This window comes from Acomys minous, assembly GCF_964271855.1.
Source record: "Acomys minous genome assembly, chromosome: 8".
Taxonomy (NCBI): domain Eukaryota; kingdom Metazoa; phylum Chordata; class Mammalia; order Rodentia; family Muridae; genus Acomys; species Acomys minous.
Genome location: NC_140489.1, coordinates 60,070,612 through 60,280,122, shown reverse-complemented (window position 1 = coordinate 60,280,122; position 209,511 = coordinate 60,070,612). Strand labels below are relative to the sequence as shown.

At 43.5% G+C, this 209,511-nt stretch overlaps 3 protein-coding genes, 2 long non-coding RNA genes and 3 pseudogenes across 18 annotated transcripts in view; 5 read left to right on the top strand and 3 right to left on the bottom strand.

Moving 5' to 3' along the window:
• The window catches only part of SNX6 (sorting nexin 6), a 33,558-nt gene extending 22,968 nt beyond the window's left edge, over positions 1-10,590 (bottom strand). The window contains exons 1-2 of the mRNA XM_084792374.1: positions 10,494-10,590; positions 10,301-10,348 (exon numbers count right to left, since the gene is read on the bottom strand). Of these exons, the coding sequence (XP_084648500.1) occupies positions 10,301-10,348; positions 10,494-10,499 (54 nt within the window). The 5' untranslated portion in view covers positions 10,500-10,590. The remainder of the gene's footprint in view (positions 1-10,300; positions 10,349-10,493) is intronic.
• Positions 10,591-10,610: 20 nt separating this feature from the next.
• Positions 10,611-24,405, top strand: LOC311603335. The gene is made up of 3 exons (XR_014781054.1): positions 10,611-10,666; positions 18,675-18,986; positions 24,288-24,405. It is a non-coding gene; the product is annotated as an uncharacterized lncRNA (long non-coding RNA).
• Positions 24,406-58,082: 33,677 nt separating this feature from the next.
• CFL2 (cofilin 2) lies at positions 58,083-62,399 on the bottom strand. The gene is made up of 4 exons (XM_084792373.1): positions 62,239-62,399; positions 61,006-61,313; positions 60,818-60,894; positions 58,083-60,718 (listed from the first exon to the last, which is right to left on the bottom strand). Exons 1-4 carry the CDS (start codon positions 62,239-62,241, stop codon positions 60,606-60,608), a joined length of 501 nt encoding a protein of 166 aa, XP_084648499.1. The 5' UTR covers positions 62,242-62,399; the 3' UTR covers positions 58,083-60,605.
• A 20,781-nt stretch (positions 62,400-83,180) lies between these two features.
• BAZ1A (bromodomain adjacent to zinc finger domain 1A) lies at positions 83,181-199,245 on the bottom strand. Of its 10 annotated transcripts, none has more exons than XM_084792349.1 (28): positions 199,168-199,245; positions 171,586-171,728; positions 157,522-157,800; positions 135,850-135,993; positions 129,094-129,195; positions 126,676-126,763; positions 123,327-123,461; positions 120,419-120,518; positions 118,894-119,060; positions 117,236-117,331; positions 115,794-115,932; positions 114,431-114,577; positions 110,771-110,866; positions 110,423-110,647; positions 109,840-110,005; positions 109,514-109,621; positions 106,350-106,474; positions 103,798-104,403; positions 99,925-100,088; positions 98,481-98,632; positions 96,502-96,650; positions 95,110-95,199; positions 91,384-91,631; positions 91,076-91,302; positions 88,428-88,894; positions 87,215-87,357; positions 84,618-84,705; positions 83,181-84,133 (listed from the first exon to the last, which is right to left on the bottom strand). In XM_084792349.1, the coding sequence occupies exons 2-28, from the start codon at positions 171,696-171,698 to the stop codon at positions 83,937-83,939; spliced, it is 4,761 nt and encodes a 1,586-aa protein (XP_084648475.1). In that variant the 5' UTR covers positions 171,699-171,728; positions 199,168-199,245; the 3' UTR covers positions 83,181-83,936. The 10 variants fall into 10 exon arrangements, with proteins under 10 accessions (XP_084648475.1, XP_084648476.1, XP_084648472.1 ...); XM_084792350.1 differs by lacking the exon at positions 199,168-199,245 and adding an exon at positions 198,344-198,361; XM_084792346.1 differs by lacking the exon at positions 199,168-199,245 and adding an exon at positions 172,110-173,391.
• Positions 87,229-100,082, top strand: LOC311603327. Of its 2 annotated transcripts, XR_014781047.1 has the most exons (5): positions 87,229-87,365; positions 95,391-95,546; positions 98,582-98,690; positions 99,263-99,439; positions 99,953-100,082. It is a non-coding gene; the product is annotated as an uncharacterized lncRNA (long non-coding RNA). The 2 variants fall into 2 exon arrangements; XR_014781046.1 differs by lacking the exon at positions 99,263-99,439.
• Positions 119,551-120,411, top strand: LOC311603325 (large ribosomal subunit protein eL21-like; annotated as a pseudogene). The gene has a single exon. The product of its transcript is annotated as a large ribosomal subunit protein eL21-like (transcript).
• Positions 160,298-161,359, top strand: LOC311603323 (small ribosomal subunit protein eS7-like; annotated as a pseudogene). The gene has a single exon. The product of its transcript is annotated as a small ribosomal subunit protein eS7-like (transcript).
• Positions 161,811-164,598, top strand: LOC311603406 (large ribosomal subunit protein uL24-like; annotated as a pseudogene). The gene is made up of 2 exons: positions 161,811-161,865; positions 163,138-164,598. The product of its transcript is annotated as a large ribosomal subunit protein uL24-like (transcript).
• Positions 199,246-209,511: the final 10,266 nt, after the last annotated feature.

Below are 209,511 nucleotides of genomic sequence, written 5' to 3'. Positions count from 1 at the left end.
GCTGTATGTGACCAAAGGACTCTACAGATATGATTCAATTAGGGTTTTTCCAGATAAGATTATCCTGACTTATCTAGGTGTACCTTAAATCTTGAAGGACAAACAACCTGGAGCGGCAGTCCCTGAACTCTGGAGGCAGAAGCAGGTGAAACTGTCTCAAAGCAAGAACAACCTCTTTTTGAGGACAACTGAGAGAAGACAACACGTCTGCAAAGATCAGAGCATCGCTACCACCAGGAGGCATTGCAGGCAGCCACTTTCAAGTTGGAGTGAAGTCACCTGGGCCTCGGGGCAGGAATGCTGATTTCTAATTTCCGTCCTTTGGAATTGTGAGACTAAATTACTGTTGTTTCAACCCATTTGTGGAGATCTGTTGCAACACCCTAAGCACACTACAGTTTGGAGAATAACTTTGCATTTCTCTGTTTTGTTGTTTTTCTGGTACAGACATGTACAAGCTGGGGGCAGGTGAGCCGGGATGCCAGCACTGACCCTTGCCTGTGGTAAGCCAGTGCTTTACGGCTGCTTCTTATCTCAGGTGTGCCACATCAGCACAAAAATTCACTGGAGGGTGATCTGCTATAGTGTTTCAGTGCCTTTCCCCCTCCTGGGTTTTAAGACAAGGTTTCTCTGGGTAGCCCTGGCTGTCCTGGAATTTGCTTTGTAGACCAGGCTGACCTTACACTCACAGAGATCTATATCATCTGCCTGCTTCCACCTCCCAAGTGCTGAGGCTAAATGGCTGCACCACCATTGACAATCTGGTATGTGTTTTTATGCTTACAGAGTTCAATGAACATTTTTATATTTTAACATACCTGAAATAGATCTTTCAGTTAATGATAAAGCTACATTTTAACTACATTTTTTTTTTAGTATTACACAGAAAATTTTTTCTTTCTTTTTAAAAAAATATTTATTTTTTTATTATTATGTATACAGTGCTGGGCCTGCATATACAACTGCAGACTAGAAGAGGACATCAGCTGGGCCTCATACCTTTAATCCTAGCACTTGGGAGGCAGAGGCAGGTGGAATGCAGTGAGTTCAAGGTCAGCCTGGTCTACAAAATGAGCCCAGGATAGCCAGAGCTACACAGGGAAAGCCTGTCTCGAAAAACAAAACAAAACAAAAATCAGAAGAGGACATCAGATCATATTATAGACGGCTGTACAGCTCCATGTGGTTGCTAGGAACTGAACCTTTGGAAGAGCAGCCAGTGCTCTTAACCTCAAAGCCATCTCTCCAGTCCCTAGGTTTTATTAAGGGAAAGACTTAATGCAGATCCTGTGATCACTAGTTGTTGCTGCTGCTGATTATTGTTATTATTAAAGTTTTTCAAGACAGGGCTTTCCTGGACTTTCTTTGTAGGCCAGCCTCGAACTCACAGATCCAACTGCCTCTGCCTCCCGAGAGCTGGGATTAACGGTGTGTGCCACACCTCTACCCCACACCCACCCCAATTAAATTTCTAATTAGACTTTAACTGGTTTAATCTTTATTTAGACCAATAAACTTTGTACTTTTAGTTAGAGAGAAGGTTAAACATTTGTGCTGCTGTTCATAAGAGAAGGACATGAAAATTAAGCAACAAAAATACAGTATCATTTTAAAAAATGTAAAGGCCAAGGAGGTGGCACATGACTTTAATTCAAGCACTAGAGGCAGAGCCAGGTAGATACCAGAGAATATGAATGAGGCCAGTTTGATCTACACAGCAAGCTCTGTGTCAAAACATACACATAAATCAATCAATCAATCAATAAATAAAAATTTAAAGACCTTGGGCTGAAGAGATCACTCAGCCATTTAAGAGTACTTGCTGAGGACAAGAGTTTGATTTATAGCACTCACATGGTAGCTCCTAACTGCTGATAATCCCAGAAGACCCAACGCCCTCTTCTGGCTTTCAGAGGTACCTGCACTGCAGGCATTTGTACAAGCACATAAACACATACTGAAAAACAAACCTTATAGGCAGGTGTGGTGGAGAACACCTGCCTTACACACAAAATAAATACATGTAATCTCCTTTTTTAAGAAAGAAAAAAAATGCCATAATGAAATCTATTATTATGTATGCTAATAATAAACTTTTTTCATGTATTTTATATACCAATCTGCCCATAATTTCCCTACATATTATGTCCAGGTAGCCAAGTCTGTAATTTTTACTAACTTGATCAAGTTGCCATCATTTGTTGGTATAAGTGAGCATCCTAATTATTCCAAGTTGAATTTCACCTAAACACATACACAGAACAGTCTAGAATGTGTACTAATTTCAATTATATGTTTACCTTAAAAAAAATAAAGTGCTTTAAAAACAAATAAAAATAGGAGCTGGAGAGGCATCTCAGTAGTTAAGAGCATTCATTGCTCTTGCAAAAAACCCAAGTCCAAGCCGGGCGTGGTGGCGCATGCCTTTAATCCCAGCACTCGGGAGGCAGAGGCAGGTGGATCGATGTGAGTTCGAGGCCAGCCTGGTCTACAAAGCAAGTCCAGGACAGCCAAGGTTAACACAGAAAGACCCTGTCTCGAAAACACACACACACACACAAACCCAAGTCCAGTTCTCAGCACACAGGTGACAAGGTTCATAAAGGTAGCCATCTGCCTTTCTTTCTTTTCTTTTCTTTCCTTTTTTTTTTTTTTTTTTTGTGGTTTTTCGAGACAGGGTTTCTCTGTGTAGCTTTGGCTGTTTGGCTGTCCTGGACTTGCTTTAGACCAGGCTAGCCTTGAACTCACAGCGATCCTCCTGCCTTTGCCTCCCAAATACTGGGATTACAGGCATGTGCCACCTTGCCTGGCTTCTTTCTGGTAGCACTCCTCCCTTTCTCTCAGATTCTACAATATTCTAGATCAGTATTCAGTAGTTTATTTTGGTGACATCAAAAAGGTTAAGAGCCCAGACCCTGAAGCTAAATAGTGTGCCTGACTATAGCTCCTACTAGCTGTACATGACTATAACCAGTTGTTTAATCTTTCTGAATCTGTGTAAATACTATATAGGCACAGAAATAATGCAAATATGTATGCCAGGTTTTGTTTTGGTTTTAATTTACTAATGTATTATTATGTATACAGTGCCCTGCCTGCATGTATACCTGCAGGCCAGAAAAGGGCATCAGATACCATTATAGATGGTCCTGAGCCACCATGTGGTTACTGGGAATTGAACTCAGGACACCTCTGGAAGAAGTCAATGCCCTTAATGTGAGTTATCTTTCCAGCCCTGTGCCAGGTTTTAAAAACAGAATTTCCAGGCAAAGAAAATGTGTACGTCGAACACCCTACAGCATTGGGACGCATACACGTAGTAGGCAGGTGTGGAAGTGCTTCCTAAAAGACAAGCAGACGAAGTCTGTATGGGCTGGGAGGGATATGGATTGGCCAGCCACAAAGGGTTGGTAAATTCAGCATAAGATGTTTGGATCTTACTCCAAAAGGAATGGAGTACAAGGAAGTACTTTTGGAAAGTGAAATGATTTAATAATTTTAATTATGAAACTGTAAGTAAACAAAGAGGGTACATGGAAAACAGAAAGATTGTACTGCTACAATCCAGAAAAACACCAAAGCTATAGATAAGAAGGGCAGAACCAATGAGATGCCTCAGTGGATGAAGGCACCGGCCACTTGTGCTAGTTTTTGTCAACTTAACACAAATTAGGAGTCACTGGAGAAGAGCAAACTTCAACTAAGGAACAGACTCTGTCAGACTAGCCCACTGTAGGTGGAGCCATTCCTACTCAGGTGAGCCTGGGCTGTGTAAGTAAAGCTGCTGAGCAAGCCAGAAAGCAGCATTCGTCCCCACCTGTTTCAGGTTCCTGCCTTGAGCTCCGCCTGCCTTCCCTCACTGATGGATTTGATACCCTGTAAGCCAAATAAAGCTTTTCCTTCCCACACCAGGTCACTTAACAGCGCGAGCCTGATGACCTATCTCTGGAACCCCATGTAAAAATCGAAGGTAGAACCAACTTCATGGACCTGTCCTCTGGCCACCATACTTTCAGTAACAATAAAAAAAGTTTTAAACTTTTTTTTTTTTAAAGATAGAGCAAATATTTCCAAGGTGAAGTTGGGCTCGGTGATTGTTCTGATATGAGGATATATGTATGATTCAGAGTTCTTTGCACAACTGTAAAGTGATAACAAGACAAGGAATGCAGAGGAAGGGTAGGACTAGGAGGCCAGATGATGCAACTGACCAACCTAAAGTCATTTTTTTCTTTTTCTTTCTTTTTTTGCAGGGGAGGGTGAGCTTTGAGACAGGGTTTCCCTGTATAGCTCTGGTTGTCCTAGAACTCACTCTGTAGACCAGGCTGTACTCACACTCAGATTTGCCTACCTCTGCCTCCCAAGCGCTGGAATTAAAGACATGTGTCACCCCACTACCGAACTCTAAAGTCTTTCTTTTTGAGACAGGGTTTCTCTATGTAGCCTTGCTTGTCCTGGGCTCCCTTTGTAGACCAGGCTGGCCTCAAACTCAGTGATCCGCCTGCCCCTGCCTTTGCCTCCCCAGTGCTGGGATCACAGGCGTGTGCCAGCACACCCAGCCTAAAGTCATTTTTTAAAACAGCATGCCATTTAGAATTGAAACCACATGCTAAGCGAATTAGGCCATCACTCTGATATGCACTGCACATCAAAACAAAGTTCACCCAGTTCAAAGGACTCATTTGTTTATTAAATAATATGTTACTGTCCTTTATTTCTCTGTGTGTGACCTCTGAAGAGGTGGGGCTAAAGAAAACAAAGCTTAGCCAACAGCTTCCCATACTCTAAGGTTTTGTTTTGTCTTTTAACTTTTTTGGGGGGAGGGGCGGGGCGGGGTTAAGTCTCACACTCCAGGCCAGCCATCCCTCTGCCTCAGTTCTCCCAAAAGCATGGGCTACAGCTATGTATCACTACATCCAGCTAATACTACTTTAAGCCTTCTTTTTTGCTACTGAAAAACATTTTCTTTTCATCAGAGCTGATAAAAATACCATCATGGAAACCTGTCTGCTTTTAAAGATTTACTTTAAAATACTGGCTTTAGTTTTACTTACTTATTGCCCTATATGCCTGTGTTATTTCTGAATCTTTAATGTCTCTTTTTGCAACACAAATCAAATGTTCACTTTATACTTTTCAAAAACTGGGTGTGATGGCTCACACAGGCAGTCCCAATACAGGGAAGGTGAGGCAGGAAAACTAGGATTTTTTTTTTGGGGGGGGGCTACATAGGAAAACCTATTTGAAAAATAAAACAGAAGAGTCTGAGAGGAGTTAAAGGGAAGAGGGCTGGGCTGGTGCAACAGCTCAGTGGGTGAAGGAGCCCAGCCAACAACTTGATAGGAGAGAGCCAACTCCCATTAGACCTCACACATGTGTCCCCCACACAAAATAAACACCAAATAAATACAATGTGAAGGTAGGTGATCGAAAGCAGGAAGGTTCTCAGTCAATCTTCTTGACGTTGCAACCCTTTAATATAGGTCCTCACGCTGTGGTGACCCCCTCCAACCATAACACTATTTGTGTTACTACTTCGTAACTGTTATTCTGCCTCTGTTGTGAATCGTTATATAAACATCTCTGTTTTCTAATGGTCTTAGGCAAACACTGTGGAAGGGTCCTTAGATTTTCTTCCCCCCCAAGAGGTCATGAACCACTGATCTAAAGTCTAAACAAGAACCACCATGCCTTAAAATCTGACTACGGAGCTGGTCATGGTATCGCACATCTTTAATCCCAGCACTCAGAAGGCAGAGGCAGGTGGCTTTCTGTGAGTTCGAGGCCAGCCTGGTCTACAAAGTAAGTTTAGGACAGCCAAGGCTACACAGATAGACCCTGTCTTTTTTTTTTTTAAAGTCCTAAAATAAATTTAAACAGTGGTTGTCCTCTCCAACCAAGAGGTTCTGATTTAGTTAGGACAAAGACCCCAAAATGTTTGTTTTGCTTTTCAAACACCCCAAGTGATTCTGGCTTGGCTGGACCTTTTTTGAGATAGGGTCTTTCTAGCCCAGGGTGTCCTTGAACTAGTTGACCCTCGTCCACTTCAATTTCTAGAGTGCCATAGGAATGCACTACCTCATCCAGGACACCAGGTGACTCTGATGCAAGTCTTTTCTTGGGCAGGGGTTGAGATATGAGCTCGATTTGTAGTCTAGGCTGTCCCAGCACTCTCTACGTTAACATAGTCCACCCTGGAACTCAAGGCAATCCTCCTGTCAAATGCTGGGATTACAGGCACACACTACTACAACCAACATGATCCAAACGTATTTCAAGAATGCTTGAGAAACACATGTACTAGCTGGCAGAATCAAGGCATTAAAATCCAGCTCTTACTCCATGTTGTGTGACCCCAAACTACTAAAGTTCTTCACAAGTTTTCAATTTCTCAACTATAAAGGGGGTACAGTAAAGATTTCACAGAGGAGCCAACATGATGGCTCACAGTAAAGGTGCCTGCCCAATGACCAGAGCTTGCTCCCAGGGCCCACACTGTCCTCTGACCTCCGTAAGTGTGCCATGGCATATGTGCCCCCATGTATACACACTCACTCTACTTCAAGACAGGGTTTCTCTGTGTAGCCTTGGCTATACTGGGTAGACAGGACGATGAGGCTGGCCTCAGCCTGCCTTTGCCTCCCAAGTGCTTGGATTAAAGGTGTGCGCCACCACACCCAATCCAAATGTTGATTTATTAAGGAAAAGTGAGAAAGACTCCAGAGAGTGAAAGGGGTTCCAAGGAGGAATAATAACCCTGGATGAAACTTTTTAGTATGAAAGTGGAAAAACAAATACTCAAACCAAACACAAGTTGGAGGTGTAGCTCAAGGGCAGAGCTTGTCCAGCACAGTTATGTGACTGGGTTTGGTTTCCCCTCCCCTAAGTGGAAAAAAACATGAGTTAGAAATTTTGGACTGCAAGATGGTTCCACTGAGGCTGAAGACCTGAGTTCAAGCCCTGCGATGCAGAGGATGGAGAAGAAGGAAAAAACAAAACAAAACAAAAAACCAGTTCTCACGAGCTGCCCTCTTTAGGGCCTCTGCATGCATTCCGTGGCATGCCTCGTGCACAAAAAAAGAAGTAAAATGTTAAAAAAAAAAAAAAAAAAGCCTAAATCTCCAAAAAGAACTGTTTTAGGAAGTAGTGAGAGTTCCAGGATAGCTAGGGCTATTACAGAGAAACCCTCTCAAAATAAATAAATAATCAATCAATCAATCAATATTTGCTCTACTAAAAATAAATAAAATCATTTTCACTTACAACATTCTACACTAACCCCCTGGTCAGCTGTGCTCTTTGCTTCCTCTCCTTCTAATTTTTGGACATGTGAAAAGTTCTCAGACATATCATCCAAGTACTTTGAGTTCTGTACACAACTTTTTTTTTTTTTTGAGACAGGGTTTCTCTGTGTAGCCTTGGCTGTCCTGGACTCTCTTTGTAGACCAGGCTGGCCTCAAACTCACAGCGATCGACTGCCTCTGCCTCCCGAGTGCTGGGATTAAAGGCATGCGCCACCACTGCCTGGCCCTGTACACAAATCTTATGAAGGCAAAAGGCCATGAAAACAAATTATGCATTAGAAAACATTCCACCTTTCATGTCACTGATATAAAAACTTTTTTTTTTAAATAAAATTAACACTTTTGATGAACAAATCCTGTTTGCTCTTTTTATACTTTGTTTGTTTGTTTGTTTCAAGACAAAGTTTCTCTGTGTAGCCTTGGCTGTCCTGGCTGGCCAGGCTGTAGACCAGGCTGGCCTCGAAAGCACAGAGATCCACCTGACTCCTCCTCTCAAGTCTGGGATTAAAGGTGTGCACCACCCCTGCCTGACTGTTTCCTTTTTATGGTACACACAAAAGACTTTTTATTTTTAATCTAAAAAAGACTACATGCTTTAAGAACAATCAGTTTAACTGAACTAAAACTAATCTCTTTCATCTCGTTTCTCCTATTTTATTTCCAGTACCAAGGATTGAGGTGAAGGTCTTACCCATGCTAGGCAAGTACACTCACCAGATTTACAACCCCAGTCCTTTTCCCTTAAAATCCAAAATATGCCAGGCAGTGGCACATGCCTTTAATCTTAGTACTGGGGAGGCAGAGGCAAGCAAGTATCTGTGAGTTCCAGGCTAGCCATAGCTACAAAATGAGACCTCCCAACATCAAATAAAACAAAACCCAGAACACAATTAGTAAATTCTAATTGTCTTATCCAAGAATTACACACACACACACACACACACACACACACACACACACACACACTGTTTTGTAGTAACTAGAAGTTTTAAAAATCAGAAATCATATTCATGTGAGTCCTGGTGAGCCTATATCCACAGTATGAGACTTTATATAGAAGCTCACATCCCATGCTCTTGGGCGTGTCTGTCTGTCTGTCCGGGAGAGTGGCTCTTTCTCAACTGTCATGCTTAAGCCTGTGTTAAAATATTGTCTTTATTAAACCCTAACCTTGACAGTAAGTAAACTAAGTGCTTGCTGAGTAAGCTTAACAACCTGAGTTTAATCCCTGAACTCATGTAAAAGGCGGAAGGAGAGAGCTGGCTGCTCTAAGTTGTTCTCTGTAACAGAATACATGTATGACATGGAAGCAGCAAGGGGACTATGTGGAGGAAGAAAAGGGATGAGCAGTAGTGTGTGCCCCTCTGCTTCAGGGGCTGGTGAGATGGCTTCAGGACTCAGAGCACACTGTTCTTACAGAGACCTGAGTTCAATTCCCAGCATCCACAGACTGCTCCCAACCACCCGTAACTCCAGCCTCAGACTGTGACGCCTTCTGGCTTCCACAAGCACCTGCACACAGATACACACATGCACGCACGCACGCACGCACGCACAGACATAGAATCCTTAAACTCCTTTCTTCCCAGGGTCTTACTAGTTGGCCCTTGCTGACTTGGAATTGGCTATGACTCTAATTCAGAGATCCGCCTGCCTCTGTCCCCTAGAGTGCTAGGATTGGAAGAATAAACCATCATGACCAGCTAGCTCATCAACTCCTAATGTCTTACCAACGACAACGCCTGCAATGTCTAGCTTCTATCTCCAACACCTGTATCTCTCACATTGTTTAGGATGAATAAAAGCAAAATGGAAAACAAAAGTAAAAACTAGGCTGGGTGTCTTGCACCTGTAATCCACACTTGGAAGGCAGAGGCAGAAAAAAATGCCTTAAGCTCCAGGCCAACCCAGGCTACTTGGAAACGTATCAAAAAAAAAAAAAAAAAAAAAAAAGCATAAAAAGTAAGTGTGAGCTGTTAAATGGCAAAATGGTAGGTGACACTAGAACTTTGCTTACTGGCAATCACACATCAGTATCAGTATTTTTCAATTCAGCACTTGTACAAGTCACTACATGCACTGTTACCCTTCACTAAAAGACAAATGGGGCGCAGGGAGGGAGAAGTCAGAGCTTTCTACAAGGCGCTGGGATGGGGAACAGTGGCGGGTGGTCAAAGGATACAAACTTTCAGACTCAAGTTCTGGATACTTAATGTGATTAATAATAATGCATACTTGAAACTTGCTGAGCGTAGACCAAGTATTCTCATCAGATAGAAACTGAAGGTACCTGGGTGAGGTATATGCTGATTAACTTGACAATGGTAATCATTTCACAACCTCTACAAGCATGGAAATATCAGGCTGTACATCTTAATTATATAAATTATTGTTTTCTAAGTCAAACTTCAATAGTGCTAGAGATGGGAAACAATACCCAGAGAACCTTTAAAAGGATGGAGATTGGGGGTTATACTTGAAAAAGTAAAGCCACTGAGGGCTACCAGTTCTTTACAGAATCTGTTAGGGCTCAACTGAGATTTGCTGATTGCAAAAAAAATCATTACAAGAGTAAATTTAGACTAAATCCATACCATTCGGCAGAAAAAAGGGGAAACGGGGTTCCAGAAAGGCACAGAAAGAAGATTCTGACGGTACCATGGGGAAGGTCTGAGAATGGGTTTCCTGGGCCAAAGAGTCGAGGATGGGGGCGTTCCAACCCGACCTCCATCCACCTTCGCCACCCCACCTGCAGCGGGGCCTGGGAAGAGCAGGGCTCCGCACAGGAACAGATTGCTTGCCCAGGTCGAGAAAGCGGCCGCGGGACCCGCGGAACCGAGAAGCACGGGACCCCAGGGAAGAATGGCTGCAGAAGGGCGGGGCGCAAGCGGCGGAGGTCGGAAGGGCGGCGCAGGGCGCAGCGCAGCCTGGGACCCCTCCTCAGGCCACGGCGAGGATGGGACCGAGGGTCCAAGGCGAGAGAAGACACAACTTACTCCGCGGTCTTCCTCCGAGAGGAAGTCGGGGCCGTCATCCAGGCCTTCCTGCGGAGTCGGCGGGCCCGGCACATCGAGGGGGAGGAAGGGAAGAGGGAGACACAAAGAGAGACATTAGCGCCCGGCCCGCGCCGTCCCCGCGCCCGCCGCCCCCACCGCGCGCCCCGAGTTCGGCGCCGCCGTGAACACCCACCATCATGGCTGCTTCGAGTCCAGGGCTCGCGCAGACGCACAAGCAAGGCCACGAACCGAGCGGGCCGCGCGGGTGGGGCGGAGGGAGGAGCCGAGCGCCAGTCCCGCCCCCTGCCCGCGCGCAGGACGGGGTGGGGGGTGAGAGGGTGGAGGACACAAGAGTCTTTGAGTCAGGTAAGAGGACCCGGAGCAGTAGTCACAGCTCCCTGCTGGCCAGCTCAAAGCTTGGGAAGGCCCAAGGGCCACCGGGAGAGCTGTCCACTTCCTTTACCCCCGAGGGCCCCAGAAAAACTGTGCAAGCGCCCCCAGGAAGCCACAGTAAATGTTCTTCTCATTGTATCGAGCTACTTGATGATTAGTCACCATTAATACCATATTGCCTGTGGAAGTTTCAGGAACCAAGAGCCTGCGCACAGTACGCAGACAGGGGCTATAATGAAGCTTTTTACTGCTGGGGAAGTAATAAATACCTCAGTTCAGAGTGCTAATGACTGAGCACTTATAAAACAAACCAAACGAGCTGCTCTCATTATAAGAGTATTCCTTGCCTTTATACTAAGAAACAGTCCCGAGACCTGATCTAACTGTTCAGCTGGCTAGCACCAGACACTTCAAAACATGGAAATCAGCTGGGCATGGTGGCGTAAGCTTTTATCCCAGCACTCAGGAAGGCAGAGGCAGGCGGAGCGCTGTGAGTTCAAGGCCAGCTTGATCTACAAAGTGAGTCTGGGACAACCGGGGCTATTACACGGAGAAACCCTGCCTAGAATAAACAACAAAAAGGGAATAATTCCTCCGCCCAGCATGATAGTTTAGCGGTGAGGAAAAGTACTTGCTGCTAAGCCTAGTGACATGAGTTCAGTCCCCAAGACTGACCCACAAGGTAGAAAGGTACTGCAGGTTGTCCTTTGACAGCCATCCATTCACAAGAAAAAAGTATTTCTAACATACTATCTCTCACCTCTGCAAAGGAACGCCCAAGCAATCCTTGTGTCCCCACTGATTTAATGACGTCATCACTTCAAAGGTTCTAACCGGAAGCCTGTCCTATTCGTATCCTTCATCTTCCTCACTCCTCACGTGCAAACAAATGCCACGATTGATTCCTTTTCTCCACCTCCCTTCCCACACAGATACATGTATGTCTCCATCCCCTGGCCTGAATTCTCTCCCCACCCCTGGCCTTACTAGCACCCCCAACCTCCCTGGGCCCCAACAATGACACTCTAATTTCAGCATAGAAGCAGTTACAGAAGAGAGTGCAGTGACCCTTATCATCAATAATAAATCTGGAATGTCAGATTTTTTAAAAAACCAACAACAACAACAACAACAACAAAACCTCCAAGCAAATGGCTGTGGTGCTTATTTAGCAAGTCACAGTGCATGCAGGCCTCCAGGCTCTCTCAGCATTCCAAGTGTCTGGTCCAGAGTCCATGCCGGTGTCCTGGCCCCGCCCAGCTCAGTTCACCATGCTCCCTACCTAAACTCTGCAGCTCCTGGCCTTGCCTCCCTCGGCTTCTCATTCCTGTAAGCCGTTAGGGCCATGCACTCTCTTCTCCTTTGGCTCTCTTTCTGTCTCCTGGTCCTCTTGGCTCTCTCTTCCCTTCCTCTTTCACTCTTCCCACCCCACCCCCTACACCTCCTCTGCTGGCCTGGTCCAAGCTTTTGGCCACGTTCAGTCTTTCTCTTCCTGCTCTAGGCTCTTCCAGACTCCTCAGGCTGTACCCTCCCCTTCTTCTCTTGCCCTCAGATTTGTGATCCTTCTGCCTCAGCCTCCTAAATGCTAGGATTATAGATGTGTTCCATCACTACTCAATAGCTCCTAATTTTTCCATATTGTACACAGCTACTGTTGTTATCCTATACCACAGATGTGAATGACTTCTTTTCCTTTTTTTTTTTTTTTTTTTTTTTTTTGAGACAGAGTTTATTTGTGGAGCCTTAGCTGTCCTGGAACTCACTCTGTAGACCAGGCTAGCCTCGACCTCACAGCGATCTGCCTGCCTCTGCTTCCTGAGTGCTGGGATTAAAGGCGCGGGCCACCATGCCCGGCCCCTCTCAGTTATCTTAATGAGCCACCACCACTCCTTAATGGTCCAGACCGATCAGCCTACACTTCTAAGCCCTTCCTATTTGAATACCTCCCTACCTTGCCACATCCTTCACCCTATCTCACTGAGTTGAAGCTCCTAAGAAATGGCAAATTTGCTAATAATTCTGTGCAGTTATTTTGTTTGTTTGTTTGTTTGTTTGTTTTGGTTTTTTGAGACAGGGTTTCTCTGTGTAGCCTTGGCTGTCCTGGACTCGCTTTGTAGACCAGGCTGGCCTCGAACTCACAGCGATCCGCCTGCCTCTGCTTCCCGAGTACTGGGATTAAAGGTGTGAGCCACCACGCCCGGCCTACTGGGGGTTTTTTTGGCTTTTTTTTTTTTTTTTTTTTTTTTTTTTTTTTTTTGGTTCGTGCAGTTATTTTGTATGCCTGGAGAGTTGAGTCAGACTGTTCCTCCCCAAAATGGTGTGAAGGAGGACTTTACATTTTGTCTTTTGTTTCTGTTTTCTCCAAGCATTGAATGGCTACTAAAGAGGCCTTTAAAAATGTATCACCACGGGGTTGGAGAGATGGCTCAGAGGTTAAGAGCACTGGCTGCTCATTCTGAGGTCCTGAGTTCAATTCCCAGCCACCACATGGTGGCTCACAACCATCTATAGTGACATCTGATGCTCTCTTCCGGCATGCAGGTATACATGTATTATTATGTATACATAATAATAAATAAATCATAAAAATTAAAAACAAAACAAAATGTTTGTATGTATGTGCACATGTATGTATACATGCAGAGGCCAAAAGACAACCTCCAGTGTCCTCCTAAGGAGGGCTAATCACTTCTATGGCACAGGGTCTTTCTTTGACTGAAGCCACCTCCATAACCCCTAAAATGGTCTCCTAAACTTCGAGCCATGAAGCAGTGTGCTGTATCAATGAGGTATGATAAACTATCAGGAGAAACGTTTTAGTGAGCCAAGCGTGTGTGTGATGGTTCACATTGGTATTCCCAGTACTTCGGAGGCTAAGGCAGGAGAATTGCTGTGAGTTGGAGGCCCAGATAGCCTACTTAGTAGCTCTAGGACAGCCTGGGCTACATGTGAAAACCTGTCTCAAAAACCAACATTGTAAGTCTAAAAGGTAGAGGCGGGAAGATCAGGACCTCAAGGTCTTCCTCAGCTACGCAGGGAATTTGAGAGCAGCCTAAGCCACATGGGATCCTCCTTCCCTGCCTCCCCCCACTGCGCCATACACATACCTAAAAAGAGAGTTCTTTTTTTTTTTTTTTTTGAGACAGGGTTTCTCTGTGTAGCCTTGGCTGTCCTGGACTGCTTTGTAGACCAGGCTGGCCTCGAACTCACAGCGATCCGCCTGCCTCTGCCTCCCGAGTGCTGGGATTAAAGGCGTGCGCCACCACGCCCGGCTAAAAAGAGAGTTCTTAAATGATTTGTTAACAACTAAAAAGTGCTAATTTGTTTGTTTTGGTTGAAGATAATGGTGCCTGTAATGAGTAGGTTTGGAAAGAGGAGTGGGGCTACAGCTAATGCGCCGGGTTTGTGAACAACTCACAGCAGAGTCATGTTTGTCTGTGAGGATGAAGGTTGAGAAGGGTCATATAGAAACACTTCAGATGCCTCAATTACTTTTTCTTTTGTTGTTATTGTTTGTTTGTTTGTCTTTTTGAGACAGGGTTTCTCTGTATAACAGCCCTGGCTTTCCTGGACTCACTAATTTTAAACTTCTTACTTATCAATATTTGAGTGTGATGTGAGTGAGTGTGCTACAGTGCACATGTAGAGGTCAGAGAACAACTTTTGGGAGTTGTTTCTCTCCCTCCACTGTGTGTTCAAAGCCCTGAACTCAAGATGTCAGCTCTGCGTGGGAAACAGCTTTACCCACTGGGCCATCTCCCTGGCCCTCCCTCAGTCATTATCCAAGAGTCTTAAATGTCAACATTCAGCTCAGAGACATTGTAATTTTTAAATGACAAAAGGTTAAAATCCATACTTATAAAAAACATACAGGATGGGACTGAAAATACAAGTAGCAGCCGGGGTTGGTGGCGCACGCCTTTAATCCCAGCACTCGGGAGGCAGAGGCAGGTGGATCGCTGTGAGTTCAAGCCTAGCCTGGTCTACAAAGTGAGTCCAGGACAGCCAAGGCTAACACAGAGAGACCCTGTCTCGAAAAACCAAAAAATAAATAAATAAAATAAATAAAAAATAAATAAAAATAAAAATACAAGTAGCAGCCAGGCGCTATGGTGCATGCCTTTAGACCCAGAACTCAGGGAAGCAGAGGCAGGGGGATCTCTGTGAGTTTGAGGCCAGCCTGGTCTACAAAGCATGTCCAGGACAACCAATACTACACAGAGAAACCCTGTCTTGAAAACAAACAAAAGAAAATGCAAGTAGCGGCCGGGCGTGGTGGCACACACCTTTAATCCCAGCATTTGGGAGGCAGAGGCAGGTGGATCGCTAAGAGTTAGAGGCCAGCCTGGTCTACAAAGGGAGTCCAGGACAGCCAAGATAACATAGAGAGACCCTGTCTAGAAAAAACAAAATAAAAAAACCAAAAACAAACAAAGAAAATACAAGTAGCACAATTAAAATGACTAACAAAGATCTATGGTAATTACTGCTGCTATAATCCGTAGCAGAAAACTTACATGCATAAAGAACTTGTCCTTGAAAATAATAAAGTTGTTAACTAATACCTAAGCTTTCCTTTTTGAGGTAAAGTCACAAGCAATATTCTGTGAGTGATAAGAAGTAATTATCAGGAGAGCATTGTGGTACACACCTTTAATCTCAGCACTGGGAGCCAGATACCTGTGGGTCCATTCAAGTTTAAGGTCAGTTTGATCTACATAGTGAATTCCAGGACAGCCAGAGCTATATAGAAAGACTATCTCAGGCAGGCATGGTGGCACAAGCACCCTCCCAGCACTCAGGAGGCAGAGGCGGATCTCTGTGAGTTCGAAGCCAGCCTCGTCTACAAACTGAGTCCAGGATAGCCAAGCCTACACAGAGAAACCCTGTCTCGAAAAACAAAACAAACAAACGGTTTATTTTTGTCTTTAATTATGAGTATGTGTGTATCTGTGCAGGCATGTAGTCATGTGAGCATGTGCATGCCTGCAAAGGGTAGAAGAGGGTGGCAGATGCGATGCCCTAGGACTGGGGTTACAGTTGCTTGAGAGCTGCCCAGTGTGGGTGCTAGGAACCAAACTCAGGTCCTCCCCAAGAGCAGCAAGTGCTTCTTAGCTGCTGAGCCATCTCTGCAGGTCCCGCTTAAATCCTGAAGAAAGCTGTCTGTCTACTATGACAGTAGACTAGGGAGAAATCCTTAACAGACCTTCAGCAAAGTATTTTTAATTGAGTTGGCAACAAAACGCAAGAAAAAGCTGAAAAATAGACAGCAAGGCTTAACAATGAGCAGAAAAGTTAGAGAATGGGATTTTCAAGCATTGACTTAAATCAGACAGAGTTGCTTGGACTTGAGTCGTGACTTGCCACTTACATAAGATAGGGTTTGCTTTTGTAAATACTAAAATACCAAGTTTAGCTGGGTGTAGTGTCACATGCCTTTAGGCCCAGCACCTGGGAGGCAGAGACAGGTGGATCTCTGTGAATTTGAGGTCAGCCTGTTCGACATAGTAAGTTCCAGGACAGCCAGGGCTATAAAGTGAGACCCTGTCTTGAATGAATGAATGAATGAATGAATGAATACCAAATTTACATTTCTAAATTTTGATCTCTAAATGTTCCTCTCCAATTTCCCATTTCTAGGCTACGGAGCTATTCTCTCCACTGATGAAATGAACCAATTCAAACCAAATTAAAGTATATAAAGGGGCTGGAGAGATGGCTCAGTGGTTAAAGGCACTGACTGTTCCTCAGGAGGTCCTGAGTTCAAGTCCCAGTAACCACACGGTGGCTCACAACCATCTATAATGTAATCTGATTCCCTCTTAGGGTATGAAGGTGTACATACAGGGAGAGCACTGTATACATAATAATAAATAAATCTTTAGTCAGGCGTGGTGGCGCACACCTTTAATCCCAGCACTTGGGAGGCAGAGGCAGGTGGATCTCTGGGGAGTTTGAGGCCAGCCTGGTCTACAAAGAGAGTCCAGGACAGCTAGGGCTGTTACACAGAGAAACCCTGTCTCGAACCTCCCCTGCCAAAAAGTATATAAAGGTAGGCTTATTGGGGGCAGCTCTCAGGTGGGTTTACTAGTCCCAAAGGAATGGGCCAGGGAAATCTCTATGCAAAGGGAAACAGAAAAGTGGGGGATGGGGGGAGAGCACACCCCAGGGAGAGAGGAGAGAGGGGAAATGCAGAGAGAACAGGGACCCAAAATGTCTGGATTATCTAGTGAAGAGCCTCTGGGGAAGAGGAAGCCCCACCCTGGGCTGGAAAGTTCAGAGTAGAGGGTGGGGTATGTCAGCCATGCCCTGTAATAGGTAGAGACTGAGGGATGGTGGGAGAAAGAACCTGGAGGCCAGGTCTGCTTTGGTTACATAGGTACCTCAGCCGCTTGTTCAAGGCCTGAATCCCAAGAGGCTAAGAGCCTGGAGGTTAACTGGCCCAAGCTGAGGCTCTTGTTTCTCACATGAGCACTGTGAGGTGAGGTACCAGCCGGCTGCTCCCTTACTAATCAGTGCCGCTCCATCAGACAGGGGGAAGTCTGGAGGTTTTCCCTGTGCTATGATGGAAACGCCAACTCTTCTTTTCTCAACCTGCCTGACTTCCTCAAACTCTGGGAGGCAGCCTCGTCTGTGTATCAGGTCTTCCCAGTGTGAGGCAGGCCTGAAATCAGGGTGTAAGTAGAAGCCTTCGGGGGGACTCAGACAAAACTCGGAACACCTCTACAGCCAGGCAGTGTGGGCACATACCTGTAATCCTCGGTTTGGGAGGCTAAGACAAGAGGATTGCCTCAAGTTTAAGAGCAACCTGGTCTACGCATTAGTCATAAGTCCCAGGCTACATAGCAAGACCTGTATCAAATAGGAAGAGAAGGGAAGTGTTGCAAGAGATTGATCTCAGTGTGACTCATGAGACTGAAATGTAAAAATCTGTCACTGATCCCATTGTGATCCAGAGATCGAATGAACAAATTAGCCCTATGTCAGGAGAGGTGGAGCAAGAAACCAGCTGACAGGGGTTAGAGCGTAGGGGGGACGCTGAGTTGAGGGGTATTTAAGACAGTATGGAGAAGTAGAAGGAGGAGGTCTTTGGCACTTTTAGCTCTTGGGCTTTACTCTTGGGATTTTAGCTTTAGCTCTTTAGCTTTTAGCTCTCTGGCTCCTGAGCTCTTCAGCTCCTTGGCCTTTTCCTCCTGGGCTGTCAGCTGAGCTAGTGAGCATTTTGGGCCTTCTCCATTGGGATGTAAGCTGAGTAGGAAGGTCAGCTGGGTGCTTTCTCTGCCTCTCTGAGCAAGCAGATTTTTCACCACGACATCTGGCTCCGGAGTCTGTGTTGGTGAAATAGAATGGTTTTGGATTTTTCAATCAAAACAATAAGGGAGTAGAAGTGGGGGAGGGGAGTGGTGGGGGAGGGGTAATGGAATGGGGAGAGAAAAAAATAAGAGAGGGAGGGAGAGGGGACAAAAGAAAGCCTAGGCTTAGACTTTCTTCGTCTCAGTTTCTATCCTTTGTCTGTCCCCATTCCTCACCACATCTAGGATGAATTCAGTCCTGGCTTTCTGAGAAGCCCAGAGCCAGTACCCAAAACCTCTTGCTTTCATTTCTGCTTTTCCGAAAATGAATTGAATCATTTACTTTCAAATTCCACAACCAGATTAATCAGTCCCTTCCTTGATCTTGCTGTTTACATAATTTCCTTAGCCCTGCATTTTTTTTTTTTGAGACAGGGTCTGTGTGTGTAGCCTTGGCTATCTTAGACTCGCTTTGTAGACCAGGCTGGCCTTGAACTCACAGCAATCCACCTGCCTCTGCCTCCCGAGTGCTGGGATTAAAGACGTGCACCACCACGCCTGGCTTAACCCTGCTCTTTCTAAGGGCAAGTAACACAGATCATGTGTATTCTCACTAGAGAAGCAACGGGCAGCATACACTGAATTCAGAGTTATTCAGAGTATTTCTTTCTCCCTCTTACATTTAACAGAACAGGTACTATCCTTACCTGTGCTTGAGGAAATCTTCAAAACTTCTGGAAAAAAGCTGGGTGCGGTAGTGCATGCCTTTAATCCCAGCACTTCAGAGGCAGAGGCAAACAGATTGCTGGGAATTCAAGGCCAGCCTGGTCTATAAAGTAAGTCCAGGACAGCCAGGGCTCTGTGTAACAGAGAAACCATGTCTCAAAAAACCAACCAACCAACCAACTAAACAAACAGAACCTGAGAGGAAGAAAGAAACTTCCAAAAGAAACCAACCTCGGCTGTGCAGAATTCACCAAGACATGAACCGTGTGGCCAAGGTGTGCATTACTCTTCTCTTTTTTTTTTCCCCTTTAAGTTTGTCATTCATGTGGAGCCTAAGGCATTTATCTAACTTTTGGTATCCAATGTCTAGAAACTTCCATTAAAGTCTATAGAGGAGGCAGGTCCGATATTCTCAGGATCTCTTTGTTCATGATGTCACTTCTGCAGACAGGAGCAGCTGTGTAAGAGATTCCAATGGACAACAACTGGAAATGATGTGCCCACATCTACCCCCAGTAAGCCTCTCACATGGCTGAAGTCAGGAGTTGGCAGCGCTATGATTAAAACATAAGATTTGGTGGTGCGTGCCTTTAATCTCAGCACTCAGGAAGCAGAGGCAGGTGGATTGCTATAAATTCGAGGCCAGCCTTGTCTACAAAGTGAGTTCAGGACTGCCAAGATAACGTAGAGAAACACTGTTTCAAAAAATAACTAGCTGGGCACGGTGGCATACACCTTTAATCCCAGCACTTGGGAGGCAGAGGCTGGTGGATTGCTGTGAGTTCGAGGCCAGCCTGGTATACAAAGTGAATCCAGGACAGCCAAAGCTACACAGAGAGACCCTGTCTTGAAAAAAAAAAAACCAAAGAAATCAAAAAATAAATAAAAATAAAAAACTAAGATGCCAGGCAACAGATATGATATGGAGAAGTTTATTGTAGAAACATGGGAGAAAGAAGAGAGAGAGAGAGAGAGAGAGAGAGAGAGAGAGAGAGGAGGTGGGACAATGTTTGGCCTTTTATATCCTGGCACCTGGCACACCTAAGTGACAGGCAGGTGATGATGTCATAGGTTGCCAGGCAACCTGGAGGCAGGTATGCTAACAGGCAGATCTAGCTCCTTCTAGAGACTTGCAGAAGGTGCATGCCCTTGCCCTCTGTGCTTCTGCATCCTTGGCTTTATGATTCTTTCTTACATCACTCCAAGGATTCTGCTTAGTTCTTCCTGCTTTGACTTTTGATGTTTTTTTTAACTTTTTTTTTTTTTTTACATTTACTTAGTTCTGTATTTATTGGGAGGCAGTGAGAGTATGTGGAAGTCAGAGAACAACTTTCAAGAGTCACTTTTCTTTCTCCTAGTGTGGGTCCTGGGGGTGGAACACAGGTCCTTTGGCTTAGAGTCAAGCAAGCCCCTTTACCCACGAGTCATCTTCCTGGACCGTTTGGTTTTCAGACAGGGTTTCAGTATGTTTCCAAGGTGGGGCCTCAGACTCACAATCCTACCTCAGCCTCCTCTGTGTCTGGGACTACTGTTGTGCATCACTAGGCTAGGCTAGGCTGGCTCCCTTTTGACCATCCTGCCTTCTTTTTTGTTGTTGGGTGGTTGGTTTTTTGAGACAGGATATAGCTATGTAGCCCTAGACAAGAACAGTTAACGCACGCCTTTAATCCCAGCACTTGGGAGGCAGAGGCAGGTAGATCACTGTGAGTTTGAGGCCAGCCTGGTCTACAAAGGGAGTCTAGGACAGCCAGGGCTACACAGAGAAACCTTGTCTCGAAAAACCAACCAACCAACCAAACAAACAAACAAAAAAACAGTTAAATAAGGGCACAAAAGAAGGGAAAACACCCTGGGATCTAGCTTGCCTTTCCTGCTGACCAAAGGTCAAGAAACTTGAACACAACTGATAATGTCCACGTTGCCTACAGAGATAATGTGTGTTTTCCTAAAGACTACTCAAACAAGCCATGCTTAGTCAGGCAGGGCCAGAATGTTTGTAACCTTGAGTTTTACTATTTAGCATTCCTGTGATCCTTAAATCTAAACCTCATAAAACCACACTTCAGTTTCGTTCACAAAAGGAAATTCTTTAGGATAAGAGAACTAAGTAAACCATGTTTTTATTTAATTATTAAGCTTTTGGGTTTTGTTTTTAAGCTTTGCTTAATCTTTAAACTTTGCTGTAAATTCTATCCTAGGAACATTGTAACTTAAATAGTCAGGGATCTGGTTCTAATGGCATGGCTGTCATCCCAGCACATGGGGGTGCAAGTAAGAGGATCCTAAGTTTAGGGTTTAAGGTCATCCTTGGCTTTGAGGCCAGCTTATGCTACATGAGAACCTGTTTCAAAAATAAAATAAAAATAAAAAATAACAGAGGCAGGCAGATTGCTGTGAGTTCGAGGCCAGCCTGGTCTACAAAGCGAGCCCAGGACAGCTAAGAATACACAGAGAAACCCTGTCTCAAAAAACCCAAAAAAAAAAAAAAAAAAAAAAAAAAAAGCCAGGCGTGGTGGCACACGCCTTTAATCCCAGCACTCGGGAGACAGGTGGATCTCTGTGAGTTCAAGGCCAGCCTGGTCTACAAAGTAAGTCAAGATGGCCAAGGTCACACAGAGAAACCCTGTCTCAACAAACAAAAAGAAGAAGAAGAAGAAGAAGAAGAAGAAGAAGAAGAAGAAGAAGAAGAAGAAGAAGAAGAAGAAAAGTTGCAATGTATATCCATGGGGGGGGGGGTGCAAAGCACTTCACTGTGTACTCCCATTTTCTAAAGCCTCCATTTAAATCTAGAATGTGTAGTAATCCTTACCTTACCTTAACAAATCACAGTCACTTTGCTTCACTCAGACTCACCCTAAAACTATTTCATGATCAAGGGTCTGGCTTTACCCACATGGAAGCCATAACGGGGAAGAGACAGCATGCCCTGCTTGGATTAACATATAGACCAGACTAGTCTCTTGTCTCCTAGAGGTAAGAGTACAGGCATACACCATCACACCTGGGTCCTTTGTTGTTTCTTTGTGGTACTAGAGATCAAATCCAGGGCTTTGTAAATGTTAGGTACGTGCTTTACCACTGAGCTATACTCCTTGCCCTTAAATGAGCCTATTATGCAAAAAAATAAAAATAAACCCTGAGTGCTGGGATTAAAGGTGTGTGCCACCAGGCCTGGCTTCTTTTAGGGTGGGGGCAAGAGTGAGAAGTGCCAGGACTCTGTAGCAGGTACGTGTGGACAGAGGCAGGAGGCCAAGGTGTGCTTTACTGTGTTAAATAGGAACCATGTTAGCCATGTGCCGAGAAAGTGAGTGCCGATGCTGGGGACAGGCACGGTGTAGCCTGCGTGGAGACTGGGAGTCTAACTCCCCCGGAGCAGGAGCAGCAGTCCTTGACTGACAGCCTGAAAGTGCCATTGTGGGAGGAAGTGGAGGCAAAGGGCACCCGGCATAAGCAGACCAAAGGTAATGACAGCACTACTTGAGACGGAATGCAAGACCTGTCACGTGACGAACACATGAGCCACCTCAACTGGGTAGACTGGTCTTCAGACTGGCAAGAAAAAAAATGTCAAGTTGCTAAAGTGTCCTGTGAACTGAAGTGCCCCGTGTTGAAGACCCTGCACACTGATTAGAGTGTGGAACCTGGGGAGACTTGGAATGCCACAGACCCAGGGCCCACAGTTGTCTTGGGGTGTCCTTCGCTTCCTTAGTAATCATTTACTACCGTCTCTGTATATTCTACACCAGTGGGTCTCACCCTTCCTAAGCTGCGATCCTTTAATACGGTTCCTCACGGTGTGGTGACCCCCTAGCCATAAAATCATTTTTTGTTGTTTCTTCATAACTGCAATTTTGCTGCTGTAATGATTCATAATGTGTATATCTATGTGTTTTTTCCGGTGGTCTTAGGCGACCCCAGTGAAAGGATCATTCAAGCCCCAAAAGTGTTGTGACCCACAGGCTTAGAACAGCTGCTTTAGACGATCAAGTAAACTCTTTGGAATTAGCTGGGCGGTGGTGACGCATGCCTTTGATCCTAGCACATGGGAGGCGGAGCTCTGAGCTCCCACGGTGCTCGTATACTTCTTTTTTAAAAGATTTATTTATTTATTTATTTATTTATTTATTATGTATACACTGCTCTGCTTGCATGTACACTCAGGACCTTTGGAAGAGCAGGCGGCGCTCTTAACCACTGAGCCATCTCTCCAGCCTCCCCCCAACAACCCCACCCCCACCCCCCCTAGTATACGTCTATGCTTAATGTTACGCAATGGAGTGGGCAAGATAATGAGCATACCCTCTGTCCCAGGCCCTAACCACCACCAACTACGACTGTACTGACTTTCACGGCAAAGGACAAGTAAGTTTGCAGGGGGGATAAAGACCTGGAGACCAGACGGCCTTCTGGACTATACAGATGAGCCTTGTATAGTCCAGAGGCTCTTCTTACAAGTGGGGCAGTGAGGCAGAGCAGGGGACTGAGGTAGCACTGGGAGAAAGACTGTTTGTGGCTGGAAGGCAGAAGTGACCTGAAGCAGGACAAGAGCAGTCTCCACACAGGAGCCAGCTCTGCCACCAGCCTGATCGGAGACCCTAATTTTAGTGAAGTTTCCTTTGCACTCTGACAATTCACAACTGACTTATTAGTGTTTTGTTTTGGGGTGTTGGCTTTTGGGGGCTTTATTTAGGTTTGGTTTGGTTGTTTTGTTTTAAAACAGGGTCTCACTGTGTAGCCCTGGCTGGCTTACTTATGTAAGCTGGAACTTACTATGTAGGCCAAGCTGGCCTTGAAGTTACATAGATCCACCTACCTCTACCTCCCAAGTGCTGGGTTTAAAAGTGTGTGTCGCTGCCGCACTTTTTTTTTTTTAAACAGAGTCCTAGCCCGGGCAGGGGCAGGTGGATCACTGGAGTCCAGCTTGGTCTACAAAGCAAGCCTAGGACAGCCAAGGCTACACAGAGAAACCCTGTCTTGGAAAAGAAAAAGGGTAGGGGGACCTGAATGTGGTGGCTCACACCTTTAATCCCAGCACTTAGGAGGCAGAGGCAGGCAGATCACTGTGCGTTTAAGGCCAACCTGGTCTACAAAAGCAAGTTGAGGACAGCCAGGGCTACACAGAAAAACCTTGTCTTGAAAAACCAAAAAACTAAAAACCACCACCACCAACAACAACAACAAAACCTGAGTCCTATTAGCCTAGCCTGGCCTGGGACTCACTATGAGGATGAGCATGACCTTGGCTTTTTGATCCTGCTGTCTCTACCTCTACAGTGTGCTGGAATTACAGGCTTGCTAGGCAAGCCGACTGAGCTCATCCCAGCTGCAGGCTTGGAGGGATTTGGCACAGCAGCAGGGAAGCAATATACATGATGCCCTAAATGCTGTAGAGTTGAAATTCTCTTAAATTCCTATTTTTCTGGAGCTAGTTTGAGCTGGTTTTGTTTTGCAACTCAATTTCCAACGGGTCCCATGTGGTTAAACAATACTTCTCATTAAAGGGGAAAAAATCAGCGCTAGAGAAAAAAAAAATCCATTCAACTTTACCCATTTCTTTTTCGTGGTTCTCCTCACAGCCTGAAGACAACTGCACGTGGCTGCAACACATCTGTAATTCCAGCCCCATGGAGGCCCAGGCCCCACCTTTCAAGGTCCACTGACAGACATCTCAACTATTATTTCAAAACTTTGTTCTCCTTTAAAAAAAAGTAAACAAAGAAATAAAGCTCTGTAGCAAGTGTACTTCATGTTACAGAAGTCTGAGCGACATTCTGATTACAGATGCAGGACTCTCCCTGGCCTACAAACAGAGAGGGGGGTGAGAGAGAGAGAGAGAGAGAGAGAGAGAGAGAGAGAGAGAGAGAGAGGAGAGGGAGAGGGAGAGGGAGAGGGAGAGGGAGAGGGAGAGGGAGAGGGAGAGGGAGAGGGAGAGGGAGAGGGAGAGGGAGAGAGATCCACTTATTTCTCCTGGTGTGTGTGTGTGTGTGTGTGTGTTGGAAATTTTTAAAGGGCCTAGCCAGAATGTTCTTTCTTTCTTTCTTTCTTTCTTTCTTTCTTTCTTTCTTTCTTTCTTTCTTTCTTTCTTCCCCCTGAGACAGGGTTTCTCTATGTTATCTTGGATGTCCTGGAGTCACTTTGTAGGCCAGGCTGGCCTCAAACTCACAGCAATCCACCTGCCCCTGCCTCTCGAGCACTGGAATTAAAGGCGTGCGCCACCATCCCTGGCTCAGAATGTTCTTTCTTAGATCTGTCCTGAAGTTACAAACTGACTTTAGCAGTCATGTGAAGGCTTAACTGTGTGTGTGTGTGTGTGTGTGTGTGTGTGTGTGTTGTGGTGGTGGTGAGGTGTGCTTGCCTACATATAGTGATGCTGGCTTGTGACTGAGTGGTGCAGTTCTTTGCCATGTGGACTTTTCCACAGGGAGCTCCTTGTGGGATACTGGCTGACTGTCCCCATATGAGAGATGCTAGAGGCCAAAGCATATCTCATGGCTTACCCTTCAAAGACCTATGGCAAAGTGGGCATAGTGATACATATTTGTAATCCCAGCACTGGAGAGGTGCTACTCGTGAATTCAAGGCCAACTTCGGCTATAAAGAAAGGAAAAAGTAAAGAAAAAGAGAAGACCACCAGCCGGGTGGTGGCGGTGCATTCTTTTAATCCCAGCTTTCCAGAGGCAGAGGGAGCTGGATCTCTGTGAGTTTGAGGCCAGCCTGGTCTACATAACCAGTTCAGGACATCCAAGACTACATAGAAAGACCCTATCTAAAAAAAGAAAAGAGCTGGGCATGGTGGTACATACTTTTAATCCCAGCACTCAGGAGGCAGAGGCAGGTGGATCTCTGGGAGGTCAAGGCCCAGCCTGGAATACAAAGCGAGTCCAGGACAGCCAGGGCTACACAGAGAAATGCTGTGTTGGGGAAAAAAAAAAAAAAAAAGGAAAGAGGAAAAAAATCTGAGGCTTAAAGAGGCTATTTTCTGACTCACTCATTTCAATAACAGTTTTATTAACTTGTGGGAAGGGGTGGGGTCAGAGAACAATTTGCAGGAATTGTGACTCCCATCACGTGGGTCCCAGAACCCAAACTCAGGTCTTCAGAGCTGGCGGAAAGTCCCTCTCCCTGCTGAGCCATCTTGCTGGCCCCTGCCTCAGCTATTTTAACTATCATCAAATTCTTCATTTGCCATAGTTTATGGAAATCTCAAAAGGGACTATTTATTAACCTTATGCCTAGTTAAGAGTCTACCCATTACTGGCCAGGGGGTGCACACTTGTAATCCCAGCACCGGGGAGGTAGAAGCAGGCTGGCCTGTTGAGTTTATGGTCAAGCTGATGTATAGGAGGAGTTCCAGGCTAGTCAGAGTTACATGGTAAGACCCGGTGTCAAAACCACACAACACTTTAGCCCGGTGGAAGCCTTTTTCCAAGAAAATGTGTGTGTGGCCTTTTATTGGACACATAAGAGATTTTGCTGTTCACTGTGGAGTATCAGCCAGTGTCTCTAAAACACTCTAAGCTTTTAAAATAAAAGTGCTTAACTCCGCAGCTAACTGTTGTAAATATGCATAGGGCAGCACGCCAGCCAGTTCCCAGAAGGCAGCAGGATGTGAGCGTCACTTTGTGAAGCACACATATTACTGGAGTCATCATATTCTCCCACGGACTAAGGAGAAGTAAAAAGACACAGGCACCCTTTGACATAGTTTCTTCTGCAATTCCAATAAGTGCTGACGGTGCCTGAGGAAGACGAAAAGCATATTAAGTGTCCATGCCAACCATAAGCTACATCCTGATTTTAAATTTAAATAAGATGAAGGAAACTGTATCTTGGAACCAGAGAGAGTATAGAAGGAGCTTTGGCTTCCTTGCTCTCCACACATTCCTAGATTTCCCCCAGCAATGTGGTGATTAAGTGAATATAGGGTAGGTTTTTGGTGTTCTGAGATGGCTCTAGGGGGTCTTTCTAGATTGTGTGCAGTGCAGTGTGTATGTGTGTGTGTGTGTGGTGTATGTTTGTGGTGTGTGTGGTGGTTATGGTTTTGTCAGCTTGACACAAGCTAGGGTCATCTGGGAAGAGAGAACTGAAGAACCAGCCTGCCTCCATCTTAGGCTTAAAAGCCATCTTGTAGTAAAGACAAATTAGGTTCTATCCTGTTTATGATTAAACCTTTGTTTCTTAAGGGTTGAACTATGCCCCAGAACTACAAAAGGTTCTGTACTGACTGTCTAGCAGTCAGGCCCCTTCTGTGGCTCTGACTCACCTGCAAGCAGTTGCTTCTTTATTTATACAATTTTCACAGAACAAAGACAGACTAATGATTATCCAAGTGGTACAGAATATGTGTTTTATTTCTCATTACATACCTAGGGTTACAAGTTCAGTTACAATTACAAACACCAAACAGAGCCGGGCGTGGTGGCGCAAGCCTTTAATCCCAGCACTCTCGAGGCAGAGGCAGGTGGATCACTGTGAGTTCGAGGCCAGCCTGGTCTACAAAGCGAGTCCAGGACAGCCAAGGCTACACAGAGAAACCCTGTCTTAAAAAACCAAAAAAACAAAAAACAAAACAAAACAAAAAAACCAAACAGAACAGATTTTATCATTGCTATTAGCTCTATAAGTCCAACTTAAAGAATCTAAAGAATGTCTCTTCCACCAGGTGTGGTGGTGGCACACGCCTTTAATCCTAGCACTAGGGAGGCAGAGGTAGGCGGATTTCTGTGAGTTCGAAGCCAGCCTGGTCTACAAAGGGAGTCCAGGACAGCCAGCCAGGACTACAATAGAAACCAGTCTTGAAAAACCAACAAAACAAAAAAACAAAACCCGACCCTGCAAAAAAGAATATCTCTTCCAAAGCAAACACACTTTAAAAAAAGATTTAGGGTTTTCTCTTTCTTTCTTTCTCTTTTCTTTTTCTTTTGTTTTTTCGAGACAGGGTTTCTCTATGTAACCTTGGCTATCCTGGACTCACTTTTTAGACCAAGCTGGCCTGGAACTCACAGCAATCTGCCTGCCTTTGCCTCCCAAGTGCTGGGATTAAAGGCGTGAGCCACTACAGCCCAGTTTAGGTTTTTTAAATTATTATTTTTTTATACAGTGTTCTGCCCACATGTGTGCCTGCATGCCAGAGGAGGGCACCAGATCTCACCAGAGATGGTTGTGAGCCGCCATGTGGTTGCTAGGAATTGAAATCAGGATGTTTGGAAGAGCAGCCAGTGCTCTTAGCCTCTGAGCTATCTCTCCAGGCCCCAAGCAAACACATTTAATATATGATAGCCTGCTTTTAGGCTGACAATGTTTGTAGTCTGAGAGCATTCCAGACAAGCAGAAAATATCTGAACTAGTCTTTTGTTTCTTTGTTTGTGAGACAGGGCTACTCTGTGTAGCCTTGCCTGTCCTGGACTCCCCTTGTAGACCAAGCTAACCTCGAACTCACGGCAATCTACCTGCCTTTCCCTCCCAAGTGCCACCATGCCCGGCCTGAACCAGTCTTTTTACAAATGTTGGGTTTCAGACCCTGCACAATCCACTGATGTGCCTATTTAACATATCAAAATAGGGGCCTGGAGAGATGGCTCAGAGGTTAATAGCACTGTTTGTTTTTCTAAAGGTCCTGAGTTCAATTCCCAGCAACCACATAATGGCTTACAATCATCTACAATGAGATCTGGTGCCCTCTTCTGGCGTGCTGGCACACATATGGGCAGAATACTGTACAAATAATAAATAAATTTTAACAAACAAATAAAAACTGGGGGCTAGAGAGATGGCTCAGCAGTTAAGAGCACTGACTGCTCTTCCAGAGGTCCTGAGTTCAATTCCCAACAACCATATGGTGGCTCACAGCCATCTATAATGGGATCTGATGCCCTCTTCTGGCCTGAAGGTGTATATGCAGGCAGAGCACTGTATACATAATAAATAAATAAATAAATCTTTAAAAAAAATCAGAAACCCTGTCTCAAAAAAACAAAACAGAATAAAACAAAAATATCAAAGTGGACCTGGCCTCTGGATTCTCCCAGCATCCCTCAGTCCCTGACTGTTACAGGGCATGGCTGGCATGACATATCCTACCCTCTACACTAAACTTTCCAGCCCAGGAGCTGGGCTTTCTCTCCCCAAGAGGCTCTTTACTATATAAGCCAGATTCTGTGTGTGTGTGTGTGTGTGTGTGTGTGTGTGTGTATCTGTGTGTGTCTGTGTCTGTGTGTATGTACAGGTGAGCACATGCTCTTTCTTTCTCCCCACTACCCTTCTCTGTCTCCCTGACTTCCCTGGACCTTTTCCTCAGGACTAGTGAACCAGCTTGAAAGCTGCCCCCAATAAACCTGCCTTTATACTTTAACTTGGCCTGAATTGGTTCATTTTGTCAGCAGGAGAATTCCTATCAATGAATTGCAAATACTATTACCTAACTTCTTTTATTATAGGCTTTATCATCTACGCTATCAACTAGGAAAAGTTTATTTTAGTCAATTTATCTTATTTACTGAATTTTATTCCTCCAGGGGGTGTAACCTGTATGACCATTCTATCTTTTTTTTTTTTTTGAAGATTTATTTATTTTATGTATACAATGCTCTACCTGCATGTGCACCTGGATGCCAGACGGGGGCATCAGATCCCAGTATAGATGGCTGTGAGCCACCACGTGGTTGCTGGGAATTGAACTCAGGACCTCTGGAAGAGCAGACAGTGCTCTTAGCTTCTGAGCCATCTCTCCAGCCCCTACCTCCCCATCTTTAAACTATATTTTCAGAGAGCTCTAAGCCTATAACAAAAAGAGAGGGGGTTGTTGGGTGATGGTCTGATGTATTTTGATGCTAATTACTGTTTGCTGTCTCTGTGATCCACCTTTTAATTAATAAAAAGCCATCCTACCTGGGCAGGGCAAAGGAGATAGCAGTGTGGCTAAGATTCCTTGGGGGGAGCAATGAGGGGGGAAGAGAGAGAGAGAGAGAGAGAGAGAGAGAGAGAGAGAGAGAGAGAGAGAGAGGAATCCTGGGAAGAAAAAAGAGCGCCATGAGGAGGAAGAAGAAGGACGCAAAGAGAGACCAAAGGAGCAGGAAGGCCACCATGGGTTAGATGGAAGAGAAACACATGGCAGGCATGGATGGAGATTCAGCCCAGATAAAAAGCATTAGCAAGTATGGGATACCTGCCCCACTACGGGAAATAGTTTAGAGGTTTGACATCTGCCCTGCCCCAGGTTAACTAAGGCTATTTTAAAATATAACAGGTGTCTGTGTTTTGATTGATTGCTGGCCAGACCTACTGATAATACAGATAATTTAAAAACAATAAGTGGTGCCCAACATGGTAGGCAAGTATCCACACTCTTTTTTTGTTTGTTTGTTTGTTTTTGTTTTTTTGAGACAGGGTTTCTCTGTGTAGCCTTGGCTGTCCTGGACTCGCTTTGTAGACCAGGCTGGCCTCGAACTCACAATAATCTGCCTGCCTCTGCCTCCCAAGTGCTGGGATTAAAGGCGTGCGCCACCACACCCGGCTCCACGCTCTTAAAAATCATATTTTGTCATAGTCTACTCATGGTCACTCTTACTCAAACAACACAAGCCCAGATCCCTGCTCCAACCTCTCTGCTGCTGTCTGCTCATGTGTGATAAGACAAGGCAGGAGCTGACAATGGGGAGTGTATACAAGACAGAGTGTTTCGTTTTGCAGGATGCAGAAGCCATGAATAAGAAGGCATCCTCTGTGGTGAGGTGCGCTGAGGACATGTGCGTGCACATGCTGCATGCTCTAAAGGAACTTTGGATGACTCTCCTTTCCTAGTGAGTGTAAACAACTTCATCCCTTCTTCTAGGATGCCCTATAGGGGTCGGGAGCAGAAAGCAATTTGGGACAATGTTGGACCATAGAAGCCAAGTCTCAGTCCAAGTCTCTGAATTCTCAGCAGAGGCCAGGATAAAGTTCATGGGCTTTTCCCCCTCCTGAGTTAGGGTTTCTCTGTGTAACTTTGGCTCTCCTTGACTCACTTTGTAGACTAGGCTGGCCTCAAACTCATGAAGAGCCACCTGCCTCTGCCTCCCTGAGTGCTGAGATTACAGGAGTGTGCTATCATACCTGGCTCATGTACTTTATTTATTTAGGTTTTTTGAGATAGGGTTTCTCTGTTATGTTGGACATCCTGGACTCGCTTTGTAGACCAGACTGGCCTCGAACTCACAGAGATCCACCTGCCTCTGCCTCCCGAGTGCTGGGATTAAAGGCATGTGCCACCACGCCTGGCTCATGTACTTTATTATATTATATTAATTTCTTTGAGCCAAATATGGTGGCTCATGCTTGTAATCCCAGCACAAAGACAAAACAATATTTGTTTGGGAGACAGGATCTAACTATGTAGCTCTGGTTGGCCTGGAACTCATTATGTAGAACAGGCTGGTCTGGACCTCAAAGAAACCTACCTACCTTTATCTCCCAAGCACTGGGATTAAAGGTGAGTGCACCAGTCGGGGTGGTGGCGCACGCCTTTAATCCCAGCACTCGGGAGGCAGAGGCAGGCGGATTATTGTGAGTTCGAGGCCAGCCTGGTCTACAAAGCGAGTCCAGGACAGCCAAGGCTACACAGAGGCAGGCTGATCGCTGTGAGTTCGAGGCCAGCCTGGTCTACAAAGTGAGTCCAGGACAGCCAAGGCTACACAGAGAAACTCTGTCTCGAAAACGAAAAAAAAAAAAAAAAAGGTGAGTGCACCTATACCAAGCCATTTTATTTTTAATTAGTCAAGAAATGAGAGAGAGAGAAAGAGAGAGACAGAGACAGAGACAGAGGCAGAGGCAGAGGCAGAGGCAGAGGCAGAGGCAGAGACAGAGAGAGACAGAGAGAGAATGCCATAGCATCATCTGGAGGTCTGGTTTTTTGGAAGTTACTTGGCTTTTTCCTTGCACCTTGTTTTGAGGCAGTCTCTAGCTTCTGCCTCTGTGCTATGTACCCCAGGCTAGCAGGCCAGCTCTGTCCCTACTTGATCTTTTGTTAAACAAGTACTGGGATTACAGGTGTGCATCGCTGCGTTGGGCTTTTCACTTGTGTTTCAGGTCATTGGGTTTACACACCAGACATTTTTATTCACTAAACCACCTCTCTTAGCCATGTTTTTTGGTTGCTTTTGTTTGTTTGTTTTGTTTTTTTGAGACAGGGGTTTCTTCCTGTAGCCTTGGCTGTCCTGCAGTCACTTTGTAGACCAGGCTGGCTTTGAACTTGTCTTTTTTTTTTTTTTCCTTTCCAAGACAGGGTTTCTCTGTGTAACCCTGGCTATCCTAGAACTCGATCTGTAGACCAGGCTAGCCTCGTACTCACAGAGATCTGCCTGCCTCTGCCTCCCCGAGAGCTGCGATTAAAGGTGTGTACCGCCCCTCCCCCTGCTCTGCCCTCACCCACTCCCCCAGCTTGTCTGTTTGTGTTTTGAACAAAGACTCACTCTGTAGTCCAGGCTAACCTGGACTACTAGGTACAGCTCAGGCTAGCCTCAAGCTCACAGTTATCCTCCTGCTTCAGCTCGCTACTTACTGTGATTATAAGCTTGAGCCATAGCAACCTATTCTTTTGTTTTAACTTCTTTTGAGACATGGTCTCATGTAGCCCAGGATAGCCTCACTCACGCTCACTAGGTACCTCAGGATGATTTTTGAACTTCTGCCTCTCCTGCCTTACCCACCCCCACGCCCACCGTGGGAAGGACTATAGATGTGTATCACTGTGTTCGGCCTAAGTCACTTCATTCATTTTGAGATAATTATAAATTCATCGAAAGTTGAAAAGCTAGTAAAAAGCTTTTTTTTTTCAATTCTTCAATAAAATGTAGCTCTTTTTTGTGATGCTGGGGACTGACCCAGGGTCCACTTTATGAATGAAATGCAGATGGGCATCCTACCGCTGACCCATACACAGCCTTAGTACTCTTTTGACTCTTTATTTTGCGACAAAGTCTTGCTAAGTGGCCCACGTAGGCCTTACACTTTTTTTTTTAATTAAAAAAATATATACAATATATTTTGAGAGACTTGAACTTTTGATTCTCCTGTCTCAGCATCCCATGTTGCTGGGAATATAAACCTGTGCTACTACATATAACAGGAAGAATTATCTTTTCAAGAGGTAAAATCTGGGGCTGGAGAGGTGGCTCAGCAGTCATGACTGGGTTTCAATTCTCAGCACCCACACAGCAACTCATAACCATCTGTACTCCAACCCCAGGGGATTTGACGTTCTTCTGTCCTATAAAAGCACTGCATGCATGGGGTACTTGCAGGCAAAAACAAAGTAAATCCTGATTTTAAAAAAGCCGGCACACAGCTGGGCCTAGTGGCCCACGCCTTTAATCCCAGCACTCGGGGAGCTAGAGGCGGGTTGATCACTGTGAGTTCGAGGCCAGTCTGGTCTACAAAGCAAGTCCAGGACAGCCAAGGCTACACAGAGAAACCCTGTCTTGAAAAACCAAAACCAAAACCAATAGAAAGGAAGGAAGGGAGAGGGAGGGAGAATTACCCTCAATTTCAAGTATTAATTCTTGAGTCTTGAAAGCTTTATTAGTGCTTGTCTTTGCTGAGGTGGCCACTAGAGGGCGGGCTTGGCCTTACACACCATGGAAGATGGTCATGGATTCCTCTGCTTTAACTGCTTTAGTTCTCTGGAAGACGCTTTGGCATTACTATAGGGGTTTGCCCATTGGACTATAGAATGGACTTGGGGTGTATTAACATTAAACACATAGTTTAACAGTAACTCCCAGAGAATGAGAAAGCAAGTCACAGAGTTCAAGAAAACATCTGTGAAAGTTGTGTCTGCCTGGCTGTGCTGGCAACAGACCTGTTTTTCTGGCACTTAGGAAGCTGAGACAGAATCAGAAGTTCAAAGCCCTTGGGGTCAGTCTGGATTAAGGAGCAAGATCCTATCTCAAAACAAAAAGGGGCTAGAGAGGTGATCAAGTATGAAGACCTGACAGTTTGGATCCAGCACCCATATTAAACTGAGAGCATGGCCTCACTGTTTGGAGGTGGAGACAGGATTGCTGGGCTCCAGGTTCAGTGAGAAATGCTGTCTCAAGACACTCTCACACATGTTTGCATACAACACACACACACACACACACACACACACACACACACACCAAGAAAGATATTTTGCCAGGATATTGACACACACTTGTAAATCCCAGCACTCAGGAGGTAGAGGCAGAAGTGTTAGTAGCACAAGGTCATCGTGGGGTATACGCGACCCTGTCTCCACAACACTCCCTGCCAAACAAACATCTTGCACAGTGGAGTGGATAAACTGCAGTATATCCAGACAGTGGAATATCAGTCTAGCACTAAAAGAAGATTCAGGCTGGGTGGTGGTGGCACACGCCTTTAATCCCAGTACTTGGGAGGCAGAGGCAGGCAGATCACTGTGAGTTCGAGGCCAGCCTGGTCTACAAAGTGAGTCCAGGACAGCCAAGGCTACACAGAGAAACCCTGTCTCGAAAAACAAAACAAAAATAAATAAGGAAAGAAAGAAAGAAGTAAGGCACTTCAAATACTTAAATAAATACCTAATAGTAAAAGAAGCCAAGGACACGCTCTCTGATTCTAACTATACCTTAGGAAAAAGGCAAAACCATGGAGCTGGTAGACAAGCTCAGTGGTTGCCAGGGCTTAGGAAGGGGGTGGTGGTGATGAGGAGGAGCAAAGGGCAGCTCTCTCTCTTCCTCCCCCCGCTTCCTATCTCTCTCCCTCCCTATAAATTTATTTTTTGAGGCAAGGTCTGACTCTGTAGCCTGGACTGGCTTTGACCTCCACTTCCCTCAGCCTCCTGAGTGCTGGGATTATTTCCTGTTATATATATATGGTGGATATACTTGTCAAACCTAAGGTTGTACTACAAAACATAATCCCTAGTGTGAGCTGTGAGTGCTGAGTGACAAGGACACATCGGTGTGGTCCACAGAATGAAACACTGTTCCAGTCTGGTGTGGGATGCTGCTATGTCGGGGAGGTGGGTGTATAGGGTGTTTCTGTTCCCACAGATCAGTGTTGCTATCAACCTAAAAGTTCTGTCTAAAAAGTCTTTTAGACACTGGGTGTGCTGGGTGTGGTAATACACTCTTTAATCCCAGATCTTGGTAGCAGGAGAGAGATCTCTGTAAGAGGTGGGTCTAGTCAACAGAGCTTCTGAGATAGCCAGGGCTGCATGGAGAGACCCTGTCTCAAAACAAACAAACAAACAAACAAAACAAGAAACAAAAACAAAAAACCAAAACAAAACCAAAAAAACTCAAGTCTAGTGTGTATGTATGTATGTATGTATGTATGTATGTATGTATGTATTATTTTTATTATTTTCTTCATTTCTCTGGGTAGCCCTATATGTCCTGGAACTCATTCTGTAGACCAGGCTGGTCTCAGAGATCTGCCTGCTTCTTCCTCCTGAGTGTGGGGATTAAAGGTGCGCTCTACCACCGCACTGCTAAAAATCTAGTTTTTAAAAATGCAATCTCCCAAGCAATAGAGCATTCTTCAGCTTTTTAGCGTGTTGAACCAGCTACTTAACTGTTTAGGCTTCCAGGCAATAACATAAGCGCAATTAACAGGATTTCTGAATTCTAAACACTCTTTTCTGAACAGAAATCCTGTGTGCATCACCTGTTTATTTCTCCGGTTCCTCTAGTTGTGTGCTGCCGTGCTCTGAGCGGCGTGGTGGAGTGCATGCACATCCCTTCCTGCCCTTTACAGCAGGGTATGCACAGGGTTATCATTTCCCCTGCAAACACCCGGAAATAGAGGTCCACACGGAGGAGTCCCCCCACTGTGACTTGCTGGTGTCTTGCACACTTGGTCTCATTTCCTATCTCTGCGATGGTGCCTACTCATGGCCCGGGAGACTAGAGCTGTCTGGGGAAGAACAGCTAGCAAGAGCAGGGAGAAGTAATGTCTGCCATCTCCTGGGAACCCCCCTGATCTATATTAAGACTCTACCATGAGTTTCCTCGGCACATCCAAGGGCCGTGTCCACGGTGGAGTGCAGGCTTAGGGACTCCTGACTTTTGGTTTTGGATTCTGCTTTCTGTTCAAAAGCTTCTAAAACCAGCGTGGGGGTGGTGTTTGATTTGTGTCTTTTAAAATTTCTTGTAGGGGCAGCATGACGGCAGAGGGAGGTTGCATGAGGGTAGTGATGGAAGACTGGCTGTGTATACTTCCGTAATTTAAAAATATGACCAGGATGTATTCATCTGTAGCCTTTTTGTTTTGTTTTGTTTTGTTTTCCGAGACAGAGTTTCTCTGTGTAGCTTTGACTGTCCTGGACTCACTTTGTAGACCAGGCTGGCCTCGAACTCATAGCAACCCATCTGCCTCTGCCTCCTGAGTGCTGGGATTAAAGGCGTGCGCCACCAGACCTGGCTCAGAAATAATTTATAGCTATACTGAACTATATATTCTATTTTTAACCACACATGCACACACAAACATATGTATTTAAGAATTTATATATAGTGTACATATATAATATATACATATACAAAGAAAGAACATAAGATTGGGTGGGTAGGGTAGGGAGGATCTGAGAGGAATTGGGGGAGAAGAAATCATGATCAAAATATATTGTTTACAAAGATTTTTTTTGAAAAGGTTAAAGATAAAAATAAAAGGACAGTGACAGCAATAGCCACCCCAACCAACTGTTCTGTCTTGCATAATTTGTTTTGAAAAGAGTTTGTTATTAAGTAAAATTTTAAGCTTAAAAAAACCCGCATATATATGGATACTTTTGAGAGGAAACATGAGGACCACAGTGGCAGTGATGGATTTGTGCTGGTCTTTGTTCCCTGTATCCCACACAGAAACACAAACAAAGGCTTCTCATTGTTGCCTCTGACCAGCTGATGACTACGGGGCTGAGTAAGCCATCCCGAGTGGCTGAAACCCCATTCCCAGTCACTTGACACCATGTAGGGAATACTATGTTGGAAATGTGCAGCTGTTCAAATCTCCGCCCCACCCCCCACTGGAAAGCCAGGGCCTTGAGGAACAGGAGCAGTCAATTCTACTTTAAAGGAATGTTTCCAGTGAACAGCTCTCCCACTAATCTAAGGGTGAAACACACTTCTCCCTGTTCCGTAACTGTAGCAAGGCTGTCTTCATAAGTAACGGAGGGCAAAATGCAGGGCTGGGGGTTGGTTTCTTAGCCATGAATAATCTCACCCCGGTGACTGGCTGGTGAGAAGAGCTCACTTCAGAGAAAATGGCAGCGAGCAGTTCACATTCCTCTTGTAATCATTCTGGAGTGAAGCTAAGTTACAGCCGGTGCAGAGGGAAGGGTCCAGCTTTTGCTGTTGCTGTCTGTTTTGAGATAGGGTCTCATGGAGCCCAGGATGGACTTGGATTCACAATGTAACCAATGATGACTTTAAACTCCAGACTTGTGCCACCACAGCTGGTTTCATTCACCATTTTTTAAAAAGGATTTATTTATTATGTATGCGGTGCTCTGCCTACATGTACACTTGCAGGCCAGAAGAGGGCATCAGATCATAAGATGGTGGTTGTGAGCCACCATTGTGATGGCTGGGAATTGAACTCAGGACCTCTGGAAGAGCAGTCAGTGCTCTTAACCTCTGAGCCATCTCTCCGCCAGCCCCATTCACCATTTTTCTTTTCCCATTCACCATTTTTCTTTTGGTTTTTTGAGACAGGGTTTCTCTGTGTAGCCTTGGCTGTCCTGGACTCACTATGTAGACCAGACTGGCCTGGAACTTACAGAGATCCACCTGCCTCTGCCTCTGCCTCCCGAGTGCTGGGATTAAAAGCATGCGCACCACTGCCCAGCCCATTCACCATGTGTCTATCTGATTAAACTTGACAAGTTAAGTGGATTTGCTGTGGTCATTTCTGACTGTTATACTCATTGACTTAACATCAAAAATTTTTATTATGTTTACTTGTTTCAGTGTCATGGCACATGTGAAGAAGTCAGGAGACAACTTGTGGGAATCAGTTCTCTCTTTTGTCACCTGGGCCCAGGGGTCAAACTCAGGTCATAGGGCTTCGAGGTAAGCACCCTTACCATCTCGCTCGCCCAAAATTTATTTCTCATCTTCTTAAGACTCTTTTTTTTTTTGGTTTTTTTTTTTTTTTTTTTTTTGTTTTTTTGAGACAGGGTTTCTCTATGTAGCCTTGGCCGTCCTGGACTCGCTTTGTAGACCAGGCTGGCCTCGAACTCACAGAGATCCGCCTGCCTCTGCCTCCCGAGTGCTGGGATTAAAGGCGTGCGCCACCACGCCCGGCTTCTTAAGACTCTTTGGGGAGCTGGGCATGGTGGTGCATGCCTGTAATCCCAACACTCAGGAAGCAGAGGCAGGCAGATCACTGAGTTTGAGCCCAGCCTGGTGTACAAAGCAAGTCCAGGGTAGCCATGGTTACACAGAGAAACCTTGTTTCCGAAAAAACAAAACAACCACAACAAAAAACAAAAACAAAACAAAACAAAATAAAACAAAAAAAGATTCTTCTGTAACCTATGCTTTTTGGGGGGGGGGATATTAATTCTTTGTGTTGGGGAGACTCCTCTGTGATAAATATGTAGAATCTGTTGTTGCTGTTTGTGCGTATGGCGGGGTGGGGTGGGGTGGGGTGGGGTGGGGGGGAATGTCCACAGGTCAAAATAAAGTATTTTCCTCAATATTTCTCCACCTCATTAAAAAAAACAAACAAACACCATTTTGTGTGTGCATGTGTGTGCATCTGTACCACAGTGAACAAGATGGAGAGTCACAAAACAACTTGTGAGAATCCACTCTTTCTTTCCACTAAGTGGGTTCTGGGACTTGAACTCAGCTCCCTGTGCTGTCCCGGTGGCAGGTGCCCTCATCTTATCAACCATCTCTCTGGCCCCTCTACCTGATTTTCTGAGTCAGGATCTCTCATTTATTCCACTAGATTGGCTGGAGAGAGACTGCCATTCTGTTCTTCTAGAGTTTGTATTAATATGCCATCCCAGTGAGAAATCACTCCTCACACTTGGAGATTAATATAGAGAAGAGGCTTTATAGTACAGCACACATCCAGCCCTGGCTAATGCTTAGCGAGGAGCCAGCCATGAATAGATTCTACAAACCTATGTACACTTTAGCTTTATGCATTCCATAAGCACTGTCATCCTAAAATTTCTTTTGAATCTTGGTCCCAGATCACACTGTGAACAGTTTAAATAGAGGCAGGAAACTGCTAGCCTGCCTGTTTAGGCAGATGGGAGATTTACACAGCACAGGTATTACATATTGTTAGAATTATTTTAAGTGCACGGTGTTATCTTGTGAATAGCTGTTACCTGGGGTCAGCTTGCCCACTTGGCAGAGATAGCCTTTTCTTTTATTTTTCATTAAAAAAAAATTATTTTATTTTAGGCTGGGCATGGTGGTTCATGCCTTTAATCTCAGTATTCGGGAGGCAGAGGCAGGAGGATCTCTGTGAGTTCGAGGCCAGCCTGGTCTACAAAGTGGGTCCAGGACATCCAAGGCTACACAGAGAAAGCCTGTCTCCAAAAACAAAACAAATGGTATTTTATTTTTTATATGTATGGGTGTTTTGCTTGCATGCATGTCTGTGTACCAGTGCGGGCCTGGTACCCAGGGAGGTTAGAACAGGTTGTGAGTCACCACGGGTGCTGGGAACTGAACTCAGATCCTTTGGAGGATCAGCCAATTCTCTTAATGGCTGAGCCATCTCTCTAGCCTCCAAATTATGCTCTTCTTAAGGACTTTATAGCTAGGACTTAATGATAGTTGTTACCCTGCCCTGCTCCCTTAAACTGCTTCTAGAGGCAAGTTCTCTGGTAGAGAAATGGGCCTAATAGCTGGTTATAAGGTAGGGTTGTCTCTTTTGTTGTTATGGGAATGGAGCCTAATGGTATAAGGCAGGGTTGTCTTCCTTGTCAGGAGAGTAGAGCTTAACGGCTGGCAGTACTGGTGAAAAACATTTACATCCTAACATCCTAAATTTCTAGTCGCTAACAGGCTATTACTTGTCTTCAGGATGTTTTGGAGCAGTGCTCCCTTAGCTAAATTTCACTTTATGTTACTTAATGTCTCCTAAGCAAATCTTTGTTGTTGTTGTTGTTATTGAGACAGGGTTTCTCTGTGTAGCCCTGGATGTCCTGGCCTCACTTTGTAGACAAGGCTGGCCTCGAACTCATAGAGATATGCCTACCTCTGCCTCCTGATGTTGGGATTAAGATGTGCACCACCACCTACTGGCAACTTTTTTTTTTTTTAAACAGGAACCCAATTTAGATACTCCCAAGTCAATGTCTCTTGTATTTTTGTGATTTACAAAAAATAAAAAAATAAATAAAACTTTTAGAGGCTGATAAGATGGTTGGTTCAACTGTGTACTGATATTAAAGGCATGTGCCACCATGCCTTACAAATATTTTCTTTCTTTTTTTTTTTTTTGGTTTTTCGAGACAGGGTTTCTCTGTGTAGCCTTGGCTGTCCTGGACTCACTTTTTAGACCCGGCTGGCCTTGAACTCACAGCGATCAGCCAGCCTCTGCCTCCTGAGTGCTGGGATTAAAGTTGTGCGCCACCATGCCCGGCTTACAAATATTTTCTAATTGTCTTTTTTAAGTTATTATTTTTAACTGTGTGTGTAGGGAGATGTACATATATGAGTCCAGGTGTCCATAGAGCCTAGAAGAGAGGACCTGATCCTTTGGAGCTAGAGTTACAGGCAGTTACAAGCTGCCTGATACAGGTGCTAGGGTCTGAATTCTGGTCCTCTGCAAGGGGACCATACTCTTTAATCACCGAGCCATCTCTCCAGTCCCTTAACCTTTTAAATACAGTATCGAAACTTATTCTATATAGCAAGCTTCCAAGTGATTGTCCTGTTGAACCATGTGTCGCTTTTGGAATTGTCTAGTTTACTTGTTCCATGTTGTCAAGGACAGAGATTCTTCCTACTTGTTCTGTGACCATCCCAACTAAATCGGCTTCAGTGTCTTTGTGGGCCTCTCAGTGCGGTCTCTTCCTCAGGATTATTCTTCATTTCCTCCTCCTGGCTCCCGGCTCCCAGCTCCCGTGCCTGCGCAGGTCTCCTTACTTCTTGCCTCAGGAGTGCTGATGGCTGGGGCATGGCACCTTAGACCTGACCCCTGCTCTAGCCTTCCTGGTTATGCAATATGACTCCAGCTGGCATTGCTCTGCCCCTAGGGCCCCTCTACTGGCTCCCTGTGTAGAATTAATGTGCAGCTTGAGTGGAAAGCCACAAGAATCTTGGGAGTGGGGTTTGCTGCTGCTGCCTCATTACCTGGTCCTTCCCTCCTGGGAAGTCCTGCTCCCCTGATCTTTCTGGGTCTCCAGCAGGGCCTGCTGCTTTCCCAGTTCCCAGAAGCACCCCAGAACTACTCGTTCACACAAGTCTCTTTTGTAGGTAGAGTCCTCCCCCCCCCATTGTGGGGACCCCCCCATCACATCTTTACAGGTGACTTCTTTTTTTGATTATTTTTATTTTCCTTTGTGTGTATGAGTGTTTTCAATGCATGCACAATTGTGCACCAGGTGCCCACCTGGTGCCCACAGAAGCTAGAAGGGGGCATTGGCTCCCCTGGGAGCAGAGCTAGTTATAGCTGGTTACAAGCCACTTTGCGGGTGCTGGGAGTTGAGCTCAGGTTCTCTGGAAGAGCAGCCAGTGATCTTCACCACTGAGGTATCTCTCCAGCCTCCAGATTGCTTTCTTTCTGTTTTGTTTTCTCTTGAGACAGGGGTGTGTGTGTGTGTGTGTGTGTGTGTGTGTGTGTGTGTGTGTAGTCCTAGGCCATCTCCCCGGCCCCCAAGCCCCTACCTAGGCAGAGTTTCTCTGTGTCACCCTGCTTGTCCTAGACTCACTTCGTAGACCAGGCTGGCCTCAAACTCATAGGCCCTCTTTCTTTACCTTGAAAGGTTCCCATCTCTGTGTCTTGTTACCTGGATTGTCTGTCACCACTTACAAGTGGGTGTGTCCTAAATGGAGTGCTCCCTTGTCTGCTGGCACCTGTCATTGTGCACATGCTGTAATGTTTATTATTGGATGTACTTATTGGTCAAAGCTAAGAGCTGGGTGGAGCTATGTTCAGCACAAGCTGTCTTCTGCATTTCTGTAAATAGTTGTCTAAACAATAGGGACTCTGTTGAGGTGCCGTAGTGTACCCCTGTAATCCCAGCACTTGGGAGAGAGAGGCAGGTAGATCTCTGTGAGTTTGTGGCCAGCCTGGTCTACAAAGTGAGTCCAGGATAGCCAAGGCTACCCTGTCTTGAAAAAAACCCCAATAAACAAACAAGCAAACAAACAAATAAATAAAAAGGTGGCTCAGGAGATAGAGATGGTAGGACCCTGAATTTGAGTCCAGCCTGGTTGTATGAGGAGAACTTACCTAACAAATAGTTGATGATGATGATGACGACGACGACGACGACGACGACGACGACGAGGAGGAGGACATATTTCTGGTGCCTTCATTTACATATCACCTCCACTGAAGTAAGTAAAATGTAATAGAAAGATCACAGGCCTAGCTCCAAAGAGAAGAAAGCTGAATTTCAGAAGTGGTACATGAGGCAAAACTATTAAATGCAAAGTGTCATTATGTTCTTTTTAGATCTGGATTTATTTACTAATTTCTTTTTCCTTTTTTGTTTTTTGTTTTTTGTCTTTTGTTTTTTGTTTTTTCGAGACAGGGTTTCTCTGTGTAGCCTTGGCTGTCCTGGACTCGCTTCCTTTCTTTCTTTCTTTCTTTCTTTCTTTCTTTCTTTCTTTCTTTTTTTCTTAACAGCCTTGGCTGTCCTGGACTAGCCTAGTGGACCAGGCTGGCCTGGAACTCACAGGGATCTGCCTGCCTCTGCCTCCCGAGTGCTGGGATTAAAGGCGTGCACCACCTCACCCAGCACTGATTTCTTACTTATCATCATGAGTGTGCATGTGTGCATGTGTGGTATGTATATTGTGGTGCATGTGTAGAGATCAGAGGACAATTTTGTGGAGTTGGTTCTCTCCTTCAATCTTCATGTGAGGTCCAAGGACTTGGATCAGGTCTTCAGAGCAGGCACCTGACCTGCTGGCCACTTCTTTGGCCCTTGTTTTGTGCATTTGTTTTTAAACAGGGTCTCGCCAGGTGTGGTGGCACACCCCTGTAACTCCAGCACTTAGGGAGGCAGAGGCAGGAGGATCTCTGTGAGTTTGTGGCCAGCCTGGTGTACAAATCGAGTCCAGGACAGCTAAGGGTACACAGAGAAACCCTGTCTTGAAAAACAAACAAACAAACAAACAAAAAACAAGAAGGAGAAGAAGAAGAAGAAGAAGAAGAAGAAGAAGAAGAAGAAGAAGAAGAAGAAGAAGAAAGAAATTAAACAGGGTCTCATGTGCACATATGTAGGTGTGGGCTTGAAGGCTGGAGGAAGAGATGGAGTGTCCTTCTGAGAGTTCTAGTCCTCCCTAGAGACAGATTCTCTCACTGACTGTAGCTAGGCAGGAGCCTAGAGAGTCCCACTGGTCTTCCCTCCGCTTCCCATGGCGTTGGGGTTGCATAGTATGTGCAGGAATTCCTAGATTTTCACGTTGTTCCCAGGTTCTGGGCACTGAACCAAGTCTTCACACTTGAGTAGCAAATGCTCTCGCCCACTGAGCTCTCCTCCCAATTCCCTGTGTTGGATTTTTGAGATGGGTTACAGGGGTGAGCCACCATCTCTGGCTTACCATTCATATTTCTTTGAAAAAGTTAAGAGTGAACAGTTGCAGAAAGGATGTGGAAGTGGGGAGAACCAGTGACTCAGGACTGAGTGTATGCACACACACATTCACTCTCAAATGAGTGGAGTGCATCGTTTTATATTTAGAAACTTTGGAGGTGTAACCACACAAGGCAGCTTATGAGATCACTGTCTATTTGAAAGCCTCAGGAACCGTGTGATGGAGGGACTGGCTGGTCAGCGATGTGGCATCCTAAAGGCAAGAATTGTACCAGGCCAGGCATAGTGGCGCACACTTTTAATCCCAGCACTTGAGAGGCAGAGGCAGGCAGATCTCTGTGAGTTTGAGGCCAGCCTGGTCTACAGAGTGAGGCCAGGACAGCTAAGGCTACACAGAGAAACCCTGTTTTGAAAAACAAAACAAAACAAAACAAAAACCAACCAAACAAAAAAAGAGTCACCTGAGGCCCCACTCTGACACTTCAGCCATAGGTCAGCACACTGTCAGCAGGAGGGACATCTCACAGAGAAGGGGGGGCCTCTGTCTCTCACCACAGAAACAGCGCCTACCTGTCCAGTGGGCTATCCTGAGAGGCAGGAGGTGACATATGACTCCTGTCGGTTGTTAGGCTCTGTTCTAGACTTTCACACACACCATCTGGAAAAAATAAGAACCCTTTCATGAATTTGCATGCCACTCTTCAGTAAAGGCCATGCTAACCTTCTCTGAGTAGTTCCAATGTTAGCATATGTGCTGCTGATGTGAGCGCTGGCGTGAGCACTGACCACCACTTCCTGTCCAGAGCAGTCCCTACTCCATTACTTTTAGCATTCTCCTGACTTTTAATCAAGGTTCACTGTGCACGAGGGTTTTGTTAAAAGCTCTTTCTACTCTAGAAGCACAATGTCAGCGGGTAGATCTTGGGTGGTGAGAGAAGGGCTAATAGAGACTTTGTGATTTAAAAAGATTTATTTATTTCTATTTCATGTGTATGGGTGTTTTGCCTGCATATGCCTGCACTACAGGACTGCCTGGTGCCCTTGGAGGTCAGAAAACACTTGCCCTGGCCTCTTACCTATGACCTATGACCTATGACCCCCACGCCACCTCACTCCTCTGAGTGCTGGAATTATAGGCATGCCATTACACCCAACTTGCCCTCATATCTCTCTCTCTCTCTCTCTCTCTCTCTCTCTCTCTCTCTCTCTTTTTTTTTTTTTTTTGGTTTTTTAAGACAGGGTTTCTCTGTGTAACAGCTCTGGCTGTCCTGGAAATCACTCTGTAGACCAGGCTGGCCTCAAACTCATGGAGATCCACCTGCCTCTGCCTCCCAAGTGCTGGGGTTAAAGGTATGAGCCACCACTGCACAGCCACCCTTATCTCTTAACAGAATAGCAAGGCGGGAGATCAGTGAGAATATAGAACCGAGCAACTTCAGTCAATAGGATTTGTAGCCTTACAGAATACCACATCTGAGGACCTTCGGAATGAACATCTGAGAAAGTATTAGCGTGAGCTATAAGACAAAAGTACCAAAAAGACAGGATGTAGGTCTGGAGAGACGGCTCAGTGGGGAAGGAGCTTACCACACAAAAGGAATTCCCAGGTAACAGGACACTGAGCATCTGTGAACGCAGCACTCCTGGGGCAAGGTGGGAAGCAGAAACAGGACAGTCCCTGGACGCTCACAGGCCAAGGAGACAGCATTAAGAGATCCTATCTCAGCTGGGCGGTGGTGGCACACGCCTGTAATCCCAGTACTCGGGACGCAGAGGCAGGTGGAGCGCTGTGAGTTCGAGGCCAGCCTGGTCTACAAAGCAAGTTCAGGATAGTCAAGGCTACACAGAGAGACCCTGTCTCGGAAAAAAAAAAAAAGAGAGAGACCCTATCTCGGACACAGTTGAAAGTGAGGACCTGTGCACACATGCCATGCACGAATGCACGCTTGCGCGCAGCATTGACTGCTTTTTCCTCAAGCCTGTTTTTGCTTGTTTGCAAGGGCGTGTGTGTTTTAAGGCCGCCTCAAGTGTCTCTACCAGCCCCCAATGCTTGGCCCTCCTGCAGACACCTCCCAGGTGCTGGGACTCCAGGCACACCTGGCTCCTTAGGCCTGTTAAATAGCATCTGAGCAGCTGTGCGTTGTGGACATGGTGATAGTCCCAGTTCAGTGGAGGCTTGAGGAGAAAGATTTCCTAGATTATTCCCTAGCTAGAAGCAGAACAAATAGCCAGAGATTGAGATGGAATAGTCCACTGTTAGGTCTAGGAACCCAGGATCTCTTATATTCTCTACAGTTTACAGGAAAGTTTACTAACTTAATAACCTTTCATTTGGATGATTTTATGTGCCAGGAATAACTTCAGATGCTAGAGATCGATCTTCAGAGGTGCTAAAAAGAATTTGAGCCTGTCATAATGTTCTTCTTGTAGGTTTCTAGGACCCTCTGGATCCTTCTATTTCCCATTCTCCCATGCTTCTCTCGCCTAAAATCCCAATAGGATGTCCTCCCATCTGTCCCACTTTCCTGATAAGTGAAGACTTTCATGGGACATGCCCCTTGGGCTAGTGTCCCGATATAAGTGAGTATATACCATGTGAGTCTTTCTGCTTCTGGGTTAACTCACTCATTATGATTATTTCTAGTTCAATCCATTTGTCCACAAATTTCGAGAACTCCTTGTTTTTAATAGCTGAGTAGTATTCCACAGTGTAAATGTACCACAGTTTCTTTATCCATTCTTCTACTGAGGGACACTTAGGCTGTTCCCATGTCTGGCTATTATAAATAAGGCCGCTATGAACATGGTTGAGCATATGTCCCTGTTGTATGCTGGAGCATCTTCTGGGTATATTCCAAGGAGTAGAATAGCTGGGTCTTGAGGAAGCCCTATTCCCAGTTTTCTGAGATAGCACCAGATATATTTTCAAAGTGGTTGTACTAGTTTGCATTCCCACCAGCAATGAAGGAGTGTTCCTCTCTCTCCACATCCTCGCCAGCCTGTGGTGTCGCTTGAATTTTTGATCTTAGCCATTCTGATGGGTGTAAGATGGCATCTCAGAGTCATTTTGATTTGCATTTCTCTGATGACTAAAAGACATTGAACATTTCTTTAAGTGTTTCTCAGCCATTTGATATTCCTCTGTTGAGAAGTCTCTGTTTAGTTCTGAGCCCCATTTCTCAACTGGGTTATTTGGTTTGGTGGCCCTGCTCAAACTATGGCACCAGCCAAGGACAGTACGTGCAGTAAACATCGAACCCCGACCCAGATCTAGCCAATGGGCAGGACATTCTCCACAGTTTAGTGGAGATTGGGGACTGACTTTCACATGAACTCTGGTGCCCCATATTTGACCACTTCTCCTTGATGGGGAGACCTGGTGGCACTCAGAGGAAGGATAGCAGGCTACCAAGAAGAGACTTGATACCCTATGAGCATATACAGGGGGAGGAGGTCCCCTCAGTCACAGTTATAGGGGAAGGGAATAGGGGGAAAGCAGGAGGGAAGGAGGAATGGGACAATACAATGGTTGGGATAACTATTGAGATGTAATATCAATAAATTAGGAAAAAAAAAAAAAGAATTTCAGCCAGGCCGGGCGTGGTGGCACACACCTTTAATCTCAGCACTCAGGAGGCAGAGGCAGGCAGATTTCTGTGGGTTTGAGGCCAGTGTGGTCTACAAAGCAAGTCCAGGACAGCCAAGATAACACAGAGAAACCCTGTCTCAAAAAAACAAAAACAAAAACAAAACAAAACCCCAAACTCACCAAACAAGAAGAATCTGAAGCATGAAAATGTTAGGAGGGAATTAAAAAAGGAAAATACTGAGGAGTATTTCAGAGTGAGCTGTAAGGAACAGTTGTTGGAATTGTCTCTCCACCCTCCAGGCCCCGAAGAGTGCTGGTTACCCTTTCTTCCTTAAGGAATCAAGAGTAAGTATCAAGAGGCTGGAGAGAGGCTCAGCGGTTAGGAGCACTGTCTGCTCTTCCTAGAGGTCCTGAATTCAATTCCCAGCAACCACATGGTGGCTCATAACCATCTATAAAGAGATCTGGTGCCCTGGTGCTCTCTTCTAGTGTGTAGGCATACACACAGGCAGAACACTGTATATTTAATTTAAAAAAAATCACAGAGAACATTTTAGAGCTAGCTGACCCAAACAGAACCAGTGGATAAGTGGTTAACAGAGATACAAGTGGCACATGGCTGAAGCTAGGAACTAGTTGTGTTGTCAGTCATTTATTCTGAGTCAGGGTCTTAGGAAACCCAAGTTAGTCTTGAGTTAGCCAGTGAGGATGATTTTGAACTTTTGACATTGCTGAAACTACCTCCCAAGAGCTAGAATCTAGGCATGCTCCACCACACCCAGTTCATACAGCACCAGGGACTGAATCCTCACTGCTGGGCAAGCACTGCACCAACTGAGAGCTACGTCCTCAGCCCTCATGTCGATTATTTTGGGCCTCATGCAACTGAGGCTAGCCTCCATCTTACTGCGTAGCAGAGAGTAACCCCGGGCTCTGACCTCCCATGACTCCACCGCTCAAGTGCTGGAAGTACCAGCAAGTGCCACCAAGCCCTTCCTGTTGTCAGTTTATTACCCACTGGAAAATAAAGACACTCTGCTTCACAGATGATTGGAAAGCACTATCCTTTGGGTGTGCTGTTTTGAATCGGTCCCAAGGCAATCACTGCCGCAGAGCTACATCCCTCGCCCTCTATTTCTTGTTCAGCCTTTAAGCCATTTGAAGTTGGCATCTACTCTCGCTGCGATGTTCAAATGCCACAGGAAAGCCTACTGACCTTACAGCTAAATTTAGGTTCTCTTCTGTCCTCACGTGTGACACATCTGCAGTGTCTGAGCTCCTGGGTTGGTAGAAGCACAGCATGTGTGTTCTAACCCTGTGACAATTCTGTCTTTGAGATCTCTGTTCAACCGCTCACGGCCCATCTAGTCTTTAATCTTTACTGTCCTCATACTTTTTCTTTCTTTCTTTCTTTTCTTTTCTTTTTTTTTAGTTTTTCAAGATAGGGAGATAGGGTTTTCCTTGTGTAGCCCTGGCTGTCCTGGACTCACTTTGTAGACCAGGCTGGCCTTGAACTCACAGCATCCACCTCTGCCTCCTGAGTGCTGGGATTAAAGGTATGTGTAGGCTTCCCCTTTTCCTAACCTACGTCATTTGGGGTTCTTGAAGATTACACTCCCTTCCAACCCACCTACCCTAAATAGGAAAGAAAGGAGGTTTGTGGGAACAGGAGAAGCAGACCTTTTTGAATTCAGTTCCTGGGAGCGATTCCCCTGGCGTAGTCCCAGCAAGTCCACCGAAGTTGTTGCTGGAGCCTGGAGCCCCAAAGGCTTCGCTGGAGGGGATCTCTTTAGGAGCATCTCAAAGTGGAGCAATGAACAGCCACATGATACCAAGACCCAAAAAAGTTCTAGCCTCCTGTTTTGGATATATATATCCCTTTCAGAGTCTGTATTAGTATGTTTTTCAGCTGGCAAAAATCAAGCCCCATCCCCAAAGTAGTTCGACTTTTTTTTTTTTTTTTGGTTTTTCGAGACAGGGTCTCTCTGTAGCCTTGGCTGTCCTGGACTCACTTTGTCGACCAGGCTGGCCTCGAACTCACAGTGATCCGCCCGCCTCTGCCTCCCGAGTGCTGGGATTAAAGGCGTGCGCCACCACGCCTGGCTAGTAGTTTGACTTCTAAGTGGATAAACATCACCTATTCTCTCACAAGTCTGTTCCCCATCCCATACTTGGGATCAAAATAAAAACATATCTACATCCATTACAAATCCCCCTTTCTATTAAAAAATAATAAAGTATATACAATAAAATAATTATAGGAATTATACAGTAAAAGTCACATTTACAAGGGGCAGTCCATTTGTATTTGACAATCTTGGAGAAAATATTCCACTATCTATCCTATGCTACTGAATTTTATCATAGTGTTCAAAGTTTTTCTGAATCATTCTATTATAATTTACATTTATCAGCCTCTAAACATGTCTTTAGCTCTTTTTTTTTTTTTTTTTTTGAGACAGGGTTTCTCTGTGTAGCCCTGGCTGTCCTTGACTAACCTTGTATACCAGGCTGGCCTCCAACTCACAGTGATCCGCCTACCTCTCCCTCCCAAGTGCTGGGATTAAAAGCATGTGCTACCACCGCTGGGCTTTACATTACATTTTAAAATGAATTGCATATATACAATACATTAAGCAAACGCTGAACAAAATCTATCAATATACAATATATACAATACATAAAGCAAAAGTTGAACAAAATAATCTTAAATTTCTATCGATCTATAATACCAATGTAAAATAGTTGAGCCTAATAGATTCAATAATCTGCCTTTTATCCTGTAGTTCTATATCCTCCCCTTTTCTCATTGCCTTTTTCCCTCCTTTCCCCTAACCCTAGATAGGATAGAGAGAAAGAAAGAAAGAAAGAAAGAAAGAAAGAAAGAAAGAAAGAAAGGAGAAATATTATGAGACCAAAACCAAACCAAAGCAACCAAAGCCTTTCAGAAACACCCTTGAATCTCTTTTGTGTTGGCCACCTACAGCCGGGCACGGGGCCTGGCCTTAAGAGTGGCCTGTATAACCAGTGAGACTCCATTGGGAAAACTAATTGAAGATAGCTTCCGGCTTAGGGTGTGAGCCTACGTCCACTTCCAGCTCAGCGCAGGGAGCCCATCAGGCCCAGTGCAGGCCTGGGCATGCTGCCACAGTCTGAGAGTTCACGTGTGCCGTGGTCTTCCTGTGTTTGCAAAGCCTGTCTCCTTGGTGTTCTCTAGCTCCTCTGTGTGCTTTCTTCCTCCCATACATCTCATTATAGCATCCGTCAAATGCGCGTTTCAGGCAGAGCCACCAGTCTGCTTTAAAAGGGAGTTGTCCTTTAGCTGCTACAGGGTTCACATTTGACCTTGTGGCACGGTAGTGGCAAGGACCTGGCTCACACCGCTGTGACATGGTAGCCGCCAGGATCTCTCCCGCACTTAACGCCAGGGCTTCATGCTAACGCCCCAGGCTGTGCTGCTCAGCATGGGGCTGTGGACAGCTTTCCCTTCTCCAAAACCGTAGCTTCCCTGAGAGCGCAGCGGGAACCCTGCTTCTGCAAGGCCTTCTGTCCAGCTCATCCACTTCCGCAGTCACTTGCTCCCCCTCTGAGGTCTGTGGTAGTCTGTCATACTAGCACGGCACATCAAGACAAGGCATACATATACATAACTTAAAATGCTTGAGAGTTATAAAAGGGCGCAGTGTTCGTTGAGTGGGCCTGAGTTGGATGCATTAATCTGAGTAACTGGGACGCAGAGACGGGATGCTTCTGGAGTGATTCCCAGCTGCAGGGCGATCGGGTTTCTCCGCAGTAAACATAAATCTTATGTTGCTGTAATCCTGGGGATTACCAGATCCTCTTGGGACAGCAAACAAAAAACCAAACACTCTCTTCTGCTAAATGAAAGCTAAGGAGTTAACTATTAGGCCTACAGGATTTGAGGCAAGTTAATAAAAAATTACTTTTCTATCATTTGTAGAGAGCATCTGCTTAATGCAAACCACAGGCCCCTGTTATGTCTTCAGCCTTTTAGCAAAGGCAAGCAAAACAGAGGTGGTTTAATTCCAGCAGAAATTAGTACATATTAAATTTTACCATACAAATAATAGGAAAGAAGAGTTTCAATATATTTGAAATTAAGCTGGGCTTGATGGCACATGCCTTTAATCCCAGCACTCGGGAGGCAGAGGCAGGTGGATCATTGTAAGTCCAAGGCCGGCCTGGTCTACAAAGCAAGTCTAGGACAGCCAAGGCTACACAGAGAAACTCTGTCTCAAAAGACCAAAAATAAATATAAACTAGACTTCATAACAAGCCTATAACACCAGTACTAGGAAAGTGGAGGTGGGAAGTGGGAAGGTCAGTTGTTCAAGACCATCCTAGGCTGCATATCAAGTTCTGTGAGAACCTGTTTATGACATCTTGTCTCAAGAAGCTAAGACAAACCCAACCAAACACACACACACACACACTACACAGCACAGTTTTAATCCCAGAACTCAGGAGGCAGAGGTAGGTGGACCTGTGATTTTGAAGCCAGCCTAGTCTACTGATCTACATAGAGAATTCTAGGACAGCCAGAGCTATGAAGTAAAACCCTGTTCTCAAATAAACAAACACAAACAAGATTTATCTTGTATCTGTTGTGTTATGTATTCACATGTGTGTGCAAGTGTCCTTAGAACCTGGAAGAGGGTCTTGGTTGTTACAGGTGGTGGTGAGCTGCTCAGTGTGAACTCCGGCCCTTTGCAGCATGAGCAATATGCTGAGCGCTCTCGCTCTCCCCCCTCCCCTCTGACAGGGTTTCTCTGTGTAGCCCTAGAAGCTTTGGAACTCACTCTGTAGACCAGGATGACCCCAAACTCAGAGCTCTGTCTGCTTCTGCCTCCTGTGTATCAGAACTAAAGGTGTGCACACCACCGTTCCCCCACACCCAGCTCCTTTCTCTCTTTAAAACATTTTTGTTTTGTTTTGTTTTATGAGACAGGGTTTCTCTGTGTAGCCTTGACGATCCTGGACTCACTTTGTAGACCAGGCTGGCCTCAAACTCACAGTGATCCACCTGCCTCTGCCTCCCAAGTGCTGGGATTAAAGGCGTGCACCACCACAGCCTGGCAAAACATTTTATTTATTTATTTATTTATTTATTTATTTATTTATTTATTTTTCCGGGGGGCCCAAGCACCACGGCATGTGCTCGGGGTCAGAGGACAACTCGTAAGAGTTGTTTCTGTGTTCCACGTTGGGTTCTAGGGACGGGACTCAGGTCATCAGGTTTAGTAGTAGGTTGCGAGGGCCTCTCACTGGCCCCGAACATGGTCAGGATGTAAAGTAAATTAATTAGTTAAAAAACCCTCCACAGTTAGATGCTATGTTTTGTTTTGTCTCTTTTGAGATAAGGTTTCTCTGAGTAGCCCTGGTTGTCCTGGAATTCACCCTGTAGACCACGTTGGGTTCAAACTCAGAGATCCCCTTGCCTCCCAAGTGCTGGGGGTAAAGGCTTGAGTCCCCATCGCCAAGCCCACAATTAGTTTTGTTTTGTTTTGGTTTTTTGAGACAGGGTCTCTCTGTGTAATAGCCCTGGCTGCCCTGGATTTGCTTTGTAGGCCAGGCTGGCACCGAACTCACAGCAATCTACCTGCCTCTGCCTCCCAAGTGTTGGGATTAAAGGCATGGGCCACCATGCTCAGCTCCACAATTAGTTTTTAAACATTTATTTATTTTTACGTATATGAGTGTTTGCCTGCATGTAAGTATATGCACCCCATGAAATGCCCAACAGGGTCAGAGGAAGGCTTCAGATCCCTTGGAACTGGAGTTACAAATGGCTGCCAGATGTTATATGGCCGTTTGGAACCAAACCTGAGTCCTCTGCAAGATCCACAAATGTTCTTAATTATTGAGCAATCTTTACAGCAACCCACAATTAGTTTTTAAGAGCTACCCACTAGAAGCTGGGTATGGTGGCATAGGCCTGTAATCACAGCTCTTGGGAAGCAGAAAGAGGAAGCTCTCAAGTTCAAGGCCAGCTTGGGCCATACAGCGTTTGAGAGTGGCTAACCTTAGCTACACAGTGAAACAATCTTTAAAAACAAAACAAAAACTGAACTAAAGAGGATTATCCAGAAAAATATCAACTGTACTGCATTAGCCTAAACTTTGGAACCTTCATATAAGGATGTTATTAGATTTTTTTTTTTAATATTAAGACTCTTTTCTTTAATCCCAGAACTCGGGAGGCAGAGGCAGGCAGATCGCTGTGAGTTCGAGGCCAGCCTGGTCTACAAAGCCAGTCCAGGGCAGCCAAGGCTATATACAGAAACCCTGCCTCGAAAAAGCAAAGAAAAAAAAAAAAAGACTATTCTACTTATTATTTCATACATTGTGAATATATAAATGTATTCTACACATTTTTTCCAAGATAGGGTTTCTCTGTGTAGCCTTGACTGTCTTGGACTCACTTTGTAGAGCAGGCTGGCCTCGAACTCACAGCGATCCACCTGCCTCTGCCTCCTGAGTACTGGGATTAAAGGCATGTGCCACCATGCCTGGCTGCCATCTACGATTTTTTTTTCCCCAAGAGACAGGGTTTCTCTGTGTAGTCTTCACTGCTCTGGACTCACTTTGGAAATCAGGCTAGCCTTGAACTCAGAGTGATCCACCAGCCTCTGCCTCCCAAATGCTGGGATTAAAGGCATGCGCCACCACGCCCAGCTTGCCACCTAGGATTTTTTTTTTAAACCTGTCACACCAGGGATTAAAAATGGTGCTTGGAGGCTGGAGAGATGGCTCAGAGGTTAAGAGCACTGTCTGTTCTTTCAAAGGTCCTGAGTTCAATTCCCAGCACCCACATGGTGGCTCACAAGCATCTATAATGAGATCTGGTGCCCTCTTATGGCGTGCAGGTGCACATGTGGGCAGAATACTATATAAATAACTAATAAATAAATAACTGTATAAAGTCAGCATGTGCCTTTAATTCCAGCACTTATGGAGGCAGAGGCAGTTGGATCTCTATGAGTTCGAGGCCAGCCTGGTCTACAAATTGAGTCCAGGACAGCCAGGGCTACACAGAGAAACTCTGCCTCGAAAAAAAAAATCTTGAAAACAAAAACGGGTTGGAGAGATGGCTCAGCAGGTAAGAGCACTGTCTGATCTTCAATAGGTCCTGTGTTCAATTCCCAGCAACCACATGGTGGCTCACAACCACCTATACTGGAATGTGATGCCTTCTTCTGGCATGCAGGCACACATGCAGATAGAACACTCATACATAAATAATTTTAAAAATCTTAAAAAAAAAAAACAAAACCAAACAACAACAAAAAAAGCAAAATAGTGCTTGGGCAAGCAATATGGCTCAGAGAAAGCTGATAAATTGAGCTAAATTCTTGGAAGCCACAAAAAGCTAGCTGTGACTAGATTCTGTGATAAAAGCATCCCCACAGTAAGATGAAAGGGGGAGACTGTAGAATCATATGGAAACTTGCGGGCCTTTAATTCCAGCACTCAGGAGGCAGAGGCAGGCAGATCGCTGTGAGTTTGAGGCCAGCCTAGTCTACAAAGCGAGTCTAGGACAGCCAAGGCTACACAGAGATACCTGTCTCCAAAAACAAAAACAAAAAACAAAACTAAACAAAAAAAGACACTGTCTTAACTACATAGCTAGGCATGCCTGGTCTTAAATGTGTGGTGACCCTTTTGCTTCTGCCTGTCAGTGCTGGGAGGACAGGTATGCAACATGACACTCAGAATTATATCTTAGCTATTTTTCAATAATCTTTATTTATTTCATTTAATTTTTGAGATTGTCTCATGTAGCCCAGACTGGCCTCAGCCTCATGTAGCTTCCAGGCCTGCCAAAGGTACATAGTGAGATTCTGTTTCAACAAACAAAAAAGTAAAGGTCTGTATGTGATAACCCAGGCAACAGATGCTTAAGTACCGCAAACGCTACAATATCCTTTTCTCAGAACTGGTAGGGTGTCATGGAGCAGTCTGGTAATCCCAGAGTGTGGAAAGCTGAGGCAAGGCAGAATGACTAACTCAAGGACGTCCTAGGCTGTACATAGAGATCCTGTCCCAAAACAAATCAGCCAGGTTTGGTACTGCATGTCTGTAATTTTAGTAGTTATGTGGGGGCAGGAGAATCAGGAGTTCAAGGACACCTCCCTACTTATAGTGAGTTTGAGGCTAACCTGAGCTATGTGAGATCCTTGTCTCAAAACAAAACAAACAAAACACAGAAAACAAAACATAAAGGCAGATTTCAATGCCATGCATAATAAATTTATGACTTCTTTCATTTTACTTTACTTGGAGGCAAAAAATCGTATCTCACTACTAACAGGTCAAAGACACCCAAGATATTGAAAAGTTATGGACATTACTCCAGAAGCCACACTAACCACACTCTGTACTTATGTGTAATTGTGTGTGTGTGCGCGCCTGTGGAGGCCAGGGGCCAACATCCAGGGTCATTCAACTGCTCTGCCTTAGCTTTTGAGACAGGGTTTCTGATTGAAACTGGAGCTTCCAGATCAGGAGGCTGGCCTGTCTCCACCTACAGGCACATACAGCTGGGGCAGGCTTCTACAGGAGTGCACAGCACACACTTAGCTGAGTCACCCAAGCACCTGATCTGTCTAAAAGTAGATGTTCTCTATCAGCTAATTAGTATTTTTAAAAAAGATTTATTTATTATGCATACAGTGTTCTGTCTGCATGTACACCTGTACACCAGAAGAGGGCATCAGATCACATTATAGATGGTGGTGAGCCACAATGTGGTTGTTTGGAATTGAACTCAGGACCTTTGGAAGAGCAGGTAGTACTCTTAATCCCGAGCCATCTCTCCAGCCCCAGCTAATTAGTATTGAAACTATGAGATCAAGTGGAATAGTTATAAGAATAGAATCAAAGATCTTCAATAAACCAACCTACTCTCCACCATAGTTTCCTAAGTGCTTGGATTACAGGTATGTGCTGCCACACCAGCTTTTTTTTTTTTTTTTTTTTTTTTTTTTAAAATCACTATTAAAGGCAGGTGGTGAGTCTGGAAAGATGGCTCATCTGTTAAGAGCATTTGTTGCTCTTGCAGAGGACTTGGATTTGGTTCCCAGCATCACACCGTGGCTCACAGACACCTATGACTCCTATGCCCTCTTTGGTTTCCCTGGACACCAGGCACGCACATGGTACACATACATAGAGGCACTCATACACATAAAATAAAAATAAATACATCTTTAAAGGTAAGTGGTTTAAAATTTCTTACATTTACACAGCATTTTCCTGTTTTTACAAAGCACTTCCAGGACTGCCTGGCAGCACAATACCCAGGTTTAATGCCCAGTTCTGCAAAGCACAAAGTATTCCTACATTTGATACTCAGATGCCAGATATGATAGATACTATCTTTCCCTACATTATGGTTCAAAAACTCAGAGACTCATCAGGTGTGATGTTGCACATCTTTAATCCTAGCACGCAAGAGGCAAAGATAAGCAGATCTCTAAGTTTGAGGCCAGCCTGGTCTACAATGAGTTCCAGGCTGGCCAGGGTGATATAGGGAGACAGTATCTCAAAGTAAATGAAAAACCTTAAACCTGTGCAAGCTGAAAAGCAAGTCACAGAGGTCCTTATAGTTTGTTTGCACAGGGGTCTTGCTTTGTAGCTTTGGCCTGGAACTTGGGATATGACCCAGGTTGGCCTCAAACTTGCATTGATCCTTCTGTCTCAATCTCCTGAGGGCTGGGATGATAGATTTACACCATGACGTCAGCCTTTCAGCAGCTCTTATGCGCACAGAAGAGTGAATGTTTGTGGCATTTTGTATAGTCTTATACTAAATTTGCAAATGAAGACAGGACCTAAGAACACAAGTCCCACCGGGCCTGGTGGTGGTGGCGCACTCCTGTAACCCCAGCACTCGGGAGGCAGAAGCAGGTGGATCTCTGTGAGTTTGAGGCCAGCCTCGTCTACAGAGTTCTCGACAGCCAAGACTACACAGAGAAATCCTTTGGGGTTGGGGAGGGACCTTTTGGAAGTTGATTTTCCTACCTTGGGAGTTAAGGAGATCAAACTTAGAACTTAGTGGCAAGTGCCTTTATCCACTGTTTAGCCAGTCCTAAGGGTTTTTTTTGTTTTGTTTTTTGTTATTGTCATTTGTTTTCCATAGTCTAGCCTCATGTTTACTGTAATTCGCCTGCTTCAACATTGACTGCTGGGATTACAGGTGTGTGCCACATCTGGTTTAAGTTTTTTTTTTTAAACCAGAGGGAAATTTCTCAATTCATTTACCACAGCTGAGATTATTCCTTAATGAAAAACCACTTTTTAAAAGATCCAGAGACGGCCCAGCCATTTAGAGCAATTCTTCTCTCAGAAGATCCGGGACCTACCACCTACATGGCAGCTACCAACTAACTATGTGCAACCCCAGTTCTAGGGGATCGGCTGCCTTTTAACCCCTGCAGGCCCCAGGCACTCACGCAGCACACAGGCAAACCACCCATAAAATAAAGCAAAAAGAAAACTTTAAAAAAAAAAATCCCATAAGATAGCTCCTACAAAGACCTGTATCAGAGAACTGCTGTAGTGCTCAGTGGTTTTTACTCTGTGTGTCTTGGAGCACAGGCTGGCTTGGAATTCACTGAGCAGCTGGAAATGCAGCAGGAAGTGCTGATCCTGTTTCTGAAACCTCTTGAGTGCTAGGATTTCAGATATGTGCCATCAAGCTTAATTCTGAAAGTGGGATTTCTAAAATCTTATCTATTATTACTATGTTGCCGTGTACACACGCATGTGCCACCGTGTAAGTGTGGCGGTCAGAGGACAGCTGTGCAGGGCCAGTCCTCTCCTCCCAGCTGTGCGTGGGAACTGGGTCAGGTTGTCTGGCTTCCGTCAGGAGTGTCTTTACCTATTAAGTCTTCTCTGGTCTGAAAACAGGATTCCTAAATGAAGCATATGAACAAAAACCCTAAAAAGGGCTGCAGATAATGTTGCCTCTTTAATCCATAAATCTTAAGTTTTCCAACTGTCAGCGTTTTAAAATAGAAGTAAACACATCTCAACAGATTTAAATATTTTCATGTATTTTATTTTTTAAAACACTTATAATTTTGCAAGCTAGCAGTAAAATACTGCCCTCAATATTTTACTAATTAGCACCGTATACCTTTTAAAGCTAACTGGAACATTGTTTCACTGTAAATGGTTGTAAAAATAAGATGTCAAATTAGTCTCAACATAAGATCATTAATTAAATCATTATATTTTGGCTCTAGACACATATGTGTACTTAAAAGATGAATTTAACTAAGTTAATATATTTGCCAATCTAATAAAATTAAAGTATAAAAGTATCATGATTTAAAGCAATATTTAACCTCTGAAATTACTCTTAAAAAGTATATAAAGAAATTGAGAAATCAGCTATAAAAACAAAAGGTCACTCCTTTACTTTTTAGAAATCTCTAAATATTTGGAAGAATAGCAAAATAACTTGGTGAAAAAGTCCTTTGGTGCAAAGATGAGTTAAACATGGTTTAGCACACATGACCATCCTCATGCTTCGCCTATTAGCAGCCTTACCAAAAAGCCACGGAAAGGACTGGAACAAACTCACAGGGACAGCTGGAAGGCTGGAATAAAACTGCTTAGTGCTAAAAAAGACCCCAAGTCAGTAGTAGAGTTTTAAATGGAAGCCTAGACATTTAACAGCTATGTTTTAATGTTCTCTTCGGGCGGTGGGGGGGGGGGGCAACTTTCAAAAAGGAAAAAAAAAAATCAATTAGTGCCGGACACGGTGGTGCACGCCTTTAATCCCAACACTCAGGAGGCAGAGGCAGGTGGGTCACTGTGAGTCCAAGGCCAGTCTGGTCTACAAATCGAGTCCAGGACAGCGAAGGCTACACAGAGAAACCCTGTCTCAAAAAAACAAAAAACACCCTCTCCAAAATTAATCATACTCAAATTACTTTCACATATTTTAAAAAATAATATTTTCATTCTGACAAAAGCATTCTGCAGAGCTATTGCATAAAAACCCAGAGCCACAAATGACTGCTCACTAGCACGCCTGTCTTGCATACCGGTAGAATCAAGTCCAGTTTTGCCATCTGTGGATGACTATGACAAGATACAAAAGCATGTGTTTGCCATAAATAGCTCTGGCTAACAGCAAAGTGCGCACACTGAGCAGATCAGACTCTCTATAAGGAGAACACTCTGGACCACAGCCAAATCCCATTGCTGATGTTTAAGACTGCTATAGTATTTTTGTCCAATATAATTTGGAAAAAATTATTAAGGAATTGTAGCTGAAATGAACATTCCTAAACATCAAAATCATTATTAAACCTTTGAATGACATTTTACAAATTATTTTCATTATGACAAGTAATAAAAATATCCTACTTCCATTACTCAATTATTTAGTAATGTAATTGCGAATTAATATCCCAATATATCTAGAGAACAAATAAGATACTGGAGTATGCCAAAGTGCAAAAACAAAAAAAACCTGATCTCCATATTAGAACATAAATAAATAAACATATTTATAAAAGTACCACTCTTAATGATTGTATATAAGTGATTTTTAAGATATTTTTAAACCAAAGAAATCCAACAATCTGGAAAAAGACACGAGTGTCATATTAAAGGAAAAAAAATCCAAATACCAGTGCAGAGCTGCATCACTGCTTACCCTAAAATTTCATGTGACAATTTGCAAAATTTCCAAGGAAAACAAGGCAACATTCTGTAATATGCCACAATTTTTATTGCAACGTGGCCACTTCTGTGAGGGTGGGGAGTTTGATCTCAAAACAATGTTCCATTTAAGGCTCTTTTATACAGAAATTGCCATCATGACTGATATTCAAAATATCTGTAGTGTTTCAAGACTCATACGGTAAACATAAAACTCCTACATTTATTCAGTAGTACACTCAATGGGAAACCAAAGACATCAGCACAGCTATTTCTTTGAAGAAAATATACAGGTAAGAGGAGTGAACACTGAAATACTAGGATAAATGATGACAGGTAATGAAACTTAATTGGCATTTTTTTTTAAGGGATTGAACATTAAAAAAAAAAAGGTGCTTTTAACGCATTGTGTTAAATCTGTGCTGCCATGTCACACAAATAGGCTTGCCAAGGCAGGTGAGGTGTATGAATGCTCCAGCGCCTCAGAGAACTGTAATCAAGTGCAACTATAAATAATACTGAAAACAGTTTCCCATAGACCAGTGGATAATACTTTCAAGGCATTCAATTGGTTACCCTTCATAGTACTCTAAGCTAGTCACATTGACAACCACGTCCATTGCTGTGCTCACTGCAAGGAAGGCATGTAACCAGTTGTTTTGGCTAAAATAAGAGGGGGAAGGCATTCCTTGGGTTCTACTTAAAAGTCACCGTATTAAGACAGTCTAATGGCAATCACTGACAGGCTTCTTAAATTCATTCATTCGTTGTGTTGAAAGGGAGCAGTGGAAAGGGAATAAACAAAAAACAAAACCTAATGTGATTCCAGTGGACTGAGCTGGAGAAATGAAGCCCCTTAAGATCAAATGGCACTTGGCTATTACTTTATAGTGGCTTTCCTTCGAGAGAAACTACAACACTGCCTCCCAGTTTCTCTCCCAGTGTCGAGCGGTCCTTAATATCATCCAGGCCGTTTACTTGCCACTCATGTTTAATACCTAAAAAGGAAGAAAAAAAAAAACAAAACACATACCATTAACCTGATTATAATTAAGAAAGTCTTTTTTTTTTCTGCACAAATCAGTCAATGTTTATACCTGTAAATTTCTTTTTAATGGCATCTTTAGAGCTAGCATAAATCATCTTGCTTTTTAACGGTGCACTTTCAGGAGCCCTACGGGGGGAGAAAATGTTGAATTTCAAAAGAAAAACAAAGGCAAAAACTGACTATGATAATAATAATCCTTGCATTTTCAAAAGTACTTTTTCTTTTGTTTTTACACACCAGAATATAAATACTAGGTCTTCCTTCTTAGACTCTTTTGTTTCGTATGTGGCATCATACAAAGCATATCGGCAATCGTTCAGAGGCAGCAACTTCACAAAAGATGTGTAGGGGTCCTCTACAGTGTCACCAATGTCACCCACCAAGATCTGCTTTGCTTCCTCTACAATTATTTGTCTTTTGTCATCGCTTAAACAGAAGAGAACTGCTTTCTTTCTTTTTTTGATCTCCTCTTGTGTAGAAGATTTTCTTACTTTCATATCATTAAAAACTTTGATGACTTCATCATTCACTGTAACTCCAGATGCCTGCAAACAAACAAAGGACGGGACTTTAGAACAAGTATTTTGTTTTTAACCAAAACCGTTCACTTCAACTTCTGTCTGGCCAGACTATTAAAAACTGCACCAAACAACATATGCAGTCCTAACAGATCTGCCACGTCTAAGAAGATATAACTACAATGTCTAAGTCATATTGCCCATTCATCCTTCTTAAAGGAGTAAGGAGGAAAAGGCTAACGGAAGGTGGGAAGGGACAAATAGCCGTGCTTGAAATGTTTCCTATTTCACTGGGTGATGTCAGAGCTTCAGGAACAGCAGCAAAAATACCTTCTGTATTGTGTCAACTCTGCAGACCTTAAAAAAAAACCACACACACACTCCAGGATTTCAGTTGATGCTTCTACTATTTTTTTTTCCCCCTTTCTTTCTTTCAAAGTCGTCTTAGCCACTGCTGCTTCCTCATAAGGAAAGAGAATCAAGTGTAAAATCCATCCACCCCGTGGCTAACAGCAAAACGCCCCACCGCCCACTGGCAGCCGCTTTCAAAGTCGCGGGTGCAGTGAAAAAGCTTCCTACGGGGAGAAAGCGTTTTCACATGGGTTTCCCCACCGGCTCCACCTCCTCACAACGGTTTCACAGCCGGCCTCCTAGACCCTCACCCAAAGGCCTCACGCACCAACCTTACAGCCCGCGGGTTAAAAAAAAAAAAAAAAAGCATTAAGCAGCGCAGGGCTGAGCGCCGCACCGGGCTGGGACCCGAGCAGCCGACCCCCTCGCGCCAGGCCTGCGCCGGGCTCTCCCGCCCGAGGAATCCCGGCCGCCGCAGGCCTCGAGCCGCGGGACCGCAGCGCGGGAGCGCCCACCGCACAGGCCCCAGGCAAGGTAAGATGGCGGCCGCGCGGGGGTCCGCGCCGCGCCCAGCATCCTCCCCCGCCGGCGCCCACCTTACCATGGTGCCGGCGGCTGAGGCTGCGGCGGCGGCGGCGGCGGCGGCGGTGGCGGCTCGGTGGCACTGGGACGAAAAAGAAGGAGGGGCCGGCGGCGGGCAGCAGAGAGTGCGGGGCACGCCGGGAGCGGCAGCCGGGCGGGCGGCGGGCTCGGGGGCCGCGGGGCGGGCGCGGCGGTCACGTGGTCCGGCCCCGCCCCCGACCCCCGCCCGCCAGTGTCCTCCGCCTGACCCCCGAGCTCCAGGGCGGCTAGCGGGACAGCGCAGCGGCAGCAGGATCCCCGGTGCGGCGGGCGTGGTCGCAGCGACCTGCCGGGTCCATCGCGGGGGGCCGCCAGGCTCCCACTTGAGCGATTCCCAGGGCGCTGCTCGGGGGTTGGGACGGGAGGAAACCGGGTGCGGTAGAGCTCTTTGCTAAATTCACCTTCGGTTTCCAGAGAAAGGTTCAGGATTGTAACATTTCGCGTCCTTCTCGGGAAGCCCCAACTTATCGTCAGTCATTTAGATCTTAATCTTCTTTGCGTGTTTGATTTGAAAAGGATCTCATTTGTAGCCTTTGCCAACCTCTTGATTCACGGTGTAGCGGCCGATGACCTTGAACTGATCCGCCATGCCTCCATCCTGCAAGTTTGGATTATAGGCATTGCACCACTTTCCTGGGCTTAGGCCCCTCTTCTCACCGAAATGAGAACAAACATTATAAATATTAACTCAGTTAACTGAAGTACTAAGCAAAGGCAGAATGATACTCAGGAATGTTGGCTCACACCTGGCTGTAATCCTTCGGGAAAAGGGGGAGGCATAGAGACGCCAAGGCCATGGTTCCATAAGGTTGTGGAGATATCTTGGGCAGAATTATAATCCAGGTAAACCCAGAATCTACTAGGGTTACATTTCTTTTCCCCTGTAAATGGTGTGTTTTGAAGTTACTAGAAAAACAAATGTTTACAGCTGTGGAGGAAGAAAGGCCGTAAGGATTTGATTTGTTAATTATGTTGAAATCTGTGTGTGTGTGTGTGTGTGTGTGTGTGTGTGTGTGTGTGTGTGCATCGCACATGCAGAATGCGTGTGCTGTGACAGACATCAAGAGGTCAAAAAGACAACTTGTGAGAATCATTTCTCCTCTACCACCTGGGCCCTGGGAATTAAACTGAAGTCATCAAGCTTGGTAGTACCCTACTCCCATGACAGGTAGCTTACAATCACCTGTGGCTTCTGCGCCAGATACCCTGACTTCTGGCCTCACAAGCGTCTGCATATAAGTGCATACTCATACACACATATGCACACACATAGAAAATAAAAGTTAATCTAAAAAATAGCCTTTTATTTTTAAATTTTTTATGTGTACTCATATGCATGCCTGTGTATCTATGTAAAGGTCAGCTATGTGTGTGCAGGTGCCCTTAGGGGCCAGAAGAGGTGTGACCAACTGGAGGTAGAGCTGTAGACCGTTGTGAACAGCTTTATGTGGATGCTGGGAACCAAACCTGGGTCCTCTGTTAGAGCAGGAAGTGCTCCTAAGGACTGAGCTATCTCCTCAGCCTCATATATGTTTACTCTGGCCATTCTGTGTCTACATTTTCTTGCTCCTCTTGGATGTGACCCATAGTGCTGTTGGTGATTAGGTTATCGGTCACCTGAACTCACCAGCTCGGAGTTAAGTTCACCACAAATGGAGAAGAGATCCTTTGCTTAAAAACAAAAACTCCACACCACATCACTCCCAGCCTTCTCACTTTTCCTTAGTCTACTGTTCACTCTGCAAAGAAAAAAGAAAGAAAGAGAGAGAGAAAAGAAAAACTTTCCCTAGTGTGCAAACATGATCCTCATGCTGGAAAGCCAGGGAGAGAATATTCCCAGGGCCTGATGATTTGTTATATATGGGTCTCTGGATCAAGTTTTGGTTGTTGTTTGGAGATAGGCTCTCACTATGTAACCCTGGCTGGATTGGAACGCCCAAGGTAAACCAGGCTGGCATTGAACTCACCAAGATCTATTTGCTCCTGTCTCCCAGTGCTGAGCTTAAAAATGAAGGCCACGTCTCCTGGGTAGGTCTCTGTTTTTGAGCACTTCCTTCCAGGGTCCCCTTTCTGTTCTAGCCTAGAAAGGAAGGTTTGGGCAGCCTTGAGAAGAACAGGTCTGCAGATGCAGAAGCTGGGATTCCAAAGATGTGAATGACCCTCCCAGGATGACATTAACCATTACGCAAGCCTGCCTGCCCCCTTCTCCTCAGACATAGCCCCTGTCTCCCATGCGCTACATTTATTTCCCTGAGTGCAACGTTGTCTCCGCACATATTTTGTATTACACTAACTTGTTACAGGTTCTGCCACCCCTTGACTATAAACTACCTAAGAATTTGAATTCTAGCCTAGCATGGTGGTGCATGCCTTTAATCCCAGCACTCAGGAGGCAGAGGCAGGAGGATCTCTATGACTACAAGGCCAACCTGGTCTACAGAGTGAGTCCAGGACAGCCAAGGACACAGAAAAACTCTGTCTTGGAAAAAACAAACAAACAAACAAACAAAATTGAATCATTCTCATGTTTGAATTTCTAGATGCTGGCACATAGTAAGTGCTCAGGAGGTGCTGAGATAGCAAATTTTAACTATTTTAGTGCTATAAAGAGGGACACGAGGGCTGGAGATGCAGCTCATTTGGTAGAGTGCTCACCGAGTATACACAAAGCCTTGGTTTGATCCCCAATGTCACACGAGCCAGGTATCGTGGCATATAATGATAATCCCAGCAATCAGGAGGCAGAGGCAGGAAGGTCAGATGCTCAAGGTCATTATGAGCTACATAAAGAGGTTAGGGCTATCCTGGCCTACATGAGACCCTACTTCAAAAAAAAAAAAAAAAGATGGCAGGTAGGGGATTACTGGAGAGACACCTCAATGGTTAAGAGCACTTGCTGCTCATACAGACTCAGGTTCAATTCCCAGCACCCATCTAGTGATTCACAACTATCTGTTAACTCCAGTTACAGAGGATCTGACACCCTCTTCTGACCTTGGGCACCAGGCACAAATGTGGTACCCATAGATACTTTCAAGTGAGACACTCACATAAAATCTAAAAGGTTGTGTCTTTTTTTTTTTGCCACCTATATATAGTTTATTTATTTATTTTTTTTACTTTATTAATTTATTCTTGTTACATCTCAATGGTTATCCCATCCCTTGTATCCTCCCATTCTTCCTTCCCTCCCATTTTCCCCTTATTCCCCTCCCCTATGACTGTTCCTGAGGGGGATTACCTCCCCCTGTATATGTTCATAGGGTATCAAGTCTCTTCTTGGTAACCTGCTGTCCTTCCTCTGAGTGCCACCAGGTCTCCCCCTCCAGGGGACATGGTCAAAGTTGAGGCACCAGAGTATGTGAGAAAGTAATATCCCACTCTCCACTCTACTGTGGAGACTGTTCTGTCCATTGTCTAGATCTGGGTAGGGGTTTAAGGTTTACCGCCTGTATTGTCCTTGGCTGGTGCCTTAGTTTGAGCAGGACCCCTGGGCCCAAATCTGCCTATCATAATGTTCTACTTGTAGGCTTCTAGGACCCTCTGGATCCTTCTATCAGACTCCAACGCCCAGAAACTCTTCTCAACAAAATCATAGAAGAAAATTTCCCCAATCTAAAGAAAGAGATGCCTATAAACATACAAGAGGCATACAGAACACCAAATAGAATTGACCAGAAAAGAAAAACTGCCCGTCACATAATAATCAAAACACAAAACATACAGAACAAAGAAAAAATATTAAAAGCTGCAAGGGAAAAGGGCCAAATAACATTTAATAGTTGTGTCTTTTTTTTTTTTAAAGAATTATTTGTGTATATGAATACTCTATTTGCATGTACACCTGCAGGCCAGAAGAGGGCATCAGATCACATTATGGATGGTTGTGAGCCCCCCTGTGGTTACTGGGAACTGAACTCAGGACCTCTGGAAGAGCAGACAGTGCTCTTAACCTCTGAGCCATCTCTCCAGCCAGATTGCTTTGTTTTTAGTGAGGACAGCTGGGCAGGGTGGCTTGTGCCTTTGATTCCAGCATATCTTGTTTTCTTTTTCAAGACAGGATTTCTCTATGTAGCTCTTGCTGTCCTGAAACTCACTTTCTAGACCAGATCGGCCTCAAACTCAGAGATCTGCCTGTCTCTGCCTCCTGAGTGCTGAGATCAAAGGCTTGTGCTACCATGCCTGGTTTGAGCTTAGTATATACGAGGCAAAAGCAAGAAGATTGCTGCAAGTTCAAGGCTAGTCTGTTCTGTATAGTCTACATAGCAGATTGTACGCCAGCCAGAGCTACATGTGGAGACTGTTTAAAAAACACCTCAAACTCAAACCCATCTTGCTCTCCTTCATTTCTCCAAGCTCCAGGGGAGTCTGAATAGTGCCAGGGCTTGCAAAGTGCAGAAGGCAGTCACCAGAGTCAAAAAGAGAAAGTCGGTGGAGCCAGGAGCTAAACTTTATTGTGCGTGTTAAGCCTCCTGACGTTCGTGTAGAAGGGGGAAGTCTAAGCTAAGACAACAGCCAACAGACCAAAAGGATGAGAGGCAAGGACAAAAAAGGACCCCACAGGTGACCCCCCACCTGGGAATCCCCGGTTTATGTGCCCTGGGGGTTGTAAAAAATGGGACCTGAGGGTTGTAAAAAGGGGAGATCCCAGGATATGGTTTCTGTTTATAGTAACTATCTTGAGAGCCTTATGTCGATAATGAAACGACCCTTGACAATCCAGAGGTGGCTGTGAAGTTTTCATCAGAGCCGGACCAGGTCTGTTACACCTCTTACCAGATGAGATTTAGGGGCTCCCCTGGGATCAAAAGGGTTTCTCTGTGTTAGCCTTGCCTGTCCTGGACTCACTTTGTAGACCAGGTTGGCCTCAAACTCAGAGCAATCTGCCTGCCTCTGCCTCCCGAGTGCTGGGATTAAAGGTGTACACTACCACCGCCCGGCTAATGTTTGGGTTTTTAAAATATATATATTTTATTTATTTATTCATATTACATCTCAATGGTTATCCCATCCCTTGTATCCTCCCATTCTTCCCTCCCTCCCATTTTCCCCTTAGTCTCCTCCCCAGTGATTATGACTGAGGGGGACTTCCTCACCCTGTATATGCTCATATGGTATCAAGTCTCTTCTTGGTAGCCTGTTATCCTTCTTCTGAGTGCCACCAGGCCTCCCCATCCAGGGGATGTGATCAAATATGGGGCACCAGAGTACGTGTGAAAGTCAGTCCCCACTCTTCACTCAACTGTGAAGAATGTCCTGTCCATTGGCTAGATCTGGGTAGGGGTTCGTTTACTGCACATATTGTCCTTGGCTGGTGCCATAGTTTGAGCAGAACCCCTGGCCCCAGATCTGCCCATAATAATGTTTTACTTGTAGGTTTCTAGGACCCTCTGGATCCTTCTATTTCCCCATTCTCCCTTGCTTCTCTCACCTAGAGTCCAACATCAAAATTAAGACTCTTTACAGTCACTGGTCATTAATATCTCTCAACGTCAATGGTCTCAATTCTCTAATAAAAAGATACAGACTAACTGAATGGATGCATAAACAAGATCCAACATTCTTCTGCTTTCAAGAAATACATCTCACCCATAAAAGATAGACCTTACCTCAGGGTAAAAGGCTGGAAAAAATATACCAAGCAAATGGTCACAAGAAGCAAACTGGTGTAGCCATTTTAATATCTAACGAAATTGACTTTCAACCTAAATTAATCAAAAGGGATGAGGAAGGACACTTCATACTCATCAAAGGTAAATTTTGGTTTTTGAGACAAGGTCTCATGTAGCTCAGGCTGTCCTTGAACTCCTGATCTTCCTGCCTTTGCCTTCCAGGTGCTGACAATGCCCAGCTTTGGTAAAACCACTTTGCATGACAATGCCCAGCTTTGGTAAAACCACTTTGAGAAGTAGTTTGATAACTTATAAAGAAGTTTTTGAGACAGGGTTTGGCTATGTAGCGGTGGCTGGCCTGGAACTTGCTGTGCATGTCAGGCTGGCCTTGAATTCACAGAGCTCCTTTTATCTCTGCCTCCTGAGTGCTGGGGTTAAAGCCATGCACAACCAAATCCTGCAAAAAACTTCAACCTTCCATAAAGCCCAATAAATTCATTCCTATGCACATATCCCAGACAGATGTTCACACAAAAACCTGTATGTGAAAACCATGGAAATATTATTTATAAGGGCTCCAAACTGTAAGCAACTGAAATGTCCCCTGACTGGTGAATGCATAAAGTGTAACTAGCCAGGCATCGTGGTGCACGCCTTTAATCCCAGCACTCAGGAAGCAAAGGCAGGAAAATTGCTGTGAGTTCGAGGCCAGCCTGATCACAGAGTGAGCCCAGGACAGCCAAGGCTACACAGAGAAACCCTGTCTCGAAAAACAAAACAAAACAAAACAACAACAACAAAATGTAACTATGCCACAAGATATGATTAACCAAAAAGGAATGAAGGTTTTGTAATGATGCAATCTGGATTAGCCTAAAAATGCTGTTCAAACGGAAAGAAGCCATCCAGATGTGGTAGCGCGCATCTTTAATCCCAGCACTGGGAGGCAGAGGCAGGGTGACCTCTGTGAGTTCTAGACCAGCCTGCTCTGAAAAGTGAATCCAGGACAGCCGAGGCTGTTACATAGAGAAACCCTGTCTCAAACAAACAAACAAAAACCAAACCAAAGAAACAAAAACCTTAAAGAAGCCAGTTCCCAAAGTCCACATATTGCATAATGAATCCAGAACCAGAAAACCTGCAGAGACTGTAGACTAGTGGTTGTCTAGGGAAAGAGAGACTATAGGGTACTTCAGTGAGTATGGGGGTTACCTCTTTTGGGGAGGTAAAAATGTTCTAAAATTAGATATTGATGACATCAGACAACTGTGAGTATAGCGAAAACAAGATGATATATGTAAAAAGAGTAAATTTCACGGTCTGTGGATATCTCAGTGTAGGTCTTACTTAAAGCTACATTTGAGGGGCTGAAGAGAAGGCGCAACAGTTAGGAGCACTCACTCCTTTTCCGTAGCACCCACATGGCTGCTCCTAACTGTCTATAACTCCATCGTTGTCTTCTGCCCAACACTGTCTAAGCATCATGGCTGGAAAGAAAACAATCTGAGTGAGGGAAGAATGAACTCAGTTTAGCCAGCCGACATAGTAGTTAGCTGGTGCTGGGCCAAAGTTCTGGAGTCTGATACCAGGTGGTTTATTTGAGCCATATTTAAGCACAGTGCAATTTTGGACAAGTTTTCTGATGACAATGAACTCAGCTCAAGAGAACAAACAAACTTAAGATATGTTTACCTGGAAACTCTTTGCAAAGTACCTATGGCTTCTTCCATAAAGTTGGGTTCTGTTGACTCAGAAACAGTGCTCACCATAAGGATCTAGGGAGAAGGCCTGAGGTAAACATAATGCCTGTGGAAATCAGGATTGACCTGTGTTGTGCATGGTCTTGTGATTGCTACTTTTTTAAGCTCTATTTTATTTGGGGGTTTTGTATTACCTTTACCTCCCTTCTAGCCCCCCAACTCTAGATAGGAAAGAAGGTTAGTGGGGAGACGGAGCATAGACCTCTTTATACTTAGTTCCGGCTGGTTAGGGTCAGTGCGTTCTTTGGAGCTGTACCAGTCTCAGTCATGAGGATGTTCAGCAGCAGAAATGCAACCGCCACCTTCTTTCTCCGTCTAGCTCCTTGAAGCGCCCTCTTCTCTCTCTCTCTGAGCATCTCCTCCAAGCCCCCTTCTCTCTCTGGGCTTTGGTATTTATACCCTCTCAGAGTCCTGTAGTGGATGTAAACCTGTTTTTGTTTTGATCCCTAGTATGGGATGGGGAACAGACTTGTGAGAGAACAGGTGATGTTTATCCACTTAGAAATCGAACAACCTCATGGTGGGGCTTGGTTTTTGCCAGCTGAAACACATCTTAGTACGGACTCTGAGAGGATATATATATATATATGAGCCCACAACAGGAGGCTGGGGCTTTTTGGGTCTTGGTATTTGGCTGTTCATCGCTCGCTCCACTTCAAGATGCTCTGAGATGCTTCTAGAGCATCTCATTTGGCTGTTCATCGCTCGCTCCACTTCAAGATGCTCTGAGATGCTTCTAGAGGGACTGCGCCAGCCAAGACTTTGGGGCTCTGGGTTCCGGCTGCTGTTCCAGGTTCCAGCAGCAACTTTGGTGGAATTGCTGGTCTGCTGAAATCCTGCTGACTATGCCAGAGGAATCGCTCCCAGGAACTCAATTAAAAAAGGTCTATGTCTCTGTTCCCATAAACCTCCTTTCCATCCTATCTAGGGTAGGTGGGTTGGAAGGGAGATATAAACATTTAAAGAACCCCAAATAAAGTAGGTTTGGAAAAAGTGAAGCCTACAGAGTCCTCAGAATTAAACTATCTCCAGCTGCCAAAGACCACTTACTTCCCTCTCCAAGCCACAGGAGGAGGTTGTCATCTGTGGATAAACTAAGTCAGTACCATATCCCACATTTGTGAATAATATAAAAACATATTTACATAATATAACTGAGGGTTTTTTTGTTTTTGTTTTTGTTTTGTTTGGTTTGTTTTTTTGAGAAAGGGTTTCTCTGTAGCCTTGGTTGGTCTGGACTCTTTGTAGACCAGGTTGGCTTTGAACTCACAGAGATCCGCCTGCCTCTGCCTCCCAAGTGCTGGGATTAAAGGCATGTGCCACCATGCCCAGCTCACATAGCTGTTTTTAAAGAAACCAAAACTTCCACTACTGTATTTTTTCTGGACCATAAGATGCACTCTCCCCCCAAAAGTAGGGGGTCAGGGGTTAGAGTCTGCCTTATGGTCCAATTGCTGTTTTTACTGTTTTTCTTGTTTTACTGCTCTAAAAAACTGAGTATGTCTTATGGTCAGGTGTGTCTTAATTTTTTTCCGAGACAGGGTTTCTCTGTGTAGCCTTGGCTGTTCTGGACTCATTTTGTAGACCAGGCTGGCCTCGAACTCACACAGATCTGCCTGCCTCTGCCTCCCGAGTGCTGGTATTAAAGGTGTGCACTATCACGCCCAGCTCAGGTGTGTTTTATAGTCCCAAAAATATGGTACATGGTCTGGTGCTTTCTATTTAATTAATTGCTTTCCCCCTGAGATTCTTACTCCCTTTGTAGACCAGGCCGGCTTCGAACTCACAGCAATCCGCCTGCCTCTGTCTCCCAAGTGCTGGGATTAAAGGCAAGAGCCACCATGCCCCGCTGGCACACGCCTTTAGTCCCAGCACTCAAGAGGCAGAGGCAGGTGGATCTCTGTGAGTTCAAGGCCAGCCTGGTCTACAAAGGGAGTCCAGGACAGCCAAGGCTACACAGAGAAACCCTGTCTTGGGAGAAAAAACAAAACAAAACAAAACAAAACCTTGTCTGGAAAAATAAAAACAAAAACAAAATTGAGGCTGAAGGGTATTTGTGGTGGTTTAAATAAGATTGGTCCCCATAGGCTCATATATTTGAATGCTTAGGGTGTGGCAGTTGGATGTGTGGCCTTGGAGGAAGTGTGCCACTGAGAGTGGCCAGGCTCATTGTCTTGCTCTTCCTGCTGCCTGTCAATCCAGACGTAAACCTTTCACTTACCACCCAAGGACTATGTCTGCCTGCATGCTCCCATGTTTCCTCACAGGATGACAATAAACTAACCTCAGAACCCAGTTAAGTGCTTTTGTTATACGAGTTGCTGTGGTCAGCTGGGGAGGTGGCGCCCGCCTTTAATCCCAGCACCCCAGAGGCAGAGGCAGATAGATCTCTGTGAGTTTGAGGCCAGCCTGATCTACAAAGCGAGTCCAGGACAGCCAGGGCTTTTACACAGAGAGACCTTGACTTGAAAAATGAAAACCAAAACAACAACAAGAACAAAAAGAGTTTCATGGTCATGTCCCTTCACAGCCATAGAAACACTAAGAGGGCATTGCTTGTGGCAGACTTTTCCTAGCATGCCCAGGGTTGCTTCTTGGTATTGCAGGAAAAGAGAAGGGAAGGGAGATGAAAGAAAAATGGTGAGAGAGGAAAGGAGGGGAATGCAAAGAAAGATTGGGACGGGGGAGGAAAAGAAAAAGGAATAAGGGAGGAATAAGAGGGGAGGGAGAAAAGAGGGAAGGAAAGCAGGTTTCAAAACCAGGCACAGTGACACACACTTCAAATCCCAGCACCCGGGAAGTGGAGGCAGGGGGATCAGAAAGTTCAAGGTCATCCTTGGCCAGCTAGGCTACACAGTGAGACCATCCCTGTTGAAACAGACAACAATAGCAGCAGACCCCACATGTTGTAAATCTTGTCTGCCTAGCCATGTGCAGAGTAAAGTCTGACTGTTGGAGTGCCTGTAACGTTCAGAAGGCACCCCGCCTCCTCTATTCCTGACCAGTCCCAGAAGTGAAAGCACAAACAGTTCAGGAGTCTTTCCTTTCCTTTCCTTTCCTTTCCTTCCCCTTCCCTTCCCCTTTCCCTTCCCTTCCCCTTTTCTTTTCAGGCATTGAGACAGGGTCTCACTCCCCCCACTCCACTCAGTCTCTCACTCCAGGCTGGATTGGAACTCACTACCTACGCCAGGCTGGTCTTGAATTCATGGCAATCCTCCTGCCTCAGTGCTGCTGCTAAGACCACAGCCATGGGATATGTCCATCTAGCTGAGGGTTTATACCGAGTGGCATTTGAATCCATCAGCGTCCACAAGCTAGGCAGCCAATAACTTGCTGGTGTGTAGTTAACACCATTGGAGCTGGCCCGCGTATCCAGAGTTTGAAGCCACACTGAACAGCATTTCGCTTCTGTTGCTTCTGTCAAGCCTTCATGTGACTCAGACTGCTAAGTGTCTTTCCTGTGAGATCATGCTCCTAAGTTAGTAAGAACTAACAAGGAGAAGTGTAGGACCTGATCAGAGAGTGAGTCACAGCACTTGGACCAGAGCTCAGGACCAGTGCTGTGTGTTCTCTAGTTCTCAGTCCAACTTGAATGTAGAAGAGTGTGTAACCGTCACCAACACTTTGCTAGCAGTGTAGGGTTAGGAAGCAGTAGCTGCTGGGCGTGGTGGTGCACGCCTTTAATCCCAGCACTCCAGAGGCAGAGGCAGGCAGATTGCTGTAAGTTTGAGGCCTGCCTGGTTTGCAAAGCCAGTCCAGGACAGCCAAGGCTACACAGAGAGACCCTGTCTTGAAACCCTCCCTCCAAAAAAAAAAAAAAAAAAAAGCAGCAGCTGGGTGGGTGGTGGTGGCACACACCTTTAATTCCAGCTTGGGAGGCAGAGTCAGGGGTTGGAGTTCAGAGTTTGAGGCCAGCCTGGTCTACAGAGCAAGTGCCAGGGCTATACAGAGAAACCCTCAAACAAACAAACAAGGACAGGTGCAGTGGTACAGACCTTTAATCCCAGCACTCTGGGAGGCAGAGGCAGATGGATCTCTGAGTTTGAGACCAGCCTGGTCTACAAAGTGAGTCCAGAACAGCCAAGGCTAAACAGAGAAACCCTGACTCGAAAAACAAAAACAACAACAGATAAAAGTAAATCGTAAAAAAGAGTTAGTACCATTTTATAATCCTACTCACAAGAATTACAGACTCCAGTTTCTACAGGGCTTACCAACATGATGGTCTATATGTCTTTTTTAGTCATTCTAGTGGTTGTAATATAGTGTCTCCGTGTGTGTGTGTGTGTGTGTGTGTGTGTGTGTGTGTGTGTGTGTGTGTGTGTATGTATGTGTGTGTGAGAAGACAAGGTTCCTCTGTGTAGTCCTGGCTGTCCTGGAACTCACTCTGTTGATGAGGTTAGCCTTGAACTTCTGCCTCAGCTTCCCAAGTGTTGGGATTAAAGGTGTGTACTACCACTGCCCACTTTGTGTTTTATTTTTTATTTTATATTTTTTAGGATTTCATATATGAGTACTGTATTTACATCATTTTCCCATGCCTCCCTTCCCTCCAGTTCCTCTGGTGTTCTCTTGACTCCTCAAATTCATGGGCCCTTTGTTGGGTCCATGTGTGTTACACACACACACACACACACACACACACACACACACGGACACACACGGACACACACACACACACACATTCATAAATACATCCACTGCAATCATTAGTTGCAGCTCATAGGTGTTTACGGCTGACCTCTTGGGATTGGCTAACCTATGTGAAGAACTCTCTCTCAGCAACCTCTAGCTCTTCTAGGGCAGAAGCCTTGTGAGACGCCCCCCCCCATCTATGTTGACATGTCAGTTGGTCTTGTCAGTTTTGGGGTCTTGGTTAGCAGCTGTATTGGTGGGGTTTCCTGGGCGCAGGCTCTCTCCCTGTCCAACACAGACACTATCTCACTATCTCTGGCTCTTGCAATCCTCCCCATTCCTTCCTTGATGTTCCCTCAGCCTTAAGTGTAGGAGGTATCAACCGATCAACTGATGACAGGGCTGGGCACCACAGTCCGTTGTTTCCTGCATTTTGACCAGTTGTGGCTCCCCTTTACCCCCTGTGCTATAAAGAAGCTTCTTTGATGAGAGGTGAGAGCTACACTTCTCTGTGTGTGTGTATGGATAAGTATTTAAAAGGCAGTTGGGAATTATACTAGTTTAGGAAATTGGCAGCGTTGAGTTCTCCTGCTTCCATGGCCTCACCAGCCATGCCTCCTTTATAGACCCTGGCATGAGCTGCCCTCCTACTGGCTGAGCCCTAAGGCTAAGGGTGTAAGTGCCACTGTTGCCACTTTTGGGATATGTTGCTGTTTGGGTCATTGTTGGTGTTGGTAGGTATCATGTCTGAGTCGAACTGTTGGCATTCCTCCCTTGCTTGCTCCTTCTGATTGTTTGTTTGTTTTGTTTTTTTGAGACACAGTTTCTCTGTATAACAACTCTGGCTGTCCTGGTACTCATAAAGATCTTCCTGTCTCTGCCTCCTGAGTGCTGGGACTAAAGGTGTAAGATGTCACACCCGGCTCAGGGAGGAACATTGTCACCCCAAGTGGCACTTCATTTAAACTACATAGTATAATTTAACGTCATTTAAATTTTATATAATTTTATAGCCAGGCGTCCTGGTGCATGCCTTTAATCCCAGCACTCAGGAGGCAGGAGCAGGTGGATCTCTGTGAGTTCGATGCCAGTCTGGTCTACAGACTGAGTTCAAGACGGCCAGGGGTACACAAAAAAAACCCTGTCTCGAAAAAGCAAAAAAAAAAAAAAAAAAAAAAAAAAAAAAAAAAAAATATATATATATATATATATATATATATATATATATATATAGAGTTTAAAATAACTATAAAGCAATATGATTTCCTGTGGTGTTTTCAAACATCCTTAGTGTTACTGATCCTGCTTCCTTTCCTCTTCCTCCATCTTGTCTTCTTTCTCTGGTTCCCAGAGTTCCCCTTCATAGCACTTTGTCCTGCATTCCCCTCTCTGGAGGTAAGGGTGAAGTTTAGAAGTTTTAGGGACATCAGATCCTAAAACTGGCCTCATAGCAGTGTGAGCCACCTGATGTGGGTGCTGGGAACAGAACTGTGGTCCTCTGCAAAAGCAAGAGCTCTTAACTGCTGAGCTACTTCTCCAAATTCCTGGATTATCTTTTTTTTTTTTTTTTTTAGACAGGGTTTCTCTGTGTAGCCTGGTCAGGATAGGGTGTTGAATCCTCTGGAGCTGAAATGACCCAGGGGTTGTGAGCTGTCCTATGTGGGTGGTGAGAAATAAACTCTGGTCCTCTAGAAGGGCAGTACTTGCTCTAAACTCTGTTTTTACATTTTAAGGGAAACACAGCGACATCTGTTGGCCACTATAGGAAATTGATCTGTTTTTTTGTTTTGGAATCCTTAAATATTTTATTTATTTTTTAAATTAATCAATTAACTTTACATTCCAACCACAGTTTCCTCTCCCTCCTCTCCTCCTAGTCCTTCTCCTCCCAGCCCTCCCCCATCCATTCCTCCCCCCCTTTCTCTTCAGAAGAGGGAGGCCTCCCACCGGTATCAACCAGCCACGGCATATCAAGTTGAAGGAAGACTAGGCACACCTTCTTTTAGTGAGGCTAGACAAGGCATCTCAGTAGGGGAAAGGCAGGCAACAGAGTCGGAGACATCCCCGGCTCCTGCTGTCAGGAGTCCCACCTGAAGACCAAAGTGCACAACTATTACATATGTGTAGAAGGTTTAGGTCAGTCCCATGGATGCTCCCTGGTTGGTGCTTCAGCCTCTGTGAGTCCCTCTGGGCCCAGGCTAGTTGATTCTTGTTTTCTTGTGGTGCCCTTGACCCCTCTGGCTCCTAGAATCTTTCCTCCTCCTCTGATCCCTTCTGCAAGATTCCCCTAGCTCTGCTTAATGTTGGCTGAGGGTCTCTGCATCTGTTTCCATCAGTTGCTGGGGGAAGCCTCTCTGATGATGGCTATGCGAGGCTCCTGTCTGCAAATATAGCCGAATATCATTAAAGTGTCAGGGGTGTGCTCCCTCTCATGGCATGGGTGTCAAGCTGGACCCGTCAGTCATTGGTTGGCCGTTCTGCGCCATCTGTACCCCTGAATGTCTTGTAGGCAGGACAAATGGTAGGTCGGAGGTTTGGTGACTGGGTTGGTGTCCCAGTCCCAATCCCTCCATTGGAAGTCCTGCCTGATTACAGGAGATGGCTGATTCAGGGGTCATATTTAGCTAGGGTCACCTTCACAGATTTCTGAGAGTTCCCATTGTCCTAGATCCCTAGCTCGTCCCAGAGATGTCCTCCCCGATCCCAGATGTCTCTTCCTCCATCCTCCCCGACCTGATTGTTCCTGTTTCCATCCCTGACCCTACCGTCTCCCCATCCCACCTACCCACAATGTCTCTTCTAGTTCCCTCTCAGTGAGACTCATGCGTTCCCGCTTGGGCCCTCCTTGTTACGTCACTTCCTGGGGTCTGTGGACTGTAGCATGGTTACCCTGTCCTTTATGGCTAGTTATCTCCTTATGAGTGAGTACATACTATGTGTGTCTTTCTGGGTCTGGGTTACCTCACTCAGGATGATCTTTTCTAGTTTCATCCATCTGCCTACAAATTTCATGATGTAATTGTTTGTTTGTTTGTTTGCTTTTTGAGATGGAGTTTTTCTGTGTAGCCTTGGCTGTCCTGGAACTCACTCTGTAGACCAGCCTGGCCTTGAATACCTGCCTTTGCCTCTGAAGTGCTGGGATTAAAGGCATGCACTACCACTACCTGGCCAATGTCATTGTTTCTTTTTGTTTTTGTTTTTTTCAAGACAGGGTTTCTCTGTGTAGCCTTGGCTGTCCTGGACTCACTTTGTAGACCAGGCTGGCCTCAAACTCTCAGAGATCTGCCTGCCTCTGCTTCCCGAGTGCTGGGAATACAGCTGATGTCATTGCTTTTAATAGCTGAGTAGTATTCCATTGTGTAAATGTACCACATTTTATTTGTCCAGTTTTTGGTTGGGGGACATCTAGATCGTTTTCAGTTTCTGGCTGTTAAAAATAAAGCTTCTATGAACATAGTTTAGCAAGTGTCCTTGTGTTATGGTGGAGCATCTTTTGTGTACATGCCCAGGAGCGGTATAGCTGGGTCTTGAGGTACAGTTATTCCCAATTTTCTGAGAAACTGCCAAATTAATTTTCCAAAGTGACTGTAGAAGTTTGTGCTTCTACCAGCAATGGAGGAGTGTTCCCCTTTCTCCACATCCTTGCCAGCGTGTGCTGTCACTTAATCTGCTTTACACTTGAGATTACATGATTTTCTGTTCTTTGTGAGGAAAGCCAGGTCACTTGGAGAAACCAGCATTGAGAGATGGTGCTTCTGTCCACTCTAGTTTCAGGGTTTAAGAAGTTATGCAGTGACGTATAGTCAATATATTGTTAAGACAACAAACATTCATTAAAATAGTTAACTAGGGGCATGGAGAGATGGCTCAGAAGTTAAGAGCACTACCTGCTCTTCCAGAGATCCTGAGTCAATTCCCAGCAACCACGTGATAGCTCAACACCATCTGTAATGTGATCTCATGCCCTCTTCTGCAGATAAAGCACTCATATACAATAAATAAAATAAAAAATTTAAAATTAATTAATTAATTAAACTTAAGAAAGGATCCCAGCTGGGTGTGGTGACACACCCTTGTAATCCCAGCACTCAGGAGGCAGAGGCAGGTGAATAGTTGAATTATTGTGAGTTCGAGGCCAGCCTGGTCTACTGAGAGAGTTCAGGACAACCAAAGTTATTTAGAGAAACCCTGTCTCAAAAAAAAAAAAAAAAGAAAAGAAAGAAAGAAAGAAAGAAAGAAAGAAAGGATCTCATTGTGTAGCCCAGACCAGCCTGTAACTCATTCCATGTCTTGTCTTCCAGGTTGCTTCAACCTCTCAGCAATCTCCTGTCTCTCGGCCTCCTGAGTGGTGGAGTTATAGATACGCGTCCCATACCTGACAAGACACGGACATTTGTTATTGAGGTGATGGGTAATGAGCCTAGGACCTTTGGCATTCTATGACCTGGGCTTCAGCCTAGCCGGTCAGTCAGTCTGTCAGTCGGTCAGTCAGAAGCCTCCCAAGGGAGCAGCAGCTCTGCCAGCCTAGAGTGCAGACTGGACCATGACCGACGTTAAATTGGGCAAGTCATGTGGCTCAGCCCAGTGGCTGGGAAGACCAAACACACACCGATAGATGAGCCAGACGTATCATTGGTAGAGAGCTACTCTTCTGAGGCTCAATGGAAGGAGATGATGATGGCAATAGTGCTGAGATATTTGCATACGCCTTCTACAAAAACCAAGGAAGGGGCTTCTGCGTGAGCTGCTGTGGGAACAACACAGGGGAGGTGTGGTTCCCGGGTTCCGGGAAGTGCATCTCAGTGCTGTGACTGTGGACAGTCGCCTAGACAGCCTGCAGCTGGTACCATGCGCGTGGCGAACCAAAGCTGAGGAGACCTTCAGCATACGAAGGGAACAAAGCTTATATTGGCTTGTAGCCCAGCAGCTTCCCTCGGGTCCTGTAGAGGAACAGTACCCCGTCCTGAATGTGAGCCGGTGCTGTCATGCCAACGGGGATGTGGTGGAAGCTGTGTAGTAGTATTGGCAGCACTACTGCGAGTGTCATTACCCTCCTTACACAGTGATAGAGAAGCAGCTTAGCTCAGCATCTCTTCCACCAAAGACAGACTGAATGTGGCTATTGGGTGCAGCACTGGACATGGTGATGGTGGTGATCTTGTCGTACTTTTCCAGGCTTGTTGGGAGTAGGTCTCTTTTTAAAAAAAAAATATTTTATTTAGTTTTAATCTATGTGCATTGGTGTGAAAGTGTCAGATCTTGGAGTTACAGACAGTTATGAGCTGCCATGTGGGTGCTGGGAATTGAACCCGGGTCCTTTGGAAGAACAGGCAGTGCTCTTAACCACTGAGCCATCTCTCCAGCCCCAAATCCTGGTCTCTTGCTAGGTGTCCATGGAGCACTGCTTTTGTATATGTGAAGAGATATTCTGATATATTTCCCCATGTTTTATGTATATGAGTATGTACTTGTTTGAATGCAGGTGCCCTAGAAGTCCAGATCAGGGGTCAGGTCTTTGGAGATGGAGTGACAGGTGGTTGTGAGCCACCTGATGTGGGTGCTGGGAATTGAACTTGGGTCCCATGCAACAGCATGAGCTCTGAACTGCTGAGCTCTCTTTCCAGCTCCATCTTACTGTTATTTTCTTTAAAAAAGTATATGTGTCGGGCGAGCAGGAAATGGCTAGAGAGATGCCTCATTTCAAGGGCACTTGCTGCTCTTTGAGGCTTATTTGGGTTTGGTTCCCAGGACCCAGATGGTAGCTCACAGAGGCCTCTAACTGTAGCTCCATGGGATCTGATGCCCTCTTCTGGCTTTGGAGAGCACTGCATGCACATTCAAATAGACACACACATTTTCTTTTTTAAAAAGTGTGCATTCATGCATGGCATGTGTGCAAAGGTCCTCGCTTTCAACTGTGTCTGAGATAGGGTCTCTTAATGCCGTCTCATCTGTTGGGATAGCGGGCCTGTGAGCGTCCAGGGACTCTCCTGTTTCTGCTCCCTACCTTACTCCAGGAGTGCTGCGTTCACAGATGCTCAGTGTCCTATGTTACCAGGGGTCTGAATTCCTTTTGTGTGGGGTAAACCATCTCTCCAGACTTACATCTTGTCTTTTTGGTACTTTTTTTTTTGTTTTTTTGAGACAGGATTTCTCTGTGTAGCCTTGGCCGTCCTGGACTCACTTTGTAGACCAGGCTGGCCTCGAACTCGCAGCGATCCGCCTGCCTCTGCCTCCCGAGTGCTGGGATTAAAGGCGTGCGCCACCATGCCCGGCTTCTTTTTGGTACTTTTGTCTTATAGCTCATGCTAATACCTTCTCTGATGTTCCTTCCGAAGATCCTCAGATGTGTGTTCTGTTGCTGGCATAGACAAGCCTACAGACCCTAGTGAGTCAAGTTGCTCAGTTCTATATTCTCACTGATTTCCTACAGCAACTTGTATAATCCTTTAATCCCAGCACTAAGGGGAGGTAGGCAGATCTCTGTGAATGGCAGGGCAGCCTGGTCTACAGAGCGAGCTCTAGGACAGCCAGGGCTACAGGGCTATACAGAGAAACCTTGTCCCAAAAAACCAAAAAACAAACCCAAAGGGGGGGTGCACATTGAACTGGGGCGTGCTGACCATCACGGTAGGAGGCGTGGTGGTGAGCCAGCAGACATGCTAGCTGAGTTCTACGCCTGGATTGCCAGGCAGGAGGAAGAGACACTAGGCCTCCTAAGAGGCTACCCCAGTGACATGCTTCCTCCAACACCTACTCCAAGGCCGCAGCTCCTAACCGTGGAGCATTAGTCCCTAGTGACTAAGTCAAACACATGAGCCACTCCTATTTAAACCACCACAGTGGATTACATGGAAAAGCCCTACTTAAAGCTAGGTGGTGGTCTTTCGTCCCAGCACTCAGAGGCAGAGGCAAGTTTGAGGCCAGCCTGCTGTACAAAGCAAGGTACAGGACAGCCAGGGCTACACAGAGAAACCCTGTTTCAAAAAGCAAAGCAAAGCAAACAACAAAAGCCCCATTTAAAACACACACACACACACACCTAAACAATCCTACTTTTAAAAAAGATTTATTTTTATGTATATCTGAACGTGGGTTGGAAAGGTGGTGGATATATGGATGCTGGGTCCAGGTACCGTTGGAAGACAGAAGGCATTAAAGGTGTGCGCCACCACGTCCAGCTAAGTTTTACTTTTAAATCACTCAATGATTATTGTGTCCTAGTGGAGGTCAGAGGACAACTTTTTGGACTTGGCTCTTTTTTTGACCTAGAGATTGAGCACAGGTGGTCAGGCAGAGGCAAGCACTTTCCTCACTGGGTCTTCCCACTGCCCACAGCTTTTCAATTTATACTGTTTGTTTATTCATATTCTGAATATGCTTTCTCATTTTTTTTTGAGGCAAGACTTGCTATCTTCTAAGACAGAATTGTTACCAAGAAAAATGATGTAACTAGTCTCTAGCATGCTAGTACAACACGTGTACACTGAAGAGCCGCCTTCCTTTCTTGCTAGTACATGTGTACACTGATGAGCCGCCTTCCTTTCTTGCTAGTACTACATGTGTACACTGATGAGCAGCCTTTCTCTCTGCTCCTGCTTTGCTCCCACATGCTCCCTTGGATGGCAAGCACGCACCACATGGCTACTGTGGGAAATGAATTGAGGGTAACTCTCCTTGTGCTGTTACTAAAAATGAGCCATTCTGCCATTTCTCTGAAATCAGTGTACTCAGAGTGTACAAATCCCCCCTTCTTTCTCTAAAGAAGGCAGATTTTTTTTTTTGAGACAGGGTTTTTCTGTGTAGCCTTGGCTGTCCAAGACTCACTTTGTAGACCAGGCTGGCCTTGAACTCAGAGATCCGCCTGCCTCTGCCTCTTGAGTGCTGGGATTATAGGCATGTGCCCACTGAACCCGGTTTGAGATTTTTTAATCTTACAACCAAAGAAAGCTTATCAAATTGGTTTATCTAACACAAAAAAGCATTTCACTTAGTAGGTGCAAAGACTGTAACTTTGACACGAAGGGGCCAGGCACACACAGTAGGATGTTTTGGCTTCTTTCCCATCCAGCACTTGGCAATTGTAATCAAACAATGAAAGAAAAAAGCCAAATGTATTAGTAGTTACTTTTCTATTGCTGTGATTAAACACCATGACCAAAGCAACTTATATAAAAGTTTATTTGGACTTATGGCTTCAGAAAGCTCCATCATGGCTGGGAATTTTGGCAGCAGGAATAGGAAGCCGAGTTTCCATCTCAAGGAGGCTCAAGAAGCAGGGGAACAAACAGGCGAAGACGACTCAAAGCCCCGCCCCTAGTGATCTACTTCCTCCCTCCTCTCCTTCCCTCTCCTTTCTTTCAAGATTTCTCTGTGTAGCCCTGGTCATCCTGGAACTCATTCTGGTAGACCAGGCTGGCCTTGAACTCAGAGATTCACTTGCTTCTACCCCTGGAATGCTGGGATTAAAGGCTTGCATCACCACTACCCAGCTAAGCTCACTTTTGAGGGGGGGTGTCTCTGTGTAACAGTCCTGGTTGTCCTGGCCTCACTTTGTAGACCAGGCTGGCCTTGGACTCAGAGATCTATCTGCCTGCCTCTGCCCCTGGATTGCAGGTGTGAGCCACAGAGCACCTGGCTACAGTCACATTTCTTAAGCCTCCAACTGGGGACCTAGTATTTGGATACAGAGCCTATGGGGCCATTCACATTTAAACTATGACAGATAGACAGGGTCTCTCTGTGTAGCCCAGGCTGGCCCTGAACTGGTGATCTTCCTGCCTCAGCATACTGAGTGCTAAGATTATAGGCCTGCACCACCAAGGGACGAGTGAGGCAGAGGGTGCACGCCTTCCTCAGGTTCAACATGCTTCTCTCCACGAACATTACTGCCACCGAGACAACGAAACAGTGAATTCAGAAAACTTGAAAAATGCATCATTTTATTTGTACACTTAAAAAAGTTGTACACAGAAACTTATCGTTTGTGAAACAGAACTGTTAGGAGAAGAATGACATTTTTTATTTAAATCATTAAGAATGTTTGAGAAATAAAACAAAACCATAGTAAAATGTTTTAAAAAATTAAAGAACATTTTCCAAGTATAAATTTTATAAATACAAAACAAATTCACAAATGACTCTGAATGCTAAATAAATATCTCGTTAATAAATTCATTCGACACTGGCTACAGCACATCAGGGCTAGAAAACTGGATTCATTCATGTGTAGTGTAGAAACAGTGTGCTCATTAACCAAGTCTTAAGACACACACCCTCTCTAAACTGCACTCTAAAAGACTCATTTGTCGAGATAAATCCACCTAAAAGGTCAATGACAAAAATAAATCATAGATGAAAAAATATTTTCCAAGATACCTGAACACATGAATGATCTCAAAATGTACAAAAACCTCTGTAAACTGTACTGTATCCAATACATCTATTTATTAAACTTAGTAGATACTGAACAAAACTGTAGCAAAGGAAATCTCTCCTACATTCTCCTGAGTGCTTGATATTAAAACTGAGACTATAGTGCAGGCCACATGTGGATACGGCCGACCAGCTGTCACTGCTTTACACATCTGCTTTAGAGCATGATTTATTGTTTCATTTTCACGAACGATTCACGCTTTTTTTTTTCACATACAGCCTTTAGAAGGACAAAGTTAGATCCGTGACTTTTTTGCAGCTAGTGGCGCGCTAACCTGGTCCACATTACCGGGTGAGACATGGAGTCCAAGCTTTTGAGCCTGAATGTGAAAAAACGCTTGAAGCCGAGTTCCAGCTTTTGCTTCACTTGTGTTCCGAGGGTTGTACTCAAAGCAGTTCGAAAACATTAACTCAATATCATCAATAAACTCAGCTAGAGAGAAAGAAAAACAAAACGTTAGGAATGAAAGTATATACATCAGAAACAAATTTTATTTGTACACTGGAAAACTTTAGAAAATGGAACTAGAAAAGACTGAAACAAGGTAGCAGAACTTGGGCTTAAACTGTTCAATTATAAATATTTTAAAATTGTTTTGGTGAAACTCTGGCTTATATACATTATGAATTTACACAGGCCTTGGAGGGAGAGACAGCGCCTTCTTAACTTTTCATGAGGCCCTATGTTCAATCTCCAGCATCAAAACTCAAAAATCCCACTTCTTCCACTAAGACTAGACTGTATAAAATGTCTCTATTTAACCCAATTCATCTTTCATCTCAGTATGTATTGATTAGCACCTGAGGGACCACACAGGCTGCCATCTAACCAACTATACTAATGTATATCATCTAAAACAAAATAAAAATAGTAACAACTTTTAAAAGCAACAAAAAGGAAATCATAAGCTACTTACATGCTAATTTATATTCACATTTATTTACTTTTTCTCGAATTATATTTAAGGCAATGGGCTTCTTAATGATGTCATAGTAGTCTGGGACCTGTAAAATAATTCAGTATTTCACAGTAAAAAAAAGTTTATTAGATATTTATAGTCAAGTGAATTTTATATCTGAAAAGCAAGTTAATATCAACTTCTGAATACTATTATTTCATTAAAATATGTCACATATTTAGAGTCATTAAATGATGTAAAGCTTGTTTGATATCATTAGAAATTAATTTTTATGAAAAGTAGAACTTAAGTTTTGCTCATGATTTTCCCTATAAATACGCCCATAATATTTTTACTAGTGGGCAGTATTGCATCTGTAGTAATGAATAAAATGTGACAATGCTTGCTTAATGACAAAAACTATTTATGAAAAATAAGGTAAAAGCTGGAGCTCAAGGCCATCTTCAGCTACAGAGCAAACTTTGAGCTAGACCAGGCTGAGATCCTGTGTGAAACAAACCAAAACACTAGTCCAGTGGCGTTCATCTCTCCTGACTCTCCCCACTCATGTTGGTGGAGTGTGCACCCACACATACAAAACAAACTAATTTTGAAATGGGCCCAGGTTCAATTCCCAGCACCACACGGCAGCTCTCAATCATCCAGCGACAACTCCAGCCCCGAGCACACGGCACGGACACACACTATCTATCCCCACACGGCCATTTCCCGAGCACACGGCACGGACACACACTATCTATCCCCACACCGCCATTTCCCAGCTCTTCCCTCCAGTCTCTCCATCCTAAAACACCGTCAGCCCTTCCTGCGCCTCTAACTCACAGCTCTCCTACCTCAGTAGCCCAGGCACACACGACTCTGGCTCTCATTATCACTTAACGTCATTCTGTATATCCCTTGTTTTGTTTTGAGACGGGGTTTCTCTGTGTAGCCCTGGCTGTCTTGGAACTCACTCTGTAGACCAGGCTGGCCTCAAATTCAGAGATCCACCCGCCTCTGCCTCCTGACTGCTGGGATTACAGGCAGGCGCCACCACGCCTGGCTCTACTTCTAATGTTCTATTATAACTTTAAAATTTTACTTTACATTTATTTGTGTGCTTGAGTATGCTTATGTGTGAGAGGTCAGATTACAGCATCAGATCCCCTGGAGCTGGAGCCACAGGCAGTTGTGTGCCATGAGGTGTAAGCTCTGGGAGCTGCTCTTTTACCCTCTGGAAGAGTGACAAGTCCTTAAATGCCTAGCCATCTCTCTAGCCCCTTCTCCGGAAAACTTTATATGTATGTATGAGTGTTTCCGTGCATGTATATATGGGTACCACATGCACGTCTGGTGCCTGTGGAGGCCGAAGGAGGACTTGTATCCCTAGAACTGAAGTTACAGATGGCTGTAAACTGCCACATGGGTGCCGGGAACCAAACCTGCATCCTCTGGAAGTGCTCTTAACTGCTGAGTCATAGCACCATAGCTTCATTTTGGGGACTTGTCAGGATGGAAACCAATGGCTGGGAGTCAAGCGAAACCATTAAGTAAAAAAAAAAATGTCTGAGGTGGGACCCAAGAATGTTTTTTTCGTTTGCTTTTTTGAGACAAGGTCTCATTATGTAGCTCTGGCTGCTCTGGAGCTCACTATGTGGACCTGGCAGGTCTCAAACTCACAGAGATCTACCTGCCTCTGCCTCCCCAGTGCTGGGATCAAAGACATGCATTGTCAATCTGGCTCTCAGGTATGTTTTACTAGGCTCTCTACAATGATTCTGAGGTGTGGTGTAGTCTGATAACTAACTTAACATATGAAAAAATACCACTAATAGTATTTAGTTCAATTTATCCCACACATACTTATTATACAGAACGAAAAATTACTTTAAGATAATTTTATCATTTAAGAAGTATCAGCTATGGGGCTGGAGAGATGGCTCAGTGGTTAAGAACATTTATTGTTCTTGCAGAGGACTTGGGTTCAAGTTCTCAGCACCCACACGGTGGCTCCCATCCAGGTTCCAGGGGGATCTGATGACCTCTTCTGGCCTATGGAGGCATTGCACACACATGGCACACATACGTACATGCAAACATTCATACATATAAAAAATAAAAATAGATCTCAAAGAGTCTGAAACACAGCCAAGTAGTCTACACAGTGAGTCCAGGACAGCCAAGGCTACACAGAGAAACCCTATCTTGAGAAAAAAAAAAAAAAGAATCCAAGAATAGTTGGGTGGTGGTGGTTTATGTCTTTAATCCCAGCACTTGGGAGGCAAAAGTAGGCCAGCCTGGCTTTCTCCAAGAGAGAGACAGAGACAGAGACAGACAGACAGACTATCCTGCCAATATAAGAGTCTAAAAACACAAATAACATAACCACAGGATCAGAAGGGACTAAAGAGCAATGCTGTTTAGTCTTAAGAGTTTTTTGGTTTTGTTTTTTTATAGAACAAACCTTCCAATTGTGTGCTGTTGGAAAGAATTCAGCAGAGAACAGGTGCTTTGATAATTTGAAAGTTTCCATAAAGACTATATCATTTAGAATGTAAGTGAGGTAATATATAAACATATTTCATAAAGTCTAGTTAGATTACTAATATTATTACCTGGATTTTAGAAACAAGCTTCAGAAAGGGCCAGCTGTCATCATGCCGTACCAATTCCACAACAAGTTGTTCAAAAGCAGACAGTTCATGAACTCCTCCCTGCCGGCCAGAACTTCTTCGATTCATCGGTGCAGGAGATGACTCTGAATAAGTAAGTGAGAACTTTTAAGCACTACTTAAGGAAAATACTGACCACAAGTTAAGCCGGTCACAGAAATACATGCCAAAGCACAATAGAAAATGGACACTTTACACCGCTGTTTTGCTTTTCACATGCATGTGGTATGAATACATGGATGCATGCCTGTGTGTGTGTGTGTGTGTGTGTGTGTGTGTGTGTGTGTGTATCAGTGCATAAGCATATGCACCCAGGCGCCTGTGGAGGCCTGTGTGTGTGGGCCATCTTCTTTGTGGAAGCAGGGCTTCTGAATCAAACCCGGAGCTCACTGACAGGGCTTCTTACCCTGATGTCTTGTGTTGGCCTATGGTGCTCAAACTACAGGTAGGTTTGCCACCCTACGCAGTATTTATGTGGGCTCTGCACCCCTGGGGCTAAATGCCTGGTTTCTAGCACTGTAGACGGAGCAATATCCTTAGTCCATGTAACCTATTCTGAAAGACCTGGGAATCTGGGCCAAATACTCCAATTTACTACTTTACTAAAAATATTTTCAAACTAAAAGCAAAACAAAGCAAAAACAAAAGAAAAAAACCCCAAACCAAAACGAGCTAAGCAATTCTCTAATAGCTCTTAAAACATATCTTGAAGAAAGCATATTATGACAGGGTGTGGAGGTGCATACAGTTAATCTCAGCACTCAGGGGGCGTAGGAGGTAGGAGTTATATCCCTATTCTTCATTCACTCTTTTCGGAGTTTCTGTGTAGTTTTTTGTATTTATGAAACAGTAAGGGCTGAGCAGATGCTCTTTGGGAAAGTGCTAGCTGTACAGATGTCAGGATCTCACTTTGGTCCCAGCACAGGCTTTATGCTCCCTCTGGCCTCCACACACAGGCACGGGCACTCTTTTCAGATTTAGTGTGTTGCCCATGCTAGTAGAGCCACTAATGGACTTTGCCTTCACTCAACAACAGTGGCCTCTTCAATGAGGTATGCCTTGTATGATCAGGCTGTTGTGTAGCATAGGAACAGCTTTTAAAATGACAAAGGACTCCATTTTCTTAGGTAAGAAGAATATAAATTAGGTTTCTTACCTGTAGATTGTCTTTTCCTGCCCCTTCTCTTAGAGTCACTATCCTGAAGAGAAAGCCTTTCGGCAGGATTTAACGGTATCAAGTGTCCGCTCGCTCTCGAAGCGCCCACTCTGAAGTTAGTGACGCTGGGGCTGTGCTCTGGGGTGCTCTCAGCGCTCTTCCTTCCTCTGCGTTTCCCACGAGGGCTGAGCAGTCCCACAAACACATCTGCTTGCAGTGCGCCAGGGCTGTGGCGCGTGGGCCGACTGCCAGGCCTTAGAGATCGAGTTTCTGTTGGAGGAGCAGATCTGACTTTCCTTAGGCTTCTGCCAGGAGTTTTAGAAGCCGTGCTTTTGGGTGTGCTCTGCTGACTCCGTGAAGGGTATCTTCCAGGGTCTTGCCGTTGGCTGCGACTTGAGAAAGAAGAGCCAAATCTCCCTCTTGTTTTAATTGGCAATCTAACTTGAGGCCGTCCTCGTTTTGGTGGGCTATAAATATTATTAGAAAATACAATTATTGCACATAATAATGAATATATGGTTATTTTACTCAGTGAGTGAGTTGAACATAAGTTATTTTTGCAAAGAACCTTATCCTATCTGGGCATGATGGCGCACTCTGGAAGCAGAGGCAGGCAGATCTCTGAGTTTGACGGTAGTTTGGTCTACAAATTGAGTCTAGGACAGCCAGCACTGCAAGAGAAACCCTGTCTCTAAAAACCAACCCCGCCCCCAAAACAAAGCAAACAAACAAACAGAAAAGAACCTTATCCTACAGTTTATATCCTTTATGCTTTGAGACAAGTTCTCATGGAAATCCAAACTGTACTTTCATGTATTTCTCTGAAACAAGGACATTTAATTTCTAGGTGACTAGGACATCATTGTGAAAATCAAGTCCTGAATTGTGATAAATAATAAAATCCTCAGAACTGTAAACAGACCTCTTCAATAATCTTTAAAAACACAGAAAAATCATGGGACTAAACTTGCATTGTGTCTCCCTCTGTGTCATCACCACTGATACAACTGATGGTCCAGCCATGGCTGACACTGAAGTAGGCCTCAAACTTATGGTTCATAAAGACTAAGTCAAAAACCTCCCTACCTTCTGATTCTGAAAATATGAAACTAGATTTAAGTTATCTCTCTACATATTTCTACTTAACCTGGAACAAGAATTTTCCAAAATTATTGACCAATTGGTGTGTGTGTGTGTTTGCAGTACATGTCCGTGTTAGGTGTGCTAGTCCTACATGGGCATGTGCAGGCTGAGACTACCGGTGAGTGTCTTCTTCTATTGCTCACCACAGTTTTTAAGACAGGATCTCTCAGGAAAGCCAGAACTGGCTTATTAGGCTAGACTGGCTGGCCAGTAACCCCCTGGGACCTGCCTCTTTCCATACTCCCTAATCCCAGGGCTGGGGTTACAAGTGTATGCTTTTCTGTGGGTGTTGGGGATGCAAACATAGGTCCTCATGCTTGTACAGTTTTCAGTTTACTGACTAGGCCATCTTCCAGGCCCTCAGATGCTTTATTGCTGTGCCTAATATGATACTGCCTTCAACAGCCATGTGTAATAAATGGGCTCTCTGAGCTAGGATTCTTTTTAAAAAAAAATATTTATTTTTATTTTCCACGCATTTTTGTCCCTAAATATGTCTGTGTGAAGGTATCAGATCCCCTGAAACTGGAGTTACAGGCAGCTATGAGCTCCCATGTGGGTGCTGGGAATTGAACGCAGCTACCCATCTCTCCAGGCCCCAGCTGGTACCCTTACAAACAAACAAACAAACAAACCCCCTCAAAACAACAGTATAAATCAGGAGGAAAAGTGGTATAGACCTGCAGGGGAGGGAATGGAACAGGGAGTGGATTTCATGAAAATACAGATATATGTATAAAATTCTCAAATAATAAAGGAGAGAAAAAAAAAACCCTTCATCACAACAAAAAGGAGGGGATGGCTCTTTAAATTATTCTCCTCTGACAGTGGTCTTTTGTATTAGCAGTTCTTGGTTGCTGTTGCCATACTTGGCTTCTTGATTCCACGGCACTGGGTGCAGATGTTTAAAATGAGAACAAAGAATACAATATGGCTTCCCCTCCTTGTGGTATAACCAGGCCTACTGATGGAGAACTAGTGGATAGAAATATCTAGTCTATAAACCTACTAGATATATCTACTTGGTAGATATGACTTTGCTTTCATTTTAGTCCTGAAAGAAAGGGCCAAACTGTATGGTGTTGCACTCCTGTAATCTGAGTACTCAGGAGGCTAAGGCAAGATTACTTCAAGTTTAAGGCTAGCCTGAGCTACAGTGTGAGACTGTGTCAAGTGTGTAAAAGAGAATAAAATAAGAGGAGACTACCCCAGTAGGAATGTCCATCCAGCCTCCAAACCTATGCACTAGGCCTTAGCGACAGGTCACTATGTCTCAGAAGGATTGTTAGTTCTGGGGGCAAGGGGGCAAGAGAACAAGAATACAACAGTGTGGACTGCTTAAATTGGACATACCCGCCTTGGAAATATTCCAAAATATTTGTAATACACAGAAAGCACAAGCAGTTTCAGATATATTAGTTTTAGAACAGTTACAACCCCAACTGTTATGTGTGTGTTTGAAGAGACACAGGCTGGAAGAGCCTCACACCAAAACCTGGACTCACCTGAGTTCTTCCTCTTCTTCAGAGTCCTCTTCATCTTGTTCTACCTCATACTCTTCCTCCTCACTTTGACCATCTTCATCATCATCATCAACTTCATCATCTTCACCTTCTATACTCTCTTCCATTTCTTCATCACTTTCCAAGGATGGTCTCTGTCTAGAGGAAAGTCTTCTAGAACGCTGCTTTGGTCGACATTCTGGACAAAACCAATCTCCATCAGGAACAGTCTGAACAAATCACAAAAATGATCATTATCTACTGGTCAAAATCTCAATTTCAATGTGGGCAACAGACAAAGATAAAACTACCTTGAGCTTTGGTCGGACGCAGTAGGTGTGATGCCCTCGATCACAGCCGTCACAGAGTACCATGTTTTCAGCATCTCCCTTTTTCCTGCAGATCTTGCAACGTGCGTTCAGTATAGATTTAGACCACATCACACTACGATCCAAGGTTGATAAGTGAAGAAAGACTTGGGATAGACTAGCAGAGGAAAGGAGAGACTCCCTCCAACGATCCAGGACAGTTTTATAAGAACGGCCGCTGTCACTGCCATCTTAAATGAGAGGGGAAAGTGATTAACATTCCTGGGTGAACATACATGTCTACCAGAATTACTTCTTGCTTCGATTTCATGTTTCTTCTAATGTTTATAAAAAAGACTATGCTTAATATTGAAAACTAAAATTCCACATAATCCTGGGACTTGGGAAGCCAAGGGCAAGAGAATTGCTATGCTTTGAAGACAGGCTGGACTATGCAATGAGTTCTAGGTCAGTGTGGGTTACAACAGAGTGAAACTGTCCTACCCTCAGCTGCCCACACCTAACGTTAAACATTAAAGAACCTATCTGCTGAGCCACATTTTAAAAAAATGACATAAGGAATTACTTAAATCCACAAACTGAAGGCTTGAGGATTTTAATAGTTAAAAAAGAAAAGAATTTAGGCAATGTGTTTCCAATCTAGTCTTTGTATCAAATCTTGATCTAATTAAAACTGGATAAGCAAGTTACTATTTCTTTGAATCAAGTATGTCACTTCCTCAGTGCTAGAAGAATGATTGATTGTTTTCTAATTTCAATATCAAACACACATGAGGTTTCTTTTGAGCTGATAGTACAGGTTCTGAAATTAGGTAAAGGTGTTGGCTCAGAGTGTTCATGAGAGTACAAATGCTAATACCACTTTGTCGTATAATTTGGAGAGTTTACTACAGTAATACTGCTATTATCCCAGCACTCACGAGACTGTGGTAAGAGATTACCCAGAGGCCAGCCTGGGTAACATACTAAGTTCAAGGCCATCCTAGGCTTCTTTGCCCTATCTCAAAACAAAGAAACATGCCCCCACCCTAAACTAATTAAATAAAATGGGAAAAAACAAAGAAAACAAACAAACAAACAAAAACAAAAAAATAATGCTTGCCACACAAGCCTGATGACCTAAGGTGGATCCTGGGACAAAGTGGAAGGAAAGCACCAACTCTAGGAGTGTTTTCTGACCTCCAAACTGGTGTGGCATACTCGAACAGCACCCCCCCCCCAATAATACTAATCAAAACAAAGAAAACAGAACCCCAGAAAAGGCTTTGGTGGCTCAGAAGCAGAATGCTCGCCTTGCACTGCAGCCCTGGCTTTCCATCCTCAACGACACACATCTATACAGATGTACAACCACACACCAAACCAAAAACAGAGTTTTATTGTGGAAATAAAATATTGTGAGAACTAGCAGAATCAGAATTCAGATATCAGAACTATAGCTTTTCTTCTAAATCCCGAGTTCAATTCCCAGCAACCACATGGTGGCTCACAGCCATCTATACTGAGATCTGGTGCCCTCTTCTGGCATGCAGGTGTACATGCAGGCAAAACACTGTATACATAATAAATAAATCTTTAAACAAAACAAACAAAGAAAAAAACCCCAGTAGACCAGGAAGTTTACATGAGTCAGAACTCTGGTGAGTGTGTGGCTCAGTGACAGAGCATGTGCCCACCATGCACCAAGGATAGCTAAAACACTACAAAGACACTATACAGAACTTGTAATAACTCAAGGGACAAGGGAAAAATCAGCAAATAAACCAATGACTTTTTTTGGGGGGGGAGTGGTCTTTTGAGACAGGGCTTCTCTGTGTAGCCTTGTCTGTCCTGGAACTCTATAGATCAGGCTGGCCTTAACCCAGAAATCCACCTGCCTCAAGTGCTGGTGTTAAAGGTGTACACCACCACTGTCCATTGAATCAAACAACTCTTAGACTCTTCAAAGCTTGAGAAAATAAATCTGGACACCAGTCCTTATTTGGTAATGGCAAGAAATAAGGTTGAAGAATGACCAACATGCAGAGTGGACAGAAGGCCAATTATAAGAGGCTTTTGTAGTCCTGGAAATCAGTATGAATGATTTTAGTGCATATGTTGGTGAAACTCCTTTTTTGAAAGATAACATAGCTCAGGCTGGCTTCAAATTCAGGGTTCTCTCAACACAGCCTCCTAACTGCTGGGATTACAGACTGTACCAACCACCCCTGGATTACTGTGGGTGCAATCCCAGGTCTTGGGGAGCAGATGTGAGACAATCAATTCAGTGTCACCCTCAGCCACATAGCAAGCACTAGGATTATTGGCCCACACCACTATCCTAGGCTTTTTACATGAGTGCTGGCAATACAAATTTGGGTCCTCAGCTTACATAACAGAGTCATCTCCCCCAAGCCCCTTCTCCACCCCTTTATGGAGATAGGATCTCCTGTGGCCCAAGGTACCACTCTCAAATTCCCTACATCTCCTGGGATGGCCTCTACTTCCTAAGTGCTAGATATCACAGTTGCACACAGACACAGATTTGCTTCCTTCACCAGCTCAAACAAGCTTTAACAAGCCAGTCACTCCTCCCTGGTTCTCTAGGTTACATGTCTTGCTTCTTTTATCTTCCATTTGCTAGTCTGGATACACTCCCGAGGAAATTGTTGGCTGAAATGATTAAGTATACTGAGATTTACTTTGCACACATCAACACAGAAGAGCTGTAAGGGGCTGGTAAGACGGCTCAGCAGGCAAAGGTACTTGCTGCCAAGCTTGATACCCAACTTCTATTCTGGGGCCAGAGAGAACCAACTCCCCAGTTGTCCTCTGATCTCTTCCCCCCACCCCCCGTCTGTCTGTCTGTCTGTCTGTCTCTCTCTCTGTAATATTGATAACGGGTAGAAGGGAGTTGCAAGAAGTCTGGAGGAAGGCTGGGGGCATAACTCAGTAGTAGAATACTTGCTTAGCCTATGTGCTCAGAACTTACAGGTCCTTCCAGTGGGTGCTTAGAATATAAGAATACTGAGAGAAATGCAGACACTGGAGCCTTGGCTGAGGTTTCAGAGGGAAACAAAGATCCTCAAGAGACAGCACCGCTGAGGTGAAAATGTCTATACATCACTGGAGCAATAGCAAAGTATGTTTTCAGGGTCAGCACACAGAGGCTGTGTCCACAGAGTGTAAAGCCAAGTCTGGCAGCAGTACTTAGCAGTGTGTAAGAGTCTCATACGGTGTTGGTTTTGAAGGCTTGAAAAAAGATAGAAGGAGTCATGGAGAGTGGCTGAAGTGTAGCATCATGTGGGAGGGTTGGAGACCACAGACATTGGAGATGCCAGGGCCACGGCATGTCCATCACGGACAACAGTGCGTGTGGAAGGGAAGGACAGGAGACTCTCCCTGCCTAGCCCAGAGACTCCCATCCATTGCCTCGGGAGTTGTGGTGTCCTTGTATCCTTTAAAATGTTTGTCACTCCCTGAACTCTTTAAAGATTATGAGAATCTTCTTGAGGCTAGCCTTGAAAACTTGTTTCTTTCCACACACACACAAAAAAAGCATTAGATGGGTGCTCAGAGGAGAAAGGCCTATGACTGCTGCTATCAATGTGCCGTGACTTATTTAAGTTATAACAGAACTATTAACTCATGAAATCATGAAAAGGTTTATAACAATGCGATAGTAGATATAAATTCTTCAAACTAAATACATTATTTGAATAGACTCACATTCTGAAATTGGATGATACTGTCTATAGCAGTGGTTCTTAACCTGTGGGTCACGACCCCTTTGGGAATTGAACCCTTTCACAGGGTCACCTAAGACCATCAGAAAACACAGATAGTCACATTATGATTCATTACAGTAGCAAATTTCAGTTATGAAGTAGCAACAAAAATAATTTTATGGCTGGGGGTCACTACAACATGAAGAATTGTAGTAAAGGACAACGTTAGGAAGGTTGAATCACCGGTCTATAGGAACCAAATTTTTATTTAATTTTTTTCAGGTGTATGAGTGCTTGCCTGCATGTGTGTATGTGTACCACATGCACTCCTGGTGCCCACCGAGGCCAGGAGAGGGCGCTGGATCCCCTGATCTGGAGCTACAGATTGTTAGCTACTGTGTTGGTGTTGGGAACCAAACCTGGATCTTCTTTGTGAACGTAAGTGCTCTTAAGCAATGAGGCATCTCTCCAGCTCTGACACTTCATTTTTACTACTCTTCACACTAATTAGTATCAATTATTTAAAAATTTTAGTATTCAAACTCTTCTTCTTTTTTAAAATTAAAGACAAGATCTCACTATGCAGCCCTGACTGGCCTAGAAAAGGCTATGTAGACCAGATTTGCCTTAAACTCAAGAGATCCTTTCTAGTGCTAGGATAAAGGTATGTGCGACTGTAGCCAGCTAACACGATGAATTAACTTAAAATCTGAAGAAGACAACATGGAATTAGAAGCAAGTATAACACTAAAATTAATTTGAATTTTAAAATTCCTATTTTCTGAAGACATAATAATTAGGTTCTTAGGTTGGCCCTAAAAGGCCTATTAATTGAATAAATTCCTAAAATGGAGATAGATTATTTCTTTTATTCTAACCACAAATTGTAGCTCAGTGGTAGAGTCTGCCTAGCATGCACGAAGTCCTGGGTAATCCCTAGCACCCTCCATACCTCTCAAGAACATTTCCACCTATGGTCCTAATACTTTATACTCTAACTTGACATTTCTTGGGTGATGCATATTTTTAAACCAAATCTCCAGATGATGGAGACTAAAATCACTAACAAAAATATTTCAAGTCACTTTTAAAAAACCCTATTTTTATATAACTTATATTATTTGAAGAATGGATAGTAATACATTTTGGTGATTTTTTTTTTAACATCACACAGAAAGAAATAGTTAAAAAAATTTACTAGAACAAATGTCTAGAATAAGCAAGGAAGCAATATCTATGCATTATTTAAAATACATCTTACCCAAAAAGCTCATCTTTAAAAAAAATTTTCGAGTTTTTTCTATGAGCCTATCAATTTCATTATGTCAGTCCATAAAGTTCCAATAAGAAGTAATTTTAAATTATTTAAATTTAAAGATAAGAAGATACTCACCAAGTGGAGCTTTGAGGAAACGCCGTTCAATGCCCTGTTCTATCTGAAAGAGGGCCATGGCCAGATAATGGACCACATTGCTCACTGACTGTGGTGTACTGGTGTTAGTTGAGATGGTATTTGGAGTTTCTGTTTTAATCCCCAAAAGTCTATAAATAAATTAAAAACAGTTTATGATGCAGAAAACTCACAATCAGGTGTAACTTGGATTTACTCATTCTTCTAAGTTTGGGTAGCGTGTGGAGGTCAGGACAGCCTCAGGTGCCAGCTGCCGCCTTCTCCCTTCTGTGAGACAAGGTCTTTTGTCACTTGCCTTGCAGATGCCAGGATGGCTGGCAATGAACTCCCAGGAATTCTGTCTTTGCCTCCCATCTTGCCAGTGAGAGCACCAGAAGCATGTGCCTAGCTTTGTGTGAGTCCTGGGGATTCTAACTTGGGTCCCCACTTGCTTGCCAAGGGCTCTATCCACAGCCATCTCCCCAGACAGCAAAGGTTTATCAACACCTATGCAAGAATGTTTCCAGCCTTAAAGAGCTATTACAAGTGAAAGGAGAGCAGGGGTCCACTTAGGACAGAAGGCTCCTAGTCAGAGAGAAGGCTGAAGAGGGAAGGTTTCTGGGAAAGATTTCAGAGGTGCGGGTGACAGACCTTAAAGCCAGGGGCAGTTTATCAACTATTGTTCTTACTTCAACTACTAAGTCCCCCTACCCCTTACTAGATGTAAGCCTCCACAGTGTAAAAAGATCACTTACAAAGCCTTTTCACATGTTCTTCCCCACAGGAAACTTCCTATAGTCCCTTTTTTGCCGCCAACCTGGGTCTCACTATACAGGATGTCCCTGGAGCCTTCTATATAGCTCTAGGTTGGACTTGAATTCACAATCCTACTGCCTCTTTCCTCAAGTTAGGCACTTTCACTGTAGTCTCTGTTCTTTCAGGACAAGGAAGGCCTCTATAACAGTTTCATGTCTTTCCAACATTCTCTTCTAGAGGAGAAACTGCTTAGAAGTATGAACCAGCCAAAATGACCTGGCAGACACAGAAGTGTGTACTTTAACGAGTTGTCTTTTGGTTTCATCAGTACAAAGTGAAGCAACAGTGTGAAGTCCTGAAAAGGATGACCTCAAGGGAGAGATTTATTAAGGGTCTCTCTTCTCTTCCCTCCCTTTCTCCCTCTCCCTCCCTCCCTCCCTTTCTCTCTCTCCCTCCCTCCCTCCCTCTCTCCCTCTCCCTCTCCCCGCCTCCCCTCAGGTGTGAGTGTGTGTGTTTTTCTGGGTATTAAACCCAAGCACCTCAGGTATGCTAGACAGTGTTCCATAACTGATCTACACACGACCCCATCTCAGAATGTATTCATTTATTTAGTAAGTTTGTATATGTTGTGTGGGGCACATATACCACAGTGCACATAGAGAAGTCAGAGGATAACTTTTGACAGTCACTTCTCTCCTTCTACCTTGTTGAGACAGGATCCCTCTTGTTTTCTGCCTTGCTGTGTACTCCAGACAGGCTGGCCTGCAAGTTTCTGGCCAATTCTTTTCTACCTACTTCTGTCTCTACATAGGAGGACTGGGTTTGCAGACACATGACACGGTTATCTTTAAATGGCTTCTGGGGTCCAAACTTAGGTTATCAGGCTTGTACAGCAAACAAGCACTTTTACCCATTGTGCGAGGAGGAGGAGGACCAGAGTTCAGACCCCCAGCACCCACATCAAAAGGTAGGCATGGCAGCGTGAGACAGGTAGGTACTTACAGTTCACTGGCCAGCTAGCCTGGCTGAATTAATGAACTCCAGGCTCAGAAGAGGCCAGCTTTAGTGAAGGATATTTGATTTCTATTCTCCACACACATGCACACTCAGCCCTAATAATAACAATGAAATTAAACACAAGTCCTAAAAAGCCCAAACAAAAGAAGCCAAAAACTAAGACTACAGCAGCAAGCCGGAGCTGAGCATCACGGCAGAAGCGTGTTTACCTGTCTCTTACTATGACTCTTGCTTGTTCAATTTCCATCTCCTCTACATCTTCATTCACAGTTTTAATTACTCCATTCTCCTTGTTTTCCTCACTTAACAGCTCATATCGTCCACTCTCTAAGGCTGATCTCCAGATGTGTCGATCTGTAACCTGTAATGAAACCCCAGTTTACCAACCCTGAAATAAAGGGATATGTTACCCCAAAGAGGTATGTACGTATACAGTAAGATTAATTCATGTACATTCTAGAACACAGGAATAAAAAAAGACATCTATAAGAATACAGTTACTGTACTCAGGAAGGAGGCTTAGGCAGGAGGACCAGCAGGCAAGCCAGGGTTATTAAAAAGAATTATCTCATAGCCCAAAATAATAAGTAAATAAAAATGAAGTTACTCAATGATGTAATAAAATTTATGTAATTGTAGATGAAAGCTTTAGTACTTTAGTACTTTAAAATCTTATTTTGGCCGGGAGTGGTGGCACACATCTTTAATCCCCAGCACCCAGGAGGCAGAGGCAGGCAGATCTCTGTGAATTTGAGGCCAGCTTGGTCTACAAAGTGAGTCCAGGACAGTCAGGACTACAAGAGAAACCCTGTCTCAAAAAAACCAAGAAAATCTTATTTTGTGTGTGGGTGTGGGTGGACTTACTATGTAGCCCCAAACCAGCCTTGAACTCATGGTGATCCTCCTGCTTCAACTTCTAAAGTATTAGGATTACAAGTGTGAGCCATTTTGTACAACTTTATAATCAATTTTTTTTTATTTTTTGAAACAGGCTTTCTCCATGTAGCTCAGGCTTGTCCTACAGCTCACTTTAGAGACCAGGCTGGCTTCAGATTCACAGAGATTCACCTGCCTCAGCATCCCAAGTGCTGGGAATAAAGACATCTGCCACCATGCCCAGCTATGAACAATTTTTAAAAATTTAAGTGTATGATTGTTTCATCTGCATGTAAGTCTATGTACCACTTAAGTGTCTGATGCCTATGGTGGCCAGGAGAGTGTGTCAGATTGGGACTGGAGTTACAGAAGGCCGTGAGGCCGGGTCCTCTGGAAGAGCAGTCAGTACTCTTACTGAGCCATCTCTCCAGCCCCTTTATAAATGATTTCAAGTTGGCCATAGTAAAAATGACAAGTGATGGTAAAGGCACGAATATAAACAGGCATGGTGATGCAAGCCTGTAATTCCAGCACTAAGATGGAGAGTTCCAGACACTGAGGGCAGTGTTAGATCATGTCTCACAGATAAAGAAACCAACAGCGGGAGATGCACTTTACTAGAGTAGTATGTAGCTGTACTAGTGGGGGTTGAGGGGACAACCAACCAACAAAACTAAGCAGAGAAGGCAGGAGTTGATTAAGCAAGATGAAAATATGAAACATTTAGAAATAGTCACACATGTTTGTAGCCCGGCTACAAACATGAGGAAGACAAACCTTGATTGCTCCTAATGTCCCTTGATAGATTCTGTCTTCAATATCCAAAAGAAAGTCCCTGAGCCGGAGCTCCAGCTGCCTCTCTGCAGACATCTGTGCTGTGTCGCATGTACTGGAAGAGCGTCCCCGAGAAGAAACAGGCTTACTGTCAGCCTGAGGTTTGTCTGAAATAACCATCAAGCATCTTTATTAACACTTTCTCTGTAAAAACATAACATGAGCAGAGGTGCGGTGGTGAATGCCTTTTAACCCCAGCACTCGGGAGGCAGAAGCAGCAAGACCAGGACAGCCAGGGTTACACAGAGAAACCCTGTCTCGAAAAAACCAAACCAAACCAAACCAAACCAACAACAACCCCCCCCAAAACAAAACAACCCTCCCAATATATTGACATAATTTTGAGAAAGTTGACATAAAAGCACAAATTCTCAGTAGTTACAACCATAAGAGCATTACATGACACGATTTTGAGCTAATCAACATGAAAGCACCATGAATTCTTAATAGTTATAATCACAATCTGGTAAAGGCCCTTGTCTTAGGGTATCTATTGCTGTGATAAAACAGCACGGCCAACAGCAACTTGGGAAGGAAAGGGTTAATTTCAGTTTACACCTCTCAGAAAGGAAGTCAGGGCAGGAACTGAAGCAGAAGCCATGGAGGAGTGCTGCTTGTTGACTGCTCCTCATTATTTGCTTAACCTATTTTCTTATACGCCCCAGGCCCATGCCTAGGCTGGTGAGACAGGCCTTCCCACTCCCACCCGTCAGTCAGGAAGTCCACTTCCCTAATGGATGATCCTATGGAGGCATTTTCTCAATTAAGAGTCTTTTCTTCCCAGACGACCTTAGCTTGTGTCAAGTTGACATAAAACTAGTCATCAGAGCCTTGTATCCAGAACAGAGAACTCTTACAGTTCCATAAAAAGACAAATAATCCACTTATAGAATGGGCAAAAAATGTGTATAGACATTTCTTTAAGTAAGATATACCAGTGGATCCTCGCCAGTGAGGCTTCACGTTCCTTAGGATGGCTGAAATAGGAAGATAATTTACAAAGAAATAAAGAAGAACCTTCATACACCATGGCTGGGAAAACAAATGCATAGCTGCTTTGGGAAACAAACTAGCAGCTCTTGGAGTATTAAAGTTATTACATGGCAAATTAATTTTACTGCTAGGTATATATACTTAACAAATGAAAATGGTGGACACAAAAACTTGTATGTAAATATTTATAGCAGCATTTCCCATAATAGTAGAAAGGGGGAAACAAAACACACATCTATCCACATATGGATAAATTAGTATATATACAGAATGGAATATTATTTGGCCACAAGAAGTAATGAAGTTTTGAGAACATTAGAAGCATTGTACTTATGATGCTAACCACAAATGATGATATGCTTCCACTCATACGAATGTCAAGAGTGCAGGCCGATCTGTGAACTGAAGACCAGCTTGGTCTATAGACTGCAGCCACGGCCATTGTGAAAACCTGTCTCAAAAAACCAAAACCAAACCAAAAATAAAAAAGGAATGTAAAGAGGAAATTTTAACAGAGACTGAAAGATTTGTAGTTGTCCAAAGTTAGAGACAGTGTGTGTGTTCTGACACTGTACAGTATATGCAAACTGTCCTGTGTCCACTTCCCATCTTACTGCAGGAATGGCATGACAGAGTCACACTACCTCACCTGGCTTTTTATGTGGGTTCAGGGACCTGCCCCCGGTCATCAGGCAAAAGCTTTTAGCCTGCTGAGTTAATTCCCTGGCCCACAAAGATTCTTTTTGAAGCAACAAAAATGTTTTAAGCTGTACTGTGGGGATGATTGTCCATATTTGTGAATATACTGAAAACCACTGAACTGTATACTTTCAATTGGTGAGTGTCTGATCTGTTGAAAAAGTACAAAAAATAGTCTAAATTGAGGCCTCACCAGGAGGGGGAGCCATGCCCCAACACTGTTTGGATAGCCAGGAACCGGAAGTTGGATGGCCCAGAGATCTAGCGTAGAACCAAACACAACTGCCTCCACAGTCCCCGACCCCCCCAAGTCAATGAAATGATTCCTAACGACATCCTGCTATACTTATACATCAATGTCTAGCTTAATCACCACCAGAAAGGCTTCCTCAGGCACAGTGGTGCACACCTTTAATCCCAGTGCTGGGGTGGGGGTGGGGGGTGGGACACGCAAAGGCAGGCAGATCTGAGAGTCTGAAGCCAGTGAGCTCCAGCTGTTATACAGAGAAACCCTGTTTCAAATGACGAACAAACAAACAAAAACAAAAAAACAAACAAAAACCCAACAAAAAAGAAAAGCTTCCTCCAGCAGTGGAAGGGCGCAGGTGTGGATCCACAGCCTAACATTAGGCAGAGTTTGGGGAACCCTAAGGAAGAGGGGAGAAAGGATTGTAGGAACCAGACGGGTTGAGGACACCAGGAGAGCACGGCTCACAGAATCAACTAAGCAGGGCTCATACAGGTCCACAGAGACTGAGGCAACAATCATGGAGACTACACGGGTCTGTGCTGGGTCCTCTGCTACATGGTGGCCTCATTCAGCCTTGATACGAGGTTTGTACTTAGTCTTATTGCAACCTGTGACGCTGTGTTCAGCTGATATCCCTGGGAGACCTGCTTTTTTATGGAGGGAAATGGAGAAGGAATGTATTTGGGGAAGAGAGCGAAGTGGGAGGAGAACAGAGAGGAACAGAGAAAGGGGAAACAATGGTAGGGACATATTGTATGAAAGAATAATGAATAAAAAGAAAAAAGGAAAAAAAAAAGCAGGGGCTGGAAAGATGGCTCAGCAGTTAAGAGCACTGTCTGCTCTTCCAGAGGTCCTGAGTTCAATTCTCAGCAACAAGATGCCCTCTCCTGGCATGCAGTGTTCATGCAGACAGAACACTCATATACATAAAATAAATAAACCTTAATAAAAAAGAATATAAAAAGTGTGACATAGTAACAAGCCCCAAATGTAAGCAGTCCAAGACTCGCACTGCTGGAACCCATACCATGAGATGCTTCTCTTTCTCCTAGCTGCCATCAGTGTGTCAGCCTCCCACAGTAAGCACTGTTTCCTGATCTGCCCCGGCAGCCACTCTATCTCCAGAGACCACTCATGCTTCTTGCTGGGACTCAGTCAAAACCTTAATCCCACTCACTGTTGTATCTTCAGAACTGCTGGCCCTTTAGTCTTGGGCGGAGAGATCATGTAGGCGAGTAGTAAAGCCCCCCTGGGTGTGTCTGTGAAAGTCTCTAGACCCCAGTGACATGCCTGACAGTAGGCAGTAGGAGAGGGACAAAGAACCACCTTGAACGTGGGTGGCACCATCTAAATAAATTGCAGGCCCAGGTGAAATAAAAGGGGGAGGGAAAGGAAGCCAGCTAGGGCAGGTCTTCTGTTTCCTAGCAACCACTGTGCCACTCTCCTACCCCTGTCAACTCCCAGCCTCAAGCTGTTTTGTGCAGGGATTTTGCCACAAGAAGCCAAGCTGAATGACACAAGTAGTCAGTCCACTGTCAAAGAGTGAGAAGACCTGCTCTCACTGTACATGGTTCCTCATAATCCAAACACAGGCATTGTGAAAACCCTGTCTGCATGAATATATGCCCACTGTTGAATCTGCAAACTAATCGCAGGTCAGAATGAAAGCTAACATATTTTAATATTATGTGTAACAGCTTGAAATAGGTTTAATCCAAGCATGGTGGTGCATGCCTTTCATCCTAGCACTCGGGAGGCAGAGGCAGTCAGATCTCTGAGAGTTCAAGGCCAGCCTGGTCTATAGTGAGGTCCAGGACAGCCAGAGATATGTAGAGAGACCCTGACTCAAAAAAACAAACGAAACCAAAATTTACCTGAGAAATGGAATTTTTCTTCAGAGAAGTGGGCCAGCTGTGCACATATTCTGCTCTTCTCCTGCAACAAGGTTTCTTTTAAGGCACTTTCTCTGTGTCCTCTGGAGTTGAGTGCATCAATAAGCTGGTCTAGCTGCTCACAGGAACTGTAAAAGCACCACCGATTTGGCTTATGCACTGGTTTTGGCAGAAGTACAGAATCGCCGAATGGACCTTGGTCAAGGCTGGAGGTAGATTCAGATTCAGACATGAAGGGCTCTTCGATTTTAACCGATACCTGAGGACCGTGAGACGGGGCACTGCTGTGAAATGACGACGGTCGAGGCAACAGCATGTCTTCAGTGAGACCTGAGTAATCCTCTTCTATGAACAAGCCAGGAATAGAAGGGAAGATCCAGTACCGCCTGTACAAGCGGTCTCGCCCCAGCGGGAAGATGTTAGTACAGGCGATGGCGCTCTGGATCTTGTCTAGGAGTTCGCGCTCTTTCCGCTGGTGCTCTTGTCTGAGAGCGTCTTCTGCATCAGCACTCAGAGGCTCCTGCTTTATACAGTATTCCATCTCTTCTTGCTTTATACATTGTTTAACTCCATTTTGTCCGGCTTTCCCTGTGTTGAAATAAAACGTATCATCACCATTTTTGTTGTTGTTAAGATTTATTTATTTATTATGTATACAGTGTACACCTGCAGGCCACAAGAGGGCACCAGATCTCATTATAGATGGTTGTGAGCCACCATGTGGTTGCTGGGAATTGAACTCAGGACCTCTGGAAGAGCCGTCAGTGCTCTTAACCTCTGAGCCATCTCTCCAACCCCATCATTACTTTATTTCCCTTGGGTTTTTGTTGTTGTTATTGTTTGAGACAGGGTCTCCTTATGTAGACCTAGCTGCCCTAGAGCTCACAGAGATCTATCTGCTTTAGCTTTTAAAGGCCTATGCCATCATTGCCAGCCTCACTATATTTTAAATTTTCACTAAAGAAATATGAGACACACCAGGAGGTGGTGGCACATGCCTTTAATCCCAGCACTGGGAGACATAGGTAGGTGAATCTCTGCATTTGAGGCCAGTCTGGTCTACCAAGTGAATTCCAGGATAGCCAGGGCTACACGGAAAAACCTTGCCTCAAAAAATGAGACAAAACCAAAACAACAATAACAAACAGAAAGAAATATATGACATTAAGCTAATTATGATTTACTGTGTCATTATGGATTGAACTGTATTTTACAGTGGCTGTATTTGAAGGGGGGGGCCTTAACTGGCCAGGATTGGTGTCCTAAGAACAGGACAAGTACATCTCCTCCTCTCTGGCATGCAGAGAACAAGCTGTGTGAAGACACAACAAGAGATCTTTGTGTGTAGGCCTGCACATTGCTTTAACATAGTAAAGAGTAAAAATTAGTAAAAACAGACTCAATACAACTTGCTAGGGGCTGGAGAGATGGCCTAGCAGTTAAGAGCACTGACTGCTCTTCCAGAGGACCTGGGTTCAATTCCCAGCATTCACATGGAGTTCACAGAAACTCCAGTCCCAGGGGATCTGGCACCTCACACGCATGCACACAGGCAAGACACAAAATCACATAAAAAAAAAATGTTAAAAAACTTGCTAACTAAAATTTGAAGTTGTTCAGGATGCAGAGGCAGGCGAGGCCAGCCGAGTTTACACACTGAGTTCTAACCCAGCCAGAGCTACAACAATGAGATCCTATCTCAAGCTTCCCCAGCCACGCCCCCCAAATGTGACGTTTAGGAGATGATGATCTATGACTGGCACAGTGGGTCAGAGCTATAATCCTAGCACTTGGGAGGTAGAGAGGCAGGGGCAGGATTCAAGGCCAGCCTTGGCTACATGGCATGTTCAATGTTTCAAATCAACTGGAAGAGGAAAAAAAGAGCATGAAACTGACCTGTGAAACAGCAAACAAATATTGTATCTTTTCCTTAAATGACATATGAATAAAGAACTTTCATAAATATACTATGTCAGGGGCACTATCACATCTGTGATCCCTTTACTTAGGATGACTTCAAGTTTGAGACCAGCCTCAGCTATAAAGCAAGTTCCAGGCCCGACTGGGCTATGTAGTGACGCCTTGTCTTGATGCAATATAAACAAAACAATCCAGTAACTACAGTAATGGTTTTCTTTTTCTTTTTAAATATTTGTCTATTTATTATGTATACAGCGCACATCAGATCATATTATAGATGGTTGTGAGCCACCATGTGGTTGCTGGGACTGAACTCAGGATCTCCGGAAGAGCAGTCAGTGCTCTTAACCTCTGAGCCATCTCTCCAGCCCAACAGTAATGTTTTTCACAACATCATTTTATAACAAAATGTTTTTACAATCATCAAGGCAGATGTTTAAGATACCACACAGACATGGTGACATATACCTATAATCCCATCACTCAGAGGTAAAGGAAGGAGAATCAGGAGTTCAAGGTCAGTCCTGGCTACACAGTGAGCACAAGGCTGTCCTGAATCAAGACCTAGCCATGAAGCAGAAACACAGTCCTGCTGGCAGTGAGCTGACAGATACCTCTTGTGCTCCTTTTATGTGATCCTGGATCTTCTTCATCTTCAGTGGCCACATCAGGGTCCAGATCTTTCTGTTCTATTTCTTTGCTCTCAGTACTAATATCAAAATCTTCCCTTCCTTCTTCCCTGAAAGAAAAAGGAATGACCTTAAAATGTGGAGAAAGTATAACTAAGAGGCATGTAGGGACCTGGGTTCAATTCCCAGCATCCACATGGAGTTCGCAGAAACTCCAGTTCCAGGGGATCTGGCACCTCACACACATGCACACAGGCAAGACACCAAAGCACATAAAATAAAGAATAAATGTTAAAAACCTTGCTAACTAAAATTTGAAGTTACGGGCTGGAGAGATGATACAGAGGTTAAGAGAACTGTCTGAGTTCAATTCCCAGCAACCACATGATGGCTCACAACAATCTATAATGAGATCTGGTGCCCTTTTCTGGCTTGCAAGTATAAAGCACACATATATAGTAACTCAATCAATCAATCTTAAAATATTTTTTTGAAGTTACTCAGGAGGACAAGAAGTGTAGGGATAAAGACAGAACAGAGATTGAGAATGGGAAACCAGTGAGTGGCCCAACTTGAGCTTTTGTTAATGATACCCTTCTATGCTCATAGACAGGAGCCTAGCATAACTGTCTTCTAAGAGGCTGCATCAGGCAGCTGATGGAAGCTTGAGGAGTTTTGTGGAAGAGTGGGAGGAAAGACTGAGGGAGCCAGAGAAGTCAAGGACACAAGAAAACCTACAGAGTCAACTAACCTGGGCCCATGGAGGCTCACAGAGACTGAACCACCAACCAAAGAGCATGTATGAGCTGGACCTAGACCCCCTACGCATATATAGCAGATGTGCAGGGTCACTATGTTACTCTCTACCAATGGAAGTAGGGGATCTCTCTGTATCTATCACCTGCCTTTGGATTCCTTCCCCTACCTGGGCTGCCTTGTCTGGCCTCAGTGGGAGAAGATGCACTTATTCCTGCTGTGACCTGAGGTGCCAAGGTGGGTTGGTCCCCCTTAGGGGTCTCCCTTCTCTGAGAAGGAGGACAGAATAGAATGGGGAAGGGGTTAGGGCAGGACTGGGAGGAGCGGGGGAGGGGGCTGGAATCAGGCTGTAAAGTGATTAAGTAAATAAGCAGAAAAAAAGAAATTAAGGGAAAAAAAATTAAAATAAGAAAAAGGTGTGGTTGATGTATGACTGTAATTCTAGCTCTTGGCAAAAGTGAATCAGGAGTTCTAGGGTGGCTATGGCTACATGAAACCCTACCAAAAACACAAAGATAGGGAAAAGTGGATATTTGTTTGTTCAGACAGTATGAGCTGTAACTCACTGTGTAGCCCAGGCTGACCTTAGTTCAAGCTAACAACAACCATCCATCTTCAGCCTCCAGAGTGGGATTACACATGTAAGCCACCATGCCTGGCTTCTTTCTGGAAAACTGAGAAGAGGCTATGCTGTAGATCAGTGGGAGGGCACGTGCTTAACACCTTCCAGAGCCTGGGTTTAGTCCCCAGCAAAAAAAAAAAAAAAAAAGAAACCAAAATAACAATTTATAATATTATGAACATCATGCATTTAGTCCCAGCACTTGGAAGGCAGAGAGAGGCAGATCTGAGTTCAAGGGCAGCTTGGTCTATATAGCGAGTTCCAGGATAGTCAGGGCTACGTACAAAGAGGGTGCAGGATATTCGATCATACTGGGAAACTGGCTTACATACTGGAAAAACCTGTTTCTAGTGTGGTGTGGCTCAGCCCTAGCACACACTTTTAATGCAAGAGCTTTCTGTAAGCAAGAGCTAAATAAAGTTAAGCCTAGATCAAGAGGTGGAGCAGGCGACCAGTTGACAGGAAGTGAACATAGGAAACAAACTAGACAGTGAGAGGAAGTCGGAGAGAACACAGGAAGTAGAAAGGAGGGACAATCAGTTTGGAGGGTTTTTAAGACAGCATGCAGTAGAAAGGGCTTTTTCCTTCTGGGACTTTGGTGAAATAGGAAGGTCAGCTGGGTGCTTTCTCTGCCTCTCTGAGCTAGTGGGCTTTCACCCCAGTATCTGGCTTCTGAGTCTTCATTGGTAAAAATTGAACATTGAGATTTTGTTTTAAAAACAACAGAAAGAACCAGCTTCAAAAACCCAAAATAAACAATCTTGTTTTATTAAAAAAAAAAAAAAAAAAAAAAGGAAAAGAAAGAAAAGGGAATCACCATTTCAACACATACAATTTAGTGATTTTTAGCATATTTACAAGATTGCCTATGATAGTCTGAATGCGAATAGCCCCATAGGCTCATATATTTGAAAGTCTAGTCCCTAGTTCTAGACTGTTTAGGAAAAGGTTAGGAAGTGTAACCTTGTTAGAGGAGGCGTGTCACTGGGGGTGGGCTTAGAGGAGGCGTGTCACTGGGGGTGGGCTTAGAGGAGGCGTGTCACTGGGGGTGGGCTTAGAGGAGGTGTGTCACTGGGGGTGGGCTTAGAGGAGGTGTGTCACTGGGGGTGGGCTTAGAGGAGGTGTGTCACTGGGGGTGGGCTTAGAGGTTTCGAAAGACCAGCCAGCAACAGTCTTTTTCTGTATAGGGATGTAGAAGACATATACCTATTTGTTTATACTTTCATCAGTTGATGAACATTTAGTTTGTTATTTTTTACAATTTACAAGTTACTGTTAGGAATAAGACTAAGCCAAGCGTGATGGTATGTACCTATAATCTTAATACTTGGGAAGCAGAGGCAAGAGGATTCAGTTTGAGGCTATCTTGGTATTCAAAAAGGATGACAGAAATCAACCTGTCTCAGAGGCACTGTGAAACAGTGGACCTATTTTTGTGGTGGCTGTGGAGCGGAGAAGGAAATAAACTATTTAGGGAAGAAATATCACTCGTTAAAAATAACCTATTGAAAGCTTTCTGGGAAGTTACCATTTACAACATGGATTTTAAGAGAAAGTGAGTTTTTATATTTTCAAAACTTTGGCTAAAAATTAACATGTATATATTTAAAAATCTATACATAAATTTCATAGGCTTTTTAATATAATTATAGAAAATTATTTTTTTAACTCTGAAAGCATTTAGAGTTTCAGGTGTCTTACTTTTATTCTTATTCTTTATGTATATGAGGTGAATAAAGCAAGCCATATGAGGAGTGAAATCCAAGCATACCCTAGATCTGCAGTTGAATTTTGCTGCTCATCCTCCTTCAGTTTTTCTTGTTTCTCTTTCATTTTCTGCTCTTGTTCCTTAAGTTTTTCTTCCTTCCTTCTACGTATTCTGAAAGTCAAATAAAAGATTGCGGTCCATCTGACGCAAAGGTGCTTTTCACTTAGCATCTTTCTTTTATTGAGCTATAGAAAATACTCAGAATGCTGTTACAAACTCTTTTGGGGAAATCCACCCCATGCTCTTTAGAAGCACCCAACATGAGCACAAGCTGGTGCTGTGTCCACAACATGAGCTTTAATCAGGGAGTCAAAGTGCGTGGTGCTTACCGAGCAGCTGTGGCTTCTCTCTCTTTCCGGTGTTGCTCTGCTTTGAGCTCTCGGAACTCCTGCTTAGCCTGTCGTAATACGTCAACATAATCCTCAATGAAATCCCTGGTAGAAACTAGGGTTAGTAGCTTCCCACAGAGAGCATGAAGTATCTTCATTTTTTCTCCTGCCAAAATGGATTAATTTCTGTGTTATCAGTAAGGAAAAAGGGAACGGTGTATGACAATTTGTAATTCAATGGTAAAACGCCTAATGAAGAACAAGGAGTAGCCGATACGGTGGCACGTTTGTTTAGTACCAGCATTTGGGAGGAAAAGGCAGGCAGATCTTTTTGAGGTTAAGGCCAGCTCGGTCTACACAGTGAATTCCAGGTCAACCAGAGACATAGTGAGACACTGCCTCAAAACAAACAAACCAAAAACCAATCAACCAAACAACTCTAACACCAATAATGAACTGCTTTTTCTTATTGTCTTTAATAACTGATTTATCATCTGGAGTTTCTTTTCGGCTTGTTACTTTTCTGAATAAAAGAGATGGGTAGGAAGGAGGCAGGTTAGAAAAATCCCAACTCGCAGTTTACCTGGTGTCAAATCATACACAGAAGTGCTGGACAGTTTTTTCACCAGGCTGGGATTGCTTAATCGAAGCTCCATGCAGGCGTCATCTGTAGCATCGAATCCTCCTCGTTTCTGGTATCGGTACTTTGCATTTGCTGATGTTACATCAGCACCTGAAGCTAATATGTGCAGTCTGAGGATTTCAGAGAGAGTGCAGCTATCAAGATCCAAGCTTTTCAAACTGCAGCCTATATTATTGAAAATGAAACAGTCATTTAGAAAATAGACAATGAATACTCAGCAATGTAAATGTACCTTTATAAATGAAAATGAAATGCCAAACAACAACAAAAAATAAAGCCCACACATACCCTGGTGTAACTGTGGCCATGCAGCGGCCAAGGATGCAACTGCAGACAGTGCAGATTTTGTGGGGTCTGCGTCCTCATCCAAAGCCTCTGTTAGATCTTTAAGGAGATAAATACTTTATTCTAGTGCAGGAATATTTAGGAAGAATGCCCTTTTAAAACGATGAACGAAACAGCTTAGCATTCAGGGACCTCAGAAGAACCAACACCCAGCACAGCGTTAATCACATTCTTGGTCTCCACCAAAGCAACAGAGCCTAGAACACAGACTTTAGACTAACATTTCCTTACAGAGCACACGAGAAAATTTCCAAATTACCAGCAAGGTGCATTTACATATTCCAAAGTGGCAAAATGTATTTTAGAATTTAATCACTCGTTTAATATAACCTTAGGAAGTCTACTTTGAAAGTTGAGTAAAGATATCCAATCTTATAAACATCTTAAGGTTGAATCATGACACAGCATAGATTGTAATTATCACAAAACTGGCCAAAAAAACTGCCAAAAGAACTTTTACAGCCAGCCCTGTTATCAATTATTTATGCTTTTCATTAAAATTTCCTCACTTTTAGAATTTTTCAATCTAAGAAACACTGGGAAGATTTCCCTTTATTTTCTCAAAGAACTGCTTTAGCTTTGAAAACTATTAGTTACAGCAAAACCAAACAGCAAATCTACTGGTACAAATATATAACATCATATAAACAACTCTTCCCAATTATAATACACAGATAAAAAAAACTCCAGTGCCAACTGTACCCCTCACGCTTGCCAGAAACAAAAACCAAACAAACCAACTGGCTGCTGTATTACAGTACAGTGTCTACAAGTTACTCTAAGCAACAGGCCATGCTCTGGTTTTAACACTGCCAGTAACTACTAGTATACATCCTTTAGACAAGTCACTTAAGTTGGCCTTTACTTTCTAGAAAAGCAGTTTGTAAGTACTTCAAGTATTTACTAGCAGATCAATATAAGAAAAGCATTTGTTAAAATGTGTGAGAAGGTGAGAAATCTGTCCGTCTGTCTTGTCACCTCTCCTGTACTACCACCATCGACCTCAGGCTAATCTGAGTCCGTGCTTCCCTTGTTCTAGCATGTGATTCAATTGGCAAAGCTTCCAGGTTGATAAAATGAACTTTAGAGAACGAAGTGAGTAACTCTTCCAAGGAAATGGCAACTCTGGGGTCAAGCCTGATCACAATTACTGATGATGTTAAGATACAAAGTGTACACAGGACCACAGAGAAGTTACCTGATTACATTTAGTACAAATGCTGAAGTCTCACCTACCAGACCTAACTCAAGTGGCACACAATATATTTTTCCTACCAGGCAAATACTAGACCTAAAACTTTACGAATCCTCTGGAACAGGAGTTACAGACAGTTGTTAGCTTCTGTGTGGGTGCTGTGATTCAGACCAGGGTCCTTTGCAAGAGTAGCCAGTGCGCTTAGTCGTTGAGCCATGTCTCCAGCTCAAAACATGTATTCTTCAGCTGCATCCTGTACCATATGGACTCTAGAGAATTCCTAGGACCTTTAAAAAATTATCCCCTAGGTTCTTTCTTACAAGAGAGTATGGCTAAGCTGTATCCAGTATAACTGCACAAAACAGTTGTATTCATTAGATTTTTGTTTTATTTTGAGACAGGGTCTCTCTATAGTCCTGGCACTGAGCTATATGCATAGACCAGGCCAGCCTCAAACTCCCAGAGACTCTCTCTCTGCCTCCCTTACTATTACGTGTATACCTATTGTTGTAAGTGCTGGGATTGAAGGTGTGCTCCACCATGCCTGGCTTTATAGATCATTTTAATGTATAAAGAGCTACATACAATTCCAACACTCAGTAATGATATCCCCTCCCGCCCCAAAAAGCTCAAAACTGTTCTATTTAAGGAGCGTGCTCTTGTCCTTCAAAAGGACTTTGAACTCATGGTATAAAACAAAACTTAGGAAATTGGTTGTGGTAGAACATGCTTGTGAGCCAGCACTTAGAAAGTGGAGTAAGGAGGCAGTAGCTCACGGTCAACCTCAGCTACATTGCAACACCAAGAGATACTATCTCCAACCATCAGTAGCAACAACAAAAATACCAAAGGCAGGAATAGAGGAACTGATGGCTAGTACAAGATTTTAAAAACTGACAAAATTTCTAAGATTTGACATAAAACAGATCTCCTAAGGGCTAATAAAATTAGATATGGGTGATGCTAAGAGGAAAAATAACTAGCTTTTTAATTTGTTGCCTATTTTGAGATAATATACTATAATGTAATACAGGGTTATGGTTTAGCCTGCCTAAATTTGTGGTCTATTGCCTCCTTACTAGCCCTGTTTCTTTTAGCTACATCTCTGTTTCTTTGCATGGGACATAAAACAGTCAGAGTGGAAGTTATAACTGGTAACAAAAACACCAACAGCTTTCTAATTTTTTTGCTTTGTATTAACTGATTTTCCCACACAAGCTCCTTCTCATTCTTTGAAAAAAAAAAATCACTGTGTTATTACATGTGCATGCGTGCCTGTGTGAGTGCAGGTGTGTGTGTAGAGGTCAGACGGCAAGTCCTTTAGGTGTTGGTTCCGTCATAACTTTACCAATAACTATAGTATTACTGGCTAACACAACACAATGGCTATATGAATACTTTTATTTGACTGACTGAATCACCTAAGATGAAAATGTGGCCGTCATGCTGCTAAGACAACCTTTATATGGAGCCTCCAGTGATCAGCACTTAAGCTGGAGAGTACATTCACTTCGACTCAGACCATAAAATCAAGAGGGCAGATAGATGCAGATTTATCAATATCCCATTGATCCAGGAGCGGGGCACAGAACTCAAAAACTATCTAGGGCTTATCAGAGGTCTGTGTACCCTAGGCTGGACTTGAATTCTGTGTTGCTGAGGATGACTTTGATGATCCTCCTGCCTCTGCCTCCCACGTGCTGGCAACATGGTGTGCCCTTCCATGGGCAATTTTATGAGGTGTTGGGCCGTGTGCATGCTAGGTAAGCATATCTATACACATAGCTTTTAAATGATGGAAGTAAAGACAGTTTACTAAGAAAATAAAAGGAAAGACACATCTGAGAGTGCAAGTAGACCAGCTGGACCAAATCCAGAGCTCAAAAGACTTGTGAGCAGGTTTTTAGTTTTCTAAAGGTTTCTCTAAGACATTTTTGCTATGTAAAATATTACTGACATTGGATATTTAAGAGCTTAGAATTTAAATTTTAAAAAATCCAAATGTTAGTGTAAAAAATGCCAGACCTACAATAAAACCAGCAATAGTATTTTAGCTGAAAGTTAGAACAGTTCAAATTCTCTCAATCAAGAGCAGAGGAAAAGGTTATTTAGCAGAATTTCCTGGGGGCACTGAAGATACTAGCTAGTGAGATGCTTCTAAATTACAAGGGAAAATGTAAAGAAACAAAAGGCAAACAACTCAGGAAAAATGTCTCAAGGGCTGTCAGAAACAAGTCACAGCAGCGACAACTAGTAATGCATTGTTAGCATAATATAACTTAAGAGTCAGATAAACAGAATACCTATATTTTCTAATTACAAAAGAAAAGCTAGTTTTGAAATAATAAAAAAAAAACAGTTTTACTACAAAGCTTCTAGTTCAATCAGCAATGATGTTGAACTCTGACCTTTGGTGTCAGCATCAGTTATCTGCTCTTTGGCTACTTCCTCCTCTTCTTCAGCCATCGCCTGGAAGATTGCAGTCAGGAAGAAAAAAAGCAATTCACACAGTGGGCCTTCACTGTCATTTCCTACAAGAGCTTCCTCTAACACTTCTGTGAATAAAACGTTTAAAAGGAATTTAAAGTTCTGTCATGACTGAAGAAACAACTCCATTGGAAAATAACAAACATTCAATCAACATCAGCCTGTGCAACTGCTCTCAAGTGTTTATGAAAGAAGATCTACATATTATCTAAACCAAAATAGATTATGACTTCAACACAGAAAAAAAAAGCCAAAGTCAGTGCACTAAAGATAGTCAAAATAGCCTCACTGGACCAATAAATATAACATCTAAATTTAAAGTTGAGGCACAAATTTAGCTACATTTAAAAACATACAATTTCGACAAATGTGGTGATGCATGCCTGTTCCTAAAGTTGGAGGCAGAGGCAGGATTGCCACAGATGAAGGCAGCTTGTTCTACCAGTCTACATAGCAAGTTCTGGGTCATCCAGGGCTATATAGTAATACCTTGTCTCAAAAATAAAAACAAACAAAATAAATAAATAAAATATTCAATGAGTTATTGTTCCATTGTTCATAAGAGTTATGTGGGGTGCTGTTTACCAAATAGTGCACAGGAGAGGTAATTATCATTATTAGGCTTTAATCATAACATTGTATAGGTATTAGATGTTTCTTTTCTTATTTATTTTACCTAAATAGCATTGTTTGGATGCTCTTGATTCATAAGGCACAGTGCTTCAAGCCTTAACCCTCGCCCATAAGGAGAAACTGAAGAATCTGAAAATCCTGCTGCTCAATGTTTTCTTATCTTATTAAAATGAAAATGACAGTGCAAATCTGTATTGGAGGCTTTCTATAAGCATCTTTAAAAAATTATTGGATAACATTTTCAAATTTGATTCAAATTCCTCCTCATTTTGGACTCTATTATAAATGTTTATACAAAGTTTATAAACACACAGGTAAATTAGTTATAAATTAGAAATGGAAAATATTTGTCTAAACTCTCACATGCCATTCCTCGCTCAAGAGGATCTACTCTCCAGCCCTTACATCCTAGGTCTATAACTTATGAGTCCCAAGCCTAACAGCAACGGTATCTGTTTCCTAGTGGGAGGTCACATGAAGAGAACTGAGGCATGTGCATGAAGAAGCCATCTTATACAACTAGGCAGTCAAGCCTTCATGTGCTCTCAGTCCTAGCTCCCAAAGAGAAGTTGTGTTCAGTGCCCCTACAGAGCTGGGAGAAGTCACTGTCACGTAAGCTGCCGTGCAGCACCAGGTAAGCTGAGTACTTGCCTAAGGTTACTCCCTCTGGAAACTCATCCTGAAGATCAAAAAGTTCCCCAAACGCATTGAGGAACTCCAGAACCATCAGAGCATCACCAAAGACTTCAGGAGGTAGTCGAGTTTTCACTGGCGTTGGTTCTGGAAGTTCCTGCAAAGTTAGACAGTCCATGTAACACCTGAGCCACGTGCAGGAACTGAAAGGAGTACATGCCCTAACTATTCTTAACTAGTAAACTGTCCCACGTGCACTAGCGGCGCTCAGCCCAGACGCTGCCACCCCGACCTTAGGAACTTACTCAAGTCTACTAAACCACAGTCCATAAAAAGAACCATGAGGAAAAGACACGTCTTTTACTAAAGAAGATAACTTCAGGCCGAAGCATGTTTCTGACTAAATTTCCTATTCAAAGGATCTTCCATTATGTTCAGATTTTGAAGTCAAACTAACTGTTTGTATCTTCAATGTAAACATTATAATACAGAGGATAACTGACCACCTACTGATTTAATAAACAACATCCTTACAATGCATGCCTGGCTATAGCAGTTATTATATGTCAGGGATCACAAATACTGGTCAATTATTTTACCAGAATAACCACCACTATAGTAACAATGCAACCCTGGAAAGCTAAGGAAAACATCTGTAGAACTGGCTGTTTCCTTTCAGTTAAATGAGGTACATGTGCTTCTACCAAGAAACAAAATCTGGGTGTATTCTACAGGTTTATAATCTCAGCAACCAGAAGAGTGACACAGATGAGTGGAAGCTCCAGGCTGCCTGGACTATACAGTGAAGCCTACCTCATTGCCAGAGGTTGGGGGGGGCTATGCCAACTGTGTGTGTGTGTGTGTGTGTGTGTGTGTGTGTGTGTGTACACATATATACATATGTATATGTGTGTGTATATGTATATATATATAAAAAACCAAGCTGGCCTAAGAGTGGAAACTCACATAGATCTATCCATCTGTCTCTGACTACCAACTGCTGGATTAAATGCATGTGGCACTGCCCTTGCTCAAATGTAGCCATTAGGCACCTCACTTTCCATGTAGCTCCCTTAGTAAAGGGAGCAGGGGTGTCTTGAACATGGACTCTGTGGTCTGCTCTTTGATCACTTCCCCTTGGCAGGGTGGCCTTACCAGGACACAGAGGAAGAGGACTCAGGCAATCCTACTAAGACTTGATAGGCTGGGGGCAGTTGGTAGGGGAGGAGGGCTCCCCCTTTCTGAGGACTAGGAGAGGGGGGAGAGAGAGAGAGGGTAGGACCAGGACAAGGGAGGGAGCTATGATTGGTATATAAAAAATAAAAAGTGCAGGCACAACCGCAATACTCACTAAACAAATAAATAAAATGCACGTGTCACCATGCCCCGCTCAACGATTTCATCAGCAAAGCCACAAAGGACAAACTAAACACACCTGTTTTTAACACTTCTACTCATACCTTAAGGTCATCACATTCCATATCTTCTCTGGGTTTACTCCACTGCTTTAAGTATTCCATATATTTTCGCTTTTCTTCACGTAATTTCTCTCTTTCCTAAAAAGAAAGGTAAATAAAAATCATTGGAAGAGATTAGTCAATATCAACATCGCCCCAGAATTGTTAGTAAACACTGGAGCTGAGCAGCTCAACTAGGCGAGTGCTGGCTCAATAGTCAAGAATCCTGGGCTTGATCCTCAACACCATAGAAACTGAGGCTTGGGGACAGCACTTGTAACCCCAGTACCTGCCAGGTGCTGGCAACAAGTCAGGATCATCCTTGGCTACAGAGCAAATGCGGGGCCAGCCTAGGTTAGTTACATGAGATCCTGTCTCAGCTAAAACTGAACAAAAATCCCCTGCAAGTGGCGCTCCATGCAGATGGTTGAGAGCGCCCATGTGGGTGCTGGGAGGGTGAGTGGCTAGTATCCCCATTCCCTGAACCATTTCTCAAGCCCTGTTTTTGTTTTGATTTTTTAAGGCCAAGAATGGAGATGGAAAATAAATGAATTCAAGTGTTATTTTTTTATTTACTGGTGTGTATGGTGTATGTATGTGGGAGGGAGGCAGAAACCACTATCACTGTCTTCCTCTCTTCTCTCCTCCTGGTCTTACCCTCCCAGCCTCCACCTTGCAATTAAAAAAAAAATGTGTATGTGTCTGCTTATCTGTCTATATCATATGTGTGAGGTGCCCACAGAATAGCACAGCAGATACCCCAGAACTGGCATTACAGTTGTGAGTAGCCCAATGTGGGTGATAGGAACAGAGCTTAAGTCCTCCGTGAAAACAGCAAGTGTTCTGGGCACTCAGCACTGGGCGTGGGAGGTGGGCCGCAGAGGCAGGCAGGTAGGTCTCTGTGAGTTTGAGGCCAGCCTGGGCTACAGAGTGAGTTCCAGGACAACCAGGGCTACACAGAGAAACCCTGTCTCAATCTTAAGTACGGGGCTGGAGAGATGGTTCAGAGTTAAGAGCACTGGCTGCTCTTCCAGAGGACCCGGGTTCAATTCCCGGCACCCACATGGCAGCTCACAACTGTGTGTAGCTCTAGTCCCAGGGGATCCAACACCCTATCACAGGCATACATACAGGCATACATACAGGCAAAACACCAGTGCACATAAAATGAAAATATGTCACTTAAAAAAAAAGAAAGAAAAGCAAGTGCTCTTAACTACTGATCCATCTCTCCAGCCTACTGACTTAAATTTTTTATTTATTTAATGTGTATGGATGTTTTGCCTGTATATATGTCCGTGAACCACATACATGCCTGATGCCTGTGGCAGCCAGAAGAGGATGACAGATGCCCTGGAGCTGGAGTTACAGATGGTTGTGAGCTGCCATGTTGGTGCTGGGAACTGAACTCAGGCGCAATGGAAGTGTAGCTAGTGCTCTTAACTATTGAGCCTGCATTTTAAATTCTGAGTAAAGTGTAAAAACACCAAATACATTGAACCTTAAAATAGTGATACTAATTTTTTCAGTGTTTTATATGCAGACTCAGAAATATGAATGAAAATATAAAAGCACTTAATTTAAAGAATTAGCCATGAATTTAAATATGTACATTTATATTATATGTAAGAATTAGAGCTAATATATATCCAAATGAGTACCTTTTCTCTTTCTATTTTAAGTCTCTCTTTTTCTTCTTTTTTCTTTAGTCGCTCTTCTTCTACAATTTTCTTCAGTTCTTCCCTCTTTTTCTCTCTATCTTCCTTTTCTTTCTTTCTTGCTTCCAAAGCATCTGCTTTTTCTCGTTTTAGTTTAGCCTTTTCAAAAGCTGTGAGGAAGGTCAAATTTAAAACTATATACAGACAAAGACAGACATTTAGCTTTTTTTTTTAATCTAACAAAAGTGGCTCTAAAAATAGTCAAGTTAAATTATCAGAGACTCACAAATTCTTGAGGAGCTAGCAGGTAACTGATTAAATAGTAAGCTACAAACATATACTGTCTTTGAGAGTGAAGATACTAGAACATATACAAAAAATGACAAGGAATCTACTTGTTGAGATATGGAATCACTTCTGGGCAGTGGTGGCACATGCCTTTAATTCTAGCACTCAGGAGGAAGAGGCAGGAAGACAGATCTCTGTGAGTTTGAGGCCAGCCTTGTATACAGAGAGTTCCACAGACTACACGGAGAAACCATCTCAAGGGGGGAAAATATGGAATCACACCCTCCCAACCCAAATGTATTAATCTAGAATCCACATGCAAACTAGATACAGATGCTTCAAACCGGGAGGCAGTGTCAGTGAAGGCCATGGAGTACAGACACATTGGTCTGCAACCCTGAATACAGCTTCAACCCAGTCTAGCATTAGCAAGTCTAGTAGGGAATGATACACTTGGAAGAGATGAATAAGTCTCATTTAGAAAAAAATGGGCCTTTTGGCCTAGGCAGCTGTCTTCAGTAACTCGCTAAAATGACAAACACAAAGGGAAAGAGGAGGGGCACTCGCTGTACGTTCTCCAGGCCTTTTAGGAAACATGGAGTTGTTCCTTTGGCCACACACATATGAATCTATAGAAAAGGTAATACTGTAGACATCAAGGGAATGGGCACTGTTCAAAAAGGGATGCTCCGTAATTACCACAGCAAAACCGGAAGAGTCTACAACGTCACCCAGCACGCTGTGGGCATCACTGTGAACCAGCAGGTTAGGGCAAGATTCTTGCCAAGAGCATCAATGTGCACGTTGACCACATCAAGCACTCTAAGAGCAGGAACTGCTTCCTGAAGCGTGTGAAGGAGAACAGCCAGAAGGAGGAGGAAGCCAAGGAGAAGAGCACCTGGGTCCAGCTGAAGCTCCAGCCTGTGCCACCCAGAGAAGCACTTTGTGAGGACTAAGGGGGAGGAGCCTGAGCTGCTGGAGCCCATTCTGCACAAACTCATGGCCTAATGTACGGAAAGAAATAAAGGACCTGGACTGTAAAGTGGTTTTATTAGAAGAAGGAAGAGGAGGAGGAGGAGGAAGAGGAAGAAAAAGAAAAGAAAAAGGCAGTTACCTAGGAGGAGAGGGTTTACAATTAAAAAATAGATATGTAACTCCAAAATATTCCTCATTCGGGCCCACAGAACTATTCATTCTTATCCTTAACAGTGCTGTGTTTGGAGAGAACGTGAACACTCACCTAGTGCCTTCATTTCTTCTTGTTTCAAAAGCTTGTCTCTTTCTTTAATAGCTTTGCTCCGATATCCTGCAGGAGTCAGTTTATTAGCAACGCTGTCTTCCTAAAAATTAAGCCAAGAAACCAAAGTGGTAAATCACGAACTATATAAACTGATGATCTGCCAAATTCTCCTAGCAAGGAAAAAGAAAACATTAAACTCTCCCCACCAGGACTGCAGGGATATAGCTCAGTGGTAGAGTGCGTGCCCAGCATGTAAGCATCCCAAAGCCCTGAGTTCACATGCCCAGCACGGCAAAAGACAACAAAACACAGAACAATTACGCCTTTTCGTAAATACTAAAATGAGTTCTGGTTCTAAAGTATAAATGTATAATTAGTAATCCTAATCACAGTGATGTGTAGGACATGAATCAGTCCCAACATTTATATAAATTAGAAAAACATCCAACACTTTGGTAATATATCAAGAGCCATAAAAAGTATATATTAGAAAAATAATAAATTCAAAATTACTTCGTAAACAGATGATGTGAACATCAAATATAAAAGACATGTTAGAAGGATTTTTTTTTGTCAAATTTTTATTCTATTTTGGAATCCTATTCTTGCTATGTAGTTCCTTGCCTGGCCTAGAACTTTCTATATAGACCAGGCTTGCCTCAGAGTTGCTGTGACCATCTGCCTTGTACCACAGCTGGCTCTTTAATAAGCATTTATTACTTCATACTGTAATATAACAAAAAATACAATTCATTTTAATATTTAAGTACCTGCTAAGCAGTAGGCCAGTGCTAAATCACGGTGATAAACGAGGCAGACTTAGTCCCTTCCCTCATGGATAGTTTATCAGAGATGTCAGGTCTTAGTAAGTAATAAGTAACATATGAGAATAGTTTAACAGCTAAAGTTCAATATTCTAAGTAAACAGTTTCAAATATCAAAATTTGGCTAAATTCTGAAGTGGAAATTACAAACATCTGAAAAAGATAATTACAACTGAACAACAGCTGGGAAATAAAAGTTATTAATTGGGTCACTATGTTGAAGGTTATGTGAAAGAAGAAAACCTTTCATCCACAGCGCCTGGAGCGAGCATAGCCTAGTGGCACGGGTGTGGTAACAAGGAAGGAACAACAGATCGTGTCTACTGAAGGCTTTCCAGCAAGGAAGAAAGAGTATCTGTTCTGCTTAACAACACAAGCAACTCTTTCAGTGAACATCTCACAAGAGCCTGGAAATGACTAAGACTCTTCGCTAACTCTAACCCTCCTGACTGTTCCTAGGAGCAGTGGAAGCTGCTTGCGCATCGTTACAGTCGTCAGCAACCTCTAGTCAGCAGGAAAGTGCAAATGAGCACACACAGGACAAGGGTAAGAGTCCAGGATCAGAAGAATCCAAATGTTATTTGCAGTTCTGAGACCAGCGTAGATTATTAGCCTGCCTATTTCCAGATGCTTCCACAGTGCCTGGGTTGGGGAATGACAATGATCTGATGGAGGAAAACTCTTTACTGCTAAAAGAAATAAAGGTAAATTGGGAAGCAGGCACAGAATTGCCATATATTTTATTGCACACTGCCCTTCTCAATTTACCTTGCATTTAGGTCTCTCATTACATACCCTGAATCAGCAGTAGATTGTTCTTTGCTTGGCTACCACTTTATGATTAAAGTCTATTTTTAGTAACTATATAAGCAAATTGGAAATTATTAGAGAAAGAATATTAGATCCATTTGATTGACAAATTGCAGCCTCTAGATCTCTCTGCGAATTAATGAAGAGTCCAGCCTGATCTAAAGACGGCCACCTTGGGTTTAGATTTCCACTATCTCAGAAATGTGCTTACCCCTCCTAGTTGAGAAAGTCCCCAACTATTGTTAGCTCACTCAGAAAACCGCGCCTTCCTCCCCCCCACCACACCCTTTCTCCTGCCCCGCGCCATTACTTAGCCGATCGTTTTAAAGGTCAACTAACCAATCATGTTTGTACTAATCATCCCCTGCTAGTTCTGCTTCTGTGAGGGTGTAAAATGCCCATGCGTCTGCTCTTCTGAGCTTGGTGGACCCCGGCGCGTCAGCCCAATACATTCCTTTGCTTTTGCATCGACTCTGGACTCGGGCTCTCAATCGGGCTTCCAGGAGTAGACTCAGGCGATCGGAGTCTAGCATTTACAGTTCTGCCATGCCACATGCACTATGAACACTGCAGACCAATGCCGTCCCTTATAACCATGTTCCTGCCTCAAGTACCCTTTTGCCCTATTCTGCTCTATTAGCCACTGTTTTATTGCTGTTAAGAGACTCCATGACCAAAACAACTATTACAGGAGAAAGCACCGGGTTGGGGGCTGGCTTACAGCTGCAGAGTGTTGACCCATGATCATCATGGCGGCATGCAGGCCGACCTAAGCAGTAGCTAAGAGCTCCATCCTCATCCACAGGTACAAAGAGACACACTGGGCCTGCTGTGGGCTTTTGAAACCTCAAAGCCCACTCCTTGATGACTAAGCATTCAAATGTATGATCCTGGGGGGGCTAGTCTTATTTAAACCACCAACTCTTCTGTTTAATTTAGGCCTTTCTTAAAGTCCTCTAGTCAGAACTGCTCTAGATACTCCAGGATTATTGCTTATTCCCTGAGCTTTTCATCCTACTTTTCTCTAGTAATTGCCAGTATGCGTGTTCCTACCTTAGTATAAAATCTGTCTCCTGAGAATGTTTAACCCACACTGGAAATTTCATAAATCTTAATGCTGAGCAGATGTCAGGTGAGCACACACTCAAAATTGTCTTAACATGAAGTAACGGGTTTTCTTCTTACAGGGTATAGGAATGACAGTAACCAAACATTTCCTTGATTGCAAATTCTGCTTTATTAACAGCTAAAGAATAGTTTAGCTCTTTACCTACCTGACCAAGAGATAATCGTTTGGGAGGTCTTCCCCTTCGTCTGTTAGCAGGACTGAAGATAAATGTAGGTGGATGATCAGGGAAGAAATAAGAAAAATCTTGCTCTGCTATGTTATATGTTGAAAGAGATGATGCCTTAATTAAAAACACACAGGGTATAGTGACAACATATTAGTGGACCATGTACAATATGTTCAAATGTCATATGACCACTATTAATGCTCTTAAAGTTGGTTTATATGATCCCTTTCTACATTAAATAACTCATCAGAAAGATACCAGATAGAAAATAGTTAAAGTTTACCATGGCACAGGCCTGTAATCCCAGCATTTGCAAGGCAGGGGAAGAGGATCAGGGGCTCAAGGTCATTCTCGGCTGTGCAGTAACTTTAAGGTTGGCTTATATGAGACTCAACCTAACAAAACCGAACAAGCTTACCACAAAATACCAACAATATTTCTATAGATTCTTGAATACTAAAAGTTATTTCAATGTAATGGTCTTCAGATTTTTATTTTTAATATTGGTGTGTATGTGGATATGTGCCCACACATATGAGGGCAAGCAGTGGAGTTTAATATAGGCAGTTGTGGATCAAATTCAGGTCCTCAGGCTACAGAGATGGCTCAGAGAGGTTAAGTGCACTAGCTGTTCTTCCAGAGGTCCTGAGTTCAATTCCCAGCTACCACATGGTGGCTCATAACCATCTATAATGAGATCTGGTGTCCTTTTCTGGCATGCAGGCATGCAGGCAGAACATTGTATATATAATACATAAATAAATCTTTTCCTTTTAAAATCAGGTCCTCTGCAATAGCAATAATTAGCTCTCCCCACCCCCCACCCCCAGGACAGGGTTTCTCTGTATAACCCTGGCTGTCCTGGACTTGCTTTGTAGACCAGGCTGGCCTTGCACTCAAAGCAATCTTCCTGCCTCTGCCTCCAGAGTGCTGAGATGACAGGCATTGTACCTCTGCACCGGCTACTAATTAGCTCTTAACAATGAACCATCTCTACGGATACATACTCTGTTTTGTTTTGACCAATTTTGTCTACATTTTTCCAGGTAAATATATTTTTTAATTTTATTTTGTTTTATAAATAGAAACTTACTATGTAGCTCTAACTAGCTTTAGACTTGCTATTTAGACTAGGTTGATTTTGAATTCAGGAATTAGCCTGCCTCTGCCTCCTCAGTGCTGGAGTTATAGGTATGTACAACTGGCTTGAAAATATTCAGGTCATACACTTGACATTAAAAAAAAAAAAATAATCCAGCCAGCATGGTGGGGCATGGCTTTAATCATAGCATTTGGGAAGCAGAGGCAGGCAGATCACTGTGAGTTCAAGGACAGCCTGGTCTACAAAGTCCAGGATAGCCAAGGCTACACAGAGAAACCCTGTCTTGAAAAACAAACAAACAAACAAACAAACAAACAAATCCATATTTTGTTTTACTCGGCATATAATAATTGCATATTACTTATAAACAGAATATAATATTTTAGTTCTACAAAAAATCTTTCTCCTTTGTTTTGTTTTTTAAAAATAGTCTCTCTGTGAAGTCCAGGCTAATATCACACATGCAACTTTGTATATTTACTCAGAAAAGGCAAAAATAGTTTTTATACTGTAATAATGCTTTCAAGTTTTTACATAGCAAACATTAAATTTTAACCATATCAATTTGCCCAGTTTCCCACTTACTTATATATTCTAATAAATTTGGATTCTTTATTGTACCCACTGCAGGTATTTTCCATCCAGTGCTTGCCCTTGATGGCATTTTTAACCTGTGTTTCCACTGCCAAAGCAGTTTCTCCTTGGCATTGGCTGCTGCTCTCCGCAGCTCTTTAGCACACAGAAGCTCAGCACTTGTTTCATTTCATGTGCACATGCACTTAGCACTATTTCTTCAAATGGCTAGCCATATACCCTAACTTTATTCTAACAAATAATTTGTTTTGTTCCTAAATATCTGAAATATCAATTTTTATATATGTCTTTTTCTTTTCCTTTCTTTTCTTGTGTGGTGTAAAACACGAAACACACATCTTAAGCACTTATAGCTGGTTTAGGTGAATGTTTCTCATCTGTCCTTGAGTACTGAGGTGTGCCCACCCATGCATGTGTGGGCCAGGGACTGACAATGGGTGCCTTCCTCTGTCATTGTCCATCCTAGTTTTAAGACAGAGCCTTTGCTGAACCCCACGCTTGCCCTTCCAGTGAGGTCAGGGAGCCAGTGAGTCTCTGAGATCCTGCTTTACCCCCAGAACTGGGCTTAGGGATGCACGCCGCCACACCAAGTTTTTCCAGAGTTGCTGGATGTCTGAACTCAGGTGCTTATGTTTGCACAGCAGCGCTTTACTCACTGAGCCGTCACCGCAGCTCTACCTCCTGTACACACATGCTTCTTTATATAGAACCTCAGTGTGTCTCAGACTGGCCTCAAAATGGCAATCCTCCTTTCTTCTGTCTCTTCAAGTGTTGGGATTACAGGCATATACTACCGTGTCTGGTTCTCTATTTTTTTTTTATGCTTCTTTATTCTAATATTGATTTAAATAGTTCACATTAAAAACTAATTATATCATTTTGACTTTTTATTTAATACACAATGGAAGATCTTTAAAAGTTGATTTAAGAATTCAGAGATGCCAGGCGTGATGGCACATGTCTTTAATCCCAGCACTTGGGAGGCAGAGGCAGGTGGATCTCTGAGTTTGAGGCTAGTCTGGTCTACAAAGTGAGTCCAGGGCAGTCAAGGCTACACAGAGAAACCCTGTCTTGAAAATTAAAAACAAAAAATAAAACCCCAAACAAAACAAAACCAAAAGTTGATTTGTAGGACTAAGGATGTAGTCCAGTTGCTAAAGTGCTTGCTTAGCATGAGTGAAGCCCTAAATTTAATCCTAGTCCCATATACAGATACACGACTATAATACAGCACTTAGGAGGAGGCAGGAGGATCAGCTTAGTATTTGGTCTAGGATGCCTTTGCTTAGTTCTCTTACTTGAGCAGTTAATTAACATTATTCTGAGTCCATCTGTTATCTGAAAGACAGATTCACGATGTCAGAAAACAGTTAAGTTACTACACAACTTTCCAAGTTCTGCATATGTTTTCATGTGCCTTGGCTGATTTTCTATTGAACAGAAAGTGGTAGTAGCTGTGCCACCTAGTAGTCCTAAAACAGTACCTAATTCAACAAGAATACTTTTAAGGTACTAAAAATTAGCTCCCCAGATAAAATGAGAGCTATTTAAGCCATCTTTGAAATATCGTTTTATCACTAAATTTATAACACTAAACATTTGTTATTTAAGTAATTCCACTGTTCTCATTACCTTAATTTTAATGACTCCATCTTGTGTTTCACAGTGCTGCTTCAGAAAAAGCTTTAGTTTATCACGAGAAAAGATGTGTTTTCTCCGGCTGATGTTGGGGGAAGAGGGTCATATTAGTACTAGCATTTAACCAGAACTCCATAATTGCTATACATTTAAAATGTGACTTTTAAGGCCAGGAAAGGACTTACATAGTGGAGAATATATATTCATCCTCCAAAGATACTTAGTAGACCTCCTTAGCAACTCTACACAGAGGGTTTATGCCAGAACTTAGAAAAATCTGAGTGGATCAACTATAAAAAGCCTATTACAAAACACCATATGTATTTATTGGTTAGAAACAACAAAGAAATAGAGTAAATAGGAAAATTGTTTATTAAAATAAAAATAACTAGCTATGACATAGCATCAACTAACCACTAGTTCACATGGGTATCATAAGCAAAATTGAACAGAGATCTTAGCAAATTTTAAATTGTATTTAATGCCATACAATAGTCAACAAATGAGATAAAAGTTTAAGAGAGTGAAAATTAAATTTCAAATATGCAATTCTATTTTTCCCTTTGATTTTCCTCAAAAGCAACAATAGCAGCAATGGACACCATATCCAATAAAACCAACCAAAACAGCTGGAAACAAACCCAGCACAACAATCCTGGTAAAATGTAAATGTTTTAATTAAATTTAGTGCAAGTACTTCAAACAAAAGTAGGAAGTTTCCTAGTCAATCAACCTTACTGGAGGCATTAAGCAGTGTCCCTTCTCAAACTTTCCTGGCGTTTATAGGTTTTTGCTCGGCTGCTGCCCAGGACTGTGGAGCAGCTGGCAAACAGAAGGTAATAGCTTGCTGACAATGAACAAATTGATTCTTGAAGTCTGCATTGTGTGATGTATTTTATAAATGTATTTTATAAATACATTAAAAAGTCAGTTCTTCATTTTCACTAGTTAAATAAGGGCTCAAAAGCCATAAGTGGCAATTAGCTATCATTGGTCAGTACATAGGACATTTGCATTAACAGGGAAGTTCTACTTGTTATGACTTCTCTAGTGTAGCAAGTCTCTTACAGGAATATTGCTATCATTCAATGAACAAGACAGTACTTTTGAGCTGGGCTGTAAGTTAAAGGCTGGAGAGAAGGCTCAGTGGTTCCTAGCACCCACATGACAGCCCACTACTGTCACTACATTTCCAGGAGATCGAATGCCCTCTGTCTCTGCCCTCTGTAGGGACTAGGCATGTCATGCTGGTAAAACACACATACACCTAAAATAAAAAAATAAAATAAATTGAAAAAGTAAAAACTCTATTTTGAAGAGCTGTACATTATCTCACTGCTTTATTATCAAGCATAACTTTCTTATTCTGTAATTCTTTAGCTCATCAATGAAAAAGAGGAAAATGAGCCAATGAGGGTGTAGCCAAAGTCTAGTACTATTATATAAAGTAGAAACCAAAAAGTAAATAGAAAAATGAATATTATTAAATAGGAAACAAAACAGTAACTGCTGTACTTTGAACTAAAGACAAAGGAGAAGAAAGAAGTCAACTGTGAGTAAGGGAATGCCTGTGGCCTCCACCGCCCAGGCACGAACCCATACACCTGATTAGATCACAGTTCCTCAGGGACATAAAGTTCAATACAGTAAAATGAACTGTCATGGAGGCATGCGCCACCTGTTGACACTGCTACACAACACTGACAGCTACAGAGTTCGCCCTACAGAACCATACAACTGGGCTCTAAAATAAATACATTTTAAATTAAAAATAACATTTTAAGTGAGTTTATGATTTTGTATTGGGCTAAATGCTGGGATGCTAATGGCCCACTGGCCGCAGGCTGGACTTGCCTGCAGTAGATCTTAAACTATAGATCTTAAACCAAAGAAGTCAATCACACACCTCATATAACTACAGAAGGTGATGTATCCGGGCTGGTGACACGGGTCAGCAGGTTCAGCCTACTAACCTAACTTCTATCCCTGGAATTCAACATGGCAGAAGACGTGACTCCAAAAAGTAGTCCTCTGATCTCCATGTGTTACTTGGCATGTGTGTAGCATACATCCACATATACACACAAACTTTAAAAGTTTTTTGTTTTTGATTTTAAAGAAAGTGGTATCTCAAGCTGGATGTGGTGGCGCACATATTTAATCCCAGCACTCAGGAGGCAGAGGTAGGTGAATCTTTGTGAGTTTCGGGCCTGGGCTACACAGCCAGGGCTGTTATACAGAGAAACACTGTCTTGAACTGCATCACCACCACCCAAAAAAAACAGAAAGTGGTATCTCAGGATTTACCTAATATATCACTTTTCTTAGATTACCTGAATAAAGTACAAGGCAGAAAGAATGAAAGAACAATTAAAAATCATTTTACAGCAAATGTCAAATACTGAGTTTTACCTGATTTGTGTTGCTTTGACGATGGCAGATTCATACATTTCCTTTTTAGTGGGCTGCACCCTGTACCTGAATAATAAGGGATCAACTGTATCTTTTTTCTTCCTAAAAAGAAGAGGAGAGAGCCAAATCAGCTAATTATTTGAAAACATGGGATTCTTTTTTTTTTTTTTAATGTCCATTGGTGCTTTGCCTCCATATATGTCTGTGTAAGAGTGTTAAGATATCTTGGAACAGGAGTTACAGACAGCTGTGAGCTGCCATGTGGGTGCTGAGAACTGAACCCTGGTCCTCTGCAAGAACAGTCAGTGCTCTTAACCACTGAGCCTTTGCAGCCCTCAAAACATGATGTTCTTAAACTTCCATTTCCTTGTACATTGTAGTAATAGAATCTTTGGGTTTTTTTTTTCTTTTGAAACAGGGTTTCACTATGTAGCTCTAGCTAGCCTTGACCTCAGAGAACAGCCTGCCTCCACCTCCTAAGAACTAGGATTGAAGGTGTACTCTACTAAACCAGCTACAATACAATCTTATGTGGTTTTATTTTAAGTAAGATTTGTATAAGTTAGATATCCTTTCCACTATATTAGCCAAAACACTACACAGCATAATTTAATCTTAGGTAGGGATTTTAATTATTCATTCAATAAAATTTCCTTGCATGAATAAAGTAGCTGGAAAAGAATTAGTACTTAGTACTGTTTAGGTTAGTTTTTTGATTTATGGTTTTGTGTGTGTGTGTGTGTGTGTGTGTGTGTGTGTGTGTGTGTGTGTGTACAGGCGCGCTCTTTGTTTTGTTTTGTTTGAGACAGGGTTTCAGATAATGTGGCTCATTACATGGCTGAGGGCAACTTAACTCCTTCCCTCCTACCTTCCCCTATCCAATGCAGTATTATAGGCATGGGCCACCACTCCTAGTTTCTGTTTAGTTGGAGAACTGAGCACATCTTGATGCATGCTGGGTTAAGTACTCTACCAACTGAGCAGTTCCCAGCTCCTATGTCAGAAAAACTGGGAGAGGAGAAAAAAAAGGAAAGAAAGAAAGAAAGAAAGAAAGAAAGAAAGAAAGAAAGAAAGAAAAAGCTGGCATAGTGGCACATTATCTGTAATCCCAGCACTTGGGAAATAGAGGTATGAGAATCAGAAATTCAATGGCATCCTAAACTACACAGAAAGTTGCAAGCTAACTTGGGTATCTCAAAAAGCAAAAACAAATGCAGTTATTGGGAAATATTCTGTGAACTGACAAGGGCAGATTGGTTTCTATTTGCACAGTAACATGCTAACACCAAATATACTTTATAGTGTTAATTAAATCACTGCTCCAGTCAGCCCGCTCTATCAGGGTGCACGCCTGTAAGTGCAGCACTTGGGAGGCTGAGGCAGATGGAGCTCTGAATTTGAGGCCAATATAAGAAGCTCTGAGTTGCATAGTGAGGGCCTGTCTCAAAAAAAAAAAAAAAAAAAAAGTCTTTGGGGAGAAAATGCTCATCTGTACCAAGACAAGTTTTTCTCTGTCACTATTCTCTAAACAGTACAGTATAATGCCTATTTAACAGCATTTGCATTGTATCTGAAATTATAAGTAGTCTATGGGTGAGTTAAGTATGCATGTATATGCAAACACTGTGCCACTTCTCTAAGGAGATTGACTGAGCATCTGCAACTTCTTTCTTTGAGGAAAAGGGTAGTAGTGAGTTCCTGGAAGAAATTTTCCATAGGTACTGGGACAGTTTTTCCTATTTACTCACAACAAAACGTTATTTTATATGAATGTTTCTCCCTCTCACATATACATTCTGTCAAGCAATTTATTTATATTTTATAAAGGGTAAAAAATAAAAAAGAATTTTTATTAGAAATGACAAAAAGCACTGTATTTTCAAATTAAAAGTTTCTTTTCAGCAGTTATCAAGTTATGTTCACTACAACTCTTCTGCAATGAGAACCCGTAAGTTATTATTCTTTAGACATAGATAGCTACTTACATCGATAAACACATACATCTACTATATTTACTGTCTACCTCAACTTACATGTTAAACTTTCATTCATAGAACTACAAATAACAATTAGGACCACTTCTTTAAAATTATCTCTGTTGAGGGCCCAGGGGTCCCGCTCAAACTAAGGCACCAGCCAAGGACAATACAGGCGGTAAACCTTAAACCCCTACCCAGATCTAGCCAATGGACAGAACATTCTCCACAGTAGAGTGGAGAGTGGGATATTACTTTCTCACATACTCTGGTGCCTCACCTTTGACCATGTCCCCTGGAGGGAGAGACCTGGTGGCACTCAGAGGAAGGACAGCAGGTTACCAAGAAGAGACTTGATACCCTATGAGCATATACAGGGGGAGGTAATCCCCCTCAGGAACAGTCATAGGGGAGGGGAATAAGGGGAAAATGGGAGGGAGGGAAGAATGGGAGGATACAAGGGATGGGATAACCATTGAGATGTAACAAGAATAAATTAATAAAGGAGAAAAAATAGAGAAAAAAAATTATCTGTTGAGATGGCCAAACAGGAAAGAACCTACTCCTGCAAGTTGTACTCTGATTTTACACAACACACACACACACACACACACACACACACACACACACACACACACAAATGAAAAAGACCTCATCATCTTAACGGTCCAATTATCAAGACAGCCAGATTATATTATATAAAAGGAGCTCAATGAATGTGAAAGTTTTAAATAAGTTAGGCATGGTGGAGATTATGTGTAACTCCACAGGAGGCAGGGGCATGAGGATGGCAAGTCTAGACCCAGATTGAGTTGGTAAGTTTGAGGTAGCTTGGGCTAACATAGCAAGATCCTCTTATCTCAAGGAAAGAAAAAATATATATGTAATTTGTACAGCAATATATTTGTATATTAATAAATATGTATTGTATTTTCACTCAGGTTTCTGAAATAATTACCCTTTTTATGTGCTCCTGTAATCACCACTAGGGCAGGAAATATTATTAAAAATATACTCTAGCTGGCCAAGGTGGTGCACGCCTTTAATCCCAGCACTCAGGAGGCAGAGGCAGGCGGATCGCTGTGAGTTCCAGGCCAGCCTGGTCTACAAAGTGAGTCCAGGATAGCCAGGGCTACACAGAGAAACCCTGTCTCGAAAAATCAAAAGGCTTTAGGACTGGAGAGATGGCTCAGCAACTATGAGCACTGAGTGCTCTTTTGGAGATCCACTCCCCACAGCCACCTATAATGTGAACTGAGGCCCTCTTCTGGCCTGCAGGGGTACAAGCAGGCAGAGCACTGTTTACATAATAAATCTTTAACTGCCCCCCCAATACACACACACACACACACACACACACACACACACACACACACACACACACACCTCCCCCTCCCTCTCATTATAGATGGTTGTGAGCCACCGTGTGGTTGCTGGGGACTGAACTCAGAACTCTTTGAAGAACAGCCAGTGCTCCTAACCTCACAGCCATCTCTCCAGCCCCAACTTACTTCAACCTTAAATGATATCTGTTTAGAGATGGCCCGTTAAAACCCTGATTCATCAAACAGTTTAGGGGCTGGAGAGGTGGCTCTGCAGCTGAGATCACTCGCTCTTGGAGAGGATGCAGATTCAATTCCCAGCCGCCACAAAGCAGCTCGCCACCATCTGTAAACCCTAGTTTCAGTAGACACAACACTCTCTTTCACTCTCTGCCAGCTTCCAAGCACACAGGAGGATCTGAGTTCCAGGCCAGCCAGAGCTACATAGAGATCCTATCTTAAAAACAGAAACAAAACAAAAAGAGTAAAAAAACATGAAGCTGTCCAAAGCTTAAGTATACACAAACTGTGCTTTGTGATGGGAAGGACTAACAGGGATTCTATGAGAAATGTAGTTTAATAAGCATGTGTGTACGGCTGGAGAGATAGCTCAGGAGCTAAGAACACTGGCTGCACTTTAGAGGAGCCGGGTTCAAATCCCAGCATTCACATGGCAGTTCATAATTGGCAGTCCTGAGAATCAGATGCATGCACTCTGTCTCTGTCTCTGGTTTTTGAGACAGGGTTTCTCTGTGTAGCCTTGGCTGTCCTGCACGCACTCTGTAGACCAGGATGGCCTTGAACTCACCGAGATCCACTTGCCTGGCTAGGATTATAGGTGTGTGATTGTGTGTGAGAGGAAGGTGGAGGGGAAGGCTTAAAAATATACTCAGTGATCTGCTCTCCAAAATCTTGACCACTGTTAACCAACAAAAACTGATCTACAAAGGAATTTTTTTTTGTATACTCAGTCTGATAAGTGAGCTAATATGTTCTAAAAAAAATGCAATTTTATAAACATTTATGTGAACTGTAAGCCATCCCCAATTAACTGTTTTCCTTTATAAGAGTTGCCATGGTCATGGTGTCTCTTCACAGCAGTAAAACCTTAACTAAGACAGAAGTTGGTACCAGGGACTAGGGTATTGCTGTGATGGGGCTGGCCACTGCTTTTGTTTGGAGGAATGCAGACTTGAGGACTTTGGATTAGAAAAGCAGTTGACGGCTTTTAATGGGCCATAATAGAAGAAACATGGAAGACTGGTGCTGGGGGTGACTTGAAGGGGGTGGGGACAAGTCCCGTTCACGAGGTTTCAGAAGAATTTTAGTACATGGTCTAGAGACTGTTCTTGTGATAATTTAGTAAAGAATGTGTCTGCTTTCTGCCCTTGTCTGAAAAGTCTCCCTGAGGCTAAATTGAAGAATTATACATTGAGTTGGCAGAGGAAATCTCAAAACAGCCTAATATGTACTCTGTCCTGTGGCTACTAGCATTCACTCTTTTGCCTAAAACTCTCTTTGTAGATCAGGCTGGCCTGGAACTCAGTGATCTGCTGCCTCTGCCTCCTGAGTGCTGGGATTAAAGACTTGTGCCACCACGCCCAGCTAGTATTCACTCTTATGCACATCTGTAATAAAAAGGAGCACACTGAGCAAGGAAAAAATATAAAAACATCCATTTTGAGGAGAAAGGGGGCACCAGGAAGTGGAAGGAGTTAAGTTCTGTGTTCAAGGAGATAAGCAGATTAAAGAAAAGCCTGACGGTAAATGGAATAAAGGAGTGATGACCTCAGGGCAAGACCTCACCCAGCTATGCTTCCAATCTATAAAAGGAATTAAAGAAAAACTGGCCACACACCGTTTATCTCAGCATTCAAAGGCAAAGTAAGGCAGATCTGATAGCCTGAGGCCAGCCTGGTCTACAGAGTTTTAGGGAAGCCAAGTCTAGGCAGTGAAGCCTCTCAGCACTCGGGAGGCAGAGGCAGGCTGTGAGTTTGAGACCAGCCTGGTCTACAGCGAAGGCTACACAGAGAAACCCTACCCTGAAAAAACAAAACAACAAAACAAACCCAATTGTAACTAGGAAAGAGAAAATAAATGGCAGCGAGGCTTTTAGAACAGACAGGACCTAGATCAGTAAGAATGTCTGACCAGCACGGATGCAGAGGAGCAGAGGCCCCCACTCACTGCTGGTGACAATGGCATAGCTGCACTGAAGACTGAAACTCAATACCAGAGATGGGGAGCTACCTCAGAGGGTAGGTGCTCGCTGCACAAGCATAGAGACCTGCATTTGTCCCCAGCACCCATGTAACAGAGCTGGATACAGTGGCCTGCATGTGTGATCCCAGTACTGGGCAAAGCTCCATGGCTCTCTGCCCAGTGAGCTCCAGGTCCTAATGAGAGAACCTGTTTCCAAAATCAAGTCAGGTGGCATGTGAGGAGGAACAGGGCCTAAGGCTGTCCTCTGGCCTCCAAATATCATGTGAACATACATTTGCATTTTTAAAAATTTAGCAACAAAAAATTTAAGCACTTTTTTTTTTTTTTGAGACAGGGTTTCTCTGTATAACAGCCCTGACTGTCCTGGACTCACTTTATAGACCAGGCTGGCCTCTGCACCTGGTTGTAAACACATTTTTATGTAATCTAGCATTCATACTCCTTGATATTTACCCAAATGTGGATCTTACATCTACACAAAAGCATGCCATATATGTTCATATTAGTTTTTATTTTAAATTGCTATCACATGGAAGCACAAAAATTTCATTCAATAGGTTGGTGAAAATAGTATAGAAAGACTGGAATATTATGCTAGTGAGATGACTCAGCAGGCAAGGGCACTTTCCCCCAAGGACCTGAGTTCCACACCCAGAACCCACATGGTGGAAGGAAAACATTGGCTCCCATATATCCTATGACCTCCATACAAGCTGTAGCACACATGCATCAGCACACTTAACAATATTCCATGCAAGAAGGAAACAAGCTATCAACCTGCTATTCAAAGAAACCCAGTGAGAACCTAAATGCATAATCTATAGTGAAAGAAGCCAGTCTGGAATGGCTACATTCTGGAAACAACAGAAGAGTGAGTGAGTGCCAGAGTTGCACGAACATCTTAGAGGTGGGTAGAGTGCTTGCCAAACCTGTGAGGCTCTAGGTTCAATCCCCAGAACCTAAGAAACAAACTGTTTGGTCTGATTTTGGTTTTTGAAGACAGGGTCTCATTATGTAGCCCAACAGCGTGCATTGTCACACCTGGAAAAGGAGACTATTCTTAAGCAGCTAATTAGAGAGTTAACTAGGTTTTACATTTTGAAAATTCTAACATGTTGTTGAAATAGATTGTTTATGGATGGTACACCACAGAATGACTAGAAAAGGAAAGGCAAGAAAGAAAAGCATATTTCACTAGATGATCACCACTCTGATGCTAACTACAAACTACTTACCCGGGCTGAAAAGAGCTGCTCTGTGTTTCTGAGTCATCACTGTCACTGATGACAATAGTCTCTCCATCAACACTGCCCACATGCCCATTAGCAAAACCATTTTGATGTAATGGAGGGAGGACTTCCAGGATTCTACACTGCAGCCTGAAACAAATAATCACAAAATGAAAATCGTATGACATTTTACAACTCAACATTTCCACAAGTCTGTTATTCTGAACAATTCTATTTATTTTCATGTCAGATGGGTAATGTGCCTATGCTGTAAAAGGTCTAAGAGAGACACATCTAACTAGCACTGTAACCCATAACTCATTCATAAGCTACAGTAGATCTGTTTGAGACTATAACTGACTAAATAATTTAATTAAAAGGAAAATGACATCTAATTTTAAAACTCAATTGGTCAGGATTCTTGGGCTAGTGACGTGGCCCCGCTAGTCCAGTGCCTGCCAGCATACACTAAGCTCAAGCCCCAGTACTGCACATAGTAACAGTAACAAAACAGCAGGACTTCTAAATGTTTCCAGAGGAGGAGGAGGTGCGAATCAGTGGGACTGATTCCATGTTGGCAAGTAGAACCCAATTAGCCTCTCCCCATATCATACTTAAAAGGTAAATTCGTGTCCTTCCTAGGATACCCTACTCTCCCTTGGAAGAGCACTCCAAGATCTTTTGGCCTCTGGCTCCTGCAGTAGCCTTCCCACTGTTCTCAGGCAGGCATTCAGTTTCAGACTGAGAACTGCACCGTCAGCCTTCTGGTTTTGCCTTCGGTATGGACCGCAATGCTACACTCCCAGTGCCTGGTAATCCACTTGTCAGGTAGCCAATTGTGAGAGTTACGCATTTAGAACCTAAGAGCCAATTCTTCTTCCTCTATCTGTACCAGCACATATATGTTCTATTTTTGTATCTGGAGAACTATGATTAATAAAGTCACCTATCTTTTTAAATCTAGTGAGTCTAAATTGCCTTTCTTAGAAACTCTGTTTATTTTTAGAGATAATTTCAATATGTAGATGAGGCTAGCTTCAAACTTTTGGTACTCTTCTTGTTTTAGCCTCTGGAGTGCTGGAATGTGCCACCAAACCCAGCCAGTTACTACACTCTAAAGTAACTGCTTTAAAAAAATCAAATATTGTCGGGCATGGTGGTGCACACCTTTAATGCTAGCACTTTGGGAGGCAGAGGCAGGTGGATCACTGTGAGTTTGAGGCCAGCCGGGTCTACAAAGTGAGTTCAGGACAGCCAAGGCTACATAGAGAAACCCTGTCTCAAAAAACGAGAAAAAAAAATCAAATATTGGCTCAGTGGTGGTGGCACATGCCTTTTATCTTGGCACTCGGAGGCAGAGGCAGGTCTACAGAGTGCATTCCAGGATAGCCAGGGCTACATAGAGAAACCCAGTGTCCAAAGAAAGAAAGACGGAAGGAAGGGGGGGGGAGAATAAAATATTGGTATATGTTCATACAAAATGAATCTTATAGTTCTTCAAAGATCCAATATTTTTACATTCTGAAAGTCTCTTGACCACATTTTTTATTATTACTATAAATCTAGTGTGTTTTCTTATCTCTGGGAATTTTTTGTATTCCCTAATTCTGTAACCACTATTCTGGTATTTTCTTAATTAAAAACAAAACAAAACAAAAAATTACTGCTATCATAGTTGTTATTTTACAGTGTTGGAGAGCAAACCCAACATCGTACATATACTCTACCATAAGACACATACCCGGTCCTAACCTGGCTTCTTTTATTCTGCACATATTATCTGGATTGTATAGGACCAATTTCTGACTCATTTACTAATGAGAATACTATTTAATCCCAGTACTATTGTGTCAACTTTCAGTGACAGAAAAAATTTGTTACCTGCTATTTCCATACTTCTTCTTATCCCAACTTCATTTATAGCTTTGAAATCAATCTACTTTCAACTTCTCATCTGTGTAGCCACACAAGTACAAACCACACACACCACACACACATGAGCACAGACAAAGCAGCTGGGTGGTGACAGCACACACCTGTAATCCTAGCACTCAAGGAGGCAGAGGCAGGTGGATCTCTGTGAGTTCGAGGCTAGTATCTAAAAAGTGAGTGGAGGACAGCCAAGACTACACAGAGAAACCGTGTCCTGAAAAACCAAAAAAGAAAAAGACAAACCATTTTTCACATGGCCAGGTATCATTCACTCAGTAAAATTTCCTTCCCTTTCTGAATTCAACCTTGAGTCCAGATGGTAGAAGGTAAGAATCTATTCCTGGAAGCTGTCCACTGACTCCACATGTGAACTGTGGCATCAGTGCATGGACACAGGGACACACACACAATGCATTAAAAAAAACCACTTGTACATGCATGTCCATAAGAGCCAAAATATAGAAACAACTCAAATGTCCATCAATTGCTAGATAACCATTATTGAGGAAACAACAACAAAATAATAAAGTGGACATTGAGGCTCGTGCCCGTAATCCATCACTACGAAAGCCGAAGCACAGAAAATGAGATTAATGCCAGCCTCAGCTACATACCATCTCTAACATGGTATATAGACAGAAATGTAGGCAAAACACTCATATACATTAAAAAAAAAAAAAGGCAGAACATAGTGATTAAGAAGAAAGGGCGAACACTACTGACTCTCTACAACTCCCAAGTAATCTAGGGGAGCTCTTACGAAGAATAAAGCATGCAAATAAATACCTAGCAATGAGCCATATCTCTGCTCTCTGAGAAAAAGCTGGGTCCATGTTAGATACTGTGCTATTCATTTGACTGTCTCATTCAACGAACAAAGCGGTCTCTCTCTCTCTCTCTCTCTCTCTCTCTCTCTCTCTCTCTCTCTGTCTCTGTGTGTGTGTTTGTATCAGCATTCATAAGCCTATTCGTTTGCTAGCTCTTCTAGAAATAATAAAAAAATAAATATCTGGAGAGATGGTTCATCAGCTGACATGCATACTGCTCTTGCGGTAGAGCCATGTTCAGTTCCCAGCACTGCTATCAGCTGGCTCCCAGGTGCCTGTAACTCAAGCTCCAGAGGAACCCAGGGCCTCTGGCCTCTGCAGACACCTGCATTTGTGTGCAGGAACTCACATGCACACACATTTAAAATGATAAAGATGAATCTAAAATAAATAAATCTTTCAAAGGGGCTGGAGAGATGGTTCGGCAGTTAACAGCACTTAATGCTCTTGCAGAGATCCTGAGTTCAGTTCCAGCACCCACATCAGGAAGCTCCGCAGCTGCCGGTAATTCCAGCTCCAAAGAGATCCTAAACCTCTGGCTTCCTCAGGCATCTGCACTCATGTGCACATACCCACACACACACACACACATAATTCTTTAAAATTTTTTAAAATCTTAATTACTGAGCTATCTTAATGATTAAGGACGGTTGCTGCTCCGTCAGAGGACTGGAATTCAGTTCCCAGGATCCACATTGCAGTTTTTAACACCAGTCCCAAGAGATCTAATGGATGTAGTGCCCATGCTCACATACAGGCCATCACATATAAACACAATAAATAAGTAAATAAACAAATCTTTTTTAAAAATTGAATACAAAATGTTTCTTAACTCATTCTATAAAACCTGAAATAGAGTAAATATGGGAAGATTCTTACCACTGAAAGAAAACAGTGTATTTTTAAAAAATTAATAGGTCTGAGTAGACACTTGTCCAAAGAAGATATAAAAGGTAAAGCGAATAAAAAGATGTTTATCTCATCTTAAAGCACAGAATCAAAATGACAGCAAGTAACAGGTTTGCCAGTAAGGTGGCATTTATCTCAAAAGCAAAATTTAACATAGAAACTAACAAGTACTGGTAAGGCTGAAGAGAAATAAGAACTGGTGCCGATGTTGTAGAAAACAGAATTTCCATTTCCCCACTAAGTCAAACATAGAGCTATCATGCAACAACCAACTCTACTTAAAAAAATTTTTTTTTTAATTTGAACAAAAGAATTTACATACTTTAACACCAAGTCCTTCCAGCAGACAAAACATGGAATCAACCAAAAAGTCCACTAACAGATGAATGGATAAACAAATTGTGGTTATATAAACACAACACAATAGTCTGACATAAAAAAACGACATTCTAATAAATCTGTAATTCAAATGGACTCTGAAAATATTCAGTGTGATATCTATGAAAGGACAAATATTTGAGCCTGCTTATATGATGTATATAAAATAATAAAGTTCATAAAGACAGAAAGTAGAGTAAAGATTACTAGGGGTGGGGGAAGGGCCAAAAGGAAGTTATTGCCTAATGAGTACAGAGTTTCTGTTTGGAATGATGAAAATGTTCTGGAAATGGTGACAGTTATACAACACTGTGAACACCACTGAATTTCACAATTAAAAATGATTAAAATGGTAATTTTTATACAACAAAAAAGAAACTCGTGTTATTATCCTAACCGAAAAGTCTAGGAAGAAATTTAATGGACACACTCACTTTGCCAGCAAATCAAAATGGTATCTAAGTATCTGCAAGCTGGTAGAAATAAGCAGTTTCTAAAGAGGACAGGAAACACTGCGAGAAGTCATATCAAAACTTGCTAGGTAGTGGTATAGTCGACTGATAAGACTCTGGAATGTGGAGACATGAAAGCAATCAAGTAGATTGACTTTTATTTCCTTTCTTCCCTTTTTTCTTCTTCCTTTCACTTTTTGACAGGATCTGGCTACTGCACTCACTTTGAAGACTTAAATTTCATATCCACACTGCATTACCCAGTCTTCACATGTCAGTGTAGGGAAGTTTTCAGGGAACCTGTGACTAGTAGCACTTTTCAATGGCAGAGCCCATGATAGTGACAGTCATGAGAGGGAGAAGCCAAGCCCACTGAACACCTAGACACATGTGGTGCAGGATCACCAGAGGGAACAGTCTAGCCACAATAGGGCCTACAGAGTTGCAAGAATTTGAGGTGCTGATCAAATTAAAACCAACAGAAAGAATAACTATTTCCTTACAGAGGAATTGGGGAAAAGGAAGCCAGTATAGTATGGAGACATGGCCTAAAATGTAGTAAGTATTTAATATATCAGTTGCATTAGCTGGTGTCAATGTTGCTGTAACTATGTATCACACCCAAACCACAGGGACCACTCCTTACCAACCTAATCTTGGCTAGGCTTCACCTAGCTCACTGTTAATCATTCAAAATGCCAAGTATCTAATAGATTTACACACACAAAAAAAATAGCTTATGTCTTTCAAATCCCACTTGCTCCTATTTCTCAGTTCCAGAGTCCAAAGATTTTTGAGGTGAAAAAACATTTAGAAGTCCGGGCATGGTGGTGCACATCTTTAATCCCAGCACGTCTTTAATCCCAGTACTTGGGAGGGAGAGGCAGGGGGATCTCTGAGTTCAAGCCCAGCCTGGTCTACAGAGTGAGTTCCAAGACAGCCAGGGATACACAGAGAAACCCTGTCTCAAAAGAGAGAGAGAGAGAGAGAGAGAGAGAGAGAGAGGGGGGGGGGAGGGAGAGATTTACAAAATAATTCATATCAGCAATATAGATTTTAAGTCATATTTGTTTCAGAAAATGGGAAATTAGCTCTCTCCAAATAATATCAGTGTCAATATCCTTGTTGCAGTGCTATTAACCGTAATTTTGCAAAATAATATCATTGGGGAAAAAGTTATTGTTGTCCAATCTTATGTGAAGCAATAATTATCTCAAAATAGCAATTTTAATTTTAAGATGCTAATGATAAATATAAAATATTAATTCTGATTACAAGTATTAATTTCATATAGGAGAAATAAATCAATAAGGGATGAAAATAATGGATACTATGTATGTTACTTTTAGAATAACCCCAAAGCCAAGGCCAGCCTGGGCTACAAAGTGAGTTGAGGCCAGCCTAGGCAACATAGAAAGAGTCTATCTCAAAAATAAAAATAAAAACAAGGGCTAGTAGGAAAGCTCAGCAGGGGTGGGCACAGACCACCAAGCCTGATAACTTGAGTTTGATCCCTAAAAACATTATTTGGGGGAGCAGGAGGAAGGGAGGGAAGGAGAGAGAATGTGTTAGTTGGCTCTCTGTTCCTGAGCCAGACTGTTTTGGGGGTGGGGGTGGGGGAAGAAAACAAAAGAGAGGGCGGGACATAACAATGATAGGATAAAAGGGTAGAACCTACTCTTAAACCACACAGCTACTGCTAAGCTAAAAATTTTACATTGGTATGGATTTTTGTATATTGATACAAATTTAAGGTTATTGTTGTTGTAACATTCTATATGTATGTTTCAACTCTTGTTTAAGCTATTGTACTCACACAACTCTTTTAGAAATACAAAGTAAAGTTCCAGTCCTTTTGAAAGTGTTTATTACAAACTGTTTAGGATAATTTAAAAATGCTAGTTAGTAGTCAAACTTACGGTCATGCGTAGTTCCTAGTTTAGATAATCACAGAAATAAGCTTTATTTAAACAAGCAACATTTGCCTATTTAGATATACTATATACAGTTGGTCTTCAAAATTCTCAGCAAGCTACAGAACATGGCATTTAACGATGTTTTATTAATAAAAGGCTTTCTGACAGTGAGACATATCAGCTTCTGGCAGCACCCCCATTCTACTTCAAAGAGGAGAATGAGCATCAAAGAACCTCCAAACGGAGTTTGCTTCAAATGTGGCAGAGCTAGCCATTGGGCAAGAAACTGCTCTTGCCTCCACTGCAGACTGCATATTGTCTAGACAAACTGGACACAAGCAAGTCAACTGCCAAGCTTTTCCAAGACAAGGTAGGCAATCCTTCATAATTCCTGCTTCACAAAAACTCCTACTGGGCCAGAAGGCTGAAGATAAAGCCCCAACATTGCTGAGGAATATTGGGTTACTGTCCAGGCAGCTGTCTCTGTCATTTCTATAGTCAGACACAATGGCATCAAGAAGATGGTAGAGCAGGCCTCTGAGGGCTAAGGACACCCTGGGCTAGCTATACTGTGAACCAGGTTATCTTCTGTGACTTTAACTGTGACACCCATTCTTCCACCTTCGATGGCTGGTGCTGGCATTGCCTTCAATGACCACTTTATCAAACGCATCCCTGGTATGATATCGTTTTGGAAGCTGCTTGCTCTGTACTTCCTGTCTACTCAGTTAATATTTATCTTTCTCAGGTCTCTGATGGGATTGAAGACTAGTTATAGTCTTACGTAAAAGCTTAAGTTGTGAAGGACCTAAGAAATGTGGCTATAGCCAGAGGGCAGTGGACCTCATGGCTCCACATGGTCCTCATGGACCACATGGACTCCAAGGAGTAAGAAACCTGGACCACTCACCCCAACAAGAATATGAAAGGACAAGAGAAGCCCTTGGCTGCTGGGGAGCCTCTGTCCCAACACAGACCCCAACACTGAACATCTCCCCTCACAGCTTCCATACTAGCCCTATGGAAGAAAGGGAGGGGCTCAGGTAACCCTACTCTCTCAAATTATAAAGTTCATTAATAAATACAGTCCAATAAGTAATGAGTCAATTAAAGTTCACTGCACCCAGAGGGTGGGGGGCAAGTTGGACAAGGAGGTATATGCTTGTAAGCCCAGATTTGTAAGGCAGAGACAGGAATCGATGGGGCTCTCTGCCCCCAGCCTGGCCTATGTGGTGAGTGAGCTCCAGGCCAGTGAGAGACCTGTTTCAAACAGTATGATGATGGCATCCAAGGAGTGACACCCAAGGTTGACCCCTGGCCTCCACATACACTGAGATCATGCACTCAGACTTCCAAGAGAAAACGTTCATTTTTCTAATTTCTTGTTATGTCATATCCTGAGTACCCACTCTTTGCATTATATGTGTTTGTGCAAATTTTCTTTTATTAGTTCAAGTTACTGAGAATATACTTTAATAGTTAAAAACTTAAGAGTATTAGTGTGTTGGTCACCTTTTCCCTTTCCCTTTTTTTGAGACAGAGCCTGTTTACATGAAGCTGCGGCAACTGGAATTCACAACAGACCATGCTGGCTTCATCTTGCAGTGACCTTCCTACCTCTGCGCCTCAAGCTCTGAGACGACAGGCAAGCACCACTGTTTTCAGCCTCTAGGTCATCATTTGATGCTAAAATTGATATACTTACAAGGCTAAAAGAATTCTACAATATTTATTTTCCAAGGTAGTTTGAAAAACAATATTGAAGTATAACAGCATATGCTTTTTTAAAACTAAATAATATTTTTTAAAAAGTTAACTCCAGGCCGGTGGTGGTGGTGGCGCATGCCTTTACTCCCAGCACTCAGGAGGCAGGTGGGTTCCTGTGAGTTCGAGGCCAACCTAGTCTACAAATCAAGTCCAGGCAGCCAGGACTACGCAGAGAAGCCCTGCCTTGAAAAACCAAAAAAAAAAAAAAAAAAAAAAAAAAGGTAACTCCAAGCTGGGCATGGTAGGGCATGCCTTTACTCCCAGCACTCAGGAGGCAGGTGGGTTCCTGTGAGTTCGAGGCCAACCTAGTCTACAAATCAAGTCCAGGCAGCCAGGACTACGCAGAGAAGCCCTGCCTTGAAAAACCAAAAAAAAAAAAAAAAAAAAAAAAAAAAAAGGGTAACTCCAAGCTGGACATGGTAGGGCACGCCTTTAATCCCAGCACTTGGGAGGCAGAGGCAGGCGAATCTCTGTGAGTTGGAAAGCAGACTGGTCTACAAAGTGAGTACAGGACAGCCAAGGCTACACAGAGAAATCCTATCTAGGAAAAAACAACAACGTTAACTCCATGGGGCTGGAGAACCGGCTCAGCAATTAAGAGTGCATACTGCTTTTGTAGAGGACCCACATTGGGTTCTCAGTACCTACAAGGCAGCTTACAACTACCCAGTGCCAGGGAGTCTCATACCCTCTTCTAACTTCAATATAAAGTAAACATACATACATGCATATACACATATACATAAAATCTCCTTTAGAATTCTTTTAAAACAAGCCTAGATAGTACAGGGATCATATTTAGGAGACCCCTAGATATCAGTTAAATGCTGTGGTACAAATCTAAATCTGCTATGGTGCTTATTTAACCTAAGTTAGGAAAGTCTGTCAGCCAGCTTAAGCTAGGTATGCAGTGTGTGTCTATAGTCCCAGAAGCTCAGATGGCTGAGGGCAAGAAGGACTTGAGCTCAAGGGCTCCAGGTCAGCGTGGGCAATATAGTGAGAGACTATCTAAAAACAAAGCAAGCATGCAGGAAAGGAAAGGAGTTATTTCAGGTAACTAATCCAGTGATGGTCTTAAGGAGCCAACAGTTTAATCGGTTTCTACAATTCAAAACAGCAAACGTTTATGCGCCCTGGTAGGTTTGCTTTTTGTTTTCTCTCTAGGCTGCTCCAGCCTTCAAAGTGCAGATGTGCTACCATGCCAAGAATTTTGACATAATGATTCATCTAAACCGTTCCTAAGTGAAAAACTGGCTTGCTATTTTTTAAATTAGTATAATACAGAAAAAATGTAAACTATATATATAATTTGGCAGTGGTGTTTCTGAAAGGAACATTTGAGAAATGGACTCCTTTTGCATTTGAACTCATAGGGACCCATCTGCCTCTACCTATGGAGTACTGGGATTAAAAGCATGCGCCACCACCACCACCCCGGCTGTTTGTTTTTTGAGACAAGGTTTCTCTGAGTAGCCTTGGCTGTCCTAGACTCGCTTTGTAGACCAGGCTGGCATGAAACTCAGAGATCTGCCTGCCTCTGCCTCCCTGAGTGCTAGGATTACAAGTATGTGGTACCATGATCCAGCCTCGGGGTCTTCAATGGGTACTTGTGGAGGGGGCAGACAAGTGGTGGGGGGGGGACAGGAGACACAAAGAAATAAGGGCAAGTCTGGATTCTGATCAAGCCCCGTTTATTGAAAAATTTCACAGTTTTTATAGGCACTCGGGCATGGGTATTTGCGTAAGCGAGGGTTGCTATGGATACCTGACTCTGGAATGCTCCAGCAGGTGTCTACTTTCACAGCTGATATAATCACAGAAGAGGGAGAAATTCCAGAGAGAAAGGGAAGTTGTAAAAGATCTGGTTAGTCAGGAAAAAGTTCCCGGAACTACTGCTCGCAGGCAGCTGCCCTTTAATCTGATTTTACCAGTAGTCTTACTGGAAAAGCTAGTTTATAGCCAGAAAGGAATAGCTCTTACTATGAGTTCGGGGGTCTTAGAATGACCATCCCCCACAATAAACCACAACAGGGTCAGCTGGTTTCTAGTAAATGACAGACTGCTGGAGAAATAGGAGCCTAAAGGTGTAGGCTCTGACAAGATGGCTGAACATTGGCCATATAGCCTGTCCCCAACAGTACCAAGCCCAGCTTTTGACATATTTTTTAATGATTTATTTATTTTTATTTTTTGTGCAGTGGTGTTTTGTCTGCATCATGGGTACCAAATCCCCTGGAGCTGGAGTTACAGACAGATGTGAGCTGCCATGTAGATGCTAGGAATTGAACCTGGATTCTTTGGAAGAGCCATCTCACCAGCCTGACATATATTATCTTAATAGGTAAAATTATACAGCAGAATTATATTTGCACCTATATTCTGTACCTATACTTTGATTTATAGCTAGGGCTTCCCAAATATCATTGTGTGTGTATGTATTTATGTGTAGAGAAGTGGGGATAGAGAGCTATCAAGATCTTATTTTAAAATAGAAAAAGCAGATTTTAAAAATTCATACTCTGAGCCAGGCGGTGGTGGCGCCCACCTTTAATCCCAGCACTCGGGAGGCAGAGGCAGGCGGATCGCTGTAAGTTCAAGGCCAGCCTGGTCTACAAAGTTAGTCCAGGACAGCCAAGGCTATAGAGAAACCTTGTCTCAAAAACAAAACAAAACAAGAAACTCATAAACATTTTCTAAAAACTCTTAGTCAAGCCAGGTGTGGTGGCACATGCCTTTAATCCCAGCACTCCATAGGCAGAGGCAGGCAGATCCTGTGAGTTCGAGGACAACCAAGGCTAACACAGAGAAACCCTGTCTTGAAAAATCAAAACCAAAACCAAAACCAACAACAAAAAAACTGAGTCAATCAATCTGACCATGAGAATTAAATGAAAGCACCTTGTGCCTGGCCTGCCTGGCCTACAGGCTCACTATATTCTTGTATGTTTTCAGTTCTATAATGTTCTAATTCTACCAAGTATAGGCCAGTATACTTACAGGAGTATTTGTTCTAGCTTCTCCTCTGGCATCAATGGTCACTTCTTGGTGCTGTCAGTACACTTTAGCAGTACCTTCTGCCATCCATTGTTTCAAATCTACTATGAACTCTTACAGCTCCCAGAACACCTTAACTATATGCCTTTTGAAACAGCTTATATCTTTTAATGAGTCACAAACCTTACTCTTAGAACCAGGAGTCATTTTTATGTATCTTCCTTAGTCTTGCCATGGCAGTCATTCAAATATTTACATGTACAAATTGACAAAAGCTACCTATACCTATGACCAAAGATAAACAACAAAAAATAGCTTCAGGAGCTTGGGGGCCAGCTCAGTCAGTGGAATATCTGTCATGCAAACACGAGACCTAAAAGCCATGTTAAATTTTTGGGGAAAAAAAAAAGGTATGCTGCCATGTGTAATCTCAGTGCTGCAGACAGGTAGGTCCCCAGGGGCTCAGGATCCACTTAGTAGGAAATTGCAGGGCAGTGTGAGCCGGTCTCTAGAAGTTGACCTCTGCCCACACCCCAACCAAAACCCCCAAAAGCAGCCAGCCCCAAAGAATACACTTCAAAACTTGAGTAGTCCGGGCTGGGCATGGTGGTGCACGCCTTTAATCTCAGCAGCTGGGAAGCAAAGGCAGGTAATCTCTGTGAGTTCAGGCCAGCCAGAGGCTACATAGTGAGACTTTGTCTCAAAGTAAGTAAACAAACAAAACACTGGAAGGCAGGGGCTGGAGAGATGGCTCAGAGGTTAAGTATCCATGATACTCTTGCAGAGGATCAAGGTTTGATTCACAGCACCAACACAGTAGCTCACAACCCTTCATAACTCCAGTTCCAGGGAATCCAACACCACCTTCTGACTTCCAAAAGGCACAAGATATGCAAGTGCTGTACAAACACACATGCTGACAAAACACTGAGACACATAAAATAAGTAACCTAAACGACAACAAAACAGAAACTCTGGTTGATGCCTATAATTCTCAGGGCTTTGGAGGTTGAAGCAGAAGATTCAAACTTCAAAGTCATCTCCACTACACTTCCAAGTCTGACATTTGACCTTGTCTCAAAAAAATATATGTTGGAGAAATGGACTCAGTCAATAAAATGCTTACTGTGTAAACATGAGCCCAGTTCGACTCCCAGCACCCATATAAAAGAGAAAGTGCAATGCGTTTGCAACTCTAGTGCTGGGGATGGCAAATACTGACACATGCCTAGGTCACCGGCCATCCAGTTGATGAGCTCCAGAAAGACACCCAACATCAACCCCGCCTCACCTACACATGCACATACAACCATACACTTGAACAAACATGCATGCATACACACTAATAAGGTAGATAGTGACTGAGGAAGACACTGGATGTCAACTTCACATGTGCACGTACACACATACACCAAAAATAAAAGTGAGCCTATAATGTGAGAGTTATTAACACCAATCTTCTAATTTTAGGATGAGATTTAGGTTAGTAAGTTCTTGAGTAGTGTGTACAGTCTACACACAGGTAAGGCACATGGATAAACACCAAGCAGTGACCTTCCGGCCAATCCTGGATCTTCAGCTCACTTTAAGTTCATATGTGTGGTCTAAAGAATTGCTATTGCCCATTCTTCAAGAAGACTACCTATAGAATTATTATCTTAAACATAAAAATAAAGTGTTTCCAGCCTGAAATTATTAACTTACTCTTTGTTGTTGTTGTTGTTGTTGTTTTGTTTTGTTTTTCAAGACAGGGATTCTCTGTGTAGCCTTGGCTGTCCTGGACTTGCTTTGTAGACCATGCTGGCCTCGAACTCACAGCAACCCACCTGCCTCTGCCTCCGGAGTGCTGGGATTAAAGGCGTGCGCCACCATGCCCAGCTATTAACTTATTCTTAAATAAATCTGTTCTCCAATTAGTATTTCTATGGATAGATGCTCGCTCTAGGCACCTTGCTTCAGTTTAGTCTAAGTTTTATAGCACTTCTTTACTTGCTTATACAGGGTCTCACTATGTTGCCCAGGATGGCTTTGAACTCCTGCTCATCCTGCCTCAGCATTCTTGGGGCTGGGATTACAAGTGTGCACTACCATGCCCCTGCTGGCAGCTACTTGTTCTTTCCTGCATTTGAGGAAGCTGTGACTCTTTCCTAGATGCACAGTATTCTTTCCTCTCTCTGAGAGAGTACCAGGTGAGTGTGATCCATGATTCATTTCACAGGACTACAAGGAGAGTTAGCTATCTGTGTCCAAAGTCTTCCGGGGCTCCAAGAGGGAAATCTGATTCCAAGCTAGAATGCTATAGGCAACTGCAACAGCCTTATCAGAAGGAGGAGGAGGAGAAGGAGGAAGAACGAGGAGGAGGAGGAAGAAGAGGAAAAACCATACAGCCCCTAATTTAAGACATTAAAGTATTATCAAGACACTTATACATAAAATAGTAATATCACATACATAATACAATTAAAAAGATTCACATTCATTGTGTCCATGCATCCTGTGAGGCAAATCTACATAGCTAAGATTCATTTAATAGCTTTTAAACGATGGAGCTGGAAAGATGGCTCAGTGGTTAAAAGCATTTGCTCCTCTTCGACCCCAAGTTGGATTCACAGCATTCAGAGACCATCTATAACTACAATTCCAGGGGATCCAGCACCCTCTTCTGGTCTCCACAGGCACCAAGAACACGTGTAGTGTATAGATATGTATGCAGGCAAAAACTCATCGAATTTAAAATAAATCTTTTTTGTTTGTTTTTGGTTTTTGGTTTTTTCGAGACAAGGTTTCTCGTGTAGCCTTGGCTGTCCTAGACTTGCTTTGCAGACCAGGCTGGCCTCAAACTCACAGTGATCTGCCTGCCTCTGCCTCCCAAGTGCTGGGATTAAAGGCATGTGCCACCATGACCTGGCGTAAAATAAGTCTTAAAAAGTCTAAAGCTTCAATTTCTTGCTTGGAGTCATGTAACTGGACATAAATGACAGAATTCAAAAATCAAAGAGACAAGTTGAAAAACGATGCTATTTGAATTAACTTCTTGTATTCTGTACTTTTAAGGCTGGAATGAGGGCTCCAGGCCTGCTTGGTTCACTATTCTAACTCCAATGTCAAGAAATATATGTGGGCGCAGGGGTGCACCCCTGTAATCCCAGCACTCAGGGAGGCAGAGACAGGCAGATCTCTGTGAGTTCAAGGCCAGCATGGTCTACAAAGTGAGTTCCAGGACAGCCAAGGCTACACAGAGAAACCCTGTCCCTATATATATATACTGAATAACTATACCCCCAAACCACCTAACTTCTTTTGATCTCTGTGTCTACATTTATAAAGATAGTAAAATCTCTCTCATGCCTACTGATATAATATAGCCACAAAGAATCTGGCTTCCAATTGAATATTCTTCTCACAAGACCACTAGTCCTTTTCTATAGACAGTGAAGTAGTAGAGGAAAAAAATATGTGAGCATGTGGCTTGCAAACCAGGTGATCAGGCCTGGGAAGGTGAAAAACCAAACAGTTCTGGCTTTCTTTCCCTATCTTAGCCAGTCAGCTGGTCTTCCTGCTATGCCATAGCAAAGCAAAGGTTTTATATTTTTTGTTTGATTTTTTTGCAAGACAGGGTCTCATTATGTAGCTCTGGCAGGCACAGAGATTCTCCTGTCTGTACCTCCCACAGGCTGAGATTAAAGGTATGCGTCATCACAAACAGCCTAAAAATCAGTTGACTGCTTATTTCAGAGTGGAAAGTTGTCTATAACCACACCATACAGAATGCATCTGATCTCTTGGTGGGGGAAAGTCTTGGTAGGGAAGAGGAACACTTTAAAGCACACTTGAGCCAAAAGGAAGATAAGTAAAAATAAATGAGGCAGGCTAGAGAGATGGCCCAGAACACTGGTTATAGGCTTCGGGTGATGACACACACCTTTAATTGAAGTACTCCGGGGCACAGGCAGGCAGATCTCCATGAGTTAGAGGACAGCCTGGTCTATAGAGAAAGTTCCAGGTCAGCAAGGGCTACACAGAGAAACCCTGTATCAGTAAAAACAAAACAAGAACACTTTTCACTCTTCTAAAAGCCCTGGGTTTGAGCTCCAAGACCCACCCAGCAGCTCGCAACCATTTGTAATTCTACTTCCAGGGGATCTGATGCCATCTGCTAGCATCAGAGAGCATCAGACACACATGTGGTACACAGACATAAGTGCAGGCAAACACCCACATACTTAAATTAAATAAAATAAAAAATGAAGGGAAGAAAGGTAAATGAGGCAAATAAAAAGTGACTATTCAGATGAGCCAATCCAGAGTATTTACCTCTTTCAATATCACAAAAGACCCTAATCCCATTTCTCTGCATGTTCTTCCCAGTGAGAGACAAGTAATTTTAAATAATTTGCCAAAACTTACGCAGGTAATTGGCAGGTAGGTGGCAGCCACAATTCTAATCTATTAAGTTTGTTTATATATTTTAGCTAAAATTTAAGTGAAAAGAGATAAGACCAAATACAGTAACCCCTGAGTCTAAAGAGTTCAAGTCCATGTGGCCCAGACTGGCCATGAACTCACTGTGTCAGCGAGGACTGCCTTGAACTTCTGATCCCTCTACCTCTACCACACGCACACTTCATGCCATGCTAATAATGAAACACAGGCCTCCTGCATGCCAGGAAGCACTCTACAAAGTGAGTTACAGCCTTTGCTTAAAAAGAAAAATTCAGCTGGGTGTGGTGGCACACACCTTTAATCCCAGCACTCAGGAAGAAGAGTCAGGCAGATCTCTGTGAGTTGAGGCCAGCCTGTTCTACAAAGAGAGCCAGGGCTATTACACAGTCTCAAAGAGAGAGAGAGAGAGAGAGAGAGAGAGAGAGAGAGAGAGAGAGAGAGAGAGAGAGAGAGAGAGAGAGAGAGAGAATGAGAATATTAGCAGACTGTTGAGTTAAAAGTAATGTAACTTCCTCAGTATCTAAATGCAAAATTCTCTCCTCCTCTCCTTTCCTCCTCTTCCTCTCCCCCTCTCTTTCTCTGACATTTTCTTTCTCATTTTTATCTTTGAGATGACTTCCAAAGAAGTGTGTGTAATTCTAAGCCTTAGCCTTGCACTATCAATATCGGACTTCCAATAAAACTACAAAGTTAAGGTCAGCAAGATGGTTCAATGGGGAAAGGTGCTTGCTACCAAAGCCAGTGCAGTCCTCTGGGCTCACATAGTAGGAAAAAACCAACTCTCACAGGCTATGTGTGTGTGCATCCCTTAGACACACACACACACACACACACACACACACACACAAACACACACACACTCCTCTCTCTCAACTGAACTCAGGCAAATCTTAATCTCTTTCATATGTACGAAGTCCAGGCCAGGACTTGGCCTGTAGGGTCCTCATGAAAACATAAGCAGTATGTCCATGAAACCAAGCAGTACAATCTGGGCAAAGGCGACCAGACTTCTACATCTCACCAATCGCTGAAAATCAAAATATCATTTTTCTTTTCTCACATCTTCTTCATCATTTTAAATAAAAAGTTTAAAGTGTTGGGACAAAGAAATGCTGAATTTCAGATGGAAAGTGAAAGGCCTCCAAAACGAGAATGCAAGGAAACACATGAAGAAAAGTAAATGTCACCATTTTGATATATGGGGAAAATTTTCAAGTTGAACAAGTGCAAAGGCACTGAGGCAAGGACCATGTCTGGCATTTTGAGAAGTAACATACATGTTTGCTTGGTGGTTGGGGTTCATGCTACATCAATAGCCTGAGTCAGCATCTGGCACAAAGGAGGCGCTCGGTGTTTCTGCTGATTGTCTCACAGAAACAGGGCATGCATATAAAGTAGATCATGTTATTTCACACCTCATAAAGAACTATAGTTGAGTCTTAGAAAAGGGAAAGTGGAAAGCCAGGGAGCCACTAAAGGTGACTGCTCCCAAGCCTGAGGACCTAAGTTTGATTCTCCAGACATGTATAGTAAAAGGAGAGACCAACTCCAAAGATTGTCTTCAGACCTGGTACACACACACACACACACACACACACACACCTTAAATATTTTTAAAGCAACTTAAATACTTCTTAAGATTCTCTTCTTGGGGGCTGGAGAGAGGGCTCAGCAGTTAAGAGTACTGCCTGCTCTTCCAAAGGTCCTGAGTTCAATTCCCAACAACCACATGGTGGTTCACAACCATCTATAATGAGATCTGATGCTCTTTTGGCATGCAGACATACATTCAGGCAGAAACACTGTATACTTAATAAATAAATCTTTTTTAAAAATTCTCTACTTTAAGCCTTGCCCAACCCTCTTTAAAATCAGGGCTTCCATCACTTCTCCAACTAGCCTCTCTTTCCATGTATGTCTTATTGTGACAATATCTGATAAAAAGCGACCTTTGAGGACATGGTGATGAAGGCATGGCAGCACAGTGGGTGGCAACAGTCTACTTATAACCCAGCTGGCCAAAGCAGAGAGAAGAATTCCACCTTTCCTCTCCCTTGGAAATGCAGATTTCCAAGTAGGATATCTGATCACCACAGCTGCAGCAGCTCTACAGCTAAACCTAGGGAACCACTTCCTAGACAGCTGTTTTCGAGCAGGGTGTCCTGAAGGCTCTATCTGTTCAGGCACTCTCAATTGCACTTACTATTCCCTGCCCTAGGCAGCTGCTTCCTAGCAGGGTGACCTGAAGGGTCTACTCTCTTAGGCATTCACCTTTCAAATCAAAGTTATGCCCTAGATCTCTCCACAGATACAGGCCTTGCCCTCAAGATCTCCCAGCCTCAGTCTGCTAAGTAGTGGAGAATACATATGCGTGCAGCTATGAAGGGCTGTATGCATTATTTTTAGAGAACATAATTAGAATGCTGTATATAATAGGGGGAAACCTTAGGTGTAATCTCAAGAATGGTCAAACCTAGCACTTAGAGATAGAGACAAAATCAGGATTATAGAGCCATCTTTGACTATATAGCAGATTCAAGGCCAGCCTGAGATTAAAAAAAAAAAAATGGCTGGAAAGGTAATTCAGTGGTTGGTTTAAAAGTACTTTTTCGGGCTGGAGAGATGGCTCAGAGGTTAAGAGCACTGTTAGGTCTTCCAGATGTCCTGAGTTCAATTCCCAGCAACTACATGTGGCTCACAAACATCTATAATGAGATGTAATGCCTTCTTTTGGCCTGCAGGTGTACATGCAATCAGAGTACTGTATACATAATAAATTAATTTTTAAAAAGTTACATTCAAAAACTAAAAAATAAACAGAGTACTTTTGTTCTTACAGAGGACATGGTTTGGCTGTCAGCACCCACATGGTCTCTAACAACCATCTGTAATTCTAGCTCCAAGGGAACCAAAGCGCCATTTTGACCTCTGTGAGCACCAGGCACGCTCATAGGACACATATATAGGCAAAGCACTCATATACATAAAATAAATAAAATAAAATTTAAAATAAAACAACAACTTAAAGGCCAATATAGAAGCTAGTGAGATGGCTCAATGTGTAAAAGTGCCTGCTTGCCAAGCCTGACAGCCTGAAGTTAACACCCAGACCCACGTGGTAGAAAAAAAGGACCTACCCATCTCACTCCCACATGTGTGCCATGGTATACACCCACACCCACACACAAAACTGAATAAATAAATGTAATTAAAAGTTTTTAATGTTTTATGGTGGTCTATGGGCGGCAGTGGCTCATGGATCTGAGTTCAAGGCCAGCCTGGTCTACATAGTGAATTCCAGGCCAGCCTGGTCTACATAATCCCAGTACAGCCAGAGCTACATAGTAAGACCCTGTCTCAAAACAACAACAAAAAGGCCAGTAAATATGGGACAGGCAGACAGGCAGGCTGTTGAGTTCAATGCTGGCTAATATATAAGGAAACTTAAGATTTATTATTGTTCAGAAGACACTTTCATCTTTTAAAGATTTGTTTTTATTTATATGCCTGTGTGAGTGTATGTCACATGCCTATAGGCACCTATGGGAGCCAGACACCCTGGAGCAGCTGTGACCGGAGGTTGTGAGCTTCCTGGTGTGGGTGCTGGGAACTGAACCTAGGCTCTCAGGACGAGCACTTATGACATCTCTCTGCCCCCCTAGAAAAACAATCTCTTGTATTTTACAGACTGTTCAACAAGAACAGGCGTGTTTCCCTAATGAGATTCAATGAAATGTCTGTCTCCAAACTTTCCCCTTCTAAAAGGATCCCAACTCAGTACTGTCACAGACGTGTGTGTGTGTGTGTGTGTGTGTGTGTGTGTGTGTGTGTGTGTGTATACACCTCTATATATTCCTACTTTTAAGACAAAAGATACAGAAAAAAAAAACACTATATTTTTATGTGCAAGCCATATTCCTAAAAGTTTATATTTCACAATAATTTATAAATTGTAGGACATATTTGCCATAAGGGAATGCCATTATGCCATTAGCCATAAGGGAAAAAAGAGCCAGTCACCAAATATGTGTCCATTGTTCCTATAAACACAATAATCTGCTTTCTCAGGGTATCACACCTCACGCATTAGTCTCCAAAATCACATTTACACCATGACCTTTTTTCCTTTATTTTTTGAAACAGTCTTAGTCTATAGTTCGGGTTGACCTGGAACTCACAGCGATCCTCCTAACCTCAGTTTTTCAAGTGCTGGGATTACAGCATGAGCCCTCATTTACCTGTGTACACATCGTCACCTGGAGTACTGGTGTGCCTGTGTGAGTGTGGAAGCCACAGGACAGCTTCAGCTGTCCTTCCTCAGATGGTATCCACTTCGGTTTTTGTTTTTTGTTTTGAGACAGGGTCTCTCACTGGCCTGGTCCTTGTCCCGTAGGCTGTCCTTAGTTGGCCAACAAATCCAGAAATCTACTAGTTACCCACCCCTTTCTTGCTGGGATTATAAGATTTATGCTATTATTGCCTGATTTTTAATTGTATAGGTTCTAAGAGACTGAACTCAGGTCCTCACGCTTTTGAGGCAAGCACTTGCCGACTAAGCTATCATTCTGGCCCTTTCATCGTTAAGACAAGTTCTCTTATAGTCCAGGCTAGCCTCGAACTCAGTATGTAGCTGAGGATAACCTTGAACTTTTAATTCCCTTGCCTCTTGCCATCAATTGTTGGAATTATAGGCATGTACTACCATAGCCTGCTTTTTTTGTCTTTGTTTTGAGACAAATCTTCCTATGCAGCCCTAGCTGGCCTGGGACTATATACATAAAGCTGACCTCGTGGCAATCCTCCTGTCTCTTGAATATTACAAGCATGGTATTAGCAGGGCCAGCAATAGGAGCAGTTTTGCTTTCTTTCTGTTCTATTTACTGTGACAGGGTCTCATCTATCCCAAGCTGGCTTTGAGTTTGTGATGTAGCAAAGGAGAACCCTGCACTTCTAACCTCCTGACTTTACCTTACAGGGTGCAGGAGTGCTGAGACCACAGACGAGCACCACCACACATAGTTTATGGAGTTGGGGGGGTCAAACCAAGGGCTTTGTATAGACTAGTGTCTCAATAAAGGTATGTGAAAAGTTTTTTTTTTAAGAGACAGAAATATAGCAACACGTGGTGGTGCATGCCTGTAATCCCAGGACTCAGGGAGGCAGAGGCAGGTGGCTCTCTGAGTTTGAGGTCAGCCTGGTCTACAAAGTGAGTCCAGGATAGCCAAGGCTACACAGAGAAACCCTGTCTCAAAAAAAAAAAAACCTAAAAGAAAAAAAAAGAGAGAGACAGAAATATACAAGTGGACTGTTATGTTCAACATAATTCTAGTTTTGTTAAATAAAATACTGTAAGCCATCAAAACATACAAGTATATTTAAACTATTATCTAGTATGAGGATATGATAGATGCCATTTTTTTTAGGCTTTTAAAATATGGAATGTCTACGTAAAAAGGAAATTTATCTAGTCTGGGCGGTGGTGGCGCACACCTTTAATGCCAACACTTGGGAGGCAGAGGCAGGCGGATCTCTGTAGGTTTCGAGGCCAGCCTGGTCTACAAAGTGAGTCCAGAACAGCCAAGGCTACACAGAGAAACCCTGTCTCGAATAACAAAACAAAAAAAAAGGAATTTATTTATGCCAAGTTAAATGGTTTATGGAACATAATCTCAAATATATTTCAAGTGAAGACTTATGGAGAACATTACTTATTATATTAAAAGGAGGACAATGTTTATGTATGTTTTGAACAGATGTATAACACACATGTACGTATTTTTGGTAGCACATAAATGAAATGACATGTAAAAAGTAGCTACCACAGAACAAATCTGTGGGCTAACAGGGTAGCTAGATGAAAGCAAAAGCAAAGGTTTCCTCAGATCACCTTCTCCAAATTTCACCTTTGGTTTTAGACAGTCTTGCTGCGTGGGCCAAGGTAGCCTAGAACTCACAATGCTCCTGTCTTAGCTTCCCTAAGGCAGGTAGCACCACACCTGGCTATATATTGACTTCTGTGCAATCTATGCTTATCAAGATGAAAAATTAAAAGTACTTTACCTTGTACCATTGTTCCTAATGACTTCCACAGTTTCTTCAACAAAATAGCGGTCCTTGACATATGCAAAGATATCATCACAAATTTCGTGTAAGCGTGAACGATGGGTAAGGTTGGTCAAGTACAAAACTGGAATAATTAGTGGATCTGGGAAACTCTGAAGATTCTGTCTTGCTTTTTTTTCTGATTCAAGTGCTTCCTGATATGTCAGTCCAGGTCTACCCGTCACAGCACAACTCCACACAAGGCTGTTGCACAGAATGGTTCGTTCAAAAAAGTCACTGATTAAGAAACAAAAACAAAATCCCATTACCTATCATTGCATAGACTTTACATTAAAATTGACACCTTTATGATCTTTTCCCCTAGACACCTCATCAAATTACTCATTAATACAGCTCGATGTTAGTTAACACTGCAGTGTAGATGTGGTATCAGCGACAGCTGGACAGGCTGTACCCGTTCTGAAGTTTAGAACCAAACTGAGAGCAGAGTCAACCTTTCTTTTCCTTTTAACTTTCAAGCTTTGTGTTGAAAAGCAATCACAACACTAATATCAAATTAACCATGGCTTTTTAACAGTCCTTAATAGTGGAAAAACTAATAAATCTAGGCATATAACAATAAGAGAAAAAACTAAATATTTTACATGATGAAAAGTCAGTGAGTAAGCAGTGCAAGAGTCTTAATCTAAGAGGGGTAAAGGGGCAAACAACCTTATTTCAAATTTGAGCTTTCCTTTATTTTCTTTTTACAGTAAGAAACAACTTTAGATTTGCAGCAAAACAAAATAGAAAAAGGAAAGAAGCAACAACAATACAAAGGAAAAGAAGGGAAGGCAGGAAATAGGGTGAGGAGGAAAAAACTTGCAAAAGCAGAGATTTTGGAAATGGTGAATAAAAATCAGATACATAAGCTGGGCATAAGTGGCTCACTCGTGAGTAATCAACCCCAGCACTCAGGAGGCTTAAGCAGGAGATCCCAACATTTTCAAGGCCTCCAAAGTAAGTTTCAGTTCAGCCTAAGCTACAGTTTAAGTCTCTCTCAAAAGATAAGCCACAGTGCCAGGAGTGCTGGCATATGCCAGTAAATGCAACACTTGGGAGGAGGAGACAGGAGGATCAGGGCTAAGTCTAAGCTACCTGAGATCCTGTGTCAGAAACCAACCAAACAGCAGCACATGGTAACTGCTAGGGATAGGATAAAACTACTATTCTATGTGCAGTGCCTTTTTGAACAGAAGTAATTTCTTAATATGAATCTTTATTTTCTAAGTGTATACCTAGTTTCTTTCTCTTTTCTTTTCTTTTGTTTTGTTTTGTTTTTGTTTTTCAAGAGAGTTTCTCTCTGTGTAGCCTTGGCTGTCTTGGACTCGCTCTGTAGACCAGCCTAGCCGCAAACTCAGAGAACCACCTGCCTCTGCCTCCGAGGGCTGGGATTATAGGCGGCGCCACCAAGCCAAGGCTTCTAGTTCCTTTTAAAGTTCAAGAAACCTATGAAATCGAAAAACTTCAAAGGGAGATTGGGTAGAAAAAACTGAATTTTTAAAAAAAGCCCACACACATATATTATAACCACAAAAATGTGTCTTTATAGACACACTGTAGACAGATGTTCCTATGGGAAGAAAAGATGTATGTGTATGGTCCTAAACATTTCCACATTGCTTGAATTTTTATTTAACATGTACTCATGCATCATTTTACAAAGAGGTTCTAAATTTTAAAAATGTAACATATGCAAAAAGTTAATAACAGGTACCCAACTGGAAGGGCCATGGTAAACTTTTGTCCTTCTCTGCAGAACTATGTCAACAGTATGAGCAAGTCATTCTTTGCAACTTTTGCCTTCCTGAACTCTTCTATCGCTCCTAAAACGGCCTGGGTCTACTTCCTGGCTAATGTATCTATCTTACATATTATCCTTATAAGCTCTTTAAAGATCATTTGGGGCATGCTTATTAGGATTCCTTCATTTGTACATATATCAAGGTAGCAATAAAAATTTTTTAAAAAAAGAAACCAATCACAATAAAATGAAATAACAGCAACAACAATAACAAAAATAATGATGATGATGACAATGAGCAATGCTGGAAAGCTGACTTGGCGGTCGAGAGCACTTACTGCGAGCTGGGCAGTGGAGGCACACACCTTTGGTCCCAGCACATGGGAGGCAGAGTGAGGTGGATCTTTGTGAGTTCAAGGCCAGCCTAGTCTACAAAGTGAGTTCCAGGATAGCCAGAGCTACACAAAGAAACCTGTCTAAAAAAACAAAAACAAAAACAAACAAACAAACAAACGGGGGTGGGGGGAAGCACTTACTGAGAGAGGGCACTTACTGTTCTTTAAATGGACTTGAGTATGAATCCTAGCACCCATGTAAGTAGCTCACAATTGTCTGTAACTCCAGCTTCCAGGAATCAGATGCCTCTGGCCCCTTAAGATAACTGCACTCATATGCATATACCCACATACATACACGTAATTAAAAATAAGAATCTTGTCAGCCAGGCGTGGTGGGGTGGTGCACACATGTTATGGCAGCACTCGGAGCCAAAGGCAGGCATAGGCCGGCCTGGTCTACAAAGCAAGTCTAGGAGAACCAGGGCTACACAGAGAAACCTTGTCTCAAAAAAAAACCAAACAAACAAAAACAAAATTAATTAATTAATTAATTAATTAATTAAAAGTCTTTTAAAAAAAAACACCCACAGATGTCAACTTAGATGACTTTGAATCTATAGGAAGAGACTTTTTTGAAGTATATTTTGATGTAACAACAAATGGTTTTTTTTATAAGAGACAAACAGGTATACTAACAAGAGAATTCAGAAGCAGGCAAAATGGATCAGAAAATTCTAGAACTTTTTTTTCAAGTGGTATTAAGCTTAGGTCTTAAAGAAAGCATAAAGTGGTTCTCGTGAAAGCTGTGTGTCCTTCTAAGCCGGCACTCCGTAAGGACGAAGCCATGTTCAGATCCAGCGCCAAGACTGTTAAGCCCAAAGGTGAGAAGCTGGACAAATTTGAGTCTGGCATTTCACGGCTGGAGCTGGAGATGAGCTCAGATCTCAAGCTCAGCTGTGGGGACTCAACATCACTGTGGCCAAGGAAACTGAAGCTGGAGGTGGTCTGAATGCTATCATAATTTTTGTACCAGTTCCTCAGCTGAAATCTTTCCAGAAAATCCAAACCCAGCTAGTTCGTGAATTGGAGAAAAAGTTCAGTGGGAAGCAGGTAGCCTTCCTTGCTCAGAGGAGGATTCTGCCAACCCAGAAAAGCCGAAGGAAAAATAAGTAGAAGAGCCCCAGAAGTGGCACCCTGACAGCAGAGCACGACGCCGTTCTTGAGGGCTTGGTCTTCCCAGGGGAAATTTTGGTTATGAGGATCCGTGTGAAACGGAATGGCAGGCAGCTCATAAACGGTCATTTAGACAAAGCACAGCAGAGCAACGTGGGGCATAAGGAGGAAACCTTTTCTGGTGTGTACAAGAAGCTCAAAGGCAAGACCTTTGAATTCCTAGAGTTTCGGTTGTAAAGAAAAGGACTGAAGCTGGGCGTGGTGGCCCATGCCTTTAATTCCAGCACTCAGGAGGCAGAGGCAGAGACAGGTGGATCACTGTGAGTTCGAGGCCAGCCTGCTCTACAAAGTGAGTCCCGGACAGCCAAGGCTACACAGAGAAACCCTGTCTCCAAAAGCCAAAAAGAAAGAAAAGAAAGAAAATGACTGAATAAAGTGTCATTCATAGTTGAAAGAAAGAAAGAAAGAAAGAAAGAAAGAAAGAAAGAAAGAAAGAAAGGTTACCCTGGTGCTAAGTGGTGGCACAGGCCTTTAATCCCAGTGCTGGGGAGGCAGAGGCAGTCAGATCTCTTGAGTTTGAAGCCAGCCTGGTCTACAGAGAAAGTTCTAGGACAGCCAAGAACTACACAAAAAATCCTTGTCTCAAAAACAAAAAAACAAAAAAAGAAAGCATAAAGTTAAAGAATACCAGTATGTGTATGTGGGGGTGGGTGGGTGGGAACCTATTTCTAATAAGCAAGAAATCTTATGTCATAGTAATTTACTAACTAAGAGGTAGACAAAGATATAGCTAAAAGTGATTTTCAAGCATACAGAATAAAATGGATATACATTTACATTTCTGTATATTAGATCCACCCACCCACACCAAAGCATTCCAAGTGGTTAATGGCCCACATGGCCAAGCTTTAGCTCTATCAGCCAAGTACCTAGGATATTCGGTGCATCATAAGGCATCTGAATTCTCTGCCGGGTGCAGTTAAGTATAAAGCATGTTTCGACAGACACTAGACTTAACCTTGTCCAAAATTATCAAAGTGAACAATCGTACAAGTGCCAAAAGCAGCCACTAAGCACTTTACCAGGTAGAACAAGAGGATAAGTGCCAGTGCAACAGCTCAGCAGGTTGTCACCAAGCCTGACCTGAGTTTGATTCCCTGACCCCACATGGCACAAAGAATCAACTCTCACGCGTTTTGTGACTGATACAAACTCATGTGCGTGCACATAAACGATAGGGAGAAAAAAATTAGATAGACGGATGGATGGATGGATGGATGGATGTAAAATACAAAACAAAACAGGATAGGAACTGAATGATACAAGCTGCCCCGCTCCCTCCCATGAGGTTCCTCTTATCTCCTGCAAAACCTTCATGTTCTTTTATTTCCTTTAGTTTCTGGACAGTTTTTGCTACATTTGTACACAGAGTCCAACCCTCAGGAGGTAGGAGGTAAAACAAGACTCCCCCACTGTGGCTCTGTCGTCATCACCCCAGCAGAGCAGAGCCATCTCTATGCACACCTCCACCTCTGCTCACTTTGTCATTCTGCTCACACTTGAACCTTCATTACTCACACCCAAATATGAAGCCAATGCCAACTTCAAGGAGTGGGTTGCCCTGTCTCTTCAACATCTACATTACAAGTTTGTTTTACTATTGTAAGCAGAAAGAAAATGCAAAGTGAGAAGTGTTATTTAATATAAATAATTTAAGCTAACATACATCACACCTGATTTATGACTGTATTCTTCAATAATCCTCCTTAGGATAGGGATATGATACTGCTTAGAAGCCAAATCCAGCTGGGCGTGGTGGTGCATGCCTGTAATCCCAGCACTTGGGAGGCAGAGGCAGGTGGATCTCTGTGAGTTCAAGGCCAGGCTGGTCTGCAAAATGAGTCCAGGACAGCTAAGTCTACATAAAGAAACCCTGTCTTGAAAAAAAAAGAAGAAGAAGCAGCCAAATGCAGCCTTCTATTGTACTTAATTTTACTGGCACACAATCACATCCTCACTCTATGTACTCTCTACTTTCTCGCTTCATTTGTATGGCAGTGTGGGAGACACTGTGACCAGAACAGTCTGAAATATTTGTTATCTGTCCCTTCACACACAAAAATATACAGTGACCTTTCCTCTTTACCATTGTTTCATAAGGAACAATTCTGAGCTGCAAGGTAAAAATCTTTCCTAAAAACATATTAACATATTCTAAAGTCTACTAACTCTAGTTAGCAAGCTAAAAGACAAAGTGCAACACGCTGTTAATTTGTTGGGGATTAGAAAAAAAGCCTAGTGGATTTCAGAATTAAGGAGGTGGCTATCACTGGATTGCAGCCGCCAAACTGAAGTTCAATCCCTTCAGGACTTCTGACCGAAGCAAGAACTGCAAACACCATTTCAATGCACCTTCTCATATTCCGAGGAAGACCATGTCTTCCCCTCTTTCCAAAGAGCATGCCCATTCAAAAGCAGGATGAAGTGCAGGTTTTCCGAGGACACTACAAAGGCCAGAGGATTGGTAAAGTAGTCCAGGTGTACAGGAAAAAGTATGTCATCTACATTGAACGAGTGCAGCAAAAGGCTAATGGTAGCACTGTCCACGTGGGCATCACCAGGCTAGAGCTGGACAAAGACCATAAGAAGATCCTGGAAAGGAGAGCCAAGTCCCAACAAGTAGGAAAGTAAAAGGGCAAATTCAAGGAAGAAACCATCGAGAAGATTCAAGAGTAGAGGCCTCTCATTAAAGACTGTTTAAGTAGTTAAAAAAGACAGTCAAGGCTACACAGGGAAACCCTGTCTTGAAAAGCAAAAAAAAAAAAGAAAAAGGAAAAAAAGAATTAAGGAACATCATATACAATTCAGATGAACATAAAATGTACATTATTTAAAGGCTGAAACTTTACTAGCCAGATACAATCCAATAGCTCCAGGACAATCCAATAACAAAGATCTAAAGCATTCCCCTGCCCACAAAAATAAAAATAATTTCTTCCCTGAGAGGGTCATAGATAGGAGCAGATTAGAACATGGGCATAACAGAATTAACATGCCCTATATTATAAAGATACCAGCAAGATAGGTGGAAAATATATTTTTACACTCAGTTATAAACAGCCTGTAATTTTTTGGGGGGGTGGGTGGGTTTGAGACAGGGTTTCTCTGTGTAGCCTTGGCTGTTCTAGACTCACTTTGTAGACCAGGCTGGCCTTGAACTCACAGCTATCCGCTTGTCTCTGCCTTCCAAGTACTGGGATTAAAGGCACACGCCATCATGCTCAGCCAGCCAGTAATTTTTAAAAATAAAATCACAGCATCTAACTTTTATTTTATTTTATTGTTTTTTTGAGACAGAGTTTCTCTGTGTAGCCTTGACTGTTCTGGACTCACTTTATAGACCAAGGCTGGCCTCGAACTCAGAGATCCACCTGCCTCTGCCTCCCAACTGCTGGGATTAAGGCAGGCGCCACCACGGCCAGGCAAGCATCTAATTTTTAAAAACCACTCTAATGATATTTTATTTTGCATTTTATTTAATGCTGCCTTTGCCAGAGATGGCGTAAAGCACAGGTTCCTAAAATCTGCAGGTGGTACAAAGCTGGAAAACAGCAATAATGTTAAAACCTTAAGAAACACTGATAAAAGTGAGACATGCTCTGGTGCTGATGTGGAGAAGACCAATTTTAAGCGAAACTCAACCCCATGCCTCAGTGTTGCTCTTACCATAGTTTCCCTTGCTTTAAAAGGGTTCTTTACAGCTCCCACCTAGCATCTCTTTCTGCTTCCCCAACTCTCAGCAACAGTAACCAGTCTCCTCGCCCGTGTTTCCGCTATGCTGGCCTCATAAGAAATATGTGACTTGTACTGTTTATCATATTGGAGACGTTTCTCACTAGGGAGACAGATTATCTCAGCATTTTCAAAATCTCTCCAAAGAAATATGGCAAGAGTAAACACATAGACCCTCAATGGATGGTCCATTCATTTTTATGTGTGTTTAGGCAGAGGAAGAGAGGAAATGTCTGACTTCATCACTTTTCTTTGGGTAAGTTGCATAATCTCTCTGAACGTGGTTCCCCTTCTATAAAATGGAGGTATGCTTCATAAAAGTTTATGTAAAAAAATTAAATGAGATAATTCTAAACAAATACCCATAGTATACATGGACTCAAAACAAGTATGAATTTATTTTTATTTTATTTTATTTTAGATCAAGGATTGTTATGTGCAAAGAAGATCCTAAGACAGTGGTTATCAACCTTCCTAATGCTGTGACCCTTCAATACAGTTCCTTATGTTGAGGACCACAACCATAAAATTATTTTTCTTGCTACCTCATAACTGTAATTTTGTTAGTTATAAATCCTAATGTAAATATCTGTGTTTCCTGATGGTCTTAGGTGACCCCAGTGAAAGGGGTTTGCCTAAAGAGGTTGTGACCCACAGGTTGAGAAACCCTGCCCCAAGAGGATCACCAGGGTAATAAGGAAATAGTGTCAGAAGAGCACATAAAAAGAGAAAGGGCAGGCCTGGTGTGGTGGTGCACACCTTTAATCCCAGCACTCCGGAGGCAGAGGCAGTCAGATCACTGTGAGTTCGAGGTCAGCCTGATCTACAAAGCAAGTCCAAGACAGCCAAGCTATACAGAGAAACCTGGTCTTGAAAAACAAAAACAAAACAAAAACCAAAAAAGAGAAAAATCAGCCCTGAGGAGTGGGATCTGAAGTCTCTGAGTGGGAGCTTAACTACCTGAGGAATTTCTTCCTGGCAACTCCTGAGGGCAAGCACAGGAATAACAGAATTTTAAAAACAAAAACAAAACCAGACATTTAATCACCATACACAGAGACAAGGGAAACAACAAAATATATCCATGAGTTGTTTTGGTTTTTGTTGGTTTTTTTTGGGGGTGGGGGGTTGTCCAGACACAGTTTCTTTGTGTAACAGCCCTGGCTGTCCTAGCATTCTTTGTAGACCAGGCTGGCCTCAAACTCACAGCGATCCACCTGCCTCTGTCTCCCAAATGCTGGGATTATAGGCCTGCACCACCACACCTGGTGTGCTGAGCCATCCTTCCCCTCGCCCCCTTGTTTTCTGAGACAGGGTTTCTCTGTGTGGCCTTGGCTGTCCTGGCCTCACTTTGTAGCAAGCTGGCCTCGAACTCAGTGATTGGCCTGCCTTTGCCTCTGGAATGCTGGGATTAAAGGTGTGCGCCACCACACCCGGCATGCTGAGCCATCCATCCTGCTGGCCCAATTTTCACTGTATTTTGATGACCATCAGGTTATAGTAAACAACCTAAAACCCAATTTGTTGGCAAAGAAAGCTAAAGGTGTGCAGACTCCTTAGAATTGTGATTTTATTTTTTTAGTAGGTATGTGGATATTTGCTTGCCGTGTTTGTCTATGCACCACATACGTGCCTGGTGCCCACGGAAGCCAGAAGTTACTGGATTCCCTAGAACTAGAGTTGCACACAGTTGTGAGCTGCAATGTGAGTCCTGGGAACTGAACCCAGGTCTTCTAAAAGAACAGCCAATGTTCTTAACTGCTAACATCTTCCCACCCCAGCACTGCTTAGACATGGAGTCTAAGTTCATCAGCCCTTGCATGTAGGCAGCCACGGGTTCACCAATGTAACAAAGATGAAGCAGAGGGCCATGTGTTCACCAATATAACAAAGATGATGCAGGGGGCCATGTCTTCATCAATATAACAAAGATGAGGCAGAGGGCCATGTGTTCACCAATATAACAAAGATGAGGCAGGCAGCCATGTGTTCATAAATATAACAAAGATTATGCAGGCGGCCATGTGTTCATAAATATAACAAAGATGACGCTAAGACCTCACAGAGCTATCTCTGTGGCTCCCCGCCACCACTTGTTCTGAAGTACCTTGGGATACTCTCGTACCCTTAGGCTGAGAAAAGTCATCCCTTCAGAGTCCCACACAAGTGTTAGATCTCATTTCTTACTCTACTCAGGCTCAGCTTTGCATCCACTGGACATAGTTAAGTGGATGAGCTCAGAGGACAAGCAAAACCAAACTGAGAAGCTACACAATAGTGAGACAAAATGGATTTTTTGTTTTGTTTTTTGAGACAGGGTCTCTCTGTGTCTTGGCTGTCCCGGACTCACTTTTTAGACTAGGCTGGCCTCAAACTCACAGCGATCCACCAGAGTGCTAGGATTAAGTGTGCCACCACAGCCTGGCTGACAAAATGGATTATTATTTCAATCCATTATGATACAACTACTGATACACACACTTTGGCTGAAGAAAGCTGTGTTAACATGAAACAGCATAACCTGCTAAGCATAGGAAAGATAAAGCTAAAAGCTGAGGGTGGTGGTGCATGCCTTTAATACCAGCACTTGGAGAGGCAGAAGCAAGCAGATCTCTGTAAGTTCAAGGCCAGCTTGGTCTATAAATTGAATTCCAGAACAGCCCAGGCAGAGAAACTGTCTCAAAAAAAAAAAAAAAGAAAGAAAGAAAAACAAAAAAGGAAGGAAGGAAGAATGAGTGAGCTGAAAAAACATTTAGGAAACTCTGCTCTACCCTAGGAAAAAATGACTTGTGAGCACAACATGAGAAACATGCGGCCAACTTATCCCCCAAAAAGAGCTAAACACACTTAACTTGAAGACACTAGTTTGAAAGACTATCCACATTCCCTTGAAAAGTGCGTGCTCACCAAATAGCTTTCCACTATAACTAGATTTTACATACTCTGTCACCAATGTGAGAACTGGCTGGTATGAAAAGCATTTTGCTCCATGATAAATTGATTGCACCAGGTGTGGTGGCACATGCCTGTAATCCCAGAGCTCAAGTGCAGGAAGATCTCACGTTCCTAGCCAGCTTGGGCTACACAGCCAAAACTTGTCATTCATAAACAAATAAATAGCATCCTGATTTGTGCACTTACTACCTCGAGCTTAATCACTGAGGATACAGTAAAGGCCAATGCTGTGCTGACAATAGAGAATGGTGCCATCTATACAAACCTAGGAGGTCAACTTGAATAGCTTGTCGTTCTAGCTTCTTTGTGCACATTTCTACAACCTTTGACAACAGGCAGAATTCTTCATATAAAGCACCATGTGAGAGTAAGCGGCGGAAAGCAAAGTTGAGGGCCTTAGGAATATAAATTAAAATCCTAGTGTCATCAAGTGCTGAAGATATGATTACAATTGCAATCCTAAAGTTTAATCAATACCCTGAAACCTTTCCACTCTTATGAAAAGGGCTCAGTTAACACAAGGAAGTGATGAACAACAAAAACAATGTATTATAAGCTAGTCAAATCTTTTTCACTGCAACTATTTCATTGGAGATTTCACTTGTTCCAGGTTGAAGCAAGCTGGACTGCTTTCTAGTCTGAGGTGGAAGAGATTTTTAAACTTTACATGGATTCAAAGATGTAAAATTTCAATTCTAAACAGAAAAAAGTCACTGGATAGTACAACAAATCATTAAGAAACCATATTTAAGATGTATAATTTCTAGTATTCAGAGCCAACTGTCATTTTTTTAACAATTCATAACCAAAAACAAAAATTGGGGGCCAATCAAAATTATAGTAAATCCTCACCTGACATGAAACTAAATTATGCTCTTTCACATGTATACTTGCCTACAGTTAATGTGCTATTTGTAATAGGTTTTTCTCAGAGAACAGGTCAAACAAGTTAGCAATTAGTTCAGAAACATTTAGTCCAGACCATTTAAATAGAGAAAATTGTGAGCCGGGCGTGGTGATGCATGTCTGTAACCCCAGCACTTGGGAGGCAGAGACAGGAGGATCGCTCGGAGTTGGAGGCCAGCCTGATCTACAAGGTGAGACCAGAACAGCCAAGGCTCCACAGAGAAACCCCATCTGTGGGGAGAGGGGAGGAAACTGCTGTAATATGACTGACGGTCCATCTTGGTCACAGTCTCTGTGTTAAAGAACATGTGGTCTCGGAGAAACCTAGCACACTCTTCAGAAAGAGGTGACCGCCACCTTGGCCTAGGAAGGAAAGAGGAAGAGACTTCAACAGAGACAGAACATCATTCAGCAATGAAAGTGTAGGACAAACTACTAACCAGGAAGTTAGAGGTGTGCTGGGAAGCAAGCAAAGCTAGAAGCTGGAAGAAACCTCTCTGAGACTAATTATGGCAGAAACTTATATTCAAGAAATAAAAAGAAAATTGAAGTAAGTGAGCAAGCATAGGTAAGTTTTCAGACAAATACAAGTTTTTCAAAATATAAAAGGTAATCTTTAAATTCATACAAATCAACTTAAGATGTAAGTTAAAGCAAGTTTCCTTCTATTTCTACAGATCATCCTATACCATCCACCCTAATGCATTTTTGGAAAGAAGACTTTTTACCATATAAGAGAATGGGGAGATAGTTAAAGACTTAACACAACTAAATGCCAGTCTTCTATTTCACAGCCAATTCAAAAACCATTAAGGATTAAATATCTAAGAACATAATGCAATTTTGTTTAAGGCAAATGATCAAGTATCTGTTACCAAATTAATCATCTCTATTAAACTGTTTATGACTTCCAAAACCTCAATGCTTCAGCACTGAGAAAATAAGAGATTTGTTTTGTTTTGTTTTAAGCCACCTTTAAATGTTTTAATATTAATACTACAAAGCATACAATTCCTCACTTTTTGTGTTAGGATACCAAAAATATTTGTTTGTTTTGTCTTGTTTTTCAAGACAGGGTTTCTCTGTGTGGCTTTGGCTGTCCTCGACTTGCTTTGTACACCAGGCTAGCCTCAAACTCAAAGAGGCCAAAAATCTTTATTTTATCATTTCAGATTTCTCTATGATTAGAATAATTCATCTCAGGAACCAAAGTACACCAAGGATTTTCAATTCACAGGGGATAAAAGTCAAATTTACCTCGCCCTCTACAGTGAGGCCAGCCTCTTTTGTTGTCTGGTTAGAGGCACTGTTTGTTTTTTAGGGTCTTTACTTTGTCTTTCAGACAAGCCCAAAACTCACTCTGTGGCCCGGACTAGCCTTGAACTTGCAGACCTACTTCAGTCTCCTGCGTGTGTGACAAAAGAGCCTTTTCAAAAGATTGCTTATATCAAAGGAAAGAGGAGCTCGGATGTAAGCCTATATTAACTATTTTCTTGGTACTCTTAAGTTCAGAAATGTTATTAAGGACTCTAGCTTAAACTTCAGAAGAAAATATGAAGACATCATCCTTGCACAGTTACCCAACTCAAATCCACTTAAGAAGTTACATGAGTGCACTCAAAGTAATAAAACAAGTCTGAACAGGAGCCCAGTGAGCTGTGCACTCCTACTTAAAGGTACTATTTGATGAAAGTACTATCTACTTCTCTAAATATAACAAGTTTACCTGTAACCCCTTCTAGGGAGCTGAAGGGGGATATGTGTGTCTTACTTGGAACTGACTTTTGTAATCTCACTACTCCTTTCTCAGACAGCTGCAGGGTTTGACTAGAGACCTCCCAGGATCAAGCCTTTCCCCCAGGCCCCCACACTCAGAAATCCTCCTACACACAACGTATTTGGTTGCTATTAACACAAAGTTTCTAACCCACAAAGACGTCTGCATGGAGGATAAAGAACGTGCAAAGGGGGGTGGGGGTGGAAGGGGGTGAGGCCGTTCCCGTGACTGATCGATTCAGGCTCTCGTTTAGAGACCCTGTTTTAAAGCCGGGGCACTGGAACATACCCGCGCTGCTTCGTGTCACTGAGCCAGGGAAGCTCTTGGATGTACCAAGCAATGGACTGAAAATCTGGGAGTTGAAGCTACCTCTGGTCTGCACCAGCTTCGGGTTCTTATCAAAACAAAAGCTGTGGCACATGTCAGGCGGCCTACATGCTCGCGCGGGAGAAGGGGGGCGGTGGGGGGGGGGGAGTTGCCGATAAAGAGGCGACGGACTGAAGCTGGACTTGAACTTGTCTAACTACCCTCTCCGACTCCCACCGTCCCAGCTCCTGCCTACAAGAAAAGGAAACCGAAGGGCGTCCGGGACCCAGCTGTCTCTCACTCCTCTCCCCAAGCTCGGCCCGACTTCTTCCTCGCCGGTCTCCCGGGGGCGGAGACGCCGAGTTCCCGGGGGACCCGAGTTAGTCACCAAGAAGAGGCGGTGACAGAGCGCGCGCGCGGCTCGCGTCGCTCACTCCCAGGCCTAGGCGGCACGGGACGCGAGGCCGCCGCTCGGGACACCCGTGCCCCCAACGCCCCCGGCCCTGTCCTCTATCTGACCCCCCCTTGACCGGCGAAGAGACCCCCTCGCCCCTGGGACGGGCCACCACTCCTGCCCCGGTCCCCACCTTAGCCCTGGCAGCCCTCTTCCCCCCGCCCCAACACACACACAAACGTCAGAAGCCACGCGCGACCGCGAAAACCCAGTCCCGGGCGGGGGCCGTTTCCTGCCCTCGGGGTCAGGGATTCCCTCTCCCAGCTGCGGGACCGCGGGCGGCGCGAGGCTGACCCGGCGGGGATCCCGGAACCGGCGGCCGAGCGCGTGCGGCCGCGGCGGGGAGGGGCGAGGCGGGGAGTTTCCGCCCGCCCGGCGAGCGCGGTGGCTCCGAGCGGTCCCCGGCCTCCGCGGGGGCCCAGCCGCCAGCCGCCCCACGCGGTCACGGCGCGCCGCGAGGGAGGGGGGCGGCCCGGCCACCCGTCACGAGCCCGGGAGAGAAAGAGACAGTCAAGACAAAAGGGCGCGGGGGCGGCCGTCCCCACTGACCCGGCGCCCGCGCCGCGGCCGGCCTTACTCGTAGTGGCGGAAGATCTCGTTGGTGACTTTACAGTAGAAAACTTCCTCGTCCGGCCGCAGGTCTCCCGGCGGCTTCTGCCTCACGAACGGCTTTCGGTGAAGCAACGGCATCTCTCGGCTGCTCCCGTCCGCCCCGCGTCCCTAAGCAAATTGGAGGGAAAGGAAAAGCCGGTAAGGTGGGGAGCGCCGGGGCTGCTCGGCTGCCTTTTGTGTCACTGACGAGCCCGGTCCTCGCCGCCGCCGGTGAGCCGAGTCAGTCGGGCGGCCGGGGCCCCGGCTCGCCCCGAGGGAGCCTCACAATGGGGCGGACGCCCCGCTGCGGGCGGGTGGTGCGGCGGCCCCCTCCCCCAGCGCCGCTCCGGGCCGCCGCACCGCGGGGCCCCGGGACTGGCAATGTGCTCGACGCCGAGCCGAGCCGAGCCGAGCCGGCGCATCCCGGAGCTAGGCGGCCACGGACGGACCCCCGGGCGCCGCCGCGCTTTGTTCCCGGTTCCCCGGGACGCCGGCTCGTGAGCCCCTCACCTGCGAGCGCTTGCCCGCCGCCGCACCTTCCCACGAGGATCGCCCCGAGGGCCCGGCCCGCCCCGCCCCGGAGTCTCTCCCGGCCGCCGCCGCCGCCGCTGCTCGCGCTGCCACTGCCGGGCTCCGCGCGGGGATCGCGTCCCGCCGGCACTTCCCCGCCTCTCCGCGCTCCTGGGAAGTTTCTGAGCTACTTTCGGCTCTGAAGGAGGAAGAGCAGTGGGGAGGAGCTTTGCGCTTCTCGCTTCTACCTTTTTATTGGCTACTGGATGACTTTTACAGCCTGTCACTGATACAGGAAGAGACGGGCGAAGAGCCTGGGAGAGCCACATTATTAATTAATGGAGCAACCCCTCGTGAAGAATCAGAAGCATCCTCCATGTTTGCGATTATCGGCCAGAAGATCTAGGGAAAGCGCTAGTGTTCCTTAAACACATGGCTGACGAAGTAAAGCCTTCATCTTTTTCAATGGGCCACCAGCGCTCAGCTTTTGAACTGGAAAGGGGATTCCAATTCCGATTTAAACTGCACTTTGAAGAAGGGAAGAATGAGAAACGAAATTGTTAAAAACTCTCAAAGTATTTTGCATGGGTAAACATCCATCTTGAAGAAAATACCTTTCTTGACACCAGCCCGCCTTAATACTTAAAACAATTCAAATGTTTGGACAGCTCAGGAAAACACAAGTTTGAAATGTTATCACACTTATAGGATCCCCAACATATTTTAAACTAAACACACACTTTAAAAAGTAATATATACACTCCTATAAGTAATTTAAGATCAGCATTTAGTTCAGTTAGAATCAACAATGAAATGTCTCATAAAACAATTTTCCCATATCAGTAATTTTCACCTATGAAAACAATTTTAATGCTTATGAGACCTGGGACTTTTGAATTGAAAAGAATACTCTAAATTAGAAATCATTCAAAGTGTTCACCAGCTGAAAATAATACTCTAAATTGGAAATCAACCAAAATTTTCACCAGCTTTGCTCTGATGGCCTTTTTTTTTTAACCATCGCTCTTATTTGTTGTTTGCATGTGAGAATTAGTCTAATCCTGAAGCATATTTATTTAATAAAATGCTACTTTTGTCTAATTACTAACACTGTGAAATGATTTCAATAACTGGAATCAGCCAGGCTTAGTGGCACATGCCTTTAATCCCAGCACTTGAGAGGCAGAGGCAGGCGCATATCTGTGAGTTCGAGGCCAGCCTGCTCTACAGAGCGAGTTCTAAGATAGCCAGAGTTGTTAAAGAAACCCTGTCTTGAAAAAACAAAAAATAAAATGACCTTAAAAACTCATTGAAAAGAGCCGGGCATGGTGACGCCCGCTTTTAATCCCAGCACTCGGAAGGCAGAGGCAGGTGGATCACTGTGAGTTCGAGGCCAGCCTGGTCTACAAAGCGAGTCCAGGACAGGCAAGGCTACACAGAGAAACCTTGTCTCAAAAAAACAAACAAAAAAAAATCATTGAAAGTATGTGTACATACACATTTTTAGATGGTCATAGTTGCAGAAAATTAGAAGTCTCCCAGTGGCAAATATATACTTAAACATATATAAACTTTTTAGAAAAAGTACACACTTCTGGTGTTTTAAACTGGCCTCCAGGGGCTGGAGAGGTGGCTCAGTGGTTAAGAGCACAAACTGCAGCCTGGTGGTGGTGGTGCATGCCTTTAATCCCAGGTGGATCTCTGTGAATTGGAGGCCACCGTGGTCTACAAAGCTAGTTCAGGACAGCCTAGGCTACACAGAGAAACCCTATCTATCTCAAAAAACAAAACAAACACACACCAAAAAAACCACTTAAAAAATTAAAACATTTTATTTTTATTATAAATACAAATATTGATTAAATTATTTTATTATCCTTTCAAATTTGATATTTTAGTCTTTTTTTTTTTTTTTTTTTTGGTTTTTGGTTTTTTGAGAAAGGGTTTCTCTATAACAGAGCCCTGGCTGTCGTGGGCTAGCTTTGAAGACCAGGCTGGCCTCAACTCACAGAGATCATCCTGCCTCTGCCTCCGGGTGCTGGGATTAAAGGCGTGCACCACTACACGCGATCCTTTTGGTCATTTTTTAAAACTGGGTCTTGCTATATGGCCCAAGCTGGTTCTAGCTGTTGCAAATTTGAAATCCTCCTGTCTTAGCTTCCTGAGTGCTGGGATTACAAGAGTGTGCCACTAACCCCAGCTCACCATTTCTCTTCAAGTTATTCTATACAATTACTACTAAAAGCTTACTTAATTATTATGACTTATTTATGTATTTTGATGCCATGATTACTTCCTGGCTTTTGAAAATAAAAAGCTCATTACTATATTCAGAAAGTACAGAATACTGTCAAAAAAAATGACCTTGTATTTTTTTAGAAAATGGAAATACTGTAAAATAAGTCATGAAAGCTAGAATAACAGGTAAAGGAGAAATCAATTAGAGTTATTACCATTTTAGATATAGTTAAATTGTAATTTTAGTTCCTTTTATGTACCAGAACAACATACTAGCTCATTTAAGAGGCAAGTGCTGGGTGGTGGTAGAGAGATGGCTCAGTCATTAGGAGCACTGGCTGCTCTTCCAGAGGACCAAGGTTCAGTTCCCAGCTCTCACATGGCAGCAGCTTACAACTGTCTGTAACTCCTGTTCCAAGGATCCGACACCCTCATACGGACAAAACACCAATGCACATAAAATAAATCATTTTTTAAGGCAAGTGTATTCCAACCTCCAAAAAGTAATAGTCTGTGGGGAAGAGATCAAAGCACATGCTAGACAGGAGTTACGTGTTTCCTAACAGTCACGAGTAATACAATCCAAAAAGAAGAGTAGAGAAAAAGTAAAAGAAAAAATAGAAGGAAGTCCCAGGATCTGTCTGATCCTCGGTCCAAGAGGCTATCTGTAGGATATGATCGGATACTCCACTTTATCCAAGTGCAGTCCCTTCCCTCGCCTCCCCCATTAGTCACCCATCTGGGTGACCACACCACTCTAAGATATAAATATGCTAGCAACACAGGTGTGTATTAATCTAACATCCTCAAGGTGTAATTTGGTAAAGTGTCAATTTTGAGAAGCTATGCTGCTTTAGACACATTACAATACAATAAGACTGTCAAGTGTAAGTTTTAAAACCTTGAGCTAGGTTAATTTTCCTATCTTATGAAAAGTGGTTTTGTGAGCAACTTATCAATTAGCTATAGAAGACACCATTGGAATCTTTCCAGTTTTTCCTTTTGTGCCTGAGGAAATGAATCATAAGAGCTAGAATCCAAGACCCAGACAGTCTTTTTAGACCATACATTTTCAATAATATTTGATAAAATGTAATTTTCTTTCATATTCTACTTCCGTATAGAATTTTTAAAACCCTGTTACAATCCTTGCTGAACTACAAAATTATTATAGAGCTGTCTTGATAATCATCAGAAATAATTTTTTTGAGAGTTATTGAGAATTTCAACCCCTCAGGACAGGGGCGGGGGAGAGGAGAATGAATTATCAAGAATGTGGTCATTACAGTCTTTCCCCCCCCCCCCCAAGACAGGGTCTCTCTGTGTAGCCTTGGCTGTCCTGGACTCACTTTGTAGACCAGGCTGGCCTCGAACTCACAACGATCCACCTGCCTCTGCCTCCCGGGTGGTGGGATTAAAGGCGCGCGCCACCACCGCCCGGCCCGGTCATTATAATCTTAAACAGCTAACCTAAACCTTGTCTCACATTCCATCAACATATCTGACAAACACCAGTACACTGTGCTCTTACCTCAGCAGGGCTATACAGGTATTCGGAGGATGGTGTTCTCCCTAAAATCTTCTGAGGAGCTTGCCTCATAAACATATGCAAGAAACACATCCACCTTCAACTCCTTTCCTCTTCATCTCTGGCATATCTCAACACCTCCCATGCTCACTTTACTGCCTTTCTGCAAATTCACAGCATGTGACCTGTAGAACAAGTCTGTTCCTTTCTTCACATCAGAAGCCCCTGGTTTGATGTGTGAGCAGTGACTCTAGACCTCTGCTGCCCATAAGAATCACTTGTGAAGTGTTTGAGGAATACTGATGCCAGCCCAGTGATGGTGGTAAACGTCTGCAATCCCAGCACACAGGAAGGCCGGAGGCAGGTGGATCTATGTGAGTTCGAGACCAGCCTGGCCATCTTTAAAACAGAAATAGTTAACATTTAGTGCATGCTTATGGTTTTTTGTTTTGTTTGTTTTTGGTTGGTTGGTTGGTTTTTTGTTTGTTTTGTTTTTCGAGACAAGGTCTCTCTGTGTTAGCCTTGGCTGTCCTGGACTCGCTTTGTAGATCAGGCCTGCCTCTGCCTCTCCAAGTGCTGGGATTAAAGGTGTGCGCCAGCACGGCCCACAGCTCTCCAGTTCAGCCCAGTTCATCTTTGGAATTTGCCGATGAAGTCACTGAGGCTGGCAAGGTTACTCCAGCATCTGAATCCGGAAGTATATCTGTTCTTAAGCCCCAAACCACTCTCCCTACTCCTGTTGTGTACTGAAGATTTGCATTCCAGGCAGTGGTGCACGTACGTGCCTTTCATCTCAGAGGCAGAGGCAGTTGGATCTCTGTGCTATTCAAGTGCAGATAGAAATTGAAACAAGGAACTTGATTCTGTGCGGAAGAACAATTCAGAATGTGTAATAATTAAGAGCGGTTATAAATGGAGGCTGCAAAATAGCTCACTGGGCAAGATGCTTGTCCAGCATCCTGGTAGCACCTCTGACCTCCACATACACACCATATGCACATCATATATCCACAACAATAAGTAAATGCATTTAAAATAAAAAGTTACAAATGATACTACTTAAGCATGAAAGTGCTACAGGAAACCATAGAAAACTTGTTATGAACAAGAAAAGCCTAAATACAACATGAAGCACAGAATTCACAATATACGATTCCATAAAGTAAAAATTAAAAGTTCTTCATGACAACAGCTATCACAAAGTTGAAATACAAAAATCAAATTGGGGCACTCAGGAGGCAGAGGCAGGGGGATCACTGAGTGTTCAAGGCTAACCTGGTCTACAAAGCGAGGTCAGGACAGCCAAGGCTAACAGAGAAACCCTGTCTTGAAAAAAAAAAAAAATCAAATTAGGAAAAAATATTTGCAACTTGTGGACAAAGAGCCCATTTTCCTAATAGATGAAGAATTCTTATAATCACAATCGCCCAAGGGAAACAAATCAGAAAAACAACTCATATTTTAAACACTCTCAACCCCATTCATAAGAGAAATTCGGGCTAAGACTACATTGAGACAGCAGTTTTATCTTATTAGCAAAGCTCACCATCGTGTTGATAAGTCTGTGGAGAAACAACTTTCTATAGAGGGAAAAATCTACATAAGATTACAAACATGCTAGAAATTTTGTGTGTAGGCAGACATACCCTACAGGCATCTCATTATGAATATTTACTTAAGTAATGTTAGAAATAGCATATTAAAACCAATGGAAATGTCAGCAAGTGCATAAGTTATGTGTACACGTACAATGGCTAGTATTCAGACATTAGAAAAATAAGGAAATCAAAGAACAAAACATACATAAAAGTTTTATATTGTGCCTTCATATCCTTATATATTTGCTGGATATTAAAATATATGTAAGGGCTAGAGATGGCAACTGCGGCTCTTGTAGAGGACTCGGGTTCGATTCCCAGGACCCATATAGCGGCTTATAACTACCATAACTATAGTTCCAAGGGATCTGGTGCCTTCTCCTGACCTTCATGGGCATTTACAGGATGCATATGCACAACACCCACAGGCAAAACCCTCATACACACAAAATAAGTAGAAGAAAATAAAATAGAAATACGACACATCTGGAAGGATATTATAGAAAACAAACTGGTTGCCTCTGAGCAGATAAAAGGTGACTTAGCTGCTAGAGATGAAAGGTAGAGAAAGAAGAGAGACAAATACAGCTGGGTGTGGTGGCACACGCCTGTAATCCCAGCACTCAGGGAGGCAGAGGCAGGCGGGTCTCTGTGAGTTTGAGGCCAGCCTGGTCTGCAAATTGAGTCTAGGATAGCCACGGCTACACAGAGAAACTCTGTCTTGGAAAAAAATAAAGAATTTTATTTTAAAAATACAAGAATACCTTTTATAAAAAGTAAAATTTGAATTTCTGTGTTATGTGTCCTGCACAGGGCCTTGTATCATCAGATGTCACTGTGACAAGAATTTGACACGTATTTGTAGTTCAGGTCAGCGGCCACACAGATGTGCAAAACAGAGATATAATGTAAATAGAGTGATACAAATAGAGTCAGGTAAGCAATTGCTTTCATCTTAATATGGAAATAGAATAGATCACACATCTAAAGGCCACCTAGAGTATCTATGCCAATTCTAGCTTATGCAATAAATTGTTACTATGTTCAGCCAAATAGATGTAGTGTTCTTTAAAAAAACAACAACAACAAACCAGATATATAAGGAATAAGCCAGTGGTTTTAAAATATTAATTACAGGGTTCCCTTTTATCACTAATAGCTATCAAAACTACCTAAAGTTTCACTAATAACTGGCAAGTTATTTGCTGACTAATTTGTTACTGGATTAGAAAATATTAGGATTTATTTGTCTCTCTTTTACTTTCCCCTGCTAACAGGGATTATTTAAATGATTACCATTCAATTTTTAATTTTTTAAATATTTAGCACAGTGCCTGGAACACAGCAGGTACTCAAAACCCATGGTGGAGGAATTCCATTTTGTCGTGTTTCTGAAAGTACTTAGAGCTAGAATAGTATTTCTTACCGCTTGGCTTTTATCACTGGAAATAGGATTGTTAATAAATACAATTTTGGCACCAAGAACTGGCCGCTGGGCTTTACAGGAGTCCAGTCGTGTGGCAACACTTATATTCAGAAACTACATGGTAACAAGGGGAAGGCACAAGTCAGCTGAATTCAGAACCGGGTCCTGAATACATTCTGTAAACTCTAACCTAAGGATTCTGCACGAAGCACTCCGTTTCCTCAAGCCCCTGTACAGCGAAGACACTTAGGGTTCCCTCCCGTTTATGTTGCTGCTTTCCTGTTTCCTATCCAGAACCTGGAAGCTGTGCCACCACCATGTTTCCTGTTGTCCTAATGTCTTGGTTCAAAATCCTTAATACACTTGAAATTTATTTCTTCAGCTGTATTTCTTTTTGCAGGCTGGCGGGCCAGTTCTACCCCCGTGCTACCAATAGGCCACTTTTCTACAACTTTGTAGCCTTTTCACATCAGGTTCCTGGCGGTTAGAATCTGTCTCACCCATTTGACCAAGTGCCTGCCTCAACTCAAGTGCAAATGTCAAACCTTCCAATAGTTTCTTTTAACTTTTAAAAAGCATGTGTTTATGCTTATTTTACAGGTATGAATATCATGTGTGCACCATTTGTGAGCAGTGCTTGTGGAAGCCAGGAAGGGGGGGGTCAGACCCACTAGAAACGGAGTTACAGTTGATTGTTAGTACTGTGTGAGTGCTGGGAACCCGGTATGGATCCTCTGAAAGAGTAGGGAGTGCTCTTAACCACATGAGCCATCTCTCCAGCTCCAAACTTTCCAATATTAAATACTTGCTCCCATCTCAAACTGAACCCTGAAAATCAAAATCAAACTCAGTCCTAATGTGGTAGAACTCCAGAGGTGCCCGTGTCTGTATGTTATTTTACATAACACGTTAAAACTCACAAATGCAATTAAGGTTAAATGCCTTGAGATGGGCAGATCGCCCTGTGTTCCCCAGTTGCATCTAACCTAACTACAGGAGTTCTTAAAGGTATTGTTCCCCAACAATATTTTTAATTTTTTTTAAAAATTTTTTTATTTATCAGTGTGTGTGTGTGTGTGTGTGTGTGTGTGTGTGTGTGATGTGCTGCTGGGGGAACCCAGGGCCTCACACATGTAGGTAAGCCCTCCACCACTGAGCTGAAGCCTCAGTCCCTGGCTACAGTTAGAAAGAGTTGAGGATGATTGCACAAAAGTCAGAGACATGTGGCATTGCTGGTTTTGGATGAAGAAACTAGGTCACAAGCCAAGGAGTGTAGTTATCTCTAGTCAGGTTTCCCCAACTGGGCTATAGCCCCAACCCTTGTGGTTGTCTCTAGAAGCTAGAAGGGATCCAAAAGGCACATAACCCTTCTACACCTTTATTTTAACCTGCTGAGACCTATTCTGAGCTCCTGACTTAACCAAGTTTATGGTAATCTATTATGACAGCAATATGACATTAATATATCCAGCGTACAGGATACTGAAAGTATCCTTGGTCCTGTCAGATGTTCAATTGCTGATTTCTCTTGCAGTTTATATTCTGTGCATAGTTACACAAACAGCTTTCAAGTACTAGGTATTTGACTGCCTCCATCTCCGGAAAACAGATGTGGAATTTTTTTTTTCACTTGTGCAGTCATGTTCACACTCAGGGTTTAAATTTGGAAGCTTTTTGGTTTATGGTTATTCAGCCTGTACGATCATATACGTGTGCAAATTGGCACGTATACAGTGAGGGAGCGGTTCCTGATTAGATTCCATCTCCTCAGACCCCCCTGGGGATCTTGCTCCCATCAATCATCTGTCTCTAAATAGCAGCTTCTCCACCGCAGGGATCTGTGCCCCGAGGCTCTGAACTAGTGCGGGTCTATTTCACAAGGGTGGGAGGACTAAATATGTTGCCTTTTATGCTCCTCCTTTCCTTCTCAACTAATCCTTCCCCACTTCTCTTTATTTGTGACATCTTTACCGAGCCACTTTACTTCCTATTTGCTACTGGAATGGCCCTTGATCCTGGCCCGTAACTGACGATTCTGGTAGACTCTGCCCAGAAGACACCGGCCCACTCGTTAGCATTTTCTTTTCCTTGGTCTCAGTGATGCACTCCTGTCCCTCAAAGGTTCTGAGCCCGCTTGGCACCGGCCTGTTCGCTAAGCCCTGCTTGCTATTTGCTAGCTTCCTGCCAGCTCTTCCCTTGCCTCTTCCTCAGGGAAGCCTTCCCCAAATCCACCCTCCCCCACCCCATCCTGAGTACAACAGCTGTCTCATTGGAACGCGAGCTCCTCCAGGGTCTCCTTTTTTTCTTGGGGACTCTGTCACAGCTTCCTGGATACTTATGATTAGGAGTCACTTTCAAAACTGACATTATCAAGATGAGCCTCAAGTGGTAGGTGCTGGATCCGGCAGAGCCTTCGGGCCGGGGAGACTAATGGGGTAAGTACAAACAGAAGAATCATGGCGCCGCCCCACAGCAGCCCTGCCTTATGTGCTCTCACTCCCCGAAGGCTCCAGGTGCCTGCTGCCAAATGTACTATGAAAATAACAGCATGGCTTGACTCCTTCTCGGAGAGGGAATTGCATAGCATTTATTATTATGGTGTATTACTGTACTATTGTTTATTTGGTCTGGTACCATCTTCATAAGTTAAGCTTTATCCTAGTATGTCTGTGTAGGTGATGGCACACTAATGAAAGAAGAAAAGTTAGAGATGATGCCGAGGTTTCCGGCCTGAGAGTCCAGAATAGCAGTAACAGTATTAGCAGAAGTGGGGTAATCAGGACTAGGAACGGGAGAGAGGGGAAATACTGCACTATCCACGGACTGTGAGTTCAAGGCCAACCTGAGCTATTTATTACAAAGAGAAAACCTATTTTGGAAAACCAAACCAGACCAAACCAGAGAACCCCGTGCACTGAAAAACCAAATCAAATCAACCCTCCCTCAAAAGAGTTCAAATCCAGTCTCAGCTATATAGTGGATTTGAAGGCAGCCTGGGCTTCAAAGGACCCTGTCTCAAAAAACAAAACAAAACAAAAAACTAAAAACAAACAACAAGGAAAGGAAAAACTACCAAAGCCCCACAGCAGCTGAGGATCAGATGGATGGCAAAAATCTATTCTTTCAGGCATTGTTTCTGAAGGCTTCGGCACATCATCCACAGTAGTAGGAGCCCGGCTCCCTCTAAGCAACCAGAAGGCAGAGCGCCAGCCAGAACAACCATCCTCATGGCCTTTTGGAACTTCTAATGACTCCTGGTAGCAGCAGGGTGTGCCACAGCTAGAAAGAACATTATCTAGAAAGGTTCTGAGGCTAACTGATTCTCCTTCATAGGCTGCCAGGAGCACTGTGGGATGAACTATACCTCTGCAGTAGGACACTTGCTTAGCATGTTGGAGGCTCTGAGTTCACTCCTTAACACTGAAGGGGGGGTGAGGGCGAGGGGGGGGGGGGTGAAGAGAAGATAGTGCCCAGCATGGTGATGCTCGCCTTTAATCCCAGCACTCAGGCAGAGACAGGTATATCTCTGTTAGAGGCTAGCCTGGTCTATAAAGCATCAGCCAGGGCTGCTACACAGAGAAACCCTGTCTCAAAACAACAACAAACAAACAGACAAACTCAACAACAACAACAACAACAACAAAAAGAGTATAATGGGAGTGCTCAGTCCAGCAGCAAGGAATATGCTGCACACAAAATTATGAAGTGCTCCGTGTTTTTTTTTTTCCTTTTGGAGACAGGGTCTCTCTGTGTAACCTTGGCTGTCCTGGACTCTCTTTGTAGACCAGGCTGGCCTCAAACTCACAGCGATCTGCCTTACTCTGCCTCCTAAGTGCTGGGACTAAAGGCATGCACCACTCCATATTTTTAAGAGTGTAGTGGGAGCTGGAAGGCATGGCAAGGGGCGTGGGGAGATCAGGTGAGAGCCTGCTAACCATTAGGTGATCACATCTGGGAAATTCAAAAATAAGTTTCACTTCCTCTCCATGCTTTGAGTAAGTTCTGTTTTATCAGATAAAAGTGGTCTCCTGGATTTGCCAGCTATTCTCTGTAGCTGTTAAGGGTGATTCACCATGCTAAAGAAACAGTAGGCTACTACAAAAGCTCACTCAGCATAGGAGAATAAAGTCTGACACCTATGGAGCGGGTCCAGATTCAAGTTTTGTTTTTGAGACAGTGACTGGACTAAAATTAGCTACTTAAACTAGGCTGACTTCAATTTGCAGTTATCCTCATGCCTCAGCCTCCTAAGTGTTTCTTAAGCATGTATACATTAATTCTTTTTTTTTTTTTTTTTTTGGTTTTCGAGACAGGGTCTCTTTGTAGCCTTGGCTGTCCTGGACTCACTCTGTAGACCAGGCTGGCCTCGAACTCACAGCAATATGCCTCCAGAGTGATGGGATTGAAGGCATACGCCACCATGTCCGGTTTATACATTAATTCTAATTAGATTCTTTTTTTCTAATTAGATTCTTATCATATAGATATATTATCATCAATACTACTTAGGATATGGTAATATCAGAATGCTATAGAAAGAATTTTACTGAGTTAACATAGCACTAAGTGCATGGAGAGAGAGGGGAGGAGGGAAGGACAGAAGGGGAGAGAGAGAGAGAGAGAGAGAGAGAGAGAGAGAGAGAGAGAGAGAGAGAGAACACCAGAATGTAATGAAACATGATTAAAATAAAATGAAGCGCATTTATTCAATCAGAGGTGAAAAATCTCTCAATAAACTTTAGCATGAAGATCCAGTGGCAGAACCGGGTGTAGTGGTGCACGCCTTTAGTCCCAGCACTCAGGAGGCAGAGGCAGGCAGATCACTGTGAAACTCTGAGTTTGGGGCCAGCCTGGTCTACAAAGCAAGTCCAGGACAGCCAAGGCTACACAGAGAGACCCTGTCTCGAAAAACAAAACAAAACAAAAAAAGATCTAGTGGCAGAGCCAGTCAGGGTGGCAGTGCATGCCTTTAATCCCAGCACTTGGGAGGCAGAGGCAGGCAGATCGCTGTGAGTTCGCTGGTCTACAGAGTGAGTCCAGGACAGCCAAGGCCACACAGAGAAACCTTGTCTCAAAAAACAAAAAACAAAACAAAACAGAAGATCCAATGACAGAGTAGGGTATGGCTCAGTGGCAGAGCACCTGCCTGCTACATACACGGTCCTGGGTTTGGAGCCTCAGAACTTCAACAAACAAACAAACATACCCAATGCTTTCAAACCCAGGCATGGTGGTGCATGTCTTTAATCACAGCACTCACAGCATTCGGGAGGCAGAAGCAGATGCATCTCTGTGAGTTCAAGGCCAGCCTGGTCTACTGAAGGAACCAGCCCCCTTAAGGACCCCCATTAAAGCCAAAGTCTGGGAAAATGTAAAAGTCAGCCTACTCAGTCCTCCCTTAAAGACCCCCATTAAGGCCAAAGCATGTACATTTCTAGGGGGTCCAGCTTAAACCAAAGACAGACAGATATTAGATCACTGTATGTGTGTGGCAGGGACAGGAAAAACAAAACCAAAAAAGGGTCCAGTGGCATATTGACCAAGGGGCACAGCCTAACAGAAGAGGGCTTATTTCTAAGAATAAGCAGAAGGGCCAGGCATGGTGGCGCACACCTTTAGTACCAGCACTTGGGAGTCAGAGGCAGGCTGATCGATGTGAGTTCAAGGCTAGCCTGGTCTACAAAGTGAGTCCAGGACAGAGAAACCCTGTCTTAGAGAGAAAAAAAAAAAAAGAAGAAGAAAAAAATAAAGAAAGAAAGAAAAGGAGCAGGAGAAGATACAGCATTAGGAAAGCAAAAAATAAAAGAGTGAAAATCTGAACCTGGCAGTGGTGGTGCACACCTTTAACCCCAGCACTTGGGAAGCAGAGGCAGGTGGATCGATGTGAGTTAGAGGCCAGCCTGGTCTACAAAGTAAGTCTAGATCAGCCAAGGATACACAGAGAAACCCTGTCTCCAAAAACCAAAAGAAAAAAAGAAAAAAGAAAAAGAAAAGAAAAAAGAAAGGAATGAAAACTCAAGCCAGTCCAAAGTAGTCTGTGCCTATAATTCCAGTGTTTGGGAACTAAAACAAGATCACAAAGTCAAAGCTAGACTAGGCTACCTGGCCTACATGGAGACCCTGACCAAAGGTGTGTGTGTGTGTGTGTGTGTGTGTGTGTGTGTGTGTGTGTGTGTATGAAAATCCAGGATCACTTCTAGCTTGTAAAGAACAAAAACAAAAACAAAACCCAAAATGACAATGGAACATAAAAAGCCACAACTTCAGCTACATTTTCCTTACATCTGGTCTCCACTATTATTGCTATTATTCATGTCTACTCAACATGTAGCTAATAAGTGACTCAAAGATAAAAAGTATAGACACTAGAAATAGACCAAGAAATTGGCTAAGGTACAGAGGCACAGATCTGTCATCTACCACCTTGGACGTTGAAGCAGGAAGTCTCCAAGTTCAAGGCTAGCCTGAACAACATGGCTAACACCCAAACCCTGTCTCTCTTCACTCATGCACACAGGAGGACGAGGAGAATGTTCTTGTGTGTGTCTAAAGTGTATGTGTGAGTTCCGGCAAAGGTCACATGTAGAGGTCAGAGGACAACCTCAGGGGTCACAGGTCTTTGCCTTCCACCTTATTTGAGATGTTCTTGTGTTCGCTGCTGTATACATTAGGTTTGCTGGCCTTCAACCTTCTGGTCTCCACCTCTCATCTCACCGTAGGAACAGTGGAGCTACAGATGTGTGCTACCACAGCTGCCTTTATGTGGAATCTGGGGACTCGAACCCATAGCCTCACACTTGCGTGACAAGCACATCACCCACTGAGCATCACCTCAGCCCCAGGAGGAGGAATGTTTCATTAGGTATAGATGATCTTAATCAGCTGACTAGAAAACCAACAGTCAACTAAGAATTATTAACGGAGGTTCAAAAACGCTTTCCTGTATAGGAACAATCACCATTTGGAAAACGGAGAAGAAAGGCTTCTTCAAAATGAGCCCCTGTTGAGGCATCTGCGCATTCTGTTTCTTCCGCAGGGTACACCTGCCCTGAACCTCGCACGCGCTTGCTGCAGCCTCGGCCTTTACTTCTCACCACTACTTCCTGTTCTCAGCCCACTCCCCCCACCCCCGGGATGACGCAAACCTGAGCCATATTTCCCGCCAGACAGCTGCTTGTTTATTTTCCTCCTGGGTACACAGACCACATTTCCTAACTTCTCTGCCCGTTACTTGGGCCGGTGTGATGTGGGTGAGTTCAGCTCGGTGGACTGTGGGAGACAGAGGTGCCTCTGCTACAGAAAAGTCTCAGACACTGATCCACTTCCCTCTCCTTTACCCAGCAAATAATTAAAAAGATCCCCCCAAAACCTAGAGAGAGGTCAATGGCACAAGAAGACGAAAGGAAAGTTGAGGAGCCCACATCCTTGTGTCACAGCTGCAAACTGCTCAGAATCCCAATTCCCAAGCCGCCTTGTTTCTAGAACAGGAAGTTAAGTTTTTCAGGAAAGGAAGTCTAGGTTGGTTGGTTTGTTTGTTTGTTTGACAAAATGACATGTTTTTTTTTTCTTATCCTTTAGTTTGTCTGTTTATTAAGCCAGAGTCTCACAGGCTGGACTGGAACTCACCTGCCTCTGCCTCTGGAGTGCTGGAATTAAAGGAGTGTGCCGATTGGAGCATTTTTCAACCAGTAAGTAATTTAGTCGTCACAATCCGTTTTCAGGTGACAGGAAGGGATCTGGTGACCTTTACATGCTTGTCCAAGGTCACCTAGCTATGCAGGAGGCAAGCCTTTTTCTGCTTTGGAACCTACCAGCTACCATTAGGTTGTATGGACTTACCAGAGCGACAACTTTGAAAGAGTCTATTTTTACAGGAATCAAAAACTATATATAAACCCCCGGCACTGGGAAGATAGAGGCTGGAGGCTCAGAAGTTCAAGGCTTGTTTATCTAATGAGCTTAAAGCCACCATAGCCTACAGGAGACCATGTCCCAAACGCACGCCAAAGATGGTAGCGTACATCTATAATCCCAGCTCTTGGGATTCTGAGGCAAGAGGATTACTGTGAATGCCAGGCTGACTTGGCATGTATGAGCCCTGCCTCAAACAGCAACAAATAACATGATCTCTAAATAGAAAACATGGAGAAGCCAGTTATCTTTATCTTGTGGAAGAAGATGGATAGATGGTAGAGACCATGGCAGGGTGTTCAGTCTCATTAGACATCAGGGAAAGGCAAATTTTAAAACGCAGTGGCTGGTTGGAGGTTGGAACAAAGTCCCGTCATCTCAGCATTCAGGAAGCTGAGGCGAGAGGATTGCTTTGAGTTTGAAACCATCCTGGGTTACATAGCAAGTCACTAGGTCAGCCAGGGCTACATAGCAAAACCCTGTCTCAGAAAAGCCAAACAAAGCCGGGCGTGGTGGTGCACGCCTATAATCCCAGCACTCGGGAGGCAGAGGCAGGTGGATCGCTGTGAGTTCGAGGCCAGCCTGGTCTACACAGAGAAACCCTATCTCGAAAAAAACCAACCAACCAACCAAACAAACAAACAAAAAGCCAAACAAATAGACAACAAAACAAATTGTAATTAAAGGCCAGGCATGGTGGCTCACACCTGTAATCCTAGCACAGAGGCAGAAGAACTATTGCAGATAGCCTGGGACTATTCATATAAAACCTGCAAAAGACCTGAGAAACAGACTCCATAATATGATGATGTCATGGCACACCTATCAAAATAAAATAGTAAGATAACGCCCAACACTAGCAAGAACGCCTCATACTATAAGCTCCTGTGCTGCTGATGGTATGGTACAGTGGTTCTGGATTTATTATTGTGTTCTTGTGTCAGGCTCTGTAGCTCAGGCTGACTTCAAACTTCCCATATGGAGGATGGTGACCTTGAACCCCTGATCCTCCTGTCTTTACCTATAGGCCTATGCCACCATACCCAGTTTATAGGTGCTAAAGAGCCAACACACGGCTTCCAGCATGCTAGGCAAGCACTCTACCAGTTGAGCTGTGTCCTCAGGGAAGTTTCTCTATAAAATCAATAATGTACTCTAGCAATTTTACTTCTGGTAAAAATCTAATTCTGCAGCCAAGGGTACACAGAGAAACCCTGTCTGGAAAAACAAAACAAAACAAAAAAATCTAATTCCGTATAAAAAACACATGCATACGTTTTCATCATTTTGTTCTCAATTACTGCTCCCTCCAGCTAGCTTCGGCTTGATGCAGCCGAAAAGTTATCTGAAAGGGCCTCAGTCAGACTGGCCTGTGGCCATGTTGCTGAAGCTTTTTCTAGATTACTAATTGAATTAGAAGGACCCAGACCACTGGGACCCGTGCCATGTGTAGGCAGATGGGCCTGGGCTGAGCCAGAGAAGTAAGGGGGGCAGGGACACTCCTAACTGCCTATAACCTGGAAGTATAGGCAAAAAATAAACAAACAAACAAAACTCAACTCTTTCCTGCCCAACAAGAAAGTTAATCAGAACAAGTGCACCAAATGAAAATACTTCATATATTCAGTGGTTAAAGAAACTGTGGTGAATGTATATCATGAAATTAATATTCAGCAGCAGAAAGGGAAAATAATCTATATGACAACGTGGATGAACCTCAAGGGTTCTTATGTTAAGAAAATGCTTCAAAAGCTTACAGGCCGTGTAATGCTATTCATTACATGGAGGTAAAGAGCAGTTTGGTGGTTGCTAGGAGTTGCTGGGAGGCAGAGGGGCAAGTGTCAGCCTGTGATGTCTGAATTCACATCTGTGCTAAAGCTGTGTAGAATTTTATGCACACAACACAGTCCTGCTTTAAAAGCTGCATAAATTAGCCAGGTGTGGTAATGCACGCCTTTGATCCCAGCACTTGAGAGGCAGAGCCAGGTGGATCTCTGAGTTGGTCCACACAGCAAGTTCCAGGTCAGGCAAGGCTACACAGAGAAACTCTGTCTCCAAAAACAAACAAACAAACAAAAACAAAGATTAGGGCCAACAAGACCGCTCAGCAGTAATGGACCTTTCTACCAAACCTAATGACCTAGTGATCCAAGTTTGATGCCCAGAATCTCCTCATTGTGGAAAGACAGAAACAGACCCCAAAAGTTATCCTCTGACCTCCAAGCTTGCCATGGTACTCCCCTTCCCTCCCAAAATAAGTCTTTTTTTTTTAATGCCTACTTTTGCCAAGGCTACACAGAGAAACCCTGTGGGGAGGAGGGAGATGGAGCCTCTTTTTGTGTGTGTGTTCATGTGCATATGGGGACCAGGGGCAGCCTCAGGTGCTGCCCACATTGTTCTAGAGACAAGAGTCCCTCTCTGACCTGCAGCTCACTAAGATGATTAGGCTCACTGACTAGTGAGACCCAGAGATAGGCTTGCCTCAGCCTCCATAGCACAGGCTTTTTAAATGCAGGTTCTGGAGCCATTTGCCTAGCCTGAGGCCCTGGATTTGATTCCCAGGTGAGTGTAGGGTGGACTTAGATTTGTATTAGGAAAAAAAGAAAAAAGAAAAGAAAAAGAAATTCAAATATTTAGTAAATAGAGGTTAAATAAATTATGTCAACCAAGCTACTGGTTGCTGTGCTGCCACCAAAAATGTATCCCCAAAAGATTTATTTATTTATTTATTTATTTATTTATTTATTTATTTTTCCTTTCAAGCAAAAAAAAAAAAAAAAAAAAAAAGTAACAAAGCAATGTAATTGCCAGAGGTTGTGGCACAGGCTTTAACCTCAGCCCTCAAGAGACAGAGGTAAGTGGATCTCTGTGAGTTCAAGGCCAGGAAATAGTGGTTTTTGTTTTGGGGGCTTTTGGGTGGGATTTTTGTTGTTATTTTCCCCCAAGACAGGGTTTCTATGTGTGTAGCCTTGGCTGGACTTGTTTGTAGACCAGGCTGGCCTTGTACTCACAGAGATCCACATGCCTCTGCCTTCAAGTTCTGGGATTAAAGGCATATGCCACCATGGCTGTTGGAAACAATGGGTTTGTTTGTTTGAAATAGTGTTTTTTTTTATTACATTTTTCAGATTATTATTTTTTGCCTGAAACATATGTACTGTTATAAGCACACAAAAAGGTACTATGTGGGTTTTGCTTGTGACTGCCACTTAACTAATAAAAAATTTAAATATATCCTCATTTTGTGTGTGAGCATGATGTATACACTTGTCATAGACCATATCTTTTCTTAAGATTTATTTGTGTGTGTGTGTGTGTGTGTGTGTGTGTGTGTGTGTGTGTGTGTGTTTTCTGCATATTTGGCTGTGTACCACATGCTTTCCAGGAGCCCACAGAAGCCAGAAGAGGGTGTCAGGTCTCCCAGAACTAGAGTTACAGACTGTTGTGAACTCTCATAGCAATGCTAGGAATTGAACCTAGGTTTTAACCATTGAGCCATCTCTCCAGCCCCTTATTCTTATTAGTATTGGGAAGACAATTCATCACATAAAACAGGAAGGGTGTTGGGGATATGGGGCTGCTTAGTTTGTCCACAGCTTTTAATGATGATTGTCTCTTGCTCTGGCAGGGCCATGGTCTTTGCCAGCTGCAGACAGTTTAATTCTGAGGACTCTGAGAGGATATAAATACCAGAGCTGGAAGAGAGCAGGGAGACTCAAAAGAAGGAGGAGGATGCTACTTTCCGCGCTGTTGCTGGTTATCTTTCTGCTGTGTTTGCTGTTGCTGCTTTGCTGGACCGCCAGTTATCCTTACAGCTGAGATTGGTGTTGCCACGAAGAACCAGATGACCCTAACCAGCAGGAGCTAAGTCTAAAGAGGTTTACGTCTTCTTTCCCTTCTAACCTTCTTTCTATCCTACCTGGTGTTGGGGGTTTGGAAAGGACATATCAGTATAAGAAACCCAAATAAGCCAGGCATGGTAACGCACACCTTTAGACCCAGCACTCGGGAGGCAGAGGCAGGCGGATCACTGTGAGTTGGAGGCCAGCCTAGTCTACAAAGCGAATTCATGACAGCCAAGATAACACAGAGAAACCCTGTCTCAAAAACAAAACAAAACAAAAACAGCAACAACAACAACAACAAAACAAACAAACAAAAAGAAACCCAAATAAAATAAAGTAGATTAAAAAGTATGCTAACCTCCCTGAACTGTTAGTCCTGGGTTCTATAAGAAAGCAGGCTGAGCAAGCCAGTAAGCAGCACTCCTCCATGGCCTCTGCATCAGCTTCTGCCTCCAGGTTCCTGCTGGGTATGAGTTCCTGCCTTGGTTTCCCTCAATGTACAGGATATGTACAGCAGATAACCCCATTCCTCCATAAGTTGTTTTTCGGTCATGGTGTTTCATCACAGCAATACTAACCCTAATGAAGATAACCAGGCTGGCAGTGAATTTGCAGTCATCTTGTCTTTGCCTCCAGAGTGTTGGGATTATACGCCTACTCGTGGTTGGGGAAACAGGGATGCTGTGTGTGTGTGGGGGGGGGGTGTGATTTTATTTCCTTTGTAAGAATCCATAGAGTTGTGAAATTGGGCCTCCTGTCCTGAATCATGGAGTAGCACCGCTCCTAGTGAAGCTAGAACGGCACTAACAGAAGCATTTGCCCAGCACTTACAGGTGGATCTCCATGAGTTCAAGGCCAGCCTAGTCTAGAAAGAGTTCCAGGACAGCCAGGGCTATCACACAGATAATCCCTGTCTGGAAAACAAAACAAAACAAACAAACAGCAGCATTTAGTCCACTGTTGCCACTATTCACTTAACTTCTGGGGGGCGCTCCTTTCTCAGTGGTGAGGTTAACAAATCCATGAAGCAAGGCTGAAATTAGAAGCTTGCCAGAGAACCAGCTTCCCCGACTCCCACAGATTGTATGGGGCTCAAATTTAATAACTCAGAAATGTGTCTTGTGCTTTAGAAGATTCGTGTTCCTAACACACCGTGTGGAGTGATCAGAACCAATTTTAGTTGGCTCCTTTGCCTTTGGGTGTATGAGTTCCTGCCTTGGTTTCCCTCATACACCCTGTCTTCATGCACCCAGAGGTGGGTGTTCTTGGAAATGCCTCTTGTGGCACTTGTCACCTCACATTCTCACTACGTTTCCGAAATGGTTTCTCTTGCTGGACAACTAATGTGTGACATCCGTAGATGTAGATTCACTTTTATTACACTTTAACTTAGTGTGAGGGAGGCAAGTGCGACAGTGCACTCGTGATGGTCAGGGGACAACCTGTAGGAGTCACTTCTCTCCTTTCACTGTCCCAGGGGGCAAACCCAGGTTGTCAGTTTGGGCAGCAAGCACCGGTACCCACTGAGCTGTCTCACTAGCCCCACAACTATTAATAAGCCAGGTCTACTCCAAACATGTTCACAAGGAGAGCCTCGCATATTTTTTTTTTAAATGTGTATTCATGAATGTGTGCAGGTGCCCTCAGAAGAGGGTGGCGGATGCTCCGGAGCTGGAGCTGCAGGTAGTTATGAGCCACCTGGTGTGGGTGTCAGGAATGGAGCTCAGATCCTCTGCAAAAGCAGCAAGTGCTCTTCACTGCCGAGCCACCTCTCCAGCCCCGCTTCGTGTGCTTCCAGGGAATTCTGTTTTCATTTACAAGTTGTCATGGCTATTTTAAACTCCTTGGTGTTTTCCTGTGGCTCATGCCATTATTGATATTTATTTAAGTTTTCTCATTTTGTTTTAAATATGGAAGCGAGTTATTAACAGGAAACTGACTCAGGTGCCAAGTGGGCAGATCACAGGATCTAATTACCTATGCATTATTAGTCAGAGGTGGTGTGAACCTGAATACCTGTAAAGGCTTTTTATCAAGGGGGGGTGAAAGGCATTGAGAGTAATGAGTCAGCAGCAGTGAAGCCATGATCTGCAGGCATGAATTTAAAATATGCTGAAATGCCATTTTAAATGTTCTGAGAAGACAGCGCAAGGCAAAATCAGAAATCAGATGTCTCAAAAACATTTTTATGATTATTTTATGTGTGAGTGTATGTTCTGCCTACCTGTATGTCTGTGCAGCACACTATGTACACACAAGGATCTGATGCTCATGGAAGCTGGAGAAAGGTGTGGGGTCCCCTGGAACTGGAATTACAGACAGTTATGAGTCATCATGTGGGTGCTGGGAATTGAAGCCATGAGGAGGAATTTTAATTTAGAACATGGCTGCTCTAGCAAAAGATGACACACACACACATACACACACACACACACACACACACACACAATCAAATCCAGAGACCTTGTAGGGCTGTGTGATCCAGCTGGAATACAAACACACTTTAATCCAGGGGACAGAGACAAGCAGATCTCTGAGTTCAAGGCCAGCCTGGTATAGAGCAAGTTTCAGGTAAAGAAAGCTTAGGTAAAGAAAGGCGTGTCCATGATATATGCCTTTAACCTCAAACAATGAAGGTAAAGATTATTTGTAGAGGAAGCACCCATGATCGAAGGTGATGTCTAATTGAGTGGCAGAAAAAGTGACAAGCTAAGAGAAAAGCCAGATTGATAAATCAGCTGGGAGAAGAGTTTGAGTCAGAATTGCTGAGTTGAACCAGCCAGCCCAGAGCTCAGGAAGAACCAGTAAGGGTGAGCTTATTAAGCAGTAGGACTCAGAGGCAGAAAACATTCTAGGCCTAGGTTAGATTGTATGGAGGCTAGAAGCTTCCAGGACTAGGCCTAGGTTAGCAGAAGGAGGCAATAAGCCTCCAAGACACTTGAAACAGGTGGATAAAAGTTCCTTTTACAAAGTGAGGTCCTCTGGAAGAACAGCTAGTGCTCTTAACCATTGAGCCATCTCTCTGACCACAGGAATCACTTAGACTTTACCAATTACTGTTAATTATTTCTAGCAAAGTTTACTGTGTTCGTTAATTGAACTAAATTACATTTTAGGAAGTTTTTGTTATCTTTTACTATTGTGATTGTTGATTAGTTCCCAAAATATTTTATTTCTAAATCATGTCTATTATTCTATGATGAAACCACATTTTTGAGTGATGTGCTGGTACACACCTGTTAATCCAAGTGTTTGGGAAGCTGAGACAGGAGGTCACATAACCAGTTTGGGTAGCATCACAAAATCCTACCTCAAAATAGAACCTGACCAGGCTCGGTGTTGGTGCACATCTTAATCTGGAAGGTAGAGACAAAGAGAAGAGAGGAGGGGAGAGAAGAGAGGAGGGGAGGAGGCAGAGGAGAGGAGGAGACGGAAGAGGAGAGGAGAGGGAAGGGGAGGAGAGGGAAGGAGAGGAGAAGGGAAGAAAGGGAGGTGAGGAGGGGCAAGAAGGAGGGAAAGGGAGAAGAGAAAGGAGGAGAGAAGGAGGGAGGGAAGGAGAGCATCCGGCCTTTTATGTGGATTTTGGAGACCCAGACTGAGGTCATGAGGCTTATAGGTTGTGGTGCATGTGTGCCTGTCCATGCAGAGGCTAGAGGTCAGTGTTGGTCTCCCTCAGTCTCTCTCCACTTTAGTTGTTGAGACAGGGTTTCTCGCGGAACCCAGAGCTCCCTGATTCTGTCAGACTGTCTATCCAGTGAGCTCTTGGCATCTGCCTGACTCTGGCTCTCAGCCCTGGGAGTACAGGGGCACTACCATGCTCAGCTCTTTATGTGGCTCCTCCTGTATGCACAGCAAGTACTTCACTCACAGGACCATCTCTCCATGGCACCCCCTGCATTGTTTTCCATATTTTAGATTTATTTTAAGTGTATGAGAGTTTTGTCAGCATGTATGTCTGTGTACCATGTGCTTGCCTGGTTCCCATGGAAATCAGAAGAGGGAATTGGATCTTCTGGAAATGGAGTCGTGGATGGTTCGTTGTTCCCTGCCATGTGTGTGCTGGGAACCAAATCCAAGTCATTCAAGTCATTGGTAGAGCAATAAGTATTCTTAATTGCTGAGCCACTTCCCACAAACACAAACACAAAACCAAAACTATCCTTTTTTTTTTTTTTTTGAGACAGGGTTTCTCTGTGTAGCGTTGGCTGTCCTGGACTTGCTTTGTGGACACCTAGCTGGCTTCAAACTCATAGATTCACCTGCTTCTGCCACCCTGAGTGCTGGGATTCCTGGCGTATGCTACCACACCCGGCTAAAAACTATCTTAACCACAGATGCCTGCACGTTGCAAGACATAAAGGGCATTATACATTTTTGGAGCTGACTTACTACTACAGGCTTTGGTATCGGGCCAGTTCTGGCACACAGCAGCCATTTTAGCTTTAACAAATTACCACCTACTTCAGGTCTACCTGAATCCTCGGGTTCTGCGTCTATGTGAAAATGCTAGCACTCGCCTGCAGGATGTGCTGTAGAGATTAGTTATGGTATTTATAAGGAGCTCAACACAGAGTAGTCAGTAAACCACTCCATCCTTTTGTTTTGTCCTGTTTTTTAGAGACATGATTTCACTCTGTAGCCTTGGTTGTCCTGGACTCCCTTTGTAGACCAGGCTGGCTCCAAACTCACAGCGATCTACCTGCCTCTGCCTCCCTGAGTGCTGGATTAAAGGTATGTGCCACCGTGCCCAGATCACTTGATCCTTTATACAAAGTCTTTTGTGTTCGTGCAATGCAAACACTGGGCAACACGGGACCTTAGATTTTTCTGGATTGTCCAGAAACACTGTCGCTAGAGATGTATTTGTCAAAATATGAATCCTGGGTTGTTTGTGGGTTTTTTGTTTTTTTGTTTTTTCTGATTAAAGGCTTGGTGATGCATGCCTTTAGTCCCAGCATGTAAGAGGCAGAGGCAAACTCTCTATGAGTTCCAGGCTAGCCAGAAGTACACAGTGAGGCCCTTGCTCAAAAACAAAACAACAAAATAAAAATAAAAACTAAGATTATCATGCTCAAATATCACTTTGAGCTAAGCTTATTAAAGAGACGTAACAAATCTATGTGAAATAAATGAATGGATCTAATATGGCATACACAAATGTGGAAAGAACTCATAGACAGGAATATTTATTTTCAGTGGATGAAATGGAATAAATAGAGTTCACTAAGTTACTTCTGACTGTTATATTTGATTCATTAAATGCTGATAATATTGGTCTAATTTATGTTTATAATTTGATGCAATATGGAAAGGAAATATAATTATCTTCACCTTTAAACGTACAGTTACATTTATCTATGTATTTATTTAGATGTATTTTATGTGTATGGGTGTTTTGTCCGTGTATGTCTGTGTACCACTTGTATGCCTAGTACTTGCGAAGGCCAGAAAAGGGAACTGGATCCCTTGGCACTAAAGTTATACATGGTTGTGAGCTACAATGTGACTGCTGAGAACTGATACCAGGTCCTCTGCAAGGACAGCAAGTGCTCTGAATCTCTGAGCCATCATAAATACTTACTACATTTAGATAAGCTCTCATTGCAGTACAGCCAAGACAACACAGAGAAACCCTGTCTCAAACAAAACAAATCTGATGTCAACCTGTAGTGCTCTCAAGTGTGTGTGCATGCAAACACACACCACACCAAAAAAAGGAAAGAAATGCTTATTTAATTGAGGGAAATACATGATTCAAATTGTACAGAAAAATAATTAAACTCTCTAAATGATGGTATCCAATGGGTACCTTTAAATACACCTACAAAAAAATTCTGCTTTCAAAGTTATGCCCAAATCTTATACCAATTATAAAACTTCAAAGAGTGGACAGGTAAGATGGATCAACGTGTAAAGGGACTTGTTGCCAAACCTAATCTAGGGTCAATCTCCGGGACTTCACAGTGATCCGCCTGCCTCTGCCTCCCAAGTGCTGTGGGATTAAAGGCATGCGCCACCACGCCCGGCAAGAACCATCTCTCAAAAGTTGCCCTCTAACACACAAGATCCCCACCATAGATAAATAAATGTAAAACTTCACAGAGAAATTAAAACTAAGTCCTGTAGTTTAGCAGTCTGGTCATGAGGGTTGGGCATGCTGCTTAGCAAGAGAGTGTTTGCTTAGGTTCTTATTGCCCGTGAGACACAGTAAAACCCAAAGAAGAGCTTCCTTAACAAAGAACTATTTCACATTTAAACCATGTCTTTCCTAATGTAGCGTGCTTGTCAATTAATGTGAACAGCAACACTCTTGGAGGTAAGCTAATTAGGCTGTTGCTCAGGTGGATCTGGGAAGCCACAGGGAAGTGACCTTCCCCAAACCTCTTCCACTAATTCCCTAGGTGCTGTCAGTCATTAATATGTTAGTTTAAATTAGTTTGTCATCACCCACCAATTTTTACAAGTCTCAAAAGAACTAAAACATTGGAGCCCAACAGGGAGAGAGAACCAAAGGCCAAGCTGATTGAGTCTGTAACAGGCCAATAGGCAGTTAGGGAAGTGGGAACAAAAAGCCAAAGGGGTGAAAATGGAGAATGCAGAAAGGTGGCTCAGGGAAAAAGAAAGGATTTGTAGAGGGAAAAACCTTACCCGTTTCAGAACATTTCAAGGAACCCACAGGTATTCCTCGTATGCAGTTGATTCCAAACAGCACTGAAGCTGAATATTACACAGTCACAACATCACAGTACTATGTTCCCATTTGATTGGTGATCCTGTCTTCCAAAGTCTTTTGCAATTAAATATCAGGTAAACCCAACTACCCTGAGCTTGGAGGGCCTTGGGGCAACTGCTCTGGCCGCTCCTGCTAGCCTGTCTATTGAGTAATGGGGATTGCAAATTTCTCAATTACACAGACAGGTTGAAGACTGGGGACTTGGCTCAGTCAGTGAAGTGGAGTCTATCTCACACCAAGTCCTGGGCTTGATCCCTCCACTGGCTCAGTGTTGGGGACGGTAGGCCATATGACCACTGTTCAGCCATCTTGTCAGAGCCTACACCTTTAGGCTCCTATTTTTCCAGCAGTCTGTCATTTACCAGAAACCAGCTGACCCTGTTGTGGTTTGGCAGTTAGACACTTGTTGTGGTTTATTGTGGGGGACGGTCATTCTAAGACCCCTGAGCTCATAGTAAGAGCTACTCCTTTCTGGCTATAAACTAGCTTTTCCAGTAAGACTACTGGTAAAGTCAGATTAAAGGGCAGCTGCCTGCGAGCAGCAGTTGCAGGAACTTTTTCCTGACTAACCAGATCTTTTACAACTTCCCTTTCTCTCTGGAATTTCTCCCTCATCTGTGATTATATCAGCTGTAAAAATAGACACCTGCTGGAGCATTCCAGAGTTAGGTATCCATAGCAACCCTCGCTTACGCAAATACCCATGCCCCCATGCCTATAAAAACTCTGTGAAATTTTTCAATAAACGGGGCTTGATCAGAATCCAGACTTGCCCTCGTTTCTTTGTGTCTCCTGTCCCCCCACTTGTCTGCCCCCTCCACAGGTACCCATTGAAGACCCCGCAGGCTGAGACAGCTCGGTGGCCCATGACTGTGATCCCAGCATTTGGGATGCGGAGAAAGGAGTAGCACAAGTTCAAGGTCATCCCTGTTTGCAAGGTGACTCTGACACTAACCTAGGATATGAAAGAAAGTATGCTGGCAGGCTTGATTTCAACTGGACACAAGCTGGAGTTATCTGAAAGGAGGGAACCTCAGTTGAGCAAATGCCTCCCTAAGATCTGACTGTAGGACATTTTCTTAATTACTGATTGATGGGGGAGGGCCCAGCCTATTGTGGGTAATGCCACTCCTTGGCTTTGATTCTATAAGAAAGCAGGCTGAAAAAGAAGCCTAGGGTAGCAAGCCATGAGCAGCACCCCTCCACGGCCTCTGCAGCAGCTCCCGCCTCCAGGTTAGAGCTCCTGTCCTGACTTCCTTCAGTGATGAGCTGTGATGTGGAATCATCCACTGAATAAACTCTTTCCTCCCCAACTTGCTTTGGTCATGGTGTTTCATCACAGCAAAGGTGAACCTACTAAGACAGCTATCCTGCGGAAATTATGATCTTTGATCTCGGTGAGAACGAAAAGTACCTCATGAGTGCCAGGTGATGAGGATCAGATGTGCATTTGGCCCCAAGGCTCCATCAGTAAGAAGGTGCCACTTGCCTGAGATCACTTATCTCCCCTCTAACCGGCTCCTTAAAAATAGCTTCCCAGCCACATGGCAGAATCCCATCTGCCTTGCTAGCTGCTCTGTTGAAATTTAGTTCTCTCTTCCCCTTCGCCTTCTTTCTTCATCACTGCCTTGCTTCTCTACTGGCTTTCCTCCCAGACCCGGGAGAGAACAGAGTGAGCCTCCTGAACAGTAACCATTTAAATGTGGCAGATCTTATACGCTACGTGCAATCTCAGATAATAAAACGCTCGAAACCGCTAAGAAATACTTCAGTAATTACCTTTGCTTTGGCGTTGGAAAGTTACAGGCTGACTGACTGTCAAATGGCTGGGAATGTGTTCTATTTACTGGTCTTCTCTTTCCAGCAGTTAAAAACCAGTAACCTAAAGCCGTGCAAGCTCAACATTCTATTAAGATTAATGAGAAGTAGCCAAGCCCACATTGCTGTGGCAAGGCCGCTCACTGTCAGGTATAGGGAAGCAAAGGTGTGTGTGCTAAACCGCTTACTAGACGTGACAATGGCTGAGCACTGAAATAAATTATCAGAAGAAAGGCAGCTGTCTTTCCTGTTATTCTTGGTCCACAAGAAATGGACTCTCGTGGGTGCTGCGATCCAAAAGAAAATGTTGTCTAAGACTGGGGCCTTTAGGGACAAATGCAGGTCCATGTTTCTGTTTGTGTCAGATGCAAGCAGGATGCTGAGATTGGAAAGCAAGGGCAGACAGGCAGCCTTGTGGGTGGCCCTGAGTCCACCAGTGCCTCAGCAGAGCAGAGGGCTGCCAGTGGAGTGGAGTCTATCTCACACCAAGTCCTGGGCTTGATCCCTCCACTGGCTCAGTGTTGGGGACGGTAGGCCATATGGCCACTGTTCAGCCATCTTGTCAGAGCCTACACCTTTAATGCTGTTTTTATTGTCCTCTCTCTCTCACTGAAGGAAAGCAACAGATTTTGTTTTGTTTTACTTTTTGTTTTGTTTTTGAGATAGAGTTTCTCTACATAGCTCTAGCTGTCCTAAAGCTCAATATGTAGACCAGGCTGGCCTAGAACTCAGAGATCTGCCTACTTCTGTCACCCCAATACCAAGAGTTAAAGCCGTCACTACCATGCCCAGTTTACTTTTTGTTTTTCTCAATAAATGTCTCACACATTTACTTGCACATATGTACACCAGGCTGACCCAGGACTGGCATGTAGCTCAGTCTGTCCTCAAAACAAGACAATCCTCCTGCCTCAGCTTGCCAAATGCTAGTGCTGCACATGTCAGTCACTATAGCCAGCTAAGCACTAAGCTTTGGAAAACAACCAGCACACATATAGACAAAGATAAAAACTACTTAGTGGTTGCTTTTTTTTGTTTGTTTGTTTTTCGAGACAGGGTTTCTCTGTGTAGCCTTGGCCATCCTGAACTCACTTTGTAGACCAGGCCGGCCTCGAACTCACAGCGATCCACCTGCCTCTGCCTCCTCAGTGCTGGGATTAAAGGTGTGCACCACCACGCCCGGCTCGTTGTGGTTGCTTTTTCTTTTCTGTCTTTTTTCTAATTTTTGTTTGTTTGTTTTTTAGACAGGGTTTCTCTGTGTAACCCTGGATGTCCTGGAACTCACTCTGTAGACCAGGCCGGCCTTGAATTCACAGAGATTCCCCCTGCCTTTGCTTCCTGAGCACTGGGATTACAGGTGTGCGCCACTACGCCTGGCTCTAGTTAGTGTTCGAAGCCTTTCAAGTCAGTGAGAATCTGCACTAGTCTGCTAGCTTGAAGGGATGAAAGCTAGCTTTAACTCAAAGAACAGTAAGTACCACAGAACGTTAAGAGAAAAAGGAGCATTTTGCAGGGTGTTCTTTGAAGTCAGTGAGGCTTGAGTTCAAATCCCACCTCTGTCACTTAGAGCTGCAAAGTATACAATAACCTACATTGCTCATTCTTTCTGCCTGTTGATGATCTGGACATGAATTTGGCGACTGGCCCTGGAATGAGTTTTAAACCACACAATCACCCTTAGGAGCATTTTTCTCTACTGCTGTTGGGAAGTAGAAAAAGACACACAAAAAATTTTTTTCTTTTGAAATAGTCCCATTATATAACACTGGCTGGCCTTGAATTTATGATGTGGATCAGGCAAGCTTCGAATTTATAGAGATCCTCTACCTCCTCAGTGTTGGAATTAAGGTGTGCATCACCATGTCTAGATAAAAAGGCAACTTTTAAGCTATTATGATGGATAATTATTTGTTGAGTCCAAGTCTGTTTTTGACACTTTATATGTCCCCAAACTGAAATTTATGTAATACCCCAAATAGTAAATATCTATATTAATATAAGAGATTTCTGAGATAGACATGATAGTGTAAATAAATTTTTTTGTGTGTATAAAACTCCTATACACATAAAATATAAAATGAAAAATATTTGCATACTATGAGCATTGATGGAAATGCAAGGTGATCATTAGAAAACAACACAGGTTCTCAGAGTACCATTCTAAATGAATTCCTTTCATTTACTTATTTATGCCGTGTTGCTAAGCTGTATCCCAGTCATATGCCCACACCCTTTTTCTTTTGGTTTGTTTGTTTGTTTGGTTGGTTGGTTGGTTTTGGTTTTTCAAGACAGGGTTTCTCTGTGTAGCCTGGGCTGTCCTGGACCTGCTTTGTAGACCAGGCTGGCCTCAAACTCACAGCGATCCACCTACCTCTGCCTCTGCCTCCAGAGTGCTGGGATTACAGTCATGTACCACCACCGCCCGACACCCTACACTTTTTTTGATAAGGTCATTTGGTGGGCTTAAAAGGAGAATCTGGAACCTGCTTTCATTTTTCATTATGGTTGAACAATGAGCAGAACTGATGGCTACAGTAAAAACTATTTATGGCTATGCAATTTCAGCTGCCAAGGAATTAAAATTTCTCAAACCAAAACAGAAACTAGTAGCGAGAAGTCAGATTATATCCGGTTCATGGCAAGATTTTGTTTGTTTGTTTTTCGAGTCAGGGTTTCTCTGTGTAGCCCTGGTTGTCCTGGACTCACTTTGTAGACCAGGCTGGCGTCGAACTCACAGCAAGTGCCCTGGCTCATAGCCAGAATTTTTAAGGAATACTACGGTACGTGTTTGTGCCTGAGTGTATGTATGTGTATTACACGCAGGCAAGAGCCAACACAGGCAAGAAGGGGACATTCGATCACCTGCAACTGGGGTTACAGGTGGTGGTGAGCCACCCTGTGGGTGCTAAAAACTGAACTCCGGTCCTCTGCCAAACCAACAAGTGTTCTTAAACACTGAGCGAGCCTTCTCCATCCCATGACAAAAATATTTAAAGCAGAGGGCAGACATCCAGACAGGAGTACATCTGTGAGTCCTTACAGTAAGCAGGCAAGGCAGGAGCTCCCCCCCGCCCCCCAGACAAGGTTTCTCTGTGTAGCCTTGGCTGGCCTGGACTCCCTTTGTAGACCAGGCTGGCCTCGAACTCACACTGCCTCCCAAGTGCAGGGATTAAAGGCATGCGCCACCACGCCGGGCTTAAGGCAGAACATTTTAAATGGGTGTCAGAACAGAAAGCTGTACAGGAAGGTAATTAGCAGGAAGTAAAATTTGTTTATCAAGGACACCAAAGAAATGGCCAGGCTTTTTGACAAGCCAGGCAGTCCTGGGAACCATGAAGTCCTGGGAACACAGTTTCGTGTGTGATGCTCTCAGATCCCTGTTGTTTTCCAGGGACACCCCATTAGAAGACAAACGCATCCTTCCTGCTTTTGAAATAACCAGAACCCTAACAATGGCAGCCTGTAATTGTAGAGCGCTCCCTCTCAACCCCGATGCAATTAGGGGGCTTTAAAACTACCAGTGCCAAAGGCACCAACCACCAGCCAATTAAATGAGTCTCTAAGGGAGCAGGCCCAGTCCTCAGGAGTGTTCAAAAGCTCCCCCAGGTGAATTTAATGTGCAGTGAAAGTCAGCAATTGCTCCCCTAGGGGAGAGTTCCTCCTGTACACTGCTCTTCAACTTTAACATGTGCACAGTAAATTGGGGAGGGGTTGTTAAAATGCAGGGTTTGATTTAGCAAGTCTGGTCTGGGAACTAAGATTAGCAGTTCATAATAGTCTCCCAAGTAATATCAGTGGGGTTGGTACTCAGATCACACTTAGAGTCACAGGCTGTAGGGAGAGTGCTCACGATGCATTCTGGCCTGTATCAAAGTGTGATACTGGGGTTCAAGAGAGACTCAAGAATTAAGAGTACTGGCTGCACATCTAGTGGACCCAGGTTCAGTCGCTAGCATCTATTTGCTGTCTTACAACCATCTCTTACTCCTGTTCAGAGGATCCAGTGCCCTCTTCTGGCCTCTGTGGGCACCAGGCACTCAGTCAAAACACTTTTGCATACATAAAACTTAATATTGGATCAAGATCTCTACATATTAATTCTGATGATTATACAAAGAAGACAACAGACTATTTTTATCTTGGAATTACGATTTAAGAATATTTTCACTGGCTGAAATAAGGTAAAATTTATTCCTTAGGAGGCTGAAGAGATTGTTCAGTAGTTTAAAAAAGCATTTTTTATGCTCTTGCAGAGACCCCGGGTTCAGTTTCTAGCACCCACATAATAAACCATTTGTACCTCCACTTTCAGAGGATCCAATGCCTTCTGGCCTCCAAAGCCACAGACATTTATACAGGCAAAATGCTATACACATAAAATAATCTCTTAGAAAGTATTCCTTAGGCCAGGCACAGTGGTGCACACCTGTAATCCCAGCACCCAGGGAGGCAGAGGCAGGCTGGTCTCTGTGAGTGTACAGGACAGCCAGGGCTATACAAAGAAACCCAATCTTGGGGGAAAAAAAGCCAAAACAACAAAAAAAGTACTCCTTAAATGAAACTGAGCATGGTGTTACACGCCTTCAATCACAGGACTTTGGAGGCAGAAGCAGGCAGATCTGTGAGTTAGAGGCTGGCCTGGTCTACAGAAGAGTTCTAGGCTAGCCAGGACTAAAAAAAGAGACACTTTTAAAAAATTTTTTGTTATTTTTTATTTTTGGTTTTTCAAGATGAGTTTTCTCTGTGTAACAGCCCTGGCTGTCCTGGTGTCTCTTTGTTAACCAGGCTGTCCTTGAACTCACAGGGATCTACCTGCCTCTGCCTCCTGAGTACTGGAGCTTTCAGAAGGCAAGGGGCCCCAGCATTTCACAGAGAAATCTTGTCCTGAAAACACAAAACCGACCAACCAAACAACCAAACAGAAAATGGTAGGCAGGGCTTTAGAGGGCTGGAGAGATGGCCCTGTGGTTAAGAGCACTGTCTATTCTTTCAGAGGTCCTGAGTTCAGTACCCAGCAATCACATGGTGGATCACAACCATCTACACTGGGATCTGATGCCGTCTTGCAGCATGCAGGTGAACATACAGACAGAGCGCGCATATGTAAAATAAATACATAAAAAGAAGAGAGGGCTTTAGAACACCGATAACCATCAGATAGGAAGAAAAATATGGACTCATAAAATAGAATTATATACCGATGCTTTTTGTTTTTGTTTTTCGAGACAGGGTTTCTCTTTATTAGCCTTGGCTGCCCTGGAGTCACTTTGTAGACCAGGTTGTCCTCGAACTCACAGAGATCTGCCTGCCTCTGCCTTCTGAGTGCTGGGATTAAAGGGCGTGTGCCACAATACCTGCCTCATACCGATGCTTTTTAAACTATGGTGGGGCTACACCCCATACACTTAGGGTCGGCTGAAAATATTTGGTCTAAGCACATAAGACAGCTAATCTACTGGACAGCATTGCGTTTAGCTCAGCCTGCTTTGAACATATTCAGAAGAACTATATTAACCTATAGCTAGCCAAACTTATCTATCACAAAGCCTATTTTGTAATAAAATGTAGAATATCTCATGTAATTTATTCTTGTATCTGAAAACAAAACACCCTAAACATTCCAGCAACATTTTGGCCTGACACGTGTCTGCTGCTCCCCGCTGTGATTTCATGGTTTCCTGGGAGCTGTGACAGCTGCCCAGCATTCCAAGGGGCTCGCATGCTGCCCACAGCTAGCTCCAGAAGACTGAAATTCACATTCAAAGCACAATTTCTTTTTCAGTAGGTACCAGTTGCTTTCACACCTTGATATATGGAAATTTCTCAAGTCGAACCATCCTAAGTTTCTGCCCATCTGTTTACGTTAGTGGTTGAATTTGAGGAAATGAAATAGAAAGTGTCTGAGTGACTACTACAAAAAAAAAAATGAGAAGAGACTGGAAGTGAGGAAACAAAGTAAGATGGAAGGGTGCACTGGGGACCTGTGGGCATAAATTTGAAACTTGGTGGGCACGAATTTGCAGTGTAACAAATCACAAGAGCCATGCCCACCACCCCACCCCACCCCCAGCAAGTCAGAAGCAGACAGACTCAGTATGGATGAGAAGCTCTAGGCCAGGGAGGAGAGAACATTAGAGTCAGGGAGTTAGGTATGCTCGTGAAGATTGGCCAGAGGGCTGGAGAGATGACACAGTGGTTGAGAGCACTTCCTGTTCTTGAGGACCACCTGGATCCCAGTGATGGTTCACAACCATTCCTAACTCCAGTTCCAGGGAATCGGCTCATTCTTCTGGCCTCTGAAGTCAAGAGGCACACACATGGTGCATGTACATACATGCGGGCGAAATACTCATACATAAATATAAATAAAAGAACATAAATTTTAAAAATGTTTTGGGCTGGAGAGATGGCTTAGAGGTTAAGAGCACTGTCCTCTCTTCCAGAGGTCCTGAGTTCAATTCCCAGCAACCACATGGTGGCTCACAACCATCTGTAATGAGATCTGGTGCTTTCTACTGGCCTGCAGGTGTACACTGTATACATAATAAATAAATAAATCTTTTTAAAAAAAATGTTTGATGAGAGAGAGGGGTGGGAGAGGGCGAGCAGCAGGTGTGGTGGTGTGTGACTTGGATGACCCGGGAGGGAGTGGAAGGCAGATCTCTGTGTGTCCTAGGCCAGTCGGAACTATATAGTCACGCCCTAGAGAGGGGAGGGGGTAGGAAATGACCACTGTGAAAGGGGTGTTAGCTGAAGATGAGGAATGGGGACCCCTCACCCTGTCATTGATACAGATGGGAAGAAATGAGATAAAGTCGTAAAGCAGAAGAGCTAAACCTTTTTTAAAAGATGAGCTCAAGGCACAAGGGTGGGGGATGCACAGATGGGTCAGTTTTCTGTATGGTTTCTACATAAAAACTCACACATTTCTCAAAACAGCCACAGTGGATTTATTTTCTACCTTGAACCATGTAAGACACGCACTCTCATACTTCTGTTGCAGTTTTAGAAAAATAAGTCTGTAAAATTCCCTACTGTAGCCTGCCAGGCCTTTGCACTGTTTTATACATTTTTTTTTTATCCCTATAAAAGCATATGCCCTTCTTTGTCAGCTAGTAGTCTAAGTCTACGGACGTGTGTGTGTGTGTGTGTGTGTGTGTGTGTGTGTGTGTGTGTGTGTGTGTGTGTGGGCAGAGGTAGGAAATCCTGAGCAGCAGACGTGTTCTGTGACCAATCAGAATACCCAGGAAAGTCTACAATGACTCTGCTCTTAGGGTTACACTCACTCCCCTGAGTTGAGTCTCTTAGACCTATGCAAAGTCTGCTCTGGAAAACTCCAGAATGATCCAGAATTTGAGAACTAGACTAGTAGGTTTCTCATCCAGTCAATGAAACTGAGCGGAGCTACAGGTTATCAGCTACTTTCCACTAAGCCCTGAGTGTAACACAGCCAAACATTCTATTGCTGCAATCCCTTGGCTTTCCTGTTTCCATCTTCTGTTAGGCTGATGTATATACGGCTGTGCTATAATAATATTTATGGGGCTCAGATATTGGGAAGGCTCAGTGGGCACTTGCTGCCAAGACTGAGTTTGATCCCTGCAACTCTAGTGGCAGAAGGAGAGAACTGACTCCTGAAAGTCTTGCCCTGCAAACATGCAGACACATTCCGCCCCCCACCCCTCTCAATGTGGACAACACCTGAATAAAGAGATTGGTGAAAGGTGTATCTGTCTATGTAGAGCCATAAATGGCTGTGTACACACTGGCACTGGGTCTCCTATCCTCCCTACCATGATTTGGAAACTATCTTTATAACAAGAATTACAGTCTATTGCACTCTGCCTTCCAAAGTGCTGGCTTACACCTCCATTATTTTATCACCTGCAATCTCCCATTTCAGCTAGGCTGGGGATACATTCTCACCCCCTAGATTGTAGAAGAGAAAGCAGTAGTCAAACAATCATTAATGACTTACTCAAGATCATAGAATTTGTTGGTAGGTTAGTTTTTAAACTTCAGATATGTTTTGACACTTCCTGACATATTGTTTATTTTGGTTTTGCTGGGTTTGTTTTTTTAGATCTCTCTTTCTCTCTCTCCCCCCCTCCTTTCCTCCCTCTCTCCCTCCCTCATTCCTCTTTCCCTCCTTCACTACATGGCTGTCCTGGAGCTCCATATATAGACCAGGCTGGCCTTGAATTTACAGAGATCTGCCTGCCTCAACTTCCCTAGTACTGAGATTAAAAGTGTGTGCCACCACATCTGGCCCTACCATATACTTTCTCTTCATTAGAAGAAGTGAGACCTTTGGTAATGTCTAGTAGAAATGTTCTAAATGCTTTGTTTCTTTCTGAGGGATTAAATCCTAAGAGTTAACCCTCATGCATCATTGTGTGAGAGATTCTTCCTAGGAAGAATCAACACATACCCTTACTCACCCAGGAAGGAAGGCTAACTTGGTAAGCCAGTGAGGTTTATTGGGTTCCTTATAGAATTATGAGTGAGGGGTTAAGGAATAGAAATGAGTCAAAGACAGCTGCATAACCAAAGCCCACCCCACCATGGGTTACAGCTCACAGTGTCTGGAAGTCTGAAGCACACTGCACAGCCTGGAGGCAGTTTAACAAGTTGGAGAGTGTCCTTTTCAGGTGCTTCAAGTGGCCTGAACTTCTTCCAGTCACTTAAACTGGTCATTGTTTCTTCCACACTGGTGCTTCTTCCTAGCAGCTTGGCAGAGAGTACTGCAGTCTACTGTTTATAATCCTCTTGGGGAGGAAACGGGCTAGTGAGTCTAGTCTGTTTCAGGGACTTCCTGTGCTATGTTGAATTGTTTACTTCCTGACTGAATCAGCTTCTCTGTTATACTTCACCTTCCCTTAGAACATCCTGTTCCACCTACAAGTAAAACATCCTGTATTAAGTTTTCCCTCCAAAATGGAACAGTCTAAACTTGAGAAAACTACTCAGTAACATGCATATTTAGCACACACTGTAAAGATGGGTTATACCCATAACCTCTAAACATGTTTTTGTATTGTTTACTAGAAAGAGGGTCTCTGTAAACCTTTTTTTTTTTTTGAGTAAATATCCAATAAAGGAAAAATAGCCACAACTATATAAAAGAGCTGTGCTGGCTAGTTTTATGTCAGTTTGACACAAAGCAAGTCATCTGAGAGGGAGAGAACCTTATATAGTTCCCTTCCTGACTTCCTTCAGTGATGGACTATGATGTGGAAGTGCAAGTCAAATAAATCCTTTCATCCTCAACTTGCTTTTTGGTCATGGTGTTTCACTACAGCAACAAAAACCTTAACTAAGACATTAGCAGTACTGTCTGACTTTCCAAAACATTGGCACTATTTTTTGTTTGTTTTGTTTTGCTTTTTTTGGGGGGGGGGGTTGGTTTTTGGTTTTTGGAGACAGGATTTCTCTGTGTAGCCTTGGCTGTCCTGGACTTACTTTGAAGACCAGGCTGACCTCCAACTGCCTGCCTCTGCCTCCCAGAGTGCTGGGATTAAAGGCATGCGCCACCATGCCCAGCTTTGCTTTGGTTTTTTTGAGACAGGGTTGCTCGGTCTAGCCTTGGCTATCCTGAACTCACTTTGTAAACCAGGCTGGCTTCGAATCCTGAGTGCTAGGATTAAAGGCGTGTGCCACCACACCTGGTGACCCTAATTTAAGTAGTTTATCACTGTATCTAGTGTTTACTAAACACATTTCCTGTTGCTAAACATAATGATAGCTTTGGTTTTTTTGCAAATGTTTTTTACATTTATTCATTTATTAAGGTGTTGAGGACAGTAGGCCATATGGCCAGTGTTCAGCCATCTTGTCAGAGCCTACACCTTTAGGCTCCTATTTCTCCAGCAGTCTGTCATTTACCAGAAACCAGCTGTCATGGTTCGGCAGTTAGACACCTGTTGTGGTTTATTGTGGGGGATGGTCATTCTAAGACCCCTGAGCTCATAGTAAGAGCTACTCCTTTCTGGCTATAAACTAGCTTTTCCAGTAAGGCTACTGGTAAAATCAGATTAAAGGGCAGCTGCCTGCGAGCAGCAGTTCCGGGAACTTTTTCCTGACTAACCAGATCTTTTACAACTTCCCTTTCTCTCTGGAATTTCTCCCTCTTCTATGATTGTATCAGCTGTAAAGGTAGACACCTGCTGGAGCATTCCAGAGTCAGGTATCCATAGCAACCCTCGCTTACGCAAATACCCATGCCCCCATGCCTATAAAAACTCTGTGAAATTTTTCAATAAACGGGGCTTGATCAGAATCCAGACTTGCCCTCATTTCTTTGTG

Bases quoted from the DNA above. Each gene is read 5' to 3' on its own strand.
- CFL2 (XM_084792373.1), bottom strand. The intron at 60,895-61,005 runs GTGTGTAAAAAC...CTCCCCCCGTAG, and splicing joins GACCTAGTATTTATATTCTG to GGCTCCTGAAAGTGCACCGT. The intron at 60,719-60,817 runs GTATAAACATTG...CTTCCTTTTTAG, and splicing joins CATTAAAAAGAAATTTACAG to GTATTAAACATGAGTGGCAA.
- BAZ1A (XM_084792349.1), bottom strand. From the start codon at position 171,698: ATGCCGTTGCTTCACCGAAAGCCGTTCGTGAGGCAGAAGCCGCCGGGA. The intron at 135,994-157,521 runs GTAAAGTACTTT...TATTTGTTTCAG, and splicing joins ATTAGGAACAATGGTACAAG to GCTGCAGTGTAGAATCCTGG. The intron at 119,061-120,418 runs GTGAGTGTTCAC...CCTTCCTCACAG, and splicing joins AGAAGAAATGAAGGCACTAG to CTTTTGAAAAGGCTAAACTA.